The 247,670-nt window shown below is 42.4% G+C and overlaps 5 protein-coding genes, 2 long non-coding RNA genes and 1 pseudogene across 13 annotated transcripts in view; 6 read left to right on the forward strand and 2 right to left on the reverse strand.

Annotated features, from left to right (window-relative positions):
* Positions 1 to 17,429: 17,429 nt before the first annotated feature.
* LOC106656192 (ecdysone-inducible protein E75) lies at positions 17,430 to 156,339 on the reverse strand. Of its 3 annotated transcripts, none has more exons than XM_014376911.1 (5): positions 152,983 to 156,339; positions 33,813 to 33,901; positions 24,935 to 25,079; positions 20,803 to 21,044; positions 17,430 to 20,647 (listed from the first exon to the last, which is right to left on the reverse strand). In XM_014376911.1, exons 1-5 carry the CDS (start codon positions 153,626 to 153,628, stop codon positions 18,413 to 18,415), a joined length of 3,357 nt encoding a protein of 1,118 aa, XP_014232397.1. In that variant the 5' UTR covers positions 153,629 to 156,339; the 3' UTR covers positions 17,430 to 18,412. The 3 variants fall into 3 exon arrangements, with proteins under 3 accessions (XP_014232397.1, XP_014232398.1, XP_014232399.1); XM_014376912.2 differs by lacking the exon at positions 152,983 to 156,339 and adding an exon at positions 35,164 to 35,863; XM_014376913.2 differs by lacking the exons at positions 24,935 to 25,079; positions 33,813 to 33,901; positions 152,983 to 156,339 and adding an exon at positions 21,639 to 22,292.
* Positions 156,340 to 171,283: 14,944 nt separating this feature from the next.
* LOC106656166 lies at positions 171,284 to 172,198 on the forward strand. Its single transcript, XR_001339472.2, has 3 exons — positions 171,284 to 171,451; positions 171,522 to 171,597; positions 171,666 to 172,198. It is a non-coding gene; the product is annotated as an uncharacterized LOC106656166 (long non-coding RNA).
* A 17,489-nt stretch (positions 172,199 to 189,687) lies between these two features.
* Positions 189,688 to 190,310, forward strand: LOC106655996 (larval cuticle protein A3A-like). Its single transcript, XM_014376606.1, has 2 exons — positions 189,688 to 189,705; positions 189,792 to 190,310. Exons 1-2 carry the CDS (start codon positions 189,688 to 189,690, stop codon positions 190,308 to 190,310), a joined length of 537 nt encoding a protein of 178 aa, XP_014232092.1.
* Positions 190,311 to 193,008: 2,698 nt separating this feature from the next.
* LOC106656061 (A-kinase anchor protein 1, mitochondrial) lies at positions 193,009 to 203,478 on the forward strand. Of its 2 annotated transcripts, none has more exons than XM_014376702.2 (5): positions 193,009 to 193,731; positions 200,976 to 201,309; positions 201,418 to 202,664; positions 202,864 to 203,207; positions 203,398 to 203,478. In XM_014376702.2, the coding sequence occupies exons 2-5, from the start codon at positions 201,026 to 201,028 to the stop codon at positions 203,467 to 203,469; spliced, it is 1,947 nt and encodes a 648-aa protein (XP_014232188.1). In that variant the 5' UTR covers positions 193,009 to 193,731; positions 200,976 to 201,025; the 3' UTR covers positions 203,470 to 203,478. The 2 variants fall into 2 exon arrangements, with proteins under 2 accessions (XP_014232188.1, XP_014232189.1); XM_014376703.2 differs by lacking the exon at positions 193,009 to 193,731 and adding an exon at positions 199,041 to 199,407.
* A 3,521-nt stretch (positions 203,479 to 206,999) lies between these two features.
* Positions 207,000 to 209,807, forward strand: LOC106656117 (transmembrane protein 19). The gene is made up of 6 exons (XM_014376797.2): positions 207,000 to 207,677; positions 207,935 to 208,045; positions 208,125 to 208,409; positions 208,485 to 208,589; positions 208,657 to 208,872; positions 208,967 to 209,807. Exons 1-6 carry the CDS (start codon positions 207,197 to 207,199, stop codon positions 209,119 to 209,121), a joined length of 1,353 nt encoding a protein of 450 aa, XP_014232283.1. The 5' UTR covers positions 207,000 to 207,196; the 3' UTR covers positions 209,122 to 209,807.
* Positions 209,808 to 210,292: 485 nt separating this feature from the next.
* The window catches only part of LOC106656247 (calcitonin gene-related peptide type 1 receptor-like), a 140,629-nt gene continuing 103,251 nt past the window's right edge, over positions 210,293 to 247,670 (reverse strand). For 2 of the 4 annotated variants that reach the window (XM_014377072.2, XM_023461701.1), the window contains 10 exons: positions 244,506 to 244,616; positions 220,691 to 220,797; positions 218,787 to 218,878; positions 216,742 to 216,865; positions 216,391 to 216,617; positions 215,380 to 215,553; positions 215,020 to 215,143; positions 214,351 to 214,392; positions 214,112 to 214,195; positions 210,293 to 212,385 (listed from right to left, as the gene is read on the reverse strand). In XM_014377072.2, coding sequence (XP_014232558.1) covers positions 212,083 to 212,385; positions 214,112 to 214,195; positions 214,351 to 214,392; positions 215,020 to 215,143; positions 215,380 to 215,553; positions 216,391 to 216,617; positions 216,742 to 216,865; positions 218,787 to 218,878; positions 220,691 to 220,797; positions 244,506 to 244,616 — 1,388 coding nt within the window. In that variant the 3' untranslated portion in view covers positions 210,293 to 212,082. Of the gene's footprint in view, positions 213,552 to 214,111; positions 214,196 to 214,350; positions 214,393 to 215,019; positions 215,144 to 215,379; positions 215,554 to 216,390; positions 216,618 to 216,741; positions 216,866 to 218,786; positions 218,879 to 220,690; positions 220,798 to 244,505; positions 244,617 to 247,670 lie in introns of all 4 variants that reach the window. The other 2 variants (XM_014377076.2, XM_014377075.2) reach the window with 2 other exon arrangements.
* Positions 233,198 to 235,019, forward strand: LOC111694258. Its single transcript, XR_002763585.1, has 3 exons — positions 233,198 to 233,360; positions 233,448 to 233,616; positions 233,715 to 235,019. It is a non-coding gene; the product is annotated as an uncharacterized LOC111694258 (long non-coding RNA).
* Positions 241,759 to 241,877, forward strand: LOC111694261 (annotated as a pseudogene).

The following is a 247,670-nucleotide window of genomic DNA, read 5'->3' on the forward strand; positions in this document are numbered from 1 at the left end:
TTTTTTTTTTTTTTTTTTTTTGCTCTTTTTGTTTTGCAGATGCCCGAGACGCATCGTGCACAGACACAGAGAAAGAGAGAAGAGAGACGAGACTGACCTTGGGCAAAAATCAGTCAGGATTTTACCTTGAATATCGCGCGTGCCGCCGCGCGCGCAAGCAGCGATTTCGAAAATAAACGATATTCGCGCGGCGCGAAATCCACTGCTGCCGCTGCTGTTACTTGCTATGGTCCAGCCGGCGGTCTCTTCCTCCACCACCAGTGGCGGCAACCGATTTTTCTTGTATATACGTATTTCTGGAGATTTCGGTTTTGCACACATTAGCACTGCGTTAAATGTCCAATTCTTCTTTTCTTCGAGCCGTATGTATATAACATAGAACGAGAGAATCGACCAATTCTCTCCATTCGCTCGACTCCTCTTTTTTTTCTCGTCTTCTTCCTCTACATTTCTTCAAAACAGCATCTAAGTCTGACCCTGATGCGAACACGAGAGTATTCGTCGGCTTCGTGGTCTGCTCACTGTCTAAATCCCTGTGTTTCGCGCGTATACATTGGTATAAACGGCGCGCATTTCTGGGTTTTTTCTTCTGATTAGCGTTTAGCTGCGAGATTTATGATATTTTTGCTTGAAATCGGGTCAAAAATAACAAAAAATAAAAAATAAAAAAAATAAATGCACAAATGAAACAACCCGATGTAGTTGCAAGAATACGCAAAAGAAAAAAACTACAAACCGGCGTCCAGCGAAAGTAAGATCATTCGCAAATTGAAAAAAAGCTCGACTCCGTGCGCTTAAAGCTCGACCGAACCTAACGATTATATTACAACCGGGAGGCGATTTCCGGACGTGACAGGCTTGAATCGATCAATGCATCTTCATAGACGTGGCGTTGCGTCGCGCGACCTCAGCAACGACGTCGTCTACACTGCATAATCGTTTAATAGAGACACTGTCACGCGCCGCCGCAGCCTCCAAAGTTACTGCATATAAGCCAATGAAACCGGCGCGTCGTTTATACGAGGCAGTTATAATCGTGCGTTTGTTTGAAAAAGTGTCCAACCGGACTATAGTTTTATGTATGAAAAGAGACAGCATAAGCAGCAGAAGCAATCATATCCTCCTATATATACGTATTTAAGAAATACTATATACTTGCAGACATATGCGTGCTTTACGCTTGTTATCAGGGTCGCAAACCGCAAACATAGCAGACCTCCTTGATATAATTGATGTACACACATGTAAACCCTGTGTATGTGCGTGCTCACGATACAGAAACTGCCGTTGATTCGGCCAGTGTATGTAATACACATATGTATGCTCGGAGCTTACAACACGTGTATATGCGCGTGTGTCGGTGTGTGCGACAGAGCAGGAAGCGACAATCGCTCGCTCGCGCGCGCGCATATAAGTTCGCGACCTTCTCTCTTTTAGCTCGATCTCCGTGTGCGCGAGAGCAAGTATAACGCGTAACACGGATGTGTTGTTTTATGATTTTAGTTTTGGCCGAGGTTACACGCGTACGCAATATCGGCCTGTTTATCTCTCTCTCTCTCTCTCTCCTTCTTGCTCACTCTTTTTCTCGCACTGACATCGCAATTGATCTGTGCCTCCTTCGAACCAGGCAAAAAGGCGAAATGCGACTCGTGGCTATTTTTTGGTGTGTGTCTGTTTTTTTACGTTGAATTATATCGATGATGATCGTTTTGAAATTTTTCCATCGCTCACGCATTTTTATATATTCATGCCTGTGTGTGCGTATATCAGTTTGAAATGACAAAACTATTCGTATAAAAGAAGTGTAACTAATATTAGACAGCGGGCTCTCGAGTAGTGTCCTTGAAAATTTTCGAACTTTTTTCTTTTTTTTTCGAAGAATCATTTTTATGTCGCTTATTCCATTAATATTTTATTGTAAAAACCGGGTAGACGACGATCTCGCTCGCGCGTTTATATTTATTTATTATGCTTTTCAACGCAAATAAATGCGCGTATGCGTTCAAGTTTAAGTATTCATCTAAACACGATGACTTTTTTTCAGGAAAGTGTTAAAATAATAATAATAATAATAATGATATCGATGTACAAAAATAAAACATCAAGATGTGCTCAGAGCAAGGATTAGCCGCCGCGTCAAGCGGATCGAACCCCTTAGCACACACGCGCACATTCACGTTGCAATTCTCTCCGTTACCGTCCTGGATCGAGCGAGCGAAATACGAATGAACTAATACGGCAAATCGAATCGACCCCAAAGCTTGATGAACAGCCGAATTGGTTTTGTCCCGTGTAAATTATAAGCAGCCGCAGAAGACACAGCCGGCACGTGTCATAAAAGCTCGCGAGCCCCGCGCGTGATCCACGACTAAGGATTTATGTTATGATTTTCGTGTCTTATTAATCTCCGTGTGTAACGCGCGGTGTGTGACATATGCAATTTACTCTTGTCCACACAGATTCGTGACTCGAATTTGGACGTGGAAGTTTATTCCGAATTATTACGTCGATCAACGCGTGACGACTTATCGCTTGGATATCGATTTTCAACGCGTCCACAAGCTACTTATTTATTTTTTTCTTGTCATATTCTTCTGAACGAACCACCGGAATCAAATTTAGCCTCACACTTAATTTACTAAAGCAGATAAATTACCTTTTTCCGGAGAAATATATTATACTTCTGCCTATCTCTCTCTTTCTCTATTTCCTGATAAAATTTATAAAACAAAAATTTGCGCTCCGAGCTCGTCTCATTTATAATGCGATCGTTAGAGAGCAGCGCAGAATATTCGTGCAAGGCTAACCTATTTTTTGTTTTTTCTCCGAAACTAATAATATAATACACAATAATTATCGGGGCAGTAAGCGCGCATTGACAGCTTTTAGAAACAGCTCTTTTCAACGATTATTAATAACCCCGAGTTTGCAAAAAAAATTCAATATTATTTTTCTTCAAATCGTTCAAGTGAGATAGATAGAGAGAAACAGAAAAAAATTTCTAATCCAAATGTAAAAAAATAATTCACGAAAAATTGATGCTACGCGGCGATGATGGCGCGTGGGCGTTATAAAATAGCGGCAGCGGCAGCAGCAGTTTGCCTATAAGCCGCCGCTGCTGCCGAGCGCGTAGCGAGAATAAAATCAGCCCACACGTGTGTATAAGCGTGATAATAACGGGCAGGAAAGAAAAAAGAGTCCAAGGGACTGTCCTTCCGAGCACATCATCTTATGATCCATCGTTAGATTCGACGCGTTCGTTTGTTATACATGTATATCGTACCACGGTCAGTCACGCAAAACTTATGTATTATACGACTGATGTGTATAACTACGCGTTCGAAGGTCGCGCGCGCGCCGCCGCTGCTGCTGCTGCGAAAACTGATGGGGGAGAAAATTATATATACGTACGTGTATACTCTATTTAAAGGAAGAATAACGAAAAAAAATTACAACACCATACGGAAAAGAGAGCGAAAGAGAGAGAGAGAGAGAGAGGGGTGAAATTGTCAATGATGTACGTAAAGCTGGAATTGCCGTGCGATTGCAAATGTTGAACGTACCGCCTTAATATACCTAATGAAATGTTTTTTGAGTTTTACATTACCTGTTGAGCGATGTATGTATATTCCTTTTTCTCTAGAATAAATTACGCGTGATCTGCGAACGAGGCATATTGCTTTTTGATATTAACTGTGCCTGTGTGTGTGTGTGTGTGTGTGTGTTCGCTCGTGTGTCTCTGTTTGTATCTCGTGATTTTTTAAATTGAAATTTCCAAGGCTGTCAGTTTCGTGTGTATGATATTGAGCGTTGGACGGACGTTGCCGCTGTCCTTCGTCGTCATTGGCAAGATTTGACATAAAATTCATGCTTTGAGAGGGAGAGAGAGAGGAGAACAGAAAAAAAAGAGAAAAAGAAGACTAAATTTACGAAGTCTAGGCGTCCCGCAGCTGCTGCTGATGCTGATGCTTTTGCCTATATTCGCACTATGAGTCGCGTGAAAATCAAACATTCGACAAACGTAATTTCCACCTCGGTGTGTCGTCGTCGCCGTTCGTTTGTATTGTTGTACTTTACACACGTGCACGTGTACTCGGGATCGCTATATGTATCTCGGGGCACATGTTGTGTCTGCGTCTCTTGCTGCTTCTGTTATATACCTACGCCACAAGGGTGTATTTATTATATAGACTATATATGAGAAAAATTACGTTCTTTTCTGTATGTGTGTGCGCGCGCCGATCGAGCTATTATACGTCCAAGGTCAATATCGTCACACAGACACGCATTTGCAGGCAATACATAGGGAGTCTTAATTTTTTTGCCCCGCATGTCGACTTCTCTCCCCCGTTATACGCGGGTATGATTGCAAATGTCCACGTTCAAAGGGCAGCTTCGCGTTCCGTCTACTTCCACATACGTTTGTACGTAATTTTTTTTATTTTACACTTTTTAGATTGATTGCGATGCCGCTGGTTGAACTTTTTTCCAGTGTATAAAGATTACTTCGGTTTCGTCAATAATTTCAAAAAAAAAAATTGTATAGTCGAGGGAAAGTGCGTTATAGCCTAAATTCCATCCCGCGCACGAGGACGAATATCATTTCCGTCTTAAAAGAAAAAATAAAGAGAGCGAGAAAGAGACAGAAGAGAAAAAAGAAGCGATCGACGGTAATATAGTTAGGAATAAAGAATTTCGGCCTTTCAAAAGGGAAAAAATATCCATGTACGTATACGGCTCTCGCGCCCGAATTTATACATATATATAGTGGAGTACCCATGTAATAGGCTGCTATTCTAGGTCGCGACCTTGCCACGTGTATATAATAAAAAGCGAATATATAGGCCGTGTCTCTATATGTACGCAAGGGTCCTATAAGGTATTCGTCGTCGGGCGAATTATATCCTGCCGCTCAAGCGAGAAAGGAATTACGCGTGTGCTGTGAGTAGAACTAGACCACGGGTGTATAGTAGGAGAGAAAGAAAAGTCCTGATGTGTGTATGTACGTACGTGTGTTTAGGTGTTTCGGAGTACGTGTCGATGTTATAGCGTATTAAGCTGCCGAGCGATGTTTCGCAGGAATTTTTCGCCCTTCGAAGCGTAACACATACATCGAAAATTGAACATACACGCACACAGGAGAGAGCTCGAGCTCTGTGCAGTGTGTGGCCCTTGGTATTGTAAAGAGACACCCCGTATAAGTAACTGCGTAGCTATGCGTCTGTTCCAAGAGATTCGCGTATGTGTCGCACTTTCTTATATTATATGACCATCTCGACGCTTTTGCCGCGCTTGGCTTATTATGTGCGTGTACAGCGCCTCGCGATTGTACATTCGCGTCTTTCGAGAAATGCAAAAAACTTAAAAAGAAGAAGAAAAACATTCCAACTAATAATATCGGCACGAGTACTTTCACGAGTGTACGCTTAATCCCTTAAAAGAATTTCGCCAACGTTGAACTTTCTAGCGAGCGTTTACAAGGATGCTGCATATATCCTTGCCGATCATATCGAACAGTCGATCGCGTTAAATCTCGATTCGACGTAGTGTACATGTTATATTAAAAAAGTAAATCAATCCATTTGCGAGTTACAATATTGAAACATATAAAATGTAATAAAACGTAGGACACAAAATCGAGAAAGGACCATCATATAGGTCATCGAATCGACGTACAGAGTATTAATGCCATACAGCACGCGTGTGCGTAGACTCGATCGGCTGCTAACATAAGCTCTCTACCTCGAAAAGAGAAATACCTTTTCCATTTGCCCATTTTCACTCGCTTTTATGGGCCATTGTTCCTTTTGCTGCGCGCAGCCCATGCATCGCTGCTGGTACAGAACAGCATGTAGGTTACAGCACGTATAACATTATATACATTCGTCGAGAGTGAGTAAGAGAGAGAGAGAGAGAGAGCCTGGCACATTTGTGCCAGTGCGTGTGCTGTGCATGGAACATCGTGTGACCTGCTTATACGTCTACTACTATATACTTCTGCAGGCGGCCCGGCCGGCTCATTTATGTACACCTATATATCTGCGCACGAATCCGAAAAGAAAGTACAAGTACTCCAGATCTCTGTGTTTATGGGCTTGATTTTATTGAGGGATGCGGTGGCGGCGGCGGCGGCGCTTTATCTTGACCGAGAGCCACGCGTGCTACATGCAGCCATATAACGTACGATGAAAAAAAAAAAAGAAGCGAGAAAGGAAAGATGAGATAAAGCGGGAGGCTACTCTTTTACGCGCGTGCAGCTGAGCCTGACTACGATATATATGAGTACTCGCTATACTATAAAAACACACACTTGCGCGCGCGTAAAACGCTAATACAATACAAACGATTTTGAGCATGCGAATCAGCCTCGTCGCGAGTACGCTCGTCATTTTTTTTACGCGTGAAATTCCCTGCTCGAGTTTCGCTTAAAAATAGCAATAAAATTACCCGCAGCGAGAGCGTATTATACACACGATGTCGGAATGACTCTCGAGCAACGATATATTAACTCACTCATATAGGCGCTTTATTATATAGCTAAACCACTTGGGTTAATTATTTGTCTATACATTATATACGCGCGTTAAGCCAGTCGCGCGCTCGTTAACACCTTGATCCCATCGTGATGATGCAATTCATTATATTATTATGTATACAGTCGAATGCCTAATGGAGCACTTAGCGCGCGCGCGAGCGAAAAAAGCTCCATAGTCATCGCGGCGCGCGCGTGAATCGCTCGGAGGCGGCTCGGAGCGCATCATGATTGCCAGCCACGCCGTTGTAATAGCAGTTGTAGCAGCAGTAGTAGCACTTTAGTCGTCGCTGTAATTTCACGACTCGAGACAATCTATCGCGTTTATACTTTCGAGAGGGCTACCGGTCTTCTTCTCAAAACAAGTTTTACGATCTCTGGGCTATGCTGCACGCTCCGTAATATACACCGAACGTATATACGATAGGAGAGAAACAAAAATAAAGCAAATTAATTTAAAAAAAAAAAAGGAAGAAGAACGTATCACGTTTTTGCTCTCGCTGGCCAGACTATACAAGCTTAATATAAAACAATTTCTATCACCTATATACACTCTTTCTTTCTCTCTCTTTTTCCTCGATCTTCTCGCGCTTTAGAACTTCAAAAGCGTCTGAACGACTCATTAGTATAAATACACATCTCGAGCACGGATAGTTTTTTTTTTTTTTAATTTTATTAACGATCACTCGGAACATAATAAAGCTGCTCTCTCAAGGATTATCTTGAGCTACACTCTTGATAATCGGATCGCAGACACGATGATTAAATGATTACTCTCGGATTACTCTCTCTCTCTCTCTCTCTCTCTATCTCAGATATGTGATCTACACCATAGTGTGCTTGCGTGTCTGTGCGGGATCGGGCGCCAAATGACAAAATATTTATCAGCCTCTGCAACTTGTACCTCGAAACCCAGAATCAAAGGCGTCTCATACGCGTCGAGCATATGATTATAACGTATATAGCTGAATCATCGGAAATTTAACTCTATCACTATCTTTCTCGGCAAGTGTGAACGCCTAATGCTCGTGCTACTGCTGCTGCTGCTGTTTTCTTTCTTTCGTTATTTTTTTTTCTAAGTGGATTTTTCGCCGTTGTCGTTGTCAAAAAGCCAATTCAATTGAGACTTATCGCTAAGCGCGTACCTACATAATGAGTCAATGAGTCGTGTAGTCGTCGAGCAAATTCGATCAATTCATTTGGCAGCAGCGCTCCATTTTATATACGATACTTATACTTATAAACACGTGTGCGCACGATTTCGTGCTTGCGAGACGCCCGTAATAATAAAGCACACACACTCGATCGCGAACAAATCGCGCGAGCTGCGCAACTAGAATTCGATGCAGCTAATGCGCGCTTCTGCCTTGTAAATGCTTTGCGCGTATGCGTGAGTGCACATACCTCGATTCGTGCTGTATATATAAGCCACTGCAGCAGAGAAAGAGGAGAGAGAGAGAGAGAGACGAGTCAACGCACTGCAACGGTAAACTCCGCGACCTTGATGCGCGCTCGCGCGCCGAAGCAGCATACGTACGTATACAAGTGTGTATATGTGTAGCAGACAATCTAGTTGGCCTTGCACTGGCTGTGTGTATGCATGTATCGCGCGGATATGTATACACTCGTATACGCATGATATGCGAAAAAAGGGAAAAGAAACGATAAACCGGCGGAGGGGATAATGAGATACGCGCCAAAGATTCTCGGTGATTTTTGAGAAAAAAAAGAGCTGACTGGCTCAATCGAAGCTCGATTAATCGCTGTGTGTGCATTTCGACGCGCGCAAAGATAAACTGACGGGTGAGTGGGCTTGCACGATTCCACTCCAGAGTGCTGACAAAAGTCAATAGCTATCGGATTTTTCATCGATACAAAACACGTTTTTCGTCAAAATCATAACGGCCATCGGATTCTTTTTCGTCGTTTATCGAAGAATCTGACACAGCCAAGGTGTGCTTGCGGATGCTTGTGAGTTTATGTGTATGTATAACCTCGAAGTCTGGAGTTCATAAATTATGGAGATAAAAATGGAATGCAGGCAGTAGCAGCAACAATTCCTTCGGAGCACACGATACGATTAACACAAAAGTCGTTTCGGTGCATTAATTGCTGCTGCATAAGTTGCGCTGGACGGCGATCATCGACGAAAAACGAGAGAGGGAGAAGGAGCTGATGGACAGATGCGCGTTAACAATATCAATAATAATCTAAATAATAAACATGACATCACGAGGAAGAAGAGACAAAGGACATATAACACATAACGTGGAAGCGTATGAGCAGGATCGACGATCGTCGCGCGAGCGTCACATGCAGAGAGAACGACCTTGGAGGATAATTTAGTGATCGATTCGAGGTCGCAGCTCTTAGCTCGTGCGTGGACAAATACTAGCTACTCCTGTTTTATCCCGATCGCTGAAGCTTATATGTGTGTGAGCAGCATTATAATACGCACGCAAGATTTGTGCCGCGCACGAGAGACGTGCCATAAAACTCGAGAGCTAAATAATTATCTCTTATAGCCCTTCGTATATGTATCGAAATAATAATATGGGATTTGGACATGTCGACCCTTACGCCTATGAATATACTACTGACACGAGTGCCTAGAATCGATGGCTGCCGATTCAGCAATAGAAACACGAACAAGAGAGACTGAGAAAAAACTCAATCGAGTGTAATACTCGATCGAGGGCAGTAACGTGTATTATATACAGAAGTCGACGTTGTTCGTTTTAGCGTCGGGGTACATGTACTTCCATCATATACGGCACGAAGGACATTGCCTAACGGATAGAGATTAGTCGGCTAGTTCGAGGCAATATTCTACTGCTGCTGCTGTTTATATATATACCACCGGCGCTTCGAGACGTAACTGAGAAGTCTCTCCAGCGATAAGATAAGACCTTAAAGAGAGCTCCGAGGATAATGAGGAAAAATTGAGTTCGTACAAAAAACCAAGTATAAGGTTGGCTTACTCTAACACGCGCGAGAAGGTCATTTCTTTTTCATAGCGAGTAATTTTTTTTGGACATAATCTTGTGAACGAGGGTACATCATCATAATGAGCGATTGATCGCCGACTTAAATCGGGCCAAATCGCGACCGATATAGCTAAGATACCCGCGCAGTTTGGAGAACGCCAACAATACCGCGACTTAACGTACTGAAGGGCTAAATTCATTATGTACTCATTCTTACTAGGCAAAAAAAATGAATAAGGAGCGCAAAGAGACGGAGTACAGCACGATGCAAAGAAATGGGTGTTGTCTGCTGCTGCTGCTGCTGTGTCGAGCAACCTCGATTTCTTGTACTTACACACACATGAACATACGTATATAATATAACGTACACACAGTGCAGAGATCGAGCTGCTGCTCTTAAGCGAAAGCCTTGAACGCCTATAAGTCGCGTCGCTCAGGCATTATACGACGCGAGGTTATAGCCTCACGCTGCTGCTGCTGCTATGCCTCGTCTTGCGCGCGCCCGGCCGCCGGAAAAAAGGAAGAAGCCTATGTAGCAGCAGCAGTACAATGAATAATGAGAGACAGAACTGTGTGTATGTAATGCTGTTGTGTGCGTCTGTTGCGAAGAAAGAGAGCTCGAGCTGTATGTGCGCACGTCGTATAATGCGATGAGGCCCCGCGCGATGAGTTGGTTTCTCGAGCATGAGGCTCGCACAGAGAGAGTAAGAGAAGCTTATAATATTGGTCTGAGAATGCGACGAGATATCAGGGACACTCGAGAGAAAGAACTTTTGTGCTTCCTCCGTCGCTCTCTTTCTCGGTCCGAGGATCGAGGAACTTTTGCTGGCGTGGCTCGTGCCGGTCGCACAGCAAATCGATTCGAAGTATAAGAACATTATGCATTTGACAAATTTTTCAAAATTAAAATCCACACCGTTTTATTTTCTTTTTTTTTTTTTTTTAATCAATAACTCTTGATCGTAGTCCGTTTGAATATAGATAACCGGTAACGTCGAAGCTCAACCGATTTTACGCACATTGGCCATGTAATTCATACTCGAGTTAGTCGTTTTAATCTTTTTTCTGAAAGCCCGACAACAACAAAAAAAGGGTTTTGCGTGCTTTGTATTGCCTGTATACGCGGGTCTTGGCCTTGGCACGTCAATCTCGACAGATGTGCCCGAGTGAGAAAAGTTTACATATACGTAATATACTTACTCGAGCTATCTGTTCCCTCTGTGCATACATGATACATCGAGAAGAAGACGTGAGAGGTACGAAGACCGGAAACTGTGACGCGAATTTTCATCTAGCGAAGCTTGGAAAACACACGAGAGGAGCGATTACGCTACGTAATAGCAAATTCAAAATAAAATCTTGTTGCACAAAGGTTGCTTTGGAAATTATTATATTCTACGCTTGGCGAAATCACTGTACGCGCCTATGCCGATCTCTGTATACATATGCTCGAGTTCATATCATTTCCATTTATTTCAATTAACCCTGAATCGATAAATCACTGGTACGGCTGCTGTGTAACGCGTAAACGATTGACGTGTATTATTATACACATCTTTTATGCACTCGCACATGCACACACACACGCGCACACATCGAAACTTCGTTTGTATATAACGAGTGAGTCATCGTCTCTCGTTGATAATGAGCTGACTTTGACTTGTCGTCCGAGCGAGGCAGAAACGACGCAAGCTGAAACCGCTTAATAATTACTCTCGAGTCATGCATCATTCTCTGTACTCGCTGTTCGACTCTGCATGCGTCCTGCATGTGTGTATGTGCATAAGCGCACAGTGCCGTCGCCGCTGGCCACCATAAACCGTTATTATTTTTTTGCACAAAAAAGGGAGACTCGCTAATTTACTCAACAGGTGTTGCTTGCGAACGTACCGCAATGTATACGCTCTTGTATGGATACATGGTTGTTACAAATTGACACTCGGTTCGAAAAAGAAAGAAAAAAAGGATCAACAATAATGTTACCTCGAATCGAAATGCCAATGCTCGCCGAGATATGATTGAAAGAGAATCTTTTTCTCGTTCGCAAACAGAAGCTGCGCACATACGCAGCGGAACTCTTACGGCATTATAGTATGCCACCACTCATGACAGTCATTCTTTCCGTCCGCGAGCAACGGATCGTTATTGCCGCTCATGCACCTGCATAGGAGCCGCGCGCGCGCATTTGGAAGTAGCGCTGATTCATCGACGCGACTACTCTGTGCGTACGCACGATATCAAACACCTTTTATCGATTGGTCAATTAATGTGATCGCGGGTCTTTGTGCCGCGAGAAGTACTCATATATTGTGAGCAGGGGTTGATTTTTCGATCGATTTTTCATAATATTGTATTTTTAAATTATTATTATTCGACAATGTTAGCTGATGTATCCAATTATGCACTTATGATTGCAAATACTATAAAAAAGGTGCCGTTTTTACAGCATTGCAAAAGTATCAGATTTATAATGTTTTCATTTTTTTACACGCCGAATGACCTAAAGACCAGTGACGACCCGAATGTTCAACCACTTTAGATATGATAATTATACTTGAAGTCTCTACCACTAGATAGCGAGTACCTTTATTTGTAAATCTGCAAGTGGAAAATGAAAATAATTCTATATAAATCAAAGTATGGTATTTTATATATATATTTTATAAAAAATCAAGTTTCAGTAAAATATCAAATGAAATTCAAATAAAAAGGGATTAAAAGAAAATTTTTCGACGAAAAAAAGAAAAAATGTCGCTTACACGGATGAAGTTCCGATCGATGCAAGCTTTTACTACGCGGAAAGATGCAGCCAGAGAGAAAGAGCCGTGAGCGCACGTGCACATGCACACACACAGCTAAGGTTTCAATGACGGATCAAGTTCAGAGTTCATATCGCAGTGCGTCGCACATACAGCATATACATCGCAAGACACACGAGTGCACGCGTATACAATATTGATGTTATAAACCACCCACCTGTCGGCATACAGTATATAATACACATGCACATCGCACACCTACATGCGCGGAGCCCTGAGCACCCGGAAGGATGCGCGCGCGGTGCCTCGCCACTGAAATACCTTCATATTTACGCGAGTGTAGGAGTTGATTTTCACTCTCCTCGTTATTTTATTTACTGCTCGTGCTCGTGGAGCCGCGCGATTACAATCGCACGTGCACACGTTGTATTGTAGCTTTCATGGAATTTTTTTATTTTCTATATTTTTAAACGTAATCCGCGCGCGCTCGCTTTTACAGCATTACAGCTCGAGCGCGCGCATAATTATATCGCTGCGGCATGCTCGAGCTTCCGATGAATCGAATTCGAAAAAATAGAAAAATACGCGAAATTTAGTTCTGCAGATGTTCGCCCGTGTATATTATAATACGCTTTTGCGTCAAAATAAAATGCAAATTTTTTATTCAAATCCACAGGCATTTTGAATGGGACACAATCGAAAGCTTCGCGTATCTGTGTGCGTGTGCATATAGTTATATACGTATTTTTGTTTAAGGACTCGACTAGAGTTCTTCCCCAAAACGCAGAAAAAAAAGAAAAAAGACTTTCACCGCGCGGCGCATATGATATTTAAGGTATATAATATCCTTGAACTCGTATGTGTATAAAGTTAAAGCGTTAATTTCGAAATTCATGCGCTTCCTGTGCCGTGCCGCAGTAGTGAACGATGATCGTCGTATTTTTCGTTCTATCATACAGATATATAATATGAATTTGCATTACAAAATGACGACGATATCTTTGTGCTCGTTTTTCGAAGGAACACCTTATAAATATATATTATAAATAAAAAAAATATATCGTATATATCCTGGAGCATATATCGACTCGTACGAGATTTTAATCTTTGGTCGCGCGTCGTCGTCAATGCGCATCGCACATCCTTGTTTTCTTCGCGTATTCTTCGCCGTCGTCGCATTATAATTGAGGTCCAAATAATGAGACGCCCGGCGCGTGTCGCAGGTGCTCGCGCGCGCGCCCGCTCGCTCGTGCCTTCATCATACACTGTACGTATAATACGGTAAGCATCACCTGAAAGAAGCTGCTGCTGTGCGTGTCATGCATAATAAAGACCCAATGACGACGTGATTAATGTCCGAGTAAGATATCGGCGCAACTCGAGTTCGCGACCAAAGAACAGATAATCTTCCAAATGCAACCACGTTCCTCCACGACGATTGTTAATAAATAATGGAATCGAAGCAAAATAATAATTCGATAAGCTTTTAATTGGAGATACTTACGCGCCTCGTCGGCTTAATTGCTTATAATTGCTTATACTGTGATTAGCAGTTTTGTTATTAGCAAATTTGGGAGTCTGGAATCAGGCGTACTGCTGCTGCTGCTGCTGCTACTGTTGCGGCTGCTGCTCTCAGGAGATAAAAACAAACGAGCCAAACGATGATGGACAAATGCCATGGATCGATCAAAAATCAAAATAATCCAGAAGCTGTTGACTTTTTTTTAAATATATCAACAAATGAAAAATTAAAAAATCAAATTAAGCTGATAAATTTGAAAAATGCAGTAAATAAAGATTAAAAACTTAATTGCTTGTTTGATTTTACTTCGAACAATTCGTATATTTTTACTTGACTTTTTATAGGTAGGATAATGGTTCTAGTTGGAGAAGATGATGTGTTTAAATAAATAGTTTGTTTTTATAATTCACCAGACAATGTTTATTCAGACGACCTCACAACTCCCAAGCGTACAAAATAACGTGCTTTACTGGGCAATATGCGGGGCTGTTTTCTTTTTTTTTTTTTTGCTTTTTTTCTTATTTTTGTATAATTGCAAGGAGTATATATAATACCTCAGTTTCATATTTTTACTTTGTTTTACGCCTCTCAAATTCTTCGCCAGAAGAAAACAACAATTGTACGTGATTCTTTTTTTTTTAGTCATTTTATAATCTCGAAATTGTTTACAATGTATGCTTATAATTCGTAAATTTATCTCTTAGTTTTTTGTCTGTTTCAATATTTCACATATATAATATATCGTGACATTTTTCTTGTTCATTTAGCATAGTTTGTTTTTAAATCCATTCAATACAGTTCATTTATTCTCCAAGTGTAATTTTTTAATTATGTATAATAATGCGCTTTCATCTGTTGTGAGTTTTATTTATTTTTTTGTTTTATCTTTTATATTTGTAATTTGTTGTCTTCATTCCTTAACGGATAGAGAAATATATCATACTTTATGTATTGTTTACTATAATAATCATTACGTGTAGTTTATGCATAACAGTATACGACGATTTTTATCAACGCTAGTTTCCTGCACAGGCTTGCGGGTTTAACTTGCTTGAAGAAAGGAGAGAGGGCGAAGGAGGGAAACAGAGAATAAAAAAAAAGAAACTCGTATTTTTTGTGATTGGCTACTGTCTTACTGCTTTTTTCTTCTTTTGACTCTATGCATCGTGTTGATATGCGTGTGTTCAATTTGTGTGGGTGTTTTTACTCGTGTTTATGTGGATGTATCAAAGGGAGCTGAGCAAGGGAATGAACATGAAAGTTTAATTTTCGGACGTTTTGCAGAGAAACACAATTTTTCAGTTTTTAAGATACAAAGGATATATTTGGACTTGCTTTTTAAGTTTTGAGTTTACACTATATAATAGGCAAATTCATCATATACTCGTTTTACAATGTTTAGTCACTTTTCAAAAAAATTCCATTCTCGCTCTTTACACAATCATCGTACATTAAAGATCATTCTCAAACCTTTTCTCGAATTACAAAGGGTTGACTTTTCTTTTATTACCTTTTTTTGTTTGTATATATTACTTTTTACTCGCAGAAAATGACTGCAAAGTACAATAAATACATCGAGGAGCAAATACAGTATCGATTCATGTACAGGAGACGATTGTGAAGAATCGCAGGAGATTGATATTTTTCTTGATTTACACATCGTATTGCTACGTGTTTGGCCAAAATGAAAAAAGTCACGAATCGAAAATCAAATGTATACAGATGCGTATTTTTTAGTTCATTCGATTATTACAATGCGTGCTTGGTATAATGAGGTGTAAATGTGCTCGTGCAATGTATTTTTACTTCGTATTTTTCTTTTTATATACTTTTTTTTGTTTGCCACGAATGAGAACAAATGCATCAAGATAAGGTTATAACAATGGATCTTCTGAGGAATGCTTTCATTTTTTTGGTCTCTCAATATTGATTCTATTAATATTATTAAAACAGATATTATTGTTATTTATGCAGATATATATCGAAACGGGAAAGCAAAAAAGGTTATACACAATGAGGTAAAATTACGAAGAGATCAGATGTATAGTTTTTCTTTTTTCCTTTTATTAATGCAATTTAAAAGTTGACAGAATTATTACATTGTTGTTTGTTGTTTTATGCAATTTTTCGCTTGCTCTTGCTTGAGTGTTGATTTTTTGTTATAAATTCTAGCTTCATAGAGACTACTATTCTATATTTACATGTAAACCTCCAAACGCGTGTATACTTTTCTTCTTGGTGAGAAGCAAATATTTCAGCAAGAAAACAATTGAAAACTGCCGCTCTCATTCCACTCTTTCTCTCATACACACTCTCACTCTCTTTCTGTTTTTTCGTTTGTTTCGTATCTCTCAGTTCTTTCTCTGGGTGTACTTTTACAAATACTACTAATGGAACTATGTATTTTTAATTCGTTCAATTTTTTGACTTACAACACAAATCGTAGATTGATTGAATATTTTTTCTGATTAAACAATTTTTATTAACAGATTGAAGCTTAAAGCTGGTACGCGTATACTCGATCTCTGTGAGAGGAATGAAGATTGATTGTGGAGTAATGGAGGCAATGATGGTAAGCAAGGATTTTTCTTTTTGTTTTCAAAAAATTCAAAGTATGAAATTTGTGGACATTTTACGAATTAAAAAAGTATATATGCAAGTGATACTAATAAATATACATTAAAAAAATTTCCTTTCAAGTTAAGAGGGAGAGGGCGTAGGAAAAAAGATAAAAAGAGGGTTTTTTTTGGGAAAGATAAAGTAAAAAGAAAAAAGGGGCCGCCTCGATGGGCCGTTCAGTCTCATTTGACAAAACTCGATTAAACGCGATTTAATCTTAGAACCTTAAAAACTAGCGATTTACGACAGATAAAGCCTAAAGTTTAATTTTTATGTATATATAGGTTTGTATGTATATACGCTCGTTATCATTTCCGAGACCATCGCACTGCATCAGATTCATTCGCAAAACAGACGCAAACCCTTTGGGTTCATATAATATATTTATCAATTTAACCGTTTATATATAATATTAATATATATCACACGCATTCGATTCACGTAAATATTTTTGTTTTATCTACGCTTTCACAATATATTTCGCGGGCTCTCTCACGGGAGTCACGGAACAGTCATTTATTTGTCACGATAATGTTTATATACGTTCATATATATTACCGAATACATATATATTTTTATGTATGTACCAATTAACTATCATATACTTCGCTCGCATACGATTGTTTGTCTGCCCGTTTTTTTCTTCTTCTCTTCGATTATATACATACGGAGCCATTCACACAGATTCACAACATTTCGAAGCCATGCGGCATACGCCTTCTTTTTTTATATTTGTTCGCTCAACATAAGATACGCGTATGCGGCAAGGGGACATACGTTAAGAACATCACTTGTTGCTATTTATCTGTAAATTTTTATACGTATATACATACATATAAATATATATATGCATATATATAACTGTTTATGATTATACACTGTTCTGTTGTATCCTTACGAGATTTACAGCTAAAAAGTAATTTTATATCTATATATTCATATTTACTGAAATATAAATATATATGTTGTATGTATATGTATGTACACACTTACGTATGTGAATATGTATTTATAATTTATATATAATAGATGTATATATAAATATTTATACGAATAACTTGCAATTAAAATTCAATTAATTAATAGTAAAGTTTGATGATCGATGAATGATTTGTAGACTGTACAGGATGCGCAATTTCCATGATTATCACATATAATAAAATTTTATATCTTAAACATATTTTTAAATCAATATGTTATCTCGTTTGTAAACTCATAATTCGAATTTTTCATCTTCTCAATCTTCTTCTCCTTCGTACGGGTGCTTCTCTCACTCTAGTTAATTTTCGCAACGTTAGCGGTACTCACTCGTAAGATATATATTGGATGATAACACATGCACATATATATATTTACGTAAGATTGTAGCAACAGTAGTGGTTGTTTGTTTGATTTGTTTTTTTTTTTTGTTTTTTTGTTTTTTAATATTTTGCCTACTTAAAGCAACTTACTCTGGGAACGATGATAGTGGACAACGCAGTCATTTTTCCGAGTCCAGCAAAGCATCAAGGGGTTTCAATCTTTTGTTTTACCCACTCCGTTAATAATCAAACGACCACACTACTGGCTATTCTAGCACGAATGAATATCTTCGAAAACGTCGATAAATTTTTTTGGTTTTTGCTAGTCGAGAGAAATTAGCGTCTTGCGATACGCGTATGCTCGAACGGAGGGAGATAGCACAGGACACATTCGGCTGTTGGGGGGGCCTTGAGTTCGTGTCCGGACATGATGGCGAGCGAGCCTTTGTTGTCCGCGCGCAAAAGTTTAAGTAACGACGATTGCCAAGTCGATGCTGTTTTGCCTCGTCACCTTCCGGGCGGCCAAGCTCGGTCAAGGGGGGTCTTCTGTCGGCCTCACTCGCTACTACTTCTACTCGATCGCACACTGCTTCTCAGTAGCCACAGCAACAGTCACCGTTCGAGTCGCACTCGTGCTGTCTTTGTCGATGATTATGATCACTAGTCCGTCTCTGGATCAACGAGGCAGCGGGCTACGCCTCGAGCTTGAGCTCGAGCTTGGCGGCCATGAGGCTGCTCGGCCTCGGCGACGGGGACGGCGACTTTTTCGACAGGTTCAGGGGCTGCTGACTGTCCGCGATGTCGACCTGGAGCTCGACCATGTTGTTGTTGGTCGCGGGACAGCTCGACACGGCGATGCCGTGCGCGCTGCCGCTCGAGGCCGGCCTCGGACTCGTGCTCGTGCTGCTCGTCGCCGCGGCCGTGAGATAAGCCGGCGACGCACCACCTACCGGCGTGACGAAGGTGTCGGGCGACTGCTGCCTCGGCGCCAGCGTCGTCGTCGTCGTGATGACGCTCGTGGCCGCCGTGGGCCAGCCGGACCTCTGTTGCTGCTGTGGACTGAAGCACCTCGGCGACGAGAGGTGGGCCGGCGACGAGCGGGCGCTGCTCGAATTTCCGCCCGTCGTCGTCGACGCGCACTGCTCCATGGGCGAGGGCGAGCACACTACCGACGGTGACGATCTCGGGGACATCGTGCTCGCCGCCTCGCCGCGCATTATGAAATTCGTGATCATTTCGGAGTGCTTCATCTGCTCGACGGTCATGCGCGGGCCCTCCATGAGGCTCTTGGCTAGCGTCGAGTGCCTCGTGCTGAGCAAACTGCTACTGCTAGACGTTTGAGACGGACACTGACCGAGTAAAGCTGACTGTAGGGCTGTGGGGGCACTGTTATTTCTGCTGCTTTGCATTTGCGTGGGCGGACTTCTGGCCGGTGGCGACGTCAGGTGCATGTGCAACTGGCTCTGCGTCGACTGCTGTTGCTGCTGCTGCTGCTGATGATGATGACTGTGTGCCGGACTGCTCGACGCGCTCGTCGCCACCACGGCGGGCTCGGCCTCGGCGCTGTCCTTCTGGCGCAGCGCGCGGAACTTTTTGTGTGGTTTGTAAGCCTCGTCCATGAGGGAGTTGGTGTCGTAGAGCGGCGGCGCCTGGAGCACTCGCTTCAGCACCGGCATGTCCTCGACTTCCTTGTCCTCGGATCTGGGACTCGAGCAGACGCTGGTGGGCGCCGAGTTCGTGCTGCTGGTCGACGCTGGCTTGTTGTCCGTCTTCTCCGTGCCGGACTCGATGCCGCTGTCGCTGGGCGAGTCGAGCTTGCGGAAGCGCTGGCACTGCGAGCTGGCCGTCGTGCTGCTGCTCTGTAGGTGTGGATGCTGCTGCTGGAGCTGCTGTGGATGCTGATTATGCTGCTGTTGCTGCTGCAGATGCGGCTGTGGGGTCTTGACGAGACTGAGGCCTCCTCTGTGTAGCTCGTCCTCGCCCGAGCTCGTGCTGCCCGAATTGGCGCGTCTTCTGTGCGGGCACAGGCCACCGGCGAGCGTCGCGGCCAGAAGCGGTGCGTTCGTCGCGTGATGGCCCTGGGTGATCTGACTGTGATAATCCGTGAGCGAAGCCACCTCCACGCTGCAGGTGCTCTCTGTGGAGGACACGCTGCCGAGAGGACTCTTGACGGCCTCGTCGAGCGTCACGTCGGAACTCCACGATGGCACTGGCTGATCCTCTTCCATAGGCCAAATCTGTTGTTGCATGTGATGCTGTTGCTGCTGCTGCTGTTGCTGCTGTACTTGTTGCTGCGCGGCTTGCAGAGCTTGCTGCTGGGCTTGCATCTGTGCTTGCTGCTCGGTCATCTTGAAGGCCAGCAATTTTTCGGAGTGCAGGGTGTTGAGGGTTTTGAGATCTGGTATTTTCTTGAGCAGCTCGTGCAGGATTTCGGGCTGTTGGGGATGATTCTGTGCGAGGAGTCCCTGCAGCACGCAGCGAAGCTTGTGATTCATTTTCTCGATGAACTCGACGTTGCGCAGTCCGGGTCTGTCGGCGGCGATGACGACGATCGCGCAGAACAGCGCGATCTCGTTGTCGGCCAGATTCAGGAGATTGATGCGCTCGGCAAAGTCGAACATCGAGTCCATGAGGAAACGGGCGTTGGGACTGTTGTGTATGGACTCGCGCTTGAGCACCTGGCCGTTGAGGCAGATCATGCTGTTGGTCTCGCGGTCGAACATGCAGGCAAGTCGCACGAGCAGCACCTCGAACACGCCAGCCTTGAGGAGGGTCACCTGGTCGTCTTGGGCGAGATGGCCGAAGCCGGGTATGCGCTTGGCGAACTCGACGACGCCGCGGATAGCCGGCGAGAACCTCTTCGAGAAGTCTTGCAGAAGCTCTTGCTGGCCGGCCGGTGGCACTATGTTTGGATTGAGCGGGCATGCCTGCAACACGACAAAGCAAAGAGTGCACATAGGCTTCGTTAGCTTTTTTCACGTTGCGTGTGGTAGTGAAAAATCGTGTTATTGTGTATTGTATTTCTTTTTTGTGTCAACTCCATCGTGTCATCGTTACTAAGCAGAAAATTATGACAACTTACCAGTGTCGCTGGAATGGCCGTGTAGCTCGGGGCCTCTCTGGCTTTGGCGACGATCGGGCCAACCTTGTCACGCGTAAAGTCGCACGTGTCCATGTGTGCCTTGACGACTGTGTTGAGGAGGCGCGACTCGTCCTCGAGCTCGGCGCTGACCAGCTTGTCCTGCTGGCGGCTGTGTGAGCTCTGTTGCATGGCGGCGAGAATTCGGGCCTTTTCGCGTTTGGGCACTCGGCCGAATCGTACCGCTGTAAACATGAAGCAAAAACGAGATTTCGCTTGTTAGTTACGAGTGCAATGAGATTCCAGTTTTTTTTTATAATTAAAAATATCGATTATTGTTGGTAACGATCGAATCTTATGTGTCGGGCCAAGTTGAGGAAATACAAGCTCGTAATTCGTACGGAATGATATGTCAGAGAGCTTGCAGCGTACAATATCATGGTCGTTAAAGCTCGTATAGCTTTACCGGTCGCTCAACGTAGAAAAGAAATAAAAATGAAATAATTTTTAATTTCGCACTATGTGCAATCGTACGAATGCACATAGTACTGGTCGTGCAGCGGCAGTAGTACGGTGCGTCGAGAAAAGCGAAAGTGGAACACAAGAGCGCGATCGCTCGTTCGCGGTGAAAGTTCTCTCTCGCGCGCGGCGCTCGCGCTTACTCTACGGTGAAAGTGTGTCTGTGTTCCATATAGCGCTGCTATGTCGCGCGTGCCGCGAAAAAAAAAAACAAGACGCGAGCAGCGGTGGTTCGCGTGCTCCGATTTCGACGACGATAGCCGGGATTACTCAAAATTTTTATTCAATAATAGATTCCAACTCGACAGTAAGACACCTACGTGCATTGTGATAATTGACCTGTCCATTGAGTATGCCTTTGAGGATTGGCAGCTCGTCGTCCATGGCTATGGACGACATAAGCTGTTTGTCGAATTTCGGCGAAATTTTGAATGAATTTTCGCACACGCACACACAAGAACTATCGACACCTGTGCTTCCTTTCACTGTTTTTCTTTCTTTTTTATCACGTTGTCGTATGTGGCTTATAATTTGACAATCACACAACACACACATTGATGTGGAATAAATAAACTTTATTCGAATCACAGACTTGTCACTATATGTCGTACTGGTATCGATGCAATTTTTTTGTTATATTGAAATAACAAAGCTACGAAACGACACGAAGCAATGGCACGCACAAGACGATCGTCGATCGAAATATACAATAAAAAAAAAATATTCTTGTATACCTATACTTGACGATCGATCGAGGAACTTTGAATTTGCAATTTGATTAGACTGTCGGTTCTTTTATTTTTGTTATAATCACACTGTACGCGATTGAGCTTATGTGCTTTAATGTTGCACACGTAAGTATACGAGTGCTATATATAACGCTTTATACAATGCACGGTGCGTGCTCGCGCAAGACAGCGTGAGCGGCGACTGAGGAACTCTCGCGATACATGAGGCACCGAAGCCGAAGGCATGCCGCCACCGCTACCGTCGTTGTATATAGAGAGTAAAAGAGAGAGAGAGAGAGAGAGAGTCTCGTCCGTGACGCGGGTCGTGCAGCAGCAGCAGCAGCAGCGGCGGTGGCGGTGGCGGCATGAGGCGCGTTCAACAGCCGCGAACGCGCGGCATCATCCCCACCATCGCCGCCACACCAACTTTACTTCTCTCTGTCACCGTCTACAGAGAGTGAACAGCTTGTGTGTGTGTGTGTGTGTGTGTGTGTGTGTGTGTGTGTGTGTGTGTGTGTGTGTATGTGTGTGTATGTGTGTACGTAACGAGGTTCGCGCGAGCCGTTTGCCATTCTACGGTCCCCTCCACGCGCGAATCGACTCCAACTTACACACAGGCCGCTGCTATGAGTGGAGTGGTGTACATTCAGCCGGGCACGCGCGTCGTTCTCCACTCGTCTCTGTGTCTATATGTGTGTTGTGTGTGCTCGTGTGTTTGTGTATGAGAGCGGCCTTTGCTACTGCTGCTACTCGCGTATATACACACTACACACACAGAGCGAGCAGTCGAGCCTTTGGGATGGCCTTGAACTTGCTTGCAACGATAGCCGCGAGCGCTATAGACGCCGCAAGTATAAACACGCGCGCTCGCATATATATCCCTGCATGTTTGTGCATGTGCACGTACGTACGTACGTAGATGCATGCACTCCTCCGCACCACCTCGCCGCTGCTCTCTCGTATTTACCCGTGTGTAGGCGGTGTATCGTGTGTAAAAATATGCTCGTGGTACATCGGGTGGGCAAAAAGGGAAAAAGAGGTGAGAGACGTAGCTTGACCCGTGCACGCCCACGATTGTTCGCTAAAGGTGACTGCGGGTGGTGCGCATTCAACACCCCCATGACGATGACGATGACGACGACGACGACTACGCGTTGTTCGTTCAAGGCAGTCTATATATAATTCACGGATTTCCACCGATGATGCAAACTCTGCGAGCCACGAGCAAAGAGAGAGAAAGAGAGCTTTTTCATTTATTATTATCGCTTAGCTGCGAACAGTGTGTTTTGTCAAAATGTATACGTTATTGGCTCATTACGTTCGTCGTATTGCCATTGTTTATGGAGCTTTTGTTTTTCCAACCGGCCGAGTCATTGGAATGGTAAATATCGGATTTTCGGTCAAGGAAAATGCGCGCATTCACACGAAATAATCGGTTAAGCTCTCGCTAAAAGAGAAAAAAAAACAGCAGAAACCCATTTTAATGAAACGATTGCTTTATTATAGAAACTTCGTCATTGGTAAATAGATGATGATATAGAAGCGCAAGCGAGCGCGTCGTCGCGTACTTGTAGCATCTATTCATTCATAACGGCGTTGGCCTGTGCACGCGCCAACAAACTTATACATACGTACTACACACATGTAATATAATCATCGTCGCGGAGAGAAGCTCTCGGCTCGGCGTCCGAAGGCCGAATGAGCCGCCGTTGCGAATTCGACCCTCGCGTATCCCCACCCGTTGGGCGCGCGCGAAAATTGCTCGCGCCAAGGTACAGCAGAGAGAGGGCTACGAGATGGTGGGAGGTCGGTAAGGACGGCAGAGCACGAGACGGTATCGCGCAAAGTAGTTCGCGCTTCGGTAGCTGGGATGGCGCCACTGCCCGATTTTCAAAGCGAGGCGCTGCGTGCGCGATATCAACTAATCTCTATCCCCGACGAGCTTGCAGAGGGGAAAACCACTTGCAAGCTCGCTTCGTTCGCAAGGGCCAACGACCGACAGTTGACTCCGTGTCCTATTGCGAATTATCGATTGTCCCCCGCGGATTTAGATTTATTTTTTGCTGTTTATTTTTAATTCTCAACAATAACGATCGCACGACTCGCGCAGAGCTTTTCACGCTTGTTGCAACGAATGCAGCATCGCATGCTCAAGGAAAAAAGAAATTCGTACTTTCTCGCGCGCGAACTCTTGCCCACTTTCGCCCATAAAGCGCGGCGAGCCGATACCTCATTCGCCTTATATATATAAATTGCTTATTGCAACACTCACGCGTGTGTATAACGTCCGTTGGACGCGTCGAGTCATCTCTCTCTCTCTCTCTCTCTCTCGCTTGGAAGAGAAAGACCCGAGAGTAGAGCGCGTCCACATATAATACGTATCGCGGCCTGCAAGTTGCGCAGCGGCTGCAGCGGCAACACTCGGACGATGACCCGGCGACCGAAATTTTCGAAAACGCACTTCTTTTTTCGTCCACCCCGCTTTCTACTTGTGCTCGCGCCAGTTACGAAACACACACGTAGCCTCTGACGACAGAGGCAGGGAAAAAGAAAATAAACAACGAGTGCCCGAGGAAAGACCTCGAACGAAACGATTGTTTTTTTTTCGGGAGAGTACTCGGGTACATTTTACATTTGAGCTCGAGTAAGGGCATACGTAAGCTTTGCAAAAAGAAAGTTTTACTTGTGTGAGAATACGTTCTTTATCCACTCAACTTGGTTTCATTTTTTTTTTTTTTGGTATTCGATCGTAACGAAGGACGACTCTTTTTTAAAGTAATTTTTGTCAAGTGACACATATTTTTTTCTAATGAAAAGTCGTTCTTCGCTTCAACATTTAAGCATAAGAAATTTAGTAAAGAGAAGAGAAAAAATTTTGATGTACTCACCATCTCGACTCATGCCGACGGCTATGCACTTTTTCAGTCTGCAGTACTGGCAACGGTTCCGATTGATTCTCAGTATGCTGCACTGCTGATTTTTCGTGCAGGGCCGATATTGTATTTTTTGCTGGATGCTGCGTCTGAAGAAGCCCTGGAAGTAAGAAGAGTCGGAAAAACCGCCCTCGTCAGTCGGATTGCCATTGTCACTGTCGGAGGACGAGCCAGAACTATTGCCAGCCGAGCAGCTACCCCGATGATAGCCGCCACAACTATTGTTAGAGTGATTTTTGCCTACGCTGTTCTCGCAGCGAGCGAGTTCTTCGGATTCGCACGAGCACCCCATGGAGTCGAGGAATATTTTTCAAAGGATGTCTTTATGTCAAACTACAATCGCACTCGTCAATTTTTGCGTACTGACTAACACTCGCACGAGACAAAACTTAACTATCACAATTAGCACACAGGTTGTGATTTTCGTTTACAAAGTGTTACGTTTATCTTATCGAATTTCGTCGGAGAGCAAAGAAGCAAAAAAAAAATTGCCAACTCCGTCGATCAACTTTTGTCCGTGGACGTGGACGTGCGTTCCGCGCAGAAACAGAAGCGTATCTCGCGAGGTTCGAACGTTGACTGGCGCTTTGCTGAAAACGGCATACACGGCCAGCAGTAGCTGTACACGGTATATAGCGGCAGCCTCGCGCGCACACACACACACATACAGACGCGCGCGAGGCGATAGAGAGAGGCAGTGGGGGCCACCTGACCCAATTCTCGGACGTTCAACTGCAGTTCACCGCGTGAAAGTGAGAGTCCCTGGGTGTATATTGCTGCTGCTGCTGCTCGCGCATATCGTATCTATATCTATCTCGCACGTATACTACACACGCACACATTTGCAATGCAGTTGCCTCGCTCTCCTTTTTCGCCCTCTCTTAACTCCGTTTATGTGTGTGCATATACACGTATATAGCATAAGCGAGCTACCTCGGGACGCGCGCACAAGAGAGGCAGAGAGAGAGAGAGAGAGCTTAAGCTGGCTGCCGTGCCCTCGCCCCCACTTTTTCATCGCGATCTCTCTATATATGTATATTATTCACGTACATGCATACATACGTATACGTGTGTGCATGCTAGCGCTCTCGGCACTTGGCAATAGCTTGGAGAGCTTTCGCGCTCTATTATGGAAAAAAGCTCGAGGCAAAGCGGTGGTGGGGGATAGGGGCCGAGCGAGAGAGGTAAGCGCGTGTGCGCGAGGTGACTCGAGCTTTTTCGAGGGTTTATCCCTTGAGAGGCCAATGACTTCTCGTTCTCTCTCTCTCTCTCTTTCTCTTTCTGTCCTGCTGATACGAGTTTATACGTATATAGACGCGAGCGCGTGCAGGGAGACCTACTTTATGCGCATGGAAAATTTTTAAAGAACCATTGCTATTAGCCCAAAGCTTGTAGCGGGTACGGATTGCTCGAAGCTTTTTTTGCCTTTTTGTATCGGTGCTTTTTTTCAACTAGTTATTATTTCTTATCTTCAACAACAGAGAGATACTTTTTTTTTACTTATGCTCGAAGAGAATTTCTGTTGAGGATCCGATCAATTTCTACCAACTAGATTGAGCGAATAACGCTAAAACGTATAATTATAAACGAAACTTGGATTTGCCCGGCGAATTACGGTACACCCGCAATGAGTACATTATATAGCGATGGACAAGAGAAGCGGCGAGCTGTCGAGGAGACTCGGGAAGAAAAAATCGTTCCAAGGCGTTGCTCCTTCTCTTTCTCTCTCTTTCTTGCAATTGCTACATATTTGCTGGCGAGACCGACCTCGCGCGCGCGCGGCTCTCGTTTATCATGAACATCGTACGAATACCTTCGTACTTGCCTCGTATTATACCGTTCGATCGCGTATACATGCTATACCTATACTTTTATACGCGTGTATATACATTTGTGTATATACATTTTCAACAGTGAATATAATTTTCGAGAAGAAAAAGCAATCATCCTCGTGCAAAACGAAGATGCCGAAGTTATCGAAACTTTGTCATAGATATATTCTAGTCGTTTGTTCGAGTAATTAAGCCTTTAGCATTGCGCGCGGGCAAACGAAAATAGGTATATACGAGAAGCTTCGAGACGCGTGTCTCGGCAATTTAGGGAACGGATGTTGGAGTAGAGCGTGTGGAGCAGTAGTGGTAGTAGGTACTAATGGCACAGTAGTATACGTATGTGCCTCGAACTTTTATTTAGGAACTTGAGCCGAGAGCGCGCGCGCGCAAGCCCACAAAGTTCAACGACCTCTGAGCGTCATTCGAGAGCACAAGATAGAGAGAGAGAGAGAGAGAGAGAGAGAGAGAGAGAGAGAGAGAGAGAAATCGTTGCAAGCGCGAGGGGTCGTCGTGGCCCACGCGAATGAATCGGAGCTTGCAGAGGCTGCCACGCTCACGGGGTAGTCGTTTACACACGCAGCTAGTAGTAACAGTAGTAGTAGTAGTAGTCGTAGTAGTCGTAGTAGCAGTAACTAGGTGAGGCCAGCAACCCCGGGATTGCTCTGCTTTCGGGCCGTCGCTGCTGCTGCTGCTGCTGCTGCGTGCGCATCAAACGTATAGAAGCAGCTACAGCACAGCGAAGTGTACTCGCGCGCATTATATGCACACACTCGCACACACATAGAAGCGAGAAAGAAAGAGCAAGAACCCCCTGCGAGCCGAGAGAATCGCGAAACAGGTCACAGGGGGTCGATGACATTTAGTCTGTGGACGTGCACCTATGCACATAGCAGCGCACGTATCACATTTTCTCGCGCCCAGTTCTCGATCGCCGCTACTGCGTCAACTATACATCGATTTACCTTTTTGCCGCGTCGCTGTGTTTTGTCGTTGCGTTGTTTTTGTTTTTCAAATCGATACACACGAACGCGATGCCTATTCATAGAATATACATCGCGTAAAATAGCTACTATACTAATGCGTACGATTAGACGATGATGGATTCTAAGCGTCGCGTTCACGGGCCGCTACATAAGGCATATATACGGTTTTATTTTTAACAATCGAAGGGAACTGTGAATATCAAATCAAGTTCTTTCTCTCTCTTTCTCTCGCTCTTTCTTCGTGTGTATTCCAGCGATCGATCTTTCGAGACGGGGTTAACGGCCTCAGCTCGAGCGGTGGCGGCGGCCGGAGAATCAGGTCAGTAAATAGTGCAGCAGCAGCCGCAACAGCAATTGGCATTCGATAGCGGCTCGATCTGCACTGGCTCGAATACGTGCATCCGAATGATAAGGCAGCACATAATGTTACAAAAAGTCCGGAGCGCGAACCCAAGCGCGCACGCGTCTATACACGAGCTGCGTTGGAATAAGAAACAAAAAGAAAAAGAGTCGCGCGAGTTAGTACATCGCGATGGGATGCGAATCACAGTTGCATATACCTACACACACATGCCTCGGCAGCCCTCTCCCCCTTTCGCATTCGTGCTTCTTTATCTTGCATATACATACGAACCATGCGAAAGAGAGAGAGAGACATAGATATGCTTTGCTCGGCGCGGAGTGCATAGCTCGTGCGGGCGCGCGCTCGCCCGATGGGGGCGTTCGTACAAGAGAGGAGAGCGAGAAAGAGAAGAGGTGAACGACCGGAGCGCGTGTGCAGCAAACGCATCGTGGCAGCAGAGGCGAATAAAGAGGAGAAAGAGGAAAGAACGATATCGCGCGCGCGAAAAGAGTACGTATGTATGTGAGAGAGGCCGCCGCGACGCGCGCGAGAGCTTCGGCTGCTATATACGACGAGAGCGGAGAAGGTGAATGCTGCTGCTGCTGCTGCTACAGCATGCATGCAGTTGTGGCAGTTGCAGCAGCAGCAGCGATCGGCTTAAGAGCCTGTATGCACGGAGGGGAAAAACGCGAGTAACGGTGACGTATGTATATATAGTTGTAATAGTGCTAGTAATAGTAGTCGCTCTCGGCGGTAGCAGAGGAGCTCCTCCGATCGGTACGTAGTAGTAGTAGTAGTAGTAGTAGTAGTGGTAGTAGTATAAGTGTAGTAGTCGTAGCTGCACTGCGCTGCACTGCACACTGGAGCTACGTTTCTGGTCGCGCGCAGGCGCAAATATCGTGTGCAGCGCGCGAAGGTATACGTATGTATGTATGTATGCGAGAGGGCATTAACCGCTGAGGAAAAGAGCTAACGACCCTCCAGTACTCGAAGCGCGCGCCTGTATAGCTATATACAGTACGTACATAGCTTTCGAGCTTGTCTTTTTTTTTCAATTCATGAGTGTACGCGCGCGCATGTGTGTGTGTGCGCGGGTAAGTAAGTATAATTCGCATTGACACATGCACGCTTCGTTTCAACAGGCGCTCCGCATTAAGCTCGGTGTTAACGACACTCTGACCTGTTTATATACGCGTATCGTATGTGTGTGCGAGTTAATAATGGTGAGTTAACGCGAAAACTGCGCACAGTATCAGAGAGATGTCTTATCAGCGATCAGCCAACTGTTCCCTTTGTTGGATATATAACATACATGTATGTTTGTATTATGATCTGCGCAAAGGAGAGCATCAACGGCACAGAGATCGAGACGCGCTTATGTGTATACGCGGCGTGCGTTATCGATACGACGCGTACATGTAATAATCCGCCAATAGCAGCAAAATGTATACGTGTATATATAGGCACACATGTACACACAGATACGCAGAATAAGAGCGTCGCAAGCACGAGAAGTGCAGCAACAGCAGCAGCGGCAGCGCGACTGACCCGAATCTCGAAGTAGATTCGCGCTGCAGGTCAGTAACCTCGCCGCTGTGTGCCGTATGCACAAACACATTCGCACACACGAGTTGCAGCGCTCCTCCTCGCTTCTCTCTCTCTCTCTCTCTCTCTCTCTCTCTCTCTCTCTCTCTCTCTATGTATGTAAGTGTATCTGTGTGTTCTGCAAAGCCCGAAATATACGCTGAAACTGCGTCGTCGTCGTAGTCGTCATCTCTGAATGTGTTATATACAATTGAATGAAAATGAGATCACGACTCATCTTGTCTGGGCGACGATATCTATTACGACATCGGCACGCATGACGACGACGACGACGACGACGACGACAACGACAACGACGAGGATCGCTTAACTAATATTCATATGAGAATCAAATGTAGCTCGATTAGACTCACGAAGGACTCGGGATCATTGAACTTTGAGAAATAATAGAAGTAGCAACAGCGGCCAACCCTCCAAGGCTCGAGCTTGTTTGGGGCCGATCTTTCCCCGATGCTTCGCACAAGCCCCCGGGTTTTCGAGCGCGAGCGCGCAAATTTAACCAAATATGGGTCGAGCCCGGGCATTTGCCTTTCCCTGCATGCCGTTATACTTTGTGTGCCCTGCGTCCGTGCGCATCGAGATTTTAATAAAAAACTAAAAAGAAGAAAAATGAAGCAAGAATAGTATTCGGCAAAGCATTCCAACAAGCAATCACTAGTCTCCTAGCTTCCTCTCGACAAAAAAGGCTCCAGATTAATAGTAATAAAAATAATACTGAGCTTCCTTCGCATCTTTCATATGAGCCAGCGCACCCTCCGCGATCGGTAAACGTTGAATAAAATATCGAGTGAGTTCATGAAAAAAATTACAAAAATTTCTGTGTGACTAGAGAAAAGGATGCGAATCCGAGCGCGGCGTGCTGCTGCTGCTGCTACTGCTACTTCTATATACTGCTATGCCGCTCGGGCGCACGAGCTTGTCAGGGGGTGAAGAAACGGAAACTCGGTCAATCCAGGTGAAATCGATAAAGGCCACTGCCCCTCAGATCCTTTTACTCGTGCGTATACATGTTTATGTGTGTGTGTAAACTACGTACGCTAGCCGCTAGGAAATTTATTACATTTCCAAACTCGGGGTGCGTAGAGTACGCACAGCTGCTAATTACCCTATTCACGCGCGTATCTGTATACGCGAGTGTAAATGAATATTTGAATTAAAAAACAAGGCTACAAGTAAGTTTTTTTTAATCGTTCTATTTGCACACGAATGAGGAGGATTGTTTTATCAGATGGATATTTTTGGCAGCATGTACGACGATTTTTTGCCGAACCTGTTGCAGCTGCTCAGTAGTTCAGCTGACATGTCAAAGCGTATTTTTATTCATTCATCGTCCGTAAAACAGAGAGAAAGAGAAAAAAAGAAGAAAACGTACGTCGTACGATTTTCAAGAGTCGAATCATTCACTCGTTTAGTTTTGTCTTCGAGTATATGCAGGCACAGGCATATGAATTCGCGGGGCTGGGTCATTGAACTCCGAGCTGTACATGTTCTAGAATGAAAGATGTAAGTACGTCGAAGTGCGTCAGGTACAAAAAATTTTGAATTAACGTAAGTTAAAATAGATGGAATGAACACAAGTTAAATTTTAATATGTTTTAACAATTAATAACTGTAGCAAAAACCGATTCAAAAATTGAATTAAAATTGTTGGACAAGTCAACTCGAGACTTGCGCATTGCACGGGAACGGGAGATAAGTAGCTAGCGCCATCTGACGCGAAAGCTGCGCAACTACTCTGCTACGAGAGAGTACGAAAAGGGAGAGAGAGAGAGAAAGAGAGAGGGAGAGTAGGAGGACACAAGGGGGAATTCGCACACATACACACATACTTTCGCGCAAAAAGTCCCCACTGCTCTGCCTTCCAGCAGCGGATCAGGGCCGCCCGCGCGCGCGGACGTTGACTCGGTGCCTGGCTGCGGCCTTCGATGCCTTGTCTCTCTCTCTATCTCTCTCTCTCTCTCTCTCTCTCTCCCCTTTTATATGCACGGGCTGCACTTATATATACTTACTCGTGCACGTACACACTCACACATATATGCAGCAGAGACGTTTATTGCTCGTGGTATACGCTATACTATATACTATACTACACCCGAGCTGCGCGCGAAGAATGAGGCAGAGAACGCGCAAAGAAATTTTGTCGGTCGAAGCGCGCTGCGTCGAGGCACTTTTTTATTTTAATGTTTTTTACGTAATTCTCGAAAGTTAAGCTGCGGGAGAGTGTATAATTGTCGTTACACACGTTCGTGTACACACTCACAGGACACCGCGCGATGCATTTATGTGTGTACATTATACGATGTAGAGCATCGGCGCGCGCGCGGTGCAGTGAAAGTTTTTAAGCTCGCCGCAATGATTAATCGAACGATGAATTATACGGCTGTTATTAAAAAAAAAAAAAAAAATTGGCAATGCCTCGGTTATCGTATATATAAACTCTTAATAGACATCACCGCGCGTACCCAAATCGCGAGAGAAAGTTGCTGTGTGCACTTTTGCTCGTGGCTATGTGCAGCAGCGCTTATATGTGTGCAGTATGCGCGCAAAAACAATCTCTCTCTTTCGCTGTCTTTCTCGTGCCGCGGTATGTGTATAAGGTCAACGAACTCGCGACTCGCTAAGCTAAGGACAATGCCAATAAAGGAGAGCGTGCGAGCGCGTGCATTTTTTTTTATTCTCTTCATTTTACAAAACGAGCGCAAAATGTATCGAGTATCGCGCGCTCGAGTTAAGCCGCGGCGATCGTTTTCTGCTTTTTTTGCTCTTTTGCTCGTTTTTTTTTTCATTTTTTGTTTTCTGCCACCAGTGAAAATTTTTTTTTGCTTCGCGCTTGCTTTTACATTTTCGCTCGAAAAAAAAACTAAGCGCCCATTGTTCGAATTATGTGTACCAAAGGACTCTATTTTCGAAGCGTTTCGCGGAATCCACCGTAGGTGGATATAATATATAATGGCGCTCGTGGTGTTATATGTGGGTACATACGAAGGAGAACAGGGGGAGAGAGAGAGAAAAAGCAGAAGGACACTCGGACTCGACTGCGGCTTGAATATTACGGAAAAGTTGGCCATAAAACTTCGATAACTGCCTCGTGTATTTATAATAATACATACGAGAGTCCTCTCTGCGATCCTCCCTCGCAGTGTGTGTCGAGGAAACGACGAGGCATTCAGGAAATTCGGAGCAAGCATTTTTTTGAATCGAGTCGCCATGCGGCCAAGGTCCACCGCTTAGGTGTACAATATATAATAATGACATCCGAAATACGAGAGAGATTTTGTGCCTAAATACATACGATCGCGACATCATCGTTCGAGACACCGCGTTTATGCGCTGCTTTCTTTGTGCTGCATCTCTTACAACGAAAAGAAAATATAATTTTCTCGGTATCGTAAAAGAAAGAGCGAAAAAAAAATTAAAATAATAACTCGCTGAAAATCATTCATGGAATTTAGCGTTGTTCGTGTAGCAACAAAAAAAAACCAAAAAGTAAAATAAAAACGAATGAAAGATCCTTGACAGCTGCATTATTATGTATTCCGCCGCAGCACCGAGTTTTAAATTCGAAATCGAGCGAGAAAAGCCTTGACGCAAAAGTTGATTTCCGTCTTGTATGCATAGGGGTCGATATACCTCGTCGTCCGGCAGTGCAACTGCGCGCGCGAGTCTGACCTTCAACTCTTGCTTGCACGCGCATACCGTGTTGCTACTGCTGCTGCTGCTGCACTGTCTGTGTATGTCTGTTCGTGTCCAGTCACTTCCTGGCCTCGTCGCGCGCTCGCGAGAACGTTTGATATCTCCGCGTTGTCAGCGGCTAAATATGAGCTGCGCAATAATACTCCACATACTGTATGTCTTTTGTTTCAACGCGATTCTCGTCGCCTTTATTATTATGATATAAAAATTTTTTTCTTTCATCTTCTTCGTCTTATCGTCGTAATGAGCGAAATATTAAACCGAATATAATATATATTATGAACTGTCTGTGTGGCAATTGTTCTTGGCTCGTCTTCGTATTATTATTTAATTTAATCGGAAAAATATTTTTTTTTTATTGAAGCGTTTTCGCTTACCTTGCATCCTTCGCAGGAGTGAACGCCGTAATGAAAACCAGAGGCCTTGTCTCCACAAACTCGACATAGCACCGTCGTACCGTCGAATTCTGTACAGAAAAGTAATTCGTGCTAATTGCCTTTATCGAATAATTATGAAACATATAAATTTTTTTCCATTCATTATTTTTATTGATCTCTTACAACATATAAACAGGTAAATGAAATTAATCTGCGGGGGAATGAATAACTCTCTCAAATTCAGCAAAAAATTTCGTTAGATTCTAAATGGTATAATATGAAGTAGGAGGAGTTTCAGTTGGCTCTTGTAAAATGTTATATTGTAGCTACATGTATCTGCGAATGCGCGCGAATATTCCCACGTGCCCCCGGCTGCTGCTCGGGGATACGTATACATTCGCAGCGCAGAAAACTCGCTGCAGATGTATAGCTGCGCGGAGAGTCAGGCGAGTGCACATATATATATATGCGCTATAGACATTGGAGCCAAGAAAGTAAAGCGTACTTTCTCCGGAGTGCAGCGGCCGCGTGTTACAGCATCACACACACACACAGGCGCGCGAATCGCAACTTTCTGCTTTCACTCTGCGTTCACTGCAGCTCGCGCTGCACTGCACTCGTGCTGCATGTGCAACATACACACACACAGACATACAGAGAGATAGCGTAAATATGCTCGCAAATTTCAGACAGATAAATCTCGAGAAACTTTCTAAGACTTGCGGCTGTTGCCGCTGATGCTGCTACGGCTACATAACAATCGTTTGATTTTTCGCGTTAACTCTCGCGCGCGTGCGGGCATTCGTATAATAATGTAGATACATATATACTTTCTCGTTTCACCCAAAGGTCATGAACTTGATGAAGATAAGATATAGGCTGGTGTGTAAATGTATGTAAATAATATAATTATATCAAATAAAACAGAATCAATGCTACTGTGGCGAAACGGTGTACATATGTGTACATATCAAAATCGGCTGTAAACCGAAAATTTGAATTGATGAAAACATCAGCAACGGGAGCTTATCACCTTCTGTCGAGCGAGATGGGCGACGTCGCGCACACATATCGCGCGTTAATCGGCCCGATTCACGTACACATTACAATAAACACGTGTCGGAGAGTGTGAGAAATAGAGAGAGAGAGAGAGAGAAAAAAGAGAGCGCGAGTGAAGAAGAAGGGAGCTGAAAAAAATCACACTCGCACACCGCACGTTTTATCAGACACGCTCGTTTGTAACGACAGGTCATTGAACTCTCGTCGTATTTCAGTAATCGCGAGTACGCCATACATAGACGAAAAGCAATTTACATCCGATAGGGAACATAGAGATATAAATAAGTTTTACCGATATTCAAGTCGGGCTCGGGTCTCGCCGACGAGACCGTCGAGTCCATGGTCGGTCCCGTCGAGGGCGGCGACGAGGGTGGACTCAACATCGTCGTGAAATTCACTTGGATGTCCTTCAGCGAGGGTGGCCCGTTCGTGGCGATGCAATCGCTGCTAGCCGACAGCACGCTGTGCATCGAGCCGTAATGATTCGCCGATGGAGGAAAGTGATGCGGCTGTTGCTGCTGCTGTTGCTGCTGCTGCTTCTGTTGAGGACACTGTCGCGAATTGATAATCGTGAGAGTCGACGGTGCACCGCACTCCTCGCCGGAGTAGCTGCTGTGCGTGGGCGAATTGTACCAGTGATTGACGATCGACGCCTGAGCGTCCGTAACTTTCAGATCGTACTGCATGTCGCCAATGATCATCGTGCTTGCGGGTCTGTCTTTTACTTCCACGACCCAAGTAAAAGTTAAAGGAGTAGCAGTCACTGCTTTTTACACATTCACAATTAAATAGGAGCACTGTATCGCCGTACACTGTTTTGACACCATTTGATTTTGTAAAGCTTTTTTTTTTGTAAAAAAAGAACACTGCATGCACGCAAACTTTTTGCGTACGCCAAGTACTCCGTTGTCTTTTCTGATTCAACAGAAAAACAAAGAACTTGAAATTTAAAAAATTCACAATGTCACAGTACACAGGTGCACTTCACTGCTTTTTATTTTAATTTTTTTTTTTTTTGTTAATCAACAAAAAAAATTTAAACAATTTGTTTTGTTCAACAATCGTTAAAAAAAAAAAGAAAACTGTTTTAAAATAAAACGTCTAACGAGGCAACGTCGTGATACCGAACATACGTTGAACTTGACTCGGGCGTCATCGAGACATGACGATGCTCTCGCGACGAAGGACTGCGAACGAATGAGGATTGCTGGGGTGCAAGCGAGCCGATGTAAGTGAGTATATTACATATAGCTCGGCTCACGGCGCGCACACAAATATACACGCTGCTCACTGACAGGACGGAAGGTGTCTCTGTCTCTCTCGGTCTCTCTCTCTCCTGGGCTTTCGGAGTCGCTTATACACACACATGCACAGAGTAGTGAGCGAGCGAGCGAGTCAAGCGCCGCATGCGAAGACGACGAGAGTGAAAGTGTATACTGACTGTGTGGAGCGGCAGCAAGCTCCGCGCCAGCAGCGTGAGTCGAGAGTAGTGTATAGTATTAAAGTAAAACAGGCGGAGTAGTAGTGGTAGGCTCGCCTCACACGGGCGAAGGCTCGAGTCTCTCCGAGGCCCGAGCTATATACCTGAAAGCGTACGTCGTGTACAAAAGCCGCACACGCACACATATTCATACAAAACGCGCATCCCTTGCATGTAGGCCTCTCTCTCTCGCGCGCGCAAGACAAACCGGCATGGTGGGGGGACAGAAGCGGCTGGCTGTCTCTCTCTCTCTCTCTCTCAAACTTTTCAATGCCGGAGGTCACTGCCTCGCCGCCGCCGCCACCGCCGCAACACTACTGACGACTACTATATACTGTATATACATAGCAGCAGCTTGCGCTGAGCTCACACATACACAAGCTGCACTTGGAATTTTGTATATAGATATATCACACCACGCTGGGCTGCGCGACTGTGGCCAATAGGCACGGACGACGGCCCGAGCTCATTGGTCCCCCACTCGGGCTCCGAGATGTAACGCTTAGTTTCGCTTGTGTTTTGTGCGCGAGTGTGTGTGTGTGTATATAAAAGTACTTCCTCGCTCACTTTAATGTCTAAGTTTGTATGAGACCGAGAGAACAGGAACACACACACACATAGACACATGTATTGAGAGAGAGGCAGAGAGCCATGCAGTTTACCACCGCTTTTTTGCAATAAGTTCATCGGCCGAAAACCTTGACTGAATTACCCCGCTACAGCGGCCAAGGCCATTCCCGACGCACTCACACGTACCAACAACTCATTTTGTAGTTTCGTCGTTGTCACGAACCGTGTGCCGCAGCAGCAGCAGCAGCAGCTTGTTTGCAAGTTTCCTCGTTCCGTTTGCATATGTATGCATATTTAATGGGCGACAACGATAAGAGCCGCGACCGAGCATCGATAATAGTCGTCGTTGTTTTTCGGCTAAAGTTCGGAGTTGGGCCACACATAAATCGCCTTCCCTTTTTCCGAAAAAAGCTCGATCCTAATTTATCAACCCCTTCGTGACTCACCCGCGAAAACATATGTTTCACGCGCAGCATATAGCGCATAGTGCGCGCACACGATTCAACCTTGATCGTTGTGACTGCATGCGTTGCGAGCTCTCCACGCTGCGATGTTCTTAGAACTCGATGCCGATAGTCCTTGCAGCGCAGCCCTCTCCTTTCTGCGCCGCTCGCTGTATATATATAGCGTGACTGCTGCTGCTGCTGCTGCTGCCGCTGCTGTCGGCAGGTTCGACGAACTTTTGAGTTCATACACTCTCGAGGCTCGTGAGCGCGCGCGGGCATATAGGTTGTTGTGCGCCAGCAACCGCCACAACTGGCAAAAAAAGTAAAAAATAAAAGGTAATAAAATAAAAACGAAGAAGAAGAAGCAGAAGAAGGCAAAGCTCACGGTCTCTGCAGCAGTAGGGTACCAGCGAGCGTCGTGCGCGCTCGTTCGCTGCAGCATATATAGCATCCATGGCCTTTTATTATCATTATTATGTATTATTCAGAGCATGCACTATATATCGAAGTGAGCGAGCCTTTTTTTTTGGTTCTGCACTCTCTCGTAAAGGTACAGAGACACGGGCGGATAAAAAAGAAAAAGGAATAAAAAAAGTGAGAGAACAGAGCAGAAAAACGACACGAGGGAAAGGGATATACATTTATGCGAAAATTTACGCATTTGCAAGAACATCTTGTGTGCTTGCTTGTTCCTTTCTGCCAACGCGCACGCAGCTTCCAAGGCGCGTTATGTTGACTTTAATACATTTTCTGCTTGCGATCGACGTTGTTGCTGCACAACTGCACGCGTATATTTTTAGACTGCATCTCAAGGGTTTCGACTCAAGTACGCGTATCGACGACATGTACGAGAGCGTACTCGAGAGCGACGAATTTTCATTTCAATGATTCGATATCACGATGACCATCGTTGTTCTCAAAATTTATAATTAACATTTTTCACGGTCGAAAATCCAATCATTTCTTCGCTCCATCGTGCACAAACTGCAAAGCGTGCAATAGTCTCTGTACGTGGGCGTGTAAAGATCCGAGATGTAAGAGTTGCAGCTGTTTCTTACTATTGAGACAGATCGTTTGATTTAGAATTTTTTCCGTTTTCGATATCAAATAAAACTGCAGCTTGGTTATATACAGAGCGACGTGTGGCCCCTGTAATGTCCATTCCTTGAGCAGCTCCTCTCTGCATCGACCATGTCAGCGAGCGGGGCACTGGCTCGCCGCACGAGCTTGTACCACATAATATATATTTTCGAGCGAAGGAGCGGATACCAGTCCTTGAATCTGGCCAGTGAACCAGACCAGCCAAGAGTGAGAGAGAAAGAGAGACCCATGAAGGATACACGAAGACGACGACGACGACGACGACGGGGCCAGAGCAGACGTCCTTCTATTATTTTTCTCACTCTGTTCCTTAATACGATACAGCATGTATGCGTTTATATACTCGGATCGCAGACACACAATATTCTCGCGCTCGTATATGAGGGCGAAACCCTCTAGGCTAGACAGACACTTGCTTACCACACATGCGAATTTATATATAGGTGTGCGCGTCCGAAAGAAAAAGGAACTGCGAGAATCGAGAAGGACGTTTAAGTTCGTAAACTGCCATATAGTATCAAGGCGTATCGTATTATATGCCTGCAACAGTCGCTCGCGCGTGTACTCAACACAAAGGCTAGACGCGCAGCAGAAACGAAATATACTCTCGTTTGCTCTAAAACAAAGTAGAAATAAAATAAAAAAAATTTTTATACATAGAAGCGAGAAGTGGGAGAAGTGCCAGACGACCTTAAAATTTTTTGGACTATGAGTTTAAGGACAAGGCAAAAGAGATCCTGCCCAGTGCGCGCGCGTCTGGCAATGAAGGGGAGAAAGTCAGCCGCAACAGCAGCGAATGTGTAAGCAAAAGGAAAAATAAAAAAAGGCCATCGCGCCGAGATGATACCCGAGAAGCGATTATTTTTTACGCCAAACTGGCGAGAGCGCGCGTCTTTGATTAGGTTACGATCGCACAGCCGCACACGGATTCGACTTTGTCTCTGAATTTTTGCACCGAGCTCAATTATATTATTTTTGGAATCTTGGCGCAAGGTTGAGCGGGCGCGAGAGATTTCAGTCAAGCGCGAGCCAAAAGAAGAAGAGAAAAAAAATAGGAAAGAAGCCGAGTAAGGAAGCGAATGAACTTGAAATGCCTTTGCTCCCTGGCTGTAAAACTTGAATGGCTTGAGTGTTTATGACGCAAAGGATACATCCAAGGCGATATCCATACAATCGATGCATCTTTTTTAGTAAGGGCAATTTATCTCTGATTTTTCATTACAGGAAGTCTCCAATAGAATATTTGGAGAAAGCGGAACTAAATTTAAAAAACGCTCTAGTTACAAAATGAGAATTTAATTTACATACTTGATTCTACAGTGGAATCACTGTCACTAATCTATTTGGAAACAATGTCGTCGCGCTCAATAATGTAAAGAATTTCTTGCACTGAAAGAAAGGGCATCATCCTTCTTTCTAATTGTGAAAGTATTATTACGGCAATGAACCATTATGAAAGTATTACGTATAAAAACTTTCAGATTATTTTTTTGGAATTTCTATATTTTGTAACTCAAATTCAAAACATTTTCATTTAATCTAGCTCAATCATTTACAATGAGTTTACTTTAAAATATTGATAAGAAATGCATTCAAAAAAAAACCTTAGCCAAGCGAAAGTCATAAAGGCATTTTAAAAATTTTAATTAATCTTTTAGGCTTACCCCTCCACGTGGATGTATTGTAACGGATAAATTGTGTATCTATTACACCTAACTAACCTATATTAAATACTAATCGTTGGTACACCTATACCTAAATATTTTAGCATTGTACTTCAATCTTAATCATTCATCTACTATAGAAAAAATGTACTATATTTGGGATGAAATTATTGCAGTATATTTTATTGAAAATAATGGGTATGAACATGAGGAATGTTTCAAGTTTGATAGTTTTTCAGTAATTTTTTAGAAAAGATTTGAAAACTTGTATGACATGTATACCACATCACCCCACTTTCTATACCATCTCATAGTAAAAAAAAAACCAAGAGAATTACGAACGAACAAAGTTAAAACGTATAGTCGCGGTAATTACCGTAGCAGCTAAATTCGTAGATACGTGCTAAATGACAATAGATAATGTCTAGCCCGTACCTCGTCAAGAATCATTGAGAATCAAATACTCTTTGAAAGAGAGTTGTACGTCACGGGCGTTTGAAAAATTCCCCAAGCTTCGCATGAGTGTTTGTGTGTTAACGTGTTGTTGTTCATCAACGCGCAACTTCTTTTTCGCGCGTGAATAAATTAAAGCAAAAAAAAAAGCAAATGTCTTAAAATGATTATCGTGTCCGCGTGTGCCGTGCATATTTCGCGGGCTTTCTAATACGCGTATAGAAAGGATAACGCACGCTTGGCAAAAACGTGTCAATATTTTGCTCCGTCATCGTAATTATATTTTAAAATTTCGGAAAGTATATCATGAAGTCGAAACAGCGACATACAAGTTTAGACAATCCACACAGGGTTCACGACCTCGATTATTCACTCTCGGTTCGTTCAAATAAATATAGGTATACACAACTTTCCGGAGCGTCTCATTTATAACCTATATATATACACACTCGCACACATATCGCATGTATCATCGTTCTTTCTTGCGTACGACAGGGCGTTGTCTTTTGCCACATAAACTCGTCTTAGTTCGGTCTATTCTTCCTCTGTTGTCGCTAGCTCGCTATTATCCTTCGGCGGATAAAGGTCGATGGCTCTTTGAACTTTTAGATACATCTTCACGTATCGGCATTTATTTATTGTTTATCGATTCGAACCTGCCCGGAAAAGGGGCTGAAGGAGAGAATGTTTGCCTGTAAATTTATAAGGTTACAAAGCCAACTCGATCGACTAATGATTTTATCACATACGAATTCGTTCATATATCCCCGCTACTCGCCACGTGCGTATACACTGCGTGTTTGTGTGTTTATCGATTGTAGGGCGGCAGAATCCAAACATTTTCTATCGGAAATAAACCAGTAGGGTCAATGAACTCGCTGAAGAACCAATGAATAGCTTGAATAAGAAAACTTTAAATATACTTACAATACACACTTTTGTCAGTTTCGGTTCTTTGTTAGGAATGTGTATATTATATCGTCGTTTCGTTCAAATTTCACATTAACACAAAATTTGCGCGCAAATTGCGATATAATACTCGAATATATGGCTGGAAAAATTTCGAGATAATTGGCTTTTATCAAGAATCGCTACTTTGAATTAAAACGATGACTTGGCTGTCGCGTGTGTCTGACAATAGAGAGTCCTTATTGAGTTTGTCGCCCGTTAAGCGTTATTGGAGCTGCAAAGTTATGTAAAAAAAATTGAAAGGTAATAAGAAAACTGGCTATAGAGCGCGAGCGAACAAGTAAGAGGAGAGAGAGGAGAGCCTCGTCGAGCTGCTTTCGCCAAATCGCTCATGCATTGCGAAATGCGAGAAACGAGAGTAAAAACGTGTGCGTATTATATAGACACTGCACACACACACACATACGAGCATACATTCTATATATACGGATGTTCATATTCGCGAGCGCGACATTATTCTCCAATCCGAGCAGGTCTAGTAAATGGCGTTTTTTATAATGCAATACGATGTATATAATCGTTGACTGAACGGCACTCATACATACACGCCTGCTGCTATAATATACGCTCGGTTTCGCGTGTCGAGTAATTCGACGTATTTAGCTACTACGTTTTCAGTCGATCATATACGGCAGCGATTTTTTTCTTCTCTTTTTTTTTGCTGCTCTCCTCCTTCACCTTCTCCTTCTCCTCATTGTGAACAATTTATAACTACGCAGTTAAAGAAATGGTTAAATATGCGAATGCGAGCGCGCGCGTGCACTCGCACACATGCGCGCAAACTTACGCTGCAAGTTCAGTGACATTGCCACTGCTACTATATATACTGCATGCTGCAGGCTGCAACCCGTTATAAAGCCATATACACGTACGCACACGCTCTATAGGCTTAGAATAGCGCAGCACGACGACGGGGCATGGGCGCGCACATGCTTGTGTGCATGCTGCACGCGTGTATTTGTGCAAGGAAGTACATTGTCCGCGCTGCAGGGGAGTAGCAGGCGCTGAGAGAAAAGATTAAATATCCAAGCGCATATAGAGTCATCTCTTTCTACAAGTATGCGCGCACAATGCGTGTTCTGTGTGAGTATGTGTATTGCAGGTCACCGACCGGTCGATGTCAAGGACTTTTGGTTTTTTACCCGTATTATATACGTGGTACGAGCGAGAGAGATAAAATAGGATTAGCCAATAGAAACAGCGAAGGGAGTCTCCCACAAGGCGCTGCTGCCACGTGACCGTCGACCCGAAGCACGCATTACAAAGCTCGTAAAAGCTCCGAGCTTGCGGGCACGCGTGAAGCAAAGATACAGTATTTATATATCGCTCAGTTCTTCTCGTTCGTTCGCCTTGGTGTGCGTGTATCATACAATGTGTGACTCGACCTCGACAACATCTATTTTATCTCGCGAGGGAGTGAGATACGAGAAAGAGAACGAGACAAAGTCCTGATATTGCCTTCCTAGAATCACGTGAATTTCTCGAAAGGCTATATTTACGAGAAAACGATTGTTTTATATATAACTTGAATACAAATGAAAAAATCAAAAGAAAGAACCCAACAAAGTCAAAGACAAGTTAAGATCGCTAGGTGACTGCTGCATCGCGAGCTTTTCAATTTGAGGCGCGCTTTTGGCCTCGTTAACAGGATCCACTGAGCGCACAAAATCACTGTTACACAGATCCGGGTGTGTTTTGCTTTATAATACGACGCGTTTTTCATGGACATCTACGGTTGATATTCTGACACATTCAACAAATATAAATAATATTTTATTAAATCGCCAGAACTTTGGTCTTGGTGCTTGAAAAATATTGTACATAGTATGTACCATCCACGCAGAGAAGAGAACTGGACTACCTTGATATGCGGCGCGCTCGACATTGAGGGAGTATAAAGCCGCGGCCTGTAATGCATACAAGCAATACAAGCGCGGATTCAAGAGCGACCGAAACGATGGAAAATACCTTCTGAAAATCGTTCTTCGAGCTTTAATAATTGAGGTGAAAAAAAAACACAGAAACGAAACAGTTATTTTTTATAATAACTCCGAGGCCGATGCACGAGGCGCGCATCATCACACGAGATAACGTCGTTTGAGAGAGAGCAGAGGAAAAAAGTCACGAGTAGATATAATAATATAAATATACGCGCGTATGGCTCTTTCTCTAACGAAATTCTACGTATAATATAAATACACAGGTATATGTGTACGTACGCATGATGCACACGCGAGGAGGAAAATAAATCGCGTGCAATGCTCCGGGCACTCTATACGTTCGCATACGTATAGAGAGAGAGAGAGAGGCAGTGTGCAGCCTATGCACAGCTAGTTCTAAACGCGCGGGAAGAAAGAAAAATGGAAAAAGTAATTTCTCTCTTGTAGCTCGCGCGGCGCTCTTAATACCGTGCGCGGCTATCTGCGGTGTGCGCTCATTACGTCGGGCTGTATGGAACGTCTCGCGTTGCAACAACGAGGTCGCTGCACTTGTGTTTTTTTTTTCGTACTTCTTGCCTCTACTTGTTCTTTTTTCTTATACTATTATTTTTTTGCTCCGCTGCGCGCTGCTAGCCCACGAGAGCGAGAGAGATGTGTATTAGTAAGGTCGACGATCCTTATATACAAGACGTATATGTATTAAGAACATTAGCGCTCTATATGACTTAATGCCGAACGAACGTGATTTCACCGTCTATATTGTGATTTATTTATGGCACGGTGTGCGCCAGGGGGAGAGCGTAAAAATTTTCCTGCGAACTCCGAGACGACCGAGGGACAACTTTTCCAGAGTTGGGTTTTTTTTTCAGTAACGTGTAAAAAAAGTGGACATTCACACCCGAGAGACTTCGGGTACAAGATATTCCAAGCAGCAGCAGAAGCCCTCGAGGTCAACTCGATGAAAAATGTGCGCGGTTTTAAATCGTGCGCGCTGGCATACAGACTTTGACAGCCGAAAGTCATCATTCATTTTTATTTATACATATTTGTGTATCAAAATAATCAACTTCTCTATTCGTGCCTGAACTCTAGGCCTTAAAAGATAATATTGGAAAAAGCTCGGCTCAATTTGTATAGTAGCAACTTTAACTGAAAAATCCCATTATAGATCGAGGGAGCTTGGAAAACATATCGAGTCAATTAAATCTCAACCTCGATTGTTGTAGGTGTCTTTTTCTCTCTCTCTCTCTCTCTCTCTCTCTCTCTCTCTCTCTCTCTCTCTCTCTCTTTAAGAATGGCCCCACAGTGTATACCAAGTCTCTGTATATACGTACAGACGCGCAAACACGCGCATATAATATATACAAGCTCGTTGCCACGGTCATCCGCTTTTTTCTTTCTCTCTTCGTTCTTCGCATTTTTCACTTTGCGCCGCACAGTCAAGCTCTTTGTACTCTTCAGCTCGCGCTTCGAGGTATATACCCCCGTACCATGTGCAGCATATATAGGTATTTTTGTACGTTGTACATGCAGTATCATAAGTTTGCGAGTGTTCTTATTTTTCGTTGCCGCGTGTATTTCTGCTCCTGTTGCCAGCAGCAGCAGCTCAAAGAAAAGTTTTGAGGTCACAAGCAAGATGTACTTGAGCTCTCTTGATGGTTTTGTATATGGGTTGGGATAGTGATGCTGCTTCTTTGTTTCACGGTGTGCGCCCCCATGGACATTCAAATGAAGGCGATGAGGGGATTCAACTTTGCTTTATTTTTGTTCGTTTTACAAGCTGCCTTTGTGATTCGCGACACACATTTTAGTTTTGATTTTCTGAAACCATATAAAAGCTGATAATCCACGGGCATAGTTGTGTCAGTGGTACATCAATGTCCGTCAGTTTGTCGCTCAACATACTGTCACTTATTATTCTTTCGATTTACGAAAATAGGTCTAGTCATAAAGGTATTGACCTCGTAGCAGACATTTAAATGATTACAAAAGATGGTGGGACCGTAACGATTAAAACAAAGGTCAATAACGTCTAAGATACACGGAAAGGAGAGAAAGTAGAAAAAAGTACATAGACTAAATTTGATTCATTCTAACGAAACGCGGGGAATGACTCAAGGTGTTTGCAATAGAGTCGGAGTAGTAAAAATCATCGAAAAAAATAGACAATTTTCCCATTGAACCGGACACCGGGGTTTAATAAAGGTGTACGAAGCAATGACACCTGTACTATAAAATATGTAAATGTATCCCGTTTTCAACCGTCAAACACTCGAAACACCTTGTAGCGAGCTCGTGGTTGCAAGTTATTGAGAAGAAAAAAACTTCAGGTAATATGCCGCTCAAGGACACGGCGACGAGGAGTCGCTTCGAGGCGCAGCCAAGAATGTGCCCTCGTCAATTGTGTGTGCGGCGAGGATGCGAATATCAAGGTCGAAACAATTTTGCTCTTCGGTACTGCAGGATACTTCGCTCGAAGATTCAGTCTCGTCCAAGGGCCTGCGAGCTTTTATGCACATAATAAAATTTTCAGAGTGCATTTGTTTACAGAATTTGCAAGAGGAAAAACTAAAGAGGGTGGGTTATTCCTTTTTCTTCTGTGAACGTTACGGGACTGTTGCATAGCTACTGTGTACCAGTGTGTGTGTGTGTGTGTGTATCTACGCCACGCTATATATTTATATACTTGGCTCGTGGGAGTGAGCGCGTGCAGTATATATACACAATACAGTATGCATCGCCATGACGCGGGCTCGTATATATAAATTCACCTCTCGAGTACCTAGAGCTGTCGTTCGAGGCACACACGCGGTCGATGACCCTGCGATAGAAGCAAGAGCTATTACAACTACTACTATGCGTGGAGAATGCTTTTTTTTCCTCCACTTTATTTAGAACTTGATTACACGATGCAGAAATGCGCCACGGCCTTTTTTGTTGCTGTTGGTTTTCCATGCGATGCGCGAGTAGCTCGGCACACTCCTTGCGCGCCCGCGCGTCGAGAGTGATTTATTAACAATTCTAGCGATTTTTATAAACGCGCGCGCGCGCGGGGTTAAGGCCATTCGCAGCTAGCGAGAGCGAGCTTCGAAGATTTACGATCGGAGGTGCGCGCGCACGAGAGGTATTACGTGTATAACGCATATTGTAAATTAGCCCTCGCGCAAGTGAGGACTCATAGTTCATGCGCGTCATGGATATCATCCGCGATGAGCTGCCCGCGAGAATCGTTATGATATCGTTCTCACATTCTACTTACTTGGCGGCGGCAGCTCATTGCGCCGACCACTCGCATTATTATTCAAAGCCGCGATCTGCTACAAAAAATTGCCGCCGCCGCCGTCGATGCAATTCTTTGGGCCAAAACCAAGCATCGATGCGCTTTTAGTATTCAATCGGCAGTGTACAGCAGCAGTAAAGCTTAGAAATCGCGCGCAGCTATCTGAAATATAATGTATAAGCGACACTCACTGCATACTGCCCCACAGCCTCAGCCAAGAGTTGTAAACATCAGTGTAAAGTGTGCTTGTCTGCGAGCCTTCGTCCTCGTCGTCGTCGTCTTCGTCGTTACGTACAATAACTTACACCCGAGTGCAGTATAAGAGCAGCAGCTTAGCGGGATTTTCAACTGTTATTATACGGCGAGTCAGTTCTGGATCTAAATTTCCCTACAGTAGTGTATAAGCTCTCGAAAAGAGTCCCACTGCTCTGCATTGTATACGAGATTGCTTGGATTGCGACACAACGATTATCGCTACAGCCGCAGCTATACTGTGCTCGGCACATTCTGTGACTGGACACGGGATTGATTTAATTTTTTTTTCTGTACGCCGCAAAGAAATGCAATAAGATCAACGTCTTTATGTTGCTCGGCAGATGCGGCGAATTGGCTAAGCGGCGAAGGTGGTCTAGGCTCGCACGAAGTAAACACAATAACACACTGCATATAACACTCAAATATGTCTGAGCACTGCAGTACGTCGGGATCTGCCCGTTATACGGAAAGTAGCAGCAGCAGCATCGTCCAGAACAGCCGAAAGAGAGCTCGAGAAAAGAGAGATAGAAAAACAGGCGGTTACACGGGGCGACCCGTTACAGTAAATTTCGCTCGAGTTGGCTGAAATGCTGCTGCTGCTGCTGGACTTGTGTGTGTGTTCGTTGCGTGCATATGTACGCACCCGCCGAGTCGAGAGATGCCCGGATGGCGCCTAGAGCTCGCGGCAGGCGCTGCATATCTAACAATAATATACGAATGGCAACAGTACTACTACTCAACAATTGTGCGCAGACAGACGCAGACACGAGCATACACTCATGAGTATATAAGAGTACTCCTGGATAGCGCGAGCTATGCGCATTAATGTTCCAGTAGTTGCACCGCGAGACCATAGAGAAAAGTCATAAAAATTCTAGCGGGGTCGAGAGGAATTCGTCTGTGTGTGCACCCGAGAGAGAACGAATCTCGACGTGCCGCGTGATCATGGAAGTCTTCATACCAAAAAGATGATTCAGGGGTCGTGTGGTATTGGCCAGCGGCGAAGATAATTAAGAAAATTAAGCTTTCTTCTCGCGTCAATAGCGTGTCAGCTTAATGCCCATCATAAGAATGCATCGTGAGAACGCGCGTCACTCCGCCCACGCATTTACACGTGACGGACTGAATATACAATAGCGCTTAAACTCGCGGCTCGGCGATCGGCTAGTCTATACCAAATAGAAAAGCTTTGAGGCTAAGCGCACCTTACGATCTTTGTTCATGTCGTCTGAAAAGACTGTAAAAACAACAACAACGACGACGATGACAACCACAACAACAATAGAAATGACAAAAACGAAATACAGCGACACATCGGGAGTTTGGGGGTCTCCCTTGCAAGTTTTTTTAATCTATGCACAAGCTCTCTCTCTCTCTCTCTCCTTGGATCGCGCTCCTCCTTGAGAAGAATCACAGAGAAAAAGATAGAGCGAGCAAGAGTGAGAGAAGGAGCTAGAGCCGCGCTACGTATAGCAGTGGGAGAACCGAGCGTGTATAATGCAGTCTCGGGGCCGTCCTAACGGTAGGGCGGGTCACTGCACGCGCGTGGCCAAAGACTGTGTAGTGTAGTGCAGCGTGCGGCGGCGGCTTAGCTGCAGCAGCTCAGCCGGCAGCGACGTCGTCTCCATGCGCCGCGCTTCTCCTCGTCCACGTCCTCCTCGTGCTCGTCGTCGTCGTCGCGGCAGCAGTGCAATGCACTCTCCTAAGCGCACACAGCTATTTATGTGCTTAGTATACTCCCTCTCCCCGTGTGCACGTACATATACAGTACACACACACACGCGCGCGTACGTAGCCCTTTATGTACATGTATGCTGTATATGCAGCACACCACGAGGCGACGCACATGCAGCGCAGCAGCTCGCGACTATATAGATCGACCGAGTCCTTGAACTCCCGCAGCAAACGAGGCGAATGATCTCTCTCTTATATCTATCCCACGAGTCGAGAAGAGTCTGTGCGCTATGCGGCATTAGACGCGCTCGCAATGTATAAGGGTATATATCGCGTGCATGCTGATAAATCTATAATAAAGTTTCTCGACTCTTTGTTTATATAATGCATACTCTATGCTTCGAGCTACTGCCGCTGCTACTGCGGCTGCTCGCACGAGCCCGCAGCTCTTCAATCAATCTAATTTGCTCACCTGCGCATTACAGTCAATTTGAGATAGGCGTTTTCCTCGTCTCTCTCTCGTTCTTTTTTTTCATTACGCGTGCACGCACAAGTACACACGCCATTATAGCTCGTAAACGTTTTTCAACAGTTAGATACGACCATGCGTATAGTCCTTCTCGTCAGACTCATCAATTCACACGCACTCCGGTCCTTAGTAAGGACGGATACACACATATCGCGAAAATCGCAACAGCAGTGCTATAGCATTTAATTAGATCGCTTCGATCGGAAAACTTTTCCGTTTTTTTTTGCTTTTTTCTTCGCCTCTTCTATACGTCTATCGCGCAGAGCGCGCACAACGACTCGACGAGCTATACTATGGCGCGCTCGTGGAAACTACTCCACGCCCCCGCGAGCACGCGGTCAAGGTGATTATCCCTAGCGTAGTTACGTGTAGAGTGCCGCGTTCACGGTTACGCCGCAGGGCTTTATAACATCTTCGTAATTCTTCCTTATGCTCTTCTCATTGCGAGGATAGAGTGCAGATAGTAGTAAGGAGAGAAAAGAAGAACTTATATATATCGTCTGAGCTCGCGCGTTATTACTTGGGTTTTTTGCGCGAAAAATTGTAAATTGCAGGATCGTCGGAGAGCAGCAGCAGCAGTAGCGGCGTCGGTAAATACACGTGTTGATTGCTTTGTTTGTACGCCGCATTTCTGTATAGTTAGCTAACCATGCATTCGTGCAGCGTCTTCGCGTCTCGAGCACGTATACTGCACAACGTATTGCTACTGCTACTGGAACTAAATACTTTTGTCTGGACGGGCGTGGGCGCAGCCGAGTGCTCGAATGATGATACGAATTCACGAAAACCTATGTTGTATCGCGGACCGAAAGCTAAACATTTTTCGAACCTCTCCCCTCGTTTTATTCAGTTATAAGGCATATGCAGCAGTTGACGCGCGTTATCCCGAGCGCAGGTAAAAACTGTACACCGCATGCATGCATATGTATGTTTACTACACACACGCGGTGTGTTAGCGTAAGGTTCGTTGATCCTCGCGCGTTTTGCCTTCTTCCTTCTTCTTCTTCTTCTCTGCCTTTCTTAGCCGCTGGAGAAATTCGCTCGAACGTCGTCGTCGTCGTCGTATTTGCCGCGAAAAAAGAAGCAAAACACAAACTACGACGTCGAATATAAGAAGAAGGGAAGTATCTTAGTACGGCCGTTGCAACGGACGATGACCTGCTGCTGCGAGTGTAATGCCTTCTCTCTACACACACTTGCAGTACCAGCAAGGCAGCTTAGGGCTCTGCGAGAGCGCCTCAAAAATGTCTATTGACCGCGTAAGCATACTGAGATATTCCTTATTTATCCTCTCTTTACGCGTCTCGCGGTTAATTTCTATTGGCATTATATTGCTCTGGTTAATTGTGACTTGGAAAAACCTAGTTAGACGTCTGAAATATTATAATATTAATATTCAAGACGATGAATTCTCTCGTGTTTTTGTGTGCTTTTAAATGGGCATATATTTTTAGCGAGTGGAATCATCCACCAGTCGCCACGAAGCGATCACAATAATCTATTTCCAACGACTCTATGTGTATTTCTACTCTATTTGAAAGCCCGAGATTCGAGTGATTTCGCAATTCATCGGGGGGTGCTGCCGATCGCGATAAGTTCAAATATCGCCGTAGCTTTTTTAAAATTAGACCGCGCATGTAGTCTGGCACTCCGCGGTAGTACACATGTATATAACGTACAATGTAATAAATAGAGTACGCGGCGGCTTATCGGTCAGACTTGTCAGACGAACACCCGTCGTAACAGTTCGTATCTCTCGACGCGTAAAAAGAGGCAGACAGCGAGAGAAAAGGGCTTAACCATTGAGTGTACGCTACGAGCGACTGCCTAGTGGTCTTTCCTCGACCTGTCGTCGGCATCATATATGCATACGCTATATAAATGACAAACATCGTCACTCGGTGGGCAATTTATTCATACATAATGCTTTAAGCCCGCGCGGACGAGGGCCTCCTTTATAAACACATATCCTCGAGGCTTGCGGGCATACACCAACGTTTATAATATACACGATGAGAACGAGAGAAAGATGTTGTCTTCCCTCTTTGCCTCTCTCTATCTCTCTCTCTTTCTCTTTGAGCTGCATACAGCACTGCTGCTGCTGCTGCGTTGAGGGCGATGACGCGTTTTGCCACGCGTGCGCGTGCTGGGACTTTTCCAGACTGCGCCAAGGCGCACCATAAGAGAGTGCACGTAACTGTATATACGCGCGCACGCGTCTGTCTTAGGCACCCGCGCAGTGCATGCAAAGAGGATACTAAATAAATCCTGCGCTTGTCTATCCACGCGCGCGCGTATACGTACCGGCTCACGGGTTTATTTGTTCCTCGAGAGAGAGAGAGAGAAGGAGCGAGAAAAAAAGACAACTGAAAGGAACTTTGGCGCGTACAACACGCTATACTGGGAACTTTTTTGCAAGTCAATGCGTTTATAACATGCGCCGGTATACGTATGCGTACGCAAAGAAAAGGGGGATAGCACAAGTGCGCTTCGGAATTTGTAAATTTTTATATAAATCCGCAACTGTGAATCATTCGTCGAGTTTTGTTCCTTGTTGCTTTTTTTTGTCTTTTCTTTTTCCTCGTACATACATATAAATTTGACGTTGAAAATAATCGAGTGCGTAAGCTACAGTCACGCGTGAAACAATGAGAGAATTTCTTCAACGAATCGTACATGTTTATAAGCGAGTCGAGTGCCTCGATAACCCGAGCGCGCGGGGCCCCCGCATGTTCCACTTCTCTCCAAAAGCCCCAAGTATAGTATAAACGGGTAGGGGTTTAAAAACGTACTACACACATATACCGATGATACTGAAAAAGATTCGAGCGGATGACGTAAAAGGCCAATGAACTCGCGGTCGAATGATTCGACATAAACACCATTTCAACGGGTATAAGACATACTATATCTATACTTTTTATATATATGTGTCATACGCTCATACGAGTGTTAAAAACGAAAGGCTTGGCAGGAATATTCATATCGCTTATAGCACAGACATGCCCGGGCAGGGCGCGATGTTTATGCCCAATTCGGTTTCGTAATGTATACATAGATGTAAGTTATGTAAGCCGGAACGCAGCAGCAGTCTGTTATTGATCTTCACCTGTGAACTCCGAAATTGAGTCACAGCACTATTTTGGCCTCTGTTAGAGGATGTTCAGCCGCGACCTTTAAAGATGTGCTTTAAAGACTCTTTTTTAACGTTGCCTCAATACATTATGATTTTATCAACCTGTTTCTTTTGGTGATATTCATAACCAATTGTAACATAGGTGATAATATGATGAGGTGATACTATGAAACGTTTTCATTTTTTATCATTTTTAAAATTTTTTACTCACGAAATTACCAAATTGTAGCGGAAAATGGTATTGTTGAGAAAACTCACCTGAAACAAAAAGAAAAATACTATTAAGTAAGGATTAAACAGAATGTTCAACCGCGTTGTCCTCTCGCTTTCTCCGCAGTTTAAACGTGTGCGGATTGGCAATTACAACCCAGACCATAATTGCCAATCGTCATACGATTTCGTAACGATTGTAATAACGTATTCGGCATGAATTAATCGGTATATTCGCGATAACAAGCCATCGAAAGTACCGCACGTGTGATTTCCATGGATGGAAGAAATATCATATATATATGAAGTAGCGACCAGCAACGATCGTACCCTATGTGCTACGGCTGACCTACATAGGCACACCCGCAAAACGAAACGGGCAGTATAGGCGTATAAAAATCTATCAGACACGGGTGACTAAAAAAAGAAAAGAGAAAAAAAAAAGACGAAGATATATTGTATGTAATCTTCGCTTAGTCGGCTGACTGATCAGATTATGTGAATTATATGCCTATATATAACCATCGGCAGCTAGCAGCTCTTGTAAACAAAACACATACAGACTGTCGAGGTCGTTGAACCTCGCGATCAGTGTGTTACCAAACCCGCGGTAAGTGCGTGCTCATGTATATTGCCTATACCAAATGCCGAGTCTGTACAAGAGTCTAGGTCTGTAGAGTCTCGCAATAGAAAAAAATTATATAGAAGAAGAAAAAAACTTACACGACGTCGCGATTATATTCGTGTAATATAATTCGTTAGTTAGTGAATCAGTCTTTTCCACGTATAGTTTCGGAGCCATGAACAACTCGCGCGATCTAATATTTAGTCGCGCAACGAGCCTCAGATTATGTATTATGTACGTTGTACAAAGGATATTTACGCGGGGTAAAACCCCGCGACTCCGACTTGCGCAACTCCTTTTATTTTTTTTCAATGTCATCACACTTGGTGTAGCACTCGGTAATAGAAGCAGTTGTAGGTGTACAGAATAACTTTCTACTACTCTTTCATCGTCACTGTCTCTATTTATCGAACGCAAAAAAATAGTCTTACGCAATATATATATATATACGGGAGCCTAGTGCATCAACGCGATATATAGAGAGACTGCACACGAGTTCGCACGAGAGAGAAAATAGTGCGCGTGCGAACGAGAAGACGAAGGAGAAGAAGAAGGTGAGTGTCACGCGCGTTACCGAGAGATAAAAAACAGTTGCCACACTGCACTTGCACACTTGGAAGAGAGAGAGATATACACATGTACTTGCACAGTAGCAAGTACGCGCGCTACAGTAGCAGCAGCAGCAGCAGCAAGAACAGCAGAGAAAGCGCATTCTTCGCATTGGATCTCGTGTGCGTGTGTATAGATGTATATATACTGCACTCGACGAGAGAGTGTACATGTATGGGATTAAACAGCAGCAGGTCGCGATGTGCATCTATATAAAAAAAAGACGTCGTTTGGGGCGCGCGAGCATTGTTGCAGTAGCGCGCGGCTAGAAGAGTCAACCTCGGTTTCGCGTTTTGTGCATGAGGTCCTTGAACCTGCTTATAAGCGCGCACTCGTGTGTGTGTGCACCTATGTATTTTGCTCATTAATGCGCATTTGACGGTGCATCTAAACCGTGGCACTTCTCTACGTATACAACACGCTTACTTGGCTTTTCTCATGAAAAGCATCCTTGTGTATAGCATGGAATGCATATGGCGCAGCGCCACCCGCGGAACATTATATTTACACATAAATTCGCTCGACGCTATGCATGTTGTTGTTGTTGTATTATATACCTATCCGTCATGATCGTCACTGCGCTGAGCGCCGTTTTCTGTCATTTTCTCGGAAGAAAATCTCGCGCGCATTTTTTTCCCTTCTCCTCTCTTTTCGTTCTTCGCTCTATTCGGCGCATCGCGCTTATCGTGGGAAAATCTGCCGCGCGCACTACATAACGAAATTACACGTGTATAATGCATAGAATACAAAAAGCGCAAGGTTATTGTGCTCGTGTAAATTTCGAGCTATGTATATACGATACACGTACACGTACAGGTATTTGTGTATGTATGCGAGAGTGCAACGAACGCGAGGAATAAACAAAAGGAAGGTAAAAAAGAAGCGAGTGTAGAGAGAGAGAAAGAGGAGCAGCGGCAGCGGCAGAAGGAGGAAAGGATATGCGCGAGGTGAGCCTGCCCGCGCAAAGTTGATCGCACGAACAGAGACGCCGAGTAAGAGAGAGAGAAGTATATAAGGAGATTAGCTTGCGCCTGTTATATATAGTATACATACACACACACACACACACACATACACACATAGCTCGAGTCTCACACAGGAAGGTGGAACAAGCGCTGCGCGCAGTCTGGGCTGCTGCTGCTGCAGCTCGAGATGCCAGTGAACTCGGTTGGCCGGTCACTAACCAGGTAACCCACACAACGTGCCGTACTACACGCGGCGCACGCGTGAGCCAATGCCGCGAGTGCAGTAATGCAGTGCAACAACCACCGCGCGCTGCTGCTGTGCTGCTCGCCTATATGTTACTATATACTACTACTATTCACGGGCACATATGGCCTGTGTGTTGCGCTCTCGTAATATCCTCTCCGCCCATATCGACTCTTGGGCAAAAAATGTACTCGTTATTTTTTTTTTCTTTTGCTCTTTACATTCTAATTTTGTGCAAGCGGTTGCTGTTGTTTTTCGCGATAGACCCCGTAAGATTACAACGCGTGTGTACGCGCAAGATGATCATCTAGCGCTGCGAAATATCGAGGCAAAATCGATGCACAAGTCAAATGTGTAATATACGGTACTTTTAATGCCTTTGCACAAGGCTTCGAAGAAGAAGAGCGTTGTGTGCTGCACCGAGCGGTGTGCTCTAGACATTTTGTGCAGAATTCGCAAATAGCGCGCGCCACGCCGAGCCGTGCACCTGCTCTACTTTTCCTCCGAACGAATACGATGACGACTACGACGACCATGACTCATAATTCGAAATATCAAGCGGATTCTCGGACTTTTTTTGCCTTATACTTACTCCGTCATCGCTTGTATATCTCTACCCCTGCGCTGCGTGCAGCGCCTTGTATAAATTTAGATAGAGATACACGTATGCATGTGTACACCGACGAAGCTCGACAAAGCCAAGTGGATAAAATTTTATTGTAACAATAAAACGAGAGTAAGGCGAGATAGTGGCACAGTGCAGAGCGGTAAAATTGGTCGGTCCACTGCGATCGGCGCAAAACAAGGATAAATGGCGTTTTCCTAAAAATTTATTAAAAGATCGTTAAAAAGTAAAAAAAAAGAGTGGAAGCAAATGGACCTGCAGGCGACTGCGTGGCAAACGTATCCCGAGCCATTCGGGAAAATTTACAACTCGCTGATTTTATATGTGCGCCATGCGTGGTGCAGTGCGCGCTAAGGTAGAGAAGAAATTTCTCGAACGCAAAAGTACGTACGATTCTCACGCACGGGGAACCGCTACGGTACTTACTTTGGCTGTATAAAGCCCTATGTTAAACGTCGTCGTAACAACAATAATACACACATACACACACACACACACACACGTCAAGAGGCATTTCTAGTAACATGCGCGCGGTAGCGTGCATAATAAAGGTAGAGTATAAAAATTAACGAAATTTCGAATGACGTCGGGTAGACGCAAGTCGTATAATATAATGCCGATTGTGTGTTGCTGCTGCTGCATTTTATGAAGCATTAGACCGTAGTTTTTGCTCATACTATATTTACGACATGGATGTATATAATAGCTGCCTCGCGATTAGCAGTCGATGGCTTCGACCGAAAAGTTATTTGACGATCCCGCCGTTCGTATAAAGTAATCGGCAAAAATAATTGACAGCTGTAGTAGTTTTACGTATCGTAAAAATATTAAACATTCAAGGTTCACAATTATACTCTTGTAAGTGAATTTATAAGTATTAGTTTATAAAAAGAGACGATGATCCGAGATTACGACGCTGGGTAAATAACCTTTTGCGCAGCGAGATTTCACCTCATGTGTATAGTGTAAGAAATTAGCGGCTGTTTTATACGCTGAACAATCAAGATAACACAATATAAAATTAGGAAAGCAAAATCCAGTCTAATCTTATAATATAGTTTGGCAAAAGCGACGAAACTAGTGCGCGAACTTGTAATCTCTAATCTTAACTATTTTTTTGCGAAACATTTCTCTTTCGCGTTTAATAGAAAGCACTATCTAAAAAATTTGACGCAATATTTATCTCTTCTGTCGATAGTAATTCGCGATCCTAGAGCACAATAAAAATTTTAGTTTTCAACAATAATAATAATACATGCTTCGAACTTGATAAATGCCTTAAAAACTTGATTGTTATCAAAACTATTCGAATAATTTTTACAATCATCGTGAACTACTGATATTATTTTCGGATATTAAAAAAAAGTCAGTCGCTTATAATACATGGCGTAAAACGTATTTGAACGTCGTCGAATCGGGCACGCGGGCCACGTGCCGTCTTGCGTGGAGAAAAAAAAATTTTATAAATTCGAGGGCTACATATATGCGTACTCGAGTACGAGTGTATGTGAGGCAGCTAAACGAGGCCAAAGAACTCGCTGCATCGAGTGCACGGCAGCAGCAGCAGCAGCGGCAAAAAGGGAGCCCCGACGCTTGTGCATGTATAATATTCGCGCGAGCGTGTGTGTGTGTGTGTGTGTGTGTGCGTGTGTGGAGCTGCTGCCTGCAATGGCAGGCAAGTTTGTTGCCCGGTGACCGAGTTCATCGCACCTCGGCTCGGTATATATTATATGCGTTCTTTACCCTCGCTTATATTCGCGCCTTCCTCTGCCTTCTTCTGCTTCTTCTTCTTCCCTCCAGCATATATGTGTGTTATTATATATACGTATGGGCTCGCGCGCGCACGTGCGCTCGTCGGAGTCGCGAATCATGTACGCGAGTCGAGAAACTTCTGTATAAAGTCGAATCGGGCGGTACAAAAAAAAATATAACCAAGATTAGGAGTTTTTTCATGAATACCAAAGCAATTATGCTCTATTTACTTGCTCCGCTGACAGTACTGTGCTTGATGCACGTGCCAAATTCTTCCGTCTAAAAGGGTTTCTTGGCCTTAACATTCTCGTAAACGTCGTCATCAACAGGTGTTTGCACATTTTTTCTATACAAATACTCCTTACACACACGTCTCACATGGTAAGGCGCACTACTGCACAACTGACTGCTCTATGGCAAAACGATTAGTCGTTGTCTCGTTCGTGCGAGCGCGGCTTTTGAAGCAGAGACTCTTTTGCGCCCAAGTCTCCATACATACTGTGCGTGCGTGTGTACCGCTACGGTACAATTTGCATCTAATCCTATACACGGTCGACGATCAGCTATAAGCACACATAAACACGAGTATATAAACGCACGTAGTACAAATACACACGCACTCGAGTGCGAGTCTCCAGTCATGTTTTCATTATGACAGTATTATCTCACCTCGTGCGTGGTGAAAATGTGAAAAAAATAATTGTCATCCCTTGAATTCGTCTCTTTCCGCGTGCAAGTTCATCTCTGATCTCGTTTATTGTCGAGTCTTATTGTTTAACACGCGGTATCTCGCGTAGAAACAGCCTCTTTATATACATGACATTCGCATTGAAAGTTTAATAGGCTAAGCCGAAATAATGAGCCGTGCGAATGTGTCGCCGCGAGTGCTGCATTAAGCACTACACGCGTACTACGTTCCGTGGAAGCACACACTCGCACGCACATAACTATATATTTTATACGTATTATAAAGCGAGCGCCGAGAAAGAGAAAGAATATTATGCATGCATGTGTTGTTGTATTAAAATGCACATGTGGCCGTGCATAGCAGGGTCAGTGGCATCGGAGCAGCAGCAGCAGCGGCAAAACGCACGTTTGTAATACTTAGTGCTGCTTATATACTCGAGCGCATGCCTGCTGCTGCCGCTGCCGTGTGTGTAGGATCCGCGAGTACATAAGCAGCGTTTAGTGTCGTTGCCCTTTTCCACGCATTATATGTCCGCAGCGCAGTGTATAGCGGAGGCAAGGGCCTCTCACTCGGTTATTCCCATGCGTGCCTGTGCCTCTCCTTTTTTTTTTCTCTCTCTCTCTCTCGATCTTTCTCTGCGCTTCAAAAATTTGAACCGATTCAGCGCGATCCCTCTCCTCGATTTGAACCAAAGAGGGCTAGTTATTATCTTATATAAAGTCGTCTCGTGAATCTCGTCGACTGATTTTTGAACATCGATCCCTTATGCAAACAGTGTTGCCGTACATGACGCGTTCGAGTGCGTCGATCATGCACTGCAACCTAGGTGCAGCGGGCGGCAGCAGCATCGATCGCCCATCGCGGACAAAAAAGGAATTGAGACCTCTCGGCTCAATGGTGTACGTAGCATATATATGTAGCTGCTCTTTTTCTATCTAACAGTACATCGTCGTGCGCAACAAGACGCATAGAGGCGAATCGCTGCAATAGACACGCACGCCGCGAATCTAAATTCAATTGTCATTCGCCACGCCAAAGATTGTTATATCGCGCGTAAGCGCGCGCGCACTACGGGGGCGCAGCGCCTATGAGCATAATAAAATATCATCGTCTTGCATTCGTGTGACGCGTATCGGAATAGCTCACACACAGTAACTATGTACTAGGCTAAATAGCTCTGCCTCGTTGCGAATTCGTCTCGCGAGTCTATTTACCGATGATCGCACGCACGTCTATGCATGCGAGTCGTCTAGCTCGGATACACCCTGTGCGTGTACCTGCAGGTAGGAATATAAGATACGTGCGTGCGTGTGTGCAGTGGATGTGGGAGCAACAGGTTGACGACCTCTTCATCGCGATCATCGCATCCTATTATAATGTGCAGTACAAAACGAGCTTTTAAATCGATCCGACTCAAGCCGGTAAACATACGCGAAGAAAAATATCGAGCTATATCTTGAGAAAACAAACGCTCGAGCATGACAGAAATATTTCGGCTAATTGCTCGGAAGCTTATAATTAACGCTCGTGTTTACAAGCATTTAATAAAAAACGAATGAGCGAGCGTATATAGTATATAATTCCTCAATTAAGAATATACGTAGCGTATTATTTTCGGCGCAAAAAAATAATATTCCGCAGCGTGTCGGCGGGTCATTCCGATAGAGTAACGAGCTCGCGGACATTGACACTCAACTCTCTCATGCAGCAGCAGTAGCATATGTGTATCGCGTGCAAAGAAAGAACGAGAGAGAGAAGTACGTTTAGACGTTTGTTGTATATATGTATAATACGTGCTCGCGGTCAGTAACCTCTTGTGCTGCTGCTGCTGCAGCCAGCAGCAGGCGGTTTCGCGCTCGCTCGCGCGTGAGAGTATGTATATACATGTATTATACGTACACACACATCCCGCTCTCGCCGTATAATATGGAAATTCGCACGATTTGAAAGTTACTTACAACATGTCGTGTGTGTGTATACTATATACTGGACGATACCGAGCCGTGGCTCTGTAACATATATATTTCTGCTGCTTCTCTGCGGAAAGTCATGTATACACATAGAATCAGATAGGTGAAAATCGGCCGAAGAAAAGCACACCGGTGTATGTATATGTGCGCGGGGGTACTTATGCGCTCGAGCAAGCGTGATCGATGAAAGTCCGATGAACTTTCTTTCTCCGCAATCAGGTGAATGCTCCTCGCGCTCGTTGTTTATATTTTCCGCGGCAGTTTGTATCACACACGCGATACGGCACACGTGGGTTTTCGCGCGGCTGCTACAAACGACGATACTAAAACCGTATATCGGGACTACACATCCGAGATCCATGACCTGTTGTTTTTGAATCGTTCACCCTGTGTCAATATCCTCGGAAGACCGACTGAACTTTATTTACGATATGCATGATAATCAACTTGCAAGAATCTTACTAGCATAAAATCTGCGGGATTTAAACAGCGTGGGCTGGTGAAACGCGGCTTGAGTTGCGAACAATGCACTCCGAATAAGACGGAGAGAGAGCACATCCGAAAGTTTACATTTATCCCTATCTCTATTGCAAAGACTTTATATGCGAAGAGAAAGTAGATGTGTATAAGTTGCACTGAAGATCTCTTTCTCTCTCTCTTTACACGCGGTTTATCTCCCTCGAGGATATTATGTCTGTCTCTTTCTCTCTCGGAGCTCGGGATCGAATTGCAATGGCAAATTTATATACGCTAGAAGTCGTGTAACAGGTTGATACCCGGGCCTATGTATATAAATACAAACACACATACACGTGTATAGAAAGTTTCGATCGCTGAGAGCCATGTGCCTGTACCCGAGAAAGTTGCAGCGGATCGCTCGTATCGTATCGAGTCAAGGATGAACAATCGGAAGAACGAAAACCACCTATAATTAAAAGATTTCATTTCGCTGTCTGACGGTGCTTGGTGTGACAGAAAAAAAAGAGGTCGAATTTTTTCACAGCCACTGATCGCGTGTATCCGAAGCACAAAAAAAATCAGAAGGTTTAAAGCTCGCGAAGATCTGATTTTTAAATCAGAACTTGTAACAAGCCCGATGACGAATTTCTGTACGCGCATGATGTATGTGCTGCATCATGGGTATCGCGTTTGATCTTCGACCGTCGTTCAACTGACTCGGAAATGCTCGTTGACCTGAATTGATAAAAGATCGTCGTCGTTACCGCCACCGCCGTATCATCAAACAAAACTTTACACAAGTTTGCGCTTCATATATGCACGATAATGCAAAAAAGCAGCATCGCGTGCACATAAATGATCGGGTACAACATACATACGGTACAGCATGCAGTAAGAAGTGAAATATAATAATTTTATTGATTCTTTGAACTAATTATTTATCAAATGTATTTTTGTGAATTATACCAAGATTTATGAAATACGCTCGGTATAAATAATTTAAGTTATATATGGCAGTAATGTTCCACTCTCCCCTATACATGTAGCCCGTGTGACGAGACTTGACAAACAGAGGAGAATATATCCATCTCGGGAGAGAAACTATCGGGCCCCGTTCATGTATCCGATGCAGTTTTGCCAGAGCCGCTGCCGCTGCCGCCGCCGCCGCCGCTGCTGCTGCAGTTCAACGAACCGCAGCTCTCCTCATGCAACCACATATAGTGCAGTTCTCTCTCTCGGCCAACGGGGAGGTAGGTCGCTGACTCCGTTTCGCTGCCTCCACGCGCCGCCTATATAAGCGCGCGGAGTATTTTCTCTTACTCTTGATACACAGCAGACACACACGCACCGATCTTTCTCGAAATGTAACAAAATCGAAATAACGCGAAAAATGTAGCAATAACGTCCATTATAGATTTTGATGCACTAGAATATATTATAATATACGAGTCCATTTACTCGAGACAGCGCGCAAATGAAGAACGGCGCAAGATCCGTAAGTTGGCCAGTTGATCTGCACCCACAGCCCTTAAATCACTCGCTTAGCCGAGACATATCTTATTTCTCTCTTTTCTTAGCACGCCATATAAATAATCACACATATAACGCAATAAATGACTATTAAAACGCTCGAGCAAGAAAATGGTCGACCTCGACTGCTCGAGACTTAGATAGAGCGCGAGAGAGAGAAGAAATTGCTGGACAGGCGTAAAAATCCCAAGCCGCTTCGCATGCACCGCGCTCTATATGCAGCGCGCCGCAGAGAGCAAACTATATAATATATATACACGGGGCCGATAAATCAAAGTCGATGTGCAGGATCGGCAATGTTATATAGAGAGCTCACACAGCTCTCTCTCTCTCTCTCCCCAATAGGCAAGCAGCAGCAGCAGCAGAGCTAGAAGAGTCGAGAATAGGTGCATCGGCCTTTTGCTTGCGCGCACTTGCGCGCATATATATTGTACAGTTAAGCGAACCAAATTCGCGCGCGTGTGCGAGGAGCGACAATGAACGAGGAAGTCGAAAGAGAGAGAGACGAAGAGAGGATTATATGCAGTAGTAAATAGCTTATAGCTAAGGCGACCTATTTCAACATCGGTTACAAATATATTATATAGCAGCTCGAAAGTCGGTGCTCGATGCGTGAGTGTGAGCGTATATGAATCGCGCGGGAATTAAGCGCGCATAGAAAATATATTCTTAATGGCTATGATCATCTATAATACTCGTTATTCAATCGCCAGTATTACTACAAGACGACTCCTCTATATATTCATAGGTGTGAAGATATTTAAATGAACTTGATTGACCCGAAGCCACGGAGAAATCATGCGATGAAAGGCCAATGATCGATGAATGTCGTAATCCATTTAAATGTAGTGTGAACTCGTTAAAGTAGGTCAAATTAAGAAAAACTCTGAGATTTGTTCCCAAAAATCTCGAATTAATTAGGTTAATGATTATTACAGCAATAGTAAACAGGACACAAAAGGCCGCGGCACTTGTCGACACCAAATTTCCATATAGTGCCGGAATGAATCGACTAATTATGGTATTGCTACACATCGAGAAAGTAAAGAATCGGTTCTCGTTCTTTGTTTGTAAACGACGAGCGGTTAGATTTTCCATTAAAGGTCAATGACCTCCGATCGTCGAGAGGTGACATAAAAAAAAGAAAGCTCTCGTGTTTGTGTACAAACAGCCGGACAGCACACACTCGGATCAATGCCCCAGGTGGTACAAAATGTTAATGAGATTTCGTCACTCGCGCGTCTCGCTCCGGCGCTCTGTGTATATGTATACACGCACATACAAGAAGAGCCGAGAGAAGCCGAGTGGGCGCGCGCGTTCGGACTTTATTGGATTCGGATCCGTATCTCTTTTATATATGCTCATGAGAAATCTCGATTTATCCTCGCGATGTGTCCATCAAAAATTGTGCAAAAAATTAATTAACCCTTTACGCGTACACAAGACGCGATCGTTGATGTATTATATATACGCAATCCCCAGCGGGCCCTTCCTTCAATCTGTTCGCCATCTCGCGTATACCTCCGTTCCCCAACTCCGTCTTTTTCTTTTTTATTTTGTTATTGTACCCCTCGAGTTGGGTTTTTGCCCGTGTTATGGCCTTGTCATCGGTCAGTGGCACTTGGAAGTTCTGTTTTTCCCTTTTTTTGTGCGAAGCTAAGTCGTATATTCCTCCTCCTCTGTCTCGGGGTCGCTGACCTTCTTTTCTCGCACTGCACCTCAAATATGCTGGTCCTGAAAGCTGCAGGATGATCGTTTCGTGCTGACTTCGTTGCATTTTTTTGGCCAATTTTTGTAAAATGTCGAACGTACGTTGAAAAATCATTAAAATTGTAATATTATTAGACAAATGTTCGCGCTCGTTTCCGATTTACCCACTCAACCGCTATTGATCTACAAATTTTCCTATCGATTCGTTAGAATTTTTCTCAATTTTTTTTCGTGTCAGGCACGAACACGCGTGATCGACAAAAAAACTGCTCGTTACGTGTCATGTATACAATCGGCCGAGTTCGACGGCATCGATACGCAACAATAATTACACGGCGCTAAAGTGCATTACGACACATACATATATAGCAAAGCGAGTGAGAGCAAATGCTTAACAAGCGCAAGAAGAAAGTTCATCGTTTAATTGGGTCGGTTATTTTTCTTTCTCTTTATTTCTCTTTCCTTTTTTTTTCGCGCCGTATACGCGCGTTTATTATTACAAAACGCGTGTAAGCATAACGCCTGGGTTTATCCATTAATGAACGACGACGATTCGTAATCGAATCGTAATCGCCTTATATCGGCGTCGATCATGATTAGCCATTGCGAACGAGCTGGAGAAAGGATGCCTGCAATTGTTTGTTTTTTGTTACAATATAGAAGCTTTATATATCCTCGTGTCACTATACTGATGTGTATGTTGTAGACGTACACACGCGCATATACGCACTCAGGTGTATAATAAACAAGCCAACTATAGGTGATCGACCTCTCGCTCTCTCTCTCTCTCACTGCCTGTGTGTATAGTTGCTGCAATTTCCTCCTCTCATTCCTCTCTTTTTTTCTCTCTCTCTCTCTTTCTTTCTCTACAAGACTTCGCTGCAACTTATGCAATGCATTATAAATATATACATGCACTCGCACATATATGTATGTGCACTATACGTATATTATATACGATATACACAACATATATATAGTAGGCCACGAAAGCCATTCGCGTACATAAATAAGTGACGCAATCCGCCGGTTATTCAACCTGTGTGCGAGTGTGTATGTGTGCTGCAGCATCGAGCCATGAATGCCAAGGCCCCGGGTGGATATAGCGTAGTGTGCAACGAGCGCCGCCGCTCCATATTTTATGTCTATATAGGCATGTAACGCATCTATTCGCCAAGAGCTCTCTGCGCAGGGTGGACTCCGTTGCACGTATATTATCAATCCTGTCGGCCCACGAGAATCGGCCACATCACGTGTAACGACACAATGACGAGATCCGGATTTTAGTCAATTCTTTTGCAACTTGTTTTTTCCAAAACTAGCTATACCTTTCTATGTTTAGATAGAGCCAAGTTCTCAGAAATCGTTTTGTATCGAGCTCGCTCGATATCTAACTCTAGCTACTCTGTCAATTGTCTTATTTGGCTTTCAAATTTGGCAAACTACACAACACACGCTCTCATGAATATATATCAAATACAAACGGATGATGGCATCGGGCTGTTTTAGCGATTTTTTTCGCTAGAGCGAACTTTCGAAAAAAAAAACCCAGCGGCGCCATCACAGAGGAGTAATAGAATCACAGGTGCGCGATCGTCTTTTTTTGCTCGTATAGGCGTTTAGAGCGTTAGATAAGCCTAGCGTGTGTCTATAAAGCTTTAGAAAAAAAGTGTGACGAAAGAAAGTGTCTCGCAAAATTTCAAGTATCTCTCTTAGCATGCTACACACACACACACACAAAGAGTTGAATTTGCGTACTTACGTGTACGTTTAACCGGTACAATACATACGTACATCTGCGCGAGCGAAAGTTTTTCGGTGCTCGTGTCCCTGGCTACTTTCGCCAATTTTGCGTATATAATAGACGCGACGTCGGCCTAATGCTAATCGAGCCAAGTAAGCAAAAATGGAGGAGGAGGTGGTTCGAGGCGAAAATACCGGCTCCGCGTAAGAACGTACCATTGAACATATTGTAACATTTGCCGTTCTTTGTGTATTGCAAAGTAAGCGAGAGGAATACGCTAAAACTTTCTAATGCTATTTAGGCTTTCGCGAACGATGAGTAATAAGTACGTACATACCCAAGTTAAGGATACATCTCAGCTGTATACGAGAAAAACATTGGGCAAGAAGTTTGCGAATAACACCGAGATGAGCAATAATCAACCTGGATTTCATTTAATGCGAATTATTGCGTCAAATTCTAATGAGAGAAGCTGACGTCCCAATGAAAATATGTCAGTTTTGGCAGTGCCATATACACGCAAGAGTGCGCGATACGAATTAGTCATTTATACGATATCGTATCGCGCTCGAGTATTGCAAAAATCCGGCACTGCACTCGCTGGTGGCCGGCCGGAGAGAAAAATCCATTAACTCGCAGCGAAAAAAAAAATTTGATACGATGAGTGGCGTGGTGCGCATAACGTTTCGAACGCCGACGTGTAAATACGAGACGCACACACACACGATATTATACATGCGGTATATTGGTATCGCCATCAGGCATCGCATTTTAAAAGGGAGAAATAAAGGTCGTTAAACGCTCGCTCGGCTCTCGCAGACTGACGGTTGCGCGAGGCGCTATCATCGCGGCGTTTTGCGCGGCGCTGCAGGACGACGATCGGTGCATGGCAGTGTACACCTATAAGTGTTGTCCGAGCTGCACCGCGCGAAGAACGTTCTAGATTATGACGAAAGCTCTGGATCGTGTGCGTTTATACACACACACGTACACAGATATACGTATGCGCGCGTATAATCGCACTCCTCCTCGGTTCGGCGAGAGACACGTGCTGCGCGTGCATCGTCGATATACGTATGCTACTTGTGTGTACCGTTATCGGTATAAGACAACTTTGTTCCTCCGGCTCGTTTCTTCTTCTTCTTCTTCTTCTTTTTTCTCTCTTTCTCGCTGGCTTTGACGCTGCTGCTTATACGCGGTAGGGTTTTGCACTCGTACCTTCATTTCGCGCGTTATATAGGCGTCTCTCTTTCCGCATACGCGTAACGAGCTTGTATCTCTTTCTCTCTTTGTAGCACTGCTAAAAGTACGTGACTCGTGCTGCACAACAAGCTCGAGTATCCCCAAAACCAGGTGACGTAATGATCGCGAGGCGATGTGTTCGGGGTTTTTTTGCCTGCGAGAAGCTGCTGCTACCCATCGCAATTTGTGATCCGATTGTTTGGACGCGGCATTTAATTGAGCCTTTACGCGTCTCAATATAATCTCTCCTTTCTTCTCCTTCCTCTTTTTAGTCCATTGTCTTCTTGTGTTTATTGCGACGCAATAAGCATCGTAATATAATCACGTGCGGATCTCTCACGTGGCTAAACTCAAAATTTTAATTCGTATTCGATTTACGGGCTTTCACGTGAATTGAAACTTTAACTTTTTGCTGAGTACCTGTGTGCGTGACGTACTGTGCCTTACATCACCGCCTTAGCGTATGTTCGCGAACGCGAATCCATTCCGTTTGACGCAAAAAATGAAGTATCCCACATTCGGTTTCTTCCGTTGCACTATATAAGTAGCAGCAGCAGCAGCAGCAGCGAAGCAGTGGAAGATTTGCCGAAAACTTCACCGCACCTGTGTCCCGGTCTATACACAAAATGCAGTCGATACATTCTTTTAACGGGTTCCCGAACAATGCGCAACTTCCTTCGTGCAGTTCACGTCCTTTTTCTTTTCTTTTTTTTTCAAATCAATGAAGTCGAATCTTTTGTCGACTTGCCCCGGCGCATATTAAAATGGTTACGCATTGGGCAGCGCAGCGAAGTTCACAGCCTCGCGATATTCGTGCTTACACACACATATATACTCAAAGAGTCGCGACACATCTTAGCTGTACACGCGCGGCGCGTTTCTCTTAACGGTTCATACATAACATATATATGCACGTATATATTGCGCATGAGAGACAGAAGAGAGAGAGAGAGAGAGAGAGAGAGAGAGAGAGAGAGATGCATCGACGTTGGCGGCACAGCGTTGGCGGTGACTGACCCCTGCTCGCCGATGTCAACGCACTGTTAGCCAGCAGCAGCAAATGCATATGATGCACGGCTCTCTCGCCGTTGACATAAGGTGCGCGAAAAGCTCAACCCCGCTGCTGCTGTTGTTGCTTTGTACAATTTCGCGTAGTTGCAGCGGTCTGGCACTCCACCGCCTAATTTTTATACGCAGGCTCAATTGTTATACAGAGAGGAGAGAGCTCGATAAGGAACTTATTTTAGGTGCGTGTACTTACGTAAGTGTCGCATACAATTCGAATAACATATAAATTTAACGTGTCCCCCCGGTCGAAGAGAGCTTATAAAGCCGCCAACGACTCTTATTAAATGTCTACTTTCACGTTGCAATTTATTGACTAACGTGTCAATACCCACACAAACACACAACGACAACCACACGCACTCGTGCATTGCAGCCGTGGCGGTTTATGTAATTTTTTTTTCGTTTTTCTTTTTTTTTGCAACTTCTAGCCTGGCGTATAAGCATCGAACGCCGATAGGAAAGAAAGTGAAAGGTGTACGTCGATGAAAGCACGCGATACATATATGCATACCGCACGTTCGCTTATGGTAATAAGTTACTGAAAACTTAGCTCGCGAGTGCATATTGCCGCTTGCGCGCGTAAACGAGAACCCAGCCACGGATATGTAACGTGCAGCGCTTTACGAGAAAATAGTCCCAGATTTTTAAGTAATAATAACATGACCCGATCCGCGAGCAATGACCCCTATGAAAGGTGAAAGGAAGAAGAAACAAAAAAAGAAGGATCTCGATACACTCTATTATTGGTAATTCCAGAACTTACGCAACACGCCTCGCGCTTTGGTGCGCAAAAAAAATAGAGAAAAACAAGTCGCCGCGAAAGTCATCGCACGAACTTGGTGTGTTATAATAGAAATCGTGCTCGTAAGAGCGAAATATTCCATTAGAAGAAAAAACTACTTGCGCTGATACACACACAACAACATAGCACACACACGACGTCTGATAGAAACATCGAGCAGACTAGTTTATAAATGTACGAAACTATACACATAGAAAATCAGCAAGCAAAAGAGCTGGCGAATAAATAACACGTATATGGTGTATTATTGGCATTATAAGGCTTGCTCAGCCGAGTGAGGTGCGTATATAGATAAAAACCCGCGCTAATTTAGGCGAAATAGGTCGTTAGGGCAATGGCCTGAAGATTTGGTAGGCGGGCGAGCATGAGCGAAAAAAAAAGTTACGTGAACCTAACGAAATTTGGATATGTGTGTGCGTGTATCATACGCGTATATGTTATTCGCGGAATTGGACAGAAATTGATCGAAATCTCTCATAAGTATGCTATAGACGAGCAAACGTGTGATTTTTGTTTTACAATTAGAGTGATTCAAATAGACAATTTTTACATATATGTATTATCTTACACAAGATCCGGACTTTTTTCGAAATGAGTTAAAAGAAAAAGTCACGATTAAATTCGTTCAATACGCTGTATGCATACATTTTTCTTTGTTTAAATTCAAAATTAAAAGTCGTGGAGACATGATTATATCTCTCGTACCAGAGGTAAATATTTATACAAAAATTAAAAGTAACTTCTGCATATGTATCGCCAATCGATTCATTACCAGAAAAATCAGCAATTGTTGGGAGTGTGCACAGCATTTACATGCATAAAAAAAAGTCGACGAACTTGGCGATAAATGTACCAAACAGGAATGAGTCGATCATTAATCTGTATGCGTAAGCAGTTTGGCATCCAATGTTTCACGAAAAGATTATTAGTGTATTCGTGATGCTTTATTCTCCTTTTTTCACCGTACTTGCAAAAATCAACGAATTTTCTGACCCATGCATCAATGCAGCTTACTTAATACACATACACAAAATCCGGAGTTTTCTGCTCCGCAGCTGCAGCGCACGCAATTTAAATAGACGGTCAGCAATGACCCGATTGCGATTCATCGAACTCGCGAACGACGAGAATCTGGGTTATATGTGCGATATGCCTATATATGTGCACTGCACACATGCGCACGCACACACAGTCATCCACACCGTTTATAATTGCACGCCTTGCCAATGCAAACAAGGAAAGTAATATGCGCTCGCGTATGTGTGTGCGAGTGCGATAAGCCTTCGCTCGCGAGCTGTGTAATTCGCGATCGTCCAACGCCGCGAAAAGAGAGGAAAAAAAGAAGCCATCATCCGTTTGTTTTCGTCCGTCGCTGCGCCGCGAGCTCTCGATATCTATATCAAGTAAGCGCGATAACGAGAGCAATTTTCATGCCGAGCGCCGAAGGAGAGGACGATCGAGAAGAAGAATATGAAGGAGAAAAATATAGCGCGACCAATTAAAAACTGAAGAATACGTTCGACGCAAGTGGTTGACATTGGTTCATACAAACGATGCGAGATAAAGAGACAGACCGTGTACTATTGAGCTTTCGAGGGTCGTTCTACGTGCTACGGCCGCGCGCCCGAGGATTATGATATTCCTGCCATCGGTGATCAAAGACAGCACACACATATTCTAATAACATTGACACAATTGTCAGTTATGCATATTCATGTGTAGGCACTTAAATGAAACTCTATCGTTAAAGATACGCGCGGAGCGACTGACTCACGCAGCGTATGTTGTTCTTTGCAATAATAATTACAACGATGTGGATCGAGTGTGGATTTTTTTTCGACACAACTGGACGATAGCATGTATTGAAACTACAGCAGTTTGTATATAATTGATGTGTGATCTCATTGTAAATCGCCTCGATTTACGCTGTAATTTGTGCATACTCGAGCGTTTTTTATAAAATATATATTGAACTTAGAAAATTATTGCAACACACGCTCGACACAGATATACTTACAAAGTCCATGGAGATCATTGCAAAGCTATAAATATCTATAATATATTACACGCGAGCATCCAAGTTCAGGTGTTGGCGGCACTTCATAACGCAGTAATTGCATTTACAGCTGTGCGTATATACACACGTACATTAAGCCATCGATCAATTTGCGGGACAGCGAAGAGAAAAAAAATCTATCGACGCCAATGTCTTAACAAATGCGCCGCGATTCGCGAAAGCGAATTGGCTGTGCACACACAAACTCTGCGAAAGTAAAAGAATCGGCAGCGCGTCGTGCGCCTCGCGATATATCTAAAACTCATAAATGTGTCTGCTTTACGTATGTGTGTATGTGTGTGTGTGTGTGTGTGTGTGTGTGTGTGTGTGTGTGTGTGTGTGTGTGTGTGTGTGTGTGTGTGTGTGTGTGTGTGTGTGTGTGTGTGTGTGTGTGTGTGTGTGTGTGTGTGTGTGTGTGTGTGTGTGTGTGTGTGTGTGTGTGTGTGTGTGTGTGTGTGTGTGTGTGTGTGTGTGTGTGTGTGNGTGTGTGTGTGTGTGTTTGTGCGCAAGTTGCGACTTATATAGTGTGTAGCTGCAAGTGAGCGTGGCGTCTATATACACTGCGCATTGCCTCTGCTGTTGCTGCCGCTGCTGCTGCTGCAGTTCGTTGCGCTCGGCCTTGATTCAAGAGAGTTCAGCGCCCGACATCCAGGCCGCGACTCGCATATACTCACACATAGCACATACACTCACACACAGTCGCAGCTGCTGCTGCAGCGCGGCATGAGTCGCTTGCCCAATCATCGCCGCATGATGTACTTTTACATTTCTCGCATGCATAAGCCTTGAACGATACACTTTGTTTATTATCTCTCTCTCTCTCTCTTTTTCTCTCTTACTCTCTCGGCTTTTGTATTTCATCGCTTGTTAAAAATTTTTCCTTATTTTTTTCCACCCCGTGCAAGATCAAAATCCAGCATAATTTGTCATTAAATGCTCGAGTTAATTGTACATTTTTGAAATTGCCCTAGCATCCTTGCCTATGATCGTGGTCGTTGCAGGCACCGTATGTTATACACGATTCGGCCGATTAGTCGAACCGACTGACCGAAGCATGAGGACTCGATGTCGACGACGATAATGGAGAAAAAAAGGCAAGAAAAAAATTGCACCAAGCTCTCCGCAGACATAATGCAATTGCGAGCGCTCGGTCAGGCTTTCACCGCAATGCCACCGTAGATTGATGAGAGTAAAAGCCTTCTCTACCACGGCGGTGGTGACTGCACACACGTATAGCACGTATATACACCGAGAGAAAGAGCAAGAAAGAGATGTAATACATATGCTGCTGCAGTACATAGTAAATGTATGTGTGTGGGTTTATTGGCAGAAGTAGGCACGCGACAGGAGAGCTGCAGAGAAAGGTGAAAGCAGTTCCTCTCTTTCTCTCTCTTTCATATCGAACGTCTTAAGTTTGCCCTTGTCTGGTCGTCATCGTCGTTGCTGTTACGCTCGGATGTGCATTGATCAGCGTACACATTGCACATACGTACATTTACGTGTAGTTCGAGATCTCTCTATAGCTGACATATCCACTTCAGTTGCCTGCTCTCTTTCAAAGAGTGAAAGGGGACTCCCGAATTCGCATGTGTGTATGTGTGTATTTAATGCGGCGATTTTACGCCGGACATACGCTCGCATTACGCAATCATTGTTATGTAGGCGCACGCGGATAATATGCTGTAGTTATAATACACTGAGGCACTATTATCAAGGCGAAAGTAGAAAAAGGCTCCATCGCGCACACATCGTCCGTACGGTCCGAGCTCGAGAATATAGAACAAGAAAATTGTCCAAATTATATTGCGAATATCGTGTACGTCGTACCGTGCGTATATTATATCAATATATAAATTTGCCGCTTGACACGTACAGTACACCGAGTATACAGTATACAGTACCGAGCTCTCCCCATTATAAATTCGCTCTTAATATGCCGGATCTTTTGATTTAATCGGCCACTCTGCACACGCTTCGCAAATATAACAAGTCAAACTACCATACATAATAATATGTAGTATAGTTTGAGCTGATATTTGACTTACTTTCTTTGCCGCGCGCGCGCCGATACGCGTATAATTAACCTCGAGTCTTACGCTTCGACGTAAGACGCTCCGAGGTCGACGAACTTGAGAAATTGATTATATTCTTTTATTTTTAATGAATTTAATTTTTATTGCATTTTTAAATATAAATTGGATATTAAAAATGCAAATAAGAGATGAGGCAGACTATAACGAATCCAAATTTTGATTTATGCAGGATTAAGAATAGTAGTTTATAAAACAATTGAATTTTCCTAAATGAATTTAAAGCCGAGAGACATTTAATTTTAAGGAGCATTGCGCCATACGTCGTTTGTCACAACGGAAATGAATTCCTTTTTTTAGAAAACCACTCGCGAGGCGTACTATTTTTAAGTACAAGCAGAAGTTCATCGACCCTATGACTCTTACGATATTACACATCTCATCGAACGTTTGAATATGATGAGATACCAATTGCATTGCTTCATCGACTTTCCAACGCCCAAAAACCGAATCGAGGAAACACATTTTCTAACGTGACGAATAACAATCGTCGAATTCCGATCGATGCCAAGTATCGATTGTGCAAGTGCGGAGGCGATGTTTTCGTTTTTTTCTTTCTGTTGCTTGTTGTTTTTAATCAATATTTAAAGTTACGATCGAGCATTACAATGTTACGAAGTCAAAAACAAAAAATTATCGTGTCGCTGCGGCCTTGTGCTTTCTATAATGTACAATGATATTTGTCATTTGTACAGCTCTTTAATAAAAACAAGCTAGTATCGTACAATAGAAGAAGTGAAACTCTTAATAGGATCGGTCACTCGCTACTTTTGTTCGGTTAAGCATTTCCCAATTTTCTATCTACCTGATGCGAGGTCAATGCTTGTCAAAACAAAATTTATTGTACATATATGCACGTTAGTAATCGACCTCAAACCCTCTTAAATGCTCATCTTTCGTCATTATTACGCAGCCACATGTAACTCGACCTCGAACCGAACGAAATGGAAAATAATCGACACGATTTTCGTTTACCATGTGTGACGACATGTATCGTGCTCCAATGTACATTGTGATACATGAGTAACATCGCTTTTTCGAATACCAATATGCATTTATTGTAATTTTAATATCAAATGTTGTTTTATCGAATTTTAGAGGGTATTGACTGTTGCACAGACTGAATGGAAGCCATGTTAATGTCGCAGTAACTTTACAGTCTTTTCTTCAAATGAAAAAAATTAATCGTGTTCTTAGGCCCTTCTCAAGTGAGTATTAAAAGTATATGCACTAAAATGTTATTTTTCGTATTATTCGTGTTATTCCTCTTATTTTCTTCAAATTAATTTCAGCTTATTATTAAATAATTTTTTGATATTTTTGTTCAATATCAGATGCAAGAGACTTCTTTAGAAAATTCTTGAAAAACTATTACCAATAATTGCGTATTCTATTTTTTACTTGCTGCACAAGTAAATTCCATACAAAACTATATTTATCCCTTGGAAATGTAGTGATATTACTTACGCACGCCTATGAATCAGCAAGTTATGACTGCAATGACCAAATGACACTTACCTAAAACAGAAAAATAATAATATCATTAAAAAGAGTTGCTCCAAGTAATGATAAAACGATTCAAAATTTTCGCGCTTCCTTCTTATCGACTGTTCGCGCGACGCGTATATCGAGTAAAGTCCAAAATGCTCAATCCTCGACTCGTCGCGTTTCCTACCCTACCGACGCGCGCACACATACGTACGAGCGTATATGACTTTCTCTCTGTGCGCGCGCGAAATCTCGAGCCAACCATGTGGCTTACAGAGACTGGCGCCGCCAAGCAGAGCTTTCGCGAACCCTCTGTTGCGAGTACTTGTATACATATAGTTGCGCTTAAAATTTATCAACTGCAAGCAATAGACACCGCCCGATTTGGATTTACTCCTATTTTTTTTTTGTCCAGAGGAAAAATCTGTTTAAACTAAATTTAAAATTAAATAAAATTTTAGATCTTGTGTATTCACCTTTGAGTACTCTAGATTCATGGGGTTATTTTCGAAAGTGGAGCTTGCATTATTGGGGTTTACGATGGGCCGGCTCATTAATGCAATGAACCGTGCGCTAGAGTTTGCCAACTTACGATACAAAGATAAATACGAATCGTATATTTTTGGTAACTGCAAACCTTCATCGCTACGTGATTATTGTACCACTAGCACAGTTAAAAATAATACATTTAAATCAATTACATAGGAGAGGAGAAAAATCAATCCTGTCTTCAAATAGGTTCGAAATGGTACGCGCCATAGATTGACACGTATCGCTTATACGCACACTCACACACACGCGCATAAATATCTCACATCTCGAAGCGAGAGTGCAATTGCATTACTACTGCACTATAACTATACGAACTTACGTATACGTATACGGCACCTTGGGGCTGCGTTGGCTGCGAGCGCGAGCGAGAGATCGGTGGCGGGGGAGGTCGTTGACCTAGGAAAGTGGGACAGCGAACCGAGCGCGCTGCACTCACACACACACACAGATAGGCACACACGCTTGCACACAATATATGCATCGCTCGCTCTCGACGAGCTCTGCATGTGTTTGTTTCGGAGAGCTAAATGCATTGCGCATGCTACACGCGTGTGTGAGTGTGAGTGCGTGTTAGCTGTGCATGTGTGCAGCAAGGCCTTGAGAGATATCTCTGTATTGCTCGCTGACGCATGCAATTGCTCGATAATATAAGCGCGAATCTATATTTGTGTGCCGAACGAACTGTTTGTTCTTCGCTTTATATACGTACACAGATGCTGCTGCTACTGCTGCGGTGAAATAGAAATTTTTCAAGCTCGAGTTTCGACATTTCGCAATTTTTTCACTCGCTTATACAAAATTGAACGATCCGCTTTTTTAATCGAGTAGTCGCGTTGAAAGTACCAAAATAGGTTTTTGATGTCGACGATCGGTCAATAAATATCGGTTTGGCCCAAGGGTCAAATTGCAAGCTCGGTTTACACATTAAAGCTCGGGTGAGTGTAACGCTCCAGTTTCACAATGAATCACGCCAAAATTATTTTCGATGCAAAAAAATGAACGAAAAAATGATGCGTGTTGGATATTGTAGCATAGAAATTTATATAAATTTCTCGTCACTGTCGAGAGTATCGCATGCACACAAATAAACGGGTAAGAGCGCGCACACACACTCACACATTATAAGTGTGTCCCCGCAAAATAGTGCCTAACGGTAGTCCTACAAGGATAAAACAGTGATAGAAAAAGAGGATAGGGTTTAGTAGGTTTTAGTCGTGAGGCACAAAATCAACCCACACAATATCAGTAACCCAAAACAGCAGTTAATTACTCGGGTCCTACATATCCATAAAACGCACTTATATCATGTTAAATCCGCAAATAAATTTCCCCTCTCGTTAAAAAAACTGAAAGTAAAAAAAAAGTAAAAAAAACCACACATACGTGTGGTAAATGGAAGAGAAATATCTTTACATAAGCGCGCGATTTCTGTAATATGGCACGAGCTGCGAGCTGTCCAGGGGCTAATTAAATACGTGTATTTTACCTCGAGCAGTAGTGCACTGACCCCGTCCAATTCCAAATTACCACGGAAATAGCTCTAGCAGCTTATTCTCCATACGTGCGGATAGATACGAGAGAGCGAGTGAAAAAGAGGGGACGGCGAGTAGGAGGTCAGGTTATCCAATGTGCGGAAAAACATGAGTGCTGGTAATTATCGTTCGGTAAGAAGAAAAAAAAATGAAAAAAGAAGTGATATTTCACAAATAGTCAAATTCCATGGCGAAAATAACTTTTCCTCGTCTCGCGCGATTGCGTAAATCGAAAACTATAATGCGCTTACAATACACCACCTATGTGCGATATATTACAGTTAACGTTAACGGCCCCGCAAATTCGTTGACTATTGTATACCATTGCACGTGTCACGCGGGTCCAGAGTCATGCATTAAGTGCCCACAATAATATATGATGCCCGAAGCAGCAAGAAGATCTAATAATAACGCGTTAGATCTGACGTTTACGGGTTCGCGGGGGAATTTAAATCGACAGCATGAAAAGGAGCTTGAAAGAACGCGCCCGTGCAGTATAGTGTACGCGCACGTATTATGGGAGCGAAGCTCTCGGTTGCCCGCCGTTGAAAACGGAAATGGTCGTAGCGAGGCTAGCTCGCTGCCCTCTCGCACATGAGCTTTGGACGAGTTGACTTTTATGTGTGCGGAGCTGTGAAATACAATGCACGACGTCGTCGACGCGGCAATCGCATTCACTCGCACAAAGTAAGTATTATAAGGGCAGGTGAAAAATCTCACCAGTTTGATTTACGATCGTTCTAAAATATGCGCTTTTATAACGCCATCGCTCGCTTATGAGGAAAAAATAATCATCCACTTTGTGGCGTGTATAAAGTGAGTAGCAGAGTCGAAAACGATCTTTTTGATGAAATTGAAGCTTTGTAAAGCTCGAGCAAAGATATTATAATTACTTGGCTCGCTGGTATAAACTTGATATTTAATCTGCTTGATCGCACACATCTATATCGTTTGTAATCTACGAACGACGTCTCTCTCGCTCCATCTTTCTCGTTGGCTCATAGGCTATTATCTACTGCTTCGAGCTCAGGCAATCTCATCTCTTTGCAGATGTACTAGTACTCGCGTCGACTTGTCGATTGTCATTATTGCACCCCTCGACATAGTGACGCACGTAGTGTGTATACTAGGCTATGGAGACCAAGCGTAAGTGTGTATGTTCGTTTGCATACCAATACATGCGAAGGCAAGCCTATAAATGGCCAACTGACGCAGAGCGAGAGAGAGCCGAGAGCAGTGCTTGCAGAGGGAGGAAGAGGAGGAAGAGGAGGCACAGGCTGACCGGGTTAGAGGTCGCTGGCACGTAGAGTTCGACGAACCCTTAGAGCTCCACGAGGTCGTGAGCGCGCGCGAACTGCACAGGCTGGTCTGCGTGGAGGAGAAGCGACAGGAGGAGGAGGAGAACAAGGAGGCGTAGAAGGAGGAAGGGGTTGAAAAACGAGTCCACGCGATCCAGAGTGCTGTGTGTGTGTGTGTTGTGTGTGTGATCGCGGCGAGAAAGGGGAATAAAGGGAGGAGGGATGCTCACTAGTGCTGTGCGCGCTCTGACGTCAGAGAAAACACGTGCTCGCTTAGTGCGCGCCCGCGACGGGGGAGGCAGCAGTTGAATTGGGGTCGCAAGGGTGAACAACCTACCTCGTGGCTGTGCCTGGGCACATATATAACACCTTCAACGCGCCTTACATGTATAGCACTTGTGTATATTATATACGCTACAGGAGGTCCAGGAGTGAGTGAGAGGAGAGAGAGAGAGAGAGAGAGAGAGAGAGAGAGAGACGAACTAGTACGTTATCAAAGGTGAAATAGGAGAGGAAAAGAGATGGATATATATCATCGGCTTTTTTGCAGCTTAGCAAAAAGATACTGTAGCGCAGCTACCGTTGTTTTCGGGTCGAGTGCACGATGTATACACGTATATTCGTTTTATTTATATGACTCATAGTAATTTGCGACTTATCCCGAAACCACGAGCCTATTATACGTTTTTTGTGGTATGTTGGCTAGCCCTAATGGCATATAGAGAAGCTTTTTTGAGTCCAGCGGAACGAAATCACGATCGGCTAATGTATCGCGCGCATCCATCATGCATCTCCACCCGATATCTCGTATACGTCGCAGCTGCCTTATTATATACAAGCTGATTTATCACTCGCGTGACTAGGGCACATAACTCTCGCGCACCTCTCTACCAATAATATCGGTTCCAAATGTGCCTTTTAGCCTTGAATTTGCGGGAGTTTCTACTGTTCCATCGTCACAGAGCGATCATCCGTTCAAAGACCTGAAATCGGGTCGTGCGCGCCCCAGCCGTATTATCGAGGATATGCGAGAGCACGCGCACGATTATAACGCCCATCTCCCAATCCTATCCAGCTTTATCGTTCATCACCTGCAACCCCTCATAGATCGAGTTGTATACAAATGAATTAATATAACGAATGATACATCGTTGCGAGGTATAATATACCATCGGATCCACGTTCTATAGAGATCTGTGAGTAAGCACGTTACAATAACGACTTGCAAATGACGTAAGTACGGTTCACGGGCCTCGATTGTTTAGGAATAAGTAAAAAATCGGAGTGAGAGAGAAAAAGAGAGAGTCAGATGAAAAGAAAAATGCTTGGAAAAGTTGCGTACACGATATAGTGCTCGCGCGGGTCAGGCAGCAGCAGCAGCAACATGGCAATGTCGTAACGTGAAAGTCGGCCTCACGCGCGCACACGGGTATTTTCGTGGCGGGAAAGTCGCGCGCGCCGTTTACGCTTTTCATCGCGGAAATCAGATGACCGACTTCTCTCTGGGTCTATCTCCTTCTACGCGCGTAAACTATACGTGCATGAGACAATCGCAGGTACGCAATGGCATTAGCAAATCGATGCTGCTGCTGCTGCTGCTACTACTGCTAGCTTTTTATTTAATGGCACATTGCAGAACTTGTTACAAAACTTTCGCGTGCCGCCGGGGGGATCACCCCACGCATGTATGTGTTGTGTATTATCGCGTGAAAAGTACAGGCATAATACTTGCGTGCCCGAGACTTGCACGTTCGATTACACGAGCACGTGAGAGACCGATCAAGATCTATAAGCTTGCAAGAGGGCACACACTATAATTTGACGAAATTACATCTTGTTATTAAGAATATAAAACGAAGAAATAAAAGCAAACTGCGCGCTCGAGGAGAAGTAAAAATTATCGAAGATATAAAATCTATCTGCGTCACGAGTGCACTCGTGTACGTATGTGTGTAAGGTACAGTGGAGCAGAGCTTCGACAAAAGAGCCTGCCTGCCGGTGCTCCTGCTATATACTTCATCGTTAAACAGCGTATAACCTCCAGTCGTGCTCTCAAAAATAGAAGAGCTTGCGCGCAAATTTAAGCTGCGCCTGTATATATATGAAGCTCGTATAATGTATACGTGCTCCGCTTGTATGTTATACCACCGCCGCGTCCTTCGATTTTGCGCGCGAGAATGACGAACGGGGCTATGCTCTGCTCTGCTCCAGATAGCTGATATAAAGCCACCTAGCAGCGGCAGCTAGCTAGCTGCTAGCTAGCGAGTGAGCGGGCGCGCGCCAACCGACACGAGAGAGGATACCGACCCCGTGAACTCTCTCGAATCCTCCGCGCAGCAGCAGCAGCTCTGTCCGGAACACAACGAGTATAAGGGGTGAACGAACCCGCGGGCCGATGTTATATCCTGACCCGATGTGAGTAGCTGCTGCTGCTGCGCGGGGAACGTCACGTACGCCATTCTCTGCGCGCGTCTATACACATGCACTTCGGAGAGCTTGCATATAGCGAACGTGCGAGGAGGAGGACTATTTTATGCACGTGTATGTATGTTTACATATATATACGTGCGCTACATCGAGCGCACACAACGAGCGCTGCGCGCCTTTAGCGCGACGTTAGCCCCGAGCGCGCTCGATCGATAATAAATACCAACGGGACGAAAAGATATGCTAGACGCGCGAGGACGTGCATAAGAGAGGTTAATACTATAGCCCCGATCCCGACGCTTAGTTTACAATATGTAAACGAGGCCAGGTTGAATTAAGCCGAAGGTAATTCCGTAGGGATCACAAAAAGTCTTGTGCCGCGCGTTTACACGTCGCGCGCGCTTCGTTTTCCCGCAGCTACGTGATTTATGCGTGTGTAGTGTAAAAACATGCACGCGCGATCGTAAAAACATCTCAACTGGCAAAGGATCGTCGCTAACTCACGATTTTTTAGTCATCATCGCATGCTCGTATTCTTTATGGTGGTTCATAATTTACATAACGAGTGTTGGCATTTATTAACCACTAGAGTTCATTGTTATGAAAAAACTTAGCAAGTAGCGAGGATAAAGAAAGTTAATTCTGCTGCGAATAAATCTTGAAACCAAAGCTGCATTTACTGATTTTAATAGCATGAAATAATACATAACTTCTTCAATCATTATAATATATCATCTTCTCCGTTTAATTGCGAGCAAGCATATTTGCCTTCAATCCTGGCCTCTTTATCTCTGACACTACTACCATCGCCATCCCGAACCTACTCAAAATAATCCAACCGATCGGTCGTGCATTCCTTCAAAACTAACTCGAGTTCTCAGGATGCTCCCTGCGTGGACGTGTATACGTGGTGTATCGCGAAAGCTCAACCGTACGAGAAAGGTGGTGGCTCGACAACGTGGTTGTATGTACGTATATCGCGCGAGAGCTGCGGCAAGGCGAGAAAAGGGCTGTCCTAATCAGGACACAGAAGGGGAGAGGTCGCGAGTTCGTTGACCAGGAGCCCGAGCGCGCGCGCCTCTACAGTTAAAGGGTGGCCGAACTAGGCCACTCTCTCTCACCACACTCGCTGCTGCTGCTGCTGCTCTGCACGTGAGCACGCTGTGGCGGCTGCCGAGCAACGAATAAATGCACGTTGCTGAAGCTCGAGCTGATGCGGCTGTTACTGCTGCAAGCACGACTATATTGACGCTTCGACAAATGTTAAAATTTTATGTTCGACGCTCCAGTGCACGACCATTTTGAATTTATGAATCTAATGAACCTAATTTGCGCTTAATTCCAAGGGAAGAAGAACTTCATTATAAAATTTCTTTATTATAATATCTGCGTACAGCAGTAAAAGTTGATGAAAAAAAAAACCCGAAGAAAATGTACGTTTGACGTCAGGGCAAATATCGACCGATCGTTGCACACGTTTGAATAATACGAGATTTTCAAAATATAACCTCGCAGCGACTGCTCGTCCACCATCTCATCGTGTTCCAGAAAAACAAGAATAAGTACGCTAAGTAGATCCAAGAACGAGTCAAACGGTGGCAATAATCGCGAGAGAGAAAAAAAAAGCTCTGAAAAAGAAAACGTGGTTAGCACAGCGTGTATCTGGAGCAAGGGGGATGAATCGCGGGCGACAGGTTGCTCCACTCCTTCGTGTTCGGTCGGAGCAGCACCCGCGTGCCACCAGTAGTAGTAGTAGTAGTAGTAGTAGCAGTAGTAGTAGCAGCAGCAGCAGCATTCGAACGTGCAGCAGTGGGAGCAGTAGGGGAGGTATATAATCACGCCTGCCCTCATGCTGCTGCTGTGTCAGAGGTTGTTGACCTCTCGCGCGCTCGCCTCGCCGATCGAGCTTTTCTAGCTTTTACTTCTGGAAAGTTTCCTAACGCAGGCGCGTTTCGCGTTCGCCCTTGTGTGCAGTTTCGTACCGAGCGAATCAACGCGAATCGCATAGCTACGATCGTTTTAACGTTTGGCATCATTAGTGCTCTCTGCGAATCTTTGTTAACTTTACGATTTATAGAGTCCTTTTTCATCAACTGATTTACGTACATGAATAATGAATCGTTACGAATAATGAGGAGAATAATTTTTGAAATGGAAGAGCTCGAGCGTATTTTTTCGTTCTACTCCGAAATAAGCAAATGGAAAATGCAAGGCGAAATTCAAGTCCCTGGTCTTGGTGCCAGCTTTTGCAGCCATCGTGCGGCGCAAAAGTTTTACTTTTGTCAGTGAGTGAAAGTACTAGAACAGGCGTATTTTCTCCTTCCCCTGGCTGGCGGTGAGGCCCCGAATATATCCAATAATAGTCCTGTGCAGCCCCGGCGTCGGGTTCTTTTTCTCGGTCACCGAACCGGCCCACTTTTACTTTCGACTGTTCAACGCAGTATAGCAATCTCTCCGTCTTGGTGCTCGTTGTGTTTTCGTCGGTATCTCGAGTCACCAATATATTCCAAAAAAGTTTTCTTACAAGTACAAAAATTGGCTTTTGCCGCGTTTGTTTGCGCTTTGAGTTAATTTTTGTCAGGACGACGTTCCAGGATATTTTTTATTACTTTTTGAATCTCGATCACATAGTGTTTAGGCGGAAAAAAGAAACAACGTTAATTCGAAAATTGTAAAAATAAAAAAATGAGTTTTTCGAAAACAAAGTCTTCAAGAAAATTCCTTTTTTTCCTCTATGACCTCATTCGTGCTCTACAATGTACGATCGAAATTCACTCAGCGAGGCACGCATACTGCACACACTTTATAAGTCGTGTGCTCAAGGTATTACACGATATAAGCGTATAAACAAGCTCTGCTTCTCCGATCGCGTCCCTCGTCCCTATTGTGTTCGTTGCGCTGTACACGAGCTTTTGCGTATATTGTATATATAGCGTTGGCTCGACGTGTTAGCCAATACTATATACATACATACGAGGTAGCAGGTCAATTAAGCTCGCTTTACAACAGTCTTGGCAGCGTGCAGTGACTGCATCATGTGCGCGGCTTCGTGATAAATAAATTACGAGAGAGAGAGAATAAATGCATCGCGCTCGTGGTATAAAAACGAAAGTCGCATTATGGAAAAATGAGCGCGTGAAAGTAAGAAAAGTAGAAGCGAAAGCGCTCGAGCGCATTGAAAGCCTCTTTCTCTCTCTCTCTCTCTCTCTCTCCCTCTTATCGTTAGGAAAAGCAGAAACTACTTGCGGCATTGTTCGCCCGTAATGTATATATTGCACTAATTTCTCTCCATCATTTCAATATATCCTCGAGCACGCAATGGTATAAAGTTGTTGAAAAGTATGCGTACACGTTCGCATGCGTATAATATTCGCTATATAATGGGCTGCAAGTGATAAGAGAGCCGAGAGCTGCGCGCGCGTGACTCGAATCGCGGTCGTTGAACTTTCGGGGTACGTTATATACGTACGTACACAACTTGGGTGCTCCCACGCCATATACGAGTAGCACGGGCTCGCACTCGTATAACATATATATAACCCCTCGTTGCTTTTCCTATATAATATTTTTGTGCTGGCGCGTGTCCGAGTGTCCGATTGGGCGTTAGCGAGCGTACATAGATTTCCGTTTCTCTCGCTCATTTTCAACGATAAGAGCAAATTTATGATTTGGGTTACTTTCGAGGGTTGGGAAGGGGGAGAAGAAGAGCAATCGCGAATGATTGATAATTTTTTCTTCGCCCTCGCCAGATCAAAATGTATTTATGGACATGTTCGTGGAAATATTTTTTATTGTTTTTCTCTCGATACCCTCGATATCGAGTCGATTTTACGAATTTATTCATATTTATTCTTGCGAGTTATTCATGCCTGCGCGCTATTTGGTCATTCTGATGTACGTAATATTTTCAGTCTCATTTGGGTCGCTCGAATGCGCGACGCGGCCAGCAGCACAAGCACATGCATGTCACGCGTCCAATATTCGCTCGTCATAATTAAACAATCATTACGACACACTTGACACAATTTTCGGTTTTATTTCAAATTTATAATACGAGTGATTTTAATTTTCTGGCGAATTCAATTTCAAATTGTAAAATTTTCTTGCATAATAATTATTATCATTCGAATAGAATGTCGAACGTTGAAAAGAAAAAAAATTACCATCGACAATATGTTAATAGAAATTGTTTTCGTAATAATAAACGACGACAGCAGCGAAATGGAGCTGCAGCAACAGCAGCAGCAGCGAACTGGGTGCGCGCGAGGCAAGCAGCACAATATATCTATATACATCGCAGCAGTGCGATCGAGGTCAGAGCAGTAGCGCCGGTCATTGGCCTCGCGCTCGAGCGCGTGTTGCATGTGCAGCACAGAACAGCCTGCGCGCGAGAGGCTGCCTGCCTTCGAACGAATGCCGAGCTTTGCGCGTTGCATATCGCGCGACGGGGCCAAGCAGACGACGACGACGACTACGACCATACGACGACGCGCAGTCGACTTCTATGCTACGAAATTAGAAAATTCATCATTCGTATAATGCGGACGAGGCTCCTATAGGGGAAAGCTGCGACGATCTGGGTTCAGGGAAAATTCTTCGGAAATGCATATGGCTCAAAATCGCTCGCTATACTCTCGCTGCTCTTCTTTTATTTGAAATTTTTTCTTTATCGAACTAATTGAAATTCCAAGCGATCAATTGGAAAAATACTTGAAAAAGAATCTCGGGTGTATTATTATAAAAGTTATATTATGGTATTTTATTTTTCGCGTGTGCGCGCGCGTAACCGGGTGAAAGAGAGTTGCTGAAACAAACAAGACTTTTATAACGCAGTGAAAGCTTAGCTCATGCGTGTGAGTTACGAACATCGAGGTGAGAGTAATCCTTCGTCAATGCATGTACGCGCGTTTTCTTTTATGCACACAGCTCCCTGTACACGTAATGTATATAATATTTGTTTTCGATGCAATGCCAGCAAATAATCTTTTTTTTTCATTACAAAAAATGTATGCTGTTACGTATACATTCATCGAGTGAAAAGCTTCGCAAAGCTTGGAGTTTATGAAAAGCTCCACTTAAACTTTGAAAGCTTTAAATCCTCATACATCTATTAACGAACATCGAAATTTAATTTCTCTTAAGTTCGTAGAAGCTTCGTCCCAACTAATTTGCACATTATGTCACTCGGCGCTTTCGGTTATACATATACAATAGTAATTAGCGAGCGTCGAAGTTTAACGAGCTCTCTTTGAGTTGCGTGTAGCCATTATCAAAATCCATTGTACATGTCTCACGCTCGCAAGAGTGTATTTTCCATCTTTTGCTTCGCACTAGCAGCAGATGCGTGTTGCCCAGCGTTCATAGCAGTGCAGAGCAACAGTAATGCACATACACACGTATACGGGCTTGCTGCTGCTGCTGCACACAGTTTGCTCAAACACATACACACCGAGACGGTCTACTCGCGGTGACCTTCGATAAGCGCTGGTGGGGATTATCCGCCAAGAGAATTGCACACAGTACATATATGTGTGCGCGAGAGCTGTGCACGGCCCGCTGCAGCGCTTGCTCGCGCTAGTGCCTGGCTTTAAATACATATACGTATATACCGAACGAACGAACGAATAACGGAGGGGGGAAAAGCTCTGTAGAGCTCGCCTCGCTCGCGGACCCACTTGGAGTTCGTTGAACCTGTCCGGAGCACGAGTTCAGGCTCGAGCTGAGCTGCAGTGGCAGTGGTAGTGGTGCACTGCACACGCACACACACACACACACACACGCACACATACAAGGGAAAAATAGGAGAGAGAGGTGGATAGAGGTAGGAGAGTGTAGCAGCAGCACACTGTGTAAGCAGCATCGAGTTGCTCGAGAGGAGGTAGCTGCTGCCACATACAAGAAGGGTGGGGGGAGGACGAGGAGAGTGCACTCGGTTAATTTCATCTTGTCCCAGTTGCAGGCCGAGCGCCCGACGACCGACCGACTATGCTATACCCGATAGCAGCGGCAGCAGAGAGTATAAGCTCTCCTCGGGGTGAACGAACTAGCCTCGCGTCAAGGCCCCCGCGACCCACTTTTCTCGCACTCCCTCCAATCCAAGCTGGCGCGCTGCAAGTGTATACATTATATCAGTGTGTGTGTGTGTGTGTGTGAGTGCGCACAGAGTACATTGGAAGGTATCGTGGAAGGGATTTATGCATGTGCCTTGCTGCATGTCTGTATGTGTGAGTTTGCAGAGGCCAGAGAGAGAGAGAGATATGGAGGAGAAGTGGAAGAGCCGCGGAGAGAGGGAGAGGATGTATAATGCACAACGTCGAGGGAGCGATGTCTGATAAGAAATAATGCCCGATTAATACGAGTGCAAATATATGTGCGACGAGCGCATATTGTCTCTCTGTGTGTATATAAATATCATGAATTTTTCAATTTGACGTAATTGTGTATTAGCGATGAAACTTAGAGTGGATCTGGATTTCAATGTGGTTCATTTGCACGCAGGCTCTGACTATTTGGAATTTGATCAATTATGCATCAAAAATGGCCATATAATCTAATTAAAACAAAATTGATGCATCGAATGTGAAACATTTTAAGATCATAAAAATGCTCACCAAAAATATAATGTCAACGAGCTCAAGAACTTGCATCAAAATGCCAGAAAAGCGTAGTTTTTGTTGATGTTGTATGTCCCATAAAATCCAGTTCGAGTGAAAAAATCGAAAGACTTGTATCATGAGATTTAATTAATTATTTTATCTAAAAAAAAATAAATAAATCGAAAATATATATAAGAGTAGGATCGTATGTTATGTAAAATATACATCTTATGAAATGTCCAATATACATTAGGTCACGATGAGCGAGAAAAAACACTCGTTTTCAACTTGCAGCTTCCAAAACGAAAACAAAAAAGGAAAAAAGGAATCGCCTTCGCATCGTTGCAGTAGCTCGATATGTGAGAGAGAAAGAGAAAGAGAGAGAGAGACAACCCCTCCACTCGTACGTGGACGCATACATACAAGCAAGCCATCGAGTCATTTTAGTTCTCGTCGTGGTAGGGGCTTTTGCACACACACACACACACACACACACACAAGCTCGCGAGAAAATCGCTGTACAAGAGTGGAAGGCCGTTGGGTGTTGAGGGCAACGAACTAGCCTCCTACCCGGCCGTCTCGACCTACATTCCACCGCTGGAAAGTGAAACTGCCGCCTCCGCCGTTGCACACGTATAACGTCTACACGTATATCTGCGCTCGCTCGCTCACACATACGCACACACATACACGAAATTCGCTCGTACGTAAGTACATGCATTACGGGCGCACGCATGTAATTTGTGAAACAAAAAAAATTTAAAGCTGATACTTGATACGAATTGTACTTTTCATTTCTCCTTGAACGTGTTGATGGAGCAGGCGCGCGAAACGCGGAAAACTTTCGAAAACCTCGTGGTGTGCGCGCGTTTCGTCTCCACACTGGCCATTTAAACTTTTTTTAAATCGGCCCCGATCATAATTCCTGTTACTAGGCTTGTGTATTTTTCGTTTTTCATCTTTTCGATCGTTTTAATAGCAAAGTCCAACGTGTTACGTACTCTCACTTTCTTTGCAAGCTTACATAATAATGTACACTCACTCGCACACTGACGCGCGTTTGTGTGAGCGTACCATGTTGTGTTGCAGCCATGGTGAAAAGAAAAAATAATTGCGCACTCACCGGCTAAGACTCTGCCAAGCAGATTCTCGCTGTCTTGAGTGCGATGCTGCTGAAGTTGTTGAAGCTGCTGCTGTTGTTGTTGTTGTTGTGGTGGTTGTGGTGGTAGTGGTGGTGGTGGAGGAGGTTGTTGTTGTTGCTGCTGCTGCTGTTCCTTAACCTCGTCCAATGACTCGTTGGACAGCGTGAGAATGTCCGGTTGGCGACAGCACGATCCCGTCTGGTGATGGTTCTCCGCACCATCGGATGCACCGCGCGATTTATACTCTTGAACTGTCATTTCGCTCCCTTTCAACGGTCGATACTGCTTTTTCTTATCGTTGTTTACGTTTTCTTTTTATTTGAATCACAAATCAACGAAGCGAGTGGAAATAGATCGAAAGTCGAATGTTGCAGCAGCGATTGTTGAACTGTCTTGTCGTTGTGGCGAGAGCAGTATATTGCAGAGATACTCGGCGAATCTGCTTAACAAACTAGGCACTCGGTTCTGAAGAACAAGAAGCAGAAGCAGCAGTAGTTGCAGGAGAAGCACTTCACGATTAACTTCATAACAGAGTTGCTTGCGCGCGATGCACTTGTTTCAGTAAGTCCCCCACGTGCTTGTCACACAGCCACACTACGTTACATGCATGTACGTCATACGGACATATACATACACACGTGTACAATGCGCGAGTTATATTCTATGTATATACTCGTCTGTGTGTGTGTATGTACGTGTATATACACGACAACGGACTATGGCAATTCAACAGCGAGTCGCGCAGCCAACGATCGTGAGCTTCGCGATCGAATGCAAGAAGATGCCTCGATTTAAAAGCCCTTCTGAATATTTGTCGTCGCGCACAAGAACCGTCAACACGCGCACTCGTGTGGGTACTCTTGTTTACACGCGTTACGCAATTTGTTTACATGTATAATAAACGCCGCCGATTTCGAAGCCGCGCGTTGTAGAGCTTTTTTCAGTCGTTTTTAGCGAGAGAAAGACGGAGATGAAGCGCGCGAGAGAGAGAAGAAGATATACGAATGGCAAAAATCGTATATAATGATATAGAAGGGCAAAAAGCAAGCTCGAGACTCGTGTGTTTTTGTTAATATTATGTTATATATCGTACACTCGGGGCTCGGGTTCGTTGGCGGCGGCTGTGTGCTGCTGCTGTCGATAGCGTGCGGTGCGCTGCGCGAGTGACTCGGCCAAAGCCGCGTGTTCGCGCCGTATCTCTCTCGCTCGCTTGCCAGTTCGTATACACCGTCGTCTCGCGTGTGTATGTACGTACGTATAGCGTAATATACGTGCGCGCACATGCACACACACCGACGGAGAGGCCAACGCGCGCAGAGGCGCACTACTACCACTATACAGTCCGCCGAGGGAGGCGAAGTTCGCGCGCGCGCTTGCGCTTGCGCCGTTGCTTTTTAACGGCACATATATACACAGCGGAGGTATCGCTGCTGCTGCTGCTGCAAGAGAAGCGGCAACGAACTGCACACCCGGGAAGAAAGAGAGAGAGAGAGACGACTAGGTTGGAGCGAGATGGAACGTTGCACAAGCTCCACGAGCGAGAAAGAAATGCAGCATAGCACGAGTAGCAGTAGTATATGGTATAGTAGCGGAGCTATGATCTCGCTGCACCGCGTGGACCCATATGCTCTAGCTTAGCAGCAGCAGCACAGTCTGTTGCATGTGCATGCGAGTAGCTCCGCGCGCAACGGGTTATTGGACTCTCGTGCGCCATGCTAGCTTATATACATATACGTATTATATGTACAATAGTAGTGCAGCGCTAGAGCCGAGCTTAGAAATGTACACCGTTGCCATTGCTATGTATACTGCGCAAAATTTTGGGGTGACTCGAGTTTTGCCAAAAGAATATAACTGGGTTATCGCTTTTTTGGCTTTCTTCTCGTTCGACCATCTTGCTCGCTCGTTTTTGCTGCGCCGTGCCTTTTATCAGTAGTAGCTCTATATACACGATAATCGGATTCGGAAAATTTCCTCAAAGCTGTACGCTCTGCTCACGCGCGAATATTTTTCTTTCGCAAATCGCGCTCGAGAGAGCATTGACACGGCACGGCGCGCGAGCTTTTATATACACCGCAACTGTACGTGTATATAAACGTAGTTGTCAGAGAGCTACATGTATTTTTTGATAAGATAATCCATCGAGCGCTATGTTATTTATTTTTCTCTCGTTGAAAAAAAGAAATCGCTAATTCGCTTTGTAGCTTATTGTCGCAATTGCTTGTGTATCGTAACATCGTTGTTTTTCAAGAGATTAAGGTACATTAAAGCTGCGTTGTAATGAAATGCAGTTGAAATACGTTTTTTCCTTTATTTTCTCGTTACGATGAAGGTAAATTCAAAACGACGAGCTTTTATCATCGTCATTCGAAAACATTGCTGCAGCCATATTATGCTGCACGAGATGGCGCGATGCTATGATGAGATTCGCCATTACGCATCTACGTATATAATACATGCCTATTGGGTATCGTACATATATTATCGTCGATTCGCGCTCATATATAGGCAGTCATTTGTAAGCAGCAGCTTTAAATGTATACATAACATGTGGGTGCGTTAGCACCATTGACAGACACTGCTCAAATTTCATTTCAATTTCTATTACGTGTAGCAGCATGTGTAATATTTTGGCTATAAAGTTGTCTTCTCATTAAGCGACACACTGAAAGCTAATCTTTCACTTTTACACTAGCAAATCGGATCGTTTTACCACAAAAATTTTGGGTAATCGATCAAGCTGTTTTTTTTTTACCAATCGAATCAATTTCTTGCGATCGCCGCGTATATCATTGAGCAAAGCACACCGATTCTTTTACTCTCCTACTCTCGTCGCTCGCAGCCGCGCACGTGATATGCACAAAGGAAATTGCATGTGATCTCTTTTATTACGTACGATATCTCCTATACACAGCTACATATATATGACAGCTGCATACACACAGACACTGACAGAGACACATGCAGACGCTATATAATACGCGCCAATTTGAAATTGCGCAATGAAAAATCTCTCGAGGCTCGAAGGAAAAATAATGGCCAAGGAGAAAAAGAGACGCAAGCCAGATAAACCTACGCGCACGGTCCACATTTGTAGACTCTGCGTTATTGTCTCGAGCTGCTGCTGCTGCTGCTGCTGCTGCTATTGATAGAGTCGTATATGCATGCGGCATTATTATGTGCGCGCGTTTCATTTCTTAATTTGTCGCTCGCGGCTAGAGTACGACACTCTAGCATGAGACCCGAGAGCTTTCGATTGGAAAAGTATCTTCTTTAGTATCTGTAGTTAGACAGTCTTTACAGGCACATAATATGAATTACAACGTAATGAAGAAATTAAAAGTTGAAGACGTAATGATGATGTACAGCTGCTCTAGCTGCGATTACAGGGTTCGCATCATAAGCGCATACACATTTTTACCACGTGTGACTGTTATAATAAGCTTGTATTACGCTGGTCTCTACACCATGCATGTAAATTCCATATCATCAGTGCAACCAGTGGGTTATTCATCTTTGCACAGAATTCCTAATACGCTTATTAAACTTATTGATTTGTCGCAATAAACGCTTCGAAATGACTATACGAACTCTTTCTACCTCCCGTTTGGCACGTATTACAAACAGGCACAGATATACGGAGACTCGCGAGAAAGTAAAAGAAAAGTAAAAGAAAATCGAGGCATAAATGCAGCAACAGTGTCGTAATGCGCCTTGGCTGCGGTGCAGCTCTATACCTACTATCCACTGCTTATACACACTGCAGCTATACTACGACTACTTACTGCGCGACGTCGGCGGCGTTGGCGTGTGCGGGTTCGTCGACCTCCTGTGCGCGGCGCGCATATAACACACATAGGGTGAAAGCGCGAGCGGATTTTCTTTTTTACTCGGGCGCGAGCGCGTATACACACGGGCACGTAGTATCTCGTAACTTTATAAGCCGATGACTGCTGCTGATGCAGTCTTGTATGTGTTCGCGCGTCATAATACGCACGTGTATGTGAGTGCGTGTGAGTACTTTCTCGCACTTCCAACCTACTTTTTAAGACGAGCTGCGTTCGTCTGTTTGCGCATTGGACAGGCTATTTTTCGCTCTCTTTCTCTCCCCCCGACCGCTCGCTCTTTTTCCGCGTTAGAGTTTTCCTCTTGTATCGCTTCACTGCGTACTTGTCTGTCCTTTTCTCCGTTATCATGTCAGAATTCAATTTCCAAGCGACAGGAAAAAAATAACACAAACAAGTTAAATAATTTAAATTCTATAGTCACGGTAGCCAACAAAAAACTTTTTATCGCGAAGGGGAGAATGCAAACTAATTAATGAGGAACCTAAAATTTCACCACAAATTTGCATTGACAGGGGTTTTTAATGACCACTACAGACGAATCGATATTATTCACATACAACAGCCGCAACATGAATCTTTTCATTATTACAGCTATCGGACAACTCATTTGTGAACTCTCAATATTCATCTCGCTGTTAATCGATGGCACCCAAGTTTAGTCAACATTTTATGAATCCTGGTGAAGATTTCAACTGAAGCGGTGATTTATTCATTCGTATCTCTGAATTGGCAAGTCTCCCGTGCGACGGTTCATCGAACCGCGCACGAATCGCAGTTATTAGCATCAGAAAAATACATACGGACTCGCGGTATCACGCCCAATAAACATTTTATACCGTGCAGGATTGGTTACCTCACGGCTCTCTCACTCTCTCTCTCTCTCTCTCTCTCGGCGCGTTTGCTGTAGTCTGCGTGCGTGTTTATGCACTCACACGCGAAACACAATAGTACATAGTAATAATGTGTTATAGCGTTCAATGACTGTTAAATCATAGATATGCACACACATACACTCACATACGCACAGACGGCTTGCGGATTGCAAGACATGCGGTGGTTGGTGGCAGTCGCGGCGGCGATCGTGCACTCGAGCCAACAAAACTTTCGCCTGGACTAATAATTTATGCAAAGTCCCGATTGGTTCGTGAGAGAACGCGAGCTATTACAGCACCATATTATACGCTACCATACCTCCTAAGCCTAAGCTGATATTATAGTCTAGCTGTGCGCGCGTATATGCTTTTGTTATCAGTGCATATAATTTCGAGCTCGTTGAATTTTTTAAAATGATATATTTTGGAAAATAACAAAGATTCAGGATTCGATGTTCTCATATTTCTCAATTACATGATCACCTTCGATCGTATCTTCGAAACATCTTGTGATATACGGTTCTGTATCACATCTTAAAGTCATATTATATGAAATGATCGTCGAGGGAAAACTTAAACTGTCTGAAACTTTGCATTAGATATTGCCCTGACACGAATTTGATAATTTAGGGCACAAAAGTATATATTATGTTTGATAATTACATCAGCGCTAGACAGCTTGTAAAATAATTTATAACACATCAGGACAGGCCAAACAGGGCGAAGAACCGCAGGCGCGAACAACGACGCACGGGGCGCACCTGAGCGGCCGATCCATTGTCTTGTAATGCGTTATGTGCTCCCGTTATCACTTGCCACAATAAACGCGCTGCAGCCTCGCGTTTATGAGCACGATGAAAAGTCACACGAGCTCACATAGATTATAGCTTCAATTGCAACCTATGAACCGCATTGTGAGGAATAATAACTGTATGGCTTGTTGCAACGACCGTCAAGTATACATATAGACGTAGAGCAGAATACATAGATAGACCAAGGCAATCTACCGATACTCGTTGAAAGTGTACGCACACAGACGCATACAGCACACCGACACAAACACCAATACACACGCACATTTATATTGCACACGGAGAGCCGCGAAGGCGCGAGTATGCAAGATCCAGGGGACATTCACTTTTTTCCTAATATAGACGCGCCATTGCGAGGATAAATGATCGCGATGTATGTATATGCGTGTGCGTCCAATATGCATTATTGTAAACTCGAACGGGCACAAACACGTCACTCGATGAGGTTCTTTTTTATTCCTACACTCTTATAATGAGTTATCATTGACACGGAAAAAATGAGACGATCGTGTTTGCCCTTCTCTCTCTCTCTCTCTGTCTCTCAAGTACACGCACTTGGATTAAATTCGAAGTCATCATCAACATTCATCTATCCCGAGTAATTTCTCTGCAAATCAGCTCGTCATCGATGTCGATACAAAATTTGAACGTACAGGTCTTTTCCTCCGGCGTTCAGCCTGTAACAACCATCCAGTACATTCCTTTCTCGCTGTATAATGTATGTGCGCGTGTATATAGCTATATTACATTGTGCACACCGAAGAAAGCAAAATTGCATAAACTCTCGACGTTGCACGCGTTAGCTCATCGGCTGCGCATAAGCTTTTTTGCGCTGCAGCTCGCTCGCGGGGGCAAAAAGAGAAAGCGCACGCTCGTAAGTGCCTATAGATGTATATACGCGTGACGTATAACGAGAGCAACAGTCTCTATAGACCTCGTGTCTACATAGACAATGTATTGCTCAAGAATTAACTTACCCAGGGTAGTAATGCAGCTCCGTAGCAGATGTTTATTAGGAATGTCTGTCGGCTGCCGCGCGGTGCAGCCAGCTACACATTGGGTAACGTACCCAACGTTTTTTTTATGAACACCTGATTTTATATCAATGGCATCAGCATCTCGAGGTGTATCAGACCTAAGATTTGGTTTTTCAAATGTGACCAGCAGCGGCTTTTACGGTAACCCTTTGCATCGATCATATGTTTGATTCAACGGTTAAAATAGTGTGATCCGTGCTTTGATTTATGCAAATAATTTTACTTTGTCACTTGCAGATTTACAGAAAAACAGATACTCGCCATCTAGTGGTGGAGACTGAAACTGGGTCTATTGAATCTAAAGTGGTTTAAAACTGATGTCAATTTTTTTGAAGCAGCGAAATTGTCACTCAATATTTGTAACACAATTTTAATAAAATTATCATCAAAAACGAGCCAATTAAGAGTTATATATTTTTAAAAAATACGTAAAATTGTCATTTTTTGGTCATCAGGCGATAATTACTGGTGAGCATTTGTACTTTCTTCTACAGCGATAAACAATTTCATTTGATAAAAAAAATTTACTACGTGGTATTCTAAAATATTTGTGTTAAAAATATATCATGAGCAAGTATCAATTAGTTCTATGTTAAAATTATATGCGAATACCAAAACTCGATTATTCCTCTATTCGTTGAGTAACATGATCATAATAATGAATTTTCTATATGGGCCTTAATTGTGTTTTAAAAAGCACGCCCGCTGCTACTAGTCCAGCCGATATATCGATTTTTATATGCATTTACGCGTGACAGCGATATAAATTGCAAACTTATCCAACATATATAGGCGAATAGTCGTGCTTTATGGCTAAAACCTTCGATAAATTAAATTTAGCGCGACTGGTTTGTTTTTGCACATTGTGATCGGTTTGCGTAACGTCGACGCGCGCCTATAAGGTCTAGCGAGTTAAAATATTCCACATATTTACGCAGCGCGAGCTCCTTTGCCAAAATATCGAGATTTATACAATAGTTCACGCAGTGCAATTTTTTCCCATCAATTACACACCTCGGGTGTGAATAAGGGGTTATCGTGCGCGCGCGATTTATTCAATCTAACACGATCTGACAGAAGGAACTGCGCAAGTGATAAAGCGCACGAGGCACGACCACCCCCGGTGCGCAATTAGGCTCGTAAAAATTAACGCGATATCGGAGAATGTTTCAATTTTCTGCCCCCTGGCTGCAGAATTTATGGTCCCACTATCTTTATCACTCTTTCTTGGCTTACAGCGCGAAACATGCAGATTTTTTGCTTTGAGCGCCAAGAAGGATAAAAAGAAAATCTTATAGCAATTAGATCGGCAGGGTTGGTCTATTATACGGCGGTATTACACATTATACTCGCGCTAAGCGTACGGGGCCGCTCCTACGCGCGCAGACTCGTATCATCACCTCGTTTCCAAGCTCGTCGACTTGAACTTTTCTTCTCTCTCCTTCTCTCTTTAACGTCTGTTTTCTCTCGCGCTTTTGTGTGCATATCTCAACTGGGAGAGAGAACCGAGAACATATAGACTTTCCCGCGAGCGTAAGCGACCCCTTTTAGGGAGAACTACAAGAGAGGGTGGCGGGTGGACGAGAACAACCCCTCTCTCTCTCGCTCACTCACTCTGGTTTGTTACACGGCTTGGAAACAGGGACGCGAGACCCAATTACCTATATGCGCACATCGTGAACTACTCGAGGTGGCTTAAACTCGACTTGCCTCTTTCTCGTTCTCTCTCTCTCTCCCTCTCTTTCTCTATCCCTCTAGACTCGCGAGGCCTCAAGGCAGACGGCAAGTAACGATTAATTTTAAAATTCAAGTGTCGAGATAAATCAATTTACCCAAAGTACAACTCAATTAAAAATAGGATAGATCGTCTGTCGACGAAATGTATCGTCTCCATACACGCATGCACACAATACATCGTTATTTGAACCCGGTCTGGCGTAAAAAATCAAACTATTTTTCAGTAATTGCTAGTCTGGAGTGACGAGCTTCTAGTTCGATCTTTTGCGCTCATTTCCAAATTTGATCTAGCATTATACAACCATTATATCTATATTGTGCAGACAACTTGCAAAGTTGACTTGAATAAGCACGCATTAGACATATTTATGGGGCTCTCACTCATTACACGTCTATTTCGCACTTTCAATCTCGTGCAAATGTACTTTGTACATACATTATAGTAAATTACTCTTCCGATTAAAACTTTATTAAAGATAATCGCGTAGTCCCGAGCATTCGAGTTATGCAGCTTGAGTTATAGGACTCGCACCGATTAGGGTAGAGCAAGCAGAATCTCAGCACAGAAGTGCATACGCGATCAATCTTTGGCTCAACGTTATAATGCCATACATTAATCCACCCACCAATTCCTACGTCCGTCAAGAGAACATCGTCGGATCTCTTACGAATCTTTATGTATACAATTCACGATTAAACCTCTCGACGACTGTGTAGCTTTGATTGATCCTTGAAAGTACTAGTAAGACTAGTAGGCAATTTTATTTTAGACTTTCTTGAATCTCTCACTCGATAATAACCTTCGTTGAATTTGTTCTGCAAACTTTATGCACTTGCAGTGAAATATCGCCAAGCGTATGAAAAATACGCAGTGAGAAGGAAAAAAAACCAATAATTTTTAATGACGAATTTATCGAAAAATGTCACTAAAATAGCTCTGAGTTGCATCAATGATTGCTCTCTGGCTGCTTTTCTTTCTCTTTTGCAACTGCCAACTGGTATTTTATTCTGAAATGTTATCATTCTCAGCTATGTTTATATATACAACACACCGACACATAGATACGTGCGTGCATGCATTTACATTATATAGATATACGTATATATGAGAGGTGGCCTGCTCCGCTCTGCCGCTGGATTTGTCCTCGGCCCCGCTCGGAACGACGGCTCGGAGCAACGCACTCTCACTGGGTCATAGCCGTCATTGAATAATAATTTTATTTGAGTTTATTCGGAAAATCGTGGCGGCGACTGCGGAGTGCCTTCGTTATCGACGATATGTGTGCGTTGTGTGTGCGAATGAGTGTGTGGTGTCCCTTTTTCTCTTTCTTTTTACTTTTTAATTACATTTGAAATTTTTTAATGTTAAAAAAAATTGCACCTTTATGCTCTCGAATATTTTGGTAGTGGACTGAACTTTGTCACGATTCCTGTGTGCTTTTATCAAACTGCAGTTCTATTTTATCGGATTAATATCTGCATTATTGCATGTTTTGCTTAGCCAAATTCGATTTCATGACTCAACTCGCACTGGCGAACACACGCACACACACCTGATTTCCGTTTATAAGTATCCATTTGCGAAGCAGAGTTAATAAACCTGTGCGGCGTCGAGTGACCTGTTGTGCTATATTATGCTCGCCCCATAATAGGGCCGCACGCGCGTGAAGCTATATAGCCGGACAACGACGCTTATAGAACGATACACGTTCGATGCTTAACGCTGGACCACTGCGCTGCAACACTGCGCCAGCAGCAACAACTGGTATATATTTCTCGATTGTTCTTCGATTTTTATTGTTATTATCGTACGCGTCGAAGACTTTGTATCGGAGTCGCGATATCTCGAAATTTCCACCTACGATCGAAAAAGTATCGTAAGCACCCGGTTAACTTTCATTTCGAACTTTTGATAAGTGTCGGGCAAAAATTTAAAAAAAAAAGAACAAGGAAAAAGGATGAACTTTCGCAAGTTTCGCTTAATTACATCGAGCGATCGAGATTTATGGTTATAGTTCGGTCTCTCACTCGAGAAACGATACGGATAATACATTTACAAGCCTCGAAATCGCAATTCTAATCTCGAGTGTTTACAGTTGGCATTAAAATCGGCACGTATACAGCAGCGGCGACGGCGTCAGCAGTTATCTATACTAAAACGCAATGTAACGTTTGCAACTCATATACACGCACACTAGACGATAGACGGGGAAAAATTTATCATTATAGGCGCGTATGTCACACACACATAAGTCCAATCAATACAGCGAGAGAGAGCGAAAGACAAATTGCTCTCGAGAAACTTACATTAATGAAAAGTAATTAGAATAAATCAATCGGCCAAATAATAATCGTATACAAGTCAACGCTTGCGTCGTATAAAATACATGGTATATACGTTCGAGCGCGTACGAAAGTAAAAACGCATAGACGATCTTAAAAAAAGAAGGATCGCCGCCAGGCCTGGGCTTTCTCCGCAATGTATCGAGCTTGCAGCCACGTTTCACGATGCCACTTATAAAGCGTGCGGGCGCGCGAATCGATTTGGCGAATTTTCGAGAAGCTTGCGCGCTCGGTATATCGAAAGCTGCATAGCGAGGATATTAGGCCGCTATTGCAGCAGTAGCAGTAGAAGCAGAGAAAATTTGCACACACATACACACACGTACATATACATATACAGATAAACAGCAGCAGCAGCAGCTCGGATGTCCTCGGCCCCGCGTGTCGCTTATACACAAAGGGGCAACGTCCGCTCACTGGGACACGGCTGACTCGCGCCTCGCTCGACGCTCATAGCGCGCTCGAAGCTCGCGTTGTGCACACTCTATATATAAATATATCTCTATCGTGCCTACAACTTAAGGCTCGTCGTCGTGCTCTGCACTGTATCGCACACACATTTACGAAAGCAGTGCGGGTTGCGAATATGCCGCGCGGGAGCTTATCTCGACTGTCTCGCGATCGCTCTATGCGATGATCGTCGAGAGCCCAGCTTTTTCTCGATCGTGCGTATATCGTAATTGTTCCGTCTGAAAATTTCTTCAATCTCTGTACACTTGTGGGTATATACACGGTACTTAATCGCGATGACGCACGTATGGAAAGGAAATTTTTTTTTGTTCTAGCTCGTTCCTTTGGCGCCGATTGCGAGGGAACCTTCGCAACCTTGACCCGCTAGCGCGCGGCCAACGACTCGACCGAATTCTACCGAGCTAGCTCACTGCAATGTGAGTATGTGGCCGACTCTCTGTGAAATTGGATGGACAAAAAAAATTTTCTACTAGCATGAAACATTTGTAGTTTTTGATGTCACACGTGTTCCAAAATGTTATTAGAATTTTCGGAAGCATCTGTCGCCCTGTATGAGCAAAACAAAATTAACTTTTTCCTTAAATTTATGGTTTTTGGTATTATTTAAGAAATTTTTATCTCGGCATAGAGTAATTTTAAAAAATAAGTTCTTGAGAGCTTTTATGCTGTAAATTGACGCAAAAAAAAAAAACTTCTAAACGGTTTAAGCCCTCTGACTGAGCTAAAAAAAAACTTTTAATAATAGCAATAACCATAAATTAAATAAAAAAAATCCAATTTTGAGTCTCTGAAAATTCTAATGAAATTTGGAAAATAAAAAACAAGAAGTTTTCATGTCGACAGAAGACAACATTTCTTGGTCATTCGATTTCACGGAGAATCGTCCATGTACATACGCGTACAGTAGTCGCTTCTCCTCCTCCTTTTTTCTATGACGTTCTTTCTGTGCGCCTCCTACCTTTCCGTGCCAGATAAAAAAAAAGTTGCACCGAGCCGAGCCGAGCGTGAGCGCCTATATACACGTTGTATAGCGAGCTAGCACTTTCGCGCGACGATCAGCGCACACGCTACACGATTGTGTTTACCTTCTCTAATTGTGGCAAACAATTGCCCGCGATTACATCCACGCCGATATATCATGCCGCGCGCACAGTGTGGTTTTAAGAGAGTAAAAGATGCATCGAAAGCTTAACGTGCCTGCTATAACGTTTATTGCGATTTGCATGCCGTACATGCCGCGCACACTGCATATACACAGACAAACACACTACGAAGTCTCGAATGAAAGGGACGCTGCTGCTGCTGCTCGCGTATATTGGCCTTAGATTTATGCTCGTTTAGCAATACATATATTGGAAGTTTAGCGCTCGAGCAATAGATCATTAATATAAGAGTGTATCGCAATGATATGTAGTCGCGATCTGCTCTCTATATATATCCCGCGTGCGCCATGCCATGCCGACGCCGCTGTACGTATGTATACACGAGGTATACGCTTGTGTGTCGAGGCTAATAGTTTTGAAAAGTGATAGTTCATAATTTATAATCTGCATTTGCTCGCCACTGGCCGTGTATGTGCGCGACGTTAATATCATTATCATGATAAAAAGCGTACACATATAGCTTTACATATTGTGTGTACGTGGACGGTGTTGCAAGAATCAGCGAGCCGAGCTGGCTGACGTAAAAATGCCTGTATCCCTTGCTCCGAGACCGAGGAGAGCTCGACCGACTCCAAAACTTTTACGCGATCGGTCACGAGAAAATGATGGCTTTCGGTTTAGTCAAAGAAGATGGCCAAGTAAAATTTTGGGGAAAATTATTTGCAGCAAAGAACAAACGTAGGCGATCGCGTCGACTGCATACGTCTATATTCGCAGATAGCCCTAGTCGACCACTCGTGCTCTATTAAAATTTCCAGCGATACCTAAATCCGTCCATAAGTTCTGCGAAATACCATAAAGCCGACCGAGTAAAGAGTGAGAGCGAGACGAGAGAAAGAAAGAGAGAGAGAGAGCTTCTAGGCATTTGCCATCATTCCGTTTTGGGAGCTGAGCAAAGAGCGGCGAATTGCATCAGGAAGTTGCAAAGGGACCAACGCGTCGTCGACGACGGCGGAGATGCTACTCTAAAAACAGCGAGCGAACGCTCGGCTGCCTTACTCCGTGTGTGTACGCGCGCGTGTGTGTGTGTGGCCAAAGACATCTGCGAGAAATTTAGGAGAGGCCGAATAGTGAGACTACAGCGGCGCCTCGATGGCACCTGTAAATAAATCGTGCGTAGTCAAGTCTCACCGCTTGCGCAACGTATATACGAGCACACACGGCTTCTGCTATATACCCTATCTTTCTCTCTCTCCCTCTCTCTTTCTCTATAACTTGCAGAGCTTGCAGAGCTTTTTATAAATAAATGCGCGTATGCAGCTTGAGCAAGTCGCTGTTGTATTGGATACATGCGTGTAAGCGCGTGTGCGTGTGTGTGCGAGTGCTAGAGACGATGCGAGAGAGAGATCCGATTTCGACGACTCAAGTGGAAGATAATCTGCTGGCTAACGACCATTAGTCAGAAGCTGATTCGTATACGTTCACGGTTGGCATGCCGGATCGCAAGGAAAATTTTATTGATTTTTTTTTATTTTTCTTATCAATTTTTCGCGCTTTACAGCTGATTTAATTTTTTCCAATGAATGTATAGCGTTTTCGGTAGAAGCTACAGGCTCTCGGTGTTTTTTACTCGCTTACTAATAGAAAACTATGGCATTGTGAGCATGTAAACTAGTTACACAGCCTACATACCTGGTTGATAAAAGCTATCTCTCTGCGTTAGACAGAGAGAGAAAGACCCCCTTCGAGGCACTCACATCGCGCGCAAGCGATTGATGCATGCATACACATAACGGTTCGTCGCGACGACTTTTAGATTATAAGTGTAAGCGCAATGTGCAATGATAAATCCATCCTTTTACTGGGGGGAAAAAAATAAAACGAAAAAAAGAAGAAGAAAATACACGTATGCACACAGAATAAAAGTGCATAGTTTGCTTTGCGCGCCTTATCGCACCAAGTGTGCACATATGTGCCCGCGCGCGCATGGCCTGCTTATATTACATATGCGTGTGTTAGAACAACGATTACTCACGTGAAAGTATAAAGTACGACTCTTGAGATTCGTGCGATACATGTTTTATTTTATTTTATTTCTTTTTCCGAATTTTGTGTTACCTACATGTGGAGTAAATCGGTTGTAGGGTTGAAAACCCCTTGATTCTCATTCTGCACGAGCTAATGTGGAACATGTCATCCGCAACTTTTGGTGCTTCGAGTCTATCGTGAAAAGGTCCCATTTCTGCATTTTATGTGTGTGTATAACGCGTTAAAGCGCCCGACGACGATCGCAAACTGCAGCTTTCACTGTCTATATATAAAACGACGCCCACGAAGTTACACACACGAAATCAGTAGCAGTTACAGCAGCAGCAGCGTCTCTTACCATGTATGGAGCAGCTCCGTACATGTACGGTTGACACATAACGTTATATGCGCCAGTGGCAGCAGCGACAGTAGCAGTGGCTATAAGAGCTGAAAGGGAGAACAAAATTCTCGACATCGCAATCGTCGTTTTGTCGCGCGCGCTGCGACTGACCTGCACTGTACGCGGCGGCGCGCAGGCAACCTCCGCCTTTTATTCTGTCTCTTTCTCTCTCTCTTCTCGACTAAACGATCTCGATCGGCTCTCCCTCTCGTTGTATTTTCAACTTTTACGGTTCTTGCCATTAACATAATCGCGCAATATAATGTAGCGAGTCATAAAATTGCCTCGCGTCCAATAAAAAGATCGACGACGACGACGAAGAATCTTGTTCGTGGTTGCCACGACTCGCAACTCGACTTATCAATCAATTTTATAGGACAAAGCTTTATAGTAAAAAGACAACAACAACAACACTATGTTGCGCTATCTCAAAAGTGCACAGCAGCGGCGGTAGCAGCTCAAAACCTCGCGCGCATTGCACGTGTATTACATAGGAAATTTCATTTTAGGTCTGTGTGAACGACGTATGTGTGTCTGCCACCTATATTGCGATAATCCACATATTATATATATGACGCTGATTATTACTCATTGACTTTGCATACAAATATACACGTACGTCGTGGTTTATATATGTACGCTCGCGCGCTAAACCTATTATTACCCATGAGTATTACGCTCGGGCGGCCCATATGATACCAGATACGTAGAGTTTCTATTATGCAACTTTTGTGACTTTGTCGCTCGAAGCCAAATATATATACAAAAGTTACGATACCCCTCGTAAATAGACGTTAAATATCTAGAATCGGTAGTTCACATTTGAGCTTTGTAGTATACAATGTAGTTAATATACTTACGCGTACGAGCACGTATACAAATTTATTTATGCATATGGTCTTACGCTCTTAAACTTGTAGTATTCGAATTCATATGCAAGGACTGCGCGATACTCATCCAATTGCACGATACAGCATCAATATGTTGAAATGGAGAACCGTTTTTTATAAATACTTGACTCACCTGAAACAGAAGAAAAAAAAGGTTTAATTAGTTGAAAATAGAAGTAAAATGAATGAAATGTGCTTTGTATTATCCATTTATTTCTTTCTCTTTCTCGCGGTCGAGAGAAAGGTAAATCGAGCCACGATTCTAATTCGCGAAAACTAATTGAACTACAAAAAGGTCTTATGGTAGCTGTGTATGAGCAGCAGCAGCAGCTCTTAGGTAGAATAAACATCGAGAAGCCATTAACAAATGCAATTTGTTAACTCTCGAGGCTGGGATACGATCTTTTCCATGGTATAATGTAACCTATCAACCTTTCTCATTTCTATGTATGGTTATTAGCCGCTACCTGGCTCGGCGCACTCGCGGTTTCATCATCGCCGTCGTCGTCGTCATTATTGCAATGGATATGCTTCTAATAACGAGATTTCAATTTTCTCTCATTTGGCTACCCACGAGGCAAAGATGACGACGAATGGATGAGCAAAAGCCATCGTCAGTGGCAAATTGATAACAGCAGCTACCGCGCTCACGGGACTATAAGGAGGGCATTTGAAGTACGCGAGTAATAAGAGAAAAAATAAACGACAATAACAATGATCGTTGGCAAAGTACACGCGGGCTCCTGTCTTTTCTCACGGAATGTAGATAACAGGTTGTTTATAGCTCGAGTGTTGCCCGCCGCTCGTTATTGTTTTATAAACGTTTCTGTGAGCCAGTTGAGTTTTTTTTTCGCTTTTTTTTTTGACATTGTCGAAACCCCGATAAAAAATTCTACTAGAAAAGCTCAAAATTACTAAGGTCAAAATGATCAAAAGATGATCGTTTAAAGTATTTTAAAATAGTGAGTCCGTTTTAATTATGTTAAAAATATTATTCAATTGTTTTCAAAAATTTAGACTAGGTTTCAACCAATTTAAGCTTCCACCACCAGATGGCGAGCACCATTATCTGTAAATCTACAAATGACAAATTCAAAATAATTGTATAAGTTAAAGTGCAGATCGCACAATTTTAAAATCAATTAGTTAGGTTTTGCGCCAGCTATTTTGACGTTGTCTATGACGTTGACCATTTCGAATGTAGAAAATTACAAATAACTATTGAGAGTGTTTTTAAATGGATTCATTTTAAAAGTAAAAAAATGATTATCTAAAAACATCATATTGGACATAAATTGATGAAAAATATATTCAGTTCTATTGGCCCCATTATGACTAAGAAAATTTTTTGTAATCCAAAAACTAGCCAAAAAATGTTGAGCACTTTTAACAAGGAATTTACTCTTTTATTTTATCTATTGATTGCAAGTTTTCTTTAAAAAATGTATATAATATAAAATAAATTATTAAAATTGAATTGTCAAATTTCGTTATTAAAAGATCAATAAATGAGTTCGAATTTGCAGCGAATCGCAAAACAATTTTGTCATTTCTCTCTCAGCGAAATGCATTGCTCGAGTGTGCATGCAAAAACCGTATATCATGACAATAAGTTGCCACTGAAAAGTGCTGCGTGCTCACAAGTTGAAATAACGATTTGGATTTTTACACGACTTGTGCAATCATCATCATCAATGGCAGCAGCAGTTTGCTCCCTCTCTCTCTTGCTCGACAATCGGATAATTAAGCCTTCGATTTATCGATCTCGTTTCATAGCGCGTGAACCTCAGGGAACTGTGCGCAAGCCTGCATGCGTGGTAACCGTGTATGTGTGTTGTGTATGTAGTCTGGCTTTGTTATATAGACACGCTTTGGCTCGACGCGCGTCTGTCTGCCTGACTGCCTAAATGTTATACTGTATTTTAATTGACTGCGAATAGTTTGGCAATTGCGAACAAAGTAATTGCTTGGAGGGCCGAGCATGCAACCCACACAATCACACTATCGCGCAGACAAATTGAACGGAACGATCGCTTAAAAGCATATGGCGTTGAAAATGTGCCCACCCTAGCGACCTGTGAAGTGTCCACTGAAAAAAAAACAAAATCACAATCGGCTAAACGAAAAGCGCAAGTAGATGCATGTAACAGTTTTGCAAGTCAAGCGCGGCCTTATTAGGTGATCACGACTTTACAATGGAATAAAATACGATGCCTCGAGACGATATGCAGAGCCGAGCCGAGAGCAGAGCTGCTGCTCGGCACAGGTGAGAAATCGGTATAAGCTATGCATACCGATCGAGTCGCGCGCCACACAGTCGACTCGACACCGCACACATTATAGTATGTATTTATAACGTAACTTTTACTCTTTTCCCGTTTAACGCAACGTTATAATAAGAATAAAGAGAGAGAAAAAAAATAATGGAAAAAAAATTAATAATAATAATGGAGCGCTGCTGCTCATGCTCTCGCACACCAGTGTGTTCAATATCGTACATTAACTTGGGGCTCTTTATCGGTCTTTAATCGTCGAATCATTTGTTGCACAAAAGAAATATAATATTAAATGTCGATCGGTAGCGCCTGCAGCCGAGACTTTCACAAGAGCATAAATCGATAAAGATCGGATAAGTTCTCGTTGTGAGTATGTTGTGTATGTGTGTCTGCGCTGAGCATCGAGCTCTCAAATATTCTCAATACAATGTCTCGGGGGAAGTCGTGAATTTTCAATATATTTAGGCGACGAGTTTCCGATTTTATATTTCTACTCCAACTCATCGTATCGAATGTGGCTCATTTTTCTGCACTTCTCTCTATAGGAGGGTGAAATAATCGTACAAGCAGATGAACGCAGTCGATGCAACCCCCGCCTGCACGCACGAGTTAAAAATAAAAATATCCTCGGCAACCTACATCCCGGTTTTATTTTGAATATAACGAAAAAAAAAAATCCTCTCGGACATGTATACGCAGCGCGAGCGATATGGATGTATATCTATACTCTATCCTATCTATATAGGTTCAAATAAAAGAGTTGAACGCAGAGCCAGTAGCGTCGTCGTCGCCGCGCGCGCAAAAGAGAGTATATAGCAATATAACCGAGGGTTTGGCCTCGGCAGGCCATCGGCCTATGTTCGCGTTCGTTCGCTCGCTGACCTCCTGCGATCTGGGGCATTCGTTTTCTCTTGCTCATACTCGCTAGAGTTACTGCTGCTACTGCTGCTGCTGCTGTTGCAGTTGACTGTGTATGTGTGTCTGTATATGTATGAGCGCAACATCAGAGAGCCACTGACGTCAGAGACGTGCTGCTGCACAGCTTTGACTCGAGCGCGCGCGCGCGTGTGTGTGTACAAACACACTGTAGAGTAACAGTAGCTTATAGCATTTGTTGCGGAATCGCGTTGAAAAGTGAGTGAGAGAAAGAGACATACCCTCGCGCGTCAATTTTATCGAAAATGAGAGAGAAAGAATTGTTTTACTCTTTGTTTCTTTATAAGTTGTGTGTGAGTTCTCTGCAAGAGAAAGAAAGAACCGATTAGCCACGAGAGGATAAAAAGGAGTTAATCGTTCAACGGCGCGACCTTACGCTCAACTTGATTTTTGCAATCGTTATGTTCGCGAGCTTTTCAAAACTTCATCGGTTACTCGATTCTATTATATTTTACAAAATAGCCATTACTTTTGTTTTTCTTCTTCGTGCGTCGTTCTTCATTATTTATTTTTTTTCACTCGTGGTCTCGTGCACGCATACACCTCGACGTGTTTTGTGTAAATGGATGCGAAGAGCAAAACCATGCTCTAATCCATCAGTCCGGGACACGGATCGATTTTACGTATACTCGTTACATGCATAACTGCGCGCGAGGGCATATAATGGAAAGCGACGTGTGTATCTCTCTACCCTCTAGCACATACAGACTTGCAGACGCGAGCTTTTTCGCGCCGGGCGCACGAAGATAGACTGTGTGTGGTGCGGGTACATATCCAGTTGCCACGCGCGCATTTTCCACGCGAGTGCACGAGTGATGGATTAGAGGGCATAATAACTATTTTGTATCTGACTTAGATGTATCTCTTTTTGCTTGATATCGACGTGACGCGCTGCATCGTCACGACTTTTTTGCCTCAAACTTTGTGTATATTATGCGCGCTATTCTCGCTAAGGATTTTTTTGCTAAATAGAAGACTACATAAATGACAAAAAAAAAGAAGTTGATCGGTGAAAAAAAGCCCGCGCGCAACATTCCTTGTGATACACATTGGAACTCGTGTCAGCACCTGCACGCTCCGCGATGCTGCAACTCTCTATATCTCTTTTTCTCTCTCGTTCTTGCTCGAACCACACAGCTCAAAACACCCACGCTCAGCGCGCGACTGAGATACTTACACAGACGGCGGACACACGGGGGAGTGGTGCAGGCGGCTGTAATAAAATATCTCGAGAAATCGAGAGTTGCGCCAGGCTTGCAGAGCCTTAAAGGATACGTATGTGTGTATAAATGTATGTGCCTGCAGCTTGACTCCTTTTGAGAGATATAGAGAGAGAGTATCCTGTTGCTTCTGTACTTTTCACTCTAATTTTCTTTGTACTAATAAAATCTCGAAAGTTTACCGAGCGACAGTTACTGTGACAAATTTTCATCAAAGAACTTTTTAATTAATAGAAACCCCAACGTGGCATTAAAGCACTATACGATCTCATTGCAAAAGTTTGTGCACAAGACAAATGCGCACCGTTTTCGATTCTCCATAGGTCATAAAACGCGCGGTCGAATGTGCGCGGGATCGAGATATTTCTAAACGCTGAGCTACCTCGAAATAACAATAAAACATAAAGGATAAGAGGAAAAATTCATATTCACGAGCAGGTTTATAACAATTTTATAAAAATACGATCCTTATTTCTCCAAGGTATGTAATCAAGCCAGTGAATGGACATTTAAAAGTTCATGCGCACATATATAAATTCATGTGTGTGTATGTGTCTGGGTTCTGTAAAGTTACATGTATAATATGCATGCGCAAAGGAGAGAAAGAAAAAGAGAGATGGAGCGAAAAAGAGAGACTGCCTACGTGCATCTCGAAACTCGGTTGCACACACACACATATACAGACAGAGTATCGCTCGCTTGCATATATAGCGTTCACCCCGGCCTCGGCAGTTCATCGGCCGCGCGGCCTTCCTAATTCAGGCCGAGAATCGAGCCGAGCTGCAGCAGCGTAGCGCGCGCGCGAAGCACAAACTCTCTTTTGACGGTGCGGCCTGACTGCCTGACTGCTGCAGAGTACAAGCGTATATGGGTTTATTATTATATATACGTGCACCAGCGAAGAAAGTGCGATCGCATACGGATTAAAAAAAAAAAAAAAAAAAAAAAAAGAAAAGGGAGAAGAAAAAAAGAACTTTTGAAAAACTTTACGTAACGAAAGGATTGCGAAGCTCGGGAGAACGCCTTTTTCCAGCCGCACACGACGAAGCACACGAGTGAAAGTCAATTCGCTGTGCCTCGAGTGCGGCAAACTTTTTTGCTCTCTCCGCATCTCTCTCTCGCGCGTGGAAATTGACTTTGTCGCTCGCGCGAAAGAATTCCCATGAAGACGAGGATAGAGAACGAGTGTCGCGTAACAGGCGCCTTTGCACTCGGTCAAGACAATGATTATAGAAGAAGGTCGAGCATTTAGTTTTAATTTCATCGGGCGCACACAGTTGAAGATGCCTAAGCCGATGAATCGAGCATAAATCCATGTTAAAGAAATCGACATTTCTCTCCTTCAATGCACTCAAGGGTGTACATAATTACTCGAGCGATCGAAAATCATCGCGTTAACTTTTTTCCCTCCGTCGTAGCTTACTTTTAAAAAGGTACTCATTAAAGGCTTATTGAACGGATTGAAAAAAAGTGATCGTTTAACGACAAACGTACAAGCAGTGGTAGCATATTATAAAAATCATAAACCATTGCGGGTATGATTAATTACAGTCTTTGTGTGTATGTATAATAATAAACGTTGGCAAGGTATATCCTATATAAACGTGTATAAATGAGAAATCCATGCATGAATTAGCTCAACTCGAGAAGGTGCAGTGTGTAGATTTTATACGTGTAACATAAATGTGTGTATTTGTGCGCGCATATCATCGGGCGATATCGCAATATAAACGTCGACTACGCGCGCGTCGTTGCGAAGGTTCGATTTTATGCACTCGGGATCTTTCTCTCTCTCTCCCGTGCGCGCGCTATCTGCACTACGGAGCGCGCGAGTCTTTTCTATACGTCATATAGATGTGTATACATGTGCTCAGTGCATACATCTATAAAGTGTCCGTCCTCGCGCTATACGCGTGTTGTCTGTGTGTATCGTACGTGTGTGTATTCGTCTATCGCTAGTTCGCTCTCGCAGCATAGAGCAGTGGTAGTGCATTAGAAAAGAGGTCGAGAGCGAGCGCGGTATATAATGTGCAATGCGCGCCGCCACCGCCACCGTTGCTAACTTGCATGTTATATATCTGTATGTATAAAAGATCCAACGTGTCTGCTCGCATGCTGTGAACAGACCCTAAGGACGCTAGTTTATAAAGCTACTACTGCTATGCGCGCGAGAGAGCTCACCCTGTCCTCGCCTCGCAGTAGCAGCAGCAGCAGCAGCAGTCGAGTCGCGCTCGAGAGTTCAGCGTCCGCGCGCAACCTTCGAGCCGAAACCAGGGCGCCTCGTGAGCTAACGCACGCTTAGCTTTATAGCACTAGTACATGATATATGCAACGTCTGTATGTGTATAACGTACACCACCGTATAGCTTTTAGCTGTGTACTAGACTTTACACGTGTGTACGAAAAATTTTGTAAAGAGCCGAGAGCGAGCGAGAAAATAAGCTGTACGAGATCTCGAGCATCGAAGCTCGTGTGTGTCGCGCGCGCACGCTCCATACGTCGAGAACACGCGACTTTATCAGCTGCACGGTGCAATGCACGAATTGCGTATACACACAGCAAGTATTATATATTACACACACGCGGCGTGTGCCCGGGATCACGTTTAGTTCTATTGCTCTTTTTTATCCGCGCTTTATCTCGGCTTTTCACGTATAATAGTCACGAGGAGAAAAAACAAAAGAGCTTTATCTATAATAGAAGGGAATAAAAGTGTGGTCTGCGCGAGCGCGATGATCGTCCCGTCGATGTGTCGTAAAACGATGATCGCTCCGGCGATCATCGTCAAGCTGCGCGCACACTCACACATGCACGAGCACGCGTGTGCACGTTTCGTCGATTATTCTAATAAGCTCAAGGAGATGCGCTTCGCAGCGGCACCTTTGCTGCACGCATAGCAAAATTGTGAGCACATGCACGCGTTCGTATATACACGAAATGTTGTTGCTCGCCTCGCGTCACATGTTGTGCATCATGGTCAACGCAATAATCGGTCACCGCGCGCTGCAGAGAAAATGATTCCAATATAGAGAGGGAAAACTTAGCCGAATTCCACTCTCGACGTTGATCGAGTCGACTGCGAACGATAATTCGAAGCGATAGCTCTGGTGGCAAAAAACCTGGCCGGCTTATGTGGTGCTTCAGCAGCAGCAGCAGCAGCAGCACCGCCTCCGAGTGTGTGCCAGTAAAATCTCCTTGGCGTTGTCGGCGCGTCGAGTCGCCACATCGCCGACGTCGCCACCGCCGTCTTCGTCGCGCGAATGGTGCAACATAAAGAGCACAAGAGCGAGATAGACAGACAGACGGAGAGCCAGCGAAAGAGTGAGAGAGAGAAAATAGCGAGTCGAGAGCACGTTATACTTGAGCGAAAAAAGAGTGCATTGCACTCGGCGAGCTAGAGTCCTTGGCGCACACCCAGAGATTCTCAACTCAAACTCGCTGATAGCTACGAGAGCTCGTATCGATACGTATGGTTCGATCGCTCGGCTCGCGTCAAACGATCTCGCCCCAAGGAAACGATCTCGGTTCAATTCTTCGTCGATGATAGTCGCGAAGTAAGTTTTCATAACGATCTTACGCGCATTATGTATGTAAAATACCTGGGAATGTTCGTGCTTACGCTCTGTTGAATTGAGTTGAGTAGCAGAGACCAAAAAACTATCTCCGGTTCATTGTATTCAAGAACATTTGTAAAAAAAAAAAAAAATATTAAGTTTCATATTCAAATTTGAATATTTTGATTGAACATTAATGTTTCAATACTGATTTAGAAAAGTTGTGCAAAAAAAATTGAAAATTTAATCATAATTAAAGCCAGCATTCACCACTAGATGCGGCGAAGTACCTTTATCTGGAAATCTACTAGTGGCAAAGTCAAAATATTTCTATATAAAAAAAAAATCAAAAAATCATGAACGAAGTATTTTTTTTCTATGCTGAAGTGCTTATAACGTGGGTTATATCTGTAAAAAATAGAAATTGAAATGACCGACTAATTTTTTCATTTCGTCAAACGTTGAGACCAATAAAGTGGGTCGGGGTACACGCTCTCTCGCTTCAGACGTGTATCGCATTCACACACACAATAAAACTTCGCGTAACCAATGCATAATTCAAAGCGCGCGCGTATAAGTGTATGTGTACGTGTGTGTGCGTGTGTGTGTGTGCGGGGCAGGGCACGTCAGCACCCAAAGAGCCGCGGCGACCTTCACCCCCCTCGACGCGGCAATAGCAGCAGTGTCGGCAGCGACTTGTATACAAGCGCGAAGAAATTAAATGGTAACCGCACTGCGCAACCTAATCGAAAATCGGACGTTCACTTTGCAAGAGAGCGTGAACTCGAGCTTCGAAGAGAGATTCTAGATTTTGCTCGAGCTCGGCTCGCGAGCCCTTGGGTCACTTTGAGCATTGTGCTCTGCGATACCGTCGATGCTATGATCCATTTCGAAGATGAGAATAAAACGCATCAAATAGCGCAGAAATGAGACAGTGGAATAATTGCCAATGTCGTATTTTTATCATAAATTTTCCTAAATTGGCAACGCGATATTTTGTCAGCTATTTATCCATTGAAATTCATGGCAAAGTAAATATTTTTAGCTAATATAGTAGTGCAAGAATATTGTTGAATCGTCGATTTTCACCATTTTTGCCAGTTGTCACCAAAGTTTTGCAATAAATGTCGTACAACGTAAAACCGACTTGTTTATTTAATCTGTGATAGTTAAATCTCACTCTATGCGTATAAAAACAAAAGAATCCTCCTGTTTAAAAAACACAAACTATTTCTACCCCACTATAGTCTCATTGCAGCTTGCAAAGATTTATTCAGTTCACAAGGTGAACGGACGGCTAAATTTAAATGGTTACTCTATATATTATTTGCTTTGTGTATACAAACTCGCAGATAGACGTTATTCGCGCATACCCACAAGTTGAAGACATGAGTGCCTTATCGATTTGAAGATCAATCGCGAGCGTTTATCAAAGATGATACCTCAATGTGAGTGCGAATAGTTAATTATATATCGCCCCTCGATTCAAGGCAATACAATAGCTAAAACCCGTTCAAAAGCTCACATGATTTTTTGAAATAATTTCAATTTTAAACTACTATACGACGATGCATTCGTCGTGAAGTATGAGGCCGAAGGATCGCAGAAGAAATATTATTGTAAGCTTGGCTCGAGCTATTGTACGCCGACTTGTGCGCATGCAGTTTCATACGAAGGGAAAGTTTAACAATGATCTATAAGAGCGCGCGAGTTCTCGTGCTCCTATGGTAAGCGTGCATGTGTATCGTAATGTCGTTGACCTCTCTCGCGCTTATTACAGGGAGAGTTTGCCGTGTGCGCGCCGCGAGTTGCCTTGAGCCGGACTTGCGATATACATAATAATATATACGTATCGCGCACTGCCGCAACTCCAGCGTCGAAGTATAAGTCGCGATCGTGGACTGCGATCGCATTTTTACAATTCACACGTCTGCGCCGCCGCCACCGCCGCCGCTTGCCTGTGTATTATATTATGCACCTTAGAAGTGGCGCGACCCAATCCCGATCGCGCAGCCTCTCGCCGTGTCACGCGCCTCGATTGTAAATCTCTGCAAATGCCTATACTATGTGGATTATTAAACTATACACGCAGTAGCAATGTTGTAGCCTTTAAAATACGGTACGTGACGCGAGACACGTATAAAACTTATTATTGCCCGGGCGAGAGACAATCGTGACGATCTTCGACGACCGTGTTCACCCGGCACAAATTCACGTATACACAGTTTGCGGATCTCCGTGTATACAAGCTCGTAAAACGTTACCCAAAAACGTAAATCGTTTGCAGTGACAGGTGCAGCTACTCTGTACATTCGCGTTCGAAAAAAGCCCTCTCTCTCTCTATAGTCTACGAGCTCATGGTCGCGGTTATCGCGAGCTTTCAATCGTTCCAGTAGGTGCAGATCGAATTTTAATCTGCTCCGCGAGCAAAGCGACAATGTACTTAGACCGTGGCGCGAGAAATTAATGCACTTTGCGTGAAATGTATACATGTATGAATAAAGATACACGTACGCATAGACAATAGCGCCTTGGCAATGCGCGGCAGCAGTCTCGAGACTCGAGGTGTACAAAGGCAATTGATTGGATATGCTTGCTCGCGAACTAGCTAGTTTTCTCTCTGTCTCTCTCTCTCTCTCCTGTGTATAAGTATTGCATAGTGCGCGTGCTATGTGCAAAAGAAAATGGATCGTTACACTAAAGTGCACCAGGCGCAGGCATACACGAAATCAAGATGTACCGTATAGCACGTACAGATTACAATACATGGGAAAATTCGTACATTCGATAACGATTGTGAGAGAGCTTCGTCGGCTTAAAAATTTCGAGATATTAAGTGTTACGATCCATCACTATAAATACGTGATGCAGAGCAAAGCTCGACGATTGTTGCACTCTTATTCCAATAGAATCTTGTTCTGCACGGTATAAATGATGCGTTATACGAATGGAAAATTTCAAACGAGCGTCAGCGCAGGACACGGTGTCAATGAACTAGCTCGAGCTTGTGGGTCAATTTCGCTTCGTGCATCAATTTTTCATCGATCCGACTTTGCGAAGAACCGCAGCTAAGGCTCCGTATTTATAATTTAATCGGAAATTTTTGCCACTTGCGAATTTACAATACTCCATCTATTGGGGGAATCAAAAAGCTCATAATCATAGCGCACTAAATACTTTGTCTTTGGGGAGTCTACATTCTTAGGATTATTGCACTTGCTCATTTGCTTGTTTTTCACAGATTACACCAAACGTCTCATAAGAATTTTCACGTACAGCCTAAAAAATAATCGAGCTCAATACTCGCCGATGCCCCGCGCTATATTATCCAGCGAGATATATAGATCGGGGCTGGGAGCACTGCAGCGCCCACGGGCCAAAGTTCCTCGGAGGCTTTTCACCTCGGCATCCTTTTTTGACCTCTATATTTTCACGCTTGAGGCGCAAGACAGTTCGGTCTGTGTATAGTGAGCTGCCAATGAGCTCGTTGCACCTAGACATACACGTACGTATACACGAACGAGCGCGTGAAACTAGAATTCATAACATGCACCAGTGCGAAAGCTCGCACGCACACTGTTACATTTATAATATACGTTATATTTATAAACTCTCGAGGCTCTTGCGAGAGCCTCTGCTTCTCTCAGGCAGATATCTTACGTTATACATACAAATGCGCGTGTCTCTTTCTCTCCTATTCGCATTGCGAATATACACACTTGGACTGGAGAAATTATTTACGTAGCTTTAGGCACTCGGGGCTGCGAGAACGGAGCAGCGAACGATTTTCTGAGCTTTCAGACCGGTTCGCGCGTCTCGCTGCGCCTCGATGGGAGTTCAGGTTGCGAAATTCATGTAAATTTTCTAAGACGCGTCTATTTCGGATAAATGAGCTTGGACAATTACAACCCATTACTGTATGAACGCTAATGATCACGAAATCTATTTATCACCCTTAAAGTTCGAGATTTAAAAAAAAGAAGTGAGTGTAGATGTAAATAAATGAAAAATGCCCTTATTTGGTTAGGTCAAAGCTGGGTATCAAATCGCACAAAAGACAAAAGCTCTGCGTCTGACTGTCTCTCCCTCTTTCTGTTTCGAGTAATGCAATGAAAGTACATATAACGTAACGCGCGCGCGTAGCTCGAGCAGCAGCACAGATAGAATTATTTTCACCGGGTGACCCGCTATTCGACACTCGCACTCTTCTATTGTGCAACGAAGGCGAGCGCGCGCGGCATTATTATCCAACGGTTGACGTTGTGCAGCCGCATAAACACAGACAGGAGTAGGAGAAGGCGAGAAAGACAGGCAGAGGCAGAGAGAGAGAAAAAGAAAAAAAATCACCGAGTTGTAATATAGCTGTGCGCAAAGATTTTGCGTTACCGAGCTGCTGCTGCTGCTTTTACTCTGGGTATAGTGCACCGATATTTACAGAACGCGGTATTTTGGATTTTGCAAATGTCGAATGCGCGCGCGTAAAAGTTCGAGAACACGCGAGATTGTGTGTCTGTGTGTGTGTGCACGTAAAAATGCGAGAATAGCATCGTAAAACCGTGATAATATATAAAGCAACTAATAGCGAGAGTGTTGCAGAAATTTAAGTACTCGCAGCGAGATCGCTATGCCGAGGTTATTTTATGTATATATCGCGAGCAGTACAGAGTACATAATAATTTTTTTCAACTCGTGCGGAGCTGCATTAAGAATTGATTTATTTGGCGTTTAATGGGTGAGGGATAGTAAATAGTAAACAGTAATTGACCTCACTCGATCTCGCGGCTCAGCGCGAGCACAAATTGCGCTATTTAATAAAATAAACACGTTCGCGAAGCTCGTTTGTTCGCGCTTACTATACATTTACCTATTTTGCGATGTATGGAACTCTCGATACCGAAGTCAACTCGAAACACATATATGTGTGTCCGTGGGTGCATTAAGTCCGATGGATAATCGTCGTGTCGTAACTAGCGCTTGAAAATGATTATTCTAAAACTAAAAATTTTAGCCGTACAGGTAAAAAAACGAGGAGAGACTCGATGCAATACTAATATTGGCCCGAAAGCTAAACGACGCGAGCATTGGGATGCATTATGTAGAAATATCAGCTTTCACACACATGACCCATAAAATTGAAAAAGCTGGGAGAAAAATCTGTCTCATTTAACGTAATTGACCCGTTTGCAGAACTACACGCGGCACACAAAAGAGCATATACGCGAGCTTGCGAGCTGCTCACGAGAGAGAGCGACGGAGAGACAGAGAGAGAAATACCCGAGAAAAGAATAATTTTCGCCCTACCTCAGAGCAGCGGCACGGCACTCGGAGAGTGGCAAAGACAGAGTAGGGAAAAAGCAGGACTTTTTTATTTCGTCGGGCAAAAAATAGGTCGGGGGGTTATATACGTACGTGTGTGTATACGAGACTTGCCTCATGAGTCGAAGCTCGTGTATTTGTGAGTCGCGCGCGCTTTATGCAGAGGGAGGAGGACTCGCGTGTAGGAAGGAGGGGAGGTTGTGCAGTTCGCGCGCAGCACGCGAAGGACAACGAACCCGGGTCAGAACGACGAACGAGGAGGAGTAGGAGGAGGTGGAGGATGAGGAGGTGTATGCGAAGATGCCTAGTTGCACTGCTACTGCATGCTGCGCGCGAGCTTTTAACTGTGTCGTTGCTACCCCCTCTCGCCCTACACATGCTGCTGCACACATACGTCGATCAGTAGAACAGCAGCAGTTCACCCATTGTCCTTTTTCCACTGAAAAAAAGAAGCGAAAAAAAAAAGAAAAAATCTTCAGATTTGAAAACGCGAGATTCTACGCGCACAAACGCTCAGTCGAGGGTACTCGAAAAAAAATTTTCTCTTTTTGTTTCAACGAGCTCCGAGAGATGATTCGATATAAAGAAAGAGAGAGACGGAGGGAGAGAGAGATATGTACGGAGCGAACGAGGGCACGTTTGCTTAGAGATTTAAATGCAGCATCGGTGGCATACGTATCATGCGCGCGCTCGCGCTGTGTAACGATGAAAGAACCGTTCGAGAGATTCGCGAATTTTATGAAAAGGGAGAGAAAGAGAGAATATGGTACTTACGGCGTGTATGGCGAACCGTTACAAAGAGGCAGAGAACGAAAGAAAAGGAGAAATATGAACTTTTGTTTCTGTGCTTTTGCTATACATTAGCTGCTCTAATAATACATATAATATCTCGCTGCTCACTGCATACTCTACAACGAGGATGTATGAGAATTGTAAGCTGCGAAGCTGTATGCGCGCGTAATAAGTGTCGCGCAGCAGTCATTGAAACGTCATCTCGACTTTTTGGTCGCGCGAAAAGTAGTGTAAATTTTTTCCGCTTCGACGAGTGCACGAGCTAATTAAAAATAAAATAAAATGAAGCAGCGGCAGAAGAAGAAGAAGAAGAAAGCGAAAGCTGTCGAAGCGTATGATACGCGCTTACACGTATACGTATATAGAATTGTCTATACATATATGAATGGACAACCGCCGTGCGAGTATATAAGTATATCGATATAGATATGTAGCTCGCGAACGACAACGACGACGCTTTTGCACAGGCTCTCGCACATCGCGAATGCATCGTGGTCGTCGTCGTTGTGTGTGCTGCACGAGCGCAGCGTGTATGTGTGCGAGTGCATATACGCGCGAGTATATCTATAGACATGCAGTTCGAGGAGAGTCGTTCGCCGGCCTAGATTCGTGCGAGTTCAACGTGCGCTATCGAGGTGACTAGTTCTCTCTCTCTCTCTCTCTCGCGCTCTCTTGTGTCGACCGAGAGTGCGAGACGCTTGCTCAATGCTGCTGCTGCTGCTGCCGCCGCCGCTGCCACTGCTATGTCGGAGTCGTAGCTGTACTCTCCCTCTGTGTATGTATCATGCATAGCTAGATCTATTGTGCCAAAGTAACAGCGTTGCGCGAGCGTTGCGAATTATACATATTTTATTATAATATATGTAACGCGAGAGTTGATTTTTAACGCGCGTATCATTAATTAATCAAATTTTTTAATGTTGGAAAAAATGGGCAAAGAACAAAAAAAGGTGACGTTCGCACGGGGCGTTCGATATGCAACGTACTTGCTCGTGGCACGCTTATCATGCTCGATCCTTCATAAGCTGGGTAGGTAAAATCGATGCATCGAGTAGCCTTAACGAAGGCTGCGAGAGCTTAATGCACTATATGTACGTTTCTTTCCAAGTGTCGCACACGACGCACGAGCAACGAGCCTTTATTTTATCGTAATATGCAGTCGCCTTTAACTCTTCGCGTTAAAAAAAAAAATTATACGTGTACGCAACTACACTTACACGCAGATACACATTATTATAGATGAATGTAATCAATATCGGCACCCGTGAACCTCCTACGCGCAAGGCTCGAACGCGTATTATATATACGGCGCATGAACATATAGCACTGCTCACAATATTATACATCGTCCCGATAAAATGCAACAAGGATTCTGGGAAAAAGCTATAGACGGCCACGCAGTCGCGGATTACACATACGGAGAGTCGAGAGAGTGAGAGAGAGAGAAACTTGCAAGTATAAATGTTGCTCAATGTCGATCGGTGCAGCGACCGCTCGAGGACACATTGTGCACGCACACATACATGCATAAATACGCACGAACACGCTGGTCGGCCTATAGACGGAACTTTTACTTTCTCGCCGGTAAAAGTCGTACGTATATACCTCCACAATACGTCTGTCTGTCTGACTGTCTGTGTCTCTCGTTTTTTTTTCGCGCTCGCAAGAGCCAACGACTTTCCGCGATGTTGTATGTGTGTACGCGGAGAGCACGAGTTTCGCTGATGGGTATATGCACCAAGATATATCGTACACTCGTCTTACACGCGGTAGAGAAAGTGCAGCAGCAGCAGTAGGGTTGCGATCTCGATGCTTCGATAATGATATAATGTTTGAGAGCTTCAACGAAGTGGTCATTGGCTGCTGCATTTCGTTGGCCCGCGCACAAACGAACAGATTTTCGCTCCGATTTTGGTATCGAAAAATATATCGGAGGATTCGCGAGCATTTTTTCCCCCTATATACGAAGCGCTCTCGGCGCTTGTGTCGCTTGTAGCACGTGCGTGTGCGAATTGTGTGCGCGAAAAGACTAAGTAGCGGCAAATCGTATACACACATGCGTTCTTGTCTTGACCTAGTTTTTTTCCGATGGGTCTCTGAATGATCGCATCGCGTATGCACACAGGCACACACATACACACATAGTTATAGCCGTCAGTATGGGAGAAGGACTTATACTTTCCTTTTTTTTTCGCCGCCTTTTCTTCTCGGGGTTCTTTCTTCGTGATTTTTGGAATTCAGCAGGATATAGCAGCAGCGGGGGAGTTTTTGTGCGATCGAGCGTGTCTATAGAATTCCGAAGATGCGAAATAATATTCTTTCGGGCGTACGCAGGGAGAGCGAGAGACGCAAAGATAGCTAGAGCGAAACGAGTGAACTCGCTATTCAGTCATTTTCTTTTTCACCCAATTTGAGCGTGAAATATGTGAAGTTTAATTTCGAGTAAAACGACTATAACGAGCAAAATTAATGTTAACTATAAGTATTCATTAAGATTAATATCATCGAATTATAAAGCGATCCATTGAAAAATTGTCTTATGATCATATATAAGTGGAGTATAATTAGCGTAATACGTAACGCCATGGTCATTATCGAAATTGATCGAAATCGAATGGCTCGATCAAATTCGCAATGGTGTACATAAGCTGCTTACATTGAAAGTATATTAGCGATTTAAGTAAATTAAAAATAAATAAAATAAAACAATAAAATAAAATGAAAAATAATAAGTTCTCGAGTCAAAGATCTAGGTATTAACCGAGTCTCATCGCAATAATCTGTGTTGGCGAATGACGACGACGACGACAGGCGCCTATAATATACAAGACACACAAGCGCCGCAATATAGTAGCTCGTTATACATTGAGAATCACTGGGGGCCTCTACTGCGAGCACACACACACACGCACACATGCACACAAACTAAGAGAAAGAGAGAGAGGGAGAGAGCAGCAGCAGTGCATGCGCATATATGCGCGCGCGTCTACGTCTGTGTGTGTATGTGCAAGTGTAATAGTTTCGATTGAAAGGAGGTTACGAAGTGACTGAACTCTCAACGCCTCGACTTAAACATACACATACACACACATACAACACAGACACTCTCTCGCGTTATAGTGTAGTGTTGCGCGCTTGTGTATTTAGCCAGTGCACTTTACTCGCAGCTACTGGTGAGCGAGTTCTCTGCGCCGAGCTTGCGCCAAGTGACACCGAATGGCGCCACTTTCTTGCGACCGCACGCTCGCGCTGTATTGTACAGCACTGCACTCTCAATTTGAAGAAGGCACCCACTAGCGTAAACTTCGTCGTTTTAATTAAAAAGTTATCAGCAGGACGTAGTAAATTGTGTACAATGGGTGTGATGAAATTTTACCCTTGCGGTCTTAACTGCAAAATGTCACGTACGAGGAAAAATTAAAAAATAAGCGCGCGCAAGTGGTAAATTTTTAAATATCTCGGTGAAATGAAAAGGACTTTCTTCGTGGCCGCAAAGCTATTGCGTTTACTTTCACAAGCGAGAAAAGAAAATAAAGATTACGTTCGTACTGTTTGTTTTCCGCAACCCAAAATTTCAGCTCCTGTACCGTGCGCCTATAACGTAGAATATAATAATGGGACGCGATAAACGACATCGCGGATCTCGCTCGTTCGACGCGAGACCCAGAAAAAAAAGCGGAGAGAAGGAAAAGAATGCGCCGATGGGCCCCGAAGCGTGTGCTCGGTGTATATAATAATGCAAGCGAATTACGCAAGGGGCACGCACACACGGCACGAGTGCGACCCGTTCTTATATAGCTCGCGCGCGCTCGTTCGCGCGGATTTCGCTTTCTTCAAGGTATACATTTCTGCAATATCTCGTCGCGAAAGTCGTGGACTGCACACAGACAGGCACATGATTCGCAATGCACCGCCGCCGCCGCCGCCGCCGTCGTCGTCGTCGTCGTCGTGCCGTTTACAGCGCAACTTTTCACTCTATAATATGTTTACTTTTACACGCTGCCGTTACCGCTGTATTCTGGCCCAGCTTCAAGCACCTCACCCACGTAATCAGTTCATAAAAAAATAAAAAAATTAAAAGCCATTAGTACGATCGATCTAGCGAACTTTGAGATAACGAGAACGATTGTGTTTTGAAAACATTCAATAACCTACTTTTTAACGACAAAATCAGCAAGAAAAATTCGCGCCGAAGGTATTATGTCTGAGACTGATTACAAAGCTCCCGAGAGATAAAATGAATTCAATGACCGATAAGGCAAGCGGCTTACTATTTCAACGTATCCATAATGAGAGCGATCGATAGGTTTTCTTTTAAATTTTTGCACGTAAAAACACGATCGTCTCATTATAAAAAAAAAAACAATCGAGCATTTTAAAGCAAAATCGCTGAGGCAGCATCACAGAAATGACAGAGATTTTAGTATAATTCAATTCAGCGTAAGACGAGCTGCTGCTGCTGCTGTGCGTGTGAAAAGGAAAGATTTACGCTGTGTTATAGCAGATTTTAAACGTCCTAGAAAGCGCGCAAGCTCGATCGATCGTCGTTCGTTGCGCACATATATGTGTATGTCAGAGGAGTCAAAGCCCTCGGTTGCCCCCTTCCGCTGCAACTGCTGCTGCTGCTGCAACTTGGTGAACAATCGCAATCTGCTATATATCACGAGAAGCACGAGTGCAGCAGCAGCAGCAGCTCGACTTTCGCCGAGTCGCGACTAGATGGCAACAGCTGTCGGGTGGCGGCGGCGAGTAGCTGGCGGTGGGCGTTCTGTGCGCGAGATTTCTGCAAAACCAACTTCGCGCGACCGATATGGCGCGCGAGTCGGCCTCTGGCGGACGAACGGCCAAGCTCTCCTCCTCGCGACTCGCGAATCCGACACACGCTGATAACGGAGTAACTTGGACTTATCAACGATAGCTCGGAGTGCAGTGTGCTGTCGCCGCGTTGGTAAAGACGCATGCGGCGAGTTTCGAATTACCAGTATCGCTTTCGACTCTTTTTTTTATCGCGGTTACTTCGAGTTTTAGGGATGTTCAATTAAGTATTGTTCAAATATTGCTGTCTTCGGGTAATTGTAGATATACTTACTTACTATTTTTCTTTTTATCATCGATTCGAGTGCCTTACCTGCAACAAAAAATTAAACGTACAATTAGCGAAAATAAGAAATTAGGGTAAGAAATTGATTAATCAGTAAATGACAAAAATGTAATCGAATGAATCATAAATTTGAGTCAGTATAGAGATTTATCGCATACACGTACATGGCGCATTGGCCGCAAGCACGCGTCTCTCAAATCCAAATCTATACTCTCATGAAAATCTCCTCTCTTTACAACTTCATCCCTTTTTCTCACTATTCTCGAGGTGCCTCTTTCTCCGAGTGTTTCTCTCTCACACATAGCTAGTAGTTGCAGGTTACTGACCGGCCGTCCACCCCATGTTATATTTATAGTTACTCGCTCACTTGCTACGTTAAAATGTAGCTGCTCTTTTCTCTCTCTTTTTCTTTTTCTCTCTCTCTCTCTCTCTCTCTCTCTGTCCTTCTTTCTGTACTACACCTCTATCTTCTGTATACTTCTATTCGCGCAATACTGCGATATATATACTTCGCGTGTGTATACGTATAAGGCCTAGTGCATGCATAAAGAAGAAGAAGAAGAAGTAAAAGAAGACTACAACGACGAAGACGACGAGTAGAGCGCGCGCAATAAGGGGGACGAACTTGGCGTAGATTGAAAGCCCATCGCTATTAAACGCGCGGAATGTTTCTCCCATATAATACACTGTTGCCGAGGTGACGTTACCCGCGTATTATAATATACATATTATATATACACAGCTATATGTGCACCCGCGTGCATGTTTTATCATGGCTATACAGCTCGATCGTTGTTGCGGTCTACGTATCGAAGGGAAAAGTTTCGAGACTGTATGTGAATCGCCATAATCTAAGTGGAAAATTGGACCTAGCATAGTAAGTTTTACGAACGTCGTCGTTGTACGAGGGGTTATTAATGATGGATTTAGCAGCAAGATACAAGATAGAAGCATGCCTATTCTAGAAGTTTACGAAAGCCCAGAGCCTAGATGAAATTTATTATTCACGAGATGTATAGAGCTTCGATAGACTCGCATCTCGTATTCATTATTGCCGGAATTGGGAAAAATTACGAACTATATTAGAACCGATGCTCTGAATACAAGATGTTTGACAGAAAGTCGTACTAATACGAGAGCTTAATTCCAATTAGAAGATTGCAATATCGTGTTCAATTTGCACAATTTGCCATGCGCTGTATGAAAATATTTTCAATAATGAATCCATACTATTACTCCGTATTCATGCATGCACTTATAATGCTGGAACTGAATGCAAAATCAGGCGTTAAAAATAACTTCGCAAAAAATACATGAAAATGAAATTATGTATATTATTTTTAAAATATAAATAAATAAATAAAAAATAGATTTAATTCTGTACTTAAATTTACACGCTTTCGTTAAGAATTTATGTTTTAATATGGATTTTTTCCGATAAACGGTAAAAACTGTTGGCAAATTCAATTATAATTAAAGACAGATTCAACCACTACATGGCGAATACCTTTATCTTTAAATCTGAAAGTGGAAAAGTAAATATAATTGTATAAGTAAAGCACTGTTTTGCAAAACCGTTTTGTGCTGGAAAATGAGTGTTTATTATGTATTCTAAATTGCTATTTTTACATTAATTTTGATAAAAATATTTTTAACCGTGTGGCATATATGTAAAAATCTTGACAAAGCGCATTAAGAAGTGCCTGACGAAATTCCTTTTTTTCCTGCTTATGAGTTCGCGCATATGTATATAAATTGCACCCCTGCGTGTGCTATTCTATACTATTCGCAGGGTCAAATCTTCTTTCTCGAAATTATACGTATACATCGAAAATGTTGTGTGTTCGAGCCAAATGTGTATAAGCAGCGCAACGGAGCATTCATAATGCATAAGACATAGTAAGGGTACTTTATTAGGTACATTATTCCGCAGCGCCAAGGGTTCGATTTATCTTTGAGAATCTCGAGACACTGGGCGTATATTATAAACGCGACAAACGTCGCAAGAGATATTAGCTGCAAAATGACAAATTTATTCTTGCGAGCGTCACTGTCTCGGCATTAGGCAATATTGGTCGCGTTTTCCTCGACCGTTTTTTGCTACTGTAGCGGAGGGTCAAAGTGACTTTGAATTCGAAAAATCATTTACTCGCTCTCGTCCTTGCTCTGTTAGGCGATTACGAAATGCGCCGCGCAATGTATTTTGCATAGCAAATTTTTCGTCATTAAACGCCCCGCCCACGGGGCATCACAACAATATAATGTATAAAATAGGTCGGAAGATTACCCGCGAGGTAATTTCGATTTTACGCCTCGACAGTCGCAAAAATACAGCAGCAGTGATGACTGCAAAATCTCACTCCATTATTCTGCAATACGGCTCGAGTCGCGAGTTTCCTTCCACGCGATATCTAGTCGACTCTACATCAAGTATGTGTGCTGCAAGTGTATACGAGAACTTCGAACGTCGTCCAAGACCTTCACCTTCGATAGCCTTTATCCCGAGAGTCAAGTTTATCCATGAAGACAGCTGCTGCTGCAAGAGTCAAGATCGTTGGTAAAGTAGGAGGCACGACACAGACGCTAATTGAATCTCTGTTGTATTACTTCGGCGTCGATTATTTCATTTTATTGTTGCGTCGTCGAGTCATCAATCGAATTATCGGTAAAGGAGCTTTATAGCTCGGCTCCTCGAACTGATCTTCTCTCGTTCTCTCTCTCTCTCTCTCTCTCTCTCTCTCGAATGCACTGCACACGCATATATGTATGGAATTTATATTGAATATTATATAAGACTAAGTTGCAGTGTTCGTTCGTGACACTAACCTCGAATCGATGCCGCGACCCCCCCGAGGAAGGCGACGGCGCGAGGAGCGAATATTACCCAGGCAAAGTCACGGCCTAGGCCACAGCAGTGCCGCTTCTACTATTCCAATACATATATGCGCGCCTTGCCAAGATATAGATACAGAGCCCCACACACACAAACTCATACAACCCAGTGGGTGAAAAAGAGAAGAGGAGGGAAGCACGTGCGCGCCCGAGAGCCAAGCTGTATAAGCGCCTCGCGCGGCTGCCTGCCTGCCTACCTCGTTCGTTCGCGTTGTCAAGGGTTACGCGACCTTGCCCGAACGCCCGCGCGCGCCACCTTATACGTTACTTGTACACACGTATATATTGTATGTGTGTGCTCGCTCTAGTGCACCATCATCCCACTGCCACCACCACCACCACCAACGCTATATACTATATATATACTGCACGCGTACGCCGTATACGAGGTGCCGTCTCTTCCGGGTTTGAATAGAAATAAGAAGAAGAAAAAAGTAAAACTCCGTTGATGAATGCATATTATATACATGTATATAACATGGCTGAATAAGTTATGCGTAACGGCACGGATCGCTTACGCAATGGCGAGATGCGATTGAAGGTCGGGGAAGTATGGATTTTTTGTTTTTCTTTTCATATACTCCGTCCTCGTGTATCTGTGCCGTGCTTCAAACCCCTTCGTCGAAGGTTTCATAACAGGCAGACATTGAGGGAACTACAGGGAAAAAGAAAGAGCTTGAGTCATGATTATAATGAGTGCATCGCAATTACGAGATTTTCAAGGCTAAAAAGGACGCGCATTTGCTAATGAAACAACTTCCTCTGTCGGGGTTGTTATGAATAATAAGCAAAGATATTTTATTTAAGGATTCAGATAGCTTCCTTTTCCGTATTTATTTTCTCGTCTATTATTAAAGATGGCATTTTCTTTAAACGTCAGTGATCAATATATAACCAAAAAGAAAGTCGCCAACGCATATCGGACAAAGTGTCGTGCCGATCATCCTTATGGATAGTTTTTAAGAATCCATTATGCGCGTCCCAAAGTCGTTGAACAGACTCGAGAACATTATCGTTGCGAGCGAATCTTCTTTTTCTCTCTCGAACGACTTGTAAGGGTGGAAAGCTTGTTCGCCTCCCTTAAAATATACTTCGCTCACACATGCGTCCGCATGTGTACGCGTGGATAGCAGTAAAATAAAAAAAAAGAAAATAACGCAATGTAGGCTTACATATCGCCTTGTACTTTGCACTAGTAACGACGACGTAAAATTTCAGCATCCACTTAGTGTCTTTACTGCCACCCCATTTATACATCCCGAAATACGTATCTCTATGGTCCGCATGTGCACTGTACTGCGTGAACACGTAACTCTGCACCCTTCGCGAATTCGTAATATCTTTACTCTTTATACAGCAGCAACGCAGTCGCATGTTCATATCCGATTCGAGGAGAACAAAGAAAAACGTGGCACACATACGCTCCTATACGAACCTATATATTACGAGGACTCGAGCCGATTTTTCTTTGTCTTCCGCGTTGCATTTCGCCAATGGCAACAGGTGCTGTGCACTCGATGTGCCCGTACCGTAGTTTTATACAGCATATATTATAAATATGCATGCGACTATACAGCTACATACATATCTACTTTGGGTATTTTATACAGCTAAAAAATAAGCCTAAAGCCGATCGAGAGAATATAAGCGAGGGTGACCCATTGGGCGAACTAGAAGGTAGATTTACGACCTCGACCTTTACACCACGCGTGAGCTTTATTTACGAGCTAAATCAGCTTTATAATTGACTGTATGTTATTGCATACGCGGAGCGATACACGTGCATATGTTATTCTATACAGCATTCGCGTGGCAAAAGACGCGAATGCTGCGAATCCGAGATTGCATTGCACAAAGGACGACACGTGGAAGATTATTAGCGCGTTCGCCGGTGTTATTGAGACTCGTGCGAGATTGAAAAAAAAAGAAATATAATACAATTACAAAATAAAAATCCTCTGTATATAGTAAGGCAGGCACGTGCCTAGGCATCGCACTTTCGGGTAAGCGGTAGCGGTCATATCGTAGCGCCTGACACGAGCGTTGACCATAATCCCTGCGAATTATAAGTAAATCACGCGTCGACGCGGGCGATAATCTTTTTATAAACTCCCTACAGTCTGCGCGCGTATACAATATGTGTGTTTGCAGCTTTATTATATCAAAAAAAGACTCGGAGAGGTCAGACGCTACCGCGTGATGTATATACCGCCGAGTAATTGAGCCAGGCGAGTTGAGACTTCTTTGACCGATTCACCTTCGAAGTAGCGAGGCTGCTGCATCTCTCAGGATCAAGGTTGCAGTCGGCGGTGGCCACCCAGTGCACTCGCACCTTGAGCAACTCGCTGCTCTATACACATTGCAGAGAGCGGCCGAAGGTACCCGCCGATGAATATGTACATATATAGAGTGTACGGACGCGAGGAGACGCGCAACGCTGGCGCGGCGTTGAAAGCGGATGTGACCATGGCAACGAGACGCGCGGGGCGTTCGAGCGCGCGAGCCCATGTAGCCCCGCGCTTAATCGATTATATACCACAATTTATGTAATTATTATTATTATTATAATCGTTATCGATTCAGAATATTATTTATATTACAATAATAATAATTATTATTGTCTGCAGTTGTGTTTACGAATTTAATGCGCTTAAAATTTCTACCCACACCCGCTCAAATAATTCACAGAATCTCCCACCTTTTCATTATATCGAGTGGATTTTAATTCCTATAATGATTACATTAAATTATTGTGTAAAACGATTTGTACGATCTCGTAAATCTTGCGTAAATAGACTAGATAATTTTATTGGATTAAAAATGTCAAAAGAGAATAAATTCTGTTGAGACGATCTTTGTTTTGACTGACCACAACGTGAGAATATCCGTAATAGTAAACGGAAAAAAGAAAGTCGTCTTATGAATACATTACGAGCTTTAAATGGGTCATTGACTGCGGCCGATGAGTCATGATTTTGGAGGCATCAATATGTATACTACACACGCGCTTCGACATCATAATACATCAAACAGTGTCGGAAGAGGCTCGTCGCGCCCGAGGTGTGAAAGTCACGTGCCTGCTCGACTTTTTTAAATGCCACGGATATATAGCAGGTGCAATGAATCAGTGTGTAATTTGCCACTTGACGCAGCTGCACGCGGCCACAGCCGAAATGCCACTGTAATTATCATAACTGTCAACTACGTAGTAATAAAGACGCGTCTCTTTTATGAGCCAGGCTAATGATCGCGATCGTGTCGGAGCGCCATTTCGAACACGAACGCCTGAATTTTGATCGATGACTTTTTGGGCCATGGCGCACATACAGTTGGTCGGACGGTGCTGCTGCTGTGTGTTACGTAATGCATAGCGGTATACTGTATATAGTGCGGTCGCAGCAGCAACTCTTGTGGCCTGAGAGGTCATTAATCAAAATTTTTTCACCTATGCACCCGTGTCGATTTACTTTGAATATTTTATTTTCGTGTCTGCGAATTAATTTCGAGTGACATTTTGATAATTTAATTGACAGTTTGCCGAAATAGTTTTTAAAAAACGAGTTTTCAATGTTTACGTATTCAAGTTATTCACGTCTGTTAAATTGTATTTATTTTATATTCTTAGGTTTTCCCTGCAGCTTAATCGGAGATAAGAGAGAAATCTATAGCTATTAAACTATCGTTTATTAGTAATTGTCATGTATGTCCTGGCATTATACGTACTTTACATTAATATAAATGATACAAGTACAACAACGTTGAGTAGGCTTTTCATCGACGTCTGGCGCGGGTGGCTCGAGTGCTGTTGCTACTGCTGCTCTATGGTGGATATACACTTGCGTGGGTGTACGTCGGAGGCATGGTGTATGTATGGTGAAAGCGAGGCGCAGTCTATATAGCGTATATGTACGCGACCGAGGGTGCAGCGTACTCTCAGGGCTTTGGTAACCATGACGACCGCCACCACAACCCCTTGCATCGCGAGCTCTTTTACTCAACCCCGTACACGCTTTGCAGTTTTGACGGTACGTGTATATGGGAGCAAGAGAGAGATAGAGAGAAAGACGGAGAGTTGCTGCCCTCACTTTACACGTGTGTGTATATGCGCGACTGGATGTTTGTGTGTGTGTCTCTGTCTGTCTGTCTGTCTGCCTGCCTGCCTGCCTGCCTGCCTGCCCGCGTGCGATTTTTGCGAGCTCGATAGAGAGTCTACGAATCCTTTGTTCTCTCTCTCTTTCTCTCTTTTACTCTACAAACGTTCGTACATGTCAGCAGCAGCAGCAGTAGCAAAGCAATTCGTGCTCTATCGGGGACGCGTCGAGCTTCTGAAAAGATGCTATGGGGGTGCGCGTTGGAGACGTTTTCCTTTGTCTCGCGTCATATAACGACTGCCTCGTGACTTACATACATCGCTGCTGCTGCTACTGCAGTTGAATTTGACGAACCTGCACGGAGTAACGCTGCAAAAATTGTAACGAGCCAACCGAAGAATATTCCATAAAATTTGAAACTTTCGCTTGAATTTTTTGTCGCTCAGTTCGAGGTAAAAGAAAAATGGCGTAGCTTATGCAGCAGCCTGTGCAGGCAAAATAAAATTTGAATTGGTAACGCTCGCGACGCGCTTATATTCGAGCTTTACGCGTGTCTCTGTGTGCGAGTGAGTGTGGCAGCGCAACGTCGAATTGCGCCAAGCCCGACCAACTTGGAAATTCACCCTCGCTAAATACACGTTCAATTTTAATACCCTCCCAGGCAGTGGTAGTAGTAATAGCAGCAGCAGCAGCCGTGGTGGTGGCGGCAGCAATGGGGTTGCATGTACACTATACACACCTTCGCGTGCATGTACGCTTCGCCGCGACGCAAAGCCTATAGGGTAGGTATATCGTTTCCATGGCTCGAGCACAATGAAAGCATTTTTTTCCTCTTTTAATAAAAAATTAATAAGCCATGGAAATTTATGGGGATAAAAAAGAAATCGAAGAAATAGTCATAGGGCATGCATCGATTTCTAATACAGAGAAAGAGTACGTCGCACTAGCAAGCCTGCACATAGAGAATCTCGAAGGCATTCTTGTATAGAGATGAACCGCCTGTGTACTGCTGCTGCGGCTGTGGTGCTGCTGCACCACGTTCGAGTTGCCGGGGAGAGTGTATAATTGGCTCGTAGAAAACGAGTATCGAGATCGGAGCGCGCGCGAGGAGTAGTATATAACTATCGTGTGGAGGCTCGAGAGAAACAGAGAGGGAGAGAGACAGTGAGCGAGAAGCGAGTTATATAGCGTAGTTGTAGAGTCCCGGTCACCGACATCAAGTCTTACCCGCGCTTGCCTGCTTGCCTGCCTGCACACCAATACCACGATAGCACGATTAGATATATATACTGCACACACAAGCGCTTGGCTACAGTATATACGTTTTTGCTATATATATAAACGAGTGGGTTACTCAAGGCGTACATAGAGAGAGAGAACGAGAGAGAGCTCGGCGAGAGAGACTATGCGCTGCTCTATACGGTGGACCTTCACCGCTTGAACGAGGTCGGCGCCCTTGACTGCACTCTCTCGAGCGAGCACACTCCAAGAGCAATGCGCTCTCGCTCGTTTGCTATATTCTTTTTCTCCACTTTTTTCTACTGCTGCCGCTGCTACTTCGTGCAACAACAATCACACATATATAACAGCCACGTATAGATGTGCAACCGAGTCAAGAGAAGAGAGAAAGAACTCGAGCGCAGCGGAGATAGAAAATATACGCGTGCGCGCGCATATGTATGGGCCCAGAAAAACTAAAATAGCAATTCTGTTATACTCGCTAACGCTTAAATGTATAAGTGGTTCGCGAGTGCGCTCCGAGGATCTTCGCGGCTCTTAAAGAAATTCAACTCGACTCGAGGCTTTTCTCTGCCTGTGTGTGTGTGTGTGTATCTTCGATTTGTTGCGATAAAAATGTTCGCTAGTATAGCCGCGCGTTTTCTTCCCCTTTTCCCGAGAGGCGCGCAAGTGCACGCGTTTTTCATGATTGCACGCACGCCAGCTGAAGCTCTTATGCAGTATATATACGCACATAGGCGTACACTACGCGTTTATTATGTCTCGTAATCGCGAGGCGCTTCGCGCAATTATTTCGTGTGTTCGCACGATCTGCAGCTTTCATATTTATATCTAATCTACTACACGCAATTTGCCACGGAAGATAAGTGGACTGCAGTCATTGCTCGTGTTTTCGAGTTGCATAAACTTTTGGCTCGAAGCGTCGCCGATTCTAACGTAAACACGATTCGTATATATAATAAACGATATCATCGACGAATCACGCGCGCCTTGTCAATTCGTAATTGGGCAATTAAATTAAGTTTTATTTCGTACTTGACCATCGAGGTATTTTGCCCTACGGCGAGATATCAATCTACGAGCTGCTTGATTATAGCTACTGAAGAGGAGCTTTACAATTATTCAAATGGATCGACGCGACGACGTATATAATGTGAGGGCAATCTCATCAAGTGATGCGCGCTAGTATATAATACATTAATGGGTCAGTGGCATCTAATTCGCTTCGACGTATATCAGCCGAGTCGTTGACTATACAAATGGAGTTTAAAATCAGTTATTGTTAAAAAACATGTAAAGCGTACTTGTTATAATTTTACCGATTTATATAGGCACCAGCAAAAAAAGGAAATATTTTTCATACTTTTCATCGTGTTATACGCGTACAAATTCCGCGACAGTAAATACACGTCGCGTCGCGTATACACATACACAATGGCCACGTGCAGAGGCGCGTCGTCGTCCGCGCGCTGCCAACATCGAGATAGTTGCACATATTACCAGTGTGTAATACACCCACTAGACTCGAGGCGGTTCAAGTGAGATCGCAATCTCGCCGTCCTTGGGTCAGGGCTCGCTCGCTCGCTCGCGCGGGGCTATTGCTCTCCTCTCCTGTGCACCACAGCAAGAGAAAGACAGAAAGAAAGAGAGAGAGAGAGAGAAAAGCGAATGACCAGTCGGACGGGATGTACCAGAGCAGAGCTCGTCGCGGATATTTATAGTGCACAGTTCGTGTCATTCAACGCGCTAGTACTCGCTGCATACACATATAAGTCTGTACATGTCCAAAGTGCATGTGTACAAGCGACGAATAAAAGCAGCGACGACAACGATGAGCAGAGGCGAGCGTACTCTTACGCGGTTGATACACTCGCCGGAGAGAAAAACTGCGATACTGCGCGGTTCGTGAGATCACATCTGATGCAGATAATATACGGTGGCCGATCCATCATCGTCTTCGTAGTCGCGCCGTTTAAATAATATAATACCATTCGAGTTGTCGCGATCACGAGGTGTGTACATTGCATTATACACTCGTACAGTCGCGATACTTTTACAATCGCGAAGATGATTCGGACTCAGACCGGTGATTTGACTTTGCCATTTACAGATTTGTATGCAAAGGTACTCGCCATCTAGTGGTGGAGGCTTGAAATGATATTATTGTATTTAAAGTGGTTAAAAAATGGTCTTTTTTCTTGGGTCGCTGAAAGTTGCTGATTTTAGAAGTATTATGTATATCGTATCGGCACCTGATATAAATTTGCAACGCAGATCAATCGCCAACCAAAATATTTAACGCTGACTATTTCAAGATAAATTAATAGAAAGTTATCTTTTACGGCACTAATCGAAAGTTACGAGTATAAAAAATGTAAGTGGCTTATATACGGCACATGCACAGACTTTCATAAATTAATTACGAGTCAGTAGGGTATACAATCGTTAGAAATAACGTCATTGAAGATATCATTGGTAGTGTAAGAGTACAAGCGCACAGGTCCGCATCAGTGAGCGTTACCCTCATTTTCTAATTCACTTCATCATATTTTACAAATACCTTTGATAAGAATATTTGTTTTAATTCGAATTTCGGAAGTTAACACTCTAGTATTAAGTAATATTTTCTCTTAGAAAATCCATGATAAGTATAAAATTATGAAAAATAATTCAGAGAAACTTTATTCTATAATGGTCCAATATTTGGATGAAATAAACATTTAAATTTTTACATAATCTTTCTCCTACTCACGTATTTTCATTCAAGTTTTGGATTGCTTAAATGTATACAAAAAAATAAAATCATACGTTTTACCTATTCATTCCTTGAACGCCCGCGTCTATCTGCTGTCTCAAAATTCTGATACATGCCGACTATGTAATAATAATGAAAATAAATCTTCTGCTTTGTAGAAAATCTTTGTACATATATGAATTCTGAAACCAACATACCGAGATTGGAGGTATTCTATCATTCACACGGGTATTGGAAAAAATAATAATTTATGCCCACGAAAGTCTTATATAATGCACATTTGTATTGAAGCATGTGTATCAAAAAATCATGCACATGTCCGATCAGAAGACAAAAAATACAGAAAAACGCGATGCCAAGTGACATATAATCTATAATTGTCGGTGGGACACTTTTATGTATGAGAATCAATGTCATGGAGTCTGCACACATACGGAATAGTGCGCGCGCGCACGTATAGCATAGAGATATAATACACACACACGGGTGTGTATCTTTCGTCACCCTTTGAGTCGCAGCTGGATACGAAAAGAACGTCAGCGGCGGATCCTCGGCTCTTCCCACACATCTTTCATCATCGTCATATTCGATGATATTTATTTCTCCCTACGGCGCACAAATTTTTACGTCGGTATTCTTCATTTCATATTTTACGATAAATTCGGGTGAAAGATGCGCGCGCGAGCAAGCGAGCTCGTACCTATACGCGCATTATATAGAATCCGCATTTACGGAAGCGAGGAGCGAATAATAAAAAAGGGTTGGCCGTGGATGTTACATGTCGAAGGGTTGGTACTGCACTTTTGTATCTGGATATGAATCAAAAGATACCGATGAAAGGTGTCTTTATTCAGGAAACAAAAATGTATAACCGAATATGGGAAATATTTCGAGGAGTTTGAGTGCTAGCCTAAACCTTAGAATTTTATACATCAAAAGTGGAAAAAAATACGACGGCAAGAACACAGAGTGACAGATGACTTGGTTCAACTGCGTGTACTAAATTCATTCTGAGTTTTGCAGTCTTTAAGTGAAATAAAAAATTGATTCATTCTATAAATTTTTATTTTTTATCTCTTATTCAGTTGAACCACAAAAACGGTTATTAAGTTATAAAACTTATTGAATTTCAATCAATGTTGATAGTAAATAATAAATAAGGATATTAAATTTTAAAAATAAGTTTTATAGACGAGAGAACTTAAGTAGACAAAATGACAAATTGTAGACTTTATTATTAAGAAATCACACTGGACTGCAAAGAAAAACAATCAAATTCGGTAAGAGATCCATTCATACGTATAGCTTCATATAGGATTTCAGCGATATTTTGCTTTTTTAATAAAATAATAAAAGAAACTCTAAAACTTCATCGAATCCAATCAATTCTATCATTGGTCAAAAACTATTTCTCCGTATAAAATATATTAAACTGCCTGCAACAACAAATGCGCTGCAGCAAAACGAGTAGAAAAAATAGTTTATCTTTCTTCTAAAAATAACTCAGCAGAATGATTTGAAATCATTATAAAAAATAATAATCTCGTCGAGTCTAAAAATAAGCAAAAGAAGCAGCAGTGCAGCGCGGTGCAGCGCGGCATCACGAAGCACACCATTAGAAGAGTTTGCAGGGCAGTCAGGTATACTGGGAGAGAGAGAGAGTTGCAGCATTATAAAGCTTGCTTAGAACTACACTCTTGCAATTATTCCGAGGAAGGAAAAAAAGAAGAGTACAAGAGAGAGAGAGAGAGAGAGAGAGAGAGAGAGAGAGAGAGAGAGAGAGAGAAAGAGAGTCGAGAAGGAGAGTGGATAGGGGGTTATGCGGAGCGCAGTCGAGCGAGTCAATTTAGAGCAAACGCGCGAGGCGCGCGCGCGCGTAAGATGACGCGAACTTGCGAGTGCGGGGCTTAGAAAACAACACACAACGAAGAACAAGAAGAAGACGAAGAAGAAGTAGAGGCAAGAGAGTCGAGAGATAAAGCCAACTACGATTTCATTGCGGGTCTGTGACCGAGACACCGAGGATCAATGCACGCCACAGACCTTGAAGAGCTGCGCCGCGCTGCTACTCTGCCCTCTCCTTCGTGTTATTCTCCTCTTTCTTTTATCTATTCCACAACTTCTTCGTGCGCTTATATATACACACACGAGCGCTCGGCTTCTCCGCGAGCGCATCTTCTTTCACTCTCGATACAATTGAATCTTTCTCTTTCGTTCGCGCGGCTTCGTAGCTCGGCCAGAAACATTAGAAAACACGTGTAGCCATCGCTTTATTTTGCAAACGTTTGCGTTATCTCATGATAATAAAATTAACGAATGCATATTTAATAGCTATAAATTAAATCACGCGTTAAATATTAATGAAAACTTAAACAATAAAAAATAAGATGGATGCGCGGAAGCGCGCGTGTTTTAGCAAGTGCAATGCCAAGTTTGGTGTAGCTTCCAAGCTACGGATATTACATGCGAATGTAAGGTCGACCTTACACGGCTTAGAGAACGCTAGCTCGTGACCGAGCGCGCATTTATAATATAAACTCGTTACCCGGTGGCCCGGAATATGATTCATAATGGCAACTTTTACCTCGACGCGGAGTTTTCATTAACATGGAAGCGCTACTGGCACGTGTCGTGCATTATAATTACTCTTTTTTTTTCTTTTTTTATTTTTGCGGAAATTCATTCGACGCTCTGCATCCACGTGTTGATGGTGGCGCATGGGGTTATCTAATCCCTCACTGTTTGCATTTTATATTCGATGCAGCGATTGTACGAATGCAATCGATTACTCATTCATGAGCTCCAAATTTTTTTCCTAATCATTGTGTGGTAAAGTTTACTCTGACTCAAGCCCTTTCCTGAGAAAAAAAATTGTCATCCACCTTTCCGTTAGTGCGAAAGCGAATTATATATAAAAAAAGGATCCTATTAATGTGGATTAATGCGCGGATTCGTATGTATTTTATTCATAAAAAGTATGCACAAGTTCTTTTTGATAATATGTAATGTGTCGACTGTAGGTGCAGGATATTTGTAGCATATTATAGTGTACAGATCATTCTGACATAGACAGCTGCATGTGAACAGCGTACGCGCCTTTGCAACAGGTCGACCCCTTCCGCCCGCACCTCCACTCGCGCTCGCTACAGCCAAAGCTAATAGCGACATTGAAATTACAATACAGCTGCTGTTTAGTGGAAAAGGGAATTAAGAACCGCTCGTCACTGCACTCGTTGATTTATGGATCTTCCCTTATGCAAAATGAGTTTGAAACTCGCGGAATCGGATAAATGAAACTGTCTTACTGCTGCTTGTGTTGAATCAACATAACGCATCCACTTATTATACCCGAAGTGATTATTTAAAAAAAATTTAATATTATACTATTTTATTCAAACAGTACTCTTACGGTAAAAAATTTTTTGTATTAATCATAAACTGATGACTAAAAAATGACAATTAGAAATGTTTTAAAATACATTGAGTACGATTAATTTTTTTTTGCGATTTTTCTTTTACAATCGTGTTACAATTATTAAGCGTATTTTAAATGACTCGAAAATGTCAATTTAATAATTTAAAGAATTTAAATGAGTTTTCAATCTTTTTAAATACGATAATACAATCTCTGCCACTCTGACACTACAACCTCTGCCACTAGATGGCGAATACCATTATCCGTAAATCTGCAAGTGACAATACTCGTGGCAATGTATAATATGAACGCCAATAAATATACTTTCAATTTATTTTCAATTGCTAGTGACAAAGTAAACATAAATGTATAAGTTAAAAATAAATTACCAGATTCAATTTATGATAATGAAATCATTTGACTTGATATAAAAACAGTTTTTAAAAACCTTGAATTGTCCTAGTTTTCGTTCAGACATTTGAAGCTTCCTAACTTTCGTTAAAAACTTGAAACGTCCTGATTTTAACAAAAAATATCAAAACTTCCTACTTTTCTCTTAAAATTAAAATTTTAACAAAAAATATCAAAACTTCCTACTTTTCTCTTAAAATTCAAATCTTCCTACCTTTTGTATGACGTTTCGATCTCCCTAATTTTCGTAAGGGGCGTCGATATGATCGAAAAATTGTCATTAAATAGCGAAAAATGCGGAGAATTAGGTAGCCATAAAATGTTGAATGTTTCTACTATGATCACTTTCTAAGTAAAAAAAAATCATAACCATACAATCATTTCATTAAATTAGGCTGATAAAGTTTGTACACGTTTGTGAGATCATGTTAATTTTATAAAATATATAAATAGGATACTAAAATGTCAATGAACATATTAATATTTTATAAAGTACAACAATATTTTATTGTTGTACAATCAAGAAATATTTGACTAAGTCTTGTACGATATTTATAAAATAATAATAATTTATAACATTTATGTAGTCCCAAAAACATAAACAAATTTTAGCTTTTTTCTATCTGGAATACGTTGAACAATCCACTTATTATACCCATACCAGTTTTGTAATCGCATACTCGTTCATTAGCCGTATAGGTCGATTTATGTAAAAAAGATTCAATTGAAAAATTCAATAATATACGTTACAATTTAAACCATGAAAAGTCTGAGAAAGACACTTTCTTAGCTCATATATGAATAAGCACGTCGATCACCGACCAACATTTGACGTTTTCTCGATGCCAATGGCTTAGGGGAGAGGCGGGTAAGTGGAACATGGCTGGTAACCGTGTCACCCCCATAAAAAATGCAATTTTCAACTTAAAATTATGAAATAAATTTTTTCATAGTCCTTTCATCATTTATGATATTTGTACGAAAAAAAATTTTTCAAAATCCATTTTTTTTAACAAAAAAAAAAATTGTTGAAAATTTTTGACTAAAAAATCCAATATAACCAATATTTCAACTGAGTAGCAAAACGATTAAAAACATATTTTTGCTTTTGAAATTTATATCACTAGAAAGCTAGAAGCTTGAACTTTAATTTCCTTTTTTTTTTAATTCTTCTACGATTAATATTAAAAAAGTTATTAACAAAATAAAGAAGGTACTCAAACCGGGCGCTAGGGTCACCTTCCGTCGGGCACTAGTGTCACATGACGACCTATCAATAACCCATTCACGTCCAGAATAATGAAATTTTTTGTTCGTGATCGACGCGATTTTTTTTTATATTTTGAAACGCAAAAAGATTTTGCGCATACATAATTTCATGTAAAATTTAATGCCCTTTCAGAATCCGGGCTCAAATTTAAGATTTGATGCTTCGTCAAAAAGTTATGGTTGTTTAAACAAAAACAAACGTAAAAATTTGCGCGAAAAATCAACTTAAAGAAATTTTTTCCAAGTGTTGCAGTATAAAATTCGAGGTATAAATATGATGAGAGGTAATTATGGATGTAGAAGTACCGTAAGGAATTTTCCTAAATTTTTTTAGCTACTTTTTCTAACAAAATGGCGTCCCTCAAGTGAAATGTTTATAAAAAACCAAACTTGATTTTTATCTTGAAAACCATTGGGTTTAGAGAAAAAGTTTATAGAACAAAAAAGTCTTAAAATTTATCAAAGAAAAGCCCCAAATTTTTTCAGAATTTTCGGAGACGATTTTCAATTTTCCGACAATTCGTCGAGTGCAATCTCTTAAAAAAATCTCAAAAAATTCTGAAAATATTTGAGAATGTTTCTCGATAAATTTGGAGACTTTTTTATTCCATAAACTTTTTCTCTAAACTTCATGGTTTTTGAGTAAAAAAATATATTATTCTACACATATATGTATTTTTTGCATGATAATATACATGACACTCGTGCCCGACTCCTATGGCACAATTCCCGGCCATTGAAAAAAGACGAGCAATTGTGACAAATTTTTTGAAATTCAATAAAAAATAGAAATTTCATTGTAATTTTTTAATTTTAATATATGTTATAGAGCTTGAGCTCCCCTTTGCAATGATCGTTTCAGATTTGAAAAATTTTAAAAATTCGCTTCAGGAAGCCAGTTTGAAGTTATGGTGTCACTCATGCCCGTCTCTCCCCTACCTCTAGGGTTCCGCCTTAACATTTTATTGAATTGCCACTGGCTTTGCGATATTTTGAATGATTCCGACAAAGGGTTGTAACTCGCCTATACGTTGCAGTTCGATGTACTTCACGACGTCACTTGAACATTTCATATGAATTCAATGAGGAAAGGACCGTTACACTCCTTCTGATCACCATTCGCGTTAATTTAAAATTTTGCAATGGAAAGAGATAAACTACGTGCACGACACGTAGCATTAGAAAAAAAATTGTATTAGCCACGTGTAATGCAAGCTGCTGCTGGCCCATTTTTCATTAAAAGATCGATTCGTTTCAGAAATTTCGTTGTTCACTGTTGCAGCTTTCTATAGCGTCATCAGTTACGTGTACACATCCCATTATTACACCTACATGCTCGATAACCTTTGGAACGTCTACCTTCGACACGTTCGACATCCGCACCTATTTTCCTTCGTTCAGCGAGTACCCTTTATCCTCTCTCCCTCTCTCGAATTTTATGTAAAAAGGGTAAAAGGGATCCTTAACAGATGCAAATACATTTTTCGTCGTTCTATACAAAACACGAGAAAAAAGAACCAGACAAGAGGATCGATTTTTCAATATTAGGTAAAAGTACGACGGGGCGAAGGATCGGGACTTTTTCCCGGAAATTGGTGGAAGGATGAGCGTGTGTGGCACGCGCGTTGCGTATAATATGCGTAACAATTTAAAAAGGGTTTTTCGAGTCGTTGCGTCGCCAGTGTAATATAAATTCAATGGGAACAGATGCAACGCGTGCGCCACGCAATAAGTATAATACTCGCTGCGCGCGGTTTACATTATTCGGAGGCAGTTGGGCCCTGTGCACATTGCGTATATACATACGCGTTTTATAAGTATCGCCAAGTCGGTTTCATTGTACGATCAATTTTTCGAGACTCCTACAACGTAATACAACGGGTAACGATGAGCCTGGCCACTTTTGTATCTTTCAGCAATGCAAATTTTATTTTTTCGAGTTTCTTTCATGCAGCTTGATATTTTTCTAGTTCGATTCAATTTATCAATAATCATTATTTCGTAAAATATTAAACAGTCGCAGTCAAATATTTCAAGATAACAGTTTACATTTTTATATTCTAGTTTCGATGACGGATGTATTGTACTTTCTTATCCGCTTCGAGCCCATCGCTAGTATCGACTCGAGGCGGATGGATAATTATCATCAATAATGAAATCGAAATTTTCAAATTTTTTAAGGTTAATGAAAGTAGGTCATTTCAAACTTTCTTTTTTAATTTGAAAGTTTGAAAGTTCTTAGATTTTGATAATTTGTTGATTTAGGATGCCCTGATTTTTAGAACTTTTGAGCTGTACTCGTCAATAACTCAAACTGTGTGTTACAATACATTTTTAAATAGATGCTGCGTACCAATTTTGGTGCACTCGTTATACTTTCCAATAAATCGACAGATGTATACTCACAGTTCAATGTAGAATTAGGATGAATCGTAGTAGATATCGCGTCCGGTGGAAAACGCCCACTTACATCATATTTTTTCTATCAAAAACATGAAAAAAAACGATGATGTACTCGATTTTTCATCGTTCACGTGGCACAACCCTTTTTCTCTAATATATTTGCTGTACACCCAAATGGTGTATATTGAATGATTTTGCGTGCACGTGAAAACGACGTAATTCAAGAGGCCAAGTGCAGAGGTTTCTCAATAATACGATACTTCAGCGTGCAAGTAATAAGCACACGCCTCGATGAAATAATAATAAAAGAAGGAGAAAAAAAACAACAACGAGGCGGGCACGATCCTTTAACGAGAGAGAGAGAGAGACAAGAAGTGCACACGGGGCACGAGCCACGCAGCACACGCGATGAGGGTCAGAGACAGAAATATCCTTTTGAAGGATCTTACGTTATATTATACGGAGCTCACAATGCCACTATAATGTGTACTACGTGCTGTAGGATACGCACACGCGTTACGTGTGTCGCGGCATGGATTTATTGTGTGCGCTCGATTTATAATAAGCGTGTATTATTATAAACGGCAGCATCGCCCATGGCTTGTGCGTTGAGTGCGCCTTATACACATCGTGCGCCGCGTGTCGGAAGACGTCGGCGACGACGTGCGCACGATTTCCTGTCAAAATTTCATCTTTTTATTGAAAAATCGATTGAAGAAGAATCACCGGATTTTTTTTTTCATTGCAAACAAGCAAACTGTGAGGAATTTTTATAAAAAACAAAAATATCACTTTCGTATTTAACCTTTCAATAAACAAGTTCGATGCAGTGATTGGCATAAGATCAAATCAACCGATGAAACTCTTTTTTTGGTCTTCGTTCTGCACAAAATTGGTCTTCATTCTGCACAATGCGACTATCATCGGATGAATAAAAATTTTAGGATTAAAAAGTCAAGGCAGCTTTTTTCCACTACGCGCAACTAGCTTGGCCGCGCTCGTGGGTCGAGTAATAACGAGGACAGCGAAAGCCGGTAGTTGTCAAAATGGGCAGAGAGAGAAAAACGGATTTTAAAGTTTATACCAGGAATAATGTGCATTCAAAATTTTTTCAGATATTTTGTTCAACAAATAAAAACCATTTCAAGATAATAAAATTATCCACAACCCAGTATAAAGACAGGTGTGCCACTTCACTTGCTTCACTTGTGCCTTATAAAATCGAATCAAACAAAATTTGTATCGGGTATTGAGCAGCCATCTGTGAGACTTGGGCCGAAATTCCAGATGAGTCCCCGAAATATTTGAAAAATCCTCGGGTAAGATAGATCAAATCGGTTACCCACTGAGAAAAGAGAATAAAAAGAAATGGAGAAATTCTTTAGAAAATTCAAGTCTAAATGGGGTGATAAAGCGAAATACCAAAGAGTTCTATACCTTACTATGTTATTAAAGCTGCTAACTTCGAAATAACAACATTTAATAATTTTCTTTTTCATGAACTTGCGTGCATGATTTTTTTTTTATCAAATTCTGAATTATTCACCATGTCATTGTTTATTAAAAATTGTAAATTCGTGGTTCTCACGAGAAACCATGTAAAAAAGTTAAAATTTTCGTTTGAATTCTGAATGAGACTCTCGAACCTTCTCAGCCTATTCGCTGCATACGAAACTCTCGCCCCCTCTGTAAAACTATAGAAGCAGGACGTATAGGGCGAAAAGCTTACAACGTCGGAGCTACCCTCGCGCTTGTATACGTTCCCTTCCAACTTTTCATCTTGCAAGCTGATGCAAGATTAAAACAAAAAAGAGGAAAAACACAGCGAAAAAAGTGAGACCGTGGCAAGGAAAATTTAGCGCTGCTGCGCACGCGAGGTACTCTGCGAACTACCACCCCCACCACTAACCCTGCACCCACGCTGAGTGATGTCTGAGACCTGGGGATTTTTGAAGTATATATTACGATTTTATATAGAGATGCATGTCGTAGTGTTGGCAGCGGTGAATTAATCCCCCTGTACAGTACTCTTTACGTACTCTCCGAACGAACGTCACGCATGCAATTACTGATGTACGAATTTGAGTGCCAAGCTTTAGAAATACACCAATATTCGCAATAATCCTCGCACAGAATCGTATTTACGTACTACGTTTTAACAAGCTCCTGATATAAGCATCTACGACGAGCCTGGGCAGAATATTGATGGTCCTACACGATGATGGTCACGAATTAACAATTGCTGTATGTAACTTCACGCTCGACAAATAAGGGATGAAGTTTAAATTGGACTTAGATACATTCTGCGGATCTATTTCACGAGTCTGAAAATGATAAAGAAGTGCATCATACATGATGTCTATGGCACATTCATGTAAAATTTAGGTATATTATAATTTACAGATTTTCGACGCTATGGAGGCAACACCAATCGGCGCGCTCGATGGTCTGCAGGCGACACCAATGAACAAAGAACCATGGCTTACGATAGGCGCAGAAAAAAGGGCCGAGCGAAACCCAACAAAAGTAAGTGTATGCATAAAAAAAAAACCAACACCGATCGAAACTGCAAAGCCCACGGTTAGTTAGCACAGCCCCCCGCCTGCCAAAAAGGGGGAAGTGGGGGGATTATAACTCTCGAGGAGACCTTAAACTTCTTGAGGCTATCGCAGCCACGGGGGGTTAACTCAGCGCGCTCGAGGGAGGAGTGCACAGGCAAGATCGTCGAGTCTCGAGGTCAACGTACCGCGCGTGCATTAATGTATAATATATACTCGATCGCTGTCGTGCTGAGCCTCCTCGATTCTGACCCTATATACATATAGAACGTACGGTGTACTACATCGAGTTACGTAAGATTATACACGAACGCATCCGCTACCACCACTACTACACATAGTCCCGGTCGAGCTTCGCCGAGTTTGCATTAAAAGTATAAGCGGATTTCCAGCCCGAAACTTGGTTTTGCTGTAAGCTACTGCTGTTTTCTCGCCGTAGTCGACAAGACATGTACTACAACATGTTGTACGAATTAGACGTGAGATCTCGACGTAACTGACACCCCCCTCGAAGCGCTGCTGGTATACCTACTTGCATGCGTGCAACGATATACCATTTTATTCTTTTTTTTTCTTTTCTGTCTGTATTTGTATCGACCGCAATTGGCGCATGCGATTCACCCGCACGCACTAGGTACACACACACACGCACCACCTCGTGCATCTTTTATTTCGGATAGTCGATGTACGTTGCAAGTATTGGCGCACAAACACACATTCACACACCCGAAGTTTTGGCCGCAGTATCGCGCATGTGTGTATTAATAATATTCAAATCGTCGTCGTCGTCATTACACACAGACATACATATGGAATCCCTCCCCTTGCGCGCGCACGCCTGTACACATACAACAGGGGGGTCAATTGCACGCGATATACATATTGCAAGCTACTCTTGGCCGACACATATTGTATCTACGTTTGTGTAATTGTACTAGTCTTCGACGCGCGCCGCGAAATAGGCGTACACGAGCCATTTTATTATAGCTTCGGTTTCGTTTAAATTTAATATGCACACGCACATATGCACACTCACTCACGAAGCCGAGCGGCGAGTCTTTTTTTCTTCTCTTTCTCGGTATCGAGCGTAGAAAACATCGCGCGAGAATATGATACAACCGGGGGATCGCGTATTACGCGTATAGGTCGCATAATAACCACGCGAGCATTTGTTATCGTTTATCCACCGATAAAAAAAATAGTCTTGCAGAAGCGATCGTACAAGTGCACGGAAGAAAAGAGAATACCGACTATTTTATGGTGACAAATTGTTCGCGGAATCATCGCAAGGTTAGCTAGATGCTATTATATGATCGAGGCAACCCTGAAAAGAGCACCCCTGAAGAGAGCACCTTCGAAACGCGGACTTACGAAACGGGCTGCCGCGTTTCAGGGGCAAGCTTAGAATAGCGACATCGTAGTAGATGTGTCTAGCCCACGCTGGATAGACGTGGATTTCAAAGTATCAGCTGGTATACGGCATGCCATTGAGAAAAAAATAACAAACAATCCTCAAATCAGTTCCCAAACATTAACAGATCGTAAAACAACGATTGCGTAGTAAATATTAAATTTTTTTGTATCCACAGCCGATCTTTGAGTGCCAAACGAGGAAGACGATGCGCAATAATGTCTCGAATCGATATCGAATATTTTCATTTGCTCGTGCGCGATTAACTCGCCGTGCAGCTCGAATTATATGACCGCAATAAGGAACTAGCGAAAAAAGCCAAGCTATCCGTTTACAGTACGGGAGTATGATAGCGACAATTGCGCGCTCTTGGAACCCGATTAATCAACGAGAATATGGCCGAGCTCGAGGCACGAATATGCGTGTCGAAAATCATCGATCGACGATGCGAGAAAATGCGTCGCGCACTTTTCTGTCGTCGCAAATTGTTAACAAAGTTAAAAAAAAGAAGACGCGAGAGGAACTGAAGAACAAAATTTATCGCTCATTGCGTTCGCGATTCTCTCGGGTGTTATATGCATCGAATATAATCGGATGTTTTCTCAACACACGTTACTCACATCACGGACGTTTTCTTTTCAAGAGTAAACTCGTTCACAAGGTTAAGCAAAGATTAGCCACTCGTTTATTCGTGTATATGTGTGGCTTACACACACATATACTCGCATACGACGACGTATAATAATTTTTTTTTTTATGTATCATAATATGAAGAGCATATCACTTGAAATTGGCAACCTTGACTGATAAAACACCAATGACGGTACTGTATCACGAGCTTGGATAAATGCGTAAGATTTTTCTTCTCTCTCTCTCCCTCGAATCTTTCATCGCTCATTATCGAATCTTTGATAAAACTCGCGGATCTAGATGACGTTACGACGACGACAAAAAATTCGACTATAGTCTTGTGTGATGCAAGTCACTGTTATGAGATGCCAATTTTGTGCATAACGCGAGCGCATACACGGACGCTTCGCGATAAACGACTTGGCTTACGTTGCACGCGTACTGTGTTCTAACTTTGAACTGTCCTCATGTAATTCCGCAAATAAATAATTCATCATCATTTCTCATTATCATTTTACTGATCGATATTATGCTACACCTTTAACACACAAAATATAAAATAATTATATTAATCAATAAATTCAAGGATTATCAACGAATAAATAAAAATATTTTATGACTTAGATGAAAAGTTTGTTGATAAAAGAAAATTTATTTGGATGCTAACAAGTCGCAATCAAGCGATGAAATTATATTTTTATTCAAAGCAACAAGTGTCCGTGATTTTCAATTTCAAAATGCACTTTCAAAAGCTTCTATGTAAAATACATTCGTTATACACGTTCGACCTTATCTCTACTATGATTAAAAGCGAAGGTTCGCGCGTCACGAGGAATGTTGCGATACATTTTTATAAATTTTTATGTTTTTCACCAGAACTATATACGAAGAATAAAGAGAATAAAACAAGCCCGCGCGATTGGCGCGTGCTTATATTAATCACGCATTTGATTTACAAGCGTTGACATATGCAGAGTTTTCATGTGCTCGCGATTTTTTCTTCTTTTCCCGAACGCACGTAACTTTTTGCGCGTTAGATTCGCGCAATCGTTCAAGGACAAAATCCATGTATATTCCGCGTTGATAATGAATTAAAAAAAAAAAAAAAGAAGAAAATGGAAAAAACGACAACCTTGACATTTGTGTGATTAGAAAAGTACTTTATCGCATTGTTTCACGATCAACCAATTGCATTTCCTGTTTTTACGAAAAATTGTTTAATTAGCTCTCTCGCGCGCGCCGCGAGCGAGCGAGTGCTACCAAGAAGATTCAAGGATTCTTGGCGCTTAGTTATGATTGCTATTATATAAAATATCAAACGTCGTCGCGTGAACGCGTGGTGCTTTACTACCGAATGCCAATTATCGCGACATTTTTTAACGGTACTCAAAATTTAACGCCTTTTATCAATCATATAAATGACAGTAGAATTAAAATGGATTTCGGATAATCGCCGTAGCGAACTCCCACCAAAGTCCATTGCACCCTAAGGATACGACCGAGTTTACGACACCTAGCCGTTTAACGGCTAATAATAATTGTTATAATAATTTATAATTTAAATGTTTCAATGCCTTAGTGCGAATAATTAAAAAAATGTTTTCTGAGCTCGATCAAGTTTTACACATATAAACAAGTTCTATTTAAAAGAATACTGTTTTTTTAAAAGGTAAAATAATCTGAGCTTCCGCAAGTCTGAATTGCAGAAATCTGAAAATAAATACGGTTTATCACGGCGATACGATTCTCAAATTGACATTGCGCAAAAGTCAAGCGCTATTCCGCTCGCGATCATCGCTGTGTATGTACATTGGCACAGATATATGCAGTGGACATTAGCACACATACACACTTACACACACACACACACACACACACACACACACACATGTGCAAACTCACACATTGGTGCGCGTTAATCTGTACTGATATTTTTACGAACGAGCAAAATTAAAGTATCATTGGTTTGTACTCTAATGCCATTTTCAATCCGTACACGTTGCGTGTGAAATAGGTGTGATAACTAGCTGACAAGGCGTTCGAGACAAACTAGAAAATTCCGAAACGAATACGATTTTCCGTATCGCTTGTATGTATAAGATGAAGAAAAAGACGACGACGACGATGAAAACTTTGCGACTCCGAGACGATACGTACGTATATCATATACGCATACATATGCGAGCGCGTACATGCATCGGTGACCGCGAATACGACCGCGTGTGTGATATATATATGCACACACGCGGCAGTAACGATGAGAACTTGAACGTTTATCGCGTGCACTTGAGAGCCGAGTGGAGGCCAAGGCTTCGACATCGGTGGCAGTGGCGGCGGTAGTAGCAGTAGCAGCAGCAGCAGCGGGCATACGTGTATGCAACGCTCCGATACATACACCGACGCGCGCGCATACACACACTCGAGCCGCTGTTGTACGAGCTTTTGCAGAGCTAAGACACATATATATGCACACTCTAACACATGTATTATGCTGGCGTTGCATTGGAAAAGTTTTTCCGTGGCGCCAGCGAAGTGTTATTGGCACGTGTCATCGGCCGTGTTATTAATTTCTATTTATCTTATTTAACGTGTCTGTCTGTGTGCAGTATTATATTTTTAGGTCTTCTGGTCTAGTTTTCTTAGCGGAGATCAATAACAACGACTTTTTGAAGTCGATTGAGTCGAGAAGAAGAAAAAAAATCGAGCGACCTATCGAGCGTAGCTCTGCTCGATCGTTGAATCATTCGATAATTATTAATTATATAGCATTGTAGCTGCTTGCACCGTTGCTTTTTTCCCATTAATTTCTACCGACGGAGTTACAAAAATACCTCAATGTCAAATTCTATGTAACGTTAAAAAAGCTAATTTTAAACCGAAATGTTTTATATTGATAAGTGCCAGCTTAGCGTAGCAAATGAAGGCAAGAGAAAGTAAAGGAAGGGGAAGAGCCGATTCGGCGCTTTAATGCATATTTATAAGAACATCGTATTACAGGTGTACAACTGATGTCTGAGACAACGTGAGAAAACACAATCGACTCGTGGTCTATATAAACAATCAAAGAAAAGGCAACTGAACTTGAAAATGTTTTGTTCAAAGTATATCTGGCAATTTTGAAAGGCGATCTGAAAACGCCCTCTACGCACATACCCTTTCCCGCTGCTGCCTCCTCCCTACAGCCCAATCCCTTTCCTCTCCCCCACCCACTCGTGCATGCGTATAGGACGACATTGCAGCTATACAGCTAGCAACAAAAGCTCTCGCGCGAGTTCACTAATGCTAAATATAAAGAGGCGTGTGCGGCAGCAGCGGCGATGACGCCAGGCGCGACCGTGACCGTGAAGGATTCTGAAAACTATCAGGAAAAGCCACCGAGCGCACACGAGCAGCTCTACAGGTATCGAGGTAGCAGCTGCAGCGGCAGACTGCGAGAGCTCCGCTAGTTTATTTATGATTACGTATACGTTTTATGAGTTTGTGTGCGTCCGCTTATGTGTGTGCGATATGCAACATATACATTGACCGAGTCGATGTTACCCGCCAAATACGCCGCCGCTCTCTGCCGATGTTGCCGTTGTACAGATGTGTATAGCACGCGAGGTCGCACGTGCGTTGTTATACACATATGTTAGACATATAGCACCACGCGACTCTGCTGCTCGCTCGCTCGCGCACCTCTTTTTCCTTCTGCGATTCGATTAGAGCAAGAGATAAAAATGCGATACTAGCGCGCGAGCTTCGAGGTGCGAATTACAAAGGTATAGAGTACCTTGTTTCGAGTATAACGCAAGGATGTAAGGCACGTCACAAACGCATCGTCGGAACAAAATTGAGAGAATCGCATGCGACGATCAAAATCGCATTTATCTGCTTCTGACTGAGACAGAAAACGAGTCGTTGAAGTTTGCAACGACAAAAAAAAGGAAAAAAAAAATTAAAATAAAATTGATGTGCTCGACGAGCTCGTATATGGAACAGGCGTCCTTGCTGTATGTGTACATTGCACTATACCTCTAGAACTTCCGCGTTTATCTAGATGCATATATTGTATATATTAGACATTACGCATGCATTTATTGTGCATATGTAACCGACTCGACGAAATTCGCGAAGAGCACGGGAAGCAAGAAACTACGTGTTCGCAATGTACTCGTCAATTACCTAAAGGTATGAGATAAAACCTTCTTTTCTTTTTCTCTCTTCAAGAAGGAAAAAAATACATACAAAAATAAGGCGAGCTTATGCATGATATATCTGATAGTAATATCGTTCACGAAGCCATTTGACATTTTCCAAAGTCACTCGCTAGCACATATTGGGCTATGAGCCGCCGCCTCGCGCTCGATCTTGAACTTGAAACGCCGCGCTTTTTATAATAATAATTCGACTGCTACGCTTTCGTTTATTTATTCAGTCGAGTCGAGCGAAGGTGTGTGCTGCACACACGTTCTCGTGCACTCTAATAACGCTATATATCCATGTGTAATATCGAATGTCGTTCGACGTAACGCGGAGCTGATTCGCGCTAATTATAGCGTGGCTCGAGGAGCGCGCGTGTTAAATTAAAAGCAAAAGAGTCGAAAATAAAAAAAAATAAAACGAAAAAAATAAAAGAAGGTAAAAGTGATCGATGTCACGTTTTGCATCGCGAGCACATGTGTGCGCTGTAACAACGCAAATTTATCGCGCGTGCATAATACTCGTCGCGATCGCACAAACATCTTCTCTGCGCCACATTGAATTGTTCGTAATCGCGCGGATTGCCGAATTACTGAACTTTGATGGAAAATCTAGCTCATTTTTTTTCAGTCATTATAGTCATCAAGTTATCGTTCGTATAAAATTGGAGAAAAAAAGTTATGCATACAATATCTCTGCTGGCGTAAATCTTCCAGACAAGTGCACTGATTTTTTTCTCTTTTTTCTTTGCGCGTATAATCTTGGCGATCGATGCGATCATGCGTGATGTGTCACGCAGCGCACGCGCCTAATTGCGCGGATGATCCTCCAATATAATATAATGTGCACACACACACACATACTCGCGGGGCGCCTCGCGAGTTTGCTACAATATGCTTCACGCGACCTTCGTCGTATCATCGTATTATCGTGCACGGTCACGACTCACGAGCGCATCGCGGAGAGCGACGCTTTCGAGCTCATTAACGCTCGCGCGCGTGTGCATATCATAGATGTGTGAACTCGTCGTAATCGTGCGATGAATTCGCAATCGGAGTCGCTGCAGCATGGCAATTGCATACAATACATAAATATATGTTGATGTATACATGCATCGATTCAGTGGCGGATAAAAACGATAAGGAATACATATTTATTATTATGCGCATCGCTCGTCTGGAATTGCCGTGAATCTGGTCGCGGCTCGTGTGTGACTCGAGGCTATTGTCGAGAGGATAGCACACGTACGTGGCTCGTGCGCGAAGCAGCCGCGAGTGCGATTATCGAGCGGTGTAACTTGTTGCATACCCGCGAGGCTCATTATAGCGTTACTGGACTCGACGACGAGATCGATAATCTACTCGATATACGACTTACCCACATATGCACCTTTAATATGTATGCATCGAGCACAGATACGCGTGCGCTTATTTCCGTGAAAAATTTCCTAATGTATATAGCATATACGTATATAGTGCAGGAGCATAGCTGCTGACAAATTAGTAAAGCATAGTCAGCAGCAGTATAGCAGCAGAAAACTCGATCGTAAAGCTGAATGTCATCGGGGCTTATTATATCACATGACCCATTGACACAAAGACTTTTCCGTTCGCGCTGTGCACAGTCGTGCAATCGTCGAATGATCGACCGATCCTATATGTATACGTACATGCAGATATACGTATAGGTGTGTGATTCGTGCAATTAGCCGCTTCGACGGAATTCACTATGTCGCGTATACATATATCGCGCGAAGTTGTGTGTGTTCTATATCTTTATCGCGTATAAGCAAAGGTAAACTGCAGCTCGAGCGCGACAGTGTGCAGATTTGCGATTGCATGAATATCTTCGTTTACGTGCACATAAAGTCGATGCGCGTGTGCGTTGCCAGAGAGAGTGTGTGTGTGTGTGTGTAGCAGCTAGCGATGACCTCGAGAGAATCGCGCGCATACTCCGTGGGCGCACGGCCAATGTCAGAGTCACTCGTATATACAGATATATATACGACCCCGGCACTCGGGAGCACGGCGTACGGCACACACACATACACATACACACACACATGCAGCTTGCAATGCACACTGCATGATACGCGGGTTTGCTGCTGCCGCATCGGCGATCTATATCGACCGAATGCATGTGTATGCAGCAGCAACAGCAGCAACTGCTTCACGCGCAACTGACTCGCCGCTCGACGCTATACAATAATACACAGATTCGATAAGAGAGCCGCGTACAGAGCCGCGTACAAGCACGAGCTTTTATCTTTTTCCTTCGATTGATACATTTTTCTTTTTTTTCTCTGTATAAGTTTATACTTCCCGTGACGATCTTCTATCTCGATTACGAATTGCCCCGTGAAGTAAAAAGAGAGAGAGAGAGGAAGGCTACACCGACTTTGCTGACTCGGACGCGGCAGAGCTCGTACTTCCTGATCATCGTTCGATGCCTCGCGCTCTCTCGCGAATAACGTGTGTATGTACGCGATAATACAGGAAGCTCATTACCGCCACCGCGAGAGCTCGTTATTACATAGCGCCGCCGCGTTTGCCCTAATGCGCGCGCGAGGGCACGTGTGTTACGCGACACCGGCAATAGTGGCCTGGCACGCGCGCTCTCCACCTCGTTTCCCGATCACGCAGATATTATCGTTATACGCGTGGAGTTAATACGGAGGACGCGCGAAATCCGATTCGAAGAACGAAGCGCAGCAGCGTAGTGTACTGTCGGTGACAAAATTAGCGTGCGATTACTTTCTCGCAAAAAATAATAGAATACGAATCGATTGACGACGAGAGCTCGAAGCTCTTGTCGTTCATCTCCTTTCGTTTGGACGGAATTCTATAATTGATTTATGTTGTATGAAGGATAGCCCGCAAGTGTATTTAACGATCGATGCGAGATAGAGGAGAGGCAACAGAGATGGGAAAACAATCCGCTGCGACGGAAAGATACACACGAATACGGTCAAGCCAATGATTAGATGATTGGACACCTTGGCCTTGACACTTCAACTGCGCATTGAATAATTGTCGATCGATTTACTTATTTTCTGATTCATTCCTAAAATGATACATCGAAGCGCGCGTTAGAACCTTCTGTTAGGTCTATACTTCGACTACGGTTATTCTAACCTCAAAAATGTTTGCTCAACATTACAAAAATGTGTTAGGAATAAGAAAACTGTCCGAAACTCACCTAAATCTGGTATGGAGCTAGTCGGTTCCTCGTGGTGAGCTTTACCCTCGCCGGAATTTCTGTTCCTCGGGGGTGGCGGTGGCGGCGGTCTCATGCTGTTGTTACTGTTGTTGTTGTTGCTCACGTTGGCAGCACTGCTAGCGCCATTAGTGGCTGAGCTGCTGCTGCTGCTGCCACCATTGACGGTGACGCCACTTATGATACTACCGCCATTGGTGACGGTATTGTTGGCATTACTGCTGCCAGTGCCATTGGTCACGACCAGATTAGCAGGACCAGGGCTACCAACCGCACCAGGGCCGCCAATCCCGTTAACGACGCCGTTGCTGCTAACGACGATCGAGCCGTTGCTACCGTTCGAGGTCGAGCTAACGACCACCGAACCAGCTGGGCGAGGGGGTCTTTGCGGCGGCATGAGTACAGTTTCCCCACGGTTGATCGGACCTTGGTGCTGTAACTGCTGTTGTTGTGGCAGCGGGGGTGGTGGCGGTGGGGGTTGTATTTGTTGTTGCTGCTGTTGTTGCTGCTGCTGCTGCTGCTGCTGTTGCGGCGGTCTCGGACACCAGCCGTGCAACACCCGGATAGCGCTTCTCACTTCGGCTTGCAAGCCCTCCGGTGTATGCGATGTATTGTTGGTCGTTGTCATTTTTCTTTGTTTTGCACTTTATTATTATTTACACTGAAAATATTCTCTATATCTTTCCTCTACAGACGATGTAAAATTACGATAAAAATAGATTAGAAGCTTTCCTCTCAAATCACAGGTATGGTCGGTGATATCGTAGTCGACATTTTTGCCGATGATTTATTGCACTTTTCTTCTTCTCCTCACTCCGCTTTCGCGAGAATGCACACTGCCACTGACACGGACACAGAGACGATAACAGTCGAATTCGTTTTAATTTATTTTCAAGATAATATTAGAGGCAACGTGCGCATTTAACACTCGCACACACGAAATTTATGTCACTATGCACTAAGCATTCACATTTACGGGGGAATTTTTTTGATTTTTCTGTCACTCGTGCTGGGTGTATATAAACGTGCGTGGGTGGAAGCGAGGGGGACTGGGGAGAGAAACGTCACACTCTCACTGATATTCGTGGCTCTCACTGGTTCTTCGTCGCTAGTTTTCTACATAGAAGATATATAGACGCAACACACACTGGTCTCTATCTCTATATATACTCAACAGGTTTTCCACAGCGCGTCCACACACAGACTCGCTGCGCCGCGCGTTTTCACTCTTTCTCGCGAATCGCAAATTCGATACGATGCTGCTGCTGCTGCTGCTGCTGCTGCTAGAAGTGTTGTTCGTATGCGTGTGTTAGTGTACACGTCTCAATAGTGCATAGAGAGATAGAGGTATGCTGTATACACAACTTTCACACGTGTTTTGCAGCGGCGCGCGACGAGTATATGAGTAGAGAAGCGTGGCGGAGCACACTCACACACAGACGTCCGAAGGATAGAACACAGTCTCACGTCGACGCACAACAACAACAACAACAACACACACACGTATAGATATATTTTGATATATATGTAAATAATATACGTGCAGCACACTACTGCTTCTCGTGCAGGAAAATATACACACTCACTTTCTTTGCCCACTGGCTATGTCAATGCATTATAGAACTCACTGTATTTTTTGCACTCTCTCTTTCTATTTCTCTCTCTCGCTCGTTTCTACCGTGTAATGGCACTTTCTGATCTATAAAAAACTGTCACTGTCACTTTTTTTTTTTATAATGCACACACAAAAAATATTTCGTATTTTTTTTCTCCCCGCTGTTTTCTTCTTACTGCTGCTGCTCGCGTGCGTTTTATCAGTAGATAAATATATATATTTCAGGTGAACACCTTAACTTTTGTTAGCAAATGATATATGATCTATATAGCAGGCAATATCGTGAGTAGTGTGGATGTTTGTTATTTTTTTTTCGTGTATCAGAGAGTATACCAAGTTATTAATCCTTAATTTTTTTGTCGGTACAAGATCATTAAAATATATCCATGTAAATATATTCATAAATATATATGTTATGTTATATATTTTGCTCAATGTATACGAGTTACAAATGTTATAGAGCCCTCTAAACGTTCTTTTTTGCGATTAAAGTGAATATATATGTTGGTATATGCATGTATATTTAGTACATAAAAAATAGTAGAGTATACGTTGTATATGATGCGTGAATTAGTTGAGTTAAATATCTTTTATTTATTTTTTGTTTGTTTTTTGTTTTATTTTTTATTTAAGTGCAATGTATGCAAATGGTTAATCAATATTCTTCGAGTACGTCAGATCACTTGAAAACTCACTCGCTGCACTAGAACTCTTGTCGTCTGATTAAATTCATGCGATTTTATTTTGCTATCGTGGTAACATTCGACAGGCAAAATGACAGGCGAACTTCGATATTGTAGCGCACGCTCACACACACACTTTTGAGAAATTTCAAGTTTAAGGTCACTCTCGTGTTATTTATAAACATATGCTATTCGGTTATATCAAAAAACTTGAATAATGATTTCTTTTTTTAATAATCCTCTCGTATACACGTAATATACGCACACTGTTGACACGAGGTAAAACAAAACACCATCGATGTACACGTAGAAGAAACACTCTCACACACGCGCTCGTCCGCAGAAACACTTCTTTTTGTCGTCACTCCGTTTTTATCAAAAAAGAGCGATGAAACGAAGAAGCAAAGGCCTTGTATTATAATTTTTTACTTTTCTCTTAATTGTATTTTGTATTTGTTTTCAAAAAATAAATTTGCTGGAGCTCGGAGTCACTTATATTTTTTGTGGAAATATTATTGTCCTTTGATAACACATCTACGAACAAAATCGAATCTGCAGATCACGATTGTTGCTGCTGCTGCCACTGTTGTTATTGTTGTCGTCGTTGTTAATTTAGCACAATTTTATATCAGGATCACAAACTGCACAATAACTCAACAAAGATCGGCGATTTCTCAGCGAGGTTGAAGAAACAATCGAAAAGATCGAGAGTACGATGCAGGAGGTTCGTCAATAGAATTCAATAAATTTGTACGTAGGTATATACGATGATTTGTTGTTCGTTTTTTCATGTAAACATCGATTGCGTGTCTGTGTGTACTATCCGTTTTGCTGTCACGTATGTATATGACACAATGCACTGCTGTATTATGTGAACGTGTGTATATTTTTGTATATGTATGTATATAGCGTTTTATAAGCGCACTCGCGCTCGCGGCGGCCGAGCGCTCATTGGGGTCTTTAGCTTAAGCCGAGAACGCCGAGAGTTTGCCTGTTCCTCGCCAAAAACATATACATACACACGGTAGACACACACACACACACACACAAACACAGGGACACAGACAGCAGCAGAGACGCAGCAGCAGCGAACCCGCGCGTCGTCGTGCACAGACACGCACACGGACGCGCGCGAAACACAGACACGGAATACACATGCACAATTTGCAACGAGAAGCCGGCGCGAGGCGGTGGTGGCGCGAATTCTCATCCCCACCCCGGTGTTGGCTGCCTCGCGCGAATGTATAGCATCCACGGCACACTCACACATGCATCACCCGGTATTCGTACATCTCGCATCCCCTCCATCGTGATAGCAGCAGCAGCAGCAGCAGCCGCCACTACTACTTGCCACTGCTGCTGCGGCGGCGGCTCGACCGTAGCCATGCACTTGAAAAACGCAGCTCGCACACAGAAACACACACACACACATACACATAAAGGTAGCCTTGCTGCGCCAATGTGTGTCTGTCTGCGCGCACGCGTGCGACTTTGCAATCTATATAGCATCTAATATGGACTGAGGCATGAGGGGCTGTCTGCATCAAGAGAGCTGCTGACTACCTATATAGATTGCTGCCTGCCTGTGTGTCTTATGTATAATGTATACATGTGCATGTGCACATGCACGTTGCACACACGAGTTTCGCGCGGCGTTCGTATATGAGTGTGTGCGCCGCAAGCCGTGTATTATGCCGCTGCTGCCGCTGACTGCGCGAATGTCTCGCTCGTCGTCGTCGAGCACACAGCAAAACAGCACGCGCACTGCAGAGCGCAAGCGCAACCTCGAGGCACTGTAGTCCGCGCCTAGGCTCGGAAAGAACAGGCTGCGTGCAAGGGCGAGCTTTTTTGAGGGGCGGCGATGTGCTACAGCAGATAATGCTGCACGTACAAAGGGCACTTAAACGGAAAAAAGTTATATTATTTATTCGTGTTTAGGCTCGCTTCATCGTCTGTTTTTTACTATGATGTACCGAAACAAGAATTTTCGATATTTCCTGGTACTGGAGTTTTCTAGATTCGAAGTCTGCTGGAAAGTTTAAAAAATTTTACTCGAAAGCTCGATTTGTTGGTCCAGCGAATTTCTAAAAATGAAATGAATCGGTGCCATTAAACTGCACATATTTCACATATTTCACATATTTATCTGGAGACTGATTTTCATAATGAAATATATCGAGACATCGGTATTATTGCAATATACACTAAAAAAGCTTCATTTTCTTGCGCTCCATTCTACGGACATCTATTTTCTTTTTTGCAAAAAATATTCGATCCTTTTTTATCATTAAAAATATCAACGCTTGACGATTTATTCGTACTTTCCAAGAATCTGCCAGCTCGCTTATAATCCTTTTTACGTAAAATATTATTTGGAGAAAATGCGATTATTCCAATTTGTAAGACTTACACGATCGATCTAGCTAAATCGCACCTTTTTCAACGTTGTAATATCTATTTTCATGTATAAGATCGCCGACAATCGCAGAGATCATTATAAAGTAAACATCGAGAAAGCCTCTTTCATTCGGTGAAACTGGAAAATTCTCTCGCGCGCGAGTAATAGAGCTGCCCGTTCGCTCCGTACTCCCAATGTATCTCTCTATCCTACATACAGTGCGCTGCACAGCATAGTGGAATAGAGAGATAGTTTTGTTGCACCGAAAGTGAGAGTAATTCACTGTCGCTGGTATATATATACTATAATGCGCTACGCGTGCATCGCTGCATTATACGTAGCTTAGTAGTAGCTACCGGGCGCGCGAAAACTACCGCGGAGAAATTGTTACGAACGAAAAACCCCCACGCCAGAGCGCAGGAGTGCTGAATCTTATGTATAATAAAGTATAATGTAACGCCAGCAACATAAATTCAATTTTTCCGTCGTTTTCGCCATGGAGCTCGAGAGACGCAGAAAAGAAGCAGGGGGCATTTTTGCAAAAGTCTGCAGCATATCGGAAAGTTTTTGCACTTTCACTTCTGCGCAAAAATAGTTTATAACGATGTTATATATTTATAAATAAACTGCAACCCGGTGTGCATTCGATTGGCGAGTCGCGCTCGATTTCTGGTGCGTGCGATCGTTACGAATACATATCGTACGGTGCAGGCGTTAAACCGTAGGTGCACATATCGATCGTGCTCCACAAACGCTACACAGTGCACCTCGGCTCCGATGTTGCCAGGAAGCGCGCATACGATAGCGTATAATAATATTAAATTCGCCGCTGCTCGGCTGTGTGCTATATATACGCACGTGTAATCGTGTAACTGAGGGGGTGCAAAATGCACTTTGCCTTTAACGTGACTCACTGCGTGTTGTGCTGCGTGCGACCCCTCAGTAGCGCATTACACCCAGTAATAGCGCTCGGTACCAATTGTTATTTTCTTACATATTTCACGATACGTCGTAAGTAGAGCTTGTACCGAGCGAAAAATAACAAGCAATCGAATTATAGACGAGAAAAAATATTCCAACTCCAAAGCACGACTAAACTAGTATAGTAGAGAGACTTGAGAGAGAGAGAGACAAGCATTAGAACGTGTTTCGATAAACGTGTAGCTCTGCTGCTGCAGCAGCACAAAAGGGTGCCTACATAGTGTGTATATATGCTCTCGCGCGTCTCTCTCTGCGAAAGGAGCTGCCACTGCCACTGCCGCTGCTGCTGGTAGTGCTTGTGGTGCGCAGCCGCACTATCGCGTAGCCTTGTCCTTGAACGCGGACTGTGAACCCGAGAGAGAGCCGAGGCGTCCACTGTGTGCACTCGTGCTGCGTTATACATACACACACTATATATAACGCAAGTGTGGTAGTAGTAGTAGTAGTTTTGTATATAAAGGCAGCAGTTGCCCTAGAAGAGATGACAACATTTTGAGACTCCTTTGTCATGCTCTTTTATGTTATCAAAAAATATAATATCACGATGACTCGAGCAACGTTAATTTATTCAACGTCAGAAATTCCAAATTCAGGTGTATTCTATGCGTAATTCGCGACTGACGCTCATTCTGTCGTTATGAATAACAATCATACGCATCGCGCCTAAGCCATATCACGATGATGATCGAGTGCACATTCGGAACAATCCATCAATTACCGAGGCGTTATTAGTATGCGCGTGGCGCAGCTCTCCGCAACGCCTCGACGTTTCGTCACATATTCTACACATAACGATACACATACTGTGTGTTCATATAAATATATTATATTTGTAAAAAATCCAATGATCCATTGAAACGCTCGACCACAAGAGAAGCTAAGCTTTCGTCTAGGCCTTTCTTTCTCGACGAAAACATCGTGTGCATTGTGTACACACATCGTGCGCGCGTGTGTGTAATATTGTAGTTGCATGCCCCGTCTCCTACATATAATTCTGTGCGCTTTCGGACAAAAAAGATTGGGCATTTTTTATATATTGTTAGGCCCGAAAAAAGCTACATAATACGAATTCAAGCTACTCGCTCGTGACTCTGTGTGTGTATGCGTGTTTATAGGTCCTGTATAGCATGCGTGCGTCTAAAAAATTTGCGACGCGCGAACGCGTGTCCCAACTGCTGCTTCTGTTGCACGATCCTGCATCTAAACTCTCTTTCTCTGCCTATAGACTAGCATAGGTGAATATGCAGGCACACGCACACGCACACACATTGGCATAGCACGTATAGGACTATTATACGAGCAATAGAGAATATAATAGCGAGACGGCTGGTGTGATTCCCCCCTCCCTCTTTTCTCTCTCGGTCTCTCTCTCTCTCTCTCGCCGAGACTAGCGCGTCGGAGAGCCCTTAGTGTTACTTTCGAGAACGGGTATTCTAGGTCAACGCCGAGGTCAAGGTTGCTTCGTCGTCTCGTATATTATAAGGAGAGAGAGAGAGAGAGACAGAAAAGGGGGAGGGGGGAACCCACGTCTCGCTCGCTTAGAGCACATAGGGTGAGATATATACGCCCTATTCCTAGGCCCTAGACTTTATTATGCCCGATTGCTAAATAGACTGCACACACACACAGACACAGACATAGACATAGACGCGTACACGCGCTCACGATATGGAGCAATACACAAACGTGCGCTGCACATTTGAGAGGGGGATGAAAGCTGGTTAAAGGCTTTGTGCTCTTTAACTACATCTTTGCTACTGTATTGCCTATATTATACAACATTAGAATACGAACTGCGCTGCAGGATCTGCGTTTAATATATTGAAAGCACTGGAAGCATCGTTGATGTATAGAGCCTGCATGTGACGGAATATTCGGAATTGGGCGAAAGTTCATTTCCAGTAATCAATTTTTAGTTGCAGCAGCAAAACAGTCAAATGGTGAAAATCTGGATCATCGACATGTAATTGCTCATCCACGACTTATACAACAATAAAATATAAGAGAAGCTTAGAAACAAAAGACAAAATCTGTAACAAGAGTTGTGGCACAAATCATTTTGAAAAAATGAACGATTCGAGCATATGCACGATTGTGTAGAAGCCGATTTCCGACTCAAAGCTTAAATGAATTCCGATACGCACGCATTCATCATACAATAAAGTGCGTGAACCGACGCACCTTTTCGTAATGTGTATCAAAAGCTGTTTTCACCCCGCGTCTGAGGCTACCTATACGACGCCTTACGTATGTCTGAGTGTGTGTGTTTGCGTTATGCAGTCTAGCCGGAACATTATGGGAGATGGTTGTGCGTGTGAGCTATTGTGACGCGCGCGTCGAGTTCGGTGTTAGACGACGTAGACGACGACGACGAATAGGGCACGATGCAGTCTATGCCGCGTCTGCCGCGATTTGCCTTAAACATATAATACGCCTCACGCACTAGACCCTATTGTGTGCTCTATATATATAGCACCATGTACTAGGTGTAGACCACCTCGAGCACATGTCCCGATTATTATTGTACGATCGCTTGGAAAATATAGGCCAGTAAGCTTTTGGGGATTGCTGCAGCGGCGCCATTGGCAGTGGCACTACCATGCCGAACCCATCTATATGCGTGCGTGTGCGTGTGACGGCGATGACGATAATTTTCGAGTCTCTCTGTCTCTCTGAATTGTGTTACATATATATACGACGATGGTTTTATGCCCCAGGTGCGTTTATAAGCTTCGCGACGCGACGCGTGTACAATATATTTTGCATCACCGAAGCCATGCCAATGCCCGTGTGCCTGCTATGTATTATATGCATTGCGCTGTAAATGCAGCGCCAAATCAGCGTGCATTTCTTCGATGTATCTTTGTATTATTATTACCATTTTGACTGATTATTCATTACTTTGAGGCACAATCCTCGACGTCAGGTACAAAGTATTTAAATACCAATCAGCGAGCGAGAGATCTGATTTTCGTGATCATAAGTCCAATTTTTTGGATGAATTATGTTCTTGTTTGTACGAAATTTCATAGTTAAAAAGAAACTTAGATTCTATTTGAGGTACTTTTACATGAAATCCTTGTTAAAAATTAATAAATATAAGCACTGATGTTTTTATACACACCCGAAAAATTCAGGAAAATTTAATCACACTTATTATTTTGAATTCCGAAATGAACCAACAAAATTTAATTCTATATTCCATTTTAAGTAATTTTATTAAAAATTAATGTTTGACAAATTGATGAAAATTCAATGATGACTAATGCCAGTCTTCGCCACTAGAGGTCGAACACCTTTATTTGTAAATCTGCAAGTAGCAAAGTCAAAATAATAGTATAAGTTGAAGCAAGGCAAAGCAAAAAAGTTATTAGTAGGTGTAAAAATATGAATCAACAATAGAAAATAAAAAGACTAGATGAAAATTGGGTTGAACCATATAAATGTATGGGCCGGGGAAGTTTTTTTTACCGAGTGTGTAAATCGGCTTTCTATTTAAATCACATCAATGTTAATGATTTGCCATGAAAAATTAATTTATCTACGCAGAGGAAAAGAGTTCCTCTACTTTTATATTTATTTTAATGAGAATATTTTCAACAGTTCATAGTGTCAGATGCATAAATGTATAAATCATCAAAGATTTGAATGTACTACATTTATCAAATTCTGCACCTTAAAAATGCGACAGCAATATTTTACCCAAAGAATATTATCGTTCACTTTGCGTTAAACGCTTAAAAACGGCCTCGAATTGAGATATAAAAGATCACAAAGTATACCTGCCCAAGAGAAACTCGATCGATCGATCTACGCTCACTGTATATTTTTACAGCGAAGGCCCGCCTGTCTGAGCGAGCGAGCGCGCTCGGCCACGTAAACGTACACCTAAAATCGGTCGACCTTAAACTTGGTCCAGTTTGGGGATATAAGGCCGATGGCCAAGTTCAAGGACGCGGGAACACACGCGCGATATACACGACGACGCGCAGCTTGCAAAAACGCACACACACGTGCGCGCGTGCATACGTACAGAAACGAGCGCGCACAAACACAAGCACGCTTTTTTTTCTCCTTTCTATTTGGAGAGACGAGCGCGCCTGGGCCCTGCGCGCGTTCCTGCCAAATACAGGCACCTACGTATATAAAAATCCCCTGTATATGTGTGTATTCTTTTGCTTCGTCCGATTTCGGGGGATTTTGCTTATTACGACTTTTTTTTCCTTCCCTTTTATACGTATGTTTCTCTGTCTTGAGGAGGACTTGATTGGCCAACGCACGGCGAAAAAGAGAGAAGATTGTTTCGAGAGACTCGGGCCTTCTTTTTCGGTGCTCGTTTGTATTTGGATTGGCTCCGGCTGCTCGTTGAAATAAAAAAAAATGCAACGAGAAAAAATAGCCTTCTGCGAATGTCGTCTAATGATGATGAAGTTGAAAGAATAAAAAATAATAACATTTACAAAATGGAAAACGTATCCGATTGAAAGCATCAATTTGATAAGTAAATTTGAAGTACTTCGAAGTACACCTTTTTTATAGGGTTTTGGTGTGAATAAAAATAAATATTCGGAAGAGTAATTTTGTTAACACTGGCCCGATCAAGTTTTAATCCTTCTCCGGTAGATGACGAGTGACATTTTCTGTAAATATGCAAGTGACCAAGTAAAAAAATTGTATAACTCAAACGCATGATTATATTGCAACAGCAACTAGTCCGGGCGCCAGCTATGGGTCGAGTATGCATTTACAGGTCCATATGGTAACCAAAGCTTTTTATAGGTACTAAATGGGGTTTTGCTCTTTAAATTCTGTAAAAGCTCCTGTCCGCGATACGATTTGGCGCGAGCTTCAATCGATCGATTAACCAACATAGCTCTGTCCGCCGCAATAGTTTATACAGTGTTACAGACAAAACGAAAGTGAGAAATTCACTTTTAAGAAAGACCGCAATCATCGCTTTTATCAAACGAGCTCGCGGACTTTCTCTAGCCTGGCAGAATTGCCGTTGCGCTCGGGCTTATGCGGCATGTCTATCCCATTATCTATAACTATCCTCGCGCTTCATGAACAATCTCTTTGTTATTCCGAAATTTATCGTTCGCGTTCGATATGTAACGCGCGATTCGAAAGAATTAAAATATAAAACCAAGGATCAGCGAGTCAATATGAAAAGATTTTTCTTTCATCCGTATGCAGCCGCCCGACTTATAAAGCAAACGCCTGGTTCATTGCACGTTAAATGCGATGTACGTATAAGTAGTGTACATAGTCGTTTCTTCTCATGGCTGAACGGCACTTTCGCATAGCTCGAGCTTGTGTCTACTTGTGTACGATTTTTTTCTTTCCTTCTTGTCTGTCTCTCTCTCTTTCTATGCAGCAATGCAGTCGCAGGAGCAGCTCCGTCGAGGAAAGTCTCCACGGCGCGCGTATTATAGGTTTTACCGAGAGCGAGAGTTTTCGAGAGAGAAAGATAGAGAGAGAAATCGGCCAGGAGGTCTTCGACACCGTGCGAAAGTCACGATCGCGAGAGCTCTCCTAATGCAACTTTCATTCTCTCCCCCTAGTTTATAATTGTTCCAATGAACACCATAAAAAAGCCCACAACAATTCAAGGGGGGTTAACGATCGTAGACTGCGCTTAAGTGCGTCATTGAAAAAGGCATTGTAGCTTTCAAAGGTTCAGTTGTCGAGCTTGCGTCAAGGAATATCTCGGATAGTTTGATAATAAAGAATGAATGAATGAATAATGAGAGTAGTTTTTTCCATTTTATGCAGAAGTAAATTTAAAAATAAAAAAAAATGGGTGGCTTTTCAATGAATTTTGTTACCACCTTAAAAAGGATTAGCCCAGTAGTTGATTTCACGATGAAAATAATTCAAATACCTTGAAAGCAGCATCAATCCACAGATAACAATATCGTGTACGTGGGTAATCCCGCGGCGCAAGTAATTAAATGTAATCGTGCACGCGCCAACGAAGAGCTGCAAAAAATTCTCTTCTCGGCACTTTTCACTTTCATCTCGCGCCTTCTTTATATATACCAACAACTTTATTCGCAATGGGGCATACATATATACGTGCATGTGTTGCTGCTGGAAAATCGCATTGGTGCAAATAGTTGTACACGCGAGCCTGCGCCATATAAGAAAACCTTTCACTTTTAGCCGGCCGATTGAGCTGCTGCTGCTGCTGCTGCAAAGCATACAATGCAGCAGCAGCAGCCACAACATTGAGGAAAGCTCCTTGCGCGCAGAAAAGGCCGCGGTAACTTTCGAGGCGCTCGTTCGAGGTCCCCTCGGGCCGTCGGCGTACTTTCCCCTCGGTGGCTCGGGCCCAAGCTCGATTTCACCTGGGTCGCGCGGCCCGATTTCTCACTTTCGCTCGCAGCGCCGCGACCTGGGCCTACTGAAAGCGAGAATGTGGGTAAAGGTGTCGCGACCCACTAGAATCTGGGGCCCCCCTCGCAGAAAACAGCGCGCGCGCACTCGAAGAGAGAGAGACACGCTTTCACCTTTGCTGCTGCTGCTGCTGCTGCTGCAGCGAGTGAAAAGTCGAGCGTATACTGCTGCAGCTATACCGATCGCTGTTGGGCCCCTTCGCCTCGCTTTCACATGTGTGCGCAGCACTGCAACAACACACATATCGAAAGCGAGAGTGATCCAGGCTCGATTCGCGCTCGAGGTCGTTGAACTGCGCGGGCGGTCAAATACGCGCTGCTGCCTTGGTTTCACTTACATATATGCTATATATACGCGGCTGTACGATATGTATATAATGCACATATGTACGCGGGCTTGTCTCTCGAGGAGCTCTCTCTTTCTCTCGATTGCAGTTGCATGACTCGATATAGATAGAGAAAAGAAGGGCCTGTATATAGATGATTTTTAAGGTATTTCAAGAGCACGAGTGCAATGACTATTTGCCATTATCATATACAATTTTCCTTACAATTTTTAACATTACATATTCAATATTTTTTACTATAAACTTTATTCACCTTCTCGCAAATAACTGATTGTTCACCAGCGATTAAAAATATCGAACTCGTTTGAAAAAATGTAAGAGCCAAGATTTCTCGGTGGCGACTTTCGCATTTGAAAAGTGTGAGTGTGTGCGTGTGTGTGCATAATATATCTGGTGGCAACTAGTTAGAAATCGGTTCTTTGCAGGTTTCGCTCATTCTTGGGTGCGCGACACCACAAATCGCTTCGTCTCTCGAGAGAGGAGCAAACATAAGAGCTCTGTGCGAGCGTGAAATTTCAATTTTTCAGAAAAAAGATTCGCCAGTGCACAAGGACAAAGGAGCTGGCAGAGCGATTTTGGCCTCGAATCGTCGTCGTCGTCGACGTCCTCGTCGTCTCGTTGCTCGCATCTATATATTTCAGTCGCGCTCGGCACACACACACACACACACACACACACACACACACACACACACACACACACACACACACACATGCACACACGTGAAATGAACCAGTGACCTTCATTCGGCCATCATAGGCGCAAAAACCGGTATTTTGTGGGACTAGGCAGGCGCAGGCAGTGATCGCCTCGTAAGAGGATACCAACACTGTGCGCGTCTGTCTAGGGTCTAGACGGACTATTTCCCCCTCCTCTTATAATACCAGAGCGCGTGTGTATGTGCTAGCGTATACCTATTCGATGATTGCGCGTTGTGTGGAGCTCCCTTGAGCGCGGCCCGATTCGATTTATAACAAAAAACCTTTCGTCGACCCACACGTGCGGAAAAAAATCAGCCGCATGGTCTTCGAAGTATAGAGCTAATTCAATTCTAGCGAAAGAAGAAATATTTTCTAAAATGATATCGCTCACGAAGAAATGTAGCAAACGGATTTTTTTCGTGAGTCGCGTGACTTTGGCAGATATTAAAGAGGTCTCGTTATTGAAAGTCAAACAATTAATCAAAATATATTCATCAATTTAACGGCCGTAAAAGTAAGAAGAAAGGGCGATAAGTAAACGGAAGAAAGGTTCCAAGTACCTATAGATACGGCTATATTGCGCGGTCACGCAATATACAGCAGCAAATAAGCGTGACCTGCGCCGCGCGCTTTATCGCACCTTCGCTTGGGCTTACGTTTATTCGTGGCCGCTCAATAAATTAACACCGCACACGATATATTTTTCGAAATTTAATTTTTCAAGATCAATCGACGTCTTATAGTGTACGGCTTCGTTTCGACAAGAGTGCGGCGATGCCAAATCGGGCGTCAATCGGCTCGAAAATCGAGGAAGAGCTCGGGCGCGATTAAAGCGAAATGATAATATTTTTGGATTTATATAGCTTTTTGTTTGGAATGTGGCGCAGCCTCGATCAAATTCGCACATAACAATCACATGAATAATATGTGTACGGCGCGCATGAAAACGACAGGTGCAGCATCGACGCGTAATGAAAATATTTATATCGATAATGCGTACCTTTTTGCAACTTATGCGCTCCGGTGAAAAGAAAATTGCTCCAAGGTCGGAATCCAGGCAATCGTTGGTAGGTGTGTGCTCTTTATTTACAATTGCGTGCAATCGTCGTTCAACTGCAACAGATCGATTATTTATTTATTATTGTGTTATCAAAAGATAGTCGATTTTCATTCTCGTACGTATAATACGTGTTTTGACTTTTCATCATTTTTCAAATGGCGCAAAAGTTTATCGGGATGCGGATCTTAGGCTAATATTTTCCGAGCCGCGACGACCTCCGTGTGCCGCGGAAAACCCGATCGAAGCCGGATGATGAAACGCAAAAATACGAGCCAAAAAATAAGGGGAGAAAGGAAAATATTAACAATGAAAGCCGTAAGTTGTGAAAATTCGACGCGACGACGCAAAGTCAAAAGTCTCGATCAATGACATAATAACATTTACATCGGCCGGGATTCGCTCGCTATAAAAAGAGAAATCGATGCATCAATTTGATAAAGGCGTGCATACGCAAACAACAGCCGCGTGTGTGGCGCGTATCGTAATCTTCATTCACCAGGTTAATGTGCCATTTGTCCGATTGAGATGACATTGCGCATATATAATGCCCGTACGTATCGCAAATCGTATATAGCCACATAGATACGATATGTGTATATGCATGCGCGATAAAAGTTCGCCCGGCGCGCACGAACGAAACGACTGCAACGTACGCTCGATACTGCAGCAGCAGAGCGAGCGAGATGGAGAATCGCAGCGGGCGATAATTCGGGGCCAGTAGTTTAGCATATGTATAATACAGCAGCTCGATACTTAATAACAATCGACGATTTATCGCTCGATTCAAGAAGCGAAGGGGAGAAATCGCTCACAATAATAACTTTACTCGGTGGCAAATTTTTACTCTCTCTCTCTTTCTTTTTCTTTTCGATGGCATTGACCTCGCGCTCGATGTACTTGAGGCATTGGTCATTGCATTAGCGACCTACAGTCGTCGTGACCGGCTCGGCTCAACGGGTCACCGCGACGCGCTCTCTTTCTTTTTCGCACGCGCACGCCGAGTGCCGATGTTTTTCCACGTGATTCACGTGCGAAAAATTCTGTCAATGATAATGTGAAAATAGCATCATTACTATAAATAGTTACGGTAAAAATTTTAATTATTATAAACAACATACACAATGTGATTGATTTAATTTCAAGAGATAGAGAAGCAAAAAGCCCTGTAACGACAAAATAGCGTAAATATTTTTTCAACGGCGCATTTATACGATAGACGCCGACACAAAGAGTCGCGTCCATAGTTGTTAGTATGACAAATCTCTCTCTGTCTCTCTCTTTCTCTCTCTCCGTGCATTGGCCCTTGGCACAAAAATCGCGCAACCCCTCGGCCATTAATAATGCCAGATTAAACCATTTGGACCCTCTTTGTGAATATGTGTGCTGCGAGTGGCATGTAACAAAATGCTCGCGCCGATCGCCGCCGTGTTATTACGTACATATGACGAAAATAGCCAGTGCAGAGAAGAAAAAAAATCATGGCTGCCACTTTTCGTCGCATTTTACCTACCCAGAATAGATTATAGTGACGTGCGCATTTTGACATCTGCGAGTGTGCGCTCAGGAAAGTTCTGAAAAAAATGACGTAACATTACTGCAAGGTAACGAGACCCTCGAGTCTAATGAAGTGTAAGGTCTCGATAGCTCAATTTTTCCTAACTTTATCGCGCTTTCAACTACGGTATTGTCATTATCGTCGTCATCACCATCATCCCCCGTGGTCATCATCTCGTATCCCCGTAGCAGCCCTCGAAATAATGAAAAAAAGAAGAAGAGATGAAGAAGCGCACAAAACTCAAAAAGCCTCCACTCCTTCGATGTATATGTGTGTGTGTCTCTCTCTTTCTCTTTCTTTCTCTCATTGTCTATAGCCTTGACTGCTGCAGTGTCAGTATTATGGCATACAACGCACACTTACACACAGCGTACGGCTTATAGGCGAGCGAGCGGCTATATACAGTATAGTAGTAGCAGCAGCAGCAGCGCGCACGAACGAGAACCATACACGGCAGGAGTCTGGGCGATGGGGGTTGCTATGGCAATAGCGCGACGACGCGAAGAGAAAGAGGAGTTACGGCTGCTGCAATATATATTGCTATACTTACTGTCTGTGACCCCGACCTTTCAGGTGGATGACCTCCACTTCTCTATAAGCGCGCGCTCGTACAATATACACACATAGACATTGCACTTCCGTGCTGCTCGGGGTGAGAGGCGCGTCGTCGTCGTCGTCGTCGACGTCGACGACGAGAGAAAGAGAAAAAGCGAGATTAAGAGAGGGAGAAAGAGACATCGCCGTCTCTCTCGCTCGTCGACTTTCTCATAATACTCTCTCCCTGTATAGCGTGTATAGCGCACTACCCCCTCAACGGCGAAGCTTCCTCTTCTTCTATGCTACTGCCACTGCTGCTGCTGTTGCTGCTGCTTTTTCCAAATACATATTCTTTGCGCAATGTTAGCGCAAAGTTTCTTTTCTTCTTTGGCTCGGTGCCTCGTACAGCAGACGTTATGACGACGACGCCGCAGCTTCCGTGGAAAATAAGGGGTTGTCTTATGCGGACGGAGAAAAAAAAGGAGACAAAGTTTTGCAGGCTGTATATGGAGCGATTAGCCCATACACTACTACGTCTGTATGTTTTGTAAGATTTTCCAACCTATACATCCAAACGAATTATTGAACGTATACAAAGTCAGGAGAATTTTCAATTATAATCGTTGTTGAGTTTTTATTTTCGAAGCTGTCATCGCAATTCTTCGCGATAATGGCTACATTACATATCTCATTTGCGATGCTTCTTACTTCTGCAACTATATTATACGAGTATCTCGTCAGTAGCTAGATTTGATAAGCACTTAACTCGACTTCGCATGCCTTTCAGCCTTGGCGCATTTTTCTTTCGATTTGCTTCAAAGTCCCGAAGAATAACACTTGCGCCGGAGAGCATGGCTATCAACAGCGCACACACGTATACAAACACACTCGCCTTCTCTTCTTTATATTCTTTCGCTCAATCTCAGCTCTCTTATATATTCCATTATAAGAAACCTATATAATGTTTCGCGCCGGGCGCATCGAGCTTTATCTCCGGCGTGCAGCTTTTCAACGTATACATACGTTTTGCTGAATCGGATGCGTACACGAGTATTATTACTGTGTGTATGTGAATGTGTGTGTGTGTGTGTGCATGTGTAAGCAACTATAGACGTGTGTGCGACAACAGAGGGGCTGTGCTGCGGGTAATATCTTTGCTCTCCCTAGCGCTCAAAGCTGCTGTTGCTGCTGCGCGATGCGCGCCGCACACCCGCGCCGAAGGGATGAAAAGCGAGACGACGAGGCACTTGCATAGGCCGGAGCTCGAGCGAATGAGCGACAAAAAAAGTTTTTATGCAAAGTCTTGCTGGCTCATAGCTATGTGCAGACACTCGAGTCGCGTAGGGGGTTTGTAATATACACGCACACCCCGTAACTCCGAAGAATAATTTTTGATCCATTGACTTTATTACTGTACTGACATCTTTCAGCGCGTATAGAACACGCAAAAATCATACCCGAATACGATCACATCATAAGAAGTTAAAAACTCGCGCTCGATGCATCGCACGCCATCTATGTCTAAATTTAACGACCGCTCACAATTCACAAGGCGTTCATTTTAATGACACGATCAGGCCGTTACTTTTTTTTAGAGTTAATTAATTAATAATTATCATATGAGAGAAAAATATTTTGTCAAATTTTGGATGCCAACATACTTTTTTGACTACCACCTGTAGTTTTAATGACTTCTTTTCTAATATCTGGATAGTAGTATCATTATGGATTGTATTGATGTGGCTGCAAAGATATAATTCTTTTTTTTAAGAATGTTTTTTGCATATATCGCACGCATGGATAAGCAAATTAAATAAACGACATTTTCATTGGAATTTCGGTGTAGTTTCAATAACATGCGAGTACCTAAGTAATACGTCGCATTACTTTACTGCTTATGCAGAGAACAAAACATTCCTAGTCGACTGTGGAGGGGGAAAGTATCGACAAGAATCGACACAATCGTGAGGTCACCTCGCTAATATATTAGTAGTTCGTTCAGTCGCTATCAACGAGCTAAATTCTCAAATATATGTTTACAAATTGGTGAATTTGAAGTACAGTGTTGGCTACTCGAGGCGCATAACCTCGAATATTTGCTCAGTGCAAATCGTGAAAATTCACAGTGATTAAATACAATCGAGCGAGTGATGGAAAATAAAGGGGACAAAATAAGGTATAATAATTTTGCGAATGCTATAATACTTTTTTAAACGATCGCATCATCAAACTTGATTATTGTTTAGGGTAAAGGATGAACCGAAAGATGTTTGCTCTTGTGAATCCAATAAACTTGAAACATTGACGTTTCATGAATCATCGGTAAGTTGGATAATTTTAGTTAAGTTCTCATTTTCCACTATCAAAAACTAACAAAATTTTAATTTTAGGCAAATTACATTAATAAAAATGCGCTGTTACAAGAGAGGTAAGATGAAAAAATATTTATAGATATCGAGTGCAAAAATGTTAAACCAGAACTACCATCTCTATCAACAATCATGTGCAAAACAGAGTATCAAAGTTTCCTGCCTGTGGTAAAAATAGAAAACGAAATTCAGAGTAATTACTTGATTGATAAAGAACTGACAATTTTGATAAAAAAAGAATTCAATTATTATAATAATTGTAAATTTCAATTACATCCCCGATCGAAAACTGATGAATTTACGGAGGTTAAATTATTTAGAAAAAATACTCAAACAAAACTATCTCAGAAGAGTAACTTGCGTCGAAAAACTTATAATAAAGAAGAGAGTCTAAATATTCATACTAAAGCGAAACACAAGAGCACTAGACCATATGAATGTAAAACTTGCTACAAACCATTTTCATTCAAGGGGAATCTCAATAAACATATAAATGTGGTGCATAATCGTATCAAACCCTTCGAATGTGACATTTGTCACAAATCATTTGGACAAAAAGGTACCCTCAAACATCACATAGATGCAGTACATAATCGGAGCAAACCTTTTGAATGTGATATTTGTTTAAAATCATTTGGACAAAAAAATCAACTTAAACTTCATATAGATTCAGTGCATAATCGTATTAAGCCCTTTAAATGTGGAATTTGTCAGAAATCATTTGGAAAAAATAGTACTCTCAAATCGCACATAAATTCAGTACATATTCGTAGCAAACCTTATGAATGTGATATTTGTTTCAAATCATTTGGACAAAAAAGTCAACTCAAACTTCATATAGATTTAGTGCATAATCGTAGGAAACCCTTCGAATGTGATATTTGCCAGAAATCATTTGGACTAAAATATACTCTAAAAGATCACATAAATACTATACATAATCTGATTAAACCCTTCGAATGCGATATTTGTCGCAAATCATTTGGACAAAAAAGTAACATTAAACATCACATAGATGCAGTACATAATCGGAGCAAACCTTTTGAATGTGATATTTGTCACAAATCATTTGGACAAAAATGTAACCTCAATACGCATATAAATTTGGTGCATAATCGGAACAAGCATTGAAAATGTGTAATTTTTCACAAGTCATTTGGATATAATAGTAACCTTAATAAACACATAAATGATATACATGATTGGATTAAACTTTTTGAATTTGACATTTGTCGCAAAACATTTGGATATAAACATAACCTCGAATGTCACTGCATTACAACATCGTAACAAACCATTCAAGTGTGATATTTGTCTCAAATAATTTTAACAAAAAAGTCACGTTAAAAGACATAATTTTTACAGTACTTAATCAGAGTAAACTTAAGGAGCTTGAGATTGTATGGAGACATTTGGAAATAATGAAGACTTCTACAATCAAATGAGTAAATTTCAGAAAACCTTTCTCTTAAATATCCTTTAATTTCGTAAAGATCAATAAAGTATTTGAATCTGTTATTAATTTTGTCATGATTGTGAAAAACCTTCTTCTGACTTTTCCTTTATAATCTTAAAAGTGAACAGTGTTTCCCTTACAACTACTCTTTATGAGTATGATAGTCAATATTGCTTGCCACGAAGCAAAAATCATACCTGAAATCATCCCCGCAACTGATTTCCGTACATGTGGGAAATTAAACAATTGCAATCGTCGATGAAGACTACAATTTCAGTTGTGCATGTAGTGTCAATTCTGCCGCTCGCACGATGCAAAGTGCAGTGCACGTGTTTTTGATGATGGAAAGATATCATTTTGCAGTTTTTGTTCGACTCCGATCAATTAGGTATCGTAAGTAACTTTTTGTATTTTTACGTACGAAGTAAAATATCCTCCTATAAAGCTTAATTGCAACATAGTTAGGGCGCATGTGCGCAGTCAATAGAAATATTCTTGATAAAAGCAAAGCATATTGCATCGAATAAAATTACCCTGTTCTTGTCCATTGACATGATTCATGTTTTTAATGCAACGATGTATCACATTCATCTCACTCGCCTCCGAGAGTTTGTTTAACATATAAACATTTGTAGATCAACGGAAGTGTCAAAGCTCGGGTTCGCTTGCTATCGTAATTACACTCAACTAATTGTGCAAAGGAAAAATGCCTGTGGTTCCGATTGCATCAAATTCATGCGTAGGCAAGTTTTCACACTAAAATTATTCTTCTTATCATCTAACATACTTTTTTAAAATGTCACATGTGCGTGTGTATTTATCGATATGTTATTCTAAATCGCGATATTATTTTATTAGCGTATGAAAACTTAATAGCACAGCGTAGCCTCGTAAAATAAATTTTGCAGTTACCCCGCAGTCGTGTCTTGAAGAGCGAATCGATACTCGCACGCAGATAAAAAATTCGTAAACCACGAGCGCGCGCGCATTGCCCAGATAGGGCGCGTATTTTATAATATATGGTACAACATAATAAATGTACACGTCGCGAGATACGGTTGTCGCGATCAGATCCGAGTCGTGGGTGCGAAATTCAAGCTATATCGGCGTTCCGGGTGTACCTCGGATACGCTATCGCATCAACGCTAGCCCCCGATGCCTTAGCAATGCGCCCTGCATTGTACGTACGTGGCGTGTACGAGATCGGTCGCGCTCTCGAACAAAGACTCGATGTGACTGTGTGCGTCTGTTCGTCGAGGGCGTCAGTTTGCCTTCGTGTCATTGGCCTCGTTTTTTCTTTTTCGTCGTCTGTACACACACTCGCACACACGCACGCGAGTGTGAGTTTACGCATCCGTACGCGTATTCCATGGGGGTAGTCACCCCTTTTTCGTGCGTTCTCGCCATCTCTCGTTCTCTCTCTCTCTCTCTCTCTCTCTCTCTGTGGCACACAGTAGTATTTGTGTGTCGATATATCGTATACGCACAAAACGACTGCGTATCCCCGAGCGGCACGAAGGCGCATTGAAAAGCTCAGGCTGGCCGTAAGTGTGCTTGTAGTCGAATCACGCGCGCGCTTCGCTTCGCTCCTGCTCTTGGTCATTATGTAACGAAAGCGTGTGCGCGTACATATTATACATACGTACACGCGGAGAAGATGCTTTTGGTGGCCCTTTGTTTCAAGCCTGACAAAGGATTCGCGCGTCCAAAGTTTCAGAATTCATTGTAATGACGTGGCAACTGCGGGTAGGATTACTTTTTACGGCACGGTAACGATCCCAAGTAATAATTGCGATGGCTGCTGTTTCAAAATCCTGTGGAACTCGTGCGAGTTTCTAATGAAGGCGAAAGACTCGATCTATATAATTGCATAAATTGGTTCGTAAAAAAAACCATTCCAAATTTATAATAATTTACATGTCGAGCTTGCAGCAGTTGTAAATACTAACGCTGTTTAAAACGTACAGGTAGAAATCATTATCGTCGTAGAGAATATCATAGATATATAAAGTCTATCTATATGTATGTCGGAAAAGTTATCTGGTGTAGTAGTCTCGTAGAACTATAGCTTATATACCGTGGCCAGGGCTCGGTATATAGACTCAACATGGTTCAGATCGGTACGCGGATACGCTGCGCTGCGCGCAACATTATATGCTGCTATACACGCGACGGCGGCAACGACGGCAACGACGGCAGTGGTGCTGATTTCGCTGGTGCGGCAGTGTCGGCGTCGGTGGTGGTGGTGGTGGATGGCGGCGCAGCTCGAGAGAGCGAAAGTTCGCCCTAGTGCCTCCCTCCTGTCTGGGCGCATTCGCTCGAACTCTCTAGCTCTCTCTCGTTCGCTCGCTCGCTCGCTCGCTCGTGCCAAGCAGCGACGATGCCGCCGCCACCGCCATAAAGGGAGAGGAGGAACACGAGAGAAAGAGCTAGAAGCCCGACTGCGTGTGCATGGGCGGCTGTGTGTGCCGCAGCGCGCACGGCAATTGCCAACCTCTCGAGGATCCCGGGGCTATAGCTTTTCATGGTGTGTGCGCGCACCGCGCGAAAAATCGATACTCCCTGTGCCCGCGTAGTACATACAACACCACTGCGCCGCGCGCGTCTCTATGGCTTTCCTTACTTCCACCATTGCCTTCGAGACCCAATGGTCGCGAGGCAAATGTCTGTAAAACGTTTTATGCGCGAGGGTTTGCGTAATATGCTCGACGGGCGCGCGTGTGTTATTACGAATAATTGCAAGTTGCAACCTGGGACCTTTGATTACAGATATTTGCAATGCTTTTTTTTTACATTTAACTACACAGCCACGAAGTACCGATCCACGATTGAGAAGTTCAAGCCATAATTCTCAGTTGTTTCTTGATTAGTTTAAAAATGCATACTACATTTTTATCAAAGCTCGAAATCAAAGCAATATTCGTAGCAGCAGTGGTGTAAGCTCACTCCGCTCGCACGTCAAAATTACAGCGAAAGCTCCCGTGCGTACACACCTTTCGAAGGAAATCAAGCTTTGCCCACCCACGCCACGGTGGAGAGAGGTTGGTAGCAAAAGAACCACTACGCGTGTACATGAAAAACGGACGATTTTCGCGATGAGAAAAAATGAGGGAGGAAGGAAGGAGAGGAGAGCCGGTGCGCGACGGGAGAAAAAAAACTGGTAAAAGGGAAGAAGGGTGGAAGAAAAAGGGTAGAAAAAAGCTAAAAATAAGTCGAGGAAATGCAGACGTTGGGGGTGGTGGCAATATAGCGCAGACAGGCCGCGTATATATGCGCGTATTGCCTCTCTGACTGTTGGCGCGGCGGCCCCTCCCGCAATATAGCACGAGGCGACTCCTTTTATCCTGCAAAAAAGCGTGAAAAAGAGAGCGAGAAAGAGCGAGAGAGAGAGAGAGAGAGAGAAAGAGAGAAATGTTGTCTCCCCCATACACATATAGCCTCTCTCTTGCTCTTTCACTCGAGCTCGCATGTGTCGAGGGTGTGTTACGCACGGAACAGAGGGAAAAAGCTCGTTCGTGTGTGTATGCGTGCGTCCCTCTCTGGGCTTACATACGCAGCATCGAACTGATGCAAGCAGATACGGTGGTATATACAGCGCAGCTCTGGCGCGGCTCATGGCTTAAACTATATACTCTGTATGCACACAGACTTGCACGCATACACAGGCAGAAATCCAGAAATGTACGTATATAATAGGCAGTGGCGCAGTGCGCAGACACGAGAGGGAGAGAAAGCGAGAGAGAGAGAGAGAAAAGCATTAGGGGTTGAGGTCGTCGTTGCCGGCGCGCATATACCTATAGGCTGCGCTGTTGGCTCGACGAGACGCGGGGAAAGCAGGCGAGGCATTGACCTCGAGCGCGTGTGGTGGCGGCGGCGGCCGCCAGACGCTATATGTACCGGGGGTATATACAGAGCGCAGCTCGCATATAGCAGCAGCAGCAGCAGCAGTAGCGGAGAAAGCACGAGCGGAGAGAGCGTCTGGCGGTATTGATTCGACCCGCGAGGGGTTGTACTGTACGCCGCGCCACACAGCACACAGACATATACAAACGCACGCGCATGTATGTGTGTAAGCTTTTGCAGTGGCTGCATGTCTGCGCTTGCTGTTATACTCTTTAGCTTGCCACCCTGAACTTCGTGCCGAGCTCGACTCGCTCTCTCTCTCTCTGTCTCTCTCTTCCGCTTTGCCGCCGTATATATATATATATGTAGTAAAGGGAGGAATATCTGTCTGTGTATATGCGTGTATATAACGAGTCTGCAGCTAGCGCCTAGACGAGGAGACGAGCAGCGCAAGAGGGAGAGCCGCTGCTGCTCTTCTGCGCTATACACGACTCTGTGCACACGCGGCTTAACAAATTGCGCGTAGTCGCGAGCATTGATCGCGTATACGACTCGAGCCTCGCCGTAACATACACGAACCCCGTGTTCGAGCGTTTTCCTCCGTCGCGACTCCATTGCCGTGGATGTGTATAATTTTCGAAACAATTTTTACGGCTGAATTTTACTCGCGATATCGTCTTTCGACGTAGACATCGCTTGAATTGGTTTTTGCAAACGTGATAAAGTTCAATAGCAATCGCGCAGAATTTTTGGGGTTAATTGCGAATCGGGATATATTTCCAACTATTACTTTCAAGCTGTACATTTATCCTAGTAGAAATTCTATACGTTTTATGGCTACTTTTTGTCAAACGAAATAATTTTTCAGATAAAAGAGCCATTATAACACATCCTAACTAAAAGCATAACGTTTTTTCATTATTTTATAAAATGATCTACCATTTTTTTAATCGTCTGCACTTTTTAACACTATAAAAGATGTGCAGTTTACCTAATCCAATAGTTATTTTTGAATTTCTCCATTTGAAATGGACAACGTAATCAACATCAAGAAACGATCTTAATTATTCCAATAGAAAAATCGAATAGAGAAGAAACGATATGTTACGATACATTACGATATATTACGATATGTACGCGAACAATGAAGTTAAATATATAACTCATTTTATAACCTTGCTTTGACTTAGCCACTTGAAGATTTACAAATAAAGGTGTTCGCCATCTAGTGCTGGAGGCTCAAAGTATTAAGTGAAAGCATTATCGTACTCAAAGTGTTTGAAAGCTAGTCTAAATTTTTTGAAAAAATGGCTAATCAAATATTGTTATTTCCAAATTAATTTAATTGGCCATTAGGCCAGTATTATAATATTTAGAATTCCTATGGTATAGGAACTTGCAATAAAGGCAACGTGCGACCGCAACGAGCTCCAGCCACACCTGCAAATAAGTATAGTTTTTTCACTCAACCAATATCTCGTTAAAAGACACGTCATCCCTTATAGTTCGGCTGCTAATGTGCAACGCCAATGGCCAAGTATCAGAACAGAAACTGCGTTACTTGCCTACTAAGCACGAGCTATACAAGCTCTAATCCCGGCGTTGCGGTGAAATTTCTGCGCGCAAAACGTCGATAATATTTTCATGCTTTCGCATTGCAGACGGACAAAGACACGGGCGCGCAGGTGTATGTGGTGGTAAATTCATGTACGCATATCTTTTTGTGCGTCTGTGTGCCAGAGTACAATGTACAGCGCAGCAGTGGCAGTCGCGCAAAAAAGAGCTCCACAACGCAACCCATCGTCGAGAGAGAAAGAGAGAAAGAGAGAGAGAGAGAGAAAGCGTCGGGGCGTACTAGTCTGGCGCAGACGACACGGCAATAGGAGAGTAGGGTGCAACGTACTGGGGCAAACTTTCCCTCCCTGGGCACATAAAGATGTGTGCGTGTGTCTGTGTGAGAGAGAGAGTTTGGGCATGTAGCTCGTTGATTTGAACCAATGAGCTCGAGAAGCAGTAGCAGCAGCCCTCGTCGCACACTTTGTGTGCTTCGGTCTCCTATCTTATATAACTTAGACTTAAGCAGGAGCAGTAGTCTAGTTACCGGATAATGCTCGTAATTAAATACGTGCTTGTACTTCGGGAAACGAGACGTTTGTCCCCAATAATGTGCACACATGTTTTTTTAGATTTTACTTGCCATGCGTTAAAATATGAGTGTTTTTGTATTAATTCGTGCAAAAATACTAACTTTTTTAAAATTAGATACGTATTTTTCATTTGGAAGAGACCAGAAGAAATATATGAAAGGGCGACAATGTACGTATCGCTGCCGGGAGCTCTGGAGCTTGCACGCGCCGCAAGGAGAGCTTTTTTGCTCGATTTCGGCAACGTAGCTACCGCCACCACTACCACCGTCAGCCCTTAGCAACGATGCTATATATCGAGTGGCAGCTATGTCAGTACGGCACGAGCTCGGAGCTCCTCTCACCGAAATTCAGCCAGGCAAAGAAAAAGAGGAAGAGGGAGAGAGAGAGAGTCGAGCTAGATATTATATACCTCGTGGCTCCCAGACCGATTTCCGATACTCTAGCGCGTGTTTGTGTGCGTGTTGTCTGCGCCTGCACATAGCAGCCAGAATGTACATTGCTCACTCGAACCGACGCGCACGACGATGTACAACGGCACTATTATATTAATTATTGGGGCGTAATTAAGTTCACGGGGAAGTGCACGCGAGCTTGCGCGTGTCCAAAATAACTAAGCGATTTCGTCCAGCTATTGCGGAATCGATCATGGAATCATCAAAGCGCTTATGCGTATGCATATTCGTATATATTGACAGTTTGGAACTAGTAGTGTTTGATCCAGTTTATAGATACATACGCATAAGTTGAAATGCTAGTATCTTCTTAGCTTTTAATTTGAAACTCAGAGGTCTCGTTCTCTTAAATTTAAGACGCATACGAATCAATTTCATATAAAACGTAGTAGAAATGCTCGACGTTTATAATGGCCTAATGATCAAAATATTACTATTTAAAAAGTTTTTTTCCACATTTTTTTAACAGTTTTGATTTTTTAGTCTTAACACTTTAACTGATCCGAAAAATCCTGATAAAGTTCACCTGTATTCTTAAAACAAGTACTTTATCTTTTTTGATAACATTTTTTTTTATGAAGTTGATTATTGTTGAGTGGGAAATCAATTCATTTTTATATTGCTGTGAATCGAATATGAAAAAATTTTCAGTCAAAGGTTACGTTTTTTATTGTAAAATAAACGGTAATAATGTTTATTTATAGCAATATTAACATTGGATTCTGAAAGAACATACCCAAAAATCCATTGGAATGGATGTTTTAGAAAAAATAACAACTTAACGTACGGTTTTCATACGATATTAGAAAATTCATGCACAAAATTGCACTAGATAGCATTAACTGTTTAAACCGCTAGATGGCGTGTTATTTTATATATAAATCTGCAAGTGGGTAAGTAAATAAATGGTATATAACTCAGTGCATGTTTTTTCATATAATATTTTTGGTATTATTTCCGTACATCCATTCTTATTGCAATGTATTAATTAATAATAAGAACAAAAAAAACTATTAAATTAGATCCGATTCAAAGGTCTAAAAATAATATTTTTGTGAGTCTACTAAATGCTAGTCGAACATTTACTGCTAGCCAAGCTTATTGTGCAAGCTCATGAATGTACACGTGCGTGTGCATATCGTCAAGCTCACCCCCTGTCTTTCTCTCTCCCTTATCGCTCAAAAAATGTCTAGACGCTCGTCGTTTATTTTTTTTCCCCCCTCACGGTGTCGCGCGTTTTAAGCTCACTGCGTGCGCGTCGGTATCCCAGAGTATACGTAGGCATGCATATGAACGAGAGGGGTTGTGAAAATTGCTTTTAACGAGTTTGCAGTTGAAGTGCAACGGCGAAGACTACTGCCTCCGCTGCATTCGCTGCTGCAGCCCGTACATGAATTCGAATGAATGCGAGAGGGAGCTGTGCGAGCGAAGCCAATTTTTTTCTTCTTCTTTCTTATCTCGGACGCGATAGCCCGTGCGTAATGCGTGTACGCTCGAGTGTCAAGGGTGTGCCTGGATATGCCAAGCGAATATCAAGCCCAAGCTTTTACCGATTTTCTGGCGTTACAACGATAGCGACGAACATTTTCAGAATAATTTGAAAATAATTTCGGACGTTTTTCTAGCTTTTACTATTTTTTCCTCGAAAATGTTATGCGGCGTACAAGCATGTATACCGATAGCGAAGGGATAACATTTATGGAATGTGAAAATATGACGCGTGCGATAATGGATTCGTCACGACTCGCTTTGACAACGAGCCGTGGATATGAGTTGCTGCCTCGCCGTACACTCACACTCGAAGCAGCTCGTAAATATAATGAAGCCGTAACGAAGTGCCAGCAAAATTGATTCATGTCCCGAGTGAACGAAACGTCCAATTTTCAATATAATGAAGCGTATACGTCAACGTAAGAGAGAAAAAGAGAGAAAAGGATTCGACGCGGTGCATCGTAAGTCTCAATATCGTCGATTTATCACGAGAGCCGTAGAGCTTTTCCTAGCTTTCGCTACAAAGTCCACTACTTATACCAAACGGATGATTCACGGCGGGGACTTTCTAATTCGAAGCGCGTATTCGTATATACGCGATGCATTTATACATTTATGCGAGGTACCGAGAAACGAGTACTCTCTTCTAAGCGCGACTGCAAACACACACACTCCACTCTCGCATCTCTCTTGCCGAGTATATATCTGTATGTGCAGTGTATAACTGCAGCTCACGCGGCGACTGCAAAACTCGAGAGTGAGCGAGAGACAGAGAAACGAGAAAGAGAGAAAGAGCGCGTTCACCAGTTCAAGGTTAGGGGCGATGCACTTGCTTTTTCCTCTCTTTCTCGTTTCTCTAAACTCTCGCGTCGTGGTGCAATGCAGCACTAAGCGCGCGGGTGCGTTCGCTACTCTTAGGATTGTATGCTGCGCTCCATCGCAAAAATATAATTCGGTTATACAGTGCGAGATTGATTTTCCCTCGCTATATGTATAAATAAATATTATGCGATAAGAGGCGCGGAGTCGAGCGATAAACTTTCACCGCTCGCGAATAAATTGGAATTATCATCTATCGCATAAATACTTCGAGATCTTTATTACATTCTGCGTATAGTAGCTGTACGTGGGATTCGAATTTTTTTCATTATCTCAAGGCAATTTTTCGTTTTAGCTAAGACTCCGTGAGGTGCATACGGAGGAAATCGGCAGTGTATGCGCGCTGGTCGCTACGTGACTTTTTTCGGGCAGATGTGTCGGGATGCGTTCTCGTATTGTGTGTGGTCAGCAGCGATCCTTTTGAAGTGAAACTTTTTTTAGGTGCGTTGGGTGTGGTTATTGTTAAGCTGTAAAAACCGAGAAAAATCCCTATATTCGTAGGATGGTAGACTCGTCAGTAGCAGAGTCTTTGGCCCCTGCGATTAACCGGCGCTCTAAATAGTCTGCTCATTCTACCCAAACTAAGAAACAAACTGACAAAACGAAAAATTAAATTCAAAAGACACAATTCATTTTAGAAATAAATAAGCAGTATTTTAAGAACAACAGTAGTTCAATTATTTGAGAAACGAGTGATTGTATTTTCTTGAATATCTGACACACTGCACAAGTCAATGTGTACAATACACACAAAAGTACAAATGAAGGCAAAGCAAAATGGACTGATCGCGTCGAGAAGCTCTTTGTATATTATGCGTGAGTTCCAATGTGCATATAGCTCGCAATACACATGCAACTGCAGCGCAGAATTACACAAAGTACTGATTCTCTTTTAACTCTTTCGTACATTCGTGTGAGTGTTAGTGTATGTTTGTGTACAGTCGAAAGAGAGAGAGAGAGAGAGAGAGAGACTGGAAAACTATGAGCTGCACCGCGTGCACAGGAGACAATGAACTCCTTGCCTCAGGGCCAATGTACTCCAGTAGGACGCGAGTGTGTGTATGTTGTACGTATAAGCGTGCTGGCAAATAGCGATCTGCCTTCGCACATGCTCACACGGATCTTTGCCCTGCGTATAATGCACATAAAGTATGTGTATGACATATTCTCCTATATACCCGTATCGTCGGACATGAGGCTTCATCTCTCTCTCTCTTTCGTCTTTTTTTTCTGTCCTCGGTCGAGTGATAACGACGCGGTAATGTATATCGTTTGCACACTGACCGTATAGCGAGTCTCGTACATGCGCGAGCGCAGAAAAAAATGTTTTTCTTTTTCTCTTATCGCTCTCCCCTCTCCCCAAAGTGTAACACGCCCGAAGCTCCAATTTTCATCATGCCACGATTCAACTATGAGATATGCGCACACCAAAGAAAGGCTTAAAAATCCGAGTGTATTTTCTGCAGGAAAGGGAAATACGGAGGACGTGCACAACGCGATTATACATACCCAAACACACACGTACACGTATAGAAAAGAGAAAGAGCGAGCGCGAGAGAGAAAGAGAAAGAGAGAGTCGGGTCAAGGACGCAGCATTTGCACTTTTATACATGCAGACTCGCACACACACACACATACTGCAGCGCTCGAACGCTTGGCATATCTATATGTGTATCGCGAACTCTCTTTCTCTTTCTCTCTCTCTCGCAAGTGCATCGAACTCTTGCCGCAATGACCATTTTATATACGTGTATACGAGTATACAGCATGAGCTGCGGCGGCGACGGCAACAGCGGATGCAGGCAATGGGCGCGTGCTCTCATGTGTGCGCATAATTATTCTCTTTCACTCTTTCTTTCATACTGCGCATTTATCAACGTACGAGCGTATCGCAATTTTCCGACTGATCTCGAATAATTTTGCACGTAGCAGCCGGGCGCATAATACGTATTGTAGCTATGTTGTAGCGTCAACATTTTGGACATTTCTGTCGAGTCACGCCACGCACAGTTGAAAAAAAAGGAAAAAATTCGAAACGTCAAATCGCGCTAATTAGGTGTCATAAAAACAGTAATATAATGCTTTACGAGTCTTGTACCGAAATCGGCACACATCCGTACATGTTTTGTTTACACATCGAAGATGTATCCAAAAAACTGGCCCAAATCGCCGACCCGTTCAAAACATAATTTACGAATACCATAATCTCCGATTCTTTTTTATGATATGTAATTAGCACAGGCTCGTTCGCGACTCGTTCAAGCACTCGTGCTAATGCTCGATAAATGTTCGACTGGGTCAACGTACTCGAGACTCTGTGTTTATACACATACGCGCGTGTGTGTATGAGTGTGTGTCGGTCAGGCAATAGAAAGTACATCCGAGCCACATAAGGCAAAAAACTGCCAGCGTATAATAAAACGACCGATCGGCTCGACTTGAATCAACGCATTAAACGCGTAATTATCGCGACGATTCTCGAGAACTCTTTAAGAAAGAAAAAAAGAAAAGAATGTTTATCAGTTTAGTACGATTCAATTGTTTAATATTCGTGTCTGGTATTGTAATAAGACAAATCGTAATTATTTCAATCTTTCGTTCGCGTGCGCGTGATTATGCGGGATACAATTTTTTTGCTAATCTTTTCATCAGGGCACAAAAACCCTATTCTAAATGAACTTTTGACATCTCGAATATGGCTACAGCAATGCGATATCGTCGCAGTATCAAACTGCTCAGAAACTTTATATCGTACGCTGGAGCGCAGGACCGAATAAAAATATTCCCTAAATCGCGCGCGCGCGCTCGCGCGTTATTGCACCGCAGCAGTGGTGAGCAACAACATTTCGAGTAGTAGTAAAAAACAAGGTTCGAAAGGCTGCAGGCATACGAAAAGAGAGTTAAAAAAAATCACGCTTACCCAGCGTATCCTATACAAGCAACACGTGCGTTTTGCTTTATAGGCGCGCTCCAAGTGGTATAAAACAGCATGTATAGCAAAAAGTGAGCCAGGAGAGGGTAGGAGCGAGATCCCTTTTTCGCGGGGCCGATTAAAATTCTGGGCCTCTAGCTCATTCGCACGCGCATCAGGGTTCACTGTCCTGGGCCAAGGCCACTGATCGCTGCTGCTGCTGCGTATATATAGTATATGTTATACGTGCTGTATGTATACGAGAACGCGTGCAAGTACCGCCCCACTGAACCAATTGTGCAGCGTCTTTTTTCGAAAGAGAGAGAGAGAGAGGCAGCTCGACGCAGTAGTAGAATACTTTACTTATAAAACACACACGCATGCATGTGTGTGTATCAGACTAGGCTCGTTTTTGCATTCATACACACACGCACTCATAAATCGAGTCGCTCGCTCGCTCACGATATATAATATATCTGTCGCAGTAGTAGTAGTAGTAGCAGCAGCAGCAGCAGTAGCAGCAGTTTTTTTTTAAATGTATTTCACATGTGCATTGTACGCGAATAATTAACTGCCTCTGTGCTATTCGCGTATATAAATTTAGGCGAAAGAGGTGGGAGTCGAAAAAAGAAGGGGAGGGGGCGATTCGAAAATCAAGAGAGAGAGAGAGAGAGATGTATGTGCGTAGCATACAACTTTTACGCATACTACTACTGCTGCTGCTGCTGCTACTATGCTACAAGCGCTGCAGAGAGAGAGCGCACCCAAAAAAAAGGGGGAGAGTATTATGAGCGCGAGGTGATTGACCCTGGCCTTAGAAATTACATGCGAAAAATGCCGGTCTCTCAAGTCTGCTTCTCTCTCTCAGCCTATGTACGTATTTGTGTGTTATATTTTTGCCCAAGCGTATGTAGCTACTATTGCTACTGCATGACGACGGTTACGTATAACGTATTCTGCAGTGCTGTAAATAATGCACTTTAACGTATACGCGCGATCGGAGAGGCGTCTGATATATTTCTGAACCAAAATTCGACTTCGAACGATTAGATCGTCGTTATCTTTCAATTTCAACGCGCAGTATAATAATACCGAGATTCGCGCATAAGCGAGCATAGAACGTTCCTGTCGTCGAAATTTTTGTGGGGTGAACTTCCGACGTGGTGCGACAGTAATTGCGCGATCGCCGCGTATAGAGCACTCAGGGACGAACAATAACTCGATGAATATGGCCAAAAATGCTTTACAACTCTATATGAACGAGCGCAGACAGATAGACAAGCAGAGTCAGCTCGGGCATAAGGGCGTTGCACGGAATCCCGGGAAATGCGCGTCTATATCTCGTGCCGTATATACGCCAGTTATACGCAGTACACCATAGCTCCCTTTTTCCAATGCTACGGGGGTTGCGCGTTTTAGCTTTAAATGTGTGTGTGTGTGCGTGCTATACCGAGGGGCGATTGACCCAGACACCCCCTCCAATGCGGCGCGCACACATACGCACAGGAACGTGCATTAACTGCGCTACGCGAGTGTGCACGCACATATACAGTCCTGTCTTATATACAGCGACACAACTCGCAGACGAGCGATAAAGCGCGTTTATGTGTATGCGTGTATTAGGGCTGGCTTCCCATTCGCTGGTTGCTCTATGGGTCTCTTGTGTGCATGTGAATGTATGCGTGCGTGCTCCGACTGTACTCATTGTGAGCTGGAGGAGGATGTCGCTCGCGCCGCGCGGGAGAAAGTGAACGCGGAGTATAACACGATACATCGAGGAGTTCGCGACGCCACGAATGGAAAACGATAAATGTTATTATTGATAAATGTCGATTTTTCCTTGTTTTTACTTCAACGCACTGGCAGCCCCATATGTCTTTCCTCTCACTTACCATTTCGGATAACGGCCAAAGTTTGCCGCAGCTCGGGCACCTCTAAGTGTCAATAATTTAACGCGCAAACGATCCAAGTTTGCCGATTATCTCCTGTTTACCCGTTTTGTTTCTTTTCCGCATTGGTTTATTTTCAACAGCAGCTTGTTGTGCTGGATATCGCCTGAAAACAGGCCGTGGCCTATACCTCCACGAACAACTAGTTGTCGTCGTCGTCGCCAAAGGTCATTAACTTCCTCTCGCTCTCTTTCGATTCCACGTTGAAAAAAAAAAATGGAAACAAACGCGAAGCGATCCCGAGCATGGTAGGGGGAAAAAAAGAGTTCATGACAATACATGAAAAAATGCACGATGACTCTGGCCTTCGTCATTAGCATACTTGCGCACATATAAGCGCGTAAACGACCGAGGCGCTCCGCGCTATAAGCTCATACGAGGCTTTCCGAGTGGTGGCCAACAGCAACAACGAGTACAATAAAAAGCTGACTGAGAGAAAAAACCAGTTTGGCTTATATACGCGGGGTTGATGATAACAAGGGCAAATACATACATATATTTAACAATATGACACAACTTCGCTCTGTGTTTGTATGCGTATACGAGTGTTGCAAGCCTGACACCCAACGACTACGACACAAATCATCATTAGTCGAGACGATATCGTTGCAAACGTCGAAAATGTTTTCTAATGGATCATTTTTGCGTCGTTCTCTTTACAAGAACACCCTCAATGAGATAGTAAATGTTACCAAAAAATTATCTGCCTCGAAATTTTTGGATTCGATTTTTTGATACAAATGAAGAAATATTCAAAATTGTTGTCCAAAACTTTTTTTTTCAGATAATTTAAGCTATTTCTGAGAGAAAAATACTTCTGGTCATTTTCTCCGAAATATAAGCAATTCAAAGTGAAAATAATGTACGCCTTTACTTATATTATATTAGCTTGAGATTTAGTGTATTTGGTATGTAGATAGCAATTTTAACAGCTTCATCGAGTGTTACCATCAAGTTCTATTCATAGTGAACTCGAGGGGCACCTAACCTGATTTTTGCCATTTTTCACATTTTATCTTTGCCGCGTTGCAGTAGAATAAGTTCAAATTCTTCATGTAAACATTTTTTTATCGGCCATGTTTAGCTTAATTATTAAAGAGGAATTGTATCTTGTGAGAAGCTCGTATGGTGAAGTCTCGACGTATCCTAAGCGTCTTCGGAATTTTTTCGGTATTTTTCACACGACGAAGAAAAGTCCCAGGCTAATATTCAGCCTCGATGAATGAAAGAAAGAAATTACTATAGTAGACTCTTTACGCGACCGCGTGGTATTTAAAGCCATTATATTACTGTTTACTTTTGGCGACAGCAATGTAGGTACTTGGCTGCTGCTGGCGTTTGTCAACGTGCTCGCGACAACGTGTTGACTCAAAGAATTTTTATTCAATGAAATGATTTAATTACCAGCAGCCCATTACATATTACAGTATTGACGCTTTGCTCGCAAACTTCTATCGGATCAAAGCTTATCTTTTGATAAAATCCACAGATGAAGAGAATATAATGAGTTTCTTATTTCAAAATATCCCTATTCTTATATAGTAACAGTTACTTATAAAGTAACTTTGACTATGTTTTACCACTTAGAAATGCGCCATCTAGGTAGAAAATCGAAAACGGTGTTAAAAATTATATTCCTCTTGAAGATGGCCTCGTGATGAGTTTTAGTTTTTCATAATAAGAGTCTTGCGGTTGCTTTTAGTTATATTTATTAAACTACTACTTTTTAAAAAAAAAAACAAGTAGTCGTTTTTTTTAATTAATCGTTAAGCATCCCTTTATCAAGTCCCGTAACGTTTTTCCAAAGTTGCTAATGATAAAGCAACGTTATCAAACATCTTATGTTCTAACGAAGTAAATGATGCCAAAATTATCTATTAAAAATATTTCCCGACAATATCGCCTCGATTTCATGAACTTCTGTCTACATCTCTCTCCGGAAATACGATGCATCGTCGACGAATAATTGCGCTCGTGCGTTTGTTTTTTATGATTTGTATAATGCATCTTTGCAACCGTGACCATGGCACGACTGTCGACCTCGGTATGTCCCCAGAAAAGTCATTTGAACAAAAACAAATAAAAATCAATAATAATTCGGTGGACTACTCATAAGCCAATGTGCGCATATTTTCCTTCATCACGATGCGTCAGACTGTTGCACGCAAGTTATACTCGTATACAAAAGGGGCTGACCCATAGACATAGACTGCAGTTGATTGCCAGACCCCATAACACCCCCTTAGCTCGGCTCCATGTGCAATATACGCCGAGATAAGAATCGAGTCACGCAATGCGCCGCGCATAAAGATTCGGTGCGCTGCAGACATATATTTATTGCAAAGCTAACTTTATAAATCGCCGCCGCTACACGATCGTTACCGACTCCCATGCAAATGAACATAAAGCACCATACCGTATGTAATGATCGATTCAGCGAATGTTAAAGTCCCCGCTAATTGCGCTATTGTAACTAAGACTCTGAACCGTTTCATTTTAACGCCGAGTCGCGAAAATGTGTATCCTGCGCTCTCGCGGTGTATCGTGAAAAAATCGATACGTATAATATAGAAATTAGCAGACGTCGCAGCAGCACTTGCGACGAAATCTCGTCCCGGAGTGCCGTTCTTACGTGAGAAACCATTGGCCTATTATTGCCAGTCATAGGAAGAAAGAAAGAAAAACATGCAAATAAAACAAAAAATGTTTCGAATTTCAATTGGCGCAATTAGTACGATTGAACGACGTCTAATGGCACGCGTTGGATTTTGTGCTGGGAGATTTTTCTGGGGGAAGCTTCTTCGAGAATTTTTGGACTATATAAGCCGGGTTTTGAAATCATCGAATCATTCTCACTCAGGTAGTGCCTTCAGTGACTTTACCAAGGAACACATACAGTTCTCTTTTTCGCCACTATGAAAATGTTCATCGCAGTAAGTAGAAAAAAACGCACTTGTTGTATTTTACGAAGTTTATTTTTTCGAACCTAATCTCATTGTCAACAACTTGTTTTTTGCAGTCGATTCTCTTCTCTGCTCTGGCACTGAACGTGGCTCAGGGCAGCATCTTGCCAGCCGCCTACTACCACCCAGGCCACTACCATCCGGGTCACTACCATCCAGGTCACTATCATCCGGGCCACTATCACTTGGGCCTGATACAGCCCAGCACCTGGATCCAACACGTCCAGCTCGACCATTACGATCCACACCCCCAGTACTCGTTCAATTACGGAGTGGCCGACGAGACGACCGGCGACTTCAAGCAGCAGCACGAGACCCGCGACGGTGACCGCGTCGTCGGCAGCTACAGCCTCGTCGAGCCCGACGGCAGCAGACGCATCGTCGACTACACGGCCGACGACGTGCACGGCTTCAACGCAGTCGTCCGCAAGGAACCCGCCTTCGACAAGAAGATCGTCGCCGTAGTGGCCAATCACCAGCTCAACTCGCCGCTCGGCATCGCCGCCCTACCGGTTCAACAGCCGATTCTCGTGAGCAGCGGGGTTCAACAGCAACAACACCAGAAGCAGGACTAGACTCGCATCCCTTCGTTGTTTCATAGCCTTCATAGTTTAGTATATTATTACTGTGCATGTTCTCATTTCACAATTCATTTCATTTCATAATTCATAAATCATGTCATTTCATAAAATGAATTTTGTTCAATCGACTGACGACGTTAGTGTAAAATTTCATAAATATAATAAACATTAGTTATATACAAAAATTCTTACATTACTTTTAATTTTTTCCAATTCTTTACAAGTAAACGAATAGATCGCAAAACGTGTTCGTCGTGATTTAATAGCGCAGTTATTGCTGAAACTCCTCAGAGGCTCATTCGAGTCATTAAAACAGTCAAAAAACGCGATATTAATAATCGACTTGATATCGCAAAATTATGGTGCGGTGCACGGACGAGTCAATGGGCCATGCCCGAAACGAAGCGCCTCGAACGCGAAAGGACAATCCTTTGACGCTTGTATCAAACGGAAATCTTCATGGCGTCGACTCACGCGATCCAAGGTCTGCGTTTTAATTTCGACCGCGGGGTCGGTTTCACTATTAGGGCTGTGCGAGTATCCGATTTTTCAAGTTTTACTCGACTCGAACTCGGCGAGTCGAGTTCGAGTCGAGTTCGAGTCGAGTCGGGAAAATTCGAGTACTCGAGTTTTTTCGAATACTCGATTTTTTTTCGAATACTCGAGTTTTTCCGGGTACTCGAATTTTTTCGAGTAATCGATTTTTTTCGAGTACTCGCAATGTATTTAAATTTTAAGTAAATAAATGGTGAATCAACAGTCTCTAGACCCCTCTCGTTGTTTTTATATGCTTATAAGTGTGATATTCGCAGTGGCTAGAATTGGAAGAAGAAAATAATTTAATAGTACCACACCTCATCACACTTATAAGCATGTACACACAAAGAGAGGGGTCTAGAGACTGTTAATTCATCATTTGTTTACTTAAAACTTAAATATATTGTGAGTATTCGAAAAAACTCGAATACCCGAAAAACTCGAGTACTCGACAAAAACGCGAGTACTCAAAAAATCGAGTACTCGACTCGAACTCGAGGAAAAAACTCGAACTCGACGAGTCGAGTTTTTTCGAGTACTCGCACAGCCCTATTCACTATTAACTTTTTTTTCATTTCACACTGTGTATCATTTCGTTCGGTCGGGTTATATCGGAAGAGATACGATCAACTGACAGCGTATGAACAACATTCGTTATTGTATTAACTATTTCAGATAGCTACTGAGTATATCTTAAATATTGGGTAATAATTTTGCACATTCAAAAAATTTATAAAAGTTATAAAAGTTCTTACATTCGACTAAAAAAACATTGAATTTATCCAAACAAGAATAAAAATTAGTATACGTGAAATTTGAGAGACATCAGGTGATCGATCGACGAGACAGAATAATATGCCTGTACTTTTTAACGTCTACTTACACTTTGTCGGTTACACAGAAATTTAGGTTATCCGCAATAAGTAGTTTTACCACATGCACAAAGCTAAATTATGATTATTTTTAGCAGGTAGTGATAGGTTTAACTTTAAAACGTTAATTGTATACAGGTAATAAATACAAAACGTTAATTTTATAAAGGTATATATAAAAAAAATGTTTAAGGTTACCAACGATCGAAAATGTACATTTACCGATTTGGTGGACGTACTTGATTTGCCGTGCGAACGCCCAATTGTTATTATTCCCCGACATGCACTTCCAATAGAATCGATTACTTGAAATGAACAATTGCTATCGAAAAATAATATAAGTTCGAAAAACAAAAACTGGCGATTCTTATATCAACAACTGAATGCGGCCGACCGCGGATAAACTTAGCGCGCGACCGGGTACCGCTAGCGGGAGCCACCGCAGCGACAATTTCGGAGTCGCTTCAGCTTGCTCCAAGATTCTCGTCGTTGTAGCGTGCACGAGGAAGAGGCCGTTCGAATCAACATGCCGGCGCGCTGCACGCATTACGGAGCACGCACGAATCGCTTTGCCCCACACGCACACATGTAAACACGCAGCATGCGTAAATATGTGTATGGAAGAGGTCGAAGAGCGACATATGCGCTATTGTTTCGAAAAAATTTTATCTCATCGCTGCATCATAGAAAGTTTTACAACTGCGAGGCTGCAACGCCGGGCGCTAAGTCTATCGCTAGATTTCACGATAGACAGCTCGAAATTTTATTTCGAGGCGAGAATATGCTAGCGGCGGATATGGTGTGAAATGTGCGCCACGATGTGTGCGAGCGAGACAGCCTCACTCGCCGCCACCGCCATGCGTGTGCAGAGAGTCGTGCGCGCGCACCCGTGCGTATCTTCCGTCTCGCTCACGCCAACGAAGTTCGGCGATATGCAAGCCGCGCGCACAACTGCGAACTGGCCCGCATGCCGGCACGGAGCGACACGAGGCGCAGCTAAAACGTGGATTCCTCAATGTTACGCGCGCGCCCATACATGCCCGCATTAATACGCACGCACACACATATATACCTAGGCAAGGAACCTTTCGGCCGGCGAACGGGGCGTTCGAGATTTTTCGTATGCTCATGCTGCTGTGGCTGCTGCTGCCGTCTCGCGTACACATACACAGACACACAGTTATACATCCGCTCGCACACACACATACGTAAAAACATTGCTTCTCGCTGCCGTCGTCGTCGTCGCGCGCGTGGTGGCATGGACGATTAGAGCGAAGCGCCATATTGAGATACAGGCAAGTTCGACTCGGGTCGCTCTCGCGAACTTCTCTCAACTCTAAACACAAATAGTTGATAGTCGCTCGGTAAGCTTCGGTTCTCGGTGTCTGTCGTCGTTTACATACAACACGCAACACACCGTGTGCGAACTAAAATACACAATTAGACTACAACAACGCAGTATACTTACAGTGTCGCGTGGATTACAATACACGCATTTCGCGTTCGATTCGCCGCCGCGACCGAGAAGACGAAGAAGAAGGAAAAAAACAGGCAGCCAACTAGAGCTCTGTGTGGACTGTCGTTCGTCGAACGTCGGTTACGTGTGTCCCTGCAGCCGTTGTTCTGTCTTTTGCACATACGCGGATTTGCGTACATTATAATAAACATTTGAAGACAAGCTCGCGATTGAGCAAGTGCATCGCAACTCGCGCCCACCCCGCCTGTGTGTGTGTGAGTGTCGAACATTTTGTGCAAAAACTACATAGACATTTTCGGTTGGTGACACAAATCATTATCGCTCGGAATATCATCTTTCGATCATTGACAGGTATATTACGGTACAGTTCTACAGCAACAGCAATACGAGGAGAAACCCAAGAAGCTAAAGAAGTCCAAAGATTCTCTCGATTACGACTTGAGAATTTCGGTGCTTTCTACTTCAGTGTATTCATCACGATTGGCATCGTGCTTGCTAACCGGCAAACGCTCCTCGAACACGTCGCAAGGTAGGGTTAAGTATTCTTTTTCATTTGATCATCGCTTTCAACTCTGTGTATGTGCATGTCGTCTTGGCGAACGCGTGCGGTAATTTTCCGCCCAAGAGACTCTCTAATCTTTCGCGAGGCATTTTTCGACGTTTTCGGCGTGAATTTCGTAACCGACATTTTTATATTGCCGGGTTCCACATATATCACATGTCCGTAACGTGTGCTGCGGCCCCTCATGCTGCTCGCTGCGATCGGGGCGTCGTGTGTACATGTGTGCATGTGTGTGTCTGCGAGCAGCGAACATTTTGCAAGATACTATACAGTGAATGTGTGTGAGTGAGTAACTAAAAAGTTCACGATTCTATAATACGCACAATCACATGCGTGTTGCGGGTCTCATTCATTATAACTTCATTATGCATTTCATCGTCTCGCTTTGAACATTTGCTTTCGTTATCAATCACGTGCATTCCCGATTAAATCGCGTAATGGGGAAAAACGCCGATCCGTGGCGTCCATCGTATTTTGACTAGTCAAATCTCAACAAATGCACGGGAGGTGGCGGCTGGCCCTCATGTCAAGCGCGAGGTTTACGGGAACTATACATATAACGCCGTATACGCACACATACGCAAGTTCGCAACGGCCTTTCCCATCGTCGATGAAACGATTTGGTATCGCGGAAATTTCAATTAAATGCTCCAAACCCAGTGTCAGGCCGAATCGTTTGAATCATTATTTACTTATGTTTTCAAAAAACATGCCTTCGCGCGTAACACTACCGATGATTGTGTTCCACATCTTATGAGAAACTTCCATCTTTCTGCTATATCTACGAACATAATGGGGCAGATGTTTTTTTCACTCTCGGCCCCGAGAGAGCCTTCTTTTTGACGCGTACACGAGAAAGAGAGCAAACGAATTTCATCGTAAACACTTCTCCGAAAAACGAGTCTGTGTGTTTGTTAGTGTGCTCACACGCTCGTGCATGTGTGTGTGTATGTGTTGGTATACGTATGATTTTGACACGCCATTCCAAAACCTCCATCGTTGGGCTTATACGCCGTATTATAAAAAAGAAAAAATCAAGATCCCAAACCGTAGAATTTGACAGAGCGGGGGCAGAGGCGGCCTTACGTAAAAATTTAAAGAACGAGCGCCGAAGCCACACGCCGATGTTATGTCGTATTACACACTTTTCTCTCTCTGGCTAATTTGCCCAAGTGCTGCTTTGGATATCGCGCACTAGTGTGCAGAGATTATTTTTGGTGACACTGCGCTAAAGTGTGCGAAAATAGCTGCTACTGCTGCTGCCGAGCGCGTGTGTGTCCATGGCTTGTTATACCTACAGCCCTATGGCGTTGCGCGGCTATTCTCGCCTCGCACACTAGCATGATTTATAATGTTGTAGCGCTTGAAACTCGTTTTTCCTCCATTTTCCACGCAAGTCAATGGCTAAAAGCAAATAAAAAATATCTCTCATCGAGCCGAAATTTTTAATTATTCTCACATATTTTTTTCCCGATTCGAAAGGTCAGGAGCGCTAGAGAAAGATTACACATTGTCGATCGGAGCGCGAAAAATGCGTTCGAGTGCTGCCGCGTGTGCCGTAATGCACGATACATTCGGCCGATAAAGTTTATAAATGTGCGCGCGCTTCCCACTGATTACATCGATATCGTCATCGTAAATACACATTTTTCATATTGTGTCTCTCATGCACTGCTGATTACTTACTAAGACCTTTGAGCGCTTCGGCTATCGGAATCAATTGGTGGAAAAACGACCGAGTTTTTATAATGGTCTACCAAATAGTTTGAGTCCTGCGTGTTTGGCGTGAGAAAAGCAGCAGTTAGTGAAATTCGAGTATCTCTACATCCGCATGCTGCAATGTCTTCCTCTTTTTTTCCTCGCTCTTCGGCATGTGTACGCATTTAAAAGTTTCCATTGTCAATATTTCTCTCTGCTAAGATAGAGCTGGCGTACAGCTGGTCTAGGAAAGAAGCGGAGACAGAAAAAAACCGGGCCCTTTAAAATAGACAGCCCCCCTTGCAATCGACGGTCGCGAAGGGTGAAAATGTGACGCTTCATTACTTGTTATTCATAATTATGCTGGAATTAGAAGAGGGTATAGGAATTTCCAATTTTCCCCCTTGTTTTGACGAAAGACACACTCTTGCATGTGTATTGGTTGATTATTGCTCGCGTTTCAAAATGTCTTGAGGTTTTTTGACGTAATTTTTCTGAAAAGCTTGATTTATTTATATGTTTTAAGCACAATTAATAAAATTTATTGTTTTCACTTCGCACAGTAGTTGTATAAAAATTTCATCGACTCATCGAACGGAAAACAGATTTGGAGCTCGAATTGATAAGCTAATAATGTATGCCGCTCATATGTTGATACGTAATATGACATTATCAGTAACTAGAAACAAAGTATTAAAAAAAACTTCATATTACGCTTCGATTGGTATTATAAATGTATTTTTGTAGTGCTTGTGGCATGAAATAAATTCCACAAAATATTTCTAAAAATTACACGACTTTGTAAACTAATTTCAAGTACAAGTCAGAGTAATTTTTTTGTATCTTCTAAATGATTTTAATGACTATCAACAAGTCATAATTCAGGCTGTATACCCTTAAAGTGTTTGTAAATTAAAAATAGAGGTCAGCTTACAATACGTTAATAACACTGCACAAATTTTCTCTTCGTACGTCCATAAGTAAGGAGAAAGATCTTTGATTTATCAACATTGTAAATATACGCGCATAAACAAAACAAAAAGCCCGCGAAAATGCTCGATTTTTTGCTGCTTTTATATTGTCACGTAAATATCGTTTTGGTGACCACTGATAAGGTGCGACATATTTTCCTGACAGCATGTGTGTGTACATAATACTTTTTCTATTGTTCGGAGTGAACGTAAACACACATCTATGTCATAAATGCCGTATATACTTCTGATTCTTTTTCATGGCAAAGCGAAATTCAAGTAACTGAGTGTGATTGCGAAATTATGAACGTCGGTGTAATTGAAGCTGGCTGTGTGCAGCGCGCGTGATTTTAGAAATTTTTGATAAAGTGCCACTTGTGTGACAGAAACTCTGCGCATTAAATGTTGACAATCGTTCCATTCAAAAAGATAATTGAATTGTCACTTCGGTGTAATCATTACGAGCATTATTATAGGCGCAAAATGGTAGTTATGTTACAAATAGATCGATACAACATCAATCTGTTAAATGTATCGTTCAACGAAATAAACAGTAAATGAAAGTCGATCTTTTTTCTATTTATACAAAAATAACTTCACCGTATCTTAACTTATCGTTATGATATCGATATACCATTGCCACTTCGTATTTTTTGACAGTTAAACTCTTCACGAGATGTTCTTTCGATCGTTCCCCTCTGTATATACTGTACAGGCTGTGAATGCTCATCTATCCTCTGACTTTCACTCGTTTTTTAAACTCATCCATGTACCAGTATACGATAAAAATATCCCCTTCCACAGACCGGGAAACGTACTACTTTGTGTAACGGTCACGCCTTCATAATGAAAATTCATTAATTTAAAAAACGCCAATGAGTAGCACATCACTTTATCGAATGAATTTTGTGTTTGATCACGAGAGGTGAGCGTGAATACGTTGGGTATACTGTTTTTTCCCGCTTGCTGTGTTTTAAACCCCGCTTCAATACGCTTTTGTCTAAAAATTTTCGGATGATGAATGGCAGTTATCTATTAACTATGTAATGTTTTGACATTGTATAACTTTGTTTTCGTACCGGAAACGTGGATTTGCCTAAAACGAGATAATTTACTCGCTGTGAGTTCCGTCCGATAACATCATCTCGAAATCGAGAAAAAAAATAATAATAATAATGAAGGCCTCATGGCGGCCCCAGAAGTTCCGAAATTTGAAATTTATCTCTCAATAAGCACGAGCGGACACACCGCTGATATACTCGTTTTACTCGTACATAAGGACACGATGCACTCTCGCTCCCTCCATTCAGGCTTGCGGCGATCGCACGATACTATACACCTGCAGCAGTGAATCTGCGCCATCGGCATCTCCCCGACACGCTAACGCTGCTGCTGCTGTACAATGCATGCGCGTGTAGCGGCGTGGCGCGCATATGGATACAGTGACGAGTTTTGCTCACACACACTGTAATATTTTTTCCGTACGTTTCGTAAAGAACGCAAGAGGAAAAGTGCCAACAATGCATTCGAACGACAATAATAGTAATAATTTCCTTTTGCGGTGACAAGTCGCGCGCGCGCAAATCGCTCGATGCGCGCGTAAAACTAATAATGGAAAAAAATGTCGCGAATGCATAATATCCCGCATGTTTGCGATGAAAATAAAAAATTTTCCATAGCAATGATATTGGGCAAAGAAAAAGGTGTCATGTCGAATTGAATAAAATAATAAAACAGACATCTAAGTCACGTGTCAGGACTTGGACAAATTTTTTCTGTTTTTGTTTTTGTTTCTCTTTTTAAACGCCACCAATTTTACGGCTTAATAACGAGGAAAAAAGTTGCTAAGTAATCGCCCAGTAACTATAATTGGTCCTCTTACACCGTGACAATTTACAGGCTGTACCGAGTACTCGGTGAGTCGTGCTAATTATTGCCCCGAGTGCTATTGGGGAATAGTTATATTTACACTGTATATAGATGTACAAAATACCGATTCTCCAATGTACATATACCACTTATATTTTAGTTGAGTAATCCAATACATGTGCTCATACCTTCCTAAAACACTAGGGCGATGACATAAGTATTCTAACGTAATAGAAAAACAAACTCGCGCGTCATGTTCAAATCGGAGCAGGTACCTTAAAAAAGTAAAGGTTTCATGGTGCGCGTAATAGTTATTCCAGTATTATAAATGCACCGGGTGAACCCCTCATTCTCTTTTCTCTCTCTTTCTTCTTCTTTCTCTTTCTTGCCCTTCTCCGTGTTGTGAAGGAATCTTTCCCGAGACATACCGATAAACCTGCCGGTCGCGTCATTCCTCCGCGAGTTTGTTTATCTTTTTTTGTAAAAATAAGAATAAAAAGCCCGCCGTGTATTACAGTCACGATATGCAGGTATTCATGTCGCGTTGGGCTCGACGTATAATATGAGAGGCGATGGTCGCTGCTGCGCTGCCTTCCATCCAACGCTTCGCGCCTGCGCGAGACTAGCTCCATTCCTATACTTAATACTCCCACTTTTCACATACACGCACCAACACTACCGCGAATCTTCCAAGACCAGCGAAGAGTAGTCCGTGCTTAGCGGAATATCATACAGGCAGACACACGAGTGCGCATCTCTGAGTTCTGGCGCTTCGCGCATACACGTGCCGCCTTGTACAGCACAGCGTTGTAGTAATACCGGTAAAAGCCGCACATATTTCGTCTCCTGTGACGATTTAGATTTTTCCAGTCGGCTCCGCAGTTTGGTACATTGATCCGTACAGTTCGCGTCTATCGCCATTGTGACTCGGGTACTTTCACACCGAAGAGTGTTGAAGTATATTTTAATCAACGGACTTGATCAGCACACCAGTTACCTTGTTGACGTCGAACAGCAGTTAACACGGCTGTGCTTGTCACTTCATTCATCTTGACAACAGTATTTTAATTCCATTTTATACAACTCGACAATAGACATGGCTTCGGTAAGTTGCATTCTTCCCTCTGTTAAAAGTATCATTCGTAATTTTGCATCTCACCGGCGAGATATTCGTTACCATATGTGCCGCGCGAATTCGCGAATTGTCGCGCGGTTTGCAGATATACGCTGGTATATACGTTGGCGGTCGCGGCGACTCACAGCACATGGCAATAGCGAATACGTACGATTTTTTTACTGTCTCTCGCTAGAGCACGAGCGACTTGCGCAGAAGCTCGCTCACAGAAAAATCCAGAACTACGCGATCGCGCGACATAGTTTTAATCCCGCACATAATGATTATGTTAAAAAAATCCGTATTGTAGAGGTGCTGGGTGTCTGTCGCCTGAATATATTCGAGAGATCTTGGTATAGTCATTGCGCTGGACGCTGCTTCTACTTACACATCTCTCTTTCTCTCTTGCGCGCGCTGGCGCGCGCTCTTTCTCTCTCTCTTTCAGTGTTTCCGTAGATGAATTTTTGTCTCACAGCAAGGAGGAATTATTTTGGATTCATTTAATTTTTACGCTGCACACCACACCATGGTAACGTGTCATCTACTTGTTTACGTTAGCAAAAATATTATTCTTATTGATTACTGCTGTTGATTTTTTTTCGCAATGGTACAGTTTTTACCGACTCTCGAAAGTGTATGGAAATTACTTTTTTTTTTTGAAATTCGAATGGGCCATCCGATACGCGTCCATGTTTGAGAGTTCGTAAGTGTGTGTGGCCTCCCAAATTTACGCGGTATATGCGTGATCTTGAATGCGCAATGTGTATCATAAAATTACAAAATTAATTCTGCTCGTTGACGTTACGCCACACTCCACCTGTATCAATAAAAAATATACTCGCGTTTTTTTAACGTTTTTGACGCTTCACGACTCTAAGTAATTTAACGAGTAATAAACTCGAAATTTTTATTTCTAGCAAGTGTGTAGAATCGAGTACGTGTTCTGGAATGCATTCGACTCGACTATTTTTAGATGGGCACGAATTTTTTTTCGTTAGATTCTGAGAGAAATTTCGAGGATGTCTCCTACATGAAACTTTCATAAAAGAGACGAAAGTCTTGGTGTTCCTTTTTTTTTTATACCCGATTAATCTCTATTTACTTTTCTTATCTCGAAATTAGATAAAATGTAGCGGACGGTTCTCTTCGAAGATACGACCAACAGCGGCTGGAACCATTGAAAATTAACCTCAGATCAGACTCCCACGTGTTGCGCGCGCGCCAATAAAAAATACTCTCGTTCGAAGAGAGTTATAAGTTCACACGTGCGACTCTCTTTGATGATAGGCATCATTTGCATATGAGCTTCTTTTTTCCCTCGCTCATCTACGAAGCGGGCGTGCGCATTGATACATGTTTTTTTTTCTTCTCTTCTCTCGTCTATCGTTATACGTTAAACGGTTTCGATCTGTGGCAAGACTTAGTGCCACTGTATCAAGCGATAAAAGTGTAATTGAAAATTTAATTAATAATCGCTGGAAATGAAAATTTATGCAATAATATATCATGAAAATGGGATCTAATGTATTAACGGTTTTTTTGTTTTTGCACTTTTCCAGACTAGGAATTCCGTTCTTGTTGCTGCTTTTGACAACCGTGGCAAACGATCATGCTTGTCCAAGAAGCTCAACTTCTAAGGTGGAGTTTGCCAGCGTTCGCCCTGATCGTCGGACTATATTGGTTCAAGCGTCGTCGAATCGACCGAGCTGATCCAGGCGGTACTATCAGCACCAGCGAGTGCCAAGAAGAACAGGACTCGACCAAACGTGAAAGTACTCCGATTACCTCGACGCCCTCGGCTCCTTGCAGTGCTCAAAAATCCTCTGACTCCGGTATACACACCGACGACTCTTTCGATTCCCCAAAGAACTCACTTGACGCAATCGAGCAGATGTAAGTTTGTTCAAATTATTTAATGATTTACCTATTACTTTTACCGATAGCTTCCTGAAAATATGTCATGTACTTGTATTTTTCAATGTAAAACTTTTTTCCGAACAGACTTCCTCTGCGCAAAGTGAGCTCATCCATGGACATACCAAATCGCAAATCCTCAGCCTCTCAGTGCGCTTCGATCTTGTCTCACGCATCAATGGAACTCAACAATTCGTATTGGAACGAGGATGACACTCCGGTAGAAGAGAGCATCTACGGCAGCAGACCGAGTGAGAATAATGGCTTCGATTTGTTGGCAAAGTGTCAATTGCCCAACGGATTGAACAATTCAACAGGCTCGGTCATCAAAGAAGAAGAGGTCATCAGTGACAGCGATTCTGTCAAAATCATCGTTCCGGTTGGCAAGCCTGAAATACACGAGTTTCAGGATTCAGCAGATAAAACTGAATCGCAGGCCCTAAACAAGCCTGAAGAAGCTGAAAAATCGGATAAAGTTGAGCCAAGTATTGAAAAACAAACAGCTGAAGACAGTGAAAAAACAGAAGCTGCCGAAGCGACTGAAAAAGCTGAGGAGACTGAGGAAGTCAAAGTTGTCGAAGTGAATGAAAACACCGAAGAAACTAAAGAAGCCGATGCTGCTGAAATCGAGGAAATTCAAAGAGCAGAAGATGCATCACAAAACGAAAATGGTGCTGCTAAGACCCCGATTATAATTGTCACAACGGAGCGCGATTCGGCCAATCATAGTCCAGTTTCAGGGGCTCTTGATGGTAGCAGCGACGCCAACGATGATATTGAAAGCGAAGGTAGCAATGACAGCGGCAGAGGGGGTAGCATTAAAGAAAATAAGAAAAGTCTGGAAAAAAGAGTCTTCATTTTCCAAGTACCTCTGGAATTAGTTGGACGACTCATTGGTCGCGGTGGCGTATTCCTTAAAGAAGTTCGCAGAGAATGCAATGTCAGTATGGTGATCAGACAAACAAACAATGACACTGAATACAGAATGTGCAGTTTATGTGGAACACCTCAACAAATCGAAAATGCACTCCTTAAAATCAGAAAATACTTCCCATTAGATCATTATCCTAATTTCACGATGGAGCAGTGCCTTCCCATCGACCCGAAAAAACCCGAAAACTGCTTGCCGTGTATGTTATTGCCACAAATGACTGAATTGAGCCTTGTCGAAGGTATTACTAACGATGTCGTTGTGTGCCACATCGTTGCACCTAATCATCTGTTTCTTCAAATGCCAACACATCCAACGTTCCCAGCTCTGCGATCCCTCGATCAGCAAATTAACAAAGTCTACAATACTAGCGAAGCACCAGCAGCGCCAAAAGAACTTGAACGTAAGTATCTGCGTAATACTAAGTTTTTAAACTTATTTTAGATATTAAATATTATTTTACGTGATGTCTACATTGTAGAAAGTAGTGGACTTAATGAGTATTGCAAGACAACTATATAACTGATAAAATTTAGAAAAGAAATCATGTAACATCATTTTTGCAAATCACATTACTGACCAATTGATTAATTATGTTTCAGCTAACATGGTCTTAGTTGCTAAAGTTAACGGTAGATGGGTCAGAGTGATAGTAGTTGAAGTAAATCCAGATAATTCATGTCGTGCTCGTATTGTTGATTTTGGCGGATTTGCATACTTCCAAAATGATGAATTGAAGGCAATGCGTTCCGATTTTGCCGCGTTGCCTTGTCAGGCAATTGAAGTTTTTCTAGCCAACGTCGTCCCCAAAAATGGTGAATGGAAACAGGAAGCATACGATATCGTTTCGACAATTACTTCCAACAGTATAGGCTATGCACACATTGCAGCTTACATGCAACACTACACTCTGGTCAATTTATATTACGACTTCAATAGACAAGTGGTAAGTTGAAAATAAGTAATTTATGCGAATGATTTCTCGATAAATAATTTTAATGATGATTTTCTAATGAAAGTAGTGGACTGAGAAAACTTGATTGACAAATTTTCTATCTGATATTCTGAATTTCATTATTATTAAAAATTTAATCTTTTACATTTTTTACTAATCATTTTTTTCTCTTGATTCACAGGTCATTTCGTTAGGTGATGAATTAGTCGCTCGAGGACTTGCAGACACAACTCCCTCATATGTTAGCGCATGAAAAATGTAACAGTATCGAAAGAATTCTTTTACAATAAAGAAACGAATACATAAACGACGATTGAACAGGGTTGAAGAGTTGAATTTGAGGTAAAGCATTATTGAAATTTGTCCGAATAATCATCATTAGTCATTTATATATACGATATACGATATCTTTAGTAACAGAATATTTTTGATGCTCTTTAAATGAATTGATCCGAATTTGAAGTTGATTTTTGATGCCCCTAATACAACATATACCTTTTATTAATACAGTTGTACTGTATTTGGTTTATGATCAAACTTCACTCATTTATTAAAAAAAGCATTAATACGAATGTATTATATGCCAGATATTGTCTATATTTTTATATAAATTTTCGAAAGTGCACAGAGAATAACATAAATGAAATTATTAAAAAATCTTGAACAATATAATCGGATGGGATTCGCACTAAATCAATAGCATATTGATAAATCAATCATATTTAAAACGTATAAATTAAATGATTAATTTATCTATTCACATTAATGCATTGATTTATTCCACTTTTCGGAAGGTGAAAAGTAAACTGTTTATATGCTAAAGGTATCGTGACGAATTGAATTAATAACATGGATTTATAAAGAATGATGTATAAGTATGATTTTAGCCTATGCTCTTTATGATCATAAAATATAATTGATAATAATGATTTCTTTGTTGACAATTTTTTCAAATCAAATGAAAGATTCAACTACGAGTTGATGTTATCACTTGAATCACTACATTTGTATTTAAAAAAATAACAACAAAAAGAGTGGTTCGAATAATTTCTACTGAAAAATGAAGTTTCTATATATCATATATAAACAATCTTATTGACAAATTGCGATATTTGGGAATTGATTTCAATAGTACCTCATCAATCAGTGTAAATAGTGTATCATTATACTTTCGACATTATTATTTGTGTTTCTACACTAATTATTTATTATGTTAAATTCGAGTACCAGATATGTGCGTTCATTTCATAACGAAGTAAAATTCAAGTCAAAAAAGTTACGAAATGATTACTACATCAAGCAGTATATAAAAATGTGTTTCTTAAAATCTTGAGTTTTATAATTATGAATTAATTTCATTTTAGCAACGTAATTTTGTATTATACTTATAAATTTTTCATCGGTCGATGAAAAAACGGAAAAATTTATGATTATAAAGTAAAAAATTGAGCTTTGAAAAACATTGTTGTACTTGTATCTGTAAAAAAAGGTTACTCATTTTTGCATTTCAAATACAAATTTGTCTTTTTTTATGTATACAAATACAAATATGAATTATGGCTGATAATATGCTCTATTGATTAGGGATTACAATAACATACAATTTATAGTTGTATCGTTATAGTACACATTGATGGTTTCTGCAATTAGAGTGTAACTAGATTTTTCTAGATACACTCTACACTTGGTTTTTACATTACTAGCTATTGGAAAAGTAAATATTTTCTCAATTTTTATATTATTTATTATAAATAAAAAATTTATAAAAAAATGTATTTTAAGAATTAGCAATGAATTGTAAAATCAAACTATTATAAAACAGAATTTCCGAAACGTTATTTTGTATATTGATAATAAATATTAAAACTAGTTACCTTGTATTTTTTTGTTCAAAATTTTTATTCAGCTGATGTAATTCATTTTCAAAGCTTTCGTAATATTGACTGATAAATGTATATTATACATCTAAATGAACGTTAGTAAAACCTAATTTATTATTACGAGATAAAGTTAACATAAAATCTCATTGTTTGTCAAAGTTTTTGTTCTAAAAATTCGAAATAATGAATTTTTTTACTTTTGTTGATGCTGTATATTATTTAACAAAGCTTATCGAAAACAAGGTAAAAAAAATTGTAAAAAAAAAAATAAAAAGAGAGAATTAAACGATGTTAGAGACGAATTTTCGAAGGGATGACTCGAGCAATAGCGAGATTTAATTACCATACCAATGGTTGCGAATTGATGAAAAAAAATTCTGGTTGTGCAGAAAAGATTATTTTTGTAGTTTTACACAGTTATGAAAGTGCACTCATTTTTGTACTGCGATTTATGATATGCAGATGATTTTGTTCTCCGATGAAAATCGAGTCAGAATGTTGATGATAAAGGAACAGAATGAAAACACTTTTAACCATATATATTTTCTTATGACTTATAAAAAAAAAAGAAACTGAGCAAAGTTTTGCGCTTGTACGATTTTAGAATATTACAAATACATGGTGCAGTTGTATCTTATCGTTTAAAAGATGACTTGACACATATTTAATGAAATTCATTTGAATGACAGTTTGAATTTTACAAACGTTTCGCATGTAAATAATCGATCACGAGCGATCGTATCGACGACAACCATTTTTTTTCAGCTTGCTGGATGGGCTCTAGCTAAATATAATAAAAAAAATTTTTTTCGTTCATTGTTATGCTGTTTTACAAAAGGAAAAAAAAATACCTTCAAAAATATTTTCAGTTTTGTATATAAATATTTATATAAAAATCTGTATGTAGAGAACTATATTTCCTGTAACCTTCCGAAGTTTCATTAAATTTACATCTTTTTACTCAACAATATGAATCGAATTATTTTCCCATACAATTTATAAATCAAACAAATGTGTGCACGTCTCATGAGAACGCGCGCATGGCGTCGCAAAAGCGCGTCTTTCGAAACCTGGCGCGCCGAGCCGTTGCAGCTCGTCCGTGGCGAGGCGAAAATACACAAAAAAAGTGTAGCACAATGATAGACGAAAAAAAGATTTGTTTTAAACATACATCCGACAAGTTAAGCGCAAATTATACAACAATGTCTTATCGCTGCTCTCGAGGTATGTAGCTCACTTACAAGCACGCAAACTCGCGTGTAATAAAATCGATAGATAAGCTCTCTCGTTCTATGTAAGAGCGTGAAAGAAAAATCGAAGCGGAGCAGTGCGGTGATGGCAGCAATGCGCGATCATCATCGTTTAAAGTGTACATACGTCTGGCCAACGATGCATTGTTTTTTCACGTAAATTAAAATATTATTATGCGCTCCGATTGCCACCGCCACCGCCGTCATCGTCGTCGTCTTTAAACGTTTTTCACTTTCTCTCGTTCTCTCTCGCCGCCGCAGCAGCTGCGAGCTTGCAACGTCGACTGCAATCTATATCTCATTTTCAATTCACATTTCGCGCACATACGTATACGCGCAATAATCTCTTTGTGTTGCAGTGCCAGTAGTGCTCGTGTGTCTTTTCTCTCTCGTTTTAAAAGACACTCAATATATACCCTGCGCGAGATAAGCTCTGCAGCAGCACGACGATGTGCCGCCGCTGCGGACGCGGAAGATCTCGGGCCGTTCCGTCGTCGCGTGCAGCCAGTTGCAGTAGCCGTTTTTCCTCGCTCGTATAATTGATCATTCGGAGCTCGAGGCGTGAATCGTTCAAAATTTTCGAAAGCATCGTTTTTATCGCTGCAAAAGGCGCGAGAGAGAGAGCATAATTATGTCCTCGCGTCACGATTGAATGCGAGCATCGCGGTCATCGCGCGCTTGGAATTTCGTCGAAAAAGTGAAATCTTTTATCGTGACCACTCAGGTGTGTGCCGTATATGTGTCCGTGTATGTGTGCGGCTCGCTTATAATAGCCGATTACGCGACACGATATACATAATAATTAATATATAGATATATAGTTATCGTGCATTCTAAAAGACCAACGATTATGTTGCTGTGCAAATTGTCGTTGCGCAAACTCGCGCGCCGGCTATTGTGGCCCAATACTGGCGCGAGCGCAACAACCACCACCACCAGCAACAGCATCACTGCCGGAGGAGGCAGCAACAAGTCTTTGGCAAGTCCTTCCTGCGATCATCATCATCGGCATCATGGTTTGACATCGTCGTCGTCGTCGTCGCTGTCCGCGTCGTCTGCCGTTTCGTCGTCGTTGGTTACAGTTGTACATCAACGCGGCGGCGGCATCGTCAGCAGCATCATGCAGCGTTTCAATAATCATCAGAGGTGCAACGACAGCGGCAGCAGCCGCCGCAGCAGTCGTTCCTCGTCCGCCGCCTCCGCATCGCCGGATCTCTTACCGGTCGTCTTGCTCAGCGCGCTCGCAATACCGTTATCAATGCTCTTCTGGACTATCAATGTCGCTTACAACTTCGTCTCGCCCAACAGCGCCGAGCGAGAACAAAAAGACGGTGAGTTACAATATATTTACAAGCGGATACAATGCAAAGTTGCGATCGTTGTTGCTGCACTCTTGCCCTTTCATCGATCGAGTTCATCCCATTCGCTATTACTGACATAACCTAACGCCCCGCGTTTGTTTTTCTGACACTTCGATCAGCATTTTTTAAACCACTTTCAAACGTCTGCAGTGGAAAGTAATTTCATGCCGATGAATCAATACGTCTAAGTAATCGATATCATTAACGAGTTAATTAATTTATGACAGATTATGCCGTTATATCGCCCTGGAGATGGCTAGCAGCTGTACTAATTCCAATTCTCTGTGCTCTTTGGGGCTTGAAGAGAAAAAGCATCGATTTGAAAGGATCAATTCTAGGTAGATTTTTAATTTTTATAATAATATTATTAATGCTATCAAAGTTCATTTAATGATTTTTGGGATCATTTTCAAACAGGTTTTTTTATGGGATTCATCTTGACCCTGACTAGTTTTTCACATTTGGCCTGTCTGATGGCATTCTTTTTCACTTCATCTAAGGTTTCAAAGTTTCGATTGGAAAGGAAGAAAACTATTGAAGAACTCAAAAATGGAGGTCAAAGAAATTGGATTCAAGTATTATGCAATGGAGGCATGGCAGCACAGCTGGCAATTTTATACTTACTAGATGTTGGGTGTGGTGAACGACCAATTGACTTTGTTAAAGATTACAGAAGTTCATGGCTCTCGATTGGAATAATGGGTAAATCACATGCTTTTTTTTTCTACTCAATCAATTATTGGTTCCATACATATTAAATTATTGGTCTATTGACAGGATCAATGGCTTGTTGTAATGGCGATACATGGGCATCAGAAATTGGCACAGTTGTTGGAAAATCAGATCCTTTTTTAATTACAAGCAGAAAAAGAGTTCCTAGAGGTAAAATTTACCATTTATAAAATTTATCATATTCTGTGAGCTGAAGTAACATATATTCTGGTTCTAGGAACTAATGGTGGTATATCTTGGCTCGGACTTTTAGTTTCTGCGTTAGGTGGTCTAGTTGTAGGACTATTTCACTATGTAACTGTAAGATATACTGTAGATACTGCTGTTTTAGAAAGAGCTGCTCCTCAATGGCCTATCATAATAATGGGTATGGCTGGAGGATTAATAGGAAGTATTATAGATTCAATATTAGGAGCAACATTGCAATACTCAGGTAAATTATATATTATTTATATATAATGAATTTTAAATCATTCAAAACTAAAAAAATAAAAATAATAAAACTAATAATAAATTGTTGGTTACAGGTATCAATGAAAAAGGTATAGTTGTAGAAAGACCTGGTAAAGGTGTAAAACATATAAGTGGCAGACAAATTTTGGATAACCATAGTGTAAATCTTTTATCAAGCATAATCATTGCCTTAACTTTACCTAGGATAGCTAATTTAGTGTGGCCTTAATATGATATTAGACTTGAATTTATCTATGGGTAAATCAAATTAACTTAATAGCATTTATTATATTATCAGATATATAGTGAAATATCAAATTATTTTGAACTATTTATAGGAGATTGAAAATACTCTTGCATTGGAGTCTAATGTAATAACTTTTTCATAAATACTTTTTTTACTTGTATGTTATATAATACACAAATGTGGTGAAAGAAAAATATGCCTGAAATTGTAAATGAAAGTTTAAATTTTCAAAGTATGCATAGTTAGTATATGTCTAGTGCACATTTAGCTGCACATTTAATTTGTATAGATGACTTTTATACTATATTTTGTATATATTATGAACCTATTTTTGTAATAAAACTCTGATAATCATATTATGAAACTGAATAGTTGATAAGTTCTATAAAAAAGTCAGGTCTAGATGTGATAAAATGGTAATATTCAACTGAAACGTTCTACAATCGGATAAATTATGTTTGAATATCAAGGCTGAAAGTAAATGAATTTATAAAATTATTAAGTACCAAAAATTAGCAAGAAATATGAATTTTCACTTGCGAAAAAATATTTGTTATGTAATATATATTTTATACTCCAACTATAACAATACACCAAAATTAGGACATTCAATCACACGTTTGAATTTGTGAACAAAATAATACTTTGTCAAGTTGAAGTTTTACAAAAACTCATTCAAATAAAATACTAATTAGATTACTAAAAAAAATTGCGTTTCATTTTGGATTCATTTAAAAATTAAGAATTTAAGTACTTCGTGTTAATGGAAACAAATACATTTGATAAAATTTTTTATTAACATGTTCTTTACATATTTATTACCTATACTGTTTGTTATTATTTTTGTATACAAAGACTGTTAAATTATTTACAGAATTCGTGTCAACTGTGTACAGTACAGGAGTATGTTTGGGATCATAAATATTTTTCTCTCAAGTTTTACATGTAGTATCGATTTTGAGAAATTTACAACCTTACTTCCTAATTCGATCGACGAAATATTTATTTTTTTGATAAAATAGACGAAACATTTCTCATAAATCTTTTATAATTTATTAAATATTCTTTTTTAATTTCGTTGACTACGAGACTGTTGAAAGTTAAAAATTATAAAACTAGAAACTTAACAATTTAATGAATTTTCATATTCGGTTTTATTCTATATATTTATTATTATTCAAATAAAATGTAAGTACTCATTAACAATTGTTTTATCAAATTCAATATTATACAGCTTACCATGGACAGAAGTAAGTTAGTAATTTAAATATTTAATGCCTTAACTTTAAACGCAAAAATAATTCAGTATTGAAGTTGTTAAAAAGTGCAATACCAAAAAATACTGTACAATGTTATTTACACATCTCATGGTAGATTCTTGTTTTTTTTTTAATTTTTAGACATTCGTAGGCCATGAAAATAAATAACGCTTATTGTTCAATTATATAGTTTCAATGAATATGAAAAGATTACTTTACAATATATATATATTAAATTTTTTCTACTTTCATTCGCAAAACTTAAGCTGAAGGTTAGGCATAGTAAACTATGATTAAATTAACAATGATTATCATCTCAACGATTTGTTAAACATTCTCACATGACGTATAAAACTGTTAAAAATATTAATAATTCATCGAACGTGCATCCGAAAAAATAACAGTACCAGCAATGAATATGTATTGGGATGTCTCTTAGTGATATGATTCTGAAATTTGATTAACGTTTTCTCCGATTCATATTTCAAACTGGCATATTCATCATTACATCAATGCACGGGTACATTACATTTTGAACATCGATGATTTTTGTTATACAGTTAGATTGTATCCGTTACGTAGTAGACAATTAACAGTGCGTAGATTTTTTATTTTATTAGACTCCTTTTGATTGTTAAACAACTAAATTATTTTAAGATGTTTCAGGGACTCGATGCTGGTATTCACTTTTTTTTGTTGGACAAATCACAATGCACTTGCAGAATAAATGTGCAGCAGGTTTAATTAAAATTTTAAGCTCAAAAATCAATTTTTCCAGGAACGCCTCTCGTATATATATTGGATTATGTCTGCAGCAGTAATGAATTACAAAAATTCTACAGTATCACAATATATATATATGTATAATATATTTGCCTATTAAAATATTCATCGTAGTAACTTTTTTACATAATTTCATGCTTTATTAGATAGACATTGTTTAACAAAGTTACATAATTCTATATACAAGACTGTCTTTTTTCAAATTAGATAAATCGTTGCTTGATTCGATTATTTCTATTTTTAAAATCAATTTATTTAAAAGAAAGCGCTTAGAAAGAAGCACAGGAAAAAATTGTCTCCATTTTTTAATTATAATTTTACATAAAATAATCAAGCTCTTGGAGTAATGACGTTTACATTGGAGAGATAAGTGACAGTCTAATGTATATGGCGCTTTCTTTTTGAAATTAAATGACAAAAATTTGTTTTTGAAAGTATGAAAAAATTGTTTCTGATGTTATAGATAAAGGCCGAATTATAATCAAGTTCATCAAGTTCAATCTAATGATTCGTCATCAAAAAATTTACAGAGATTGCTTATGATATTAAACAAAGATAAATAAGTTTTTCATGCCATCAAAAAAAATGTCCTTGATCATTTAATTCCACAGAAAATCGATCATATGTTGAATGGATACTAATACATATTGAATGTCTTTTTAACACCGTCTCAATACAATTGTATACATAAATCCATCTTAATCTCTTAACATTCGAATATCATTCCCATTTTTTTTATATCAATATTTTATAGAAAAACACGACGATTATTTTATACAATATGATACAATGTGACATCGGCGCTCGTTCACGCATTGACAAAATAGCAAAAAATAAATGCAAATATCTCGGTGGAAAAGCGCGTGTTTGTGTGACGAGCGTCACTCTCTTTTTGTCTACGTTAACGCGACAACTGTGCAGGCAGCTGCAGGCGGTGCTCGAAAATTCGTCGGTCCTTGGCTGGCTCGCCGTGATCGTTGCTCGTCGTTCCATTGGGCATAATCGCATGGGGCGGTTCCTCCTCATCGGTGCCTCTTTGCTCCTGTGGTCGCAGTTGTTCCTGTTGTTGTTTCTCCTGCTGCTGCTGCTGCTGTTCCTGATTGTGATTAGCGTTTCTTTTGGAAGAGACCAGCTGGTCGTCGCTGAGGTCCGGTCCCAATGGAGCCGACTGATAGTCATACCTTCTCCTCTCCCGCCAGCGGACCTGCGGTCGAGCGGACAAACTGCAACAGTCGTAACATCCCCAACAATGGACTCGACTCAGACGGCTGGCCATTGGCCCGATGCGTACGATTTTTTAACTTTTTTTCATATTGCAATTTACTTTTTTTCTATACAAGCCAGAGGGTGGTGTATAATGATGCAAGGGCAACTACCTGAATTGTGCTGCACTCGTTGTAATATCAAACCTCTCGAAAAATTACGGTGCAAAATAACCAACAAATGGTTTAAAATAATAATGATGAAATATTTACGCTATAATAAAGTGATTTTTAATCTACGAGTTTTTTTTCTTTTATTTTTAAGACACGTTCGCATCGTACCATTGACGAGTCGCGCAGCGACATCGATGATTTAAAACAAATCTTATGCCAATAATAATTATAAAAATAAATCAATAACAGCTATGATAATATAAAAAAACGAGTGCATTTTTAAAGATATTTGAGTAAAACTTGCCGGCATTATAAAGCAATATATATTACTTGATCTGGTGCAGTTTTGTTAATTAATTGTAGCGAAGCTGTTTGCTAAAATTTTCGATTAGTTATATATAAAAATAAAATAACAGTGATTAAAAAGCAATATAGAGTGCGATTGAATGAATAAAATGTTTATGTTCAAGTGGCCTGAAAAATTTAAATGGTTTTAATGAAAAAATGTTTAATTTTGCTTTTGAAGTGATATTCTTTTTCGACATTTATTGTACGTGACGTTATTTTCTGTTATACATTTGTATACACATTATGAAATTGGAGAATTTACCTGTACTGAAATAAAAGCTTATTCTCAAACACCAAAGGGAAACCAACGAATCAAGAATTTCAATTATAAGCATTTATCGAGTACTTTTTTCAATTAAAAAAATATTAAATAAATAACTTTGGCAATATCGAGTTGCCACTATCCCTGCAAATTTAAAACAGCCCATTGGTAAATGTATAAATGAAATTTTCAATGAGGTGCAATACAGTAAAGCCCTTTTATAAGCTCGCTGTGATAATTCGTCGGAAGAAGAAGAAGAAGTAGAAGAAGTAGCAGTAGAAGCAGTAGTAGCTATTGTGTACAGTGTTCGGTACGTGTCAAAAGTGAGCAAGAAGAGTTGGCATCATGCGGTAACGGAGTGGCCAAAAGCGACAAACGCTCTAACTAAAAAAAGCCAAAAAATGAAACAAACCAGTATAGTTAAGCAAAAGTAGCAGAATAGATAGTAGTTATTATGAAAGTAACAAATGTATTGAGATGATAATAAAGCGTGATTTAGTTTGCAGCAAAGAGTACGCATAAAGTCTAATTTTTTTCTTCATTGCGCATTAGGAGGTTCCGTATATCCGGGTGCCTCTTATCACGCAAAGAAGTCCGAAAATCAGTTCAGTAAGCGTAGGTAAATAGTTGTCCAAAGGAGAGATAGTAGAAGTTGGTCAATGTGAAAGTTACAAGATGTTCAAAATTTTCTATATGCTCACACAGCGCCTCTTGATAATCTACCAAAACCAAACTCAAACAGTTATCGATTGCTCACCCTTGATTATCATGAGCGAGCGAACTTTTTTTTCTTTCTCTCTCAGTTTTGTAATATGATACATTTATGAGTACGTCTTTTAGATCGCTTTAACCACCTTGGCCAACTAATTCAGTTCTCTCCTATTATTGATTTCTAAAAAAAAAAACTTAACAATATGATAATCGATCGATTGAACAAATTTTACCGATACTGTCGTCGCCGTGCAAGAATTGGCGCGCTTCCTCGCGAACGCCGTACCTTCCCATTTCCGCTTGAACTGCTGTATCACCTGTAACGCGAAGCAAAAAAAAAAGTATCAATCAATTATATCGTACGCAGCTGCTCGCGATTACAAGTTTTTTCATTAAACTTCGAGCGAAATGTAAATTCGCATTAAAGGGCACTTTATTTTTTACCCATTGCTCGGGGTAAGTGTAAACTTACCTCGCCGTTACAGAAACAGAAGAGCACGGACACGCAGAGACCCTGTAAAAAAAAGTTAGACAAGTTTTGAAATTAAATGGGATTTTCAAAAACCCTCTTGACTTTGTAATCGGGCGCAAGAAGTTTGTTAAATAAAATAAAGAACAAGTCCACGTAACATTGATATTTATAATTTATAACGAGGCCTCGCGCGCTAATGGTTTTTAATTATTTCTGGGTTACTGCGTTTAAACCCCATTTGCATATTCGCTTTAATTGAACGATTTCGCGGCGAGCCAGGATTCTCTCTCTCTCTCTCTTTTCCTTTTTTTTTTACTTTCAAACGAGAAAGAAGGAATGTGTGATTAGTTTAAAACTTTTTTCGTCGCTTTCCGCGGCTTAATTTGAATTCTCTTGGAAATCTCTCGACCTGCTTTTGCAGCTCATCAAAAGGATAAAAAAATAGGGAGAAGAAATCTAGACTCTTTATAGGTACGAAAAGTTAAGTCGATATCGGAGCAACCTCTTAAAAGTTTCCTCTATGTATAAAGTCCCAGTAAATCTGGTTAGTTATAAATGCGCACTCTCGTACCTGTTAATCGCATTTATCATTGAACTCATTGGATATATTCGTCAATTGAATAAGTGATGGATTTTTAATTAAACGATGGGCGGCGCGATAGATCTTACCTGGAACGAGGCTGTTATGGCCGATATGACACTGTAAAACTTTTCCCAGCTGGCACCTTTCTCCGGCCTCAGCGGTACCACCAAATAATGCAGACCCAGCAGCGGCACCAGCAGAAACGTTGCTCTGTAAGAACCAAATGATTTAACGATCGGGAGAATGTCGGGTCTTTGAAAATGTTTCATTTATACCAATCGAAAATTTTTTTTGCAACTTGCGAGTTTACAATGCTCCATCTGTTGATGCATTTTGAAAGCTCTATATGTGAGGAGCTAGTGGCCATTGAAACTCTTATGAACTATAGCTCCCCTACCAAACGTCCCATCGCGTCAAAGAACGAAAATGTCAATTGTGAAACTCACTTGAAGGCTTGAAGAATGGCCCTCGGCGGCTGCGACTGTCCGATAGACGGGCCCGATCTCAGCTTCAGCACCACCACGCGCACGATGTTGCAGAGAAAGAGCAGATTGAAGGCCATGGACACGCAGACAGGATACATGAGCACGACCATGTAATTACCCTCGTGTATGTAGCACCTATAATAACAATAATAATATAATTACATCGACTCGTTAAAATCGTACAAAACAGCGCATATCGTGACAGAAACATAGGTATCGGCGCGCCTGCACCGAACGTGGTATACGGAATTAAGAGAATCGATCGCGACCCACACACCCGAGCGTATACCTGTAAACATTTAAATCGAGCTTCGATTTCGAAGTTATAAATGAATATCGACTGCAAAAGTGCGTACGTTGCATACGTTGGCTCGGCTATAACATGTATACTTGCACGCATGCACCGTGATATATAAGGCAGAGCTTCCGCAGCTCGACCCGCGCGCATATAGCAATTTATATAACTCGAGCTCGCGCGCGCTAGCTCATTCGATTTCCAATGTCCATTAGGCCTGATGCCTTTCTGAGGTTCGGAGCGCGTGCATCAGCAGCAGCAGCAGCAGCAGCAGTGTTGTATCGGTGCTTTGTGCGTGCCGTTCCCAATTGCGCTCGAGCTTAATATACATGTTATATATACACCGATATTGCGCTGCTCTTCGTACCTACAGTGCGTAGGTGTGCTGCTGCTGCTGCATGCGTATCGTATAGGAAGCAGTGTAGCGATGGACTCGACGAGTAACTTGATTTTCTCGGCTAGAGCAACTGTGCGTTACACGCGCGTATGCACGAGCACTCACACACGCGAACTCTCATCTCGTTAAATTGTTTCCGTTTATTTTGTTTTTTACGCCCTTCGCTCGACTTCTCTATTACGTTACGGAATCCTTTTATCGGCGTGAAAGCTGCACGCGTTTCAGAGGCACGCGCTCGGGAGGTGGAAAAAAAAAGTGGAAATGCAAAAGGATCCATTACTGCTTGCTGTCGGCCGGATCGAGGCTGTTGGACCTGAGCGACGTGTAAATGACAATGATGACGGCGGGCACGGACCAGCCGAGGGCCATGAGCCACTTGACGAGGCGTCGATCGCTCGTGAAGGCCGACACGAGGATCGTGTGCAGATAGAAGCCCTCGCACAGCATCCACGCGTAGTTCGTCAGCAGGAAGTAGTGCAGTATCACGTGCAGGATGCGACACATTATCTGCGGCGAAAGCAAAAGAGATCGGCGTTATAGCAGCAGAGGACGCCGCCTCCGCGTCTGACTCGTGACTGACTGCGCTACTTGCAATCGAGCCGATGTATTACACAATAAGTTATGTACTCACGCTGTTGTTGAAGAGAAGCTCGGTATTGACGACGGAGCCGTACCAGATGAGCCACAGGGCGTTGTTCATAGCGAACGAGGCGAACAGGTTCATGTGCAGAGTGATGCGGGCGCATCTCAGAGAGCTACGATTGTCGATAAATAATTATTTTTAACTTTTCAATTTGCAATGTAAAACGTCGATTCAATTCAATTAATTGTCAATTTTTCAATTGAATTTAAATTTAAACATTTCTCAAGTTTTATAAATGAATCGTAGTATACGGGTACTTTTTTTCGTAACGTAATCAATTCTTCTCAGAGTCTCTATCTCTTTAACGTAATCAACTCAATTTAATAAAAAATAATGCTTATGTTTATTTGCGTTATAAATTGAATTTAACTTTCGTTTACAACGACACAATTAAATTGTACCAAATGCGTTCTTGAACTTATTGTTATAGAACAGATGTACAGGGCCTCGATTGTGAGCTCATCGAGCATATTGGCTCGCTGTGAGGTGGCAAAAGGCCGCATACAGGTCGAGTTCGGAAGCAGACGCGAAAACCTGCTGGTTGGCAATGCCTAGCGACCAGCAGCGTCTTTTATTAAGATTGTTATTTCAGGTTGCCAAGCAGTTGGAGCGACGCAGCGAGGTCATTCTCTTGGTAACGCGCGGACGGCACGGAGCGCAGCATCTCAGCTTTTTTGAACGAATAAATCGGCATCGCCTCATATAACTTCGCTTTGGTGTTTATTTTCTCTTATCACTTAAGGACTCATAAAAGCCTCATACGCGCAGCAACACTTACAAAATTACTTCGACTTTGTCACTTGCAGATTTATAGATAAAGGTACTCGCCATCTAGTGGTAGAGGTTGACTTCAATTATGATCGAGTATTCATGAATGTTTTGAGCAATTTCAATCGAAAGATTGAAATTTAGGTATAGAATGAAATCGTTTTTATTTGTAATTCATGCATTCTTTGTGTAGTTTATCTTTATAGAATAAATCAAAACTGATATTTTAACTTTTATCGAAGATTTCATCAAAATTTACACGGAGGTAACGATTGATGGGCTGCCTCACTACGGTCGTGGTGTAGAGCCACTCATGTGATACTGCGTAGCCCCGCTACAAAATTGTGTGTTTGTTTCTCAAAAATTGCGTTAGACATGCTCAATATAGATGAGGATTAGATATACTCAGTGCATTTTGGGGGATGTGTTTATGCCTGTCTCACACAATAATGTGTAGCTCGCTCACAAAAATTTCGTATAGTAGCGACCCGGCAATTTGTATTTCTACCACCAGGCGCCGTGTGGTGTACTCGCAATTGTAATCTCAGTGTATCTTTCATAAAATACAATTTCGGTTCCTTCAATATGTTTTTATGTTTCAATGTTTTTACAATTGTTAAAATCTGAATTAAAATCATGTATTTTTTTAACAGCGTTCTGCCAACATTGTACGAATCATTCAGCAACCTGCTGTCCGCGTGCGGCTCCATGAGACTTTCACGACATCTTATTAACGGGAATATTTTCCGAATATTTTAACTCTCTGGCTGTTGCGCAAGCTAAAAACAGAGAGAGATAGAGAGAGAGAAAGCTCGGAGAGAAAATGAAAGAATAGCTTGCGCAGATAAACTTTAATAGCCGAGCACAATAATAAGCGCGCGCGCGCACGCTGCATTCGTACTTAAACTGCTATTGTATACAGATATATAATGCGTTCGTCGAGCTATGCAGCTACCGCGATATCCGCTCACAGCGGTATGCCGTATAACGAAGCAAGGATGACATAATCCGCATCTTCATCTTGAAAATTTTCAACTATATCTACGTACAAGACATAAAATTTTCTCTTCTCTTTCTCTCTCTTATGAATATTTTACGCATTGCGTGTATATAATATCGTTCGCGTTTAATGCACACACATTTATATATTCTCAAATGCCGCGTGTCACGATGTCCTGCAGCAGACACGCCTGGAACTGCGTGTACTCGCGTGATAGTGGGCTTTACACAATATTATATTATATTGTATAAGTTAAAAAGCTTACCGAAAGTACGTGAGGATTCCCAGGGATAAGAGCAGCGCCACCAGTGATATCGAGTAGCCGGTCTCGTACAGTCGATTCAGGTGCTGCTGCCACTGAAATCAATGCGTGCGCCACAAAATTACCATCTTTCCTCGACACTACCTGTATCGTAATAAAACGAAGATGAAATTGCACAACGTTATTTTATTCTATGCTCCGACCTTTAACGTTAGTTTTATTTCGCATTAAAATGTGAATTTACAAATTTGCTCCCCCATAAGGATGATGGATAACAAAGTCTCGAGCTTGCGGCCTTTTCATTCTTGAAATATTCGTCTATAATACGTACCTATAGAGATTGCATTAAGGCGCTCGACAATTTTTTTTTTCTCCCCTTTTCGCCCGTTTCTAATCGATGTAACACGACGGTATAACACACACACACACACACACACACACACACACACACACACACACACACACACACACACACACACACGCACACTTGTGCATACGTGAGTGTGTACGTATGTACACGCGCGAGTACATAATAGCAGCTGGCGCTGTTTATTATGCAGCTTATGATTTATCAAGCTGCCGTCGCTGCAATTTGAGGCAATTAACGTCGCATACTTGCCAAACACATACACACACCCTATATGCAATGCAATGCAATGACGCGCTCTCATGCTATGTGCCCCGCTGCTGTTGCTGCTGCTGTTACACGACGTTAAACGAGTGCAACGCAATAATGAAAAGGGACGCGTATAATTTTATATTCGCTAAACCACAATGTGCACGCTCACATACGTATTATATTTATAATAGCTTAAAAAACTCGACGATCGTGAAAATTCTTTGCCACGTGGGCGACTGCGTAACGAAATGCGCGTGCAGACCACAATCGCGCGCCTGGATTTGAGAAAATTGCCCTTTGAAAATGCATTTGTAATACGTTACAACGCGCACAGTAGTAAGCGAGCGCGCGAATGCACTGCAATGTGGCACAATTAAGTGAGGTATAGCATACTGCAGTAGCAGCAGCAGTGACATTCGAAAGGGCGGAGTTCGCTGCCGAGCGCGCTTTACTGCAATTCGAAAATGTTAATTTAGCGAATACGCGGAAGCTGTGTGTATGTATAGCGACGAAGTTCGAGCGCGATTTTCGACTTTAGCTATGGCAATTGTCAACGTTTTACGAGTGAGTAATTAGCCCCCGCGTGCGTATGTAACGACTTGGAGTATACAGAGAGATACGTCGCGGTATAGGAAGGGCAATTACACTACCCATCGTCAGCTACAATTAGTTGCTCGTGTTTCGGTATAGTTATTATTTTTTTTTTCCGCATACAATGTATTTTCAAATTACAATACGAATATTCTTCTCGTGAATGCTTTGTTTTCGCGATGACAATTAAACTAGTTCGAGCTGTTTCGCAATATGACTGCCGTAACATCTTAAAAAAAAATATGAGCCTCGAGTGCCTCAAGGAATTAAGATATTGAAGCACTGCACTTGACTTTTCGCGTTAAGGTGAGAAACCGACCTATCGGAAGAGACGAACCGTGCGTGAAGCAGAGAAAATCCCTCGGGAGCCATCACACTTGGCGCCATAAATCGGAATCGACCAAGTCTTTCCCCGCCTTGACACTCGCGTGTCTTGAATAATCGCGCGCTCGCCCTTTATCTGATTCTTGACGTATTCTGGATAATTTTTACGTCTACCCTCTTACTTCAGTCATCATTATTAAACGACTTTTATTATTAATAAAAATTCTTGAAAATATTATTGGTTGCAATTAAAAAAAATATTGATAAAAGCTAATAAAAATAATATAATTTTTAAAGATAATCGTTGTCTTCAATCTAGTTGTACAGTTTCCTCGTAAACTTGTAAAATTAATGTTTTATTTTAAATATTTACCTCTAGATCAACGAGATTCACGCAGGTCGTGTAGTTGCTCCATGGTTGCTTCGATTCGGGATGCAGGAACCACGTGCCGTCAGGCATGCACTGCTTGTGTCCCACCACTGAAAATGAAATGAAATCATATAAATTTCATCTGCACTCGACCCCGGTTCATAATTTAAAAAATGTTTAAAAAAAAACCAATTGAGAAAGCGAGCGAGGCGTATATTTTAAGGTTTCAATTCCAAAGTCTTCCTAAACGGAAATGAACAGTTCGAGCGAAACGGAATATGATTTTAATTTGATTAAAATATTTCATTAAACGCGGTGAACCTGCTAAATGCGTGTAGAACGGTACATATAGCGACTTCGACTAGGTATAACATACTTTATGCGTTGAAAAATAGAAAACTTCGTTAGTCGACGGGGATCGTTTTGTTAAATCATCATCGAAAATTTATATTCATTAGATGATAAATGTTATTTCAATTTCGGTTTGCCATCGCGCGCATAATATTTGCGCTAATTATCAAAGTTCCGACTAGTTAATAATATATCCTCGGGTCGAAACGTCGTCGCACATATAGCCGAAGCTCAAATATTTTTGAGACTTTTTGGAATATGTATTTATAAACCTTCGACGAGCTGCTCCACTCTGTTTATATTGTGTATACATCTATATTATAATAGCGTGAGTTGGTATCTTCTGACGTTGCGAGTTGCAGCAAGAGCGTTGACCGACACTATTCTCGGTAGATCTAACATCGAACATCGAGTAAACAAAACGCAGTCCGTTAACGAAAACGGAACTAGTGAAATGGAAAATAGCTCGATTTTGCTCGTACGAAAAAAAAAAAAAAAAAAAAGAAATGATCTTGTTATCGGTGCTGTAAGGAAATCCATTCTATCCAATAAATTTTTGCTGTAACGTGCGTAAGACTGCTTCGAGACATCTGTCTGGGATCGCGACTATTGTTTTTCACGCGCGCGTGTGTGTAAGTGGTGCATTAGAGAACAATTTATAGCCTGTTTTCGCAGCTAACGGATCGTGCGATCGCTATGTATAAAAAACCAAATTTATCCATTACCATAAATTATCACTCGCTCCAAAAGTTATACGCCTTCGAGTCGCTCACAGATAACTCCAAACTATTGTAAGAAAAAGCAACAACGAAAAAAAAAGGATAAGCGTAGAGAAAAGTGTGTAAGCCACAGTCGTCGTCGTCGCGACGGAAGAGAGAGCTTTGTACATCGCGTACTTCACGGTACTACTCTTCGACATTGTTTACCTGCGAATGCTAAAGTGAAATATAAAGAAGTCGTGAAGACGCGAGCTCTTTACGAGTCTCTGCCCCCCCACGAGTATCTGTGCCGTACTATCTGGCGCACTGATATATGGCAGTAGCAGCTCCGGCGTAGGTATATACATATAGCTGGTAAGCTGACAGCGCAGCTCGTGTGTGCAGTTACACGTACACCTGCGCATTAAACATCGTGCGGAGAGAGAGCGAGAAGCTTTTTACGAAGCTCGCTTCGTATGAGCATTATCACGAAAGCATTATGGGAAGCTGCTAAAGCCCGGCAGGTGTGTCGAAAACATTACTCGCTCGCGAACACTGCGGTTAGAAGCTATCGTATATTCATGCGAGCAGCTCGACTCTTTACTTGATGATTTTTTTACGCGTTATGCACTTTTAAGGTTTGAATTGATGAGCCAACGCGGGTTTGAAAATATGTACAGAACGTGTCCAGTCGCGATCACAAAAGGCGCAAAGATTGCGGCCAGCGCCATCCTGTGTAGCTGCGAGAGCTATATGCAATTCCACGAGCGTCGAATGGATATACAATTACTACGGCACGAAGAAAAAAGAGAGAATGGCAAAGATCGTACATGCAGATTTACTCGATATATACGTTGAAGAGAGCTGGAGCAGCAAGAGGATAAAAGGCAAGAAAATCGTATGGGTGTGTGGGTGTGGCGTGCGCGGCATGAATTTTCACGCGTGGCAAGAAGAGAGAGAGAGAGAGAGAGAGACGTGCAAAAACTCGCTTTTATTGCCCTTATGTATAGGGTCAAGCCGGGTATGGCTCGGCGCGCGCGAGCTCGCTATAAATTACGTTTCTAGAGAGTGAGATCCGTATGTGTACGTGGTCGCGTCTGCGGCCGCATAGTATAGTCGCGCGCGCGTTGCACTAGTAATAGTAGTAGCCTAGCTAGTCGTGGTAGTGGTGGTGGCAGCAACTCTCTCTCTTCTTTCTCAGTCGCGTCCGAGGCAGCTTGAAATTTATAACTCCGGAGGCTCGGATAGGGGTTTGCTCGCGTACACACGTCCTCTTTATCTATATATATCGCGCACATCCACAATCTTGCACGCGCCCGTTTTGCTTTGCCGCGCGTCCAAAGAGACTCCGGCGGCGAATGAGCCTCTGCCGCGAGCCGGAGGACGAAAAAAACAATCCATTGTTCCCCTCTCTAGCTGAAGGTAGTTTTTGAGAAAGCTCGCGCAACAGATTCAAGCCAGAGCTGTATATAATAAAAATAAAATATATTACGCGAGTCGAGCTCTCGTTGACCCAGCGTAAGCTGCTAGCGGCTGGGCAGCGTGTCGTGAACCAGTGGCAGCGGTCCGGGGTACGATAATAGATAGACTCGACGTTTGCGTTGTATAATATATATATCCTCGTCGACAATCAGCTGATGTGTGCTGCGCACAACGAGTGCTTTTTCGGGTCGAAGAGCAACACATGCAGCAGAGCTCGAGGAATTGTAGTTACTTTCTACTCTATTCATATAAGTGGAAAAAATCCGAGCACTCACACGATAGTACAACCTATAGACGCGGCAGCGAGCTTCGCTCGGCAGACTACATACATCCAATCATGGACGGGCAAAATTTTGAGTAAAAACATTTGTCTTTCATCTCGTTCCTCTGCTCTTTGCGGCTCTTTACACTCGCGCCGCTCTTTCTACGCGTATATTTATAATACAAATTGAATTGCGAGAGCGAACGAGTGCAAGCTCGGCGCGTTTTCAACGAGGCTGCAGCGCAGCGGAAAATTACTCAACGCGTAGCGGCGAGCAGGCAGCGCTAGATTGAGATTTTCTCGAAATTAAAAGAAAATCCGAGATACGCACTCGACGATTAATTTTCTCCTCGTGCGCATATACGGCTGTTATCTGCTTCGTTAAAGGTGCGTTTCCGGATTACAATTATTATTACAATGTCGCGTGCACATGCGCGCGTGTGTTGATAAAACACATCAATCGACGTACGCATTCGTAACTCCGCGCTCGATCGGTTATACGCGCCTCGACCGTTCGATCGATTGCTGCACATGGAATAGGAGAATAAACCCCCCGACAAAGCCCTGACACCGACGAGAGAGAACAAGAGGAAAATGCGCAGTGTCAGCAGAGAACGAGCGCGCGAGTCGAGATTTTGCCCTTTATACGATCGGTCATTTGTCCAAACTCTGCTTTAAGTGTGTGGGTGCGCGCTATTTCTGCTGACCTTTCGTTGCACATACTACGCTCTCTCGCTCTCTCTCTCTCTCTCTCTCGATTGGTGCCAATGCGTTACGATCGCGCGTCATTCAGAGACTTTGGATTTTGCGGGACTCGCGCAAAGCTCTCCGGCTTTGCAGGTAAATACGCGTGCAGCGCGCCAATCGAGCACGATAATGTTTTTTTCAATCAGATCGACGATCGCGTCACGGGTAGCTTGTTGCAGCCACATCGTCCTCGTTAGCTATGTTCAATATTCTATAGCAAGGTTTTGATCAATGAAAAAGTTCTATAGGCACGAATGGACCATTAGAAGTGGACATCTATTAATCATCGTAATAACCTTTTATTTGAACATTTTATACAACGTTTCATGTTTTTATAATGAACATTTTTTGATAGTATATAATTCGTGCAGATTACCATTGAAATACACTTACAATAGTTATTTTTAGTTTTCTACATTTGAAACGTACAACCTCAGTTAAATTGAATTTGTTCATTCAAAAATAACATTTTATACAATATCCAAATAAAGATCTATTTTCTTTAATAGCATGCTTTGACTTATACACTTGCAGATTATGTATTCAAAGGTTTTCGCCATCTAGTGGTGAAGGCTTGAAGTGGTATTATTCTTTGTAGGTAGATAAAAACTGATCTAATTTTTTTTTTAATTGTCATTTATAAGTTAAGAATGCATTCAATTATTGTAAATTGATTGTTATTGTTATAGAAAAATCATTGAGAAAAAAGCCAATTAATAGTAATTCGCATTTTAAAACATTTTTGATGTTGAGCATTTTCACCAAGAGCATATTAAGCGCTTTTCAATGCACGATCTTATCAAGTCGTTTCATATTTGCGTTCCTCTTACTCAGCTCTCCCAGCAGCGAAAATCGCGTTCACTAAAAATAGCCCATAATGCAATGACGCACTTCTGTGGGAGAAAAATCCATTGTCACGTCGTCCATAATTTTCTCTCTTTTCTCCTTTCTTTTGTTAAACGGTTCGCAACAGGAATGAAAGTTTCAATTTAACCTCGTAATGCGGTTTGAAATGTTTGTAAAGGCGTTTACGCGTGTACAATCGTCGTAGCAGTCGTGATTAAGCTCGTCTCTCTTTCCCTTCACCTACGCGCACTTCCTTTGCAATTGAATTCTCTCGACGCTTATACCCACGCACAAAATAAGGCAATTGCCGCGCGCGGATGAGTAATTGCTCAGCGGCAACAAAGACCGTCTTTTTCCGTTTAGCGATTGTTCGATCACTCGTGTAATGCAGTAACTGGGCCGCGACGAGCTGGTATTACACCCAGCTGCAACGAGCTTGACCTTGTAAATTCCGATATATAAAAAAAAAGGTTTATCGAGAAAGAGAACGCTTCATCGCATGTTATGTACATAATCGTGCCCTTTTCCACGTTAATTGCCATATTTCTCAGCCCTTTTTTCATCCCTCGTTTACATCGAATCTTCTTTTTATATTGCGCGTGCTGCGTGCAAGGAACGTTCACTTTTTTTTCTACCCTCGCCATCTTTTACGATATCTCGATGAGTTTACTTTTTATGATCTGCTGCAAAGTACACTCGCAGGAAATTGAAAATCATAAAAATAAATTCGTTCGTCCGTGTCAGTGTATAGGTATATCCGTAAGAGCGCGGAGTACGTTGAGCAGCAGCGGGGGGAGTTCAATAAAAACACTGCCAAGAGATATAAACAAAAAAAAAAAAAAAAAAGGAAGATTCCTTGTATTATAAGTTCACCGATGACTCGCACGTGGGTGTAAGGGTTACGGCTCTCATTATGCGTCATTTTATTTTTGGCTTACGTCGCTCTATTCGATCCTCTCTTTTTTAATAATGAATAAACACACACGTGTAAACGCGGACGTATCTCCTTAATTCAACGAGCGGTCGCTGCGGATACTTCTGTTTTTGAATAATTCATGTTTGCTCCTTGGACGACACGTATACTCGAACGGCACATATTATTATCGTCCCTCGTTTCATCCGTCCCTTTTGTTCTCGCGAGTGATTCGACTGTGTACGTATATGTATATACCTGTGCTGGACATTATATGCGAAAAGCTGACGTGGCACGTGGTGTGGCCTAGTGTGGCTTTGCCTTAGCATTCCAATTATACGGCTTTGTGCGGCGAAATTCGCCGCAAGTTGCGCGTGCGGCAGCGAGTGTACACAGATAACGAGTCGAAAGCTCGAGTCGGCATCTCTTTTGTTCTTGACAAAGAACGTAAAGTAAGTCTCGAAAACAATCGTTATTCTTTTTTTTTTATTTCGTACAAGAAGATTACGCGCTCCTTGGCTCGTCGTTATCAAATTAATTGATGCGCATCGAGTATATCGCACCTCGCTCTCTGCGCCGTTCTTTCTATTTGCCACGAGCCATAAAAAATATAGAGCTTATTCATGATAATGCACGAGGAAGACATGGTACGCTCGTGTGTATATAGGTATATGGATGTATGCATGCGAACGACTCGCGAAAATGGCCGATAAAAGTTTAATTTGCACTAGAGCCGCTGCACTAGAGCTGCTGCTGTTGCAGTGCTGCACGACGGAGGGGCAGACAGCTCGCGACTACCGACTATCATTCTCAAACGATCGCTCCGTATAGTATACCGTGCTACATACATGCAGCAGGCAGCTCGTGTATACGTAGTAGCGTGCACATATACACACACATACAGGAAGAGAAAGAGAGAGAGCAGACGAGAGATTTTATAGTTTTTAGCGGCATAAAATCAGCGACTAAAAGCCAATGAAACGTCGACGTCGCCGTCAGCCTTTTCTCGAGCGCCTATATAGATCAGCGATGTCGTTGCCTGTATGCTATATACATAAAGCACATAGTTGCAACATACGGGTATATACGTATAGACACACACATACGAGAAAGAGAGAGAGAGAAAGAGAAAACTACGATCGACGATGCAGAGAGTAGTGTCGAGTGCCAAACACTACGTACAGTAAGAGAGAGAGAGAGAGAGAGAGAGAGAGAGACATTTTAAAATTTCTTTTGTCATTTTGGTGTGCACACGTTGTGTGTATGACGAAGCCGGAAGAAATATAATAATTCGATATTGACTCGTTCTCGTTCGTTTGCAAAAAAATGGAGAGAAAATATAATTTTAGAGATTTTACCTTGTTAACGAGCGTAACGATCTTTTATTTTTTACGGTCAAACTGTGCTTTTTTCTTCGGATCGTCGGGTCTACGATAAACGAGTTGAAGGGTGCAATTTTAAGGGTTACACCGTGGAGCCACCTGCTACGGCGATCGAGTTAATAAAACTGCCTTTTCGTCTGGCTGCAGTTCCTTTTTTCTAAAAAGCTTCGTGAATGTTTACATAATTTCGTTATTCGTGTTTGAAACTGATGTTTTTGAAAAAAGGTTTCTTGTTAATGAAATTTTTTTCGATTACTTTTTAGTTTGAAAGGAACCTCTCGACGTGCTTTTTCGACGCCTCTTTGATCAATTATTTTGCATCGATCATTTTATAACATATCCTTCGTCTCTCACGTATGAAAAAAATGCACAGATGCGAGGAAGAATCGAGACAAGAATGAATCGGGTTCACTTTATTTTTGAAGAAACAAAATAAAAGTTTAAGTTTAAGCAAATAATTTAAATGAATTTGTTTTGTTGACTTTTATTTTTATTGTGAACATTAAAATACTGAAAATATCTTTATCACTGTATCGAGCTTTGACCCGTAGCTGCCAAGCAAATATTACACAAATCTTTGTTCATTAGATGCTTGATTATTATTTCACAGCACTCGATGGGTAGCCGGTGGCGCGTAAGCTCCGAGAAATAATCCAGAGTCCATCGCCGGAAAAATCCTCTCGACATTATCTCGCACAGATGCAGAGAACAAGAATCGCAAGATTTTGTCGGAAGATCCCAAAATTCATTCGCGCACGCAAATTTATAGAACTCCTTATAAGTGAGTACCTTTTCCGCCTCTTCCGGTTGTAACCAGATCAGGTCGTAGAGTGACTGGTCCGGATCATTATCCCTTATCTTTATCTTTTTGGCTTTGCTCGCAAACACCTCGCTGTCATACAAACGTTTTGTAAAATCCGACGATTTCTCGAAAAGTTCTTGCCCAGCGAAAAATTTCATGATCGTCAGAACGTCGTTTCGGTCCAGCTCGTATCCTCTTTTTTCTAAGCACTCGACAACGGCCAGAGCGCCAGAGGCTAGTTTTTTTGCACTATCAATCCAATGATCATTTTCCGGGTCAAGTCTCTCGCCAAAGTAATTCTCAGTTGGGAAAACGAAGCCAGTCAGATCGGCCCCACGATCCAAAAGTATATCGATAGTTTTCGGCAAAAGATTGGCCACTGCTAATTGAAGTGGCGTCCGGTCCAACTCGTCTCGAGCGTCGACTTGTACCAGCTGATGTTTGTCGTCGGTGATCTTAAAGAATTTCTCCATCAAGTCATCATCTTGGTATCTCTGGCAAATAATATGTAGAATTGTAAATCCCTTCACATTGGTAAAATTCGGATCGGGATTATTTCTCAGAAGCGATTCCAACGTCAGCTTTTGGGCCCAGGTCAGAGCTAATTGCAGGGGTGTCCGGTTCAACTTATCTAGAGCGTTGACCTGAACTGTTTTCTGGATGTCGTTGACGATTTTAAAGAATACTTCCGCCAAGTTATCTTCGTCGAAATTGTCTCTGAGGCAAATCGTATGAAGAGGAGTCTCTCGATTCTCGTTGATCGAATTCGGATCTGCGCCGTGTCTCAGCAGTAATTCGGCCAACTTTTCTTGGCTGTAGGTCATAGCCAAGTGTAGCGGCGTATTACCTTCCTTGTCTTGAGCGTCGACCTGCATTACCTGATTTTTTTCGTCGTTGATATTGAAGAATAGCTCTGCTAAGTCATCACCGACGTCTTCCGCGCAAATAATATGCAGAGGAGTCGATCCATCCTTGTTAGCTAAATTGGGATTAGCGCCGCTTCTCAACAGTAGCTCGACCACATGCTTATGTTGATTTTTCACAGCCAAGTGCAGTGGCGAGTCACCTGTTTCTGACACGAGGCAATTGGGATCCTGACCGTGCTCGAGGAACTTTTTTACGACGTCTTCACAGTCATACATGCAGGCAACGTGGAAATGCGTTAATACAGACTTATCGATGTAATTCGCGTCGAACCTGTCGTATATTTTGAAAAGCTTACTGATAACATGGCTGCAACAATGTCTAGCCGCATGATGCACTGCAGTAGCGCGACGCAATTTTGGCTTGCCTTCTTCATCCACGTTGGGCTCGTCTCTGTATCCGGTTCTGACAACAAAGTCGATAATTAATTCTCCTGCATTATTACCCACACGTTCGCTCTTGTAAATTACGGAATCCGCGAGAAGACACTCAATTTCTTGCTTTCGAAAAATGTCTTGGAGGTTAGGAAGTTGGCCCTTCCAATTGCCGAACAAGTAATAGAGTTGTTTGAGAAATTTCCATCGCTCCTTTTTAATCTTCTCACTGACCTCTTGATGAATGCCCTTTAATTTTTCCAAACTATTTCGGTTGTCTTGGTCCATTGTTTTACACACAAACCTCAAAAATCATCGACTCCAACGGATGCGATTTTTATTTGTCACTGCGGCGTCGTATCGATCAATAATCAACGAGATACATAAATACATAATACATAGCGTGAACATATGCGCGAAGCTACAAAGGCTGACAATGCGCAGTGTTGTGAAGGTAGGCAAATGCACACTGACTAGAACAGAAGTAGCGCTTATTTAAATCGAAATACACATTAATCTACTTTTTTTACAAAATATTATTTATCATATTAACATTTTTGCTGCGAAAAATGCATCCTCATACATGGTATTTACCAATTCTTCTACAACATTTTCCACTGATTTCTACCAGAATCATTTGATACAGAACTTCTTTTCTACCCACAATGAACGTGAACGTTATAAAAAAATAATTATCAAAATGAAAAATAGAGTGACGTTCAACAGTCGATGTGCAGTGTGTGAATATATTTTATCTAACTGATTGACGTGAACGAATAAAACCAACAAAGACTTTTTCGTGCATCTCAATTCGGGAAATTCATATGCTCCGGTCGTATGAACTTTTCGTGAAAATCCAAGCTGCTTGTGAGCCTCCTCGCAAAAAGCACGCTTTGAGAGGCGGATCACAGATACACGCACGGCGTACGCGCTCGCATCATTTCTTACGAAATTCGACTCCTTTTTTTTGAACGTTCTTTCCAAACAGTTTGTGTACGTTTATATATCTACATTTAATCTATCAAATGGGGCTGATCTTATTTCTGGACAAATGTTGAAAGAACCTCCTAAAAGAAGTTTGACTTCGAAACTAAAACAGATTCCATGCAGCATATGAAAAGGAAATTGAAGCATATTTAGGCTCTTTCTTGACGTTTCTCTGTCATTCTCCTTCTTCATATTCACGCACGCTTATTATAAAAGCTCACGTGTAACTTTTCGTTATATATTTTCTTCGCTTCATATATTCGCGCGAAATTGCTCCCTACGCCCTATATATATGCCTGTGCGAGCGTGTGTGTATAGTTCTGCATTATTTGTCGTGCGTTAGATTGCACTACTACTATTTCTGCTGCCGTATGCAGCCGGCAGCAGTCGCCTCGGAATCACAAATGCGTCGTCCAAGAGAAACCAGCAGCTTTTACGATTTACCGTACGCTCATTTTTTTTTCCTACGGATACAGACCCATAGTTTTTTTCTATTTTCATTTTACGGCTCTAGTACCGAGTCACGTATGTTGGCAGAAAATTTCATAAGATATCATAAAGATATTCATAAGATAAATTTAACTTTTTCATCTCTTCCGGCTAGATGAGACGAACATATCGCTGTGCAGGAATAAAATTATTCCTTCGAATGAGCGTCAATTCAGCGCACACTTTTTAATTGTATCGCACGCGTTCGGGTGTACGCTTCAATATTAAACGTCGAATCAACGAGGAAAAAAATTTCGCCGCGCGAACGTATTTGTGGGCGGCAAACCTTGTTATAATATTTCTACGCACATATCCGAACTTTTAGTCGGCGGAGGCGCATCTCGCCAGCAAAACTGCACACTATACGTAAATATAAATTTTACATTTGGCCCGTATAAGTGTGCATACCCACAAGTATACATATTGTATGCACTGCGAGGCACAGCCCACTCTGTGTGGCTCTTCTCCAGGGACGATATAAGAAAAAAAAAATAGAAAAAGAAGTAGAATAAAGTTGCAGTTAAATTGAATCGTCAACCGGGTGTCTTCTTTTGTGTCGATATATTGCGCCTTCGTACATGTATGCACACACGTGCGTGCATACGCATACGAAGCCTGCACAAGAGCGCAAGAGTTGGCGAGAGAAGACGTGGCTCTCATGATGATCCGGCTTCGCGCCGAGCGCTATAGAGATCGCGGCAAGTGACGCGCGTACGTGCGCGATATATAGGTACGCAAATAAACCCGATGGATACTCGACTCGCTATACACGCACATACCGCGGAGGTCTCGATTCCTTTTCTTTCTCTCCTGAAGCTACTGCTGCTGCTGCTGCTACTTACTCGATCCCCGCGCAGGAAATTGATCCTTGGCTCGTTTGAGATAAGAAGTCGAGGGGCACACGAGCGAACGCTAAGCGATAGTTTTATTACCGGGGTATTACGGCTCGCTTTTTTATATGTGCCTTCGACGCAACGGATCAACATGGCTCGCGCGCGGTGCGTGAGAAAAGAAAAAAGAAGAGCGAAATAACTTCGTTACACCGTGCGTTCTTATACATGAGGCGAATCGATACGTAGAAAAAAATTTAGAATAACCTAGACCACGTGAAAATTTTCTATGAAAGCTTTCTAGGACAGCTTACGGGAAGTTTCCAGAATGATATTGTTTTTAACTAGTAGTAGGGATATGTTTCCACAATCGAAGGTACCGTCGATGTAATTATTTTCGAAATGTAAATGTAATTTCACACGAAATACTGTCAATGGAATTTCAGTTCTCTTGTCCAGTTAACGAACAATTTCTTAAACTTTACACGCACAAAAATTGACTTCAGAATTATAGAAAAGTTCGTAGAAAGCTTTTGGGAAAATTGCAACAATTTCGAAGCATTTTTTTTGGATCAACTATAAACATTCAATAACCTTGTTATAATTGTACAAGTTTCTCTTCAAGTTCTATATATTATCCACAGGTGGCGCATAGATAAATTTATCGAAACTCTCAAGTGGTTAATGCATTCGATTTTTATATAGACAAACAATTGATTTTTTGGAGTTATCCTTTATATCCTTTATATTTATATCGACTTTTATATAATTATCAGTTGCTTTTCTAAAGCATAATCTAACATAAGCTTGGTGTACAACAAGCAATTTCTTTAAACAGAAGTTATAATTTTATATTAATTTGAATATATTTTTTGTTATAGAGAGCACACGTAGCGTCAGTTTGTTAGCCTTAACTTTGTAAAAAAGAAAATTACACTATATCTATATGAACAAGGAATACACAAGCGCTTAAGTGAGCTGGCCAAAGGCAATCCTACGTTTTACTCGATACACGAGCTGTTAAAATACAAATTACCTATAGGAGCGGGTAGATAAAACCGAACTCATAGAGTGATGAGTATATACGTTTTATGTTTACTACTGTCGGACAGCTGCGATAAAAAGTTAATCATTTTTCGCACCCAGAGAGTCAAGCGTGTGTACGGTATATAAATCGTTGCCGAGTTGCAACGAGAAACAAACGATTGTCGATAGTCCGTTGCGTGTGCTCGGCCTTGTATTACCTCGCGTACATGCCGTACACGTTATTTCGATCATGCTGTTTCGCCTAGTTGCGCTCTTCGTTTTGGTGCACGTCGTTTGTCTCGTCTCGGCTACTTGCATCTTCGACTTCACAGGTGGTGGTGGTGGTGGTGGTGGTGGTGGCGGCGGTGGTGGCAGTGCCAAAAAGGTAATATTCCACGTGCCCGAGCAGCAGAACGATTGCAACAAGTGTCGTAATCCAGGCGCTACCCGCCTCATCCCGATAAATAAGAGATTTTTATTAATCGTCGTTGACCTTTGCGCCGCAGAAGGAGCCGACTATACACATTATAAATCTTGGGACACCGTTCAACAGACACTCGGTGAGTATACAATCGATTTATCCATATCCAGCTTATGATATCGTAAAAGTTAGCAAACGCGAGTAATTGCATTCGCGTGTGTCGAAGGGATCTGGCGCAGAACCGGACGTTCTGGAGCTGTACCTGCCAGCGGTGAGAGCGCGTCGTGAGACGACGACGAGAGCCAACGAGACTGCCGCGGCTGCCAACGTCGATTGCAAGACCGATCGAGACTGCCCGGCGAAAAACAAATGCGACGTCAAGCTCCAAAAGTGCTGTGAGTGTCGACGCGTTCTCTGAGCAAAAATTTTCATTCTCCGTGTCACGTGTCTCGAATAGCCTTGAAAATATGCTCGGACACTTTTCTTTTTTCAGCGCGAGATATAAAGAGTAGCGTTCGCAAGGGACCGATGCTGCTGTCTACGAAAAAAACTGCACCTATAACTCCTACCAAAGTGTAAATGGAAATTAACGAAGCAACTTTTGAGGAGAATTAATAATATCTCGTTTATTTCACTGTATTACGTAAATTATCGCGTGTTTACCTTTGTTTTAATAAAAAAATTAATTAGTAACAATACTTATGTATTTAAATGGGTTAAATAATTTTTGCAATGTAGTATAGTGATTTTTGTGTGTAAACATTTTGTTCTATAACTTCAGTTATTTTTGACACACAACTTTGCAAGATAAGTGCATCATGTGGTATTTTTTAGAATGGTAAAATTATTTCGAGAATTCAGTATATTTGATGTAGAGTGACTTCGGCAATCGGCATAAAATAATTAAATAATCATATATATTTGAATGAATTTGCTTGTTTTTCATTAATAAACCAATCAAACATCCGTGGTGCATAATTCGAATACAATAGAAATGAAAAGCCGAGCATTTTAAATAGAAAAAATGCACAGTTTTCAACTCGCTGCATGAGCCTAAAAAAAGAGTATAGATATGAAAATCTCGCATTTTAATTTTAGAACAACAATAAAAAAGATACTTTCTGATATCGATTGGTTGTGAGAAGAGGAACAGAGCGTTTAGTTGGGAGTTTTTATGCGCCACACGCGATCCTCCCTAGAAGTCCAACAGGTAAAAATTTTTTTATCATCGGTCTCGTTTCTCTTAACAGCAATAATCATTCCGTCATCAAGACCGTCCCAATATTTCACTATTGCATGTGTTTGAAAAATTTAGAGTCGCGATATTATAGGGCGAGGTTTCGCGCACCAGTCACATAAGTAATTTTTGAAAACTTCGTGGAATATTTTTCTATGCTTGGATAAATGTGACTCATTTTCGAATTGCCTCTTGCACTTATGGCATGAGAAATTTTTTCGATCTTTGTGTACTATTTTTTGGTGCGTAAACCAACTTGATTTATTCACAAATCTTTTCTCGTATCTGTCACATGCCAAATCTTTTTGATCATTGTGAATTGTGTCTTGGTGCGCTATCATGCTTGATTCCAGTATAAATATCTCCTGACAAATATCACACACGTGTTTTGTGTCGTGTAAAACTATAGAGTCCTGTTCGCTTAAATTACTTTCCAAAACAAATTCCTCGGAATATTTCTCATTTTCATCCATTTTGGCGTCTGAATTAAATGATTGATCTCTCTATTTAGTACCACGAAAATTGAATGAGTAAAATTTATCTTATGGTATGATGACTTGTTTCCTTAGCAAAGACAACATACAAACTAATTTGTTTTTGATTTAAAATGATCAATTATATCAATCATGATCATATTGTTTACTATTAAGATAACAATTTATCCGCTTATACATTGCCCGTACAATATTTGAACCAGTTAAAAATTTTTAACTTGTCGACTCAGAGGAATTTGTTTGGACTTTTAAATCCATGTACTTCGCAAAAAAACTCCCAACAGACAACACGTCAAGTTCACACAAAAAACATCGAGTGAATAAATCCTCATACACAAGTTTAATAAAAAAATTTTATTATTCATTCCAAAATTTGCTGCCCCTACACCATGGCGAAAGGAAACGAGAACTAGATGCTTCAATTTATACTTGTGCCCAGATTAAGACTCAAACGACGACTTCGATGACTAAATGGACACCAGTGCTGATTCTTTTTTATTGATTGTATGGTACTAATTTTACATTGTTAAAAAACTTTAAATTTTATGTATATTCACGGAGAGAAAATATACGCGTTTGAGGGAGGACTTGTAGCAAGCGGAAATCGCTGGAACGCTTGCCTGGCTCAATCGCTGGCTGTCCGGCAATGATCGCCGGAGACTCCACGCTGGGACTTGAGTCGATCTACGGCCACGCGGCATTATTTAGTCTAATCGCTAAATTTATAACTCACTGAAAAAGTGCCTGAATGCACTTAAAAAAATAAATGAATCCACCATTCCGATAGGAAATTGTCTCAGTTTTCCAATGGTATGGTCAATTTTTCCGAAATTTTCATTTTTTCCCGAGAAAATCGCCAGGAAACCTTAAAAGTCGAATATCTCACACATTAGGTCGACTCAAGTTCCAGCGTGCGAGCGACCAAAGCGACGCTAGAGTCTCCGGATATCATCGCCGGACAGCCAGCGATTGAGCCAGGCAAGCGTTCCAGCGATTTTTGCTTACTACAGGTCCCCCCTCAAACGCGTATATTTTCTCTCTGTGTTCAATATAAAATCACCCATTAAAAATATAGTAACTGATAATGAATTTTATTTGTCAAAAATGCAGAAATTTTAATTTGATCCTTATAATTCGAGTCTCAGTTCAAACGTCTTTCTTTTTTTTCGAAAAGTTCAAACTCAAATCGACAATTATAAATTAATGATAGCTATGATATTGTCGAAATCAAGTAAATGACGTCAAGTATTCAGGCAAAATTAACATTTTGATTTTTCAAACTATAACCACATTAAAAATTTTGTAATTAGAATAATTCAAAAATTTAGAATATGATAAATTTTTTCTATTTATTATTTAAAAACTGAAGTGAAAAGTGAAAATGTTAATTTCATGCGATAATGTAAAGTCAACATTCGTTTATAAAACCCTTAACTCTAGTTGTCTAGCCGTCTTGACCAACAAGGCGTTCGCACTCATCATCATGCATTAAATAATAGTTTCCAATGCACACCAAATTTTTTTTATAAAATGTATAAATTGGTGTGCTTATAGAATATTCTAAGGTTTCATCGAGACGGCCTGGCAAGTAAAGTCAGAAGTCAGTTTCGCACGACGAACTGTCACGAGACTCTTTCCGTATACGTGTGTCTGTGTGTGTGTGTACGTTTAACGTTTCGACGAAACATACGCGTCAATCGCGCTCCAAGATCGTTGAAACCCTTAAATTTAAAACTAAATTGAACACTCAATTGTTCATTTATGTCGACAATACTTTAGATCTTTGAGGTCAATTAATGCTGGCAAACTATTTCTCGAGCTCTGCGAGTACATTGTTACACATCGCAAACAGTGTAAATAAAATGTACAACGACGATACTAACGAATCGTTCTCATTGCTCGATCAAACGTAAACAAATACTTACCTCGACATAACTCGCACTTTACTTATAGCTTCGCGCTTACGTCTATATACTCAGTTGGATCGTTAGTCATAAAGTCAGTAGTCGAAACCGCAGTGAAAACAGAAAAAAAATATCCTTTCGGTCATAAAATTGTAATTAAAATGTTCAAGTACGAGTGCATTACACACACGATGGACGATTACGACCAAGGGTTATTGGATAAATTGAAGAGATTGCGACAAGAGACGAATTGGGAGGTCAAACGAGAGCGAGACCGACTTAGTCGTAAACTTTATCCTTTGATTGAAAATTGGGTGAACAAACTTCCAGATCTTCGTGAAATTTTTCAACAGGAAGAAATTGATTGGCTTCTCTTGGAGGATATGAAGAAATTGGTTAAGAACGGCGAACATTACATTAATACATTCGTCGACTTCGTGTCTCGAACGGGCTACAAAGACGTGCCTGACGTAGATGAAGACGGCAAGCCACTGTTGCGTCGAACCACACCGATACACTATGCGGCTAGACACTTATGCCGTCAAAACGTGATAGATAAACTGTTTGAAATGTACGATAGTGATGCGAATTACACAGACGAGTCTGGCTTCAGTCATCTTCATGCCGCCTGCTTGAAAAAGAAAGTTCGTATCGTCGAGTCATTTATCAAACACGGCCAGGATCCTAATCTCGTCTGGCCAGAAACCGATGATACGCCGCTTCTCTTGGCTCTGTACAGCGATGATTACAACCTGGCCGAGACTCTGCTGCGACTTGGCGCCAATCCGAATTTGGCCAACGCAGAAGGATTGACACCTCTGCACGTTATCATCCGAAGTCGCGTAAAAATGAATGAGTGGCCACGGCTGTTATTCGAGCTCAGCGACGACAAATACCATCCGCTGCAAGTCGATGCTCAGGACGAGTTTGGTCGAACACCGTTGCACACGGCTGTACTTTACGATCGCGGGCAGATCGCCGAATTGCTGCTGATATATGGCGCCGAACCGAATTTGCCCGACGAGGATGGATCGACTCCTCTGCACGTCTTTTGCAAAATCAATTACCAAAGAACCGTCGACTCTGTGATGGAATGCTTCTTCAAGGCCTGCGACGAGGCACAAACGATGGTGCTAATCGATTGCCTGGACAATCAGGGCCGGACACCGCTTCAATTGGCCGTGGCCAATCTTTTGCCGAATACTATCGATATACTCTTGGATCGTGGTGCCGATCTGACTAGCTTCGTTTTCCCAACTGAGCGTCAGTTCGGCACGAAACTCAAAATGCCCAAGTTTTATAGAGATTTCCATGATACATTGATACGAGCATCTGGTGCTATGATGGTCGTCGAGCGACTAGAAAAAAGAGGATACGAACTGAAACGAAGCGACGCTCTGATCATCATGAATTACTTGGCTCGGTGCAAATTGATGGAGAAGTCGGTGGATTTTATTCAATGTGCGCGCCGCGACCACACGTTCTGGAGGGAGACGAGCAGAATAATGATACCTCCGACGCAAAGAGGAGAGTATTCTTATTCTTCTCCTGATTACAATCCTTCGTATAGTAATATAAGGCCACCGGCCGAGTTTGACGACGATCTATTTTTGAACGAAGATGACTGGTATCCTGCGGTCGCAAGAATGATTCCAGGTTTCGTCCAGCCACCCGAGTCCGACAACGATCGACAACGTACGAAACTCTCGCTCCATGATCTGATCTCTTTACAACCCAAAGAGTTGATGAACCGGTTAACATATTCGGACTTCTTCGAGTTAGCGCAAAAGACTTCTTACACGGGACTCAGTGATGCGCAAAATAAGGCTTTAGCCGTGCATCTAAGCGAGAAACTGTCGAGAGGATTCTTCCGGCGCTGGGCGCTGGATCCTCTGATGGAGCTGACGAGACTGCCACTTATCTGCTGCGACATCATCATCGAGCAGCTGATAAACAAAGATTTATATCATATTTGCTGTGCGGCCGTGGGTCAAAGCTCGCACGTCCAATAAGCATACTTGTATTATTATTATTATTTTTTTGTTTGATTGTTTGTTGTTACTACATTTTTTTATATTTTCCGTATGATTCGAATAGATGAATTAAAGAAAATTTGAATTCATTAATTGACTTGGATTAACCTTTTGTTTCTGTTTCAATTTTAATTCTGTTTTTTTTAGTAGAATTCCATTAGGGCAAAATTTCAATGCAAATTTTATCAAATTTTTTTGTATACAACTAAATATACACGAAGGTGGAGTTTGAATTTCAAAGTAACATCGGTAAATTAATAAAAAGCCAACACCATCTCGTTATTCATCTGAAAGGCGAGTAGAACGTGTGCTCAGTACATTCAAACTCATGTCATTCGGCTTGGTTGTTTAGTGTTCATATCAGCTGAAAGACGACGATGATAATAAAAAAGCTTGAACACATTCACCTTATGATCTTTATCGCGTTTTAAACGAACTTTTAGCTCATTTTAGCTCAACTGCGCACATCAGGTACTTTTTATAGGTCAAATTTCTAAATTGCAAAACGTCCAAAAACTGCGTGTACGCAGTGGTCACGCGTCTTGTATTTTTCTCGGTCCATGATTCGCGATGCATTGTAAATTACATCAATGCGGTGCGTGCAGCGCGTCAAGATCGCACGCGAGAAATAATGTATTACGACTTTTTTCAACAGTAAAAATAGATGAAACTACGTAGCGTGCGCACGTGCGCCATTCGGTTTTTATTGGCTCCTCGCGCGCAATGGAATTGATATTGTCCACGGCGATCATATATTTCACCACGATGTATTATAATAGTCGATACGTACGTCGATTTCGATTCGCGGGTTTCGTAAATCATACTTTTATTGAAAGAGAGACAGATAGAGAGACCTCTCGTGTACATGCACTTGGATGAGTTCGCAAGGTCGTGCGCCAGCACTGCATAGACGCAGCAGCAGCAGCAAAAAATACAATAAAGTTTCGGTAAATGGTAATTGAGCCGCAAGCGAGCTATGTCGTATACACCACGCGCAGCTGTCGCGCGGTTTCGTAAACAAATGCAAAATTGCGATGCGATCGATAGAGAGGCGCATGTGTCGAACGACGTTCCTCGCAGCGACGCGCGTCGCAATATCGAACGCGATTCCTGACGTTTTCTTTTTCGTATATTATTTCCAAGATGTTCCAATATGACGTTACAATAAAAGTGAGGATATGTTTTTTGTGTACTTTTGGCAACTATCTGGCGCACGTTTCGCGCTCGGACGCGCGGCAAAAAAGCCCCTCCTAATGCTCGACCAGGAAGATAAGGACACTGATCTTACGACGAGAGGAAAAAAAGAAAGACAAAAAGAGGCGAGATATCGGGCATCTGGTAAAGATGATGATTGCTAGAGCGTCGAACGTTTAGAAAATAAAACTCAACAATGGCATGTCGATAATACGCGTTTACTCGGTTATATGGAATATCGAAGCTGTACAATTCGAAACGATAACTCGCTAATTTTTTTATAACAAACTTTTCAATTCGAAAAGCAGCATATTCGTCGCCCTGTGTCGCACGTACAATACGCATCAACGAATCGCTTCGCGCGCGCAAAATTCCTGCTGCGAGTCGAATTCGAGCTCTCTCGTACAGCATTATTAATAGAGAAAATTTCCGCCGTCGCTGGTTTTGCTTCGGTCGCGCATCTCATCATTATTATGTGTGTGTGTGTGCCTCCGCGTGGCAGTGTTCACGCGACGAAGTTCAAATTGTTCGCCAAACCACGAACTATAACGAATATAACGCGTCTGCGTGCGGCGGCGGCGACGTACGGCAACTTCCGCGACTGCTGCTGCTGCTGCTGCGGATGTTTGCAAACTCGATTATGCGTCCTCGAATTAACGTCTCTCTCTGTGCCACTACACACATTCTTGCGCCACTTTAAGATTCAAGTATTAATCGGTGGCGGCTCTTTTGTTGATTATCTCGTTGCGGGGGGTAGCGGCGGCGGCGGCGGCGTCGATGAAGATTTTAATCTAGTTCCGCGCTGGCCACGTTATTATAGATATCCGCCTCGAGCGCCGAACGCGATTGCGGAGACGTAAATGGAGGCGATCGCGCACGAAACGAATGTTATGTACGCATGGCTGGTAATGCTCGATCGGACCGGGCCGATACGACTCGACAATATAGCTGCTGTATATATAGCAACTATGGATATCCAGTTAATTGAATTGAAGGGGCGATTAACGCAACTAACGGTAATGTTTCAATTTCGTTCATTTATTTTTCGTCGTTTATCGCTTATCGATAGTTCCTTCAGCTGCATCGTACTAAACATCGATATTTGCATTTTATGCTCGAGCTTATTGTTGAATAGGGTTGTAATCCACCAGATCGATTTTAAAATACTACCTTTTTTATTACAATTTTCATAGACGTATTGACACGAGGAGATCAACTGATCAAAATCATGTTTGTACTTATACAATTACTTTTACTTTACTACATGCAGATTATACAGGTACAGGTACTCGCCATCTAGTGGTGAAGGCTTAAAGTAGTAATAGTGTTTAAAGTAATTTAAAATGTCCCTAATATTTGTAACTTAATTGCAGCAGAAAACCTCCCTTTACAAACCAATTAATGATAGTGCGTCTAAAACATTTCATCTTTTCATTTTTTCATTGGAATTATTAATGTTGATCATTTCTACTAGAGTATTTTACCAATGCAATAAATAAAGTACATTTAGCTCGAACTGCACGTTAGATTTCCTCGAACCACCTTTGAATAGAACAAAAACAAAATTTTTTTCTTGTGATCCAATAAACAAATTTGCTCAAATTAATTTTTTTCAATTCAATTATAAAATAAAAATTTACTTCAAATTTTGTGCGCTTCAAATGTTTCATTCAATGCCTACGTCCATATCACTTTGAAAACTACGGTTCTCGTCCGATCACCGAATATAAGTAAAGTTGAGCGCGGTTAGTACTTGGATGGGTGACCGCCTGGGAACCCCGCGTGACGTAGATACTCCTTCTTTTGAATTTTTTTAACGAGTTATCTGATTATTAGTTAACGCATTACTTTATCACATAGACTCCCGTGGAGTGCATTATTTTATAATCGCACAAAGTTGAGGGTTACTTTTTTTCTTCCGTCTTCGATCGACCGACTAGATGACTCGTACCACCTTGATTTATACGCGCCGACATAAAAGTTTTGGAGAGAATTGAATTTCCAACGTAGCGAGTGATTTGCCAATTTAATGCGGTTCAAAGCCACGGCGGACGCGAAGCGGTACGTAGGTATTCGCGCACGTACATACAGTCCACCCATCCGCGCACATTGAAATTCGCGTAAAGCTAAGTGGACCGAGGCAAACGAACCTGCCATATAGTACGCCGCCTGTGGGTATAAGACGCGCGAGGCCGTTGGGATAAATTCGAGGTCCTCTGGCCATTGTGCGTGTGCGCGGGGATAAAAGTTCCATTCTTCGGACGATTAATGGCAAGACTTTGAAAAGCCGTATAATAATCCCTCGCCGGTGCGGTCAGACTCCCTGGATCATACCGAATTTTTATTACCATCTCGCCATTAGCCGCCTCTCTCTCTCTCTCTTTTCAGCGATTCGCGAACTGCGGCACGAGAGCTTTCGCATAACATAGAGAAATATCTATGGCGAAAAAAAAAGAAAACATTGTTCAGCGCCAACTCGGTGGTATAATGTTTTTCGTCCCTTTTATCTTCGGATATTCATTCACGAGTTTAATGTACTGTAGCGCGAGCGAATCGGTGTGATACACACGCGTATACATAATAAAATATATACGAAAAAAGCACACACTGTACGGGGCGGCGTTGGGAAACTTTTTTGTTGCGTACGCTACTGCGGTAATTGGCTTCGTATGCAGATTTCCTGCTACTTTTTCCTTTTTTTTTTTTCTTCTAAACGACATCGAGATAGAGATTTCGTTGGAGTATTAAAACGGCAGCAGAAAAAAAGGAGATGTAGCGTCGTTGAATGTAATGAAGTGCGTTACGTACTACGGCCGTTATACTTGTTAAAAGTTGCTCATGCAGCTAGCGATATACGCGCTCGGAGTTCACATATAAAATTCCATAAGGCACCCGAGTAACGTTTTTTAAAAATTATGTTTATTAGTAAGTTTTTTAGCCGACGTTTGTTTATTTACTCCGTATTTTTCAGTTTAGCTTCCTCCGCGAGGAAGCTCTGCGATACAGGCTTGAGAATACTTTTTTGTCCAGGTATATGGCGAAGAATAGTTTTGCTTACATTTAAGTATACTAGATTAATTTTCAACGAATGTCTGTATACGTGTCTAAAGTGCACAACATAGAGTCGAAAAGCGGACGTTTGCCGCGCTCTCAAAAATTAACTTCGCGACATTTATGACAAAAAAAATTGAAAAAGTGCATTTTTTTCAATGTATTAGCAAAGAGTTTTTTTTCATTGCTTAAAATAGAGACTCAATATTTAAGGGCCAGACGAAGTTTTTCCCCGGTAATAGAAATGCCAAAGACAGTGACAAAGATAAATACGAGAGTCTTAAATGGCTACTTCCCTGTGCTTGACAGTATTCAAATTGTTCTGCCGGAGACTAAGACGAATACAGTACTGCAGTGGCACGATACCTCGTCTACTGAACTTATATTTACGTATCCGCAGTCAAGCACGTCCCATATCTCGCATGTATAATATATAAAAAAATATATATATTGCCGTCGAGCTTTAGCGTTGGCACAGACATAAACGTCGTTCGATTTTTACTTTTTCGCATATCCGACGTTTTTACACACAGACACGCTTGCCTTTTTCTCTTTCTCCGTCGTCGCTCTGTCCTACATCTCTATTCACTCTCATTGCTGTTGCTGCTTTGCGTTCTACTCTCGCGATATTGTTTTGCTGTTTTCAGTCTATATCGCGCGCAAAGCTCGTATTCGCCGTGTATATTGTGAGCTTTGCAAATCCGGAAAACACCCTAGCTACGAATAGCCAGCATACATACATCTGAAAATCCTAGTATAAACAAAAAAAAAACAATTTGCTTTCCCTCCACCGTCAACCTCGCGAGTATTCCGCCCGTGGAAAAAAAGTTACGAGGTATACATACAACGTCGCGCGTCTATCGCCGGGGCGACCTTGACGAGCCATTAAAGCTCGCGCGCACACGCGTCCCCGTAATAACGGCTGATTGCATTGCATAAATTACAAAAAAAGACGCCTCGTATGTACACGGGGTAATTCGATATGTGCAATTACGCGTCGCTTCTTTTCCTTCTTTTTTTTCACTTGTCTCGAGGAAGCAACAACAGCAGCACAATTCGAGGCGCAGTAGTGAAGTTATTTTTATCGGCGAAGCGCGCGTGTCGTCCTTTTGCCCTGTCACGATGACGCTGAGACTCGACAAATTAAGTTGATTATTTTTATTAATAATAAAGATAAAAAGAAATGTCTAAACTACATCTTGACAATATTTGTATAATAGAATTCAAATTCAATGAAAAAAACTGTTGAATCTAAATTAAAGTTTGTGTTGCCTCTAGGCAATAAATAATCGAAATCACCACGATTATCGCACTCGCTCGCTCGAAAGTTTCACTTCGATAACAATGTAAAAGTATTGGTACAATACTCACGCATCGGATCGAATCCCGTGACGAAGGTTGGACAAGATTGGTAGACCGTCTCGCCCGCGGGCGTGTCCGGCCAGCACGACCAGCCGTCCCATACTCCTCTGCAGTACGGTTCTGTGAACACAAAAAAACAGAGCATGAAGAATCCAATACGACGATATACGTATTTATTAAATATGAACGCGCACAGCATTGTTCAACGTTCATTTACGTTTCGCATATATTATGACATATGATCGTTAATAAACGGAGCACACGAGCGAAGGGCAGCAGCAGCACATTTTATCCGTTGATGCGCGCGATTGATATAAAATGTTCACGTATATTATATTCTACTTATAACAGCGAGAACGAGCCCATATTGTAAGCCACGTTTTCTCGACTCATGATACATTTGTAATTACGATATGTATGGCACCGGGGATGAGCGAGATATACACGGTCCGATTATTGAATGGCGCATGTAAATTCGATTCGATACTCGTCAAATGCAAGTGTGGCACGTGCAATTTAACGATCGTACAGCGATGTATATTGCGAAAAGATTTTTTGCCCGTTACCCGCGCTATAGCCCGGACTATTCGATACCTATATATTATATACGTGCACAAATACCATAAAACATAGTGTATGGTACTCGCCAAATCGTTGGGTATTTCGAAAATTCGAAAGTGTCGTCCTTTGAAAAAACTACCCGCGCGTGCATCGTTAGTTCAGCTTCGTGTGTGCAGCATCGTGCGCATGCACTTGCTGCCCAACGGGCAAAATGGACATAGTTAATGGAGCATACACACAGCTAAAGCTGCTCAGCCTCGATACACGTCGGTGTGTACGCGTGTGTGTGTGTAGTACAGCTTGCAGCTATCCCCATGTCAATGTCGAGCAAATATTTACTTTACCAAAGGCACGGAGCTATGCGACGCGCGCGCGCCCGATCTTATGCCGCATTATGCATGTATATTAAGTGTACGTGTATGTGTAAATGTCGGATGCGCAGGTGTGTGTGTGTGTGTGTGTGTGTGTGTGTGTAAGTGCACGTAGAGGCGTGGGCAAGAGCAATACCACGTAGCACAAGCACACACACAGAAACTGTGTATAATATTATGTATATACGTTGGGTGTACTCTCGTTGCTGCTGCATCATCAAAACTCGCAAGGCAACCGCAAAAAGGCTGACGCCTAGTCTCCCGCCCGACGTATATACGCACGTAATGACTGTATCGAGCTTGGGCGTTAATGCAAGAGAGCTAAGATTGAGAGGGGAAAAAGAGCTATGTGCTTATACACCGAGCCCTTTTCAAGATTTTCACTTTCTTAGCCTCGGGACCAATTTTTCCCGCACTCTATTGAGGAGATAATTCATCTAGGAGGAGAAAGAAAAGCTTTTCGCCTCTTTTTCACCGGGTTCGTGAAAGGATGAATGAGCTAAGAGGTTCTTCAGCAGAGAGTCATTATGAGGCAAATGATTTCGTGTATACGCTCTAGGGTAGTTTATTTCTTCAAAAATATTTTTTATGCATTTTCTGTTATGCACATTAGGAGGAGAAGAGGGCTAATTTTGAAAATTAATGCATCACTTTTAAACTTGGAAAAAATTATTGCTTATATCATCATTTTTCATCTGTCGAATGTAAACGACCATCACAATTTTCATATTACTTGAGCAATTATTTATTCTCTACCGCTTGTAGATTTACAATTAAAAATATTCACCATTTAGTGTGAAGAGCTGGATTTTCCTTTTAAAATGTATAAAATTCAAACATAAATTTCAGATGAAAACATATTACGAATTTTATTTTTTCCACCAGTTTTTTTCAGTTATTCTTGTAAATCGACGAAACGACATTGACGGACGAAATGTCATTGTCTGGAAGTGACCGGGTCACTTGAACTTAATACTTTGATAATACTTTGCTACTTGTACATTTTACAGATAAAAGCACCCGCCATCTAGTGGTATGTTATTGTATATTAGAGTGGTTGTAAACTGGTCTAAATTTTTTGAAACAGTTAAAAAGTCATTTTGAAGTTATTTAAAATACAGTTTATATTTGTAACATATTTAGAATAGAAAATCCGAAAAACAAACCAATTAATGATAATACGTTTTAAAACATTATAAATTGTAATTTTTTGATTATTAGGCCATTATTAATATTGATAATTTTTCCTAGGGTATTTTACAAATGCAATGAGAAAGAGTCGTTTATAGGTGATACGATCGCATTGAAACTATTTTCTGTTAAAATATCAAGTAGGTGTAAAATTTGTCCCAGTTTGGTCACATAAAAACCGATTCGAATGAAGCGTACCAGTATAGATACACTTCGTATCGTATCCAAACTTGCAGCCGAAACTTTTTCATAATATGTAACGACGATGAATGGGTGAAGCCTCGCTCGCTCGCTCGCTAAAATATCCGCAGTAGCACACGTATGCGCCGCTGCTCTTCTAATTTTCTCTTCCTTCCTTTGCGTGCGGAGTCGCAACGCGCGTCTGGACCTTTAATCAAGTCGGGCACGCTCGTTCGCGCGCGCCAGAGCTTGCGTACTTATTACGTGGCGAAAGTTTCCCTCGCATAGTTCGATCGATATTGCCTTTGTGATATCAACTTCTCGCGAGTTCTTTCGCGACTTCATGTATATTTAAAACACATTTTCGTACACTCATACATCAATACATACATACATACACATACACGTGAGGTTTTTCTTCTCGTAGAGTATTACCTCGATTATCCGATATACCCCGGTAGCCCACTAGAAGCTCTTGGTATGAATACCGACCCGGCGACGATGTTCTCCGAGGTAGTCGAGCTGTTTTCGCTATTTCGTTCACCAGGGTAGCCAACTCGATGCACCAAGTATGAATATCGACCCGGCGACGACTTTCTCCGAGGAAGTCGAACCGTTTTCGCTATTTCGTTCACCAGGGTAGCCAACTCGATGCACCAAGTATGAATATTGTCCCGGCGATGACTTTCCGCGAGGAAGTCGAAGTGTTTTCGCTACTTTATCACTCGGGTGACCTACACGGTGAACCAAGTATAAACATCGACCCGGCGACGACTTTCTCCGAGGAAGTCGAACGGTTTTCGTTACTTCGCCCACCCGGGTGACCTACTCGGTGCACCAGGTATTAATATCGACCCGGCGATGACTTTCC

The sequence above is a fragment of the Trichogramma pretiosum genome, unplaced genomic scaffold, assembly GCF_000599845.2.
Source record: "Trichogramma pretiosum strain Unisexual culture from Peru unplaced genomic scaffold, Tpre_2.0 scaffold4, whole genome shotgun sequence".
Taxonomy (NCBI): Eukaryota; Metazoa; Arthropoda; class Insecta; order Hymenoptera; family Trichogrammatidae; genus Trichogramma; species Trichogramma pretiosum.

What these genes read in the sequence shown, in the direction of transcription:
- LOC106656117 (XM_014376797.2), top strand. Translation starts at nt 207,197, where the DNA reads ATGTTGCTGTGCAAATTGTCGTTGCGCAAACTCGCGCGCCGGCTATTG. An exon ending in TTTGAAAGGATCAATTCTAG is followed by an intron (nt 208,046 to 208,124) that starts GTAGATTTTTAA and finishes ATTTTCAAACAG; the next exon opens with GTTTTTTTATGGGATTCATC. An exon ending in CAGAAAAAGAGTTCCTAGAG is followed by an intron (nt 208,590 to 208,656) that starts GTAAAATTTACC and finishes TTCTGGTTCTAG; the next exon opens with GAACTAATGGTGGTATATCT.
- LOC106656061 (XM_014376702.2), top strand. Translation starts at nt 201,026, where the DNA reads ATGCTTGTCCAAGAAGCTCAACTTCTAAGGTGGAGTTTGCCAGCGTTC. An exon ending in CTTGACGCAATCGAGCAGAT is followed by an intron (nt 201,310 to 201,417) that starts GTAAGTTTGTTC and finishes TTTTCCGAACAG; the next exon opens with ACTTCCTCTGCGCAAAGTGA. An exon ending in AGCGCCAAAAGAACTTGAAC is followed by an intron (nt 202,665 to 202,863) that starts GTAAGTATCTGC and finishes ATTATGTTTCAG; the next exon opens with CTAACATGGTCTTAGTTGCT.
- LOC106656192 (XM_014376911.1), bottom strand. Translation starts at nt 153,628, where the DNA reads ATGACAACGACCAACAATACATCGCATACACCGGAGGGCTTGCAAGCC. An exon ending in TAGCTCCATACCAGATTTAG is followed by an intron (nt 33,902 to 152,982) that starts GTGAGTTTCGGA and finishes TTTTCTGTACAG; the next exon opens with AATTCGACGGTACGACGGTG. An exon ending in CGGCCATTCCAGCGACACTG is followed by an intron (nt 20,648 to 20,802) that starts GTAAGTTGTCAT and finishes GTCGTGTTGCAG; the next exon opens with GCATGCCCGCTCAATCCAAA.